This window comes from Callospermophilus lateralis, chromosome 4 (genome assembly GCF_048772815.1).
Source record: "Callospermophilus lateralis isolate mCalLat2 chromosome 4, mCalLat2.hap1, whole genome shotgun sequence".
Classification (NCBI taxonomy): Eukaryota; Metazoa; Chordata; class Mammalia; order Rodentia; family Sciuridae; genus Callospermophilus; species Callospermophilus lateralis.
The window spans coordinates 120,800,605-121,054,316 of record NC_135308.1 but is presented as its reverse complement, the minus strand read 5'-3'; the positions used below and the strand labels follow the sequence as shown (position 1 = coordinate 121,054,316).

Genomic DNA, 253,712 nt, shown 5'->3' with positions numbered 1-253,712 from the left:
TCTACTCTTTGATCTTGGACACTGGAGAAACTAAAGCCAAGAGGATATGAAACTTGCATAATCAATTGCTGTGGAACCAAAGTATAACATGGCTCAAATCTGTTTAACTTGAACTCTGAAACAAAAATCCCAATTGTGTCACAATGTGGGACCAGTTACTGTGTCTAGCAGGTCATTTGAAATGAAAGAGGATAATGGGGTCCAGGACTGCATGATGGGGATTGGATATTGACTGAGTCCCTCTTTTAGGGTGGCCATTTGTTGAACCTCCCATATCTACAAGGACTTCCTGAGGCTCACCACTCTCATTATTTGTTGTCTGATAAAGCCTGGCTTCCTATGGTTGAAGAAATAAAATCATCCTAAGCTAAAACTTACTGGGTGCTCACAGTGTTCCAGGCAGTGGCATGCAAAGTTCACAGATAATGTCTCTAATCCCCATAGGAATCCTGTGGGATCAATATACTATTATATTCGTTTTGAAGATGAAGAAGAGGTGTTGAAGAAGTGAAGTAATGTGTCTAAAATCTCACAGCCAGGAGGATCTGGCTCAAAAGCACACACTCTTAACCATTGTGCTTCCTCACTACCCTGTGCTGTCTGTAAAGCCCTGAATCTGCCTGCAGTTTGCCTGGCGTTCTACTCCAAGGGAGCTATTATGGTTTAGATATGAGGTGTCCCCCAAGAGCTCATGTGTGAGACAATGTAAGAAAGTTCAGAGGTGAAATGATTGGGCTATGAGACTCTTAACTTTATCAACACATTAACCCTTAATTGGGCAGTAATTTTAAGTAGGTAGGATGTGACTAGAGGAAGTAGTCACTAGAGGCATGGCTTTGGGGTTTATAATTTGTCTGGTGAGTGGAGAACTCTCTGCTTCCTGATTGCTTTCCTCTTGATTTGCTTTCGTCCACCACACCCTTCACCATGATGTTCTGCCTCATCCTGTACACAGAGAAATGGAGTCAGTCCTCTATGGACTGAGATCTCTGGAATCATGAGCGCTAAATAAACTTTTCCACCTCTAAAATTGTTCTTGTCAGGTCTTTTGTTCCCAGCAATGAAAAGCTGACTAAAACAGGAACTTTGCCCAAATTCAGTTCATGCTGAATCTCTCCAGCCTTGGAGGACTCTGTGGGTCCTGCCTGCCTAAGTCTACCTGCATCTTTCATGCATTCTTAGAGGAGAGCAACACTCCAATTTTGAACCCTAGCCACAGGCCTCTTCATTTTTCATGACAGAGGAAAGTTGGCAGGATCCTTCTCTCCCTTGCCCCACTCCTCCTAATGTGCAGTGTTATAATTAGCATGTTTTCAAAAGACAGCCAATCTCAGTGGGTCTTTTAAGCTACATGAGAGCAATGATTTTACTTTAACTAGCTTTTCTCAAAGAACTTAATGCAAATAATATTAGAAGAAATGCTACACGTTGATGATTCTCTATATCAGTTGATAGAGCATTGAGAGAGCACTGACATTCCCAAACATTACTTACAAACTACGGGATCAAGCCCAAATGTGAGACTTCTAAAAGGCCAGAACCCTATGCTCCTTCCAGTCATTAGCCTCTTCATGCAATTTTCTTGAGTGTTTCAACTTATGTCCTTTCCTTCTCTTTGGCTCCATGTATTCAAATTCAAATAAATTTCCACTTAGCTGCTTTTGAAATATAATCAATTTCATTCCTAAATCCAAGGTGATAAATTATACACAAATCAAATAATATCTTTTGTGGAGGAATAGGAGAGCATTCATTTACCTCTACTTCCATCCTTGCCTTATGCATGTTCATCCAGAAAATTATTTAATTTCCTCAATATTTCTTCACAATTTGAGATGACCTCCCATTTTCTCTTTGCACATAATGCTGAATTATGACTTGTTCAATGAGCCCATCTGGAAGAAATCAACTATAAATTCAAGCCAGCAATTTCCCTGAGCAGATGAAGAGATTCTCTATTCATTCTAAAATAAGTTTTACCCAGCACAGACCAAGGTTGCAAAAACAAGGATTTCTTCTCATATGCCTGATTTCATTGCCTATCTAGCTCATTTTCTTCTGAGCACTGAAATGCACCTGGATGCATGGTCCCATGGCCTGGAGGCTTAGTCTTTTGGACTTGACCATTCCAAGAACAGGCTCAGCTTAACTGTAGTCTACAAGCCAGAAAGTGCAGTGGGGCCCAGCCCTATTTGTTTCCTTTTTCTCCCTGCTCTCCAGAGACAATGCTGCCCTGAACTGGGGTCCAAGTTCATGAAGGTAAAGGCCCACTAATGTTTTCTGTTTTCCAAGAATTTAGAGAAGACTAGTCCCTGGCAAAACAAAGACAGCCGTTCCCTTTCCTTCTTTTATTATCTGTCAGCTTCCCGACTCATCACCTCCACTACCCTGCACATCCATTTCCAGCCCTGTTCAGCTAAGCTATAGAAAACATTTTAAACAGAATGGAGAATGGAGAATGTAAAATTTACCATAAATGTAAAGAAAAGGCTCACTTAAACATATACCTCTTCTTTTTCAATGTTTACCCCCCTAATTCTTCCTTCTCCAGAGAAATTGGTTCAATCTTGAGACTTTCTAGCCATAAAATTTGCTCACTGAGAATCTGTGCTGCCTGGGAAGCCATGTGGTATAACGGAGTAAGTACTACACAACCTGCATGGGAATTCTGACTTGAACAAGCACCCATCCTCCTGGATTTCGTATTTTTGTCTGTAAAATGTGCTGTTGTCTGGATTGTGTCCCCAGGCCATTGTGAGGCATTGTGAGAGTGGGTGGGAGAAGACAGGGACCCCAGGCTGGGCTGTGTGGATGATAGGCAAGATGGGCATTGATCCCCTGGGATTCACCCTGAACTTCATTTGGCAATTTATTCTCTGAGATTCTAATCTCTTTCTTCATGAAGCTTTTCTTTTAATGTTCACAGCATTAAGCTTCCAATTATCAATCGTGTCATTCCCTTTGGGCTTCTTTTTTCTTCCAGATGCTTCCCAACTTCCACACCTTCCTTCTCTCTGGCATATTTTATCATTCCTTCACTCGCCACAGTATCCCAGGCCTCATCACAGGGTGATGAATTCCTCCCTAACCAATTATGCACATCCCTCAATGAAAGCGTGGAGGTAGAAAAAATTAATTGCACTTGTTATTTCCACTATAAATCTAGAGGATTTAGAACTCTTGGTTCAAGATTAGAAGACCCTCTTAGGGATTCTAGTCTCCCTAAACCTGATCTTCGGTTAGCTAATTAGGAATAATATCTACAACTGTTTAAAAAAAAAACTCCTAAGCAAATTATAACCTAATTCCATCTGTCCTTCCCCATCACAACCATCTACATGATCAACAACAAACATTTCCTAATGTTCTGTGCTACAGATAGAGAAAGCCAAGGACTTACTCATTTCATCTAAACTGTCTCAGGTAGGTTCTCAATTCTGTCACACACTTTTTGTTTTTCTTAGTTCTACGAATGGTAATTTTTAGAAGTCTTTTCCACTGATATGGCCACTGAGTTGAAAGGACTAATTCAAGAACACCAGGATTGTTCTCTGATTACAAATCTTACAAAACTCAGAAGGATTCCAACCCATTGACAAAGCTTGAGCAGCTTGACCCCAAAGTTCACATCTCTCAACTCCCATCAGCACCTCCAAATGTGCAGTCAGCTAGTCTCTGGCCATGGAAAGTTGAAAATGAAGAACTTTTCCCTGTAAAATACAGTCTTGAATACCACATTTGCCCAAATATTCAACTAGACAGGAAGTTTTGTTTGTTTTATTTCTGAATTAGTTCAGAAATGGTCCTAAATCTTCCTTTTGCCACACTTGGATTTAGCCAGATAGTTCCCTGGAACCATCTTCTCTGAGCTTCTAGTTTTAGATATTTGCCTAACAGAAGAAGGAAAGAGAATTCTGCATCCTGTATCCTGAAAACAAGAACATTTCTAAACTAGATGTTATGCAAAAATGTTGGTGTGTCCCTGGTTCTTTGTGGGCCAGTGGCTCTCAACTAGATGTGGCTTTGCACTCAGGAGACCTTTGGCAAAGTCTGGAGAGGTTTTGGTTGTCATATTGTTCCTGGCATCTGGTAGGTAGAGGCCAAGAAGGCTGCTCAATATCCTGCTGTGAGCAGGATAGACACCACAGCTGTCTGGCCCCAACAGCAAGCTTAGGAAATCTGATTTAGGCTAAGGGAAAGTAGAAATTAGACAACTATCCAGGAGATTAATGATGGGAGGTGAACTACGGAAAGAAATAGAACTTAAGAGAACAGATGAACCCAGCAGCTGCTAGATCCCTATTCCACACACAAGCTGTGTAGTAATTGCCATTTCTCTTTTGATGCTAGAGGATCTGATAACTCAAATCCAGAGAAACTGGATTTGAAACCTGAGGTTCTCTCTTAGAGAATTCCTTGGATGCTGTTACCAGTAAGAGTAAGTGCCATTGCTGGAATGATAGTGATTTTTGGAGATTGTAGTTTGTTTAAAGGGTGACAATAATATATTCTGCCAAACATTATTTAAGAACCTGTACCAATGAACTTCTAGGCTATAGATATATATACAACTGATTCATCTTCAGCTTTTTAAAATGTCTTGTTTAGGACCAAACAAACTATCTTCTTGACAGACAATTTGGCGCTTTATTTATTTATTTTTATAGGAGGGATTTTTAGTAGAAAATAGTTACAATGGATAGGATGAGTTTACTTCCTTCTCATGGACCAAACTCATAGATTCCCTGGCACATTTAAGAGAGTAAAATCAAGGAATCCATGAAGTCCTGGATGATGTCACCAGTTAGACCTTTATTCATAGTCTTTCATTAAACCAATACTTAGTGTCAGGCATTCAGCTAAAGGTGGGTGCCCAGGAAGTTCCACTCAGATCTGCAGGTCTAGTAACAAAATACCTTTCAGAGTTCACTAATGTTTGCTCCTCTCTGTTTTCTTTCATCCCCTATCCTATTCCCCCTCCTTCCTATTTTAGTTTGCTTAATGTGAAGTCCTCTGTATAAACTCTGACAACGAGTATGTGTGTCATGGTTTTGTGTGTATTTTTTTTTAACTATTGCTTTTATTTTATTTATTTGTTTCATTTTTGCAGTGCTGGAGATTGAACCCAGATGTACTCTACTATTAATGTACATCCCCAACCCTTTTTATTTTTCATTTTGTAACAAGGCCTCACTAAGTTGCTGAACCCAGCCTTGACCTTGACATCCTCCTACCTCAGCCTCCTGAGTCACTAGAATTACAGGTGTAATCCACCACACCTGGTAAAGTGTTTTTAACTTACTAAATGTTTTCATATTACAGGTCTCATCTGTCTCTTTGTTTTTCATTCAGTAATAGGGTCTTAAGATCCCCCAACTGTGTACGTCTAATCCATTGCTTTTGACTGCTGCATACTCCAGGAAGTCTTATATCTTACCCACTTCCTCAATTGCCTTGACCCTTCTACAGGAGTGTCTCTCTCTCTCTCTCTCTCTCTCTCTCTCTCTCTCTCTCTCTCTCTCTTTTCATCAATAACATTGTTTATTGATTCTGTTTTTATTTATTCTAATTAATTATATGTGACAGTAGAATTCCTTTTGACACATCATCATAAATGGAACATAATTTCTCATTCTTCTGGTTGTATATGATGTAGAATTACACCAGTCATGTAATCATATATGCACATAGGGTAATAATGTCCAGATGAATAGATAAAGAAAACATGGTATATATACATATGGAATATTACTTACTGTTAAAAAAGAATGAAATTATGGGATTTGCCGGTAAATGGATGGAGCTAGAGAATATCATGATAAGCAAAATAAGTCAATCCCAAAGAATCAAAGGCTGAATGTTTTCTCTTCTATGCAGATGCTAATTCACAATAAAGGGTGGGGAGGCCTAGGGAAGAATAGAAGTACTTTGGATTAGACAGGCGGGGGTAAAGGGAGGTGAGGGGATGTGGAGGTAGGAAGGATAGTAGAATGAATCAGACATTATTACATGAGTCTCTTTTTGAATTCTCAGAAGCATTTCTTCAGAGTGTGTAGACCTGAAAGAAGATTGGCTTCCCGCAGAAACACAAAAGCATCCTGCATCTTTACTCCCCACCTCAACTGACATCACCTCCATTTCTGATTTTTCCAGTCTAACAAGTGTAAAGTGACACCCACTTGTTGTCTAATAGGCATTTACTTATGTGGTCACAAATGCATGTGAGGATTTCTTCCTATGTTAGTTCATCCTTTTGAGATCCTCTTCTGAAAATACCTTTTCAAATTCTTTGCTCTTAAAAGGAATTCTATATTTTTTCTGGTTGAATTTGAAGAATTCCTTTGATTTTCTAGAATGATAGCAGACCTTTGTTGGGTTGATACATTGCAATGGTCTTGTCCAGTCCTTTGCAGGTCTGTTATAAGCATCCATGTTATCATTTGTTGAATAGAATCCTTCAATTGATTTAATTTTGTCAAGTTATTGTTTCATGCTTTTGAAGTTTTGAATAAGAAATCCTTCCCATCCCTATTGTCTTGGTGTTTGCCTACAGTCTTGTTCAGTTACCTTTACAACATTAGGTAGGGAGCAGTTTTATTTTTTCCACAGAATTAGCCAGTTTCTCTGCAGTCCTTCCTACTAAATTTCCAGTTTATAAATTCCATGCGTTTCATGCCAATCAGAAACCCTGGTATGAAACAAATAGCCTCTAAGAGAGATGACAGACAGGGTGGTACGGATGGAAAAAAGATGAGCCCTAAACTCTGCAAGCTCTGGCTCCTGCCTACCAAGTATAAATCTTCTGTCTGTTGACTGGCAACTTTTCCCCCTTTAGTGCTCAGGGTGTTTAAAGTCTTTTAACACTTATCTGCACAAAAGCCCACTAAAAATAGGCCATCTCTTTTATCAGAGAGACACTAAGCTACAACAGGAAAGCTTGATGCATAAGGAGCTGTTGCTGAACGAGAAACAGAGATAGTGTTACACAGAGAGTTCAGAATCCTTCCCCACTCAGAAGAAAGCAGGATCAGATCCAGAGACATGGAGTCCACAACTGCATTTAGACCCCAGATCAGCAAAAATTGAGGCACTACTCCAGGCCAGCACCACTGGGTCTGTTGGCTCCCATCTGCCCATAGAGCAGGGCTTTCCCACAGCCCCAGTACTTACTCTTGAAACAGGCTGTGCTCAGAGATGAGTGAATATTAGGTGTTTATTGCCTGTTCTTACAAATCAGCTGCCATGTGGGGAATGGTCACAGATGGTTTCAGAAACAAACTAATCTCATCCTGTCCTCGTTCTCAGTATTCTTCATTGCCAAAGAACAAGAGTTTCTGGAAGGGGCTCTCTCCTGGCTACCACTGATAGGTTCATTATTCCTTTTAGGGTCATGAGACCCTAAAAATTCCAAAGGGAAAGCACTCTTAAAGACTAGAAAACATTTTCGAACAAAAAAATCAGTCATTTTGTTTCCCAATTGGGTGCATTCCTGTAATCCCAGCTGCTTGGGTGGCTGAGACAGGAGGTTCACAATTTCAAAAGCAGCCTCAGCAAAGGCAAGGAACTAGTCATCTCAGTGAGACCCTGTCTCTAAATAAAATACAAAATAGGGCTGGGAGTGTGGCTCAGTAGTTGATTGCCCCTGAGTTCAATCCCTGGTTCAAAAAAAAATGGGTTTTAATTACTTTTGTAACTTAACAAAGTGGCAGATTTCTCAATGGTGTATTCATTCACCTCTTCAATGTAGTTTTGCTCCTACTGGTCTCAATTCAGAGACTATGTGCCTACTGGTACTCAGCAGGGAAAAAAGTTTAGCTGGTGAGAGGCCAGGTGGGATAATGCCATTATCGTGGGTAGAGTGAAATGCTCTCCTATCTCAGGAGGCAGCCATATCCCTTCCACTGGAATGTGAGCTCTATTCTCTAGCTCTTCCAACCAAAAAACATTATATGAATGAATGCTTGAAGGAAAGAAAGGATAAATAAATAAAACCTAGGCTGGGATTGTAGTCAGTGGTAGAGTGCTCGTGGCATATGTGGAGGGCACTGGATTTGATCCTCAGCACCAAATAAAATAAAGATATTGTGTCCATCTACAATTAAAATAACTAAATAAATAAATAAAACCAAGTTAGCCCCAGATTCAAAGTCAAGAGACCTGAAGATCTCAATCTAATGTGACCACAGACTTCACTGTGTGGTCTCAATCAAAACTGGACTCTGGACTCCATATTTCTAAAATGAATGGTTAACTTTTGCTTTGACAGCACACCTACTACTAAAATTAGAACTGTACAGATAAAGAAAATGGCATTTAGTAAAGTGAAATAGTGTACCTATGTCACAGAACTGATAATTAGCAGAGCTAAAATTCAAAAACTCAGGTCTTCACATAAATTATCAGGCATATATATCATTTTCTTGAAGGATAGCCCAACCCTAGAGTATAGATCTCTTTTTTTAAATATTTTTTTAGTTGTCAATGAACCTTTACTTTATTTATTTATATGCTGTGCTGAGAATCCAACCCAATACCTCACACATGATAGGCAAGTACTCTACCACTGAGCCACAACACCAGCCCCAAGTATATCTCTCCTTATAGAAGTATTCCACACAGTTACACCTGTTCTCCTTGTGACCCTTCCTTCAGTGGCAACAACCTAAACTTCTATGTATAACATACAACTGTACCTTGTCACTAATTAAAGCTTCTTTGGCTGCTCGAAGCAAGCCTTTGGATCCAGTGCAAGATCACTGTTCCTTCTTCTGTGTGCACATGTGAGGTTTTTAGGTCTGTGGACTACTCTCAGAATACAGAAACCACATTAAATGTGTAGTGACCTATGTGAATTCAACCGTGTGAGCTTGACAAAGGAAAGAGAAACCCTTGTTCACATACCTAAAGAAGAGACCATCTCATGTCCACCCTTCTCCCTAGGGAACATGTGCCTCAGAGTGAGTAGGAGAGCACAGGTATAAATCTGACTCAGTCAGCCCCGATTCCAGCGTGCTAAAAATGATTCTGATTTTAAAGGCACACTAGAATGTTCCAAACAACTCAACTCCTAAACCCAAGCCAATCATTTCATCTGCTGCTCAACTGAAAACATCTACCATTCTTTATCATCCAAGCATGTGAACATCAGAAAAAGGCACTTTATTAGCCATCAGCAAGGTACCTTCCTAAGAAAGTTTTAATGGTCATTTGCAACCTATGAGGGTTCTCATATGAGCTAACTTTAGGGATTGATGCCTGCATAAGGTCAACATCCATCAGCCAAGGGTTTATACTGGGGGATCCCAAAGGATGTGTTTCCATGAAGAGAAGTGCGACAGTGGAAGTACTTAATGCAATTGTATTGAATGTGGTTTTCTTTCTTTCTTTCTTTCTTTCTTTCTTTCTTTCTTTCTTTCTTTCAACAAAATAATGTTTACTAATAAGCTTTTTACTTAAAAATCTGAGATAGATGTTCAACTTTGTGGAAAAATGGTATCTGGTGTAAATCTGATTTTCAGATAGCTGTTTTGAACCAGGATTCTCCAATTTACCACCATCTCTCCCACTCCCCATTGCCTCATACTAGGCCTGCTCCATTCACTTGTTGCCTGGGTAACCCTAGTAGGTTTGTTTTTGTTTTGTTTTGGTTTTGGTACCATAGATTGAGCTCAGGGACACTTTACCACTGAGCTATATCCTCAGTCCTTTTTAATATTTTACTTAGAAACAGGGTCTCACTGAGTTGATGAGGCTGGCTTTGAACTCACAATCCTCCTGCCTCAGCTTCCTGAGCTGCTGGGATTACAGGCATGCACCACTGCACCTGGCCCTACTAGGTATCTTGAGTTTTCAATTCTTTTACTGAAGCATCACTGGCTCCATAGTGAGATCCATAAATGTGGAAAGAGTAAATGTAAATGTAGAGAATTAAAGTCTCAGATCACCTTTTTACTTATTAAACGATTACTATAAACTCTCAGCAGCCCCTTCCTATCTCTCAGACATTAAATCTGTATGCTTTTTTCTTTCTGACCTGCCTCTGATGGAATGTACAGTCTTAGTATTCTCTCTGGCTCCATGACAGTGAGAATCATCCAAGACTCAGGGACTCCCAGCACTCACCAGCCTTGCTTGACCAGCCCTTGGCACATGCCAGATGACCCAGGAATTGCATGACATTGCTGTGTTATTTTCACCGGAGAAACCTGAGCCTCTTTGCTCAGGTTAGCATGCCCACAGCTGCTGTTCATGGTACCCAGCAGGCTGGTTGACACTTGCCATGGGGAGGAGTAGCCGGAATCCATCCTGCTATTTCCATCCATCAGCCTCAGGACCCATCAGTCACTCTGAGGTCAGCCCTTAGGTAACTGGCACAGAGTGCTGAACGACAGGGGCAACTGCATAGTCGGGAGATGAAACGTCGTGGAATTTCTAAAACCAGCTTTATTCTCCTGAGGAAAAGGGCAAGCCCATAGGTGAAGGAAATAGAAGCAACAAACCAGAGTTAGTGAACTCTGTTGGTGTGAAGACGAAATGGCTGAAAAGAGGATCAAACCCACTCACTGCTGGGAAACAAAGCTTCTAAAAGTTGTGAGGGGTCAGAAGTTGATAAGACTGTCGAGAACCCCCGAGTAAAAGAGGCAGGACTGTGCCTGTGTTCCTGAGCTCTCTCCCTGACAGGAAGTGACTTTGCATTTAGCCAACACAAAGGCCAGAGTCACTTTCCTCAGAATATACTCCTAGGGATACTCTGGGACCTCTGGGATGCACCCTGAGGTGTTTGAGAGCAAGAGCAGAAAGCCCAGCAATCTGGAAATGACCCTCTCCTTCAACTCTCTCAGCAACATCCAAATGGCCTGGCCCCAGCCTTCTGGGAAATTCTCTGCAGCTGCCCAGCCTCCACCAGGTATGGTGGCACACACCTGTAATCCCAGCAACTCAGGAGGTTGAGTTAGGAGGATTTCTAGTTCAAGGCCAACCTGAGCAACTTGAGCAACTTAGCAAGCTCCTGTCTAAAAATAAATTTAAAAAAGGACTGGGAATGTAGCTCAGTGATAAAGCATCCCTGTGTTCAAAAAGAAAAGAAATTAGTTAATACACACAAAACTCAAAGCACATTGCCTATCATATAGCAAACACTTATTAATGTTTGCTATTAACTTTATATCATCATATTATAAAGTAGTATAGTGATTAAGAGCCAAGGCTTTGTGTTCTATTCACACTCAGTGTGAAACAGTGACAAGTAACCTGATGTCCCTTAGCCTCAATTTCATCAACTACAATTTGGCATTAAATTGTCCAGGACCTACCCCACTGGGTTTTTAAGATATTAAATAAAATTATGCATATAAAAGAAATAACACAGACCTCATGCAAAGTTATGGCTTACTAATTGTTAACTATTTGTATTGGTTAACAAATGGGCCTGACTTTAGAGCAAAAATAAGATTTGAGAATTAATAGTTCTTCCCTAAAGGCATGAAAATTACTATTTTGCTGAATCCAATTATATGCATAATTTCGTAAATTTCTTACCTTGGACCAATTTGGCAAAACATCATGTAGCAAACTCTGCAAGGCAGAGGTTTCTCAGGAGGCCAGCCCCAGCCTGCCTGCAGGGGGCAGCACTTTAGCATGCTAAGTTTTTGAAACCCCAGAGCAACCTTCCAGTTTTGGGTTCTTCCATAAAAGAACTTCCATCCAAGTACATAATGAGATCCGGATTGGATATGGGAAAACTTGAGAGGCCTCCCCCAGCTGAGTAATCTATGGCTAAGGTATGTTGACAATCATGTTCAAGGTTTCCTTCTGGTGATTCTGGAAGAAAGGTGGCTGGGTTTTAATTTGAGCAAGTTTTTACTTGAGCCACTGGCCCTCCTAGGAGCAAGGCCTGGTATTTGAGAAGGCAACTCTCTGAGAGCTATGATCCCCCTTTAGCATTCAGAATTCCTGAAAAGTGAGAAGTACACACAATAAGATGCTTTCCTAGGGTTATCTTAATTGCCTCAGCAACCAGCAAGACTGCTGCAGTCACCACTTCAGGCAGCAGCGCCATCCTTGAGATACCATATCAAGCTCTTTGCCAGAATATGCTCCTGGCTGTTGAGATCACCCACTCCTTTGTGTTATCACCCCTAAGTCCATTCCTCCCCTTTTAGTCACAAACAGATTAAATTTTTGTTCTGTAACAAGCTGAGAGCAGGAGCTTGAAGTAAGGCCTCTTTTAGGGCTTTGAAATCTTTAACATACTCTGGGCAGCTTTAACATTAGGGCAGCTGTCCCTCAGCATTGGGTTTCTTTGAGGAGTCGATAAAGGGGCCTAGATATCTCTCCATACCCAGGGATCCAATGCCTGCACTATCCAGTTATCCCCAGGAATCCTCCAAGTTGCCCTATATTCTGGGAAGAGGGTATCGTCCTATAGGTACAATCCTTTCTTCTCCTACTCTGCAGATTCCCTGAGACAATTGTAATCCTAGACATTGAACCTGTGGTTGGCATACTTGGGCTTTCTTTTTTGAGGCCTTATATCCTCTGTCAGCTAAGTAATTCAAGAGCTTTGTAGTAGCCATTTGGCATTCCTTCTGGGTGGTAGCACATAGGAGGATGTCATCTACATATTGCAGGACAGTTACAGATGACCTGTCCTTGAGTTCTGCTAGGTCCTTGGTGAAGACTTGCTCATATAAATGGGGACTATGTCTACCCTTGGTGTAACACTGTCCATGTCAGTTGAGATCCACTGCCTGGCTCCTCAAAAGCAAACAGGGGGCTGGGATGTGGCTCAGCGGTAGACCGCTCGCCTCCCACGTGTGAGACCCTGGGTTTAATCCTCAGCACCACATAAAAATAAATAGGTGAAATAAAGGTATTGTGTCCAACTACAACTAAAAAATAAATATTTTTAAAAAACAGATATTGTGACTGATTGTCCAGGAGTACACAGAAAAAGGCATCTTTTAAATCTAATACAATAAAGCAAGCAGTGGCAGCTGGGATCTCAGATAACAAAGTATAAGGATTGGGGGCATCACAAGATGAAGAGGGATGACTGTTTCATTAATTATCCTGAGATCTTGACTAGGCACCATCCCCCACTTGGTTTCTGGACTCCTAAAATGGATGCATTGCAGGGGCTATTACAAAGTACCAAGAGTCCCCATTGTTTAAGGCTTTGAATGATCTCCAGTAACCTCTCTGCCTTTGGGTGCAGGGGTACTGTCCCTGGTGTGGGAAGACAGAGGGGTCCTTCAAAGTTACTTTAACTGGAACTGCACTCTATGCTCACTTGATTTTGCCCTCAGTGGCCCACACTTCAGAGTTTATATCATATTTTAATAAAGGTAGGCATAAGGGGCCCTGGGGTCCCTTGGTGAAGGGATTCAAAATTCCTGGTGATGGAGGCCTGAAGTTTTGAGAGTATATCTGTTCCCAAAAAAGGAGTAGTGCACTCTGGGACTATCAGGAATACACAAGAAAACATCACCCCATACCATTCACAACAGGGGAGCAAAATGTCTAGTGGTAGGCCATCTAGACTCTGGCACAGCCATAGTATCAGAGGAAAAGAGCCCAGGGTAAGAGAGAAACATGGAGAAGGTGGCTCCAGTGTCCAGAAGGAAACTGACCTTTTGGTTCTCTACTGAGAAGCATACCCAAGGTTCATGCGTAATAATGGTAGTGATGGGAGGCATTAAGGTTAACCGGGACCCCTTCAGGACTTGGGGGAATCTGGCCCTATGAGCCCTCAAGGACATTCATGCCCCCAGTGATTGCCTTGAAAGATAGGACAGGGCCTTGATGGGGGTCACTCAACCTGCTGGCATTCTATCACAGTGGGCAAAAATGCGACATCTGCAGTCAAGGTAGAGATAAAGAATGTCCATGCGCTTCTGCCCTTTTCAATGTTTTATTTACTCAAATCACTTAAGACAATTTCACACTATAGGTTCTTAATCAAGGGATGACAATCCTTAATGCCGGACATTGCAATAGACAGAATCAATTCAAAGCAAACAATTCTAAGTTAGTTCTAAGCACTGTAAACACACTTACCATGACAGACCTATTACAGACATTCCCTCTGCATTCTAAGCAAAGCGCTAGATTTCAAAGTCTTAAATCTTAGATCTTAAGTCCAGCAGATGCACACTCACTCAGACCACAGTGACCAAGTCTGGAACCAATAGAGGCTTCTCCCGGGGTGGAGTTGACGGCTGGCTAAGGAGACTGTCATAAGGAGAAGTCCTTTTCTCACCAGAGTCAAGAGGCTGCTGTAGAGTTTGAGAGAAGTGAGGATGACACAGAGGATCAGGCAAATGAGAAGAGTTGGGATGTCAGTCCGGGTCCTTACCAGGCTCTCAGGCTTGTGTGCATCAGTGTTGGCCGGCTGAATGTCTATTCATTTGCTCCAGTATTTACATTAAATTTTAGGAGCTACTGCCCACCCTTTGGGTCTCTATCAGCTATTACCAGGTTTCTTAATGACATCTTTCATTTTTAGAATCAGGAAATGTGGTTTGATGATTTCCTCCCTGATATCACACTTCTAACTCTTATCAGACATGGGACTTCACCCTGACTCTTACCCGGGTTATGGAAAGTGACTTGCTTTTGTCAGACTATGCTTGATTGACATATTGAAGGGCTCTGTGGCTTGCCTGGTGAGACTGCAGGTTTATTTTAAAATGGAGTTACTTAGGTTCTTCCTAGGTTAAGGCCATTCTTACATATTCCCTTTGGTAATGTCCCTCCTTTCCACAGCCGAAAGAGTTTCCTTTTGTGATTCAAGGTCCATCCCACTTACCTCCTTAACACCCTGAAAGCTTGCTCCCTTTAGGGCCATGACTAGTACTTCAACCTTCCTTCTCGATCTACATTCCCTTTCCTTCCTTCCCTCCTGATCCTTTAAAGACAGATGTTGCAAGCCCAAGGATGTCACCTAAGGACTGATCAGGGTCATATGCCAATTTTTGTAACTTCTTCAAAATGTCTGGAGTTAACTTAATAAAATTTATCCTTTAAAACAATGTGACCCTCTGTGGATTCAGGATTCATTGTGGTGTGCTTCATCAATGCCTCCTTGAATTTCTCCAGAAAGGTTGCAGGATTCTCCTGATGTATTTCAGATATCTTAGAGTAATTTATAGGCTTCTACCTTGACCTTCTGAGACCTACAAGGACCAGAGCCTGATTTCCACTCATCCTGTTCAACCCTGGGATCATTCCTAGGAACCGCCAGTGCTTTACACAGACAATTAGATTTACTCCTAGTCTGTGCTGCAGGGGCATGACTGAGATGCAGATCATCTCCAAAATGCTCAGCTGCCTTTAAGACACTCTTTTTCATTAGAGGTCAAAGTTTGGTTAAGCAGTAACATAGTATGTTTCCAGGTAAGACTGAACACCTGGCATAAGTTTTGAAACACCTCAATGTATTTATGTAGATACTCTGAGAACTTCCCTAAGTCCACCTTTATTTGCCTCAGGTCTTGAAGGGAAAAAGGAACATGGAACTTGGTTGGCCCAAATTCCCCTCTTGATATTTCCTGAAGGGGTAGTATGTTTTGTCCTCCTCTTGGCGTGGATGATGGGGGTCCTGGGTAGGGAGGACATGAAGGAGGCTGTAAGTAGGGGTTGGGAATTCTTGGGATTTCTCTGGGTTTTCTACCCTGGAAGGTGTCTCTTTAGATTTCTTTTCCATCATGGCAGCAATCATAGCTGGGTCTGGCTTATGCTGCTGACATAATTTGGGGTTCTCCCCCAGAACAAAAAAAGGCCTGAACATAGGGGAACTCAGACCATTTTCCTCCTTCTTATAAATAAACTAAGCTGCAGGAGAGTATTAAAGTTTATACTTCCCTCTGGCGGCCATGATTCTCCATTGGACAGTTTGTATTGCAGCCATGCCTGACAGTGGAGAAAATCAGGTACTTTTCCCATGTGTCTGTGGATCAAACTAGTCTCAGTTTTTCAGCAGGAAGGCTAGTGGTGAGTGTGGCACTGCCTTTGAGGCTGAATCTCCCACCTGGATGAGGGAAACAACTCAGGTGCCTGTGCCAGAAGAACTGCCCCCTGTCATAGGGCTGACTCCCTGAACGAGCTTCTCCATGGTTGGCAACTCTAACTCTACATGATTTGCTGGATTTATTGCCTCCTTTGGTTTCACATGACAAAGACCCTGGAGGAACAGACTTAGTGGACCTTACTGGTCTCCCCTGGCTACTATTGATTGACCTTCCAGATATAATGGCTGATAATTAAATGTCTCACATTGGGATGTATTCCTATATCCTACATAAACAAAATTGGTAAGCCTAGTGAGTATAAACTCGCCTTCTTTCAAGCTAGGTCTGAGGAGACTGTATAAGGTTAGGGTCATCAAGGACAAAGGATCATTCTAAAGGGGTTTTTCATCCATAATCTGAATCCCAAGAATCCCAGAAGAACAAAAAGGACAAGTTGTCTCAAAGGATTTGCTGCCTTCCTCATGGAAAAACTTTGAGGAAGAAGTTAACAGGCTATGAGCCCAGTGGGCTTGGAGATACCCAGCGGGACAAAATGCAGCTTCCTCCAAGGGGTTGTGGGTGAGAACGTGTCTCCCTAGTTCCCTTAGGAGCCTCCTCTTCCCTTCAGGTAAAGAAATTGGGGAGTCTTCTGGGGGCACAGAAACAACAACAGGGTGTCCTTGGCAAGTCCGCAGCCCTTCAATATGTGGAGGAGGCAGCCCAAATCCATTCCTAAAAAACACTCTGCATAGTGTACGCCTCTTCTGTGAGGAGGAGAGCACTCAGGAGGATCTAGTTTGAGGGAGGAGGGATGGGTGGCTCATATGCAGGTGCCAGCCTAGCAGAACACTGGCTCAGCACCATGATCAACCAACTACCACGGGATACCCCAAGGAGCTATCGGGAAATGGGGTCAGAAGAGGAGCCTTCGAGAGCCACCAAAGAGCAGCCTCGGTCAGGATCTCACCGTTACCTCCCAACTTCACCCAAATCCTTGCATCCAAAGGCAGGCCAGGAACGAGGACCACTGTCTACTTGCTCCAGGCACACCCTGAGCCAAGAAAGAAAAGTAAGTAACAGCTCCATAGAGTCCAGTGTGCCTGACCCACAGGGCAGGTGATTGGGAACTACAGAACCTGAGGAACCTGTCACCTGAGACTTGAGACTGGCAGCCACGCTAATCGCTTTGAAGTGGCTGGTGGGTGCCCAGTTTTCCTCAAAAAGATAGTGAAGGCAAAGAGGGTTAGGGGCAAATAACTTACCTCTATGGGGGTTGGGGATCCCAGACAAGCCCCTAATGTTACCATCAGGAATCAGAATTCTTCTCCCAACCATTTTCCAGCCTCACTTTGTTCTTTCCTTTTCTGGGCAACTATTTACAGCCACATATTTCAGTTCTACCAATGGTAGAAAAGTAAAGCATAAATATTAGTTACTATGTGATGGTCAATTTTATGTGTCAAATAGGCTGGAATATGATGTCCAAATATCCAAGTCAAATATTGATCTAATATTTATTTTCATACAACTCTTATAGGTAAGGTAAGGAGTTAAAAAGGAAAATAGGAGGACTAAAGATGGAAACAAATTATTTTCCACTAAGATAGCAATCTTTAGCACTGGCTCCAGATGGTAGAATTTATTCTACACCAAGAGCTAGGACATTTGGTAAATAAACAAAAAGATAATGTTAGTTGAAAAAGAACCAGGCAAATCAATATCATCTTGCACACTGAATTCATAATAAAATGTTAGCATTGACTAAGGAACTCAAAGTATGTTTCATCTTCTTCCTCCGTATTTCAGATGATGACTCAAAGGCTCAAGGCTGAAAAGTGGCTGGCACAAGGACACACTGAGTCCTGGGAGAGCTGAGAGAGAACAAAGTTCTTCAGAATATACACCCCTGCCTCCTACAGTCTAGTCCTACAATTAACCCTACAATTTGAGTAGGTCACAACACCTGTGACGCTGCACTATTGCCCTAGTTCAGGCTGCTGTAACAAAATACCAATGACTGGGAGTTGGGGAGCTTGTAAGCCACAAAAATGATTTTCTTCCAGTGCTGGAGGCTAGAAAGTCCAAAACTAAGGGGCTAGCAGATTTGGTGTCTGACGAGGGACTATTTTCTGACTTGTAGACCACATCACCTAATAGTATCACCTGATGGACAATTTCACTGTCTTCCTTCTTTTAGAAGAGCACTAATTTCATGACAGAGGCTCCACCCTCATGACCTCATATAACCCTAATCATCTCCCAAAGGCCCGATCTCCAAATACCAAAACACTGGGAATTAGTGTTTCAACATATGAATTTAAGAAGAAAATAAACATTCAGTCCATAGCAATTACAAATTGCAAAATCAGTAACCCTCTTTCTAAAAATATGCCACTTTCTCTCTAAAAACTGGAACAAGAAAGGGATGCCCTCTTTCACCACTTTTAGTCAATATAGTCCTAGAAACTCTAGCCAGAGCAATTAGACAGAAGAAAGAAATTTAAGGGATATGAATAGGAAAAGAAGAACTCAAACTATCCTTATTGGCAAGGACATGATTCTATATTTAGAAGACCCAAAAAACTTCATCTGAAACTTCTAGAACTCATAAATGAATTCAGGAGAGTAGCAGGATATAAGAATAAAAACCATAAATCAATTGTGTTCCTCTACATCAGTGATGAACCAACTGAAAAAAAAATTAGGAAATCTATCCCATTCATAATAGCCTCAAAAAAATTTTTTAATCACTCTAACAAAAGAGGTTAATGACCTCTACAATGAAAACTATAGAATGCTAAAGAAAGAAACTGGTGGTATTATTAAAAGACCTTAGAAGATGGAAAGATCTCTCATGTTCTTGGATAGGCAGAATTAATACTGTCAAAATGGCCATACTACCAAAAGCACTATACAGATTTAGTGCAATTCCTATTAAAATTCCAAGGAGGTTCTTCATAGAAATAGAAAAAGCAGTCATGAAATTCATTTGGAAAAATAAGAGGCCCAGAATAGCCAAAGCAATCCTTAGCAAGTAAAGTGAAGCAGGAAACATCACAATACCAGACCTTAAACTATACTACAGAACCATAGTAACAAAAATGGCATGGTATTGACACCAGAATAGATACATAGACCATGTCTGTTTTGGTTCAGAAAAGAAGACACAGAGACAAACCACATAAATACAGTTATCTCATACCAGACAAACATACCAAAAACATTCACTGGAAAAAGACAGCCATCTTATCTTAATCATTTTATCACCCTTTTGGCTTTTTTTTCTTTTAATATTTATTTTTTAGTTGTACTTGGACACAATACCTTTATTTTATTTATTTATTTTTATGTGTTGCTGAGGATCAAACCCAGGGGCTCCCATGTGCTAGGTGAGCGCTCTACCCCTGAGCCACAACCCCAGTCCCCTTGACCTCATTTTCATGGAGGTATTATCGTTCACTTTTTGCAAGGAATCAGATTTCTAGCCTCCCTGTCATGCTGAGAATGTGCTGGAAATATGGGGGTAAGAAAACTCTACCTCCTTTCCAAAATTCAGTGCTTTTCATGGATTATGCCAATCTAGAGAGAGGAACCCTTGTCACTGGCTGGACCAGTGGCAGGGAATCTTCCTGATGTTCTGAACAGAACCCATGCTCTGTTAGGGCAAAGCAGCAGGGCACAGAATAACAGGCCACAACTGGGCAAGCATGCTGACAGCAGTGACCCACCCCAAACTCCCATCTACCCCACAGCACTCCTTCTCCTTAGGATCTTGTCCTGTGGCCTTAATGCTTCTTCCAGAGGGCAACGGCTTTCTGGAAAGACTCAGAAAAGCAGAAATTTCCTGTCAATTCAGATTGTTTGAGATATGTTGTTTTGGGCTAAAGGACTCCTGCGAGAGACTCTTCCTTAGTCTCATCAGGGTTTTTAGAAAATAGGTGGGTGGGTGCCAGGACCTTGGGTTAGGGCACAGAGATCTTGGAACTTGAGACCCACAGGCACCAAGGAGTTGAAGAGGTTACAATGTGGAATGCCAGGATTCCAAGACACCCTACCTCCCATCAAACAACTCAGAGTGAGCCGTGAGAACCAGAGGTGTGTCCTGGTTCAGCCGGTGTATACACCTGGGACTGAGTGCCAGAGATGGTCTGTCCTGTAGGTCATCAGCTGTGGCCAGTAACCCTGTGCTTACCTGGATTCACATCTCCTTATCCACTGGCCCCAAATGTCTTACCATGTAAGAAAAAAAGGAGGTAACCACCATCTCCGCTCCCACAATGTCACCCAGCAGCAGCTGGCAGAACCAGTTGTAGTCTTCTTTTGTGTGCAATGCTCAGGATACAGCAGGACCTTTAGCTAAGCTTGATGATAATCACTCTACCTTTATTGGGCCCTTATTATGTTTTACGCATTAGAAGAGATGTGCATGCTTTGTTTTAATCAACAGAGCAATCCTGAACTCAACTATCAAGTATCCCAAACATTAGTACTGCTAAATATTCATTGGTTTTACATGGTGACAGATGAATTTGGAAAATGCAGATAGTCTAAACTAATATAAATTGTAATTTTCCAAGAAAGACATTCACATGGTAGAATTTTCCAAACTTACTTAGTCATGGAGCAACTTGGAGTAACTGGGTGTTTTAATTAACACAATTTGAAGCTTGAGCAGATGGTATACAAGTGAACCAACATAAAACATGGTGTCCTATGAGGAGTGGTCTAAGAAGCATTTGGAAATAAGTAGAGTTTAAGCCACCATGGTGGAACTCATGCCACTGTCTTAGAAAATAAACACTCATGACATACACGGATGGCCGGTGATTCCTGAAGATAGCTCTGGTTTATTCTTAGAAGTGTGGCATCTACTTTAAAACTCTCCAAAGAAGTCTGTGATGATATCACAGGAACAAGGAGCTTCATCTGCTTTTCACTCCCAGTCACATGTGCAAGATAGAAAGATGCTGAGCCTCTGAGATGTTCCCAGGCTCCCCTTCTGCTGTGTCCACCTCCCAGAATGTGGAAGGCTCTTTCCTGAGTGCAGCAGCACATGGAGCCCAGGACCAAAGCCACTAGTATATTGACACCCCAGGACCCATACAAACTGCAATCTAACCCTCCTTCTGTTTTTTTTTGTGTGTGTGTGTGTGTGTGTCCTAAACACACCCTTCTTTCCTTTTCTCCTTGATATCATCAAAATATTTCAGTCTGTTTTCACAGCATTTATACATCTTCTATACAACCTCACAGTCGTTCCACCAAATGCCCTTTGAAGAATTCCCATTTGTGATTAAAATATTTCACATCTTTTTAAATCTAGTGATTCCGATCAGATTAAAATTGACCATATGTTTAGAACTTGTGACAGACGGGTCAGGTAGGAAATTTCTTTTCATATCATATAATGTAAAGGTAGCTTTAGTTAAACTTAACATTTCCTAAAAACAAGGCTTACTTTGAATATGTTGTAATAACATTATTATAAATCATCATTTATTTATTAAATTATATATACATGAATATATGCAGAAATGGTGGCAAGCATGGGTCTGAGCAATATCCAACTTATACCTTAAGTTGAGCCTTTGGTCCTGTCAGAGGGACCTACCATTGCCCATGTTTCATTTTTGTGAAGAAGAGACACAAGGAGGTTAAAGCAGGAATTCTAGGTCACACAGCCTAGCTTCCAGAGTCTTCAGTATTAACAAGGAATTCTTTTACCATTTTTAGAGCTTAATTGCCATTTGTAGGACCATGGGCTTGAGAAGCATATTGCATATTCAACTGAAATAGCACGAGGCCCATGATAGGGCTGCCTGCTTAGGAACTCTTCAGGAGATCCTTGGAAACATTTTGCTACGGACAAAAATTTATTAGTGGAGCCATATTATTATGAGACTAAAGCTTTAAAACTGTACAACTTGGAGTTATATAGAATTCTTCCATCCCAAATCATTCTCAAATGCCACAAAATTCTCACGGCTACATTTTAGACATTGAGAGGATTTTTTAAAATAAAATTAATTGGAGAAAAAGGTATCAATTTCTGACCACTAAAGGGAAGGGCAGGAAGAAGCTGCCAGAGTAGCTCTGGGAGTCCCAGAGCTGCAGAGATGCCAGGGCTGGAAGGTGCAGGAAGCCTCCTGTCCTAACCTGAGCATTTCTTACTTTTTGTGTGCACTTGACCTTACAAAATTCAGTGTCAACAGAAACCCAAAGATAAGAGCAATTCCACGTGGGTGCACTATGCTTTTATGCAAGTAGCATCCCTAAGATTTCACATGTCCATTCCCCAAATCCCATGTGTTCACTCTCCGTGACCTTCAGCTGCAACCAGGAGGAGCTGGTCATGGCTCGTCCCTGCAGGCAGGCCCGTCCCTGCCACTAGCCCAGCTCTCGCTTCCCTGCACGTAGGATTATGGAGATGAAACCACAAAACACCTTGGAATCTCCAGTGTCTTGCCAGAGGCATCTTCTCAAACAGCTGCAAACACCATCCCCACACACTTCAGGGAGGGCCCTGAAGACCAGGAAAAGGATTCCTTCTGGCCAAAGTGACCAGCTCAAAGTGAATCAAGTCTACACTGGGGAGCATCTCCATCTACACTATGCCAAGGGGAACAAGTTCCCACTACATTGGCTTAAGGCAAGTGAGTCCCCATCTACCCTGGCTCAAGGTGAGTGTGTATACATAGTGAGCAGTAGAAGGAGGCCCAGTGTCCAGGCCTTGGAGAGGATGGCTGCTGGGCTCTGGCCCTCGCCCTGAGGCCTCTCTCTCTCTCAAAAACAAAAACAAAACAAAACAAAACACTGCCTTTTCATCTTTGAAAATCAATTTTATCATACAATTTGTGGGGGGGGGGGAGAAAAGAAATTAAGAATAAATTTCTCCCAAAACATGGGAGAAAGGACAAAAAGCAGGACAGGGGGAAGTGGCCCAGGGAAAAGTCTCCATGATGTGTCAAGGGGGTAGGGGGGCAGAGGAGACTCTTGGTGGATGCAGATGAGCTGTTGCCTGGAATCCTTGCAGAGAAGCCTGAGCCCTGGGCACACCTCATCCCACACCATGTCGTCAGCCTCCAGAGAGCACAGGGTCTTGTGGCTGTCCCTCAGTTCTGTCTTGGCATTTCCATTGGAGCCACTCTGTTTCTGGACACTGTCCCATGGAGGCAGGGTACGCAGCACAGTTGTTGGAAGCATTTGGTGATCCTCCTCTTCACCCTCTTCCAACCCCTGCTGGGCACAGGGTCCCTCTGGGAGGCTGGGCTGGGAGGGGGTGTGTCTATGTGGAGGAAGCAGAGAGGGATGGCAGGCTCTGGCACTTCCTTCTGCTGGGACTGCTCGGCCTCCTCAGGCTGCTGCTGCTCACAGGGCAAGGGAAGGGCAGGCTCACTGGGACACTTCTTGGAGCAGACCCTGGGAAGATCCATAGGGCCCAGCACCTGGGTTCTCTATGAGGATGAGGTAGGTGGCCATCCCATCATCAAATCTTCAACTGGCCACAGACACCCAGGTATATAGGGGTGGTGACCCACGCTGATCATGAGTTTCATAATTGTGGGATCCGGGAGTTTGGGGAGTGCCTCACTAGAAGGACTGGGCAAAGCAGCTTCCCCACCCTGGCTCAAAGTTGCTGGGTTTCACATTGCCGCTGGCATCCACCATGATATTCTCAACCTTCAAGATGCAGGATACCCTGCTTGTGGCAGTACTGCATGGCACTCAAGATCTGCCTGAACAGTCTGCAGGCCTCCTCCTCCTGCATGCCATCAGGTTACAGGATGAGGTCCCATAGCTGTTCCCCACCTGTACGCTCCATGATAAGGCAGATATAGTCAACAGTCTCGATGACCTGAAAGAGCTGGATCATATTTTGGTGGTCCAAGGCCTCCATCATCTCCGGTTCAGACAGGAATGGGAAGTTCAAGGCTACTTTTGCCAGGAACTTCACCGAAACCTCTGTCCCGGTGAGCTGATGGCAGGCAAGTTTCACCTGGGCAAAGCCCCCTTCCCCAATGTCCTGCAGGACCATATAATGGCCTGTGAAGGGCAAGCTCACAGCAGGAGCTCTGCCGCTGCACCACTACACTCCTCTGACTACTCTCATAGCTCGTCCTGAACTGGAACAAGGATGCTAGCTAAAAAAAACTAATAATAAAAAAAAAAAAAAAAAAGGGAAAAAACCCAAATCAAAAATCCAATATCCAAAGACCACAACCACCAGCCACCAACCACCAACCACCAACCACCACCCACCACCACTATCTGGGACTCTGACAAGTCACCACCAAGAGCTTCCTGTACTTATGGACAAAAACCCAGCGGCAGCCACTTGCTTATATGCCTGCTGTTTGAAATTCCCTCAAAATTGCCATTTGTGGAGTCAGAGCAAGAAATGACCTAGTTACACCTGGGTAAAACCCCCCAGTGGTCATCTCACTCTTGGGCTTCCACAACCTTTTCCACTTTCATAATAAGAATAAGAAAGAACTCTGGAAGGTCTTTTACTTTAAAGGGTCATGGAGACCGATATGTACTTGTTTGGAAATTAAAATTTGTAGGATACTTCAGTGGTCTTTTCATTTTGGTGGGGGTGGAGGGTAGAGGCTCACTGGATCCCGCAGTCCAGAGTGAGGAGACTGGATTTTATTCTAGGAGCAATCTGAAGCTGTTGGAGGTCCCCATGCCCATCTCTATGTCTGATTACCTTGTTAATGGATCACTCTGACTGCTGTGTGCAGCCTGTTCTGGAGACAGAGTGGAGGCTTGGCCTGGATACGGCAGTGGAGGTAGGGAGTGGGGGATGGGGCTGGGGAGCATGTAGAATACACAGCAGAGTCGTTCAGCGGCTCGGCTATGAGCAGGCAGGGGAAAGGAAGAACCAGGGATGACTCCTTCCCTCCAATGACTGGGGTGGTTGGGGAGGCTGTTTTCTGAGATGGAAAAGATAGAAAGAACCGTAGGTTGAGGTTTGCCCAGGAAGAACAAAGTCTTGTTTCAGGCCTATTAAACCCCTTGCAAGTAGAGAAGTCAAAAGAGACAATGAGATATACAGACAATCTGGACCTTGGAGTTAGATGCCAGAGCTGGATGGGATTGTGGAGTCATCAACTAGAAGAATGCAGCCATGGCACTTGAAAGCAAATGAAAGAGAATCCAAAGGGAAAAGAAAGGGAGAAAGACCTCGATGGATGAGCAATTCTTTATTAAGCAACAGAGGGGCACATGTTCAAGAGGAAAAATGGTAACAGGCTACAGTAAGGTTCTGAGTTTTATAGGGTTTAGCAAGGCCAGGTCATGGGAGGAGTTGGTCAGTTACTTTTGGCAGGCTTACTTTGGCTGAGTAGGGGGATTTGGGCAGATAAGGGAGACTGTGACAGGTCAGATTCCTGAGCTCCCTTTTCCTGTTTCTCTTTTTCTTTTTTGGGGTGTGTGTGTGTGGGGGGGGGGTACCTAGGATTGAACTTGGGAGCACTTGACCACTGAGCCACATCCCCAGCCCTATTTTGTATTTTATTTAGAGACAGGGTCTCACTGAGTTGCTTAGTGCCTCAGCAATAGCTTTGAATTCATGATCCTCGTGTCTCAGCCTCCTGAGCTGGCTTGAGTCCCTTTTTCCCTGAGAGTTTTTTAAGTCTCCATTTCTTTGGGCACTGGATGAACTTGCCCACACACTCAACTGACCCAGGACTCCACCCTTTTTTCACACGGCCTCCAGAGTCAGTGACTAGTCGTAAGAGAATGTCCACCACACACCACACAGCAGTGTCCTCAGGCTCCCACACGGGTCCCTTCCCTACGCTCTCCATCCCATTCCAGGGAGGCACTGGTCCTACCCTGTATCTCTGTCCTTCTCACCCAGGGGGCTATTTTATTTCTGTGGCATATGCATTCCCAGGAGTGACAAGGTCAGCTTCTGCTACTGCTATGGAAAGGCAGCCACTGTGACTCTAAAGTTGGAGTCTTTCTCAACACATGGCTGGCAAGATAAGCAAGAAAGCAAGTGGCATTTCTGACTCCTCACATCTGTCTACCTATGAATCATGGTGTCCCATGAACTCCCACGGCCAGGTGTGCCCTCTGGTGGTCATAGTCACAGTGATTTTGATGATGACCACTAATGCTCACCATTTACTATGAGCCACACTTGTAATGAGAAATTTTACCCAGACTGTCCCACTGAATGCTCACACTAATTCTGTGAAGCTCTACGGTCCTTCTACTGTTATCCCTGTCCCAGGAAGGAGAAAATTTACAGAGGAGATCGTGCTCCTAGACATCCAATCCCCTCTAACTCCTTACAGTGGACATAATCCACTCCAGAAGGAAAGGGGGAATTTCAAAATGCTTATTTTTCACTGTAAAAGCAGGCATGTTGTATGTCTTAAATGAAAATATAAATGACCAATTATCAAAATCACATTTTAACATGCTTCCTTCCAAACTTTATTTTCTCCTTTCCATATTTTTTTTGTTGTCATAGTCAATATAAATATCAAATCTTCACTGTAGAAGAGTCTAAAAGTTTAAATTTTTTTTCCTTCCACAGTACTTTCTATTCTTAAATGTGTTGTCCACAGATTTGAGTTTCAAGGCAGCAGTATTTACTTGGGCATCCAGGGCAGTCTGACCTAGAGCCCGTGCCAGTACTTCCGTCATATGTCACATGTCTACCCCACACACAGCCCAGAGATCCAGGGTTGCTATGGAGACTGAGGGCAAACTTGAAACCTCAAGACAGGTCACAGGGTCTGTCCGAGTGCACTGCGCTCAGGCCAGGTGTCCCAGAGGGCGCGTCTGGGAATCTGTGGCTGTCTGTCTTCCAGCAGAGGTTATTATAGAGCCTGACCTCAGGCTGGGCTTGGTGAGCCCTAGGGAAGCCATACACAGGGCCTGGGATTCTGGGGAAGTGTTACTCTGGACACCAGAGGGATGAGGCTATGTGGCAGCCTTCTCCATGAATCCTTTTCATTTTCTTGCACTGTTTCCTAAAGAATGTCTCTCCTTTGCCAGAAGCCTCAGCCTCTTCTCAATCCCACACACTCCCTGCAGGATGCAGCCCCTCCTGGCTGTGGCCTCCAGGGTCAGACAGATTTCCAGCTCTGTCACTTACTAATTCTGTGACCTGGGCCCCACCTAGGTTCTCTGACCTGCTTCTTTATCTAAAAAATATGGATGATGTTTGGGGTTGTAGCTTGGTGGTAGAGTGCTCGTCTCACACATATGAAGCACTGGGTTCAATCCTCAGCACCACATAAAAATAAAATAAAGGAATTATGTCCATCTACAACTAAAAAAAATATTTTAAAATAAATAAGATTGATAAACCTTCTTGCAGAGTTGCTAGGAGGATCAAAAGGACACTTTGCTGAGTACCCAACATGTTAGCAAGGGCTTAATAATGGTGGCTGTGCTAGAAATTTTCTCCATCTAGTGGGCTGGTGAGGGGAGGCACGGTGCAGCTGTCTGTGTGGCAGGTAGCTGCACCAGTCCTCTGGAATGTCCAGATTCCTACATCTCCTTAGTACTGGGAAGCATCAGGGAAACAAGGAGGCTGCCTGAGTGCCCACCTGCTCCACCCGCCTCTCTCCTTGCACTATATTCCAAAAACCCAGGAAGGGCTACACCAGGAACAGTATCAATTATGTAAATGCTTGGACTAAATCCATAGGATGCCAGGCATGGTGCTGAAATGGGGTCCTGGAGCCTCCTGCATCAGGAGGCTTCCTTCCCCATATGAAAATGGAGAACAATTCTGGTCTCTACCTTGCATATCAGTCGTGGTATTTAGATGAGATATTATACAAAGCCCTCAGCAAGATGAATGACATGAGGTTCATTCTTATTATTAAAAATAACTTTGTGGGGCTGGGGCAGTAGCTTAGTGGCAGAACGCTTGCCTAGCATGTGTGAGGCACTGGGTTCAATCCTTAGTACCACATAAAAATAAACAAAATAAAGTCATGCTGTCCATCGACAACTAAAGAAATTTTTAAAAAATTAACTTTGTGGCTAGGCATGATGATGCAAGCTTGTAATACCAGCCACTCGGGAGGGATGACTATGCAGAGTAGAGAGGACTTTCAGGGCAGTAACAATACTCTGTAGGATACTACAGTAGTGGGTACATGACATTATATATTTATCAAAAATCATCAGCAAGATTGGACCCTAATGTAAAACTGGGGACTTTGGGTGATAATGATATCAGTTTCCATTGATTGTAACAAATGTGCCACTCTGATTGGATTTGTTAATTGTGGGTGAGTTTGGAGTGGAAGGGATAAAGGCCATGTAGGAAATCTTAGTACTTTCTGTTCAACTTTGCCATGAACCTAAAACTGCTCATAATAATAATAATAATAATAATAATAATAATAATAATAATAAAGTGTATTAATTTAAAACAAAATAGGCTTCAAACCCAAGAAGTCTGACTCCAGAATACACTCCATTAACCCCTGTGCTACACCAACCTAGGCTATAATGGAAGGGAAAAATCCAACTTTTGATACAATCTAGAAAAAAAACACATATATATGAGTGAAGGGAGGAGGTTGCTGGGTTTTAGAATATGGCTGCAGTTCATCTTGCCCACCCTTCCTAATCCATCTGGTAGGCAAGGCTTGGAGGCTGACCCAGCTGTTCCTGCCTCACATGGAGCATTTGATAACAAGCACCTGACGTGTGGCGTGAGGCTGGCATCCCCAGGGCCCTTTGATCTGGAAAACAGCTGTGAGTTATCTGGGCACTGGGAGCAGAAAGCTTTATCAGCTGGCCTGTCCCAAAGCTGATGGGGAGGCTCTCCATCTGCTGGTGCAGCCGCAGCTCTAATGCCCTATTTTTAGACAGAGTCATTCCTTCCAGGACTGTTTTTCTGATGAAGGAACAAGGGACTCTGTCCTAAGACATAGACAATGAAGATCAAGCCACTCCTTTCTGCAGATTTGTGGACCACACTCCAAAACATTCAACTAAAGGATTTTGGTTGCTCATTCCCCAGCTGGAGGAACCCAGCATAATAGAGCTTTTTGCCCCAATAAAGGGAACTAAAGACATTGCAAGATGTTGCTCAAAAAAGAGCATCTTGCTGACATTTCTAAGAAAACCATGAAAGGTCAATAAAAAGATATTTTTGCTGTAAAGAAGAAAATATCAGCATCAGAAACTGTTAACTTCCTATGACTGTGATAAAATAGCTGTGATAAATAAACTTAAAAGAAGAAAGTTAAAAAAAAAAAAAGAGGAAAGATTTGTTTTGGCTCATGGTTTCAGGGGTTTCAGTCCATGGCTGCTTGGTCCCATTGCTTTTGGACTTGTGGTGAGGCAGAAAATTATGGCAGAAGTACATGGAGGCTGGGAAAACAGAGCAAAAGAGGAAGAGCCCAGGGCCCAGTATTCCCTTCAAGGCCACACCCCCAATGATCTAACTTCCTCCCACTAGGCCCCACCTCCTAAAGGTTCCACCACTTTCCAGTTGTACCATAGGCTGGTGACCAAACCTTTAAAACACAAGACTTCAGGGTACAATTCATATTCAAACTATAGCAGAGACCAAAGGAAAATGTATATTTTTATATATCATGGAGGAGGATGCAGGAAGTGGGTAGTAAACCAGAAGGGTATAGAGCCAACCCAAGCAGGTTTAGGTCTTCTTGACACCAAGCCAGGAATCTAGATAAGGCTTAGGAACAGGGAGAGACACCCCTAGAGCTAGCTGGTGCAGGCTCAGTGTCCACCAGGACTTCACAAGCATAATGAGACAAACCATTTTTTCAAGTGCTGTCAGGGTGAGGGAGAGACTCAGGCCTAGGAACCAAGGTTCAAGGATCTGGCAATTGAAAGATGTGAGGCACCATGGGAATATGGGTCATCCTTTATTCAGAGGTAGCCACAGCCATTAGCCAGCTCCTTTTTGCCCCTATTTAGCCCCTGAGTCTTTTCCCTAGGCCTTTTTCATAATCAGGCCAAATAAAGAAGGCATGCTGCCAACAGGTTACATAAGAGGGTGCATGCTTATAAGCTAATGTTTCTGACCTTGATTATACACGCTGAATCAGTGTTTCTGGCCTTGACTAACCATAACATAGCTGGTTCCCAGCCCTAGCTACACACTAAAACATAACATAAAACAGGCCACCAGAAGTCTTGATGAGGGAGCCTAACTATAGCCATTTTGGGCCTGCCCAAAAGCACCTTCTGTGTGCAAGATACTTTGAACACATTATCTTACTAGTCCATTTTGGCAAGTAAGTGAACCGAAGCTCAGAGAAATTAACTCACCCTAATCAATGGCAGAGCTGATATTCAAACTCAAATTTTTGTGGCTCTAAAGCTCATGCTTTCTCGGTCTACTTATGCTGGTTCCTCTAAACATCTTGGGGGTTACAAAAGGAAGGCTGGATCAAAGTCTTTGCTAATCTTAACTTTGTGGTCCAGTATTTAAATCAAAATTAAAACAATATTTTCCTCAAGCACAACCCCTGCCCCACCTACCCCACCCTTAAACTACATTTGCAGCTAAGAGATACAACATTTGGTGACACCAAAGTCACCCAGTGGAAAGTCCACATTGCCAAGTTCTTAGGGACAACACTCTTGTTTCCAGATAAGAGAAAGGAGATCACGAGAAGCTAAACAACTTGCTCAATATCACATGGCAATTTAAAGAATGCAAACCCAGAGCTTCAGAGTCCCAATCCAGGACCTCCCCCATGCCACCCCGACCCATCAACCTCACTCCAGTTAGGCAGGATTCAGCAAGGATTCAAACAACCCTACTGTCCTACAGACCCCAGAAGTGCCATGCCATTGAATTGTTGCCATTCTTCCCTCCAAATGTAAATGAAAAATGAACAAGAGAAAAACATAGCTCATCGCAGGGCCTCTGAAAAGTCCAAGTTGGTTTGTGGCATTTCAGAGCCAGATGTAGTCAGATCCCCAAAGGACTCACAAAATCTACTCATGTAATCACATAACTGCTCTTTCATCATCCTGGCATATAAATATCCCTGCCCCACCTCTGAGAGAAGCACTGTGGATGTCTCCAAGTAAAAACTTCCAGCTGGTGACATTTGTGAACTCCTCCAGGGTCCAAAGATGATGCCCACTGGACAAAAACTGGATTAAATCCTGAAAATGCAGAAGGAGGGCTGGGGATATACTCAAAGGCACAGCACTTACCTAATATGTGGAAGGACTTGGGTTCAATTCCCATGTTTTAGTCAGATTTTTTTGCTGCCGTGACGAAAAGATCCAACCAGAACAATAGTAGAGGAGAAAACGTTTATTTGCAGGCTCAAGTTTTCAGAGATCTTAGTCCATTGACAGCCAACTCCATTCCTTATGGGCTCAACTCCATTCCTTATGGGCTCAAGATGAGGCAGGACATCATGGCCGAAGAGTGTGGCAGAGGGAACCAGCTCATATGATCAGAAAGCAAACAGGGAGGTCTCCTGCTTGCCAGATACAAATATATACCCCAAATCCATGCTCCCAATGTCCCACCTCCTCCAGCCTCAACCCACCTGCCTCAGTTACCACTCAATTAATCCCAACAGGTTATTAAGACCCAATCATTTTTCCTCCAAACCTTCCTGCATTGTCTCACCATGAGCTTTTGGGGGACACCTCACATCCAAACCATAACATCCCAGTACCACAAAAGAAAAAATGAATGACAGAAAGGAAGCATGAGTTCATGGTATAGATCCCATTCCCCAATCTCACTCTAATGTCAGTTCAGTAGTATGTGGGGGATGAGAGGTGACAATTAATAGGAGACTGTCAAAAATCAAGGCTGTGCCAAGGTTGTCTTATCTTCTCCTGGATTTAACAATCTGAAAACACACCAGCCCAAGGTCACTTTCACTGTCCTTATTCCATGTTGTCCCTATACCCACTAGACTTTTTGATGGCTCATGGTTACCAAAGTTGTGAGATTGATTCTTCAATCCCAAAAGGTTCTCAAGTGGCAGCTATTTTATTGATGCAAATGGACCTGATCACAGACTTGGGCAAATACCTACATTCCTTAAAGGAGGACTGACAAGAAAGAAAGTCTGGAGGGGAAAAGAATTGATATCTATTAAGTTTCTCCTATATTTTGAGTTTTTATGGTCACTTAATACCATTATTATTATCCCCACTTAAAAATGTGGGAAGACTTTCAAAGAGATTAAGCAACTTTTCTAAAGCTGTATAGTCAAGAAGATGGAGGAGGAAGAGGAGGAGGAGGAGGAGGAGGAAAAAGAAAAGAAAAAAAAAGGTAGAAGCTGGGGCTGGAGAGTAACTCAATGGTGGAATATGTGCTTAGCACATGCAAGGCTCCGAGTTTGATCTCCATCATCCAAAAAAAAAAAAAAAAAAAAAATCCAAACTAGTTTCACCTAACTATGGACCCACATGCACCAGGCATTTGGGGGAAGGACTGTGGGTTTCCTGCCTAACCTCCTTTTCATGCTGTTAGCACCCTGGTTGTACTAAGGCAGCAATGTGCTCAGCTCCAGGTGATCTGAGTTTAGTAGAATCTACCATCCTCTGAAATCACCTCTAGTTAGGCTCTGATGCCTGAGCTTCCGCTCAGAATTCTTTTCCATGTAGAAACCATCTTACACACAGCAGTTGGTAATAACTGGAATCACTGGGCATCACCATATCACTGTTGCTCTAGGAATTAAGCCAACTTTGGTGGCTTGTCCAGGGTTCCACCATTCATAGCATTGTTTCCACTGGAAAATGCATTGCAAGATTCACCAGCCTAGCCCCAGCCCCCAACCAGCCAAATATAAACAAGTCTTCATTCATGAGTCCTTTATAAGGCTCAGTCAATTCAAGTTTCACAGGTGCAAACCTAAAACTGCTTTCATAGTATCAATCCTTCACTTATCACAAAGTGCTAGGAATATCAAGACTTCCAAAGGAAATTCTGGAGAGTATAGTTGTGTTTGGGGTTATTTCCATACTATTCCTGAAAGAAAATCTTCCTTTACTGGAAAAAAAAATCAATTCCATTCAGGAACATAAAATGCTAGTTGTTTTATCTATTTTATGATCAGGGCAATGCAATTAGTCCCTGTAAGAGGACTAACTGGCATCAGTACCAGGATTTCTCTGTCTTGGCTCTAGAGACTTTTTGAGCTAGTAATTCTTGGTCACGGGGATCTTTCCTAATGCTTAACAGCATCCCTGGCCCTACTGACCAGAATCACTCTCCAGGTTATGACAACCAAAACACCTTCACACATTGTAATCATCCCCTGAAGGGGTAAAATTGCCACTAGTTAAGAACCAATGGCAGAGGTGGATAAGTTGGGAGGATCTCTTCCAAGAGGACATTGACAGAGCCAAGAGAACACTCCAATGAAGTAGGAAGTACTGATCTGGGTTCTGAAAGAAAATCTCAGCTTTGTACAGTAGGGAGCAGAGGGTCTTTGGGCAAGGGCTATCCTCCAGGCCATTAAGAATGCTAGTTCTGGGCTGGGAATGTGGCTCAAGCAGTAACGTGCTCTCCTGGCATGCGTGGGGCTCTGGGTTCGATCCTCAGCACCACATAAAAATAAAATAAAGAAGTTGTGTTCACCGAAAACTGGAAAATAGATATTAAAAAAATTCTCTCTCTCTCTCTAAAAAAAAAAAGAACGCTAGTTCTAGGGACTGGGGTTGTGGCTCAGTGGTATAGTGCTTGCCTAGCACACGTGAGGCACTGAGTCAAACCTCAGCACCACATAGAAACAAAATAAAGGTATTGTGTCCCCTTACAACTGAAAAAAAAAATGCTAGTTCTAGGAAGCTAGCTCCTCTGGACTGAAGCAGAATCCCAGCAAAGCCCATTTTCCTGACCTTGGTTCTTTTTGCTCACATTCAAGCTAAAAAAGGCTGCCTCTCCCACTTGGGCACGTTCTTTCCCTGACTGTACCCCAAGAGTTGAGAGTCAATGGAATTCCTTCAGGGTTTGTTTTCATTTCACTGTTCATTGTTGAAGCTCCTTTTCTCAGAATAATTGTCTCCACACAGCAGTTGTTATTGAACAGATTCCAGAAGTTCAACACTAAAAGAGAATCTAATTAACTTCACAGGATATTTTGGGAGACTTCTCTGATATCCAGCTTTGGATACATCCACAGAGCAGACTCAGCACACACTCATAGCGGTAGGCTCAAATCTCAGGGGGAACCCCCAGCTTTCCCCCCAGTGTGCGCTCTGGAAAGAAGAAAATTGGAGCTTATCCTTCCAGGTGCCAAGCAAACTAAATTCTATCCTGGGTTCTTCCAACATTGTATATATCTTGTTAGTGCTTCTGAATAAATTTTGAATTCTTCTAAGAACCACTCTCCTTTACCTCAGAATAATAAATAGTTTTTTTAAAAGTATTTAATTCCCAGCGGCTTGGGAGGCTGAGACAGGAGGATCATGAATTCAAAACCAGCTTCAGCAACTTAGTGAGGCACTTAGCAACTCAGTGAGAACCTATCTCTAAATAAAATATTTAAAAAGGGCTGGGGATGTCAGTGGTTAAATGCCCCAGATTCAGTCCCTGGTACCCCCCCCCACCAAAGTACTTATTCATAAATGTACACTGTTAAGGCACTGGCTCCCAGCAATTTGAATTTAGATTAGCAAACTGAGAATAGTCAATCATTTGTTCATTCATTCATTCACTCACTCAAATGCTTTAAAAGGACAGGAATTTTTGTCCACTGTTCAGCCTTATTTGTTGAATAGATGAAAGCCCACACTCTGAGGAACTGTCCTTAGTATTGAGAATACAACAGTGAACAGGATTGGCTCAATCCCTAGCCCCAGGGAGTTTACAGACCATCAAGGAAGCAAGAGAACTAAGAAATAAAGCAATCACAAACTGAGCTAAGAGATAAAATGAGAGAAACTGAGAAAAGAGGCAGCATGTCTAACCCATTAAGTCACAAGTTTTCAATTCTGTGAATATTTCAGTGAAATTGACAGGGATGAATTAAAATAAGTTGGAAATCATAATCTAGAGTTTATACATCTTTTATATATATTTTCACAATATGTATGGAAACATTTTTAAATGTTCTAATCATTCATCTATTACTCTTCTCAAAAGGATAGAACTCTAAAAACATAATTTTTATTTCAAAAGTTACCATATGTGGTAATTTTGCTCAATTTAAGTTTTTATAGGTTGCCCTACATGTGGGATGATGGAACTTAACAGGTTAAATAAGGTTGCCAGACCCTCTTCAAAAAGATGTCCATTAAAGAGTTGGCCTGAAAAGTGTTTCACACACACATAAACCCACATTCTACACACACACACACACACACACACACACACACACACACACACACACACATATGTGCATACACCACAGGCACAAATATTTTGCTTCAAGGGAACATTTCAGGGCAGAGGGAAAAAAGGACTTCAGTATTTAAAAAATAGTTTTCTGGGTACAAATCAATGGCTACTTCACTAGCTGATTAGTATCAGATTATTTGTTCACACTTGCTGAGGACCTGCATGCACCAGGCCCTGAGCTAGAGACTGGACAATTCCGACATTAAGCCAACCCTCCCCAGAGCTCCACCTCCTGGAGATTACAGTCTAGTAGGGAAGATGCAAAATCAAAAATTTGCAGAGAACTACTGCTGCATCTGATAAATCACAGTCTAAAGGTCAATCGGGTGGTACCACAGATAAGTCTTGACTTTGGCTAGTGAAGAAGGGAGGAAGGTATGGGAGCATTCCCGGCACAGGGCCTGCTGGAGCGAAGCTGGGTGGGGAGGACTGCAGGAGGTTCAATGCACTGAGAGTGGGTCCAAGGGGCTAGGACCACTTCTGTCACTCCTCAGAGCCTTTGATCCCCACCTCCAGTTCTTGGCTGATCAGGCCCTGTGCCACTAAGGATCAGATCTCTCTAGGGTCTGGGCATGGAAAATTGGGTATAGGTAGTCATCCAGGTGATATCCCAGGGAGTCCCAAGAGTGATGTGTTCACAGACGTCTGTGGGCAGAGAGGTCTCTGCTCTTCCAATGACTATGAAGATGGTCACATGCATCCATGAAATACCATGGAATGTGAGGATAGGACCCTGATGACTGATAAAATCCACTAGAAGCATTGAACTGTTTTGATTTGCACAGACTACTTCTTGGGCAGGGGAAGTGGAGGCAACCCATATGCTCAGTAAAATGCTGCTCACACGGACAGAGGGATGGATCCTTTTTGTGCCAGAAAGTAGCTTCCTAGGTAATCATGGCAATGTAACCCAGGGAAGGGAGGAAGCTCTGGAGGAGAAAACCATCACCTGAGACATGCAACTGGATGTTTGAGATTTGTCTGGACTCCTCAGTCTTGGTTGCCAGCTGGGGAGTGCTTACAAGAGGCTTCCAGTGACCTTAGGTCTCCACTATGCAAACTGAGATAATGCAGTCTGGAGAAAGGCCTGGATGGGCTACCTGAGTCTAATTCAAAAGAGCAGAGAGAGTTGTCTGGAGGAGAAGAGTGGCTAGAAGAGGAGGCCAGGCCAGAGAGAGGCCAGACAGCATGCAAGTGGATCAGATTAGGCTCCTGGTGCCTCTGGCTCCTGAAGTGGATTCCATCCCTTGCATCCTCTGGGAGAGGACTTTGGGGCACCCATTCTGGTTGAATGGGAGACAGAGGCAGAGAACAGCAAGTAAGAAAGTCAGGAAGAGTTGCTGGAACATCATAAGAGTAACTTACATGTCATTTTCCAACTAACAGTGATAAGGATTTAAACTGAATTTGATTTTTTGGGGTGTCATATGACTTTTTTAATGCACTACCAAAACAAGGTCCCAAGTTATTTCAGCTTAATAAGCGTACATGTGCCTCTCATTGAAAATGTAATACACCCTTTCCAATAATTCGCCATTTGCCAAGCACCAACTTATGTGCTGGCTGTGTTTATGCCCCACCTCAATGAAATTTTATAAAACTCCAGCTCTATTCCAGTTCACAGAGAGTGGTTTGATCCTGGCACTTGCACAGTTCTCATTGTTTTCTAATGGCTAGCAGATTCCCAGATCACTGGCTCTTAAATGAACCCAACATAAGTTAAATAGCCCTTAAGCACAACGAGAGCTCATAGTTAGCAATTCTGAGACTGTTCTAATTTAGTATCTCATTTAATCCTCAAAGAAATTCAGTGAGATGGATGATTGAGATGATCCTCATTTTAAAGATGAGGAGCCCAAGGTAAAGGAACTTTATCCAAAACCCTGAAACAAATATGTGGCAGAATCCCATTTCAAATTGTAGAATGTTATTTTACCAAGTCTGCTCTTAACACTAAATTATACTGCCACCTCATTAAGAAGACATGATGGTAAGAGTCTGAATTCATAAAAATCTAAATTATAGAATACAGTAAAAATAAAATATTTTCTTTTTTACCTTTAAAAATCATGTAACCAGGTTAACCAAATGCTACCTCATAGAATTCTGTTTTGATGAACTGGTTTTATTTCACTTCAGTGTTTATTACTAATGGTTAATTTGACATACCTTTTCCTAAATAGTACTGTCAACTGTTGATATAGCTGTCACATTGAATGTAACTGGTTTCTTTTGAAAAGAGTCTTAAGATTATAAAAATTCCATTCAAGATCTTTTAATACTTTATGATTGTTTAGAAAACCAGTCATGTCCCAGCTCTGGGAGTCATCATACATCCCATATTAATTCTGTTTTAATAAACTGTTCACAATAATCCCATAGATCCAGGAAGAAAAATTACCTGTGCAAGGTCAGACAGCCATAAGAGGGAGTGGGAACAGGACTGCAGGTTGGTGGTGGAGGACACTCGTGATTCTTTTTGGCTGACAGTAAACAATTCATCTTCCATCTCTGGAGAATTTCTCACTATATAAATCTTGGTGGTAGACAAATCCACTTTTTTTTTTTTTAGTTATCAATTCTAAAAACACAACCAATGGGCCCAGTGGGTTCCTGATCCAACTGTTGGTGATGCAAAAGCAGGACATAGGCAAAATCCATTCTGAAGAGGGGCTGGCCGTGGCAGCGGCAGCTCCTAGGTTCAGGGGCAGTAGCCAGCATCAGTGAGAGGTACAGTGAGAGGCAGAAGCAGCAGGAATTGGGCCCAGGGCACTGACAATGACACTCTCATTGGACGAGCTCTGATTCTGCAGCTTAGGGCATTGACCCCTAGCTATGGCACCTAAGCTCAGCTGGTTTCCCAGATTTGGATGAAAGTTTCTGCTACACTGAAATTAAGAACCACAACACTAGAATTGCACCTCGAAAAATGTGAAGATCCATCACTTAGTTCTGAACCAAAAATTGAGCAAACACCTTGGTAGTGGAGTCTGGGTTAAAAACCAGAATGTGCAAATGGTCAAATGGTATGGGTGAGACAGGGTTGCTTCTGGGCTGTTCTCCCGGAAGGCCCAGGAAGTACAACACCACAACACAACCTGTGGGCATTCTTCTCTACATCTAGCATCATGGTCACCATGAACTTAAAGGAAAAGCAAACCACACCTCAAAGCTAACTCACTAGAAAATAAAAATTTATGTAAACACCATATTGTTTTCCTTGTTACTTTTTTGTTTCAGGGGAGTGAGATAGATAGATACTGGAAATTGAGCCCTTCTGCATCAGGGTTTCACTAAGTTGTACAGGGTGACCTTGAACTTGTGATTGTCCTGCCTCAGTCTCTGAATAGCTGGGATTCAAGGAATGCACACCAGACTCTATTGATTTTTTTTTTTTTTTTACAAAATATTATGTGCATTTTTAACCTTTATTTTATTTATTTATTTTAATGTGGTGCTAGGCAAGCACTCTGCCACTGAGCTATGACCCCAGCCCTCTATTGTACTTTTTATTGTAATTTTTTTATACTTTCATTTCTTCTTTCCTTCCTTTCTTTTATAGCATCTTAGTTTTTTCATGAATGTTATGTTATTCAAGATTATTTGAAATATAAATTGTAGAACAAGATACCTGGATTCAAACCATGGCCCTCCTTCCAACTAGCTTGTTCAAACTCAGAATCTCATTATTCTCCAATTTCCTCATGTATCAAATGGAAACAATAATGAACAATACATTTTAAGGTTATAGTAAGCATTACATTAGCTATATAATCTTATCATGACTAGCAAATAAGTACTATAGTTAACTTTCTGAATATCATAGTATATTTAATTGCAATTTTCCTCTGCTCTTTCCATTGTTTTTGCCTCTTGATTTTTTTTCTGCTTATTTTTATCTCCATTTTTCACGTAAGAAAACTTCTTGGTATTTAGTTATTGCCTTATCATGTTTTCTGTTGCTGTAACAAAATACCTAGAGGTTAAAGAGCATGGTGAGCTCTGGTGAGGACCTCTTGAAGGATGATATCAAGGTGGCAGCACATCAGGTGGGACGGAAAGAGAAATAACATGGAAGCCCAGGTAACAAGAGACCACTGAGTTTTATAAAAACTACTGTTTAACTAATCTACTCCTAGCAGTCCTGATTCGCTTCTAAGAGACACCACTAATCCATTCATGAGGGTGGAGCCCAGTGATCCCTATGCCCCACTTAAAGATTCTCCACCTCAACACTGCCACACTAGGGACCATTTTCAGCACATAAACCTGGAGAGGACAAACCACATCCAAACCATAGCATTTAACCCTAGCTACCTGCTATCTAGGGATTGGCACTAAGGTGCTGAATTAATGTTCTACGTATGGAGGCAAAGTTTGTCAACTGGTGTGACCTAACAAGAAAGAGCTCCACTTCCCTCACCCTGGTAGAATTGGATGTTCTTTGAAAGCAGGGTTCTATTGTTAGTTATTTGATGTAAACTAAACCTCTCTGAGCCACTATTTTCTCATCTGAAAAATTGGGTAAAACATTATCTGTGATAAGAATTCACATAACACACCTAAATTTACATAACATACCTACAGCACACGGCCATAGTGCTTAACATTGAGCAGATGCTCAATCAGCTGTTAGCAATATTATCATTTCTAGAGAAAATAGGGCAGCTGCTTCATGATTGTTTGTAGTTGCCACTGGACCATGCTATAAGTAGAGGCAAAGCATGGTACTTGTTGAGAGGCTAGTTATTATGATACAAGTTAGCAAAGCAAGGAGAGGGCTCAATAGTCCTTGACATTCAACTTGTACAAAGCCCAAGAACATGGGTTTCGGTCTTCGTCTTGTGAGCAGAAAGTGGGTAGTGACACTGCTTCACCAAGTAGCTCTGTAGAACCACACCATTCATGTGGCTGCTCTTTGTCTATGTCTGCTAAATTTGTTATAGTAAAGACATTGGCAGAGCTTCAACAGTGCGTCCGTCTTCCTTTAAGGTCCAGACATTCTTTCCAGACAGTAGGCAGGCTGCTGGATTGTTTCCTGGACATTTACTTGTTTGTGAGCAGTACTGGGAATTGAACCAGGCACACTCTACCACTGAGCTACACCCCCAGCCCTCATATTTTTTGTTTTGAGACATGATTTAAGTTGCCAAGGCTGGCCTTGAACTTGTGATCCTTCTACCTCAGTCTCCTGAGTCACTGGGACTACAGGCAAGTGCCACTGCACCTAGCTACATTTAAAATAATATGTGCCATTGTATATATTTAAATCAAACAGTACAAAAGGGTGCAAGTGAGCCGCGTGCACACCTGTATAACCAGCAGCTTGGGAGGCTGAGGCAGGAAGATTGCGAGTTCAAAGCCAGCCTCAGTGAAAGTGAGATGCTAAGCAACTGTCTCTAAATAAAATACAAAATAGGGCTGGGGATGTGGCTCAGTGGTCGAGTGCCTGAGTTCAATACACATACACACACACACACACACAAAGGGTGTAAGTGGAAAAGTCAGCATTCCTGTCACCACCAAATCTCCAGGCAGATTTCCCACAGATAATCACTGTATTTCTTGCAGATATTTTTATGCACACACAAGAACTTATGCATATTTTTCACAGATGGCAATCATAAAAAACTGTTCTGAATATTGCTTTTCTTTTCTCACCACTTTATCCTAAATAGCTTTCCAAATCAGGATATGTAGATTTACCTCATTTTAACTACTGTATTCTTAAGGTACAGTAACAAACAAGCCCCCAGATCTCAATGACTTAAGTTTCCTTCTCATTTACCTAAATCCAATTAGTGACTGAGTGAAGGCGGGGCAGGGGAAGGGAGGTGTTCTGCACCTGGCTCTTATTCAGGAATCCAGGATGACCTGAGGCCCTGCCAAATTCAACACATGCTTGGTGGTTTCTGAAGTCATCCCAGATAGCAATATCCAGCCAAAAAGTGGGGAAAGAGTGTGGAGGAGGACAAGACTTTTTTTCACAATGAGCCGTGCCTAGAGGTGACATCAAACATTTCTGCCCACATTTCTACTGGTCAGAATTTGAAAATTCCATTCTAAACCAGTACTAAGAAATGTTCTGACTGATCACTGCTTCCCTACAACTGGGCACTACATGATTTAGGAATTTAAACATATGTGACACAGTTGCAGTATACAAATGAATCCTCAATTTATTTAAGCTCTAGAAAGCAAGTGTTCTCCACCCTAACCCCTGCCTTCTGCTTTTCTACTTGTCTTTTCTCAAAAGAAAATTGGGTTTTGTTTTGTTTTACAGTGTTGGGGATTGAATCCAGGGCCTTGCTCACACTAGGGAAACACTCTCCACAAAGCGACATCCTTAGCCCAAAGGCAAGTTTTACGTGTGTAAAGATATTACCTGGTGAATGAAGAAATAAGAAAATGAGAAAAGAAGTAAGAAAATAATACCTGTAGCCACTGATTATTTTTTTTTTAGTTGTAGATGGACACAATACCTTTATTTATCAAACTCAGTGCCTCACACATGCTAGGTATGCAAATGCTCTACCACAATCCCAGCCCCTCTCTGCTTCTTGGGTATGTACCCTGATTCAGGTTTGGTGGGGATAAGAATATCAATTAAAAAAACCTTTAAAGTATATGTCCTGGGGCTGGGGATGTGGCTCAAGCGGTGGAGCGCTCGCCTGGCATGCGTGTGGCCCGGGTTCGATCCTCAGCACCATGTACAAACAGGGGTGTTGTGTCCACCGAAAAACTTAAAAAATATATATATATTAAAGAATTCTCTCTCTGTATCTCTCTCTTTAAAAAAAAAAAAACATACATTCTTTGACCCAATATCATCTTTTTAAAAATATTTTTTGAGTTGAATACCTTTATTTTGTTTATTTATTTTTATGTGGTGCTGAGGATCGAACCCAGGGCCTCACAGATGCTGGGCGAGCACTCTATCGCTGAGCCAGATGTTTATATTTATACCTGCAGAGTAGTAATGTAGGTGTCTCCCCCCCACCCCGCTTTTTTTTTTGCCCCTTAATGTAATCTCTCAGTATTTTAGCATTACAAAAAAACAGCAGTTCTTTTCAGCTTTAAACGGGTTGAGGTTTAAGTGATTAAAGGCAAGTATGTGAGTCAGACATGGCCTCCCAGACTCTTCCAGTCTGTTAGGTCTATCACCCAACACTCAAGTTGCTATCAGGAGCACTTTTCTCTGTCAAAGTGACTGGCTTTTGTCATGCAATCCTCACTAATAAAGGGAAGGCAGGACAGCCCCAGAGCAGTCAGTAGAACAAACTGCCTTGTCTGTGGGTAGAAGTTCGCCATGCGTCTGGCTCCACATGGGGAACACCATCAAGGCCCTTGTGGCCTTCATCCCTGGTGACCGTTGCCAGAACTATGTGGTCGGAGACCTCCAGGAGATGCCGCTGGACAAGATGGTGGATCTGAGTGGGAGCCAGCTACGCCGCTTCCCAGTGCATGTGTGCTCCTTCACAGACCTGGTCAAGCTCTACCTCAGTGACAACCACCTCAATAGCCTGCCTCCAGAGCTGGAGCAGCTGCAGAACCTGCAGATCTTAGCCTTGGATTTCAACAACTTCAAGGCTTTGCCTCAAGTGGTATGTACCTTAAAACAGCTCTGCATCCTCTACCTGGGCAACAACAAACTCTGCAACCTCCCTAATGAGCTGAGGCTGCTCCAGAACCTCCGGACCCTTTGGATTGAAGCTAACTGCCTCACCCAGCTGCCAGACGTGGTCTGTGAGCTGAGTCTCCTTAAGACTTTGCATGCAGGCTCCAATGCCCTGCGTCTCCTACCGGACCAGCTCCAGCGCCTCAGCGAGCTAAGGACCATCTGGCTCTCAGGAAACCTGTTGACTGAATTCCCCGCTGTGCTGCTTCATATGCCTTTACTGGAGGTAATTGATGTGGACCGGAACAGCATCCGTTACTTTCCCAGTCTGGCCCACTTGTCAGGTCTGAAGCTGGTTATCTATGACCATAATCCTTGCAGAAATGCGCCCAAGGTGGGGAAGGGTGTGCGCCGTGTTGGAAGATGGGCAGAGGAGACACCAGAGCCCGACCCCAGAAAAGCCAGGCGCTATGCATTGGCCAAGGAAGAAAGCCAGGAGCCACTGGCCCCTTCCCTATGTCCTTCTCTTTCTCCCAATTCTTAAGGAGCTGCAGTCCATCAATGTCAAGGACCCAACTGCATGTTCTCAAGATTTCTTCATTAGAGTGGGATTATTCTGTGTCATTTGAGGCGTTGATGCAAAGCAATAAAGGAACACTAATAAGTTTCTGACCAACAGCCTCTCTTCCAAAGAAAAACTGTAGGAAACCCAGAGTGCTCATAACTTCTTTGCAAGAAAAAAAGCTTCTCCAAGCAGTTATTTTGAGCAAGAAAGGCTCACATTTGCCTCTTTCACACTCCAAAAGTGACTGATGAGGTTCATGAAATCCTCAAATAAGGTATTTGTTAAAGAACCCATTAACTGTTCAGATGATCTAGCCCTGGCAGGACATATTTCTTTACTATGAATGACAATGAACTGTAACAAGGTATTGTTTCTAATTTGGGCCACCAAAAAAGACATTTTTATCTAGCAGATTCACACACAAAAAAGTTGTTTATTGTTATAGAGGCTCAAAATAAAACATTTCTCCCACCATTTTAGCACCTGTTGAAGAAAAGATCTCAGATGGAGAATTTCTCTTGGGGTTCGTTCAGATGTTACTTTAAATTTAATAGTGTTTCATGCCGATTTCTTATTTTCCCCAAAGGTTTAACTCAAGGTCTACTACCATCTGTTTAGGGAGCTTAGACATCACCTACAAAATAGAACCTCTTTCCTTTGCCATGCAGTCTCACTGAAGTCACACCTTGGGTTGTTTTTTTTTTTTTTTTTTTTTTGTACCGAGGATTGAACTTGGGGGTGCTGGACAACTGAGCCACATCCCCATCCCTATTTTGTATTTTATTTAGAGACAGGGTCTCAATGAGTTGCTTAGTGCCTTCGGTTGCTGAGGCTGGCTTTTAACTCGTGATCCTACTGCCTCAGCCTCCTGAGCCCCTGGTATTATACACATGCACCACAGTGCCCGGTACACCTCGAATTTTTGCCCACTAATTCCCTCCCCAGCAAAGCCTTTCTGCTTATTTACACTAAGAAACTGAGCTGAATGGAATCCCCCATCACTGGAGAAAAAGCACATCTTCAGAATCATATTAAGTTAAAGGCAATAAGTGAGAAACCTGGCATTTGAACTAAGTACTTTGAAATTTGAATTGCAGACTGTAGAATATGTTGGAAGTTTGCTTCTTTTAAAAAAGTTTTAGATGTTGGTGGACCTTTATTTTATTCATTTATTTATATGCAGTGCTGAAAATTGAACACAGTGCCTCTCACATGCTAGGCAAGTGCTCTACCGCTGAGCCACAACTCCAGCCCTGAAGTCTGCCTCTTTATCCTCAGTGTATCTACTTTAGTTCCAGTTTAATTTTTGTAGATAGTTTTTCAACATTGTACAAACCTAGGTATTTTGGCCATTATTGTGTTAAATATCTCAATTGTGATCTTCCCATGAATATATAAACTTAAAGAAATTGTTGTCAGTGGGTGATTTAATAAACTTTTCAGCAAACTAGGTCAGTTATCTAAACTGAAGCACAATGTATTGAGCGTGTAAGGAAAAAAAAGTACTTTTCCCATAAAAGCACCTTAACCCAGTAAAGGTTAGTTCTAAAATGAAATAAGACTCACATTTGCCAGAAATATTTCTTGTTACTACAGAGTTAAGTACCGTGTCACCACCTCCCATCTGCAACCCACTGATCAGTCATCCAAGGAACCCTTTTAATCATTAAATACAATAGATTTGTACTATATATAAGTTTTTAGTAATGAGTCCAAGATTTCTATTAAAACAGAATTTCCCTATTTTCTTATTCTTAATAATTAAAATCAAATGATGTTAAAAACATTTGCCCAACAGAATTTACCTTCTAAACTTTGTATCAGTTTATGGATTTTTTTTTTGAGAGGGAGGGGGGATAACAGGGATTGAACCCAGGGGCACTTAATCACTGAGCCACATACCCAATTCTGTTTTGAGACAGGGTCTTGCTAAGTTGCTGAGGCTGGCATCAAACTTGAGAACCTCCTGCCTCAGCCTCCTGAGCAGATGGGATACAGGCATGCCCCAACACACCTAGTGCTAACTTTGTTTTGAATTGTCTTTCTCCTCCCCAGTTTAATGGGCCCACATTTCCCAGTGTAAGCTGCAGGTTACACAGTTATAAAACTGAGTGAAGTCAATTATCCATATAAAGTTCTCACTGAATGAACTTACTATTCTGAGTCAAAATGTTAAAATATAAACATTTTGGCCTATGGTCAAGCTGTTTTGTTGTTCTAAAACAATATACAACGAATAAATATTTATCAAACTAATAGTTGTGATTTTGCTGTCTAAAAATGTTTTTAGTGTAGATTTTTCAATTTTATAAAGCATGTAACTGTGTGTATAAATATAAATATACATAAATACATTTTTTTTGTTTGGGGGCAGGGCTACTAGATATTAAACCAGTAAAGGTTAGTTCTAAAATAAAATAAGAAAGGCTCACATTTGCCAGAAATATTTCTTGTACCACTGAGCTACACTGCCAGTCCTTTTTGAGACAGGGTCTCACTAAATTGCCCAGGGTGGCTTCCAACTTGTGATCCTCCTGCCTCAACCTCCAGATTACAAGCGTGCACCACGATGCCCATCTGCCTACTTGTGTTTCTACAACCCTGCTATTTTGTAGATACTGACATCATTAGATAGTAAAGTAATAGAAAAATACTACAGCAACAAATACAACATTTTTTACTCCTTAGTATTCATGTTATTATTAAAATGAAAATTTCACCGGGCACAGTGGCACATGCCTGTAATCCCAAGGGCTTGGGAGGCTGAGGCACTAAGAAACTCAGTGAGACACTGTGTCTAAATAAAATACAAAATATGGCTGGGGGGGATGTGACTCAGTGGTTGAGTGCCAGAGTTCAATCTCTGGTACCCACCCCCGCCAGGAAAGAAAAGACTTCTTTTAGAACTATATTCTCCCCAGTGCTAGGGACTGAACCGGGGTCTCACACATGCCATGCAAATGCTCTGCCAGTGAGCTACACCTTAGCTTTTTTTTAAAACTTGATAATTGGATTTTAGCTTCTGTAAGAGAGATAGCAACTAACCTTTAATATAAATCCCACAGAAATGAATCAGCAACCAAATTTCCTTTTTTATTTTATACTGTAATGAAACATCACTATTTGTAATTTTATGCTTAAAAAGTCAACTGAACTCAATCTTAACTAAAAGCACACGAGTGATCCAGAAACAGTATAGCATCATAGCTGTGAGCACGGTCCTTCATACCATCTGGGATCAAATCCAGGCTCTGCCCTTACTGGTCAGTTACCACCTTTGTCCCATTTCCTTATCAGAAAAACAGTTTCTATCAAATAGGGCATTGTAAGGATTAAACCAATTACTTGTGTATAAAATGAACAGAACAGTGCCTGGCATGTGACAGTAAATTTTTACATAACATATTCTTTTACTAAGAACAACACTTAAATTTACCCTAAAATCAGTATAAATCCTTGCTTAAAGGAAAAAGTATAAACGGCTATAGACCACTCCCCACTATCAACACATTTTTCAACTATAATATCTATAGTACTTTATGTAAAAAATATAACCACAACATTGTGTCAAACTCCCCTGGTTTACCTGTATAGAACACACCTAGTTCTTAAGGAGTTCATTTTTAAATTTTAAGTGAATATTCTCTGCCCTTTCCATTATTCTAGAAATAAAAAATCATCAAAGCATTTAAAAATGTAAAAATTGCTATTAAGTTTCAAAGCCAGGCACAATGGCAAACACCTACAGTCCCAGCAATTTGAGAGGCAGATTCTAAGTTCAAAGACAATCTCAGCGACTCATCATGAAACTCAGCAACTTGGCAAGACCTCATCTGAAAATAAAAAAGAACTAGGGAACTGGGGATGCAGCTTAGTGGTAAAACACTCCTGGATTCAATCTCGGGTTTTGTCTTTTTAGTTTTTGTGGTACTGAGGAATCAAACCCAAGGCCTCATACACACTAGGTTAATCATTAAGTGGATCAACTCTATACTGAAAATGCAATCATTCACTTCTATTAAGAATATTTCAAATAGGGTACACAAAGATCATAAGACATAAGAACTAAGTAATTGTTCAAAATTTTAATGCACGCTATGAGAAATGAACTTTTAATCAACTGAATTGTATGGAAAATGAAACAGCAAATAAATTAGACCCACGTTAAAACAGAAGGTCAGCTAATGTCCAAACTTAAGGATATAATGGGCACAGCCAGCCATCGATTCCACAGGTTTCTTCTAAAGGTTGAATTCTTTCAAAAAGAACTTTGTTATGAACTGGTCCAGAGATCAACAGCATTTGGAAATGCTTAACAGGGATGATGATCAGGGACACGTTTCCTATAAGGAAAAACCATACAATTAAGAAAAATGTCAAAGGTGAAAAACATGATGTTAACCAAAGTTTTATACTACATACAGACAAATAGAATTCTAATTTTATTAAAATCATTAGAACTCAAATTTCCCACAAAGCATGTTTCTACCTCTGACTAACGTTCTTCAAGTAGTATGTTATTAGAGGTCATTAGAAAATCTGTGAAACACAAAGGACTGTGGATATTTACTATTCTCAACTTCTCATCCAAATACCCTACCTAAGATACACACTCCACACTGTCATGTATACCTAAAAAAAAAAAAATTAAAACAAAAAACAAAAAAAGAACAATCTCAAGAAAAAAGGGTTAATCCATGTTTTTTTACTAATACATGTTAGGAAATTTTACTGTATTAGATACAATTACTTTTTTTGTGTTTTTAATAAGGTTGATGGACCTTTATTTTATTTATTTGTATGTGGTGCTGAGAATCGAATCCAGTGCCTCACACATGCTAGGAAAGTGTTCTACCACTAAGCTACAGCCCTAGCCCTTGACACAATGACTTTAACCAGAAGTCCAAAAAATGGCAGGACACTGAAGATTCTAGATGAATCTAGATTCATAACAAAAATATCCCTCACAACTTTTATTCTCTAAGGACCACACAGTGAGGACACATAAGGATCTTTTGAGGAGAAAAGATGGTAAGGATACAGGGAAATTTTTAACTTTGTGATTCAGAAACACTCTTTCTTTCTAAAGGCACAAAAAACAGTAAAGAAAAGTAAAAGAACAGACTCAAAGAACATAGTATTAAATTAGGTCATACAGAAATAAACACCTTCCAACTCAGTAGTTTATGGGCAAACTAGGTTCCTAACCATGTCAAAAAAATTTATTAACCAGTTATCACTGGACACTAATCTGAAAAGCACATTCTCTGGTGGTTAAGAATATGGCCAGGCGCAGTGGCATGCACCTGTAATCCCATTGGCTTGGGAGGCTGAGGCAAGAGGATCTTGAGTTCAAAGCCAGCCTCAGCAAAATTGAGGTGCTAGGCAACTCAGTGAGACCCTGTCTCTAAATAATACAAAAAAAGGCTGGGGATGTAGCTCAGTGGTGGAGCACCCTGGTACCAAAAAGAATATGAAAAATGAGTTTGGCAAGGCTGAAAGTAAAAGTATTCATGTTTCTTTACTGCAAAAATACACGTTTCAAATGTGGTTGAGGACACTGAGTATTGTGAAGATCTACTGTGAAGATTTCTATGGGTAGGTTTGGCTATGTGATCTTGCCCCTGAACCTCTCCCACTTCTTCACTTAGTTAAGGAGATACAAATTACCTTGGTTGTCCTACTACCTAAGTGACATCCCTCCCAACCCACTTTTAAATTTTGTTATTGTAAAAAAGTTTCAAATGTAAATAAAAGTAGATTGTATAACAAATCCTCATACACCTTACCCAGGATTAATAATTTTCTACATCTGTTTATTCCTTCTTTATGTCCTATTGGATGCTCTGCATCTTTCCAAACTTATTATAGGAGTTCTGCAGCACTCAGTTCTTAAAAACTCTTCCCTTATTTACGACATTCACTTGTAGAGACTCAAGCAGTCTCCTGGCTTGAAACCCCTATCTGCCTTCCCTCTTTCTCTCAGTCTTTGCATTTCAGACAAAAGAAACTCATTTCTTCAGACAAAATCCTTGAAATATTTTTTAATTCTCTTTCTTCTCACACCCTGCATCCAACTCATAATTAAAACCCTACTGGTTCTACTTTCAAAATAGATCCCACAATCAATCCCTTCTCATCACCCTTACTACAATATCCTGGTCCAAACTACTATACTCTCCCATCTCCTTGAACCAATACTAATAGTAAATATGAATGACTAATAACTACTAAGAGCAAGTGAAAATCATTAACTGAATCTTCATCTTTCCCTTTAACCCTTTTTTTTTTGGTGGGGAGGGGACGGGGGAACACTGAGTAGTGGGGATGAAACTCAGGGCACCCTAAATCACCAAGCTACCTCCCCAGCCCTCTTTGAGAGACAGTCCTCACTAAGTTGCTGACGCTGGCCTCAAATCTGCAATCCTCCTGCCTTAGCCTCCTGAGTTGCTACAATTAAAGGCATAAACCACTGGTCCCAGCTTGTCCTTAACCATTTCTATGTGAATGAGATTTTAAAAGAACTTAAGTTGCTAAAATAAAACCTATAAAGAAACCTTATACAATGTGTGCTTAAAAATGTCTAAACAGAAGTATACCCAGGACAGAAAACAATGGAAGCTTATTCATCCTGGTTAAAAAAAAAAAAAAAAAAAAAATAGGTTATAGGTTATTACAACACTGCTACCCTTAGCCCCCAAGCTCCCTGATATTTAAACTTTCTAAATCTGGCTCTTTATGTGCCCTTTCAATCCTTTCAATTTCCACCATACACAAATAAATAGCATAGTTGTTCATGCTCCCTTTCCCAAAAGCTTTCCTGACTTAAAATTCTTAAGAATTGAGACTACTTTAAATAACTTAGGGACTCTTTTTAACTAGGCAAAAATGTTTCTGTGTCCCATTAACTATAGTATCAAGTAAAAGTGCTCCACTTGTCTCAGTGTTAGTAATTTTTTCTAGAAACTAAAAGTGCTCTGATACCTTGGTGCTGCTTTGATGATGTTGTCCACACGTAGAATCACCTCTGCTGCTTCAGCTGCACTCAAAAGAACTTGTCGCTTCACTTGGAAACTTTCTGTGATGCCCAATATTGCCATATCTCCTATGGTACCTTCTTTCATATCTGAAAAGAAAAACTTGTAGTTTAACAACTGAAGTATCAAAACATCTTTAATGATTTATAATAAATAAAATGAAACCTGTTTTAAAAAAACAGTCTAAGATTACAACATCCAACTACTTGATATAGTTAGCAAATTAGTTCATAAAAGAATTCAGGAAAGCCTTTTTAAAAATTAAAAGATCTAAGGACTGGGGTTGTGGCTCAGTGGTAGTGGGCTTGCCTAGCATGCATGAGGCACTCATTGGGTTCAATTCTCAGCACCATACACAAATAAATAAAGGTCCTCAAAAAAAAAAAAAAAAAAAAAATTAAAAGTTCTAACCAGGCATACCCATGTTTATAGCAGCACAGTTCACAACAGTTGAATTCTGAAATCGGCCTAGGTATCCATTAACAGATGACTAGATAAAAATAATGCAGTATGTTTAACAATGGAATTTTATTCAACCATAAATAAGAACTCGCAGGTAAATGAATGGAATTTGAGAACTTTATGTGAAGTGAAATAAGTCAAACTCAGCAAGCCTAGGGCTGAATGTTTTTTTTTAATAAATGGAAGAAAGAGGAAGGGGGGAAAAGGCATTTGTGTGTGTATGGTGGATCGTATGAAAACAGAAGAAGGGAGACCAGACAATTAGTTAAGTAGTGTAGAGGAAGGGGACCGAGGGAGGCAGAGAACGGGGAAGGGGGAGGTACCAGGGAACGATAGATACATCATTATCTATATGCACACGAATATGTAACAGAAAATCCCACTATTAAGAATAAAGTACCAATTAAAAAATATAGAGAAGGGGCTGAGGATATAGCCCAGTGACAAGAGTGTTTTGCCTAGCATGGATGAGGCCTTAGGTTCAATTTCCAGTACCACAAAAAAGAAAAAAAAGGAGGGGGATTCCAATGTCAACTACTGCTAGGTGCAGTGGCATACACCTGTAATCTCAGTGACTCAGGAGGCCAATGCACAAGGGTGGCATGTTTGAGGCCAGCTTCCACAACACAGCAAGACCCTGTCTCAATATGAAGGAAAAAAAAAAGAAAAAAAAAAGGAACTGGGATGTAGCTCAGTGGTAATGCAACTCTGACTTCAATCCCCAGTACCAAAAAAGAGGCACTTCTATTCTATTCAATTACTATTCACCTGTATTAACAGAGGGCAACAATGTCAAAGAACAATTAATTGTACAAAACACTAGGTCACTTACATTATCTCTTTATCTATACCTATATATAAAATTAATGCAAAAAATTTGCTTATTGCTAACTACTATGAAGTCATACACCTGGAAGAAAATTTATAAGTCACCTATCCAACCTTTCATTGTTTCTCAGACAGATGATTAATTGGCTCTTTTATTCAATGACAGGATTATCTACTTTCTAAGAGACTGTTCCTATAATATGCTGCAGAGCTTATTAGAAATTTTTAATCTGAATTAAATCTGCCTGTTGGCCACTCTTATCTATGGATTAAAGATGTGCCTTCAAGAATGTCTCAATAAGTTTATTATAAAATTAGGAATTAGCTAGAATGACAGTGCATGCCTGTAATCCCAGTGACTCGGGAGGCTGAGACAGAGGATCACAAGTTCAAGACCAGACTCAGCACTATTTTAAAATTAAAAAAAAAAAAAAAAAAAAAAAAAAAAAGGACTAGGGATGTGGCTGAGTGATTAAGTGCCCTTGGATTAAATTCAAGGTATCCCCCCACACACCCATCAAAAAAAAGAAAAGGGAGTTTTAAGAAATCATAGTAGATGGGCTAGGGATATAAATCAGTGGTAGTGGTAGAGTACTTGCTTAACAAGGCCCTGGCTTCAATTTCCAGTATCAAAAAGAGAATAGCAGTAGCAGAATTTACACTTATTTCAGAATATGAGCATTATTTATGCATCATTATATACCAAACTAGTTACCAATCTTCTAACTAGTTTTATACTTCCTAGGGTAATGTTGAGAATATGAAGTTAAATATTTCCCCAGATAAGTTACAAAAGAAACAAAGAAATCTTATACAGTTATCATGCAAACTTCTTTTTCTTCTTTCAAAAAAAAAAAAAAAAAAAAAAGAAAAAAAAAAAAACAAACAACTTGAGATAGACACTTTTGTCAACTACTACAAAAGTTGCACATATTTCTTACCCAGTCCAGCAGTTATATTGCCTTCACTGTGAGCAGCTCGGAGCTGTGCCACCAAATCTGCGCTGTCATAACCTGCATTGTCAGCTATGATGGTTGGTAACTATGAAATGAAGGAGATAAATTAACTTTACTACACAAAACATTAACTTACTGCTATCTAGAAAGATGGCTTTTAAAAACTACATTTAGAAACAATATAAAATCTGCTTTTAGTTATTGCTCATTAAAGGTATAAAATTCAGAATCAAATTTGAAAATGGTAATTCATGTTCTTAAAGCCAAGGCAGGCACTGGGGTTGTGGCTCAGCGGTAGAGCACTTGTCTAGCACATGATCCTTTAGCACCATATAAAAATAAATAAAGGTACTCTGTCTACAACTTAAAAAAAAAAAAAAAAAAAAGCCAAAGCATTGACCATTTGCTGTCTAGGATGTAAAATGTACTCATTTTAAAATCATCAATAGCCACAAAATTTAAGTTGAAATTTCTCATTTTTACTAGCTTACCATTCTCAGTGCTTTAGCATAAGACTCCATTGCAACAGCTTCTTTGCCTGGTGTTCTACTGGCAAGCTGTGTCACAGCATGAGCCATCAGCATCTCAGAACAGCCTATGAATAAAAATTCCATTAAAATATTGCTAATGTTATCTTCACGGTACTGAATTATTGACTTCCCTTCAGATACTGCCAAGTGCTTTAAAATTAAGTACAAAGACCAGGCACATGCCTGTAAACCCATCTAATTCTGAAGGCTAAAACCGAAGAATCACAAGTTGGAGGCCAGCCCAGCACACTGAGAGGTCCTGTCTCCAAAAAACAGGGATGGGGATGTAGCTAAGTAGTACGGTACCTCTGGGTTTAACTGCCAGTGCTGCAAATGGGGAGAAAAATCTTAAAAAACCCTAAATACAAAGATAATACATTTAGTTTCTAAGAACCAATAAAACCATCTATGAACCATATCATACTTTTATTTCTTAAAGTGTTTAATGTTTTCCAAATTCTTACCTCCTCCATATACTGTTCTAGAATCCTTCACAGTTTGGGCAAGAACACAAAGAGCATCATGCAAAGATCTTTCTGCTTCATCTAAAATTTGTTGAGTGGCACCACGCAAAACAATGGTACAAGCCTCACCTAAAATTAAAACATAATATTCTTATATCATAGTGACAAATTAGTCATAAACATGAAAATTATGCGCTCTATGATTTATGTAGGTGTTGTTTACATTTTGGGATTTTGAAAGCTGATATATTCTGTTACGCATTTTCTTTCCTAACTTATATTCATAGTGATTCTAAATAATAGAGAAAACTAAAAGCTGAATATGCACTCTTCATAAAAGGCATAATAAATATGAAGTTTACTTCAAAATATGCTTTTTCAAAACTTTAGGCTTGGGGCTGAGGATATAGCTCAGTTGGTAGAGTGCTTGCCTTGCATGCATAAGGCCCTGGGCTCAATCCTCAGCACTATAAAAAAAAAAAAAAAAAAAAAAAAAAGATTTTAGACTAATAACATTTTCTAGTACTATAGTAACTTTTTTTTCCACTTCAAGGGAGCCTAGAAAAGATTCAGGAACCATGAGATACATAATAACAACACACCAAGGGCATAATAACTCACCAAGGGCAACCCCAGAAAAGTGAATGAGTTTATCTTCTCCAATCATGACTTCCTCAATAAGTTTGCAACTTCCAAGCTTCACCAGTTCTGGGTGATCAAAGGTAGAAGCAATTTCTCCACCTATGAACATAAACATTAGATGTGTGTAATAGACTTACAAATAATGTATTAACTACATTTTAAAAACTGATAGCTGGGTTGGGGTTGTGGCTCAGTGGTAGAGCTCTTGCCTAGCATGTACAAGGCACTGGGTTGGATCCTCAGCACCACATAAAAGTAAATAAACTGTGTCCATCTACAACTAAAAAAAAAAAAAAAACCAAAAAACTGACTGCTTACTATATATCAGTTACACTACACACTAATTCTTCACATCAACTGTATGCCACAGGTTAATTATCTGATTTGCACATTGCAAAAAAAGAGGCAGAAAGCTAGGAATGTGGTTCATGGTAGACAGATTGCCTGGCATGTGTGAGGCCCTGGTTTGATCCCCAGCACCACAAACAAACAAAAACAAAACAAAGAAGGCATACAGGTTTAGTGATTTCTGTAAAGTTACATGGCTAGTATAAACTGAAGCTGAGATTCATATCCAAGTAGTCTCGCTTCAGACCTGTATGCATGCTGTGGGATACTACTCCCCAAAGGTTAAATCAAAAGTTAAAAAAAAATTTACCTTTAAAAGTCTGAACTTAAATTCTAATTTTCTTCTGAATCCAATCCAGAATACTAAATTTTATAAAACAATTTCCCAGGACACAATAAAAATATCTGGCCAGATATTTTATTTATGTTAACTATTTTGGGGGACAGAGGGATACCAGGGATTGAACTCTGGAGCACTCAACCACTGAGTCATATCCCCAGCCCTATTTTATATTTTACTTAGAGACAGGGCCCGAGCTCTTTGCTGGCGCTGGGTTTCAACTCTCAACCCTCCTGTTTCAAACGTCCAAGCTGCTGGGTAACAGATGTGCGCCACTGCACCTGACTAACCTTGGTAAGTATTTTTGAACTGCTTACAATATGGGCATTTGATAGCTCTAATTCTCACAATAACGAAAACGTCAAAAAGCCCCAGTAAGGCCTAGAAAAGGGAGAAATACACACTGAGAATTTCCCACAGCAAAACTTACCCAGGTATAAAAAAGAGTGAATTCATTTTAGTTCTTATGTCTTATTTCAAGTTAATTTCCTCTTCCATGCTCTATAAATATAACTTCAGCTACTTCCTTTCCTGTTCATGATCAAAGCAAGCTAGTTTTCCATTTCAAAATCCTTTTTAAAAAATTATGTTCTTTCCTTTTTAATAATGTGGATTTCACGTATTATCAACCAAACCTTCTTTTCCTATTTTTTTTTTTTTTTTGGATCAATTTCCTGATTAAGAAGTATCTTTTTTTTTTTTTCCTTTTAGGGCAGGGGGCTAGGGTACCAGGGGGCTGGGGTACCAGGGATTGAACCAGGTGCATTTTACTATATCCCTAGACCTTTTTACTTATTTTTTATTTTGAAACAGGGTCTTGCTAAGTTGAGGCTGACCTCTTGCCTCAACCTCCTGAATCACTGGGAAAACAGACAAGTGCCACCATGACTAGCAATGCTGTTATCTTATTATTTTAAGTGACAAAGAATCTGTTCTAAATTCTACAAACTTATAATCTGTATAATCTTTTTACTTCTGGTTAATTCTTGAGACTGCTTGTATTATGGATGTGAGACAATAAGTATCTGGGACATCACATCCAAAAATAATCTAACTTTACTTTTGGTAACGTTCATTTCATCTTTCTATATCTGCTTATGAGACATTTCTTGACATTTGCAATAATCATTTCACATACATTGATACTTAGCTCTGATTATGAGGTCAATTTCACAGCCAGAGTTCTGCTTGTTGCAGTAAATTTTCTTCTGAATATATTTGACAATTTCATGTACTAAGTCCTTATGATATCAATTTGCTCTATGAATTATGTTATCATTCATATTTCTTATGTCTATTTTTCTTTTTTTTAAAACATCAGAAATTTATTGGTTGCTCAAAACATTACATTGACCTTGACATATCATACATTTATTTCAAAATGTCTTTATTTTCTTGCATTGGAAGATCAATTACATCAACACGAACATCATAGTTTAATGTGTTAACTTACACATCAAGTTTACCACGGCTTATAAAGAAAAAGAACTTTAACAGGTAAACCCACTTCCAAGTAATTAACAAAAGGAAAATGTCTCTAGGTCAAAGGAAGATTATGCCTCTCAAATTACTAAAAATGGCTTCACATATCATTCTGAGCCAGGCATGGTGGTGCATGCCTATAATCCCAGCTATCAGAAAGGCTTGAGGCAAAAGAACTGCTAGTTGGAGGCCACCCCAGCAACTTAGTAATCCAGTCTCAAAATAAAAAATAAAAAACTAGGGATGCAACTTAGTGTTAGAGCATATGCCTAGCATATATAAGGCCCTCGGTTCAATCTCCAGTGCAGGAAAGAAGGAAGAGAGGGAGGGAGGGGGAAGGAAAAACAAAAAATCATTCTGGGATGAGGTGACAAATACTTTCCAAGTTAGTACACCTAATTTCTTCTAATATTTCCAACATTCAGGTCTTCTCAATTCTCATTCCCAGATTCCAAACCAACTTTCCAACCTACTTATTGGACCCAAATGAAATTTAGATGATAAAAATAAAACTTAAGTTTTTCTAGGGTTACTTGGTGACTACTTGTAGAAATCATTATTGCAACAAGAAACAAACAAGATACAGATTACTATCTGATTTGTAAACACAATTTCTATTTGACACAATTGGGATTATATCACTCAAATCTCCACTCAAGGGTGTTAAGCATACACTTTCATCATATGTTGCTGAACTGTTTATTTCAACATTTATTACTTTCAGAAAAATTTAAAAATTAAGGAAAACTAAGTATACATACTTTAGCACAAAGTGTTCATTAAAGGTTACTACTGTAACTGTATTACATAGGGTATGAAGCATTCAACTACTCCTTAAGCAATAGTTTGTTTAGACTATATTGAGAAAATTAAACTTATAAACTGTTAAGAAAAAATTTATCTTTAGGGCTGGGGTTGTGGCTCAGTGTAGAGCACTTGCCTAGCAAGTTTGAGGCACTGGGTTTGATTCTCAGCACCACATATAAATAAATGACTAAAACAAAGGTTAATTAACATCTAAAAAAAGATTTATCTTTAAAATAGTAACACCAACAAAAAGAAATCCACAGCCATGGTGAACCTTGTATATAACTTGGCATAACATTAAGGCATTATGCATTATTTTGGCTAAGCATTCCTAAATTAGCTGTAAATTCAAAATATAAACTTTTGAACATGAACACAACAGCAAAACTTTTATGTGATGGATCACAGATGCACCAAACTATTGCTTAAAATTTCCTTCAGGCTGAGTACAAGATGTACATAAAACAAATGACTTTCATGCTTACAACTAGGTCCCATCCTCAAGTTATCTCATTATATATATGCAAATATTCCTAAATCAAAAAATAAAATCCAACATCTAAAGGGCTTCAAAGTCCCAATCAGACAAAAAATATTCAACCTGTATTAAAAATACTGTAACTAGTCAAGTGTGGTGGTGCACGCCTATAATCCCAGCAACTTGGGGAAGACTCTGGCTCAAAATTAAAAATAAAAAGGGCCTGGGATGCAACTCAGCAATTAAAGATAACTAAATTACAAACTTCCAAAAGTATAAATGAGATTTCAGAATAACTCTTCAATAAGATTTCAGAATAACTCTAAAACTCTAAACTCCTTACAGGGATTTCTTCATATTTTCAACAATGAATCGCATATAGTAATGTTCAATAAATCTGAGTGACTATTATGTTTATTAGAAATTAATGCCTTTTGGGCTGGGGATATAGTTCAATTGGTAGAGTGCTTGCCTTGCATACACAATGCCCTGGGTTCAATCCCTAGCACCATAAAAAAACCCCAAAAAGAAATTAATGCCTCTTATACATACCTGTAACAAGGGCCAGGCGCTCTACACCTGCAAAATCTGCATGCTCAATAGCCATGACACCAGCAGCACCAAAAAGCTGTTCAGGATAATTATAAATTAATTGCCTGCAAATAAAACATATGAAACATTATGCTCAAAACTGCTGTTTCTCAAAACAAGCTAAAAAGAATGCAGATATTTTTTACCAGACACACAAATTAGAACAAGTTACCATTTCTCACTTATCCCAGCAAGATGGGAGGCTAAAATAGGATTGTCAAGTTCAAAGCTAGACTTAGCAACTTATTGAGACTCTGTCTCAAAAAAAAAAGGGCCGGGAACATGGCTTAGTGGTTGGGTGCCCCTTGGTTTAATCCCCAGGACAAAAACAAAAACAAAAAAAAAAAAAAAAGAAAGAAAGAAAGAAAATGTGTTAATTTAGCAGAAAAGCATCAAAAACCTTATTGATGTCCATATACGTTAACTCCTGGTAACCTACAGCAATAAAATTTAAATGTTAAAGAATTTTTTACATGGTTTCATTTTCCCACACTTCAGTTATTCATTGTCAATTGAGGCCCAAAAATAAAACCAATAGTTTGGCTCTAAATAGCCTACTAAAATCTTGCATTGTCTTGCCCAGAATGTGAATCACACCTTTGTCCCATGTCTCCACAATGTTTTCTACCCGTCTTTAGTCACTTAGTAGCCATCTAGGTTATTAAATCAACAATCAAGAATATCTCTATATAAGTAACCCTTACATCACAGTCAAACATTAAGGTACAATGCCTAAGTTATTCACCTCACTTCATCTTAAACATAAGCACTGTTATCATAAATCTCTCATCATCACAAGAAAGATAAGTACAGTACAATGAGGTACTGAGGGCAATCAAGAACACCTTCACATAACATGTGAAAGTACAGTTTAACTGTCTTACTTTATTATTGATGCATTCAAGTGTTGTTAATCTCATACTGTGCCTAATTCGCAAGTTAAATTTCATCCCAAACATGTAATGAAAAAAACCGAAAACCAAGAAACAGTATCTAAAGGGTTTAGTACTATCCGTAGTTTCAAGCATCCTCTAGGGGTCTATGAATATATCCAACGCCGAGCAGGGGCGACTACTGTACAATGTTCTTCATCTGTGCCACACCAAGTCAGCCAAGAAAGTAAAGATTAAATGTAATTGACTTCTATGCCTGCTAAGAGTATGTGTAAATCACATCTAATTATGAAAATCTATAATATTAAAAATATGTACTGTAACTAGGCACAGTACTCCTATAATCAGAGACCAAGGAGGCTGAAGCAGAAGGATCCCAAGTCCAATATCAGCCTAGACAATTTTGTGAGACTCTCAGCAACTTAGGAAGAACTTGTCTCAAAATTTAAGAAAGGACTGGGGATGTAGCTCAGTGATAAGGGTTCAATTCCCAGTAGCAAAAAAGATTAAAAAGTAAACATAATATGTACTACAGTTTCTAAATAACATTACGAATACAAGTAATTCAATATGAAGTACTTCCATAATTTTTGTAAGAAAAAAATCATTTTTTTACATTAAAAATACCATTAATGAGCTGGGGATATAGCTCAGTTGGTAGAGTGCTTGCCTTGTATGCACTAGGCCCTGGGTTCAATCCCTAGCACCAAAAAAAAAAAGTATCATTAATACATACAAACACAGACCTGTTAATAAAGCAGTTTATTCCATGCTTAAGAATACGTTCAACTTTCTCCTTCATTTTTTCCTTTTCTGCATGTTCAATTTCTGCAACCTTTGCTGTAGAATCAACTCTTACCCGGGAACCAAATATCTAAAACAAAGAAACACACATCAGTACATATACACAGCATCAATTTTATTAATCTTTTTAAGTCCCACTGCATATTTCAACATTTTTATGAACTATCAAAAACTATGTATATGTAAACCAGGCGTAGTGGTATGTATAATCCCAATGGCTCAAGAGGCTGAGGCAGGAGGATCCCAAGTTCAAAGCCAGCCTCAGCAAAAGCGAGGCGCTAAGCAGCTCAGAGACACCATGTCTCTAAATACAAAAAAGTACATGTGTGTATATATTCATATACACATTTTAAGCTTTTTAATGCATCTGATTCCCAGCCTGAGTTTATAGCAACCAGCAATTACAACTGCAAGAAAAATAGTTAAATACCTTTATTTTGTCTGTATCCATTCCAGTGTTGGCAATAAGAATTTTTGCATTTTCAATTCGTTTTGGTTGATTTACTCCAATTTTTTTATCCAATAGGAATCCTACAATAAACATAATAGTATTAAAAGGCTTCATTTATGAAATGACTAATTCAAGGAATTTATTCAAGTTCAATTTACCAAACTCCTAGAACCTACAAACCATCCCATTAGAAAAATCAATTTAGTGGTTATTTAAATTACAGAAAACATCAGAGCACAGCAGACAGTAAAAGGTAAACCTAAAACTTTGAAGCTGGTAGTAAAATTTAAAAATAATGTATAAGAGATGAGCTGGACAAACTTGTCCAATCATGTCCCTAATGCATACTGATTTTACAGTTAAGCATCAAGCATAAATACACATCTGTCAAATAGAAATAGAATTAGACAAAGAAATACTAGCTATTAACCTAGCTGTGGAGATTTGGTACCATCATATATATGAACTCAGTACTGCTTATCTTTACAGGCTTCTTTGAAATGAATGCATAAGAAACTTTTCCCTTATTAACTTTTCTGCTCTTTTCAGTCAAACTATTCACTCAATGGGTCATCATCACAAGGACTGAAGAACTACAATTCCTATTGCACTGCCTGGTAGACAACAAAGAATAGCAGGTGCTTGTGCTACTGTCCTTTTTTCCCCCTCCTTCTAACCTTGTTTTAAATAGAATTCCACTACTTATCAGGTCCTGTTAAGAAATACTAGACAATTACAGAACAAAAGTAACAAAAACAGCATGGTACTGGCACCAAAAAAGGCATGTAGACGAGTGGTACAGAACAGAAGACACAGAGACAAAATAAGTAAATACATAAATACAGTTATCTCTTACTAGACAAAGGCGCCAAAAACATACATTGAAGAAAAGATAGTCTCTTCAACAAATAGTGCTGGGAAAACTGGAAATCCATATGCAGCAAAATGAAATTAAGCCCCCATCTCTCACCATGCCCAAAACTCAACTCAAAGTAGATCAAGGACCTAGGAACTAAACAAGAGACCCTGTACCTAACAGAAGAAAAAATAGACCCAAATCTTCATCATGTCTGATTAGGCCCTGACTTCCTTAACAAGTGTCCTAAAAGTACAAGAAATAAAAGCAAGAATCAATAAATGGTTGCATGCACAAGGTCCTGGGATGGATTCAAACTAAAAAATTGCTTCTCCACAAAAGAAACCATCAGTGAGGTAAAGAGAGAGCCTACAGAACGGGAGCAAATTTTTACCACACACACATCAGGTAGAGCACTAATCTCCAGGATATATAAAAAACTCAAAAAACTTAACACCAAAAAAAACAAAATAGCCCAAACAATAAATGAGCTAAGGAACTGAACAGAAGATATACAACAGAAGATATACTCTCAGAAGATATACAATTGATCAATAAATACATTAAAAAAAACCTCACTCCAGTCAAAATGGCAATTATCAAGAATATAAGCAACAATAACTGTTGGCAAGTACGTGGGGGAAAAGACACACTCATACATTGCTGGTGGGACTGCAAATTGGTACAATTAATTTGTAAAGCAGTAGGAGATTCCTTAGAAAACTTGTAATGGAACCACTATTTGACCCAGCTATCCACTCCTGGATCTATACCCAAAGGATTTAAAAATAGCATACTACAGTGATGCAGCCACATCAATGTTAATAGCAGCTCAATTCACAAGAGCTAAATTGTGGAAGCAACCTAGATGTCCTTCAATAGATGAATAGATAAAGAAACTGTGGTATACATACACAATGGAATATTGCTCAGTATTAAAAGAGAATAAAATCATGGCATTTGCAGATAAATAGATGGAGTTAGAGAACATCATGTTAAGTGAAGTCAATCCTCAAATACCAAAGGCTGAATGTTTTCTCTGATAAGTAGATATTAATCCATAATGAGGCGGGCTGGGGAGTGCACCCATGGGAGGAATGAAGGAACTTTGAATAGGGCAAAGGGGAGGGGGGAAAGGGGAAGCATGGGGGTAGGAAAGATGGTGGAATGAGATGAACATCATTACCCTAGGTACATGTATGATGACACAAATTGTGTGATTCTACTTTGTGCACAACCAGATATATGAAAAATTATACTCCATTTGTGTATTATAAATCAAAATACATTCTGCCGTCATGTATAACTAATTAGAATTACAAAAAAAAAATACTAGTCCTTACACATAAAATGCAATTAAAAGATATTTTTTAAAGTAATAATTTTCTTCTTCCCTGTAGGAGAATGCCTACATCTTCTATATAACATTTTGAGAAGCAAATACAACATGAAGTTGCTTTTTAACTCCAGGCTAAACTGTACCCTCTAGTAAGGGCAATGGCACTTGCCTTTAATCCTAGTCATACAGGAGGATTCCAATATAAAGGTCAGCCTCAGCAATTAGCTTAACCCTGTCTCAAAAAATAAGGACGACTGAGGATGTACCTCAGCGGTCAAGTACCCCTGGGTTGAATCCCCAGTATCAAAAATAAATAAATAAATAGATAGACAGATCTATAAATCCTATCTATCAGGGCATAAATCACATAGATTTGTCAGTTAAAGGATCTTCTTAAAACAAGAAAGAACACTTCCTCAGTAACCTGCTACTACTAAATGGTCTGAGACTCATTCAGATCCCTCCTGGATGATACACATAATACTAGAAAAAGTGCTATTTGAGAGTAGCTAATTTTCAGCAAAAAGAAAATTACAATTACTCAGGGACTGGGGTTGTGGCTCAGTGGTAGAGCGCTTACCTAGCATGTGTGAAGCACTGGGTTCGATTCTCAGCACCACATATAAATAAATAAAAGTCCATCAAGAAAATTAAAAAAGAAAATTACAACTACTCTTCACTAGACCACAAATAATTTCATGGTACAAAGTGAAATCTAGAAGTTACCAGAAAAATGCAGGAATGGTATAAGAAGATGACACACACTGTCAGTATTTAACAAATAGATTAAAATGAAAAATGGTTGCAATGTATATGTCCTCAAAGTTAAGTTTTCTGGCTCTGTAAATTGTCACAAATTCCCATTAATTAAAATCAAGACTCATTCAGTATTCAGCCTCTTAGAAGCTTATCCAAACTTCTTTCCCATATTTGGACACCATACATACCTTCATCTAAATAAGAATCTGCCAGACTCCCTCCTAGCTTCTTGATGACATGAATCGCCTCCAGATTACCAGAACCTTTCAGTCTGAGAACAGCTTCTACAGCTAATTTGGTAAAGTGATCTTTGTGATGAGTAAGAAGTTTTGAGGATAATGTTGTTCCTGCAATATTCATTAAATCTTGACGGAACTTAACTTCATCAGAACTAAATAAAAAGCAATAAAAGAAAAAAAGAAAACCAATCCTGTTATTAAAATGTCTGCTCACAGTAAACAACCCTATTTTACTTTTCAAAGCTTATCTAGATAGCCATTAATCCATAGATATTTTTACCCTAGCCAGGTCTCCAAAATTCACAGGAAAAGACTAAACCTCTCTCCAATAATCCAGAGAAGTGAATTAAAGGGTACGTTTTCTCCACCAAACTGCCCAAGGGGGCAGGAATGAAGGGAGAATCAAAAGAATATTAAATGTACTGAGTGCGGTGGCACACGCCCATAATCCCAGTGGCTCAGGAGGCTGAGATGGGGGATATTGAGTTCAAAGCCAGCCTCAGCAAAATTGAGGGGCTAAGCAACTCAGGGACAGTCTCTAAATAAAATACAAGAGGGTTAGGGATGTGCCCCTTAGTTAGATCCCCAGGGCACTCACACATACATTCATACACACACACACACACACACACAAATCAAATGTTGCCAAGAGCATGGGGAAACAAGCATTATCACACAATTAGTGTACTGGGAGTATAAATAAAATTTTTTGAACATTTATTTGGTAATGTACATAAAATGCCTTAAAACATGTACTGACCTTTGGACCAAGCAATTGTATAAACAAGTTCCTAGATAACAACTCTGTCACATTATTTTAGAACTAAAATTATCAAGAACACAAATCTCCAACCATAAATAAGCTAAGGAAATTCCATTAGTTCTATATGCAAACGTTTAACTCTATTAAAAGTAATACTGCAGAGATTACTAACACTTAAGAAATATAATTGTTATCCAACTAGTTTTAAAAGATGCTAACAGACCCTCTACACGATGTATTTGGGGTTTGGGGGCATTTTTATTTTTATTACATGTAAAAAGACTAGAAACACAAACTTTCACTTTGGTAACTGTCTCTGGAGGCTGATGTGGGTTTGACTGGTGGGTGAAGTGAAGCAGAATCATACTTGTGTATGCTTTTCAATATTCTTTAGGCTACAATTTTAGAACAGTAGTATTTTGGTATACCAACCCGTGATCAACAGCAGAACTCAACAGAGCTTCTCTTGCAGCCTTTGTGGCTTCTCTCCAACCCGCAATAATGGTCTGTGGATGAATCTTTTTTGCAATTAAAGATTCTGCTTCCTATTAATAAACAGTTATAAAAATAATAGTTACAAAGGACTTAATCACTTGTGTTATTCAAAACCATAGTAACAAAAAACAAGGGCAGAGTTCTCAGTTGCTCTTACCCTTAGTAATTCTGCTGCTAAAACAGTAACAGAGGTAGTGCCATCACCAACTTCATCATCTTGAACCCTTGACATATCTAGAAAGAAAGTGTTAAAATTATTTCTCTGTAGCTTACTAAGTTATACAAAAATACCCACTACCAATCTACTCTCAGTAACATAGACTCCTCACCTGACAAATTTGGGGAAGCTTTTAGGTCTGAAATAAAAAATTTTTACCACTGTTATGGTATGAATATGCCCCCCAGAGTTCATGTGTTGGAAACATAATCCCCAATCTCTCTCTTGTGATGCTTACCAGCATGTTATATCAGAGCAGAAGGCCCAGACATGGTTCCCAGACCTTGCATTTTCTAGCCTCTAGACCCATGAGCCAAATGAACTTCTACTGTTTATAAATTACCCAATCTGTGGTTTCTGTTATAACAGCACAAAATGGACTAAGATAATCACCAACAATTACATGGCACTTCTAAAACTGTATTTTAATAGTAACAATCTATTAAAAAGTGATGAGTATCAGTCAACACAACCTATTAGAAAACACCATTTCAAAATGTTAATCAAATAGTATTATCTTTAGACTCACCAACTAAAACTTTAGCTGCTGGGTTGTCAACACCAATATTTTTCAGAATAGTGGCACCATCATTGGTTACCATGAGAGAGGCATCTCGTCCACTACTTAAAAGAATTTTGTCCTAAAGAGAACACATTTATTTCAAGTTAAGATATAAATTCACCTTCAAGAATGCATGAATCAATCAGTATACTCAGCAGTATACTGCTGACATGTAAATACCTCGGATAGCTACTGGCCTTCAAATGTTTCCAATGCATACACCCCACTATCATATCTTCATTATCTATCCCCAGAGGCATTAGAAACACAAGGAGAATCAGACCTTCCTAGATTTGTTACAGCACTGTGATAGAAAACAATGGAAACAACAGAAGCGTCCATCAAGTAAAGTTATAATCAAGCTACAGAATACTATTTGACAGTTAAAGAGGAGATGGTGTATCTACTTACTCTGAAAGGAATTTAAAAGAGTAATTACAGAAAAAGTACACACAAACAGCATGTGTGTATGTTATGTCAGAACATAACAGAAAAATACTGAAAAAATGGCATACAAAAAACACTGGTTGTCACCAGGGAAAGACATGGAACTGGAGATAATGATCCAGGACGGATTTTGTTCTTAGCAAAAAAATAACATATTTACCACTTATAAAATTTAAGTCTTAAAAGATTTTTAAAAAGTTACTAACTATATCTCCAATAAGAGCTTTAAAAAATATTAAAACTTATATTTGTGGCCAGCCTGGGTAAAATTTCAAGACCCTATCTCAAAACAAAAAAACTTGCTATTTTTGCTTACCATGCCCTTGGGTCCCAACGTGCTTTTCACCAAATCTCCAATGGCGATGGCACCAATAAACGATGACTGAAATGAAAATCTGAGACTGTCAGAATTTTGATCACAGAAAAAAAATACAATTGTATTTTTATAAGAACAAGGCAGAATGGGCTTACCAGACGAGCTGTCTCCGCTCTCTCTTCATCAGCTCCAGCCTTGAAGATGTTAACAGGTGCAAGGGAAAGGGATGCCTAAAACGGAAAATCAAGAATATGGATGCTCTTTATTTTTTGGTACCAGGGTTGAACCCAGGGGCACTTAACTACTGGCTCATATCCCCAACCCTTTTTATTCTGACCAGGGTCTCATCAAGTTTCTTAGGGTCTCTAAATTGCTTAAGATATCTTTGAACTTGTGATCCTCCTGCCTCAGCCTCCAGAGCTACTGGAATTACAAGCTTGCTCACTGCGGATGAATACCCATACTCTCTAACAGTATATATTTTTAGTGCCTTCCAATACATATAGAAGTAGGCATCTTAAGAGAATATTCATTTACAGTAATTTTAAAACACAAATTAAGCATCTATCATCAAGGACTTACATGAGGATGCCAAGTATAAATAGTAAAGTCAGAGTTCGAGTGTCTGGGCAAACTAGCGACAATATTAACTTAAGGACGAGTAGTGAGAGAGTGTAAGGCTATTCGTTCGACAACGGCCAGGAGGGCGCCCTCCATCTTCCACCCTAGGGCGGCTCCTTCACGGCCCTCCAGACTCCGCCTCCAGGAGGGCGGTGCTGTGCGAGCACTAGAAACTTCTTCGCTAGGGATAAGACCCGAGTCTCGTAGTCCCCAGACTGTTGAAAGGCCGAACAGAAAAAGGATGTCTCATTAGGCCCACTCCTCCTTTCCGCCCGCATGGAGGGCTCTACCGGCTGAACCCGCGCAGGCCTCACGCCGCGACTGGCGCCATGTGCGGTGGGCCCAGAAGACAAGACAAGGGCAGCCCGCGACTCTGAGAACACGGAGGGAGCAGCGGTGTTGCGGGGTGGGGCTGGGACAGGGGTAGGAGGTAGAGAGCAGGAGGCCAGGCTCACCATGGTTCCGAGGAGTTCGGCACACAAGCAAATCCCTCACGCGCCCGGCAGCCAGCAGGGAAAAGGAAGCAGGAAGTGACGAGGACGCTTTATCGCAGAGGGCGGGGCCCAGCTGCGCACCGCTACGGCCTGCAGCCGCTGCCGCCGCCGGAGCATCTCCAAGAGTTGCCTCACCGGCCGGAAACGTAGCTCTTCAGTGGGAGGGCGGGGCATCGGCTCGCGCTCAGCCACTGCTGCGCCTACCGCTCCGGATGAGGAAGGGGCGGGGCGGTTTGAGGTTAAATTTTCGAAGAACAAAGAGACGCCGCGCCACAGGGGTTGCCACAGCAACGGAGTTCCACCTCACATCTTTAATTTTTCTATTTTAAAATTTAATCTTTAAGACGGACATTTTGGCTCGTGCCTACAATCCAGCGACTCCGGAGGTTGAGGCTGGAGGCTCGCGAGTTCTAAGCCAGCCTTGACAACTTAGCCAGGCCCTGTCTTTAAAATTTAAAAAGGACGGGGGCAGTATCTCCACGGAAAAATGCCTCTGAGGGTTCAATCTTCAGTAATGCAAAAAATTTTTAATCTTTAAAATTTTGTATTAAAGTCATATGTACAGTTTCAAATATTTTATACTAATAATGAAAAACAATTGAGTTTATTGTTTCTTCTTCCCAGAAGCAGCCACTTTAATTTTTTTTGGGGGGGGGCGATATTTACGGACATATTACTAAATGATATATTTATTGTTATTTTAATTTTAAACATTATTTACTGAGTAATACTTATTTACTGAGTATTACAAGGGAGGATTTCTTTCCTTTTGTTGAGTTTTAAAATGTTGTTTCTAATTGGACCTGGATTGCCTAGTAGGACAAGGTCTTAGAACTCAGGCAAAACATTTAATTGTCTTTGCCCTTTTTCCGCATTTCAGGAGGTTGTGCGTTCATTTCTTTTCCCCTCCAACAATAGAGGTAATTCATATTCTTACATGAGGTCTTGATAGAGATCAAGATTCCAAATATTTCAGTTTACTAAAAATAGTTTTTTGCTTTCTGTGAATTGACCCCCCCTAAGATGACCAGAGAAAACTGTGCTTTAAAAATTTAGTTTTCTAGCATCTATGGATACCCACTTTTCTTCTTTTAATCACTTAGCAAGTGCCTGGATTTTGACAGTGAGAGGATTCAATTTTTAGTTGTTTTTACCCTCAGATAATCCAACCTGTTGTTTTTGTATGACACAAGAGCAAGGAATTTTTTAAATATAGATTCTTTAAGTTGTAGTTGGACACATATCTTTATTTTTTTTGTGGTGCTGAGGATTGAACCCAGAGCCTTGCACATGCTAGGTGAGCGCTCTACTGCTGAGCCACAACTCCAGCCCCTGGTTTTTATGCTTTTAAATGGTTGCAAAAAAAAAAAAATTTCATGACACATTGAAAATTGTATGAAATTCATATTTTCGTGTTCAGAAAGCTTTGTTGGAACACAGGCATAATCATTTATTTTTAAACTGTGGCAGTAAAATGCAGAATTACATAATGATGAGTTGAGTAGGTATGACAGATTGTATGGGTTCATAAAACCTAAAATATTTACCATCTCATCCTGTATAGAAAAAGCTTCTCACCCTAGTTACATTATTCCTAAGGTCCACTGTGAAAAGCAGTGTTTGGGGTGGACAGATTATTATTTTAAATCTATCAAGAGTTCTCTATTCTTTGCTAGAATACTTGCTCTTCCCTCAGGCCCCTGCCCCCTTGTGTTAGGGATTGAACCCATGGTAGGCAATCACTCAATCAGTGAGCTACATGCCCAACCCTTATTTTATTTTGAGGCAGTGTCTCACCACGTTACCTAAGCTGGCCTCAACATTTTGATCCTCCTGCTTTGGCCTCCTAAGTAGCTAGGATTACAGTCACAAGCCATTCTGCCCACCTGGAAATGAATTTTAAGGATTAGATTCCAGATGACATTTCTGGGAATGACAAGAGTCACATTGAGAAGCTAAGATGCCTTGCATAGTATTAAAAATGACTGTGGGCAAATTACATACCTGTAATTTGCAGGTAAACCTAAGATTGTGAATGATGGGGAAATCAATGTCCCCTCCTGTCAATACTTTGGAGGAGTGGGATGAATATAGCATGAAGCACTTGGATGGCACTGGAAGGCAGGCCCTGTCATCTCACAGAACTGAGTCTAAAAGCAGTCTATGATCAGACCCTTCAGAATTTGTCTTTTCTCTATTTCATCTTTCAGTTCTTCCTCTTTTCCTACTCCCCTTTCTTGATACTTATACTATTCCCAGAAGTTAAATACTCAGCTTTAGAATCAGGTCACAGTTCTTTTTATATACTAGTTTTGTAATGGATTTCAGAGAGTGATCCATTAGCTGAATTTACCAAGTTTCCCAAAAATAAGTGTCACTTTTTTTTTTTTTTGGTATCAGGGATTGACCTTGGGGGCATTTGACCATTGAGCCACATCCCCAGCCCTATTTTGTATTTTATTTAGAGACAGGGTCTCCATGAGTTGCTTAGGGCCTCCCTAAATTGCTGAGACTGGCTTTGAACTTGCCATCCTCCTGCCTCAGCCCGTGAGCCACAGGGATTACAGGCATACTCCATTTTCACAGCTTTTTGATCATAAATATTTCCTGATTCCATCCTCGGGATACAGTGCCTTCTACAAACCTGTAAATAACCTAGATGGTTCCTCAGTTCCAGATTTAGATGTCATGCAAGCCCTGGTTCTCCAGGATTTCCAAGTAAGCCCTTGACAAACATCTATGGTGAATGATTTTTTTTTTAATCCTAATTTACCTCAGACCAATAATTTTGAAATATAGTCTTCTATTTCTGTATATTGGGCCTGGCTAGTTGGGAGTAAAACTTTTATTCAGTTGTGGGAACTGTCATAATAAAATGGGAAACTCTTTAAGAATTGTCATAACACCTTCAAAAATTGTCTTTGAAAGGATCACTCATCTTTGTTACTGGGGAAATTGCTGCGGATAGAAAATCAGAAATCAGGGGCTGGGGATATAGCTCAGTTGGTAGAGTGCTTGCATCATATGCACAAGGCCCTGGGTTCAAACCCCAGCACACACACACACACACACAAAATCAGAAATCAACTAGATCTGGTGGTGCACACCTGTAATCACATCTACTTGGGAGACCAAGACAGGAGTATCACAAGTTCCAGGTCAGCCTGGGCAACTTAGGAAGACCCTGTCTCAAAATTTAAAAAATTTAAAAGGTGGGGTGGGCGGGTGCTGGGGATGTAGCTCATGCTGGAACACTTGCCTAGCAAATGTGGGGTCCCGAGTTCAATTCCAGTGCTGCAAAAAATTTATAACCAGAAACTATCTATCCAACTACTAGACATCTATCTCCATGTGGGTAACCCACCACTTTCTCTCCAAACCTATACCCCCGAGTGTGTGTGTGTGTGTGTGTATGAGTGTACTGAGGATTGAATTCAGGGGCACTCAACCACTGGGCCACGTCCCCAGCCCTATTTTGTATTTTATTTAGAGCCAGGGTCTCACTGAGTTGCTTAGTGCCTTGCTGTTACATGTGCCACTGCACCTGACCCGGAGTATATTTTTAATCTCAGTGAACTGGAGCTATAAACAAACCAGTCACCCAAACTAAAAGGCTGGGGTGGGGATTGGGATCATCCTTGATGGCTCCATTCCTGTTTTTCTCATCAATCAAGAATTAATTCTCTGTTTTGTTCCAATTTTAGTGTACGTGCTGCTGAAACCTGCAGATATTGATTCTCTTTCCTTAAGGCACTGTTACATTGGTAGCTCTGAATAAACTATTTTTTTATATTCATACCTTTACATAATCCTGTCTGAGAATTCGGGTAGGATTCATAATTTCATAGAATGCAGGAGAACCAACATTGTGCCAATTCTGAGTTTAGCCTTCAAGAAAGCCTAATATACTCTACCAGAAAAATTCTAGAATAAGTGAATATGCACAAGGCCTTGCATCATATGCACAAGGCCCTGGGTTCAAACCCCAGCACAAAAAAGGATATAAAATCAATATCCATAAATCAAATGCATTTCTATATATCAGTGATGATCCTCTGAAAGAGAAATTAGGAAAACAACCCATTCACATTAACCAAAAAAAAAAAAAAAAAAAAAAAAAATCCTTGAGAATCAATTTAACAAAAGAGGTGAAAGACCTCTATAACAAAAACTACATGGGGCTGGGGCCGTGGCTCAGTGGTAGAGGGCTCACATGGCACTTGTGGGGAACCGGGTTCGATCCTCAGCAAATACATGAAAATAAATAAAGATATTGTGTCCATCTATAACTAAAAATATCTTTAAAAAAAAAACTATAGAACACTAAACAAAGAAACTGAAGATGACCTTAGAAGATGGAAAGATCTCTTATGCTCTTGAATAGGCAAAATTAATATTGTCAAAATGGGGCTGGGGCTGTAGCTGGCCATAGTACCCAAAGCGTTATACAGATTCAATGTGATTTCAATTAAAACCCCAACATCATGGGCTGGGGTTGTAGCTCAATGGTAGAGCACTTATCTAGCATGTGTAAGGCACTCAATCCCCAGCACCATGTAGAAATAAATAAAGGTATTGTGTTCATCTATAACTAAAAATATTTTTTAAAAAACCAACATCATTCCTTATAGAAATAGAAAAAGCAATCATGAAATGCATTTAGAAAAATAAAGAGATCCAGAATAGCGAAAGCAATCCTTAGCAAGAAGATTTTTCACAAGCAGGAGGCATCACAATACCAAACCTTAAACTATACTATAAAGCTATAGTAACAAAAACAGCATGGTATTGGCACCAAAATAGGCATGTAGACCAATGGTACAGAATAGAAGACACAGAGACAAACCCATATAAATATAGTTATCCTTTCATACTAGACAAAGGCACCAAAAACATATACTGGAGAAAAGATAGCCTCTTCAACAAATGGTGCTGGGAAAACTGGAAAGCCATATGCAGCAAAATGAAATTAAACCCCTATCTCTCACCATGCACAAAACTCAACTCAAAGTGGATCAAGAACCTAGGAATTAGACCAAAGATCCTGAGGAAAAAGTAGGCCCAAATCTTCATCCCGTTGGATTAGACCCCAACTTCCTTAACAAGACTCCTACTAAAGCACAATAAATAAAATCAAGAATCAATAAATGGGACAGATTCAAACAAAAAAAAGTTTCTTAGCAAAAGAAACAATCAATGAAGTTTATATGTAGTGTCTGCCAAAAGCTCACAGGTGAGACAATGCAAGGTTTGAAGGAGAAATGATTGGGTCATAACCTTAAACTAATTAGTGAACTAATCCCTAATGGGATTGAGTGAGTGGTGACTGGGGTATGGCTGGAGGAAGTGGTTCATAGGGGGTTTGGCTAAGGGGGTATATATTTTGTATCTGGAGAGTGGTATCTCTCTCTCTGCTTTCTGATTACCATGTGAGCTCTACCACTGTTCTGCTGTGATGTTCTGCCTCACCTTGAGCCCTGAATGAGGCGGACCTTCTATAGACAAAGAGCTCTGAAGCTGTGAGCCCCTACGTAAACTTTTCCTCCTGTACAGTTGTTCTGGTTGGGTCCTTTAGTCACAGCAGTGACAAAGCTAAAACAAGGATGACTAACTGTAAATTCTTTTAAGGACAAAGGCTGTTATCTAACTAGCATAGGATCTGGCTCACGTTCATTAAGTAAGGGCATGTGAATAGCAACTCTCAAAAGAGTTTCAAAGGTAAAATACATAAATAATTCAAACAATTTTTATTGGGGGGAGGGTGTTGGAAATTGAACTCAGGGGTAATTAGAGCCACATCTCCAGCCTTTTTAAAAATTTTTTTTTAGTTGTAGATGGATATAATACCTTTTTTCAGTTTGTTTTTATGTGGTGCTGAGGATTGAACCCAGTGCCTTACACTTGCTAAGCAAGTGCTCTACCACTGAGCCATAACCTCAGCCCCTCCAGACCTTTTTTATATTTTATTAGAGACAGGGTCTCACTGAGTTGCTTACAGCCTCACTGAGGCTGGCTCTGAACTCTCAATCCTCCTGCCTCAACCTCCAGAGCTGCTGGAATTATAAGCGGGCGCCACTGCACCTGGCCAAATTTTTAAATTCTAAGAATGTGTTGGTTTTCTAAGATGCAATCCTTACTACCACACTGTAAACAATTCAAGCATTCTCTAGTGTGTGGCACAAAGTATAAGCACCCAATCATTTGTTAGGTTGTCTACCCCCTACATCATATAAAATGACCTCCATCTCAGAGCTGTTCTCAACTAGGCTTTGCAATCTCACTCAATGGCTAAAAATCAGGTTTAGAATCCCAGAGTACAGAACCACAAGTTTGACCATAAAATGGAGACAAAACTGTGAGAAAGCACATCAAATAACCACCTAATCTTTAACATGATATATATTTACTTTGAAAATGAAGGCAGTGATATAAGGCCAAGAAATAAAACCTTTATCATAAAGTTTCAAGGAATGCATGAAATAGAAATACAATAAAACTTTAAATAGGTATCCAACCAAACTTTTATTGGGTTTTATTGCAATCTACTTTTGGCAAGAAGGGGAAAGTGACCATAAGAACTCAGATCAGATTTTATTCAACAAAGCAGTTTTCATGAATGCTTAAGGTCAGTGTATAGTCAGCTCAGCTTCCAGTATCAACTTGAGTACCTCATTGTGGATATTTATGCCAGAATGACAACAGTAAGGCATTGCAAGATGCTACATCATCTAAGATTAAACCACATTTTACATATTATAATTTTTAGGACAGTAAAGTCTTCTAGTATTCTACAATAAATAAGGATTTTTAAAATGTGTTGCTTAGCCCTTGTTGAACAAAATTCAATTATTAGCTTATTCTTTAAGTACTCCAGTTAATAAAGGTTTGATTGTACTTCAAGAATCTGACTTTTCCAAAGATAAAAAAATTAGTTATTTGTTATGACAAAAATTAATCTTAAAAGCACATTCACACTTGTCCTTAAAAGCATGTTTACATCATATATAACTTCTCATGTCTGATAACATGGCTTATATAGCAAAAAGTTATATGCAAAGAACAACTAGAGGGCAATCCTCCCATTCCCACTTCCTCCAAAAAGCCACACTCGGCCTCAGTGTAAAAGTTGCATTTTATTGCCATGCTACAAAATGTATGAAGTTGGCACTGATAGGGAGAAATAGAGAACAAAGGGTGGGAAGGGACAGAGGGCAAATGATGTTACATATACAACAAGGTTTTATTTAAATTAACAGTGGTTAAGTTTTGCCAAGATTAAAAATGCAAACCAAAATTTTAAATGCTGATATGAAACAGCATTAAAATACAATTTGTGCATAGTACAGTATCACTTATGTCTTTTATTAGAGAAATATGGAATGTTTTTAAAAGAAATTAATTATGGGGTAAAATTCATATTTCATATACAATTTGGCAATGGTAGTCCCACTGTTAGACAATTTTTATAAAAGAAAAAATTAAAAATCTAATAAGCTACCTTTATACAAAGTTGCTATATTTATGCCTTTATGTAGGAAAAAAACATTTATTATGCAAATTAGGACATACAATAATCTTACAATATTATACAATGCAAATAAAAACATAACACAAAGTTTGTCCTTTATAAAACGTATATTTTGCATTTACTAATGCAAATGTGGCACACTGGTGACTACTGTACTATTGATACCAGTCTGTTTCCATGCTATATCGCCCAATTGTCATAAATTGCAACTATAATGATGCTACAAAAGAAATGTTATACCCCCAAAAAATGAGGAAGTAAGGATGGGGAACAGAGATGTAAAGAACAGGGAAAAGATAGATAGGGTGCTGGTTTGGGCAGAGTATATTGTGGTATGTCATAAAATATTTGTTAATTTTTCAAGCCAAAAACATTTCCTATACATTCTGTAATTTCGTACCAATGCCTTTATTCAAATTTGGCAAACATCAAGGAAAAGATAATTAGTACCACATACCTCACACATCAGAAATATGAATGAGATGTCAATACATCAGTTACTTCTGAATGATGCCTTTGATGGTATGTCTATTTCCCAAATATATGTATTTATACACACACTACACATTGCACAAAACACTTAGGCATTATGGGTTAGGAACAGCACAGGGGGAAACTGGGAAGTACTTGTCAGTTTGTTAAAATCTCTAACTTGAGGCAAACACCTGATGGCACATTGTTGTAAATTATGAAAACATAAGGCCCCTGTCCCATTTTTAACAGAACATCACTGAGGTACATTTTTATATACTGTGCCACAAAGTTTGGGAAGTGGGTAGGAAGATAAACATCAGTTTGACTTATTCTAATAACATTTAACTGGGGGCAGGGAGGGTCAACATTAATGTCTATAAAAACAAAAACTGCTTGGCAAATTTTTTTAAGTCCCACATGCGATCTATTCTGGATATACTGAGAAGTGAAAAGCTTTTTACTGAGTCTTCAAGAGTAAAGTGCGTATCTCATCACTTCACAGCAGCAGTCAATAAAAGGAACTCTTTGCCAATCTTCCTGGAGAGAGGGAAGGCACCGTATTTTCATTTTTAAAAGGAAAATCAAACTGTGAAACAAAACACTAAGAAAAACATAGGTAATACCCATATCAGCTTCCAACCCTGGTCTGGGATAAATGTTGTTATGATCAATATGGATAAAAGAGGGTTCTACTGGGAAACCCAAATGAACAATGATTATATTTCCAAAGCCAAAAAGTAGAATCACATGTTCTATGAACAAAACCAAATATCTAAAATTAGATTAGTCTCAGAAAATCAGAGACATATGGCCACAATTATATGCCAGTAAAATATTGCAATCTAAAATGCACCTGGTAATAGGTACATTCTTCCAGGACAGGGCTTACTACCCATTACTAGACTACTGTGAAGGACAAGTAGTATTCTAACTTACTTTTCATTAAATAGGAATACAGGTGACTTCCAGAAGACATCCAGAATTAACACCAGTTGTATATCTCTTCCTAATATTCTTATAGTACCTTAAAATCAACTTCTTAGCAGACAAATTGGTCCCATTTTCATTTTTAAAGCACACAGCATTTAAAGCATAAATTGTACTGATTATCTTAGTTACCTAAAAAAATATAAAAACTAAATTAGAATCTGGAGGAAAAAGTAAAAAAGATGAAGGAAAGAAAAATAAAGTATCCAACCTCCAAAATGAATAAACAGATCAGCCCTTTCATTTGGAGATTTATATTCTGCCTTGACTGCTTGTTTCAGAGAAAACCATGTGCATTGGTTCCATAATAATTCTTCTTCCATATTACAAAAACCAGTACATAAATTTGGCACAATTAGCAATCTACTCAGAAGAAAGGATAAAAATGGAACAACATATTAAAAATGGAATCATGGAAACTGCACATCTACACCACTGCTCTTTTTAAGAGAACAGTGACCCTTTTAGTAAGCACCAAGTTCACGGCGAGGGGGGCGGGGGGCGGGGACGACAAAATTCTTGCTATGCTAATAAAATAATGGCACTGAAAATGATGAAAAATATACCTGTAGTATTTTTTTTTAATAATGGTCCCACTCTATTGTTCTGCTAATCCATTCATTCTTCTATCACTAGGTTATTTATTGGATAAATTGGATGTTATATAACTGAAATGTTTTGTTACTAAATTAACCTTAGTTACATCTGGTAGATCCAGACCACAATCTCAAACTTCCTCATATTTAGAGAAAAACAATAAAATATTTTGCAAGGTTACCCAACCTTCTTTCTACTCAATCTTCTCTTGTATTTTCTAGTGTTTTGGAATATGGAACATTGATTTTCCAAGAGTTTGACATCTGAACTCTCCTCAGTATATATAAACTTCCGTTCATTTTAAACTCTAAATTATGACACAATCTCATTACTACAAGACTTCCACTGTACCTGCTATGCTGGCAACAATATTAACATTCCACTGAAATCAAGGGATAATCAGAAATCTGACTACAAGTGAAAGGACAGCAGAGCCAAGGAACAGCAGAGTGAGCAAGAGTACAACTGCAGCAATGTAGCTGAGGGAATCCCTGCTAAAGTGCTGAGGAGAGTGTCCACAGAGAAAACACAGTACCTTTAGGGAACTTTGCATGTTGAAAGGATTTTTCTTTTTTTTTTTCTCAGCTGCTAAAGATATCGCATATAGACATAAGAGAAATTTAAAATTGAGAAAATGGTTTTTTTCAACTTGAAAAGTAAATAGCATATAAATAAATACTGGACAAGGGCAACCCTGTTATAGAATAACAGTAAGTTCCAAATGAACCTTCAAAACCATAATTTGACAAAAATGCAAACTAAGAAACAATGAACACATAATCCAATTTCAAAACTATATACAAACTCAAACATTTTAAATTGATAAAGACATTAAACAACAAAATATGACATCCCAAACACTAAGAAATTGAAGTTAAATGGGAACCAAATGACACAAAAGCCTCCAGAAAACAATGTGTCACCAATAAGCTATAGGAGAGAAAATTCAACAGATCTTGGTTCAGATTTTCAAAAAATGTTTTTGGGTAAAGTGACCTGAGACTGATTCATAAGCCTACTGTAATTCTGAGTAAGATACCCAAACATGCCCTTCAAATCACATCATGAGATGAGTAAACAGAAAATCTTATCTCCTGCCTGTCTTTCAGCACACACCAACAGCAAACTATATTCATGACACAGACTCTTTCTAGTAACACTGAAGGCAAAGGAGCTGATTGCTATCAAAGGAGGTGTGGTATTTCTGTTTCCTTTTCATATGTTTTGGCTCAAGTCAAAAAGCCTTTAACTAGTGAAATAAAGGATTCCTCAGGTTAACATGCTGGAGGCCACATACTGTAAAGTGAATCTGCAAATATTACTTTCAAAGCCCTAGAGTTATGTGTTAGCAATGCACATTATCAAGAGGCTTTATAAAAAGTTTTAAATGCCAACCATGACTTAGACATGAAAGATACATGTAAGTCCAGAATGTTGAATAAAAATCAACCAGCATGTCATTCATTTCAACTCTCATTTTAAATAGGCACTGTGAAAATGGGAATGCTGCTATACAATAATGAGTAGTATATAATGAAATTAGTCTTCTTTAAGGAGTACCTGCTCTACATTAATTCCCTTTAGTTAAAGATGCGCATGAAATATTCAGAAAAAAATTTTTATCAGTCTATAAAAGGAGTTAGTGTAGAAATGAAAATGAAGCACTTGCATCTTCATTTTAAAAAACTTCACAAAGGTGCAAACAACATAATGCTTTCCAGGCTCACATGGGCAGATCAGTACTATTATGTCTAGTTTTCCTAGATGTACCATCATCTCGTGGCAGTGCTTTCTGCAAATTTGACATAGCAGCAGTTCTCTCGATGTCTATCACAGCATACAACTCTGTGCGCCTGGTAGGGGTTTGTGGAAGGGGAGTAGTAGGCGTTTTTGGAGTCTGAGGGTTGTCAGAGTCACTGCCACCTTCCAAGTCAACCTGTATGTAATTGAGCTGCCTATGTTCTAAACTTGGGCGTCTGATATCAAAGTTAAAGACTGTTGGTGTACAGTCCCGACGCCTTGAATATTCTATTTTGTGAGCACTTGCCGGCACTGTTACATTCTCTGTATTTACATAGTTATGCATTGGATCTAGATTATTATGGTAGCCATTTAGAGATGGGGTCTTTGGTCCTAAGTTGTCATCTTCATCCCTACTTAGCTTGCGGGCTTCCCAAACTGGAGGCAAAGATGGTAAATTTTCATAGTTTAATAATGCAGTTCTTCTCTGAGCTGAGTTGTTGATATTCTGGGTATCCGAGGTACTGGTAGATGTCAGACGACCTCTCCTGACCCCTGAGGCACTAGGGATAGATAGCCCATTTATATTTTCATATACCAGTTTGTTAACAGAGGGTGCATCTCTTCGTTCATCACTGTCATAGCCAGTGTCCCATTCTGTGTTATTCGCGCCACTTGCACTAACTTGATCTCTTCCAAGTTGCTCCAATTTCTCCTTTTCCATTAATTGCTTCTGAACAGGGGTTGGTCCTAAAACAAATTTGACTCCTTCAGGTTCCAGAAGAATCTGAGGGTCCCTGTCTTCAATACTACTTGGTTCTTCTTTTGGTGTGTTGCATTCAGCATTAGAAACTCTTGCCTCCAATGGGACATGCACACTTGTGCGATTTTTCCGTTCTTCTTGCACACCTGTAGTGTTGACGTAGGTATGTATCTAAAATGAAACAAAGTAAATCAGTAACTTATTTAAAAATAAATAACTAAAAACTTAAAAGTCTGACCCCATCACTTTACCAAAAGCTTTTGGTACTGGGCATTGAACTCCGGGGTACTCTACTACTGAGCCACAGCCTTATTTTGTATTTTATTTATAGACAGGGTCTCACTGAGTTGCTTAGCGGCCTCACTTTTGCTGAGGCTAGCCTCGAACATGCCATCCTTCTGCCTCAGGCTCCCATGTTGCTGGGATTACCAGGCACACACCACTATGCCCAGCTCTCAAATCTACTCTTAAGGCTTTTGTACCTTTTTTTTTTTTTAACTAATAAAAAGGCAGAGAGCCAGGCATAGTGGCTATAAGCCCAGTGATTTGGGAGGCTGACACCTAAGCAACTTATCAAAACCCTGTCTCAAAATAAAAAATAAAAAGAAGTGGGGATGTGGCTTCTTGGTTAAGTGCCCTGGGATTCAATCCCTGGTACTACGCCCCCAAAAAACAAACAAACCAGGTAGGGAGAGGGGAGAATATAAAAATATCTAAAATATGTTCCTACTTTAGAAAATAAATAACTACTTTAACATGCAGTGTTACACTTGATGGTGAAATATGAAAAACATTCTATTAAAAAAATCAGAAATAAAATAGGGATTATCACTTTGCTGTTGTTCTATGAATTCTTATCAGTGCATTAAAACATGATTCAGGAATAAGAAATAACAAGTATTGAAAAGGAAAAGATAAATTTATTACTATTTATTGATTATCTGACTATTGTATAAAGAGAAAAACCCTAAAATGAAGATATAAAATAAATAACACACAGTAAGAAATCATCACTACTGGGGAAGGGGAAGGGGAAGGGGAAGGGGAAGGGGAAGGGGAAGGGGAAGGGGAAGGGAAGGGAGAATCACTTCTTTAAAAAGCTCAATGGCATTTTGGAGAGGTGATATAAAAATATTTGGAAGTCTAAAAAATTTTAAGATTTAAGAATGAAAGGCAACACTGGGGAAAAATATAATCAAAATAAACAATGTAAGAACTTGTTTACTATGTAAAGAACACAAAGAAATTTACTTTAAAAACACTAAAAATCTCTGATGCTGAAAAATCTTACGGTTTTACAAAAGGAGAGTTAATAAATAGATGATGGTCAACCAGATGTTTCATTCCACAAATGAAAATTAGAATAGTCAGAAACCTAGTTCCATAACAACATCAACAATATCTACCTTTCTACTAGTAGTTCAGTGATTATAAGACTAAGATCTGAAAAGCAGCATAATTTTTTTCCCTTTAGTACTGGGGATTGAATCCAGGGGTGCTTTACCACTGAGCCACATCCCCAATCATTTTTATATATTTTTTTGAGACAGGGTCTTGCTAAGTTGCTTAGGGACTCACTAAATTGCTGAGACTGGCTTTGAACTTGCAATCCGGGTGCCTCAGCCCCTGAGCAACTGGATTACAGACATGTGCCACCATGTCAGGCCACATAAATTCTTGATCCACTGGAGATTATTACAATGGAAACTGACTGTTAAGTACATCTTTCTCAATCTACAGATACACCTTTTCTATGAACTCACAAACTACTACAATGCTATTTCCCTGATAACCTGTACATGTTTGAGATATGACAGCAAATACGTTAATTTCCTCAACTGTTGACTGTAAAAGTAGAAAAATCTTCAAGAATTAGCATAACACTTTACATACAATCATCATCACTGTTATACAGGAGCACATGCTTACTTGTTCCTCAGCCACAAGCAAAGGATGTGTAGATTCTTCACCAACTGAAGGTAAGCGAGCACTTCCTACAGAAGGATGTCTGCTTGAAGGATGAGATGAAGCATCTCCAAATGAGGGATATCGGGGATATCCATTAGGTAAGTTCTGAGCAGCAAACCCTGGAGCTAAGTTTTGTTTATTGGTTTAAGAAGGCAGGGATATGGGGGTAGGGGCAGAGAAAATAAAAATGAATAAGAATCTAATCTAAGGATTAAGAAAGAGGTTTCTTGTGAAACATATAGAAATTAGAGCAAAAACAACATTCCCCCACCCATATTTTAGATAAACATTTTTTAAACATATTTAAAATACTTATAATTATAGCTAACAGTTTTTAAAAATTGATAACCATGCTTCTATAAATAAATGGTGATTTCTAGTGCTATAAAAATATTCATAATATTTCAGCTTATATCTGATATTTCCCATAGTCTAATATTCAAATTATGAGAGGGAAAAATGCTACTTACTTGTAGGTGTTCGAGGTGTTCTGGGGACTTCCAATTCTGTCTGATGATTATTCCTTTCTACAACTGGCTCTTCTACCACATTTATACTATTGTTTTGCATAATCTCTTGCAACATGTTAAATAATTCTTCTGCACGGGCACACTTAAAGGCAAAGATTCCTACAAATATAAGCCCAAAGGGAAAAATGGCAACCACACCTTTAAAAAAGTTATAAGAGCATCTGTCAAAAAACAAAATTGTCAAGAAAACATTTCTTTTGCCAACAGCAAAAAAGGCCTTCTAAATAAATTTGATAAATTAATGATATTCCCTTTTTCAAAACATAAACCCAATAATAGAGTTCTCAGAACAGTTTTCACTTATTTAAAAGACATGACCCAAAACAAAGCAGACAAGATGTTTACACTTACTCCACTCTGCTTTTAACAGCAGGGGGAGCTCAACTCACCATTAACAAGGTAATCCTTTACCATTTAACAAGCCCCTTGTTAAGAGTTATTTCGTTATCTTGTTTATCTGTAACATAAGTATTACCATTTCCCTTTGATAAAGTGCACTAACTTGTCAAGGCCATTTAAGCAGTAAGTAACAAACAAAACAAACAAACAAACAAACAAAAAACCTGTTCAGTTCAACTCAAAGTTTAGGTTCTTTCCCCAAATAAAAACAATACAGATACTGAGTCAATTTAACAGGAAAAATCACTTACTGGCCTACCCCTTAAAGTTAACACAAGTCAAAATTTCTGACATAGAAAATGTGCTTAATACATGCTTGATAAATACAAAGTTTGTTATATTTTTTCTTAACAACCCACCTATTTGGGGAATTTTCTTTTAAGAGAAAAGTAAATATTAATTTCAAAACTGTATATAAAATAACTAAAAAAACAATATTTCAAATACGATAATACCTTGTCCAGTTTGACACCTTCGGCCACTTTCAAAAGAAAAGAGATTCGAGTCATAGCCATAGCGTCTCAGGCAGAGGTAGTGCCATTTTACTGAATCACGTTTGCGGGTATATAGAATCAATTCTGTGTCTGTAAGTTCCATTATGCCAGAACCTAACTCATTCCCATCATCATCCACATTAATGACCTAAAAGAAGATGACAGTCATACAAACATTTCACCAATTCATCAGGAAAATGCACTGTTGCTGATTGATTCAGTTACTTGCTTGTTGTTCATTCATCAACTAATGTGTGTGTGTAGGGCAGAAATGTGTAATAGCATAATGCCTAGTTTACATCTGTTAGGAATTTACTCTCCTGCTGGAGAAACAAGATACACAAACACAAAGTTGACACTACAAAACTCTGTATTATTAATTGACAAATGAATGCAACAGAGACCGTAGAAGGTAGCAACTGTCATCTGCAGTTATTGGAGAAACCTTTATATAAGAAAAGGAGGGCCTTTAGTTGGACATGGGGTAAAATTAAATTTAGACAGGAAATCAAATAAGAGGGAAAATCTGGTTGCTTAGGAGATGTAGGACAGAAAATGAATATGTAATGCTAAAACAGAACAAAGAAGATACCTTTCAAAGAGACCAAAATAAGACTGGCACAGAGTTCAGGTAAGGAAATGTATTGTACTGCTGAGCATGTCCAAGACTAAGAATAACAGGTAACATTTATAGAGAATTTATTGCCCTGGGACAAGGTAAAGTGCTTTATGTATATTTTTCTCATTTAATCCTTGTAATAACCCTAAACTAAAATGCAATTAAGACTTAGTGATAAAGTACCCTGCCCAAGATCGAAACTATAAAGTAGGAGAGGTGTGACCTAAACTAGGTTAGTGTGATCCAGAGGCTATGACTTAGAGCAGAGATTATGAGACACTTAATAGCTGTGGGTGCTTTCAGCCTATATGTAACAAAATACCACAGGAGTTTCAGCAAACAGGTTAATGAATGACGAAAGAAGATCAATATGATGGCAACTATAGGATGGGTCACAGGGTGACTGGAATAAAGTACAATTAAGAAATCATCTAGGTATGCATGAAAATTATAACGGAAAGGTGGTGCTACAGTTTGGATCATTTTCTTTATATATTTTTTCTAATACAACTTCATATTGTCAGAATATGAATATATATATATATATATTTTTTTTTAAGTTGGATATCTTTATTTATTTATTTTTATGTGGTGCTGAGGATCGAACCCAGGGCCTCGCAAATGCTAGGCGAGTACTCTACCGCTGAGCCACAACCCCAGCCCTATAATTTGGATCTTAAGTGTCCCCTAAAGACCTATGTGCTAAAGGCTTAGACCCAAGCCTGGGGCACAAGTGGAAAGCAGTGGAACCTTTTAAGAAGTAGAGCCTAGTGGGAGATCTTCTGGTTATTAAGGGTGTGCCCTTGAAGTAAATACTGAGATCCTCCTCCTTCTTCTTCTTTTTGTTCTTTGCCATGAGGTGGGTAGTTCTGCTCCACCATGCACTCTGCCATGATGGACTGCTATCTTGTCACAATCTCAAAGCAAGGGGGCAAATAGATCATGGATTGAAACCTCCAAAATTGTGAGCCAAAATAAACCTATTCTCTATAAGTTGATTTATCTCAAGTATTTGTTACAATAACAGGTGGTGATGAAATTGAAAGGCACTTATAAAATGACATTTTAAAGAAAGTATTACTAGAACTGTATGGTTAATTGAATACAGAAGACCAAATGAAAAAAAAGGATTCCTACTATGGTTAGGATGTTGCTAGTCCCCAAGCGTTCATGTGTCAGAGGCTTCATCTACAGTGTGGCAATGTTGAGGTGCTCCTTAACACTGGGGCATGCCCTCAGACGGCATTAAGGTAGTTCTTGAGGGACCTCAGTTAGTCCTCAGTGACTCTTTAGATTTCAGTCTTGGAAAGTAAATTTCTTGCATGCATTCCCAGCATTGTGATTATATCTGCCATGAGGTGGTACAGTCAAGTGGGCCAGAGCCAAGCCTCAAAAACTGTGAGCTGAATAAACCTCTTTTATGGTTTAGATACGAGGTATCCCCCAAAAGCTCATGATTGAGACAATACAAGAAAGATCAGAGGTGAAATGATTTGGTCATGACTCTTAACCTAACCAGTACATTGTAGACAGGGTGTGGCTGCAGGAGGTGGGTTACTGGGGATGTGCCTTTAAGATATGTATTTTGTCCCTGCTCTGCAGTGTCTCTCTTTCTGCTTCCTGGAGGCCTTGTCTCGAGCTGTTTCCTCCTCCACTCTTTAGCCATGATGTTATTATGCCTCATCTCAGGTCCACAGCAACAAAATTGACCATCTATGAACTCAGACCTCTGAAACTCCGGGGGACAAACTTTTCCTCCTTTAAAATTTTTCTAGTCAGGTCACAGCAGTACAAAAGTTGACTAAAACAACCTAGTTTCTTTGCAATTATTTAGCCTCAGATATTTCGTCATATTAATGAAAATTGGACTAATACAATTTCATATTGTCAGTAAGAAAATGTCATCATTTATTCACATAAAAAAAGGCAGGATAGGGGGAGGGAAGCAAATGAGAGTCTGGTGACAAAAGTGAAAAGGTAAGATATATTAAGTAAAAGAAGTACATCCAAGTAGGTGGTGAGATATATAGCTCAACCGGTTTTACTGACCTTAAACTTATTCCGATGGTTATCTGGGACAGTGTCTTTATCTGGACAGCTACAACAGCTACCCATGGCTTCTTCAGAAGACCATGTGAGCACTACATGGAAAATAATTTGGAGAAAATTATTTGGTGAAGGATATAAAAACCACAAAACAGAAAAGGGCTTTAGAAATCATCTAGCATAGCCAGGCACAGTAGCACACACCTATTCAGGAGGTTGAGGCAGAAGGATTGTAGGTTAATATCAGCCTCGGTAACTTGGCAAAACCCTACCTCAAAATAAAAATTTTAAAAAGGACTAATGATGTAGCTCATCAGTAGAGCACCTGCTTAGTATGTATGAGGCCCTGGGTTCAATCCCCAGTGCTGGGGAAAAGAAAAAAATCGTCTAACACAAGCATGATATTTTTAATTATAATTATGAATGTATAAATTAATGAGTTTCACTGTCTCATTTCCATACAAAGTATAATATTTTGATACAGAAGAAAATTAAGCTCCAACAAGGTTTATAGCTGAAGCCAAATTTCAAATAACTAATTGATCAATTGTGAGGTGGGGTTACCAGGGATTGAACTCAGGGCACCTGACCACTGAGCCACATCCCCAGCCTTATTTTTTATTATATTTAGAGATAGGGTTTCACTGAGTTGCTTAGCATCTTGCTTTTTGCTGAGGCTGGCTCTTAATTCGCAATCCTCCTATCTCAGCCTCCTAAGCCACTAGGATTATAGGTGTGTGCCACGGCAAGTTGGTCAACTTTGCTTAGTGAAAATAAGAACAAATTTTTGTAAAGCAGATGTGACAGAAACCTCAAATTTCCAGTTTAATTTACAAAAGTCTGTCACATATTTTAAAATTACTTAAAAATAAAGCAATTTATAATCTGATATATAATACTATTTAAACAATTAATGTACTGTTATTTAAGAGTTAATCACATAATTAATCCTTTATTATCACAACAGGGATTTCATGTCCTTTTTTAAAAAAAAAACAATTGCCAAACCTTGCTAGACTTCTAGCTTGGCAGGATCGGGGTGGGGGTGGCAGTAATTGGAGATTAAACCTAGGAAAACTTTACCATTGAGCTACATCCCCAGTCCTTTTTAAATTGTGAGACAGGATCTCACTAAATTGCTCAGGCTGATCTTGGAACTTGTGATTCACCTGCCTTAGCCTCCTGAGTTGTTGGCATTCAGCATGTCCCACAATGCCCAGCTGCCTTTGGTTCTTATTAGTCACTGTAGGCTCTCTTATACACCCTCAAGACAAAAGTTTATTAATAAGATACAACATCAATTTGGAATAGTACATTAGTAAGAGAGAAGATCAACTCAAAATTTAAGCAGTAATGTCACACAGAGAATATTGGCAGAATGGATAGGTATGTCTATATAATTGTTCTTTTCCACAGAAGATTAGCAATGAAAAGTTATAAGCAATGCTAAGTGTTCAAGAGCATTCCAAATGAACAAACAGGAAAAATTCAAAATTAACATTTCTAATTTTGGGAAAGAACCAGAATGAATATGACAACAGTTAAAAAGGGAGAGGGAGGGGAACACGGGAACTACAAAATATAAACATAAATCTGATTGAAACTTGTTTAAAATTCTTCAGTGCTTCTCCACCACTTTCAGAATAAAATTTTAAATCTTCAGTATAGCATAAGGTCCTTCAAAATCTGGTTAAAAGGTTCAGTTTTAACTCTTCCTGCCCTCTGTTCAAGCCCTACCCTTAGTCTAATCAGACTGAACAAGCTACAGTTTACCCAGAGAATCTTTATTCTCTCACATGATTCTATAACCACTCTCCTTCTGCTGCTTCTCTTTCTCAAGTTTCAGAAGCCAGTGCCTCTAGGAACTCTTTATGGTTCCAACCAACCTGGGCTTCCCATACCAAAGCACCTATCACACAATTCTTAGTAGAATTGTGACAGGCTGTTTATCTGTTGTTCTCCCACCACAGTTTGCAGAGGCAGACCTCATTTGTTCTTGCATTGCTAGTGCCAACACAATGCCTAGCACACAGTAGGTGCTTCAGTCCCTTTGTGAGCTGAACAGGGCTTTTTTTACTGAACAAAAGTGAAGAATGCGTGGCAGATTTAAGTACTAAGAAGATTAAAGGTAAACTATCCAGTAAAGTTAGTTAAGATCCATGATGGTTGATATTTTACTCTTAACTAATATGACAACTAAGTATCATGATGCAGCCAGGCACAGTGGTGCACGCCTATAATCCCAGCATCTTGGGAGGCTGAGGGAGGAGGATCGCAAGTTTGAAGCCAGCCTCAACAACAGCAAGGCAGTAAGCAACTCAGTGAGACCCTGTCTCTAAATAAAATACAAAATAGGGCTGGGGATGTGGCTCAGTGGTTGAGTGCCCCTGAATTCAATCCCTGGTACCAAAAAAAAAAAAAAAAAAAGTATCATGGTGCAATGATGATTAAGTCACTGCTTGTACTTTTGAAGAGCAATAAGTCTAAATGTCTAAAGAAAGAGACGTAAATAGATTATGCACCATAATCAACCTTCTATTAGAATATGAGCAGAGTTCTGAGGGCCCAGGGAAGAAATAAGGACAACCTGAAGCAGATAACATTATCATCCTAAATTTCTATTGTAAAACAGAACTAAAGGCTTACAGAATAAGGGACTTTTGGAGACTGGTAAGATCAGTCATCAAAGTACTACCCCCCCAAAAGGTAGCTAGATTAAGTAGGCTGTGATGAGAGCTCAGTGAAGGATAGAGATCAAGATTATGCAGTTTGCTGGCTATGCTCTGCAGTCCAGGGTCAGAGATAAGAGAACAAAGAAATTAAAAGATGTTGGCAATACATGAGTTTGAAGTGATAGATCATCTGACCGTTAGGAAAAAAAGCTGAAAGATGAGGGCTAACTAAAGAAAATGGAAAAAGAAAAAGAACACAGGCTCAGCAACTTAGCAAGACCCCGTCTCAAAATAAGAAGAACTGAGGATATAGTTTAGTGGTAAAGCACCCTACGTTTTCAAATCTCAGTACAAAAAAAACCAAAATCTAACAGGCTTGGTATGAGTGAGGGACTGAAACTGTTAGAATATAGACAGTTGTCCATCTTCCAACTTCTAGAAGGAGGAACCCTCACACCCTTTTTCAAAAACTTACTTGCTAACTTACTTTATCCACTCATTATTTATTTTGCTCTTGGGGACTGAATCCAGGGGTGCTTTACTACTGAGTCACATCCTCAGCTCTCAAAAGAGATTTTTTAATGTCAAATTTATTCACTTCCCCCAACTCCTCTATTTTTGAGGAGGGGGGTAGATGGACACAATGCCTTTATTTTATTTATTTATTTTTATATGGTGCTGAGGATCAGACCAGTGCCTCACACATACTAAACAAATGCTCTGCCACTAAGCTACAACCACAGTGCCCCCCTGCCAGATTCCTCTTGAACCATAAAATCCTAGGCAATGGGAAAGGCTAAATACTAACTATTCTGCATTTATGACCACCAGATTAATATTTGGAGACCACATCTGAGTTATTTGAGACTTAATAATATGCACTGATAGTATAAACACTTAATGAGAAACTATGTGGTCTCATCAGCATCACTCTTCCAAGCCAGTAACTCAGCAAAAATGCAAATGCTTTTGTTATGCACCCTCAAAAAAGGAACTAGGGTATATTCAAGAACAAAGATAGCTCCTGTTTGGGAAGATCGATATTTCAATGAGCCTACTGAATATTTCAAGTTCATATATATTTTCTTGGTTTAATTAAAACCATTTTTCCTTATTCTTTGGAGATGGAAGAGTCAGCAAATAGGAGGCAAAGTGCCTGCTTTCAAGAAAACATTGGGGAGAGGGAATGGATATAGAAAAGACAGTAGAATGAATCGGACATCACTTTCCTATGTTCAAAAATGAATACACAACCAGTGTTAACTCCACATCGTGTACAACCACAAGAATGGGAAGTTACACTCCATGTATATATAATATGTCAAAATATACTCTATTGTCACGTATATCTAACAACAACAACAACAACAAATACATTAAATTCTCCAATTTAAAAAGAAAAATTATTAAGTTGTGGGCTTGGGCCCTTTTTTCCTAAGGTAATTTTAACTCACCTAGATCTGGCCATTAATATTCTTAGCCTCTGCTGCTGCATCAGGAGTTTAATCATACTTCAAAATACCATGTTTTATTTGTTTGCTGACTTAACCTAGAAATAGTAGAAAAAAGTTGAGAATTTCTTATTTCTTTTAAAATATTAATTTTCCTTATGAGATTTGTGGGGGGGGGGGTTACTGGAGATTGAACACAGAGGAACTTTACTACTAAGCCACATCCCCAACCCTTTTTATTTTTTATTTTGAGACAGAGTCTCACTAAGTTTGCTTAAGCCCTCACTTATTTGTTAAGGCTGGACTTAACTTTCCCCAGCTTCCCAAGTCAACTGGGATTACAGGCATGCACCACTATGCCCAGCTCCTTATGAGATTTCTGATAGAATTATTAGCTCAGTTAACCTATTTAAACAAACTCAAAAGTCCAAAAACTGATCAAAAATTCTTTAATAAGATAAATTTTTAAAATTAATGATTTGTACATATAAGCATTCTTTTAAAAAAACGTAAAAATGCAACAGTCCAAATTCTGTGATGTGTCTGGCTTCTCCATTATAGCTAATGACACTGGATAACTCACTTCTGCATACTTACATCCTAAGCCATAAATAAGGGTTAGATTAAACCACCTTCAAGATCCCACTCCAGTTCTAAATCCCTATATTTTAGCCAAGGGGCAGACTAATGCTCCAACTTTGTTCACTTTTTCTAAACCTCATGTGCCATCATTTGTCCTGCAAAGGAATGACTGTTTTTCGAATCCATGCTCTGTATCTTCCTATTCCACATGACCCCCTAGAACCAGAGAAGTCATTCAGAAAACAATAATAAAAAGCATGTCAGAACTGGGGATGTGGCTCAAGCGGTAGCGCGCTCGCCTGGCATGCGTGTGGCCCGGGTTCGATCCTCAGCACCACATACAAACAAAGATGTTGTGTCCGCCGAAAACTAAAAAATAAACATTAAAAATTCTCTCTCTTTTTCTCTCTCTCTCTCTCTTAAAAAAAAAAAAAAAAAGCATATCAGAGAGGCACAGCATAGTGATATTACATCAACAGATTAGTTTAAAGTTATAAGACAAGGACCTGGGTTGTGGCTCAGCGGTAGAGCACTTGCCTAGCATGCGTGAGGCACTGGGTTTGATCTCCAGCACCACATGAAAATAAATAAAATAAAGGTATTGTGTCCATCTACACTAAAAAATATATATCTCCCTTTGTTTTCCCTAATGGGCAGAATCACAGCCTCTGGGACAGGGGTCCCTTGCTCTTCTCCTTTGCTAACAAAGCAATAAACCTATTTTTAAAAAATAAATAAATAAAAATAAAGTTATAAGACAATTCAACATAGCTTTGGAAAATTTTCAGTCAACTTATTCACTCTCTATAACAAAGAAAAACTAACCAAACTCATTCAAACACAGACACTGAATTAGGAGTTACAGGAAGAGTCTTGCTTCAACCTACCTACTAAATAGAGCTAACAAATATGATCAATATCCGAAATGAATATTTCCAAAATCATGCACCAACATAACCAACTTTCAGCTCTAGACTTCAAATACCCTATATATAAAATCAGCATGCCTGGTGCTTGCTTACACCCTCTGTGAACTGCTATTACACCTCACTTTCAGGTGGACAGCAACCTAGTACCTCTTCTATAGTATCCCCTTCTATTCTCCAAAAGTTTAAATATATATCATGCTTATAAGCCTACAATATAATTTCTCTTATGTAAATATACACCTTTTGTCCAGTTCCCTCTTGCAAAGCTGTTAGTCAACTATAACTCAAACTCAAGGAAAAGTAGAAGGTTTTGAAATGAAATTAAACATATTAAAAAATCAGTATACTAACCTATAAAGTTCTTAAAAATATTAAAATGTCCCCATTGAATCCATAAAATTTTTATTCTGACCTCTTTTTGAAGATCAACATTTATTTAGTTCATTGTTTAATTATTTTGACTATTAGCACTGCCAAAGTATTGTGGAGTGTTTGCTTGGTTAAACTGTTTTTCAGGGTAAATATCTAGCATATCAGTTGAATCAGGATTTAAAGGACTTCCTGTGCCTTAAGGATTCTTTCTTCAAGAACACACATTCTGAGTTCCAAACTGATATAGCCAAGCACTCCTGGTATAAACATAAGTCAATGGAGCAATGGGTGTCCTGACTTGGGCTTTGATTATAGATGCCTCAGATACTCTTGCTCATCTTTGGTTCCCAAAAGGTGAAAGGGGAGAGATGGTTATAGGCACTATTTGGAGCTAAAATCTTTTTGTTTGTTTGATTTTATACTGGGGACTAAAACCAGAGGCACTTAACCACTGAGCCACATCCCCAGCCCTTTTTGAGACAGGTCTTGATACACTGCTTAGGGCCTTCCTAAATTGCTGAGGCTGGCTTTAAAACTGTAATCCTTCTGCCTCGGCCTCCTGAGTTGCTGGGATAATAGTCAAGAGCCACCGAGCCCAGCTAGAGCTTAAATCTTTTTTTTGTTTGTTTGTTTATTATTAGAGCTTTATAATTACACATATGTTGGGTTCATCCTGACAAACTCATACATGCATGGAAATCGATTTCAGTTCATGATTCCCTTCTTTTTCCTTTCCCCTTTTCCTTCCCATCCTCCCTACCCTCTCCCATTTGTTTTCCTCTACTCTTACTAGACTGCCTTTCACTTATTTATTAATTTGTATTCAACTGGTTCTTTATGTTTTCTTATCTTCCCTCCCCATTTTCTTTAGTTTAGCTTCTGCTTATGAGAGAAAACATTCAACTTTTGAGTTTCTGAATTTGGTTAATTCCCTTAGCATGATATTCTCCATTTCTATCCATTTACTGGCAAATGCATTCATAGCATTCGTTTTTATGGTTGAGTAGGTATAAATATTGCATTATATACCACAATTTCTTAATCCATTCATCTTTTGACAGGCATCTGGGTTGAGTCCATATTTAGCTATTGTGAATTGTGCTGCTATAAATAAACATTGATGTGGCTGTGCTGCTATGGTATGCTGGTTTTAGATCTTTGGGGAAAATACCAAGCAGTGGGATAGCTGGATGGCTTCATCCTAGTTTTTTGAAGAATTGGAGCTAAAAAATCTTATTGTTGTAACAAGGATGTTTTTCTGTAAAAATAGGTATATATAACAACATCAACTATAATGTGTACTCAAAAAGAATACATGATTTTTGCCAAGAAAATTATTAAGAAGTCAAGAACTACCGTCTACAACCACTATTATTTTTCTATAGCAAACTGATTTTAAAGCTCTTTAATGTATGCTGGGCATATGGTCATTCATATAGCTCATTTAATCCAAAGAACCCCCTCTTGAAATAGATACTATAATATTATTAGTGTGCTCTAAATGAGGAAATTAAGGCTTTAAAAAGTTAAGTAGTTTTCCCAAGGTCAGTAACTGATAAGAGGAAGAGCCAGGCTTAATTCCTGATCACACTCCAAAACCCTAGCATTATATATGTAAAATTAACTATATGTAAAAAACTTAAAATAGTGCCTAGCATATTTTAAGTATTCAGTACATATTAGCTATTGAAATAATAATAATATCATAAAACAATGCTATAGGCCCTTGGCAGTCAGTTAACTTTTCTGTGCCTAAATTTCTTCATTTTTAAGGTTAGAACACCTAGTTCATAGCATTACTATGAAAGCCAAATAAATTTTGGATATAAAGATATTTAGGGGAAAAAAGACATTTAGAAAGACAGCATTATTGCATCACCACTCAAGGTAAAATCCTGTCTCTTGACTCACAAAGCAACCTTTAGTACTGTAAGCACCAAAAACCTAGGAATTAAGCACCTTCCTTATAACAAGTGTTACATTAATAAATTTAGTAAAGCTGTCCTAAATTACTCTAAAAGATTTCTGCAGAATGACAAGCCAAGAACACTGAACTCTATTCACAACTGTGATTATATATTTGGTGCTTAGAAAGGCATATTTGCTCTTTCAGTTTCACTAGCACTGAGGGTAAATTTGGCTTATACTATAGTAGCTCTGTTCAAATAGAGCCAGGACAGAATATCTATAGTTAGAAGGACAGAAATGTAACTCTAGATTTTGGAAGAGCTAACTGCCATGGATTTAAAATTCATAAGAATAGCACTCAAAAACTCTTTGTTTTTTTTTGTCTCGCTGTTTTTTTTAAACTATTGGGTAGGTCGTTTTCATTTGTATACATTAGTTTCATCTCCCCACCCCCCAATTTTGGGGGAGGTACTGGGGATTGAACTCAGGGGCACTTGCTGAGTGGCTGAGCCACATCCCCAGCCCTGTTTTATATTTTATTTAGAGACAGGGTCTTACTGAGTTGCTTAGTGCCTCACTTTTGCAGAGGCTGGCTCTGAACTCAAAATCCTCTCTTGTCTTAGCTTCCCAAGCTGCTGCAATTATAGGCGTGCACCACCGCACCCGGCTAGTTTTCTATTTATTCTTAACATCGATAAGGATTTATTGATATTATTCTGAAGAAGAGTTAAACAAAAAAAGCCAAGGAGAAGAGATCCTTATGTGAAAACCCAGTACACATACAAAAGTTTCCGTGTTAGCTGAAATTCTAAAGAATATGCATACACACAAATTAAAGGGTAATTTTAAGCATCTATCTGTTAATATAATTAGTTGCGTCTGCATATTCCTAAATAGATCTCCCTTCATTTACATTTTGTATTTTAAAGGCAATGTTGGTGAACCACTTTGCAATTCATAATAACCCTCCATATACCTACCTAACTTTTTTTAACTTGTGGAAAAATTAATTATATTACTTATAAATAATTTCAATATTTGGTCGTTTATTTTTTGGACACTCTTTAGGTCTAATCTAAATTTCTTGTACTGAAGTTAAACCAGATTCCTCTCATTTGTTTTCTCTGTAAGGGACAAATAAAACCAGGATGATCAAGAAAGATCAAACACAAATTTACAAATAAACTACCATCAATTCGTTTTTGGGTGGATAAATCTAAAACATTAAAGTAGTATTTCTTTATTTCAGATAAAGTTGCTTAAATGAAGATAACAAAAAGTTACTTTGTAGATAAAAGTGATTTGTAAACAATTATCAATGCTAAGGAAGGAATAAAAGTATTTATTTCAGATAAAGTTGCTTTAATGAAGATAACAAAAAGTTACTTTGTAGATAAAGTGATTTGTAAACAATTATCAATGCTAAGGAAGGAATAAAAAAATTAATTCATTCACTTCTGCATCCACACTGCAACATTCAACAAGTATTCCCCCATACCACCCCACCCTCCTTTTTTAGCAGGGTCTTACTGTGTTGCTCAGGCTGGTATTAACTCCTCTCACCTCAGCTTCCCAATAAGCTGGAACTATGGGCATGTGCCACCTTGTCTGGCTTCTAACAGTATTTTCTGAATACTTACTTTCTGTCAGGAACAGATAAAAGACACATTCCCTAATTCCAGGGGGCTTACTATCTAGTGAGAGAGACAGACAAGAAAATGAATATCTGGCAGAATTGGTGACTCGTGTACTGGTTCTGTGAGAATATTTAACTCAAGAGTACAAGGAAAGAGAAGTATCAAGGAAAACTTCGTGGGAAAGGTGATCCTTAAGTTGTGCCCCTTCCTTAGCTAACTTTCACCCATCTTTCAGGACACAACTTAAGGATCACCTTAAGTTGTGTCCAAAATGTGTACAAAAGCACACAAGCCTTTTTTATTTTTTAATTTTTAAGGGCCTCCTCCAAGAGCAGGTAGATAATTGCAGTTCCTTAAAGCTGGAATGTATGGGAAAGTACTACAAAATAGATAGAAAGGTAGGCATGTAAACATCTCATGAAGAGTCAGGTCTGCACTACTGCGGGCAGTTCACATTTTTCCCTTACAATCTTAAAAGATATCACTAATGTCCTACCAAATATTTTTTGAGATTATATATATTGACAATTTAACTTATAATTATTTAAGAATAAAATTAATTGTGTTGCTTTTCTATCTGTGGTGCTCAAAGTCTAATCTTCAAGACAGAGCATCCATCTATAAACATACCACCACCCACACACATACCCCCCACCACCGCCCCCAGCCCTGCAAGCACCTAGACTTGCAATATCATCACAAATAATAACCAGGAGCTTGGAGCCTCAGATTTCCCCTCCCCTCCAAACTTAGAAAAGTAATCCATCTTAATCCTATTTTACAATAAATCTTTCACTTTCAATCATTCATTTTGGTTTTTAGGCTAGAAATACAAGAAAATAGAGATTCCTCTGTAAGTATATATGTACGTGTGCATGTGTGTGTGAGGGGGATACATGTTTGCATATATATACAAGACAATTTCGTGTGTATATTTTAACAAATATTGAGAAAATACTATCACAATGGCTTGCCAAAAATAAAGTAAGAAAAAGCTAAGATGGAACATAATACAAAATATAATTTCTCTCTTTTATAATGTGGTCACAATTCAATCCTGGAGTCGTCTATAACTTTGAGGGAAACACTACTTTGCCCAGAAACACTATGATAAAATTTATAATTAAATCTGAGTACTCATAATCTCTGCCCTAAGATATATGCAAACCCAGTAAATAAATCACTCTGCCTTAGCTAATTCAATAATGTATTTGATACCAGAAGCAACAATCCCCGTACTTTCAATTCCAAGAAAAAAATATCATCAACCTTTGAAACATTCAACAAAACTCTTAGTTGAGTGGTTGCAATACAAAAGTTTGTATAGCACAATCAAACTGTCCTCCAACATCAAAGTGTAAGACAGATAATGTAGCTGTCACAAATTACAACAGAAAAACCAGATGTGATTATAAAGTAGTAGTAAGAAAATAGAGGGAGATGGGGATATAGCTCAGTTGGTAGCGTGCTTGCCTCACATACACAAAGCCCTGGGTTCAATCCCCAGCAAAACACACACACACACACAAAAAAAATAGAGGCATTCTCCAGAAAGTATTTATTACTAACTCTGAAAATATGAATGAATATATTTGATGTTACAGAGACAATGCTTTAAATTTTCTGTAACTATTGTATTCGAACACCTCATGTTTATATTCTTTGACTCTGTAATGATTTCTATATATTAATTCTTACAAAGGTGTCAAATTAACAAGTGACTAATCTTCATAATGAGCATCTAGTTTATAAACTTACTAATAGTCACTAACTTCCTAGCAAGACTAAACAATAACATAATAAAAATTTAACTTAGGAAAAGTGAGACATTACACAAAATCTTTAATCCAATCAACATTTACTAAAAATTATTGTGAAATACAAACAAAACTGCTGTTTCTCAAATAAATGTCATATTCTTCTTACTATACTCATAGAAGAAATAAAATCAATTTAGCTTATTACATTAACACACTCACATTTTTAGCTAATGAAGTTTTATTGAACTAAATGATAATAAGAGATAAAACCCCATGTATGAATTTTACAATATTTTCCTTAGCATGGTACTCTTAATATTTCTTAAAAATACAAACAAAAAACATTTTACCTATGGCTTTATTCTTTAAAATAGTAAAACTATAAATGTTACTCTAATTTCAAACTTTATATTAAATGTACAAATCATTCAATATAAAATATATATATATATTTGGTAAGGGGGATGCCCGGGGATTGAACCCAGGGGCACTTAAACACTGAGCTATATCCCCATCCCTTTTTATTTTGAGACTAGTTCTTGCTAAGTTGCTTAGGGCCTCACTAAATTGCTGAGACTGGCTTTGAACTTATGATCCTCCTCTGGGATTCCCAAACCTCTGGGATTCCAGGTGTATGTTACTGCGCCCAATCCCATCAACAGAATACTAAAAGATATAAGAAAATAACTAGGTATCTTCACTTTTTATGTAATATACTTACCCTAGAACTAAATAAACATTAATGAAAGATAACATTAAAGTAAATTAAAAAATATTTTCCAAAAGTACATAAAGTAAAATTTACTATAAATCTGTTTTTCCAAACTTGGGGGATCATATTCATTGTTCAAAGACTACTTAATGACAAGAAAAATGTTCATGATATGGAAACAAGCAGGAAAAAAAAAAGACTTGTTATTAAAACAAAACACTAAATGCAATATGGTATCCTAAGTTGGATCCTGAGACTAGAAAGGGACATTAGTTGGAAAACTGGTAAAATTCAAATACTATTGTCTGTAGTTTAGTTAACAGTACTGTACTAGTATTAATTATTAGTTTTAATAAATGTTCCATGGTTACGTAAGAGGTTAACATTAGAGGAAGCTGAGTGAAGAATATATGGGATACATGTATGGTATTTGCAACCTTTCTGTGATTCTAAATTTGTTCCAAAAAATGTTTACTTTAAGGGCTATGGCTATGGCTCAGCAATAGCACACCTGCCTGGCATGTGTAAGGCGCTGGGTTAGATTCTCAGCACTGCATACAAATAAACAAATAAAATAAAGGCCTATCAACAACTAAAAAAAAATTAAAAATGTTTACTTTAAAAATTACTCTTCATATTCAGTAGCAAACTTTGGGGACTTTGCATTAAAGAAATCACACATTTATTTTTCTCTCCCCAGCACCACCCCCATACCTAAATGGAGGAAAATAGACTTAACACATACTAAAATGTTAAATTGGTTCACTTGGTAGTAGAATAAAAAGCATTTTTTTCTGTTTATATTTTCTATAGGGTGAATTACTTTCATGATCAAATTATTAACTAAATAATATACATCAGTATCTATTAAAGGTTTCTTTAGAAAGAAAATCTACAAATGTCTAAGCAGAGCCTAAAGGCAGACTGCACAAAACAGGTTAAGACAAAGTATGAAGAACATAGCAGCCAAGAGAAATTGCCAGAAGAATTTAGGCACAATGTAATTAGTAAAATGCTGGAAACTTGCCAATATGCAGAAATGCAACATCTACTCTCAGGCTCGGGGTGCTCAGAGCCAGCAAAATTATGCTGACTCTTCCAGGAATATCCGGAAAAAGCCCACCAATATAAAGTTACACACACTGTTTTTTGTTGTTGTTTCAAACAAAAATAATCCAGCTGAAAGCCTGATGCACAATTGCCTACTGAGAACTTTAGAAACACTCTTTAGAATCACAATGTGTTCCCTAAGTTTTTCTCTCCCTATTTCTTTTCCTAACACATTTCGTCCTCTTTTTTTTTTTTAATATTTATTTTTTAGGTGTAGATGGGCACAACACAATGCTTTTATTTTTATGTGGTGCTGAGGATCGAACCCGGGTCCTGCCTGTGCGAGCGGCAGAGCCACAATCCCAGCCCCACATTTCTACCTCTTATGTCCATTCATCAACCCTCTGGTCTAAAAATGGCAACCTGGTGTCCTTTAGCAACATGGGAAAAATTACCATAGTATTACAGATCACTGGAATTACAAAATCAAATTCTATTACAGATTGTGACACATATTTTTTTAAAATTTATTTTATTTATTTATTTATTTTAGAGAATTTTTTAATATTTATTTTTTAGTTATTGGCGGACACAACATCTTTGTTTGTATGTGGTGCTGAGGATCGAACCCGGCCGCACGCATGCCAGGCAAGCACGCTACCGCTTGAGCCACATCCCCAGCCCTGTGACACATATTTATCAGCAAACTTTTTTTCCTGACACTTTCAGGGCAAAAGGTCTTAGCAATTCATTACAAGGGATCAGACAGATTACACTGTGACAAAGAATCTCTTCCAAGCCATAATGGGGGAGATAGGGTGACTGATAAGGATTAATCTGTTTGCTCCTCCTGAAATAGTTCTAAAGAGTCAGTTCTGGGTTTTATGTTGTTTTTTAAAAATAGTTTTTTAAAAATACTTTTTAATTCTTTGCTTATGAGTCACCCTCATTCTCAGCTCACAGTATAGGAAGGTATTAGAACTGCTACCAATAACCATGTATGTGCCTTCTTTTTTATTTTGAATCCTATGGACTCTAATCAGATACCCCAGCTTATTATACATAAAAGGTGCAAAAATGAAGGGCTACACTCAGAGCCAAAAGGGGTCTTACATGTTAAAGTGCTTGGTTTTTACTTCATGAGTTTTTTATAAGAGTCATTTTAAGCATCAGAAGCCTTTGTGTTTACTTTCCATTTTAGTCATATTTAAGAAAATAGAGATTACTTAAAAAGTGATTCTTGGGTATGAAGACTACTACATTACTCCTTTAAGTCCTGTTTTATAAAATCTTTGAGCTTAATTCAAGAGTTAGCTACAAAGTACTGAAGTCTCATACAATTATGTATATAAAATACTCATGCTAAAGCCTTAAGATTTTTACATTTTCCACATGCAAATTACAATTTTGAAGTCCCCAAACTATTCAACTTTCTAAATAGAAGGTACAATACCACTCAGGCAAGATTTTCATTTTAACGTAACTGACCAATGGTATATATAACATGTCTATTACCTAAATGTACTTTAAATACTATACTGGAATCTAAATAAAATGATTTGTTTAAATATTCAAATTTCTCCAGTAGGAGGCATTATCAATCTAATAACACCAATCCGGCAGGCAGCACAATACAGTAAAAATATAGGCTTTGGGACTAGAGATCTAAGTTCTTACTTACTCTATCTGACTCTACATTTCCTTATAGGCAAGTTAAAAAACACTTCCTACCACCCGCTTCATATGAATGTTTGTTACAGGTTTGAAAGGTGTTGTAGTAATAAGCATGAGGGTCAAATTAGAGGAGTGGACAATGAAAATGGAGAAATGAAAATGAATTAGAGTTAATGCTTGGGTGCTATCATCAATAACATCTGATGACTGATTAAACAGGGAAGAAAAGTAGATGTCAAGGAAAACACACTCGGTTTAGATAAGCATATATTCACTGAGCAAAGGAACACAAGAAAAAGACAAGGTTTAGAGAAGCACATACATGGGCTGGGAATATAGCTCAGTTGGTAGAGTGCTTGCCTCACATGCACAAGGCCCTGGGTTCAATCCCCAGCACCACACACACTCACAAAAAAAAAAAAAAAAAAAAAAAAAAAAAAAAAGCACATACATTCTGTTTTAAATGCACTGTGATACCTGTGAGATACATAAATGGATGCTTAATGGACAAACTGAATACTAGATTGAAGGTGAGAGAGATATCTGGGAACCATTCAGCTTACAGATTCAAGATATAAGAAAAGATGTGAGAGTGAGAAGGAAAGTAAGACTTACTGAAACTCAAAAACACTTAAGGTGGACACTCAATGTTCAAGAAGCAGGAGGGGGAGGAGATGTAGCTAGTTTAATGGCAGAGCTCTTGTCTAATACATGTCCTTTCCCGGTTCCGATGACAATAAGAACAACCCAGAAGCAGCACCACCAATACCCTCCCCCCAAAAAAAGAAGGTGGAGAAGTGAAGAGGAGAAGAAAAAAAGCAAGAAAGAAGCAGCAAGAGGAAAACCTCCCAAGAGTGTGGTATCTGAAGACTAGGAAAGAAAGAGCAAAGGAAGAATAGGGCAAAATCAGTTAAGGTAAGATTGCAGAAACCAGGCTTAGTTTGGAGAAAATAATATTTAGTATGAGTTTGGAAGAGTAGAAGAGAGAGAGCGAGCTGTCTTCAAATTTGTCTTATGGAATCATGGTCCTGACTTGCTCCTGAAACAGACTATTAAGAAGTACATAGAAGGGCTGGGGATGTGGCTCAAGTGGTAACGCGCTTGCCTGGCATGCCCAGGGCGCTGGGTTCGATCCTCAGCAACACATACAAATAAAATAAAGATGTTGTGTCCACCGAAAACTGAAAAATAAATATTACAAAATTCTCTCTCTCTCTCTCTCACTCTCTCTCTCTCTCTCCTATCTTTAAAAATAAATTTTAAAAAAAAAAAGAAGTAAAACAAATTTCCAACTAACAAGGATTTTATTCTCTTTTTAAAAATTGAATTCCCAATCACTAACAGAGTCTCAATAGTAGATTCCACTACTAGGGAAGAAGATGAGATGACTTGAGCTTCCTTCCAAATGAAGTGATTTCAAGGACTAAACTAAATCTGAAATACTTAGCATTAAAAGAAATAAAGGGAAAGATACAATAAAATGCTTCTTAAAATTTATAAATATAAATTAACAGCTCTATGAAGTTTTAAAAATTAGTCAATTAATTCTAAATAAAGCACATAAGAAAGATAAGGCATTTTTAACCTCATTAGTCCAAAGTAAAATATTTAATATGATATAAACCTTTTTAAGTTTCCACCAAATTTTAGAGTGGTTTTTAATGGCACTAAAACCTACTCAATGGGGCTGGGGATGTGGCTCAAGCGGTAGCGTGCTCGCCTGGCATGTGTGCGGCCTGCGTTCGATCCTCAGCACCACATACAAACAAAGATGTTGTGTCTGCCGAAAACTAAAAAATAAATATTTTTAAAAAAAAAAAACCTACTCAACTTAGTTTTCCTAATTTTTCTACTTAAGTTTCTATATTATTTCCACCCCCCCCCCCTTTTTTTTTAAAGTTCGGGCACATAAATATGTTTGTTTTAAAGTGCAGTTTAAAAGTGATTTACAATGTGGATACTTTCGGTTTTCCCTCCAAATCCATTCTCTAACATTTTCCCTACCCTGCCCTAGGAGACCTGAGTGGGATTAGGGTAGCTCAGGTTGGGGATAGAGCATATGCTTGCCTACATGGCACACAAGAAAGAGAAAATAGTGTTAATGAACACTTTTTTCTTCTTCATTTTTCTTCCCCCCAGTACTTGGGATTGAATCCAGAGGAGTTAAAATACACCTCCAGCTCTTTTTATGTTTTGTTTTGTGACAGGATCTCATATATTGTCCAGGCTGACCTTGAGCTTGTGATCCTCCAGCCTCAACCTTCCATGTAGCTGGGATTATAGCCATGCACACTGTGCTCTATTTGGACACATTTTAAATGGTAAAAATCATGATTCTCATAAAGATAGTAAAATGAACATATGCCAAAGATATTTAATTAATTTTAATGATAGAACTGGTTCAGAGGAAAATTCCAAAAAACACACATTACATGAAGAATAGGGAATTCTGGCTGGGTATGGTGGTGCACATCTGAAAATTCCAGCAGCTTGCGGGGCTCAGGTGGGAAAATCTCAAGTTCAAAACCAGCCTCAGCAATTTAGCTAGGCCCTAAACAACTTAGCAAGACCTTGTCTCAAAATACAAAATAAAAAGGGCTGGGGAGGGGCTGAGGTTGTGGATCAGATGTAGAGCGTTCAACTGGCAAGCATGGGACACTGGGTTCAATCCTCAGCACCACATAAAAATAAAATATTGTGTCCACCTATAACTAAAAAAATAAATATTTAATGGGGGGCTGGGAATGCAGCTTATTGTGTTAAGAACCCTTCAGTTCAATCCCCAGTACTAAAGAAAAAAAAAATAGGGAATTCTGAAATGAATTTATAAACTGATGCAAAATATGTATAATCACAGGGTCAGAATTCAACTGCATCCCACTGGATACAATTTACATTTTGATTATTTCCTTTTTGTTATGGTAGTATTAAAATATATCTAACATAAAAATTACCATCTTAACCATTGTTATTAAATAAATTCACAGTGTTCTATAGCCATCACCACTATCTGCTTCTAGAACTTTTTCCCAAATTATACAACTGAAACTCAAAACTTATTAAATAATGGTCTAATTATAAACAATAATTCTCCATTCTTTCCTACCCACAGCCCCTGGCAACCACACCATCCTACCTTCTGACACTGCATCTTTTTCATATAAGTGGAATCATCTTACAGTAGTCTTTTTGTGGCTTTTTTTTTTTTTTTTTTTTTTTTTTTTTGATGGTCCTGGGGCAATATCAGGCAAGCACTCTACTACTGACCTACACCTTTGGCTCTTTTAAAATTTTTATTTTGGGCTGGGGATGTGTCTCAAGCAGTAGCATGCTCACCTGGCATGCGTGCGGCCCGGGTTCGATCCTCAGCACCACATACAAACGAAGATGTTGTGTCCGCTGAAAACTAAAGAATAAATATTTTAAAAATTCTCTCTCTCTCCCTCTCTCTCTCTTAAAAAAAAAAAAAAAAAAACTAAATAAATAAATAAATTTTTATTTTGAGACAGGGTCTTACTAAGTTACCCAGGCTGGCATCAAACTTGTGTTCTTCCTCCCTCGGCCTCATGAGTAGCAGGGATTACAGGTATATGCCACCATGCCTAGATTGTGATTGGTTTATTTCACTTAGCATAATATCCTCAAGATTCATCCACTTGTTAACATGTTACATAATTTCCTTCCTTTTAAAGGCTACATATTCCTTTGGTCTTTGCACTTTTGTCAAAAGTCTTTTTTTTTCTTTTTACCATGTGACAGTTTATTTCTGGGCTTTCTACTCTATTCCATTGGTCTATGTCTGTTAATATGCTAGTATCTCACACTGTTTTGATTACTGTTACTTTGTAGTACCAGTAATAAGGAAGTATGTTCTTTTTCTAACTTTGGCTATCTGAATTCCCCTAAGATTTCATATGAATTTCAGGATGGACTTTCTATTTCTGTGAAAAGATGTAATCAAAAATTTAAAATTCTATTTATTTATTTTGGTACTGAGGATTGAACCCAGTGACACTTAAGCACTGAGCCACATACCCAGCCCTTTCTATTTTTTCTTTTTGAAGACAAGGTCTCAATAAATTGCTGAGGCTGGCTTTGAACTTGCCATCCTGCTGCCTCAGCCTCCAGAGTCACTGGGATTACAGGCATATGTCACCGTGCCTAGCTGTCATCAGGATTTTTATATGAATTTTACTGAGTCTGGAGATTGCTTTGGGCAGGACTATCATATTAACAGTATCAATTCTTTCAATCCATAAATGTGAGGTATGTTTCCATTTATTTATGTCATTAATTTCTTTCAGTAATAGTCTATAGTTTTCATTGTATGTCTTTTACCACTTTGGTTGTTACTTCCTAAATATTTTATTCTTTTTTGATGCTATTGTAAATCATTCCCTTTTCAGAATGGGCATTGTTAGTATACGTTAACTTTGTACCCTGCTCCTTACCTAACTGTACTACTTCCAAGTTTTTTTTTTTAATCTTTAGAATTCACTATATATAAGGTATATATCATATGCAAACAGAACAATTTTACATCTCCCTTTACCATTTGAAAGGCTTTTATTTCTTTTTCTTGTCTTTCTGCTCTGGTTTAAACTTCTAATACTAAGATAAGTGATGAAAGCAGGAAGACTTACCTTATTCTTGATCAAATTTTCCTTATGTTTTTGTTTGATACTACTAGAGATTAAACCCAGGGACACTATCACTGAACTATATCCCAAGTCCTTTTTTTTTTTTTTTTTTAAAGACAAGTTCTTGCTAAATTGCCAAGGTTGATCTTCAGTTTGCAATCCTCCTGTCTCAGTCTACTGAGTTGCTGGGATTACAGATGTGCAACACAAGGCCCATCATATTTTCCCTGTTCTTAATGACCCTGCTAACTATTCTGAGATATACCAAGTTTTTGTTATTGTTGTTTGTACTGGAGAGTGAATTCATGAGCACTTAACCACTGAGCCACACCCCCAGCCCTTTTTTGTATTTTACTTAGATGCAGGGTCTCACTGAGTTACTTAGGGCCTTGCTAACTTACCGAGGCTGGCTTTGAACTTGCTTCCCAGTCTTCCCAGCTGCTGGGATTACAGGCATGAGCATCACACCCAGCCCAAGCCAAGTATTTTGTAGAATATTCCTCTATTGAAATGTTTTTCTCCCAAATAGAATAGGATTACAGACTTGGGATAAATTTCCATTTCCATCATATTATACATCTTGAAATATGCTATAAACATGACTTCTCATGGCTGATAACTCTGGTCATCTAAAATAGTATTTGTTACTTTTCTCTCTATGAAATTACTCTTGCCCACTCTCCTTTTCCACACTGTACTCTGTGGAAGGAAGGATGTATTTGTCTTAAATGAAGATATTAAATTCATACTTTAAGGAGTGAGAGGTATGTTTCACCTTAATGAAGACTAAGCACTGACAAATTATTTGGAGTTCTTCTGCATAGGAAATTGGTCTCTTCTTCATTTATTTACTTAATCATTTACTTATGCTAGTATGAACCCATAAATACTTTTTTAATATTCTGGGTAATATTCAATAATATTTTACATTTTACTTATTTTCTTGCTCAAATTATTTCAATTATGGGCACTGGGAGCTCTTTCATTTAGCTCCTATGTTTCTTCAACATTTTCCCATTAATGTTGGAAGGGTTTTTGTTTTTGTTTGGCACAATAGTATGCTCTGAATGGATCTTATAAATTTCTTTTCCCAGTTCTAGAATCAGCCATTTTCCCAAGGAATCCTGATTCCTTTTAATGAAGAAAGACTTTAGAAACCACGATCTAGGGGGTAGGTATGCTTTTGTTACAGGGATATAATTGCTTCTAACAAGGATATCATTGCTTCTAGGAAAAGCCTCTGCTTTTAGCTGAATTTATTTAACTTTTCTAGGAAAATGAATAATAAAATATAGAAATAAATTCATAAAGACCAGATTAATTACATGGAATTTTTAAATGAATACAATTGTAGATGGGGTATTCATTATCACTTTTTAATACATGTATTCTGAAAACATACCAAAAAGATATAAAAGGGACCAAGTTTTAATATACAATTAAAACATATCCTTTTTTGGAAAAAGAAAACAGTAACAAATGTATAATGTCAGGAATAAAAAAGAAACATGGTTTCTGAAAGTCAAAAAGTAGGTCACCAGCTTTTTCGTCTTTGTACTCTTTTTACACATTTACAAAATACTTAAAATGGAGCATAATGGAACTCATCTCTTAATTCCAGCAACTTGGGAGGATAAGGCAGGAGGATGACAAACTCCAGAGCAGCCTTGGCAACTTACTGAGACTCTTGTCTCAAAATTATTAAAAAAAAAAAAAAAAAAACAGCCAGGCATGGTGATGCACATCTATCATCGCAGCAATTTGAGAAGTTGAGGTGGGAGAATCGCCAAGTTCAGGGCCAGCTGGGACAATTTAGCAAGGCCCTGTTTCAAAATAAAAAGGGCCAGGATGTAGCTCAGAGGTGAAGCACCCCTGGTTATAAATAAAAATTTAAGGAGTATGTAGATGTAGTTTGGTGGTAAATGCCCCTGGGTTCTATCCCAAGTATCCCCAAAATTTTTTTTAAAAAAAAGGAAAAGAAAAGAAAGTCTAGTCCAGGTGGTTTTATAGATGAATTCTGTCAAATATGTGAAAGAAAAAAGTTTACATAAAAGTATTCAGGAGGAGAATCCTTCCTTCCTTGGAAGAATTAGTATAACTTTCAATAAAGTTACACACTGATCTCCTTTGTGGTAATTCATGAAAAAAATTTTAAACTATTAGAGAACAGAATGTGAGCATACCAGAAATCAAAGGTTGGCTTAATATTAGCAAAACCAAAGTTAATTGTTCACATTAGCAGACTAAAAGGGAGAAAAATTCCATTGTTATTAATAGATTCAAAGAAAAGAAGCATTTTCAGGGGTTTCTCTCAAGAGAAAAGCAGAACTATAAGCTATGTTCAAATACTCAAGTAGGACACAGCTCCCCAGATTCAAGCTGCTATGCTTACAGAGGAAAGACCTCTCTTAAATGACAAAGGTGCTTCCTAAAACACTGCTTCCAAAGGGGGAGGGGGGGAGAAAGTCAAGGATCCTAACCAAGCTTTCCTTATATTTCATATTAAATGTAGTCATACTTGGTGTGCCATCACCCATTTGTTATGACAGCTTACCAACAGTCTTTTAACAATCTCTATATAAGACAAAGATGACCTATGATACTGCTCCCTAACCTACCACCACTTATAACTAATCATCTGCATTTAAGGAGAGATGAATGGCACATATGTTATTTTTAATCTTATTCAGAATATCTGTGTATAATTAACTCCCCCCCTACCTTGTTACCACCCATGAAAGGGCTCCCTACTATAGGAAGCACTACTGTTTCCACTAGGACAGATATTAAGAAAGTTCAGTAGACTCCATCTTACTCCAATTTAAAATAGACCAGAAGTCAGTTGGTTAAAGCAGGAAATTAACACACACACAGGCTCAGGGATGGAAGAACATGTACTTAACATGTATGAGACACAGGAATCAATTCCAAGAATGTATGCATTCATAAGTAAATAAATAATAACATACTTCATGTGATTCAGGATAAACACATAAAAAGTAATGAATTAATCAAGCCTAAATAAATTAAACTCAATCTACTGAGTTATAGAAAGAGAAATAGAAAAAATAAGAGAAATTATTCAAGATCTTTCTACAGTTATTCAGACATTATCATTATCCTCAGCTGCAGGAATTTTAAAGAAACCCAAGTAAGATTACAAAATAATAATACTAACAAGAACAATGATGAAATGAGGAAAAAAACAACATTTTACAATGACAATAATGAATTGAAAAAAAAAAAGAACACCTTAATACAATATAAAACTGCAGAACATGAAAGGGTAAAAAAAGCTTTGAAATAAATAAAAGAGAGATTACTTACAAAGGAAGGGCAATTAAAACTTCAATAGCAATATAGGCAAAGGACCGGAAAAGACAGGGTGCACACACCTACAGTCTCAGCTCCTGAGGAGGCTCAGACAGAAGGATCACAAGTTCAATGCCAGCCTGGACAACTTAGCAGACCCTATCTCAAAATAAAAACGAGCTGGGTGCACTGGTGGTGGCACCATATATAGTGATACACACCTATAATCCCAGCAATTTGGGAGGCTAAAACTGGAAGATCACAAGTATGAAGCCAGCCTTAGCCACTTAGTGGGACCCTCCTCTCTCTCTCTCTCTCTCTCTCTCCCCCCTCTAGATATATCTTAATATTTATTTTTTAATTGTAGGTGGACATAATATCTTTATTTCATTTTTATGTGGTGCTGAAGATCGAACCCAGTGCCTCACATGTGCTCTAGGCAAGCACTCTATCACTGAGCCATACCCGAGCCAGCCTACCCTCCACCTTCAGCTATTTAGCAAGTCACTGTCTCAAAATAAAAAGACTAAGGATGTGGCTCCTTGGTGGGAGGGAGGGAGGGAGGGAGGGAGGAAGATAATCCAGCAAGTCAGGAGGCTGAGGCAGGAGGATTGCAAATTGAAAACCAGCCTCAGCTTCCCTAAGCAGCTTAGTAAGATCCTGACTCAAAATAAAAAGGGCTAGATTTGTAACTCAGTGGCAAAGTACCTTTGGGTTCAATTCCCAGTACCACTCCCCCCCCCCCCAAAAAAAAAAAAAAACAGAGTAAAGAAAAAATAAGCAGGGCTGGGGATGTGGCTCAAGCGGTAGCGCGCTTGCCTGGCATGCGTGCGGCCCGGGTTGGATCCTCAGCACCACATACAAAGATGTTGTGTCCACCGATAACTAAAAAATAAATACTAAAATTCTCATTCATTCCCTCTCTCTCTCTCTCTCTCTCTCTCTCTCTCTCTCTCTCTCTCTCTCTGTCTCTCTTTAAAAAAAAAAAAGTAAGAAAGAAAAAATAAGCAGGTCCTCAAAGAAAAAACAAAACAGTCTCTTTTTCGCCAAAAGTTCTTCACTGAAAGAAATTTTATGCATGTAGTTCATATAGAAAACCAAATTATCAGGGAAGGAAAGTCAAATCAAAAAGATACAGTGAGCCAAGAAAGCAGTAAAGTGATTAAATAAATTTTAAAATAAAAAATTTGGTAGTGTTGGGGATTGAACCTAAGTGTCTCAAGAATGCCTAACAAGGGGCTGGGGATGTGGCTCAAGCGGTGGCTCACTCACCTGGCATGCATGTGGCCAGGGTTCGATCCTCAGCACCACATACAAACAAAGATATTGTGTCCGCCAAAAACTAAAGAATAAATATTAAAAAAAACAATTCTCTCTCTCTCTCTCTCTAATAATAATAATAATAATAAAAAGAATGCCTAACAAGTACTTGATCACAGAGCTACATCTCCCGGTAAAGTAGGCAAACAAATTTAAGCAAAGACTGATTATTTAAAACAACCATTTGTCTAGAACTTTCAATGTATGCAGAACAGTAGTGTTACTAGTTGAAACTAGGACAATCAAGAGTATTCTAAGTTACTTTATTATTCAGGGATAGGTTAAAGTCACTGAATAATTTCTTTAAACTTTCCTAGGAAAAGTATGCATGTTAAAAGTAACTAGAATAACCACTAAAAGAATTAAAAATATATTAACTTTAAAAACAAGTTAATTTGCACACAGGGAAGATACTGAAAAATGGAATGAGGAAAAAAAAATTTGCACACATAAAAGCAGCACACTTTGAATTCAATAAAGAATGATAAGAGGGCTGGGACATAGTTCAGTGGGAGAGCACTTATCTACTAGCAACTGTTAAGTTCTGGATTTGATTCCCGGCACTGGGGGGAATCGAAAACAATAGGAGGGAGGAAGAGTAAAACAAATAGGCAACAGAAAAGGATACAAATAAATCTAAATCAATCAGTAACCACCATTGACTGAAATTCTCCAGTTACAAAATAAAGACCAGCATTCAGAAAAAAAACAAGGCTGAGTGTGGTGGTGCACACCTGTAATCCCAGTGACTCAGGAGGCTGAGGCAGGAAGATCACAAGTTCAAAGCCAGCCTCAGCAATTCAGTGAGGTCCTAAAAGCAACTCATCAAGACCTTGTCTCTAAATAAAATACAAAAAGGGCTGGGGATGTGTCTCAGTGGTTAAGCACCCCTGGGTTCAATCTCTGGGGCCTCCCCTCCCCCACAAAAAAAATGCAGAACAAAACCAAAATTCAACATCAATGAGTCACAAGCCAAAGCATATAGGTACATGAAAAGCTACAGAATGAAAAAAACATTCCAAAAGAAAGCCAGAGTGACTATATTAATCTAAGAACACAATAACAATAACAACAACAAAAAAGAGCCAAGATCAGTAGCACACACCTGTAATCCCAGCAGCTCAGGAGGCTGAGGCAGGTGGATTGAGAGTTCAAAGTCAGCCTTAGCAATGGTGAGGTGCTAAGCAATTCAGTAAGATCCTGTCTCTAAATAAAATACAAAATAGGGCTGGGATGTGGCTCAGTAGTAGAGTACCCCGAGTTCAATTTCCAGCAGCCTCCCCCCACCAAAAAAAATACCCAAAAGAAAAACAACATAAAAAAACATAAAGCTTAAAGTATTTTTAAAGAGATTCAGGCTGTAGCTCAGTGGTAGAGTACTTGCCTAGCACCACATAAAAATAAAAATTAAAATAAAGATATTGTGTCCATCTACAACTAAAAAATATACATTAAAAATATTGAGATAGAGTACCTTTTCATAACAATAAAAGTTCCAAATTGTTGTTATTTTGTTGTAGTTTGTTATTAATGTCTTAATAACATAGACTGAAAAATATGTCAAGTAAAAATTAACAAATCTATAAGGAAAAACTAACTGCCAAGACTACCATCTTGGTAAGAAACACTGATGTATCTTTCTCAGGAGAGAAACCAATAGAGCCGTCAATTCCCAAAATAAAACCAAAATCAAACAAAAGACAAACACAAGATTTTACTAGAACAACCAACAAGAGCATGGATATATGTGCAACATTATACTTAAAAATGGAGAGTTTATATTCTTTCCAAATACACAAAGAACATTTAAGAAAACAAGCCATAAACTAAGTCTTCAGGTTAGTCTCTACAAATTATGACACTATGGTCTCTGATAATAATAAAATAATTGAAATAGTATTACAAAATATTTTATATTTAAAGAGTGGATTTGTTTACTTCTGTGGTGCTGAGAATATAACCTAGGGCCTTGAGCATGCTAAGCAAGCACTCTACCACTGAGTTACATCCATAGCCCCCCAAAGTTACATATTTTGGAATTAATGTACACTCCTACTTCTAAATAACTCATGGGATAAAAAAGGACTATTGTAAAATTAACAAACCCAAGACTATTATATATCCAAACTTCTGGTGAGGCAACTAAAATAAAACTGCAAAGCAATTTTAAATCTGATTATAGTTTTGTTATTAATTAAAGTTATTATTAAAGTTTTTAACATAGGGGGAAAAATCTAAAATATCTGATATAGGAGAAATAATAAATAACAACAGAAATTTTAAAAATAGAAAACAATAGAGATGATTGACAAAGTAAAAGTCACTCTTTGAGGGATGCAATGGCGAATGCATGTAATCTCAGTGCCTCAAGAGTCTGAGGCAGGAGGATTACAAATTCAAAGCCAGCCTCAGCAACTTAGCAAAACCCTATCTCCAAATTAAAAAAACAAAAAAAAGCAGAAGGGGTTGGGTATATGGCTCTTTGTTTAAGTGCCCCCGGTAACAAAACAAAACAAAACAAATTTTTATACTCTTTGAAAGAGTAATTAAAACAATAAACCAGGCTGGGGGTAAGGCTCAATGGTAGAGTGCTTGCCCAGAATGTGTGAGACTCTGGATTTGATCCCCAGCATCACAAAAACAAAACAAAATCTAAAAAATTAAAAAGACCTCCAGAAAAACTGTTAAAAATTAACAGCAGGGCTGGGTTTGTGGCTCAGGGGTAGAGTGCTCGCCTCACACATGCAAGACCCTGGGTTTGATTCTCAGCACCGCATAAAAATAAATAAGTGAAATAGAGGTATTGTGTCCAACTACAACAGTAATAAGAATAAAAATGGAATACAATTACAAATGTTGCAGAGAATCAACTGATAAAAGAAACGGGACAATACTTCTACAAAGCTACCATCACCAAGCATCAAGTCATCAAGTATAGTACTGTCAAAATGAGAGATGTTCAGAGAGAACACAATAAACCCATACATTTATATTTAATTTTCAATAACAAGGGTGCCAAATAACTCAATGTGAAAAAAGCAATCTCTTCAACAACAGATTCTAGGACAAATGGATTTCCACATGCAAGACAACAAAGCAGGGTCCCTATTTCACCCTATACACTAAAATTAACTCAAAATGAATTAAGGTTAAGCACTAAAATTATAAAGCTCCTTGAAAAAGCATAGGAGGAAAACATTTTGAAAGTGAATTTGGCAATATCTTGTATCTAACACCAAAACCACAAGCAACAAAATTAAAAATACAAGAATTTAATTAATTTAATTACATAGAAATTCAAAACTTCTGCACATCAAAAGAAACTATTAGCTGAACAAATGGGCAGTCTATACAATGGAAGAAAATATTGCAAATCACATATCTGATGCAGATGAAAAGTTTTTAAAATTCTAAAGAAATTCAAAACCACAATGATATATACATATATCTCCCCAGCCCTTTTTATTTCTTATGGCCACAGTAACATTATTAATGGTGAAATATGAAAGAATTTCCTTTGAGATCAGCAACAAAGCATGAAACAAAACTGAATAGCTACATTTTAATATAGTAATAATGGTATGAGGTAGACAAACAGACCAATGGTAGACTCAAAAGACTATAGAAACAAAACTATCCATATATAAATCTTGATTTATGATACAAGGAGCAGATTATAGAGGAAATGAAGGCCCATTTCAATAAAAAGCTATTGGTATAACCAATTATTCATATGAAAAAATGAAGTTGTATTACTTGCCTCTCACTTCAAAAAACAAACATCAATTACTAGGAGATTTAAGTATTAAATACAAAAGGTAAAACAAAGCTTTTTAATGGCCAATGGAAGGGGAAATATCTATAACCTGTGGTTACAAAAAGATGTTTTAAGATTAAACCATAAGTACACTCATACACTGCTGGCGGGACTGCAAGTTGATGCAGCCAATATGGAAAGCAGTATGGAGATTTCTTAAAAAATTGGGAATGGAACTACCATTTGACCCAGTTATCTTTTTCCTCAGTCTATACCCAAAGGACTTAAAAACAGCATACTACAAGGACACAGCCACATCAATGTTTATAGCAGCACAATTCACAATAGCTAAACTGTGAAATCAACCTAGATGCCCTTCAATAGATGAATGAATTTTTAAAAATGTGGCATATATATACATAATGGAATATTACTCAGCAATAAAAGAGAATAAAATAATGGCATTTGCAGGTAAATGGATGGAGTTAGAGAAGACAATGCTAAGTGAACTTACCAATCCCAAAAAAACAAATGCCGAATGTTTTTTCTGACATAAGGAGGCTGATTCATAGTGGGATAAGGAGCAGGAGCATGGGAGAAATAGACAAATTCTAGATAGGGCAGAGGGGTTGGAGGAAAAGGAAGCAGGCATGGGGTTATAAATTATGGTGGAATGTGATGATCGTTATTATCCAAAGTACATAAATGAAGACACAAATTGGTGTGAATATATTTTGTATATAACCAGAGATAAGAAAAATTGTGTTCTATATGTGTAATGAGAGTTGTAATGCATTCCGCTGTCATATATAAATTTTAAAAATATATATTAAAGTATAGCCAGCACGGTGGCACACGCCTATAATCCTGGGGAGGGGGTGGGGCCTGAGACAGGAGAATTTCAAGTTCAAAGCCAGCCTCAGCAACAGCGAGACACTAAGCAACTCAGTGAGACCCTATCTCTGAATAAAATACAAAATAGGGCTGGAGAGGTTGCTCAGTGGTCAAGTGCCTGAATTCAATCCCTAGTACCCCCCGCCAAAAAAAAAAAAAAAAGATTAAACTATAAAGAAAAAAACTCATGGGCTGGTATTGTGGCTCAGTAGCAGAGCACTTGCCTCGCACATGTGAGGCACTGAGTTTGATCCTAAGCGCCACATAAAAATAAATAAAAATATTGAGTTCACGTATAACTAAAAAAAATTTGGAAAAAAACCTCGTATATTTAACTATATTAAAATTAAGGACTCCATGGGCTGGGGATGTGGCTCAAGTGGTAGCGTGCTCGCCTGGCATGCGTGCGGTTCGGGTTCCATCCTCAGAACCACATACAAAGATGTTCTGTCCGCCGAAAACTAAAGAATAAATATTTAAAAAATTCTCTCTCTCTCCCTCTCTCTCTCTGAAAAATAAAATAAAATTAAGGACTCCAAAAGGTAAATATATAAACTTATTATATATTTTGCTGTGTTCAGGGAAAGTGGACAAGTTATAGAGAATACCACACCAAAGGTTATCATGAAGTCTAAGTGAGAAATGTCAAAATAACTAACTGAATTTAAGGATCAAATTATTAACTCTTTTAATATTCCTCCATATTTTATAATAATAAAATTAATCAAGTATGAGTCTTGTTGAAGCAAGTAGATTATCTGAGAAAAAATAACTTGATGCTAATACAGGGTTGTCACTGTTTCAACTACTTCATATCTTAAATACTACACATTTGTGCCTGCAATAAATAAGATCAACACATCACTGTAGAAATTATGAAACAAAGAAAAAAAAACAACATGGTTCAATAAGTGTCTATATTAATGCCTCTATCTACATCTTGAAGTATTAATAATGATGTCCATAGTCAAATCCCTATAGTGTCTCAGGTAAGTGAGATGTGGTTTTCCCTTCCCACTATCATTGGATCGTTGTGTTTTAACCAAATGGGCTACTTATTTGTCAGATGTGATGCTAGAATCTATGTTTGGATCCTTCAGGAAAGAAACAATATATTAAGATAAGATCACCCTAAATGGATGTGGTGGCTTTTGACTACTTAGTCCCAGCTGGGAAGGCTAAGGCAAGCGGATCACTTGAGCCCAGGTATTCAAGGCCAACCTAAGTAACATAGTGAGATCCTGTTTCTTATAAATAAGTAAACATTTAAGAAAATAATAATAAGCGGTAAAAGCTCCCTTGGAAAAAGCAGTAATTTCTTTAAACAAACAAAAGAAAAGAAAAAAAAAGAAATGGAGCAAATAGATAACATATTTTTAGGACTGAAATTACACTGTCAAAGAAATACAAAAAACACCATAGACTTGGGGAAGTATTGACACTGTATTTATTATTGAAAAGGATGAGTTAAAAAAAATCAATACTTATTCCAAGAAAAACACATTTTTAAAAAATAATCACCATACATGTCATAAAGTCACATAAATTTATTCCCATTTCAACCAACACCAAGGTGCCCTCCCCTTCACTTCAAACACACATATACATATAAGTAGGACATTTTCTTCTAAACTGTAAGTGTCTGGCTCATGTGAAAACAGAATGATTTGAAACACAAGCTCCAGCATTTAGACTTGCAGTTTCGACATGCTGCCCACACAGTACTTTGTAGCATGTGATTAGGAGTAATGATGCACAATCACACCACATTCTTTCCCTCAGCTCACACATCAAGAACTTGCCCTCTCAGCTGCATTCTTCTCCAAACAGCCATGGTCACCTTAGCAACACTATGCTCCTAATATGGACAGCTGGTCCATTTAAAGTCAGTCCTTCTTGGCAGGGAAAATGCTTGTTCTTCAAATTGGGGGAGAGAGGAGAATGTTTCCTTTCAATACACATTACAGGGGTTCATTTAACTTGACCAGCACTTTTGTTCTGGGGTAGCAATTTGTGTGGAGTTTCAACCTATTCTAAAGGTGTTTTGTTGTTGTTGTTGTTTTTCTTTTTTTTCTTTTTTTGGTGGTGGTGGTGGTGATTTATGTTTCTGTTTTGTTTTAATCTAATAGTAAGTAGCTAAAAAAAAAAAAAAAAATCAAACCAGCTCATAGGGAACATGAAACAAAACGGTGTCTGAAATAATTATATACTTTTATAAACTATGAACTCCACATTTTGTGAATAACATTCGACTTCAGTTAAACTGAATGGTAAAGTCTGAAATCTTAATATATTTTGAAAAACTGGAAGTCAGAAGACCTGTATCAATTTCATAGCCTTTTTTTTTTTTTTTTTTTTAACCTATCAAAAACATTGCTAGGAGGTGAATGTAGGGATGGGAAGAGGCATGGGAGTAGGAACAAATCAGACATTATTACCCTATGTGCATGTATGATTATATAACCTGTGTAACCTACATCATGTACAACCAGAAAAATGAGAAGTTATACTCCATTTATGAATGATATACCAAAATGCATTCTACTGTCTTGTGTAATTAGAACAAATTAAAAAATTTAAAATAAAAAAAAAAGAAAACTTAGATAAAAAAAAAAAAACACTGTTAGGGGCTAGGGATGTAGCTCAGTAGTAGAGTACTTGCCTAGCATGCATAAGGCCCTGGGTTACATCCCCACCACAGCAAAAATAAATAAATTGAGTTAAAAGTTAAACATCAAAGTTCCATACTCCAGGACATTAAGCAGTCTAAGCAGTCTGTCATTCTTTTATTCTACCATGTGCATGTGAAATTCCTCACAATCTTTCCATAGGCTCACATGAAACAAAGTGGTTAGAATATCTGAAGATCCAGAATGACCTAGGACAACACGAAATTACTAATAACCAATCTTGATCTCTGCTTTTATCTGGGACTGAACCAAATTAAGCTTTTTAGGATAAGAGATACCAGTTTATAACCCGGTGCACCTGATTTTCACAATATAAACAAATAATTTTGGGGGAAAGAATTGCTATATGCCAACAATTATGAGACAAAATTGCTTATTTCATTACAATGAAAGGATTTGAATCTCAAATGCATCAAACTAAACACCTACCTGGGCACAGTGGTGCACACACGCCTATAATCCCAGCAGCTTGAGAGGCTAAGGCAGGAGGATTTTGAATTCAAGGCCAGCCTCACCAACTCAGCGAGGCCCTGAGCAACTCAGGGAGACAGCTTTCTCAAAATAAAAAATAAAAAGGGCTGGGGATGCGGCTCAGCGGTTGAGCACTCCTGGGTTCAACCCCCAGTATCAAAAACAAAAGGGAAAAAAAAAACTAAACCCCTAATCTTTAAGGAAAATAAACTAAAAATACCTAAATTTATGATAGCCACTCTAAATTGAAAATATTCATGAAATACTTCTCTATATAACAGAGTTAAACCAAATCTATATTAAATTAATAAATGCTGATTTAGTGAATCTTAAGATAAGGACTACCACCCCCATTATTCGTTGGTTTCATTTTTGTTTTTAGGTGTTTTTTAAACTTCTCAGGCCATGAGATTCTTCATGGTTAGAAACACTTCTCTCAATGTATCGACAGCTAGCCAGGCTGGTGACCTGAGCTGGGTTCAAAGAGCTGTCTACATCAAAAACTAAGAAAACAGTGAAAGAAGTATACAACACAAAGAAATACCTCTGCTTGCAGGAATCAGGATGGCTCTCGACCTTAAGGGTCCATTGGAAAAAAAGTGAGCACGCCTCAAACTCTGGTTTTTATTGAAGAGAGCTGTTTGATAGAACATCCCAACCAAAAAAGGTAAAAGGGTAGTATTATAAAAGAATGTGGAGGCAGCCCACTCCCATTAGGTAAGGCCCACTCCCTGAGCTTCACTCCCCTGTCCAGCCAAGGCGAGATCCACTTGCTTTTGTACAGCAGAAGTCATAGCTCAAGGATAAGGGTGCTCAGCCCCTATGTGGCAGCTCCCAACATCAATGTAATTACTAAACTAGCAATTACATTTGCTATATATAACAAAGTATCAATTGATAGAGTGGCAATATAGGTTAGTAAAAAGAACCTAAAGCCAACTCTACAGTTGTTTTCCTTATTTGTAAAACGTAAATATTATCTATTTTGCTTATGCTATGTGCTAATATATCAAAGTGAAAGTCATAAAATTATTTTGCCATACAAGACTCAAAAATTAAAGACACTGGAGAAAGGGACTTGATATCTAACTCTCTAAACTGTTACATTTTTAAAAGGGTAGAAGTATTCAAGGAAGCATGAACTATGCATATCAACATCAACTTCAAGAGTTTCTGGTCTTCCCACCAAACATTTTATAAAATGTGAAGACATATAAATAACTACATTCAAAAATCCTCAACCTTGACTTTATGTGAATTCCCTTCCTGCTGTTGTTTCAATGTGTTCCCTTCAACATTCAGGTGTCCAAACAATGATCAATGAGATGGTACTATGAGGTAGTCTTTAAAAGGTGATTAGGGACAGACATGGTGGCAAGTACCTATAATCCCAATTATTTGGGAGGTTAAAGCAGGAGGACTGTGAGTTCTAGGACAGCCTAAGCAGCATAACAAAAACCCTGTCTCAAAACAATAGTGACAAGAGAGCATGAGGGCTTCTCCCTTATAGATGGGATTAAGGCCCTTACCAAAGGGGCTTCATAAAGCCCTTTCACCTTCTACCAAATATATAGCACTCCTCTTCTGGAGAATGCAGCCCTTACCAGACAATGGAACCTGCTACCAACACGATCTTAGAATCCCCAGCCTCCAGAACTATGAGAAATTTCTATTCTCTATGAATTACCCACTGTAGTATTTTTGTCACAGCATCACAAATAGACTAAGACACTTCCCCTTCTCCATTCCACTATGAATCATTTCCACATTTCTTCCTAGACCCCAGAACTAAGTGCCCCATGACCCTCCTTCCACACCAAGAAATTGTCCTAACAAGGTGCCTTCAATTTCTTCCACAAATGGCAGCCACTCTCAGATCTGATAACTACTGTCATTACCTTCTGCTTAAGGTCAAGAAGGATACCATCCTCTCACAAGAGCCCCCTCCCTTTCTTTTTCTTCTTTTAACTACTATGGTAAATACTATTACCATGAACTTGGAGCTTCTACAGTACCCAATTTAGTTAGGGTCTTGCTAAATTGCAGTACCCATTCTGCCAATTTCTAGCTAAAAGATCAGGGAGAATTAAATTGCTGGGGCTCACCTAGAACTTGTGATCCTCCTGTCTCATCCTCCCAAATTGCTGAGATTACAGGCATGCCCCACTTTGCCAGGGTCCATCATCCTTCACTTTGACTCGTCTTCAATAGGTAGATCTTCTAAACAGATGTCTGTATTTCTTCCTCTATACATTCACTACATTTAACTCACATTCTTTTAACTTTAATATGATGAGATAAGCACAAGTTGGCCTTTTCCTAAATGCCCATTTTAGATGCCTTATACTTTTAAGGAAGTTTACATTTAACATTTTCACAAATATAACCTGGAATACAATGTAGCAGTTTGACAAAACAAACTTGATGAACACTCAGTAACAAGGCCAGTTTTGCGGGGAAGAGTGGAGCGGGATCCAAGAATAAGAGGTAATATATAATATTTCCCTTTCACATGTCAAAATATGGTTCGTAAAGTAATGCAGTAATAGAACTCTAGCCAAGCGCGCACAAGGCCCTGTGTTCAATCCCTAGTACCAGAAGAAAGGAGAGATGAAGGGAAGGAAAAGAAACGTATGAGGTTAAACCATTTCATTCTAAGGTTTGTTAAGGTCAGAAAGAGTAATTTATGCTCTATGGGTTCCTTAAGTTATATTAGGCATGGTTTAGGGTAACAGTCTATCTTCTATATAAATTACGATATAGGCACAAGGGCTGGGCTTAGTGGACATGCCTGGAATCTCAGTGACTTGGGAGGCTGAAGCACGAGGATCACAAATTTAAGACCATTCTCAGTCATTTAGTGAGACCCTGTCTCAAAAATAAAATAAAAAGGGCTAGAGATATAGCTCCAGGGTAAGGCACCTAGGTTTGATCCCCAGTATCACAAAATGATAATGATAACGACAACGATGATGCCAATAATGTATACACACACATAAAAGAACACACAAAATACACATTAAAAATATTTAAAGGTCTTATATACATGGGAAATAGACTTAAAATAAAAGAACAGTCCTTTAATGAATCAATGATGATGGGTATAACACAAATTGAGCAACATTATTAGAATTACTGTAACTTGATGTTAAAAACGTTACATCAGAGTCCTCCTCCTTCATAAGTTAACCCCAAATTTAAACAAAATTGTGTAAAATATGCTGTGTGATGCAAAATTTACCATTTCAACCATTTTTTAAAGTGTATGCATAATGAACATTTTTTTTAAACATTGTCACTGACCCTTTAATACCTTGCTTTCTAAGCAGGATTATACTATACAAATGTGAAGAATGACTGGTTGTGCTGGGCACATATAATCCCAGGGGCTCAGGAGGCTGAGGCAGGAGGATTGTGAGTTCAAAGCCAGCCTCAGCAAAAGCAAGGTGCTAAGCAACTCAGTGATACCCTGTCTCTAAATAAAATATAAAACAGGGCTGGGGATGTATGTGGCTCAGTGGGCGAGTGCCCCTGAGTTCAATCCCGGTGTTTTTAAAAAGAGACAGAGGTTGAGGGGACAATTTTCCCTTGAAAATTTCTACCCTAAAAATAAAATTATAGCCAAGCACATGGCTGATATCCCAAACACTTGTGAGTTTGAAGCCAGACTCTGCTGGCTGTAAGCAACCTGTGAGACCATCTCAAAATAAAAAATAAAAAGAACTGGGGATGTGGCTCAGTGGTTAAATGCTCTTAGACTCAATCCCTGGCACCAAAAAACAAAATAAAATAAACTATAAAAACATCTGGATGCTTACAAAAATAAATATTTAACAAACACTTTACAAGAGAATCCTAAGAGTACCAGACATTATGATTCATCACCATGGTGTATCATGCATTGACTAATGTGAAAGATCTAAATTTCATTTACCAAAAGAACAATGATAGAGATGTAACAGTAAGTTTACTGAGATTAAAGTTTTTTAAATTTGTTTTTGCTTTATGCATGGTGACACAAGGAAAGAGATCTATATTTCTCCTGAAGTTCTGCCTCTCCACCTTTGAACAGCAAAGATCAAAGAGTGCTACACAAGGGTTCCAGGACCTCTCTTCCTTTCATCTCTTAGAAGTAAGGGAAAAAATAGGGGAAAGGAGTTTCACAAGAAACTGGAAAAAATCTTGGTGATTTGCTCTCCCTTCAGCTAATGGGTCCCTTTATTTTAACTCTTTGTTTACAAACCAGTATAGAAATTGACCCAATTAACTAAAGCAGTTTAAAAATGGAGAAAAAGATATATTTGGAAGTTTCATATACCACTCAGAACATGTGGTGAGGAAAAAAGTGAATACTAAGAAATAGTTATCAATCTCAAAAATTCACTATAAAAGCATTTCTAATAACAGATTGATTGAATCTATCTAAAGAAGTTCCTGAGAAAATTTAAACAAAAAACTTCTTAAACCTGCCAAATACTTGATTTCAAGTTCTTGGGCATATAAGACTTTACTTGGGCATATAATCACTTAACATTTTACTCTTCATAAAAAATAGTATAAATTAAGTATGACTTAAAATCTACTCAAAAGGTAAGCATTTAAAGGAATTTTTAAAAGTACATACTAGATGTTAACCTTTATAATCAATCTACTAGGAAGAATTCATATTTTAAAATAAACACATTAGTTATACAATTTCCATAAATGAGAATGCAGCAGAGTTTTAAAGGTGACCATGTTTATCATACCCTTCTAATTCTAACATCAAACAAGAGGACAGTATTTTCCTAACAAATGCTGAGGGGAAAAAAAAGAATAATAAATTTATGCAAATAGTAATCAAAAAAAGATATGAAATAATTATGGGAAATAGCCTACAAAAATCAAGAGCTATTAAGCCTATATACAACTACATTTAGTCATATTATATTGACAATTTCTTACCTTGTGGAATTCTCTTCTGAGGAAAACAGATACAATTTTGTTCCTAAAACAATTTTAGGTAAAAAAAAGTTGAGATGTTAGTTTCAAAATAGCCTTTTGAATATGAAGTTACAAAATGTTAATATACTACATTCAGAGTATTATGAATCAATACTATAAAAGCTTGAGAAAGTAGATCTCTAATACTGAAAGTTCATTTAATAAAAATACTTATCAGGGCTGGGGTTGTAACTCAGTGGTAGAGCGCTTGGCTAGCATGTATGACACATTGGGTTCGATTCTCAGCACCACATATGAATAAGTAAATAAAGGTCTATCAACAACTAAAAAACATTTTTTTTTAATTGTGTCATTTTTTATCTCACTTTTTAAAAACTTTTTATTTCTAATTATTACAAAAACACAATTCCATTGACTGAATATCAAATTGTTTGCTAGGTACAAAATGATTTGTGGTACATTTTTGTATTCTAAAACATTAGCAATTGAATAAATATTACTCTTTTCAGGACTTGATAGTCTAAAAGCTTTTTAAGGCATAATTCACATACATAAAATTCATCCATTTCAATAGAAATTTTTAATTTAGTCAAAGCTTCATAACCACTATCACCACCTAATTCCCCAATTTTTTTCATAACCCCAATAAGAAACCCCATAATGAAGGATGCATTTATAATTCCAGGTAGAAACATCTGAAACAAAATTTGATTTGAAGAAATATTCAAGAACCATACTCTTCACAATACTATGACCATAATTACATTTCAAAAATATGTAAAACACAAATATCTATAATTGCAGTGACTTGGGAGGGTAAGGCAGAGAGATTGCAAGTTTGAGGTCAGCCTCAGCAATTTAGCAAAGCCTAAGCAACTTAGCAAGACCTTGTCTCAAAACAAAAAATAAAGGGCTGAGTTCAGTGATCAAGCACGCTTGGGTTCAAACCCCAGTTAAAAAAATAAATAAATAAAAATTAGCAAAAAAAAACAAAACAAAAAAAAAACTGTAGAACAAAAGACTGGAAGGAAAATAAATATCCAAAAATTATGAGTAGTTGTATTTGGATAGTAATATTATAATGACTCTTTTCCATATATTTTCTCTAAAACTATGATTCAGAGCTGGGGTTGTGGCTCACTGGTAGAGTGCTTGCCTAGCATGTATAAGGCACTGCGTTTAATCCTCAGCACCACATAAAAATATATAAATAAATAAACAAACAAAGGTATTGTGTCCATCTACAACTAAAAAAGATATTTTTAAGAAAAACTGTGATTCAGTGATATTACCTTTATGATTCTTAAAATGGTGCAGCACAGACTTTCTAGAACTATATGATTGAAATTATACTAGAAAATATATTAAAAACAAGAAATACAAGGTGATACTTTTAATGTCTACCATGTTTTATTCAACATTTTTCATTGTAGATAAAATGCCCATAAAGTTAAAATAAATTGGTTATACTTACTAATATGGTTGAAAGGCCACAGATGCATCTTACTTTATGACAAATGGACTGTTTCATCACCTTTGTATCTGGACATCTACTTCTTAAAGGCCATTTCTGAAATAAAGGTACAGTTATTAAGAATGTGATTACCGAATATACTATAAAAATATTTAAAATCTTTAAGGACAATTATCTAAATTTTAGTGACCATAGAGAAATATCAAAATACTTCTTGAGGCCGGGCACGGTGATGTATACCTGAATTCCCAGCAGCCTGGGAGGCTGAGGCAGGAGGATTGCGATTTCAAAGTCAGCCTCAGCAAAAGTAAGGCACTAAGCAACTCAGTGAGACCCTGTCTCTAAATAAAATACAAAATAGGGCTGGGTATGTGACTTAGTGGTCGAGTGTCCCTGGTTCAATCCCTGGTACCCACCCACCCCACCCCCCAAAACAAAATTCTTGAGCAACCTCCTAACAAAGTATGAAGAAGACTGAGAATGAGGTAGGAGGAATATAAAATGAACTGTTGTCCCACAGGACCAGAATACTTCAGTCCTCACTGCCTTTCACCCAGCTGGGTGTTAAAATTCCTGAGTGTACTCAGGAATTAAGACACTGGAACAAGTAAAAAGGAAAATAAGGTAGACATTGATAAGGGAGTCCTTAAAATGCAGTTTTTAACACAATAAATCAACAGATTATATACATAAGCTACTTTTTTCCTATTTGTCTATTTACCCATTATACCTAGAATAAAAACCCCAGAAGGGGATTTTGTCAGTTTTATTTACTGGTATCTAAACAATGACAATCATGCCATTAAGTGCTCAGTAAATATTTACTGAAAAAAATGAGTAAACTGATGAACTACTTAAGTTTAATTGATAAAATATTTAACCTAACAGTATTTTAAAATAGTAAAATCTCAGGGGCTAGGGTTGTGGCTCAGTGGTAGAGAGCTTGCCTAGCACATGAGAAGCACTGGGTTTGATACCCAGCACCACATTAAAAACAAAAAACAAACAACAACCAAAAAACCCCTAAGTAAACAAAATAAAGGTATATAAAAAAAAAAAAAAAACAGTAAAATCTTAAAATGCTCTTTGTTGCTCTGTAAACCAATAATGTTAATGCCAACAATATCAATTTCAACAATGTTTTTCAAAAAAAAAAAAAAATATATATATATATATATATATATATATATATATATATATATATATATATAAAAGATAATGATGATGTGGTTCTAAGCATGGAACCACAACAAAAGCCTAAGTTACTGTGCCATGTTGTTAGGTGCACTTTTGGTAAGGACTTCTAGAAAGGGAATTACTGAATATTCAATTTTGGCAAATGTGTTGGGTGGTGGTCTTGTCCTTTTTAAACGTGTGTATTCTTTGAGGAGCTTGTTGTGGAGACAACTAAGAGGAAGTTTTATATAAAGAGTGAAAAGCTGCTCTGACAGATCTTAATAATAGTTTCCTACTTTCTATTCTATAGCCAAATAGTATTTTACAAAATGCTACTCTTTTTGTAAAGAACTTACAAATTCAAATTTAAATACACATTTGCTTTTCTTCCTTTGCTTTAAAAAAAGCCACAATGGAATGATAAACTAAAACCAAGTAGCTGCTTATGCAGAAAATAGAGAGTAGGGTAGAAGAGATAGGATAAAAGCAAAAATTTCTCAGATTATACCTTGTTTTTATTTACAGACATATTTTAAGATAATCGAAAATACTACATATATATATGTGTGTGTGTGTGAATGAATGAAATATATATATATATGAATGAATGAAACAAGTGAACAAGATATAAAGTCGATGGCATAACCACACATAATTATTTCAAGCCACTTTTAAAACACAACATTTAACCACATATCCTTAGCCAAATGTAACAGAAAGGAAAAACAAAACCCTCAAAAACTATATCCAGTAGTCAGTCTTGTTACTACAAATGTTGGCAAATAGGTAATATCTATCATTAGGAATCAAGAATTGCAGCGTCAAAAGAAAACTAGATTCAAATATAAAAATCATGGTAAATTCTATAATCTGAAATTTGAACTGGAGTATCAATAAACTTATGATTCATTTACCTCATAAACACCCACTACTTAGCTGAGTGCACAGGCACAAGCCTGTACTCCCAGAGACTCAGAGGCTGAGGAATGAGGGTTGCTAGTCAGAGCCCAACCTCAGCAAGTTAACAAGGTTCTAAATAACTTAGTGAGACCCTGTCTCAAAATAAAAAGGGCTGGAGGGCTGGGGTTATAGTTCAGTGGTAGAGCAATTATCTAACATTTGTGAGGCACTGGGTTCGATTCTCAGCACCACATATTTAAGGTCCACTGACAACTAAAAAATATTAAAGGTCCACTGACAACTAAAAAATATTTTTAAATAAATAAATAAATAAATAAATAATAAAAAGGGCTAGAGATGTAGTTCAGAGGTTAAGCATCCCTAGGTGCAGTCCCCAGTACCAAAATAAATAAATACCCATTCCTTGCTCTTTCCCTTGAAAAAGCCTTAAAACAGATATTATTCAGTCACAAACCACTCCTATTGTAAACTATGGTCTCTCCATATCATTTCCCACTTAAAGTGACCAGGACTATGGGGTATTTGTTATACTAGGAAGCTAGCTACCAAAGACTACTAGGATTGTAGGAAAAAGTGACATAAAGCCAATTTGAAGGACAAAAGGTACCCACTAGCCAAAGGTGAGTCAACTTGAACATCAAAAAGATAATGACTACCACTGACTGAAACATTAAATACATTAAAAATATATTCACTTTTGGAAGTTGCTAAGACACACACATTAGTTGAACAGTACTCCAGAGTAATCAAGCAGTCAATAAATGACAGGTCTTCTTTTTGGGGTCTCAAAATATCAACTGTGGAAGAAATGTTGGGATTAAAACATCACCATTTTGTAGTCCTAAGGAAATAACCAACCTAGAAAATGAGCAGTGGTTGCCAAAACCATTGAGTAAAAAGAAACATAATGCATGGATTAAGCTAAGAAAATTTGAACACAGGATTAATCTTACCATTAAAAATGATAGCCTGACCTGGGGTTGTGGCTCAATGGTAGAGCACTTGCCTAGCAAGTGTGAGGCACTGGGTTCAATCCTCAGCACCATCAATAAATAAATAAATGTATGTTCTCAACTACATCTTAAAAAAAATTATTTAAACAAAATGATAAGCCAGGTGCTGTGTCGCACACCTGCAATTCTAGCGGCTTTGGAGGCTGAGGCAGGAGGATCGTGAGTTCAAAGCCAGCCACAGCAACTTGCTCTAAGCAACTCAGTGAGGACCTTTCTCTAAATAGAATACAAAAAAAGGCTGGGGATGTGGCTCAGTGGTTGAGTGCAGCTAAGTTCAATCCCTGGAAAAAAGATAAGACAAGTAGACATTGTGTGCAGAAGTACTCATTCCAATTCATGAAGTGTTCCTCCTGGGAACTCCAATTCAAAAGATATCCATAATATTGCCACTTTTACCAGTTCTTCCATGGTCCATGCCACCTTATTCCATATCTAAACTATTATAATCATTCCCTGTCAAATATCCCAGATTCTCTCAGTCACCTTAACAAGTCAGTTAGACTTCAAGACTTTTGACTTTCAAAGAATGTCAGATCATGTCACTCCTCTGCTTAAACCATCCAACTGAGTCCACCTCATTGGCACAAAAGCCAAAGTGCTTACAAAGGCCCCTAAGAACTATAATTTGACACCCACTCACCTTCCCCATTTCTCTGATTTCATCTCCTACAATTCTCCTGTCTTTTGTTCATTCCATTCAAGTCGCACTGGTCATAGGACTTGTTTTTCTCTCTGTCTGAAATACCAGTTCTCTCTGGCTTACTTCTCCTCTTCTCTCTTTAGGACTTGTTTTTTACAAACCATATCATCAAAGAGATCTGCCCTGGTACCCTGAGCAAGGCCACAGTATCTGCTTAGTTTTTCCTTATCTGACAGAGAATATTATGTGGAAATTTAAGTTATAAATTTTAAGCTTTGTGAGGAAAAATAAGTTATAAATTTTGGAGAGAGTAATCTCCAAACACAACGTCATCATCATCAATTTTCAGATCTTTATGTCTAAACATCCATGGGGCTATTATTCCTTTTAAAATATTTGTATGTTCCAAATTTAAATGAATTAATGAAGACATATCTATCACAAATTATTTTTTGGGTTGTTGTGTCTTTAATCAACTATACTACAACTCTAGAAAGGAATAGTAGAAGACTTTAATCAAATAAGTTTCATTTAAAAACAATTACCAACAAAAATACTTCTCCTTTCCTCCTACTTCTTTTAGGGATTTTTGTTTGTGATTACATTATAAAGTTTAAAGTAACCTCAGGAAAAGTTTACTTGAAATTTATGTTACCTTTAGGTCTATGACCACTAAAGAAAATCAGAAGAACTCACTAACTCAACTCACTAAACCACCTATAACATGATAGTAATGTTTGAGCTCAAATTATTGTTATTTTAAATAAACTGACTCCCCCTAGGCTGAAGTGTACTGTGTCTTTTAAGTATTCTGTGGCTGGCAATCTTCAGAGTCTTAAGAAAGATAACCAGGGATAGAGAAAAGAGCAGGTATGACTCAGTGATCATATGAAACAATCTTTGAAGACCAAAACAAAGATACCACTTCTGGCAAGAGATCTCTAGAACTGTCCCAAAACTAACTTATCCACATACCTTTCATCTGAACAATATATTTTCCCTTTAAGTTCACAAAGTACTTCTTATGTGCCTATCACATAAACCAAGAGTAAAATGAAATCAATCAGCATGAGTGTCAAGAATTAGATGATGAAACTGAATATTCAAATTTGTCTGGGGCAGGCAATGGTTTTCTCAATAGGATCCCTAAAGCTCAGAAAATAATGCCAAGCGTTAATAAATGAGATGGCATCCAATTAAAAAGCTGCATGGCAAAGGAAATAATTAAAAATGTAATGAGAGAATCTATAGAATGAGAGAAAAATCTTTTCTAGCCACTTTTCTGATAGAAGATTAAAATCTAGAATATATAAAGAACTCAAGGGGCAAAGGGGGGTGAGGGGACTGGGTTTGTGGCTCAGTGTAGAACGCTTGCCTAGCATGCGTGAGGCACTGGGTTCAATCCCCAGGACCACATAAAAATAAACAAATAAAGATATTGTGCCCATCTACAACTTAAAAAATATTAAAAAAAAAAAAAGAACTCAAAACACTTAACACTCCCCGCCCCCCCCCAAAAAAAAACACTTATAAATGGGCAAATAAATTAAACACTTCACAAAAGAAGAACTACAACTGGGCATACCTGTAATCCCAGCAGTTTGGGAGGCTAAGGCAAGAAGATCTGGGGTTCAAAGCCAACCTTAGCAACTTAGTGAGGCACAAACCACCATAGCAAGACCTTGTCTTGAATGAAAAATACAAAGGATTGGGGATGTGGCTCAGCAGTTAAGTGCCCCGGGTTCAATCTCTGGTACCAAAAAAGAAAATACTGTATAGGAACATTAAACTTAGCATTATTATTTGATATGACTACAACCTATAACACAGTAAAACAATATTATCTATTCTGAAATAAAATCAAAATGATTCCTTAACTACCAGAATACATTATCCAGGAAATGTCATCAATCATTCAGAGAAAGTGAAAATTCCTTGAAACAAATTATCATAACTCAAAAAACTATGCCATTTAACATCAAGACAACTTTCTAATTTACACAAAGGAGAAACTCAATAGACTGATGAAAGTTTCTCAAAAGACTAAAAACAAATGCTAGTTCTATAAACACTTTTGTCCTAGGATTTTCAGCAAAATTAACACTTTAAAAAAATTCCCTCATAATCTTAATTCATTGCACTGATGGTTAAGAATGAAGAGGGAGAGAAGGGATGAGGGAGAAAGGAAGAGGACACATTCTCTCAAGATAACAATTATAAATAATAAAACATTATTTGTAAAAAAAATAATAATAATTTAGGATTTAGTGTTTCTCAGCAACAAATAACTGTGCAGATTGGTAATTAAGATCAAATAAAGATAATGGGGGCTGGGGTTGTGGCTCAGTGGTAGAGTGCTCGCCTAATAAGTATGAGGCACTGGGTTTGATCCTCAGCACCACATAAAAATAAATAAATAAAATAAAGGTTAAAAAAAGAATGCTTTTAAAAAAAGATAATGGAATCGTCTGTACGGTTTTGAAATCAATACTAGGACTATCACCTGAAGCATTTGCTTTTTTGTTTTGTAGTTGAAAGACATCAAAGTTCACAGCATACAGAATAAACACTGTCTCTTAAAACTTCATTATACAGTCTCTCTACAGTCAATATCTCTTATCTCTCCCCTCCTTTTGAGCAAACTCATACACAATATGAATGTCATATTTTAAAACTTCTGTATACAGACTAGCTATTCATACCCTAAGAAGGCATAAAATGTATTTTTAGTAAGAAACAGTTTTATGTCTTAGCATATAATTATTTGTAGATATACACATACCTTTGTTTACTTATTTTAATGTGATACTGAGGATCAAACCCAGTCCGCCTCACACTTATTAGGCAAGTGCTCTACCACTGAGCCACAACCCCAGCCCCAACACACAACTCTTAAAACATCGTTACTCTTACCTCCAGAAGAAGTTTTCCTCCATATTTTCAACAGTATGCACAAAGGATGTATAAAAATATAAATAAACATCATCAGAATCTAGCTGTATTATTTTTCACAAATTTTAATACAATACACAAAATGTTTGTTATGAAAAATAGCTTGGCATTAAAGCAGATGTGGTAGCGCAGGACTGTAATCCCAGGGACTTGTGGGGCTAAGAAAGGAGAATCACAAATTTGAGACCAGCCTCTGGAATTTAGCAAGGCCTGTTTCAAAATAAAAAATAGAAGGGCTGGGCTCAGTGGTCAAGTACTCCTGGGTTCAATCCCTAATCCCCCCAGCCAAAAAAAAAAGGTGAGTTTGCTTCTAATATTATCTCTTCTACTGGACTACCAAAATGCCTTTGCATTTGATAGCCTCTTCCTGAAGAGGCCATCTTCATAGGTACATGCCCACCCCAGAAACTGTCAGCCTAGTCCATTAACTTCCTCAGAAGTGAAAGCAGGGCTAGGGTTGTGGCTCAGTGTTAGAGCACTTGCCTAGCATGTGTGAGGCACTGGGCTCAATCCTCAGCACCACATAAAGATAAATAAATAAAAGTTGGGGGAAAAAAAGAAGTGAAGCAATTTTTATAAAGCACACTTCAGCCCCTTTATTTTCCAGAAGATAATCCATAACTTCAGAAACAAGTCAATCAAAAACATTATGAGGGGCTGGGGTTGTAGCTCAGTGGTAGAATGCCTGCTTCATACACATGAGGCACTGGGTTCGATCCTCAGCACCACATAAAAAGAAATAAATAAAGATTGTATCATCTAAAACTTAAAAAATAATAAAAAAATAAAAAAACATTATGACTTTCCCCCGCCCTTAATTCCTCCTGCTTGGAGTAAAATGGTGTCTTCATTTTTCTGGTAGACTATAAGGATTTTTCAGCAAAGTACAGGATATAGAGACAATGTTTCCCACCACCAAACTCTAAAATAATTTCTCATGGTGGGCATTGTACAAGGGGCAATCAAAGAAGGAATGACCAATGTCTTTAACCAGTTTCCAGCAAATTCATGTCTCAAATCAAATCCCAAAACAAGATGTCTTAGTGCATTTTCAGGTAACAGATTACCTGATTCTTGGGCACTTTATTTAAAAAATAAAATAAAATAAAAGAGGGTTTGTCTCACAGTTTTAGAGGTTGAAATTCCAAGGCTTTAAGAGGTGGCTCTAGTTCTGGTGATAGGCTTGTGGCAGATGATACTGTAATGAAAGGACTGCATGTGGAAGAGATCACACAGCAAAACAGGAAGCCTGAAATCAGGAAGGGTCCAGTTTGTTCTTTTAGAACTATCTACTTGTAAAAACAAACCAGGGTTCCCCCAAATCGACATTACTTCCTTTAGAGGGCAGTGCCTTCAGTGCCCTAATTATCTTTGATCAGCACTAGCTCTTCAAGGTTCCACCACATTCCAATATCACCACATTGAGGACCGAGCTTCTAATATATAAATTCTTGGGATACAACTCAAACCACAACATAAGCTGTATGTTTCCTCTGAACTACTGCTATGAAATATTATTTCTCTTGAAATTCACAAAGCTTATAGTCATAAGACAATCCAAATGAATTCATTGGCTATTCTAACATGGGCCTACTTCACTATTTATCAAGAATTTGCTTAAAATTCTACACTTAACTGCCACGTAAGGGGAAAAAATGCTAGAAAGAAGAGCAAAAAAAAGACAAACCCTATAAATTGGCCATATTAGAAATACCAGAATAATTTTGAAAGCAGGGGAAAAACAATGTTTACTGAAGAGTTGAACTGAACACAGGAATTCTGACTACAGTATATAAGTTAAAGAAATTAAAATTGCCCATGTGTCCCTTAGAAATTATAGAAATCCAAATAAGTAACCTATATTTTAGGTGTAGCTCTTTAGGACAGTCTGGTATAGCTACATGGATCACTTCTCTGATCCAGCAGGACATTTCTTGAATAGATTAATCAATTTATCATTAGCTAATGCACCCACAGATTAAAAAAAAAAAAAAAAAAAACTATGCATCCACTGCCCTATTTTTTTTTTTTTTTTTAAACCTGGTGGCTTAATAAAAGGACTATTGCTCATTTGAGGATTGCTGGTTTACTAAAGTAGTTTGGACAAGAGGCGTAAGATTTAAGAGTAGTGGAACAGTAGAATATGTTAATACCCCTGGACATTAGCATATGCCTATAATCACAGAGGCTCAGGAGGCTGAGGCAGGAGGATCCCAAATTCAAAGCCATTCTCAGCAAATAAAATTTACATCTTATTAGGAAAGATCAGACAAAGATTAGGACCAAAAACACAGTATACTCCTTACTGAAATTTTAATACTTTAAGAGAACAACGATCACTTTTAATTTCAAGGATATTTACCTTACTTCAGCATTTCTCTAGCAACCAGTCCACATTCTGACAGTCTATATGAATGTGTGTATAGATGGGCACTCAGTCTTCAATTTTTATAAAAAGTGTAGCTTCCATTTTATCCCAAAAGTAAAAATTTTTTAAAACATTTGGTAACACAGAAAAATATACAGGGTAGATTTGTACTTTTAAAGGAATAATTAACAAGAGATATACTTTATGAAGAAATACTCTAGATTGGGTGACATAATAGAAAGTATGGGGGTTTGTTTTTATGATTTCCCCCCCCACTTGGACCAAGCTATATACTCACCAAGTTAATATTAGCTTCTGTTTATTACTCCTAGATACCACTAAACTTTTTAGGTTTGAACTAAAAATACATAAGTCAATTTAAAATGCAAACTGATAGAGAAGCTTATTCTAGGAAAAGCACTGATTCAAATTTTAAAACTGGGAGGAAGAAAGAGGCCCATCATTTTTCAAATGACCATTATAACTAACAAAATGTGTGTGTGTGTGTGTGTGTGTGTGTGTGTGTTATAATACTGTTTGTAGTATATAGGGAATCATATGTGCATCCCCTTCCTTCCGTATGTATTTTTCTCTGTCTTCCCTTTAAACCTCTGTGTGTGTATGACGCTTCTCCCTCAGTCTTGTTCTCTCCATCTCCCCTATCCTTCATGTCCATGATCTTTCTCTTAGTACCTAGGTTCTAAGCACTGATTTTCAGAAAGAAAGCATTTTATTAAGTTGTAGCCTGTAGCAAAATGAACTATAAAAAGTCATAAAATGAGATAAAGAGTCAAATCAGATTGAGAGTATAGCTCAGTGTTAAGAGTACTTGCCTAGTTTGTGTGAAGCCCTGGATTTGACCTCCAGTACCAAATAAACAAACAAACAAATAAATAAATAAATAGAAAATTACTCGATCATTGGTTTGAAAGATAAGTTAAAGCCACAAATTTTTGACTTTCTTTAAAATACCAAAACACATACATACAACATGCTCAATATCTTAAGCTTAGTGAACTCAATCTAACAGATTAATTTATAGAAGTCTGAGCTAAATATACCAGAAGGGAACAATTACTGTAAGTTTAATACAGTGGTTAAGAGCACAAGCTTTGGAGTCACAGTTTTGAGCTTGTATTCCAATTATACTGTGATCTTAAGCAGGCTACTTTGACGTATTTTTTAATCTGTAAAATGGAGGTAAGGAAGCTCTGAGGATACTGCTTGTAAAACATTGACATGGTGCCTAGTACATAGTAAAGACTCAACAAGTATATTCAGAACAACAAGTGCAGTGAAAATCTTATCATTCTTTTTGTCTGCTTGAACTTTCCCCATCTTATAATTTCAGAAGGTCAAACACTTCATCCATCTTATGTTTTCATAAGGTTCAACACTTTCCCGTATTTCCTTTATATCTAAGACATGTGTTTTGCCAAATATAGATCTAGCTCAGGCTAGGAATAGGCAACAAGTGAGCAGGAGAAGAAGAGAGCAGAAGGAATTTGCTTTCATACTAATTGAAAAATGGCAGTAAGGTCAAGTCCAGGGCACTGGTGGCAGCATTTAGAGTCATCTGGAGCAGTTTGTGGCGTCTGTCTGTCTCTAGATGGTACTGGCATCCTCGCAGGAATCATTGTGCAATGTGATTTTAGGTCTTGTTTCTGGCTGCTTAGCCCTTACAACAATTTGTTGAGCCACTGAGTTCAACCCAATATCCTTTTAAAATACATGATATGCTTGAATTGTTTGTTTCTTCTGGTTTTTTGTTTGGTACTAGGGATTGAACCAAGGATACTTTGCCACTGAGCTACATCCCAGTCTTTTTTTTTTTTTTTTTTTTTTTTTGGATAGGATCTAAGTTGCTAAGGGTCTCTCTAAATTGCCAAGGCTGACCTAGAACTTGCTGTCCTCCTGATTCTGCTTCTGGAGTCACTGGGATTATAGACATGTATCACATGGCACCACATCTACTACACCTGACCTAAATTTTTTTTTGGGGGGGGGGGTATTACAAAGGATTGAACCCAGGGGTACTCTACCTTGAAGCTCTACCCCAAGCCTTTTAATTGTTTTTGGTGTTTTGATTTCTGAGGCAGGGTCTCACTAAATAGCTCAGACTGGCCTCAATCTTGGAATCTTCCAGCCTCAGCCTCCTGAGTTGCTGAGATTACATGTGTGCACCACCATACCTAGCTTGAATTGGTTTATACTACATCCAGGAATTCTGACAGACACAGACAGAGGTGACATCCATTCTCATTTCCCCACCCCACCAGGAAAGAGGAAAAAGAATCTATTTTCAGTTTCTCTGGAAACACACAAGAAGCTCCTGTCCACTTTCAACTTATGGATTTATCCTAGGAATTCTTGGAAACCTTTTTGTCTAGGCAACTTTAGATTTATTCCAAAGGAATACTATAAAAGAGAAATGATGACACAGGAAAATGAAAATGCAAAAAGCAGCTTTCACTGAGGGAACAGAAACCATTCTTGCATGCCTGATACCAACCTTCATATTCCCAACATGTCTTCCCACATGGAATTCTTCACCTAATCGTTTATAACCAAGGAGCCACCTGCTAAGAGTCACTATGGTTAGCTGGGCACCTGTAATCCCAGAAATTTGGAAGGCTGAGGCAGAAGGATACAACTACTTGTTGTTCAAGGCAAGCCACAACAATTTGGTAAGGCCCTAAACAACTTGGTGAGATCCTGTCTCAAAATACAAAATTTAAAAGGCTGGGGATATCAGAGAGCACCCTGGGCTTCAATCCCTAGTACTGCCAACCACAAAAACAACACACACACACCTATAAATATTTTTATGCATATACAAAAATACACAAACACAAATTGAACCCCTCCTCCACCCTCACCCCCACCCCAGACATTTATCACTGAACTATATCCCCGGCCCTTTATATTCCTTATTTTGAGATGAGGTCTCACTAAATTGCTTAGGGCCTCACAAAAAATGCTAAGGTAGGTCTTGAACTTGTCATCTTCTTGCCTCAGCCTCCCAAGTTGCTGGGATTATAGGCATGCACCACCAGGCCTGGCTCCTCTCTGGTTTTAACAAATAACTCAAAACAGCCTCACAGCAAAACAATTCACTTCTCTAGTAAAATAGTACCAGTTAGTCAGTGCCTGATTGTCGCAAGCTGGTACACATTCCTCTCTCTCTGCCACATTTCTCTGAAGTTCTCTTTTATAGTTTGGTAATACTTTTTCCAGTGTCTAAATGTTAAACTTCAAATCTGTTAATTTTGTTACTTGTCAGTATATGACACAAGATTTGTGGGGAAGAGTGAAACTGGGAGATTAAATCCTGTTTTTTGGAACTCTCAGGGGTCAGTTTCCATACAGAATTGTTACCATGTAGAATTGAAACTACAGTAGTCCCATTTTATGCATGATTTCACTTTTTATGGTTTCAGCTATCTGGTGAACCATGGTCAGAAAATTGCAGTAATAATTTTTAAGTTTTTTTGTTTTGGGTAATAGAATCAAACCCAGGGCCTTCCATACGCTCAGAATGCATACTACCACTGAGCTACACACCCAGCCCAACAACTTAAAAGTTTGAAATTATGTACCATTCTAAGTAGTTTGATAAGATCTGTCCCACTCAGGACATGAATCATCCCTTTATCCAGCTATCTATGCTGTATATACTATCTATTAGTAGTGGTCTCATTTACTAGACTATCACAATATTACAGTATTTGTTTTCAAATAACCCATATTTTACTTAATAAGAACCCCAAAGCACATAGTGATGCTGGCAATTTTATTACAGTATATTGTCGTAATTGATGGATTTTATTATTAATTAATGTTGCTAATGTATTACTATGCCCAACTTATAAATTAAACTTTACATAGGTACATGTGCATAGACAAAATATAGTATATAAAGGGTTGGGTACTATCCACGATTTCGAGCCTGCACTATATTACTGGAACATATCATCTGAGGATAAGGGAAGACAGCTACTTCATGTTTTAGCAAATAAAAGAATAATTGGAACAAATTTTTTTTTAAATCGCCTCCTCAGATTAAAATTTAAAAAATAGAAACAAACAAGCGTGTATGTCTAATATATACCTAATGTACTTAAAAGTCAGAAGAAAAAAAGACAAACACTGACTTTTGGCAGAGATTTGGGAGCAGGGACTGTCATAGAATTATATGGTTCATGGCAATCATATATTAGAGCTTTGTTACAATACTATAGAAAAAGTGATAAAGAGATACAAAAACAATTTACACTGTCCATAAGTTCATTTTTTATTTAAGTCCCAGGAAGTGTTGTAAAGTAAAAAATCATTTTTGCCTAAGTGTTAAGGACTCATTCTTAAATTACCAATTTTATATTGGCTGTTATTCATACCCTCAGAACTTAACTTCTATATTAAACATTGAACTTAAATTAATGCCAATTAAAAAATACAATCTGGTCACAATTCACCCACCTGTAAAAGAATGCCATTAAGCCCCATATAGAAAGTTGGTTAGCTTACACTAAACACAGCAGGATATTTTTACAAGGGAATTCATGGAAAAGGTTCACACAAAATCTACATCTTCTTTAAAAATGAGACATGTCTAAGTCAGCCTTAAAAGCTAGTTATATTTGTGTTTTAAGAGCAGTCTAGAAGAAGGACTAAAAAGGACCTAAGGCTAGTCCCTGAATTACTACTCTATTATGAAGAGTAATTATGCTATGAAGAAACAACAGGAACATCTAAAACACTAAAAATAAAAATGGAGATATCAAACTCCTATCAAAATAAGGTGCAAGAACAAAAAGTACATGAAACCCGAAGAGAACAGGGAAAGAATGTGTATATAAAGAGACAAAGAAGGTTTACAGCACCAATGGCAAATCTAAGACACATGTAACTGCCACTTCCCCTCCTTCAAAACTGACAGACACAGGAAACAGGTAATAGCTCTTTGGAGTCTGGCAAAGGCTTTTAAACACTGAAAAAATGTTGTGCTTTACCTTTCCAGAGTTTGTTGGGGTTTTTTTGTTTGTTTGTTTTTTGTTGTTTTCATTTTAAAAGGCCTAAAAAACCTCAAGATGGCTATTACAAAGCACTGGGAATTGTCACACCAAATAACATGCCATCCCTGGTTTAGTTTGACTGGATTAAGGCTGTGCAGAAAATCCAGTTAGGAATGAATAAGTACAAGGAAAACAGTAACAATAAGAGAAGCCAGTATAAGGAGCTGTTTTTTAAATTTATTTTTGTTACATACATTGCTTCACTAAACAAACGTTGTTTTCAGAACAAACTTCATAGCTATTGATAATGTAACCATTTGGTAGATGAAAAAAATTTTGAAAACCTGATATTTACAGAATTTTTAACAACATGACAGAATTAAGTAATAAGTATGTAACACTATGCATATTACTTTCCAGTTTGTTATTATCTAAATGCCATAATCTATTATTGTCCCTGGAAATAATTTCATAATGTGCATATACACAGATTTCTAGCTTGATTTGTCATTTTAGCTTGATTTTCACTCACAGGTTTTATGCTATTATAGTGGTTAATAATCCCATAAAGATGAAAAACAAGATTCACTAAAAGACAATGTGGCCAGTCGTGGTACCCACACCTCTAATCCCAATGACTCCAGAGACTGAGGCAGAAAACTCACAAGAACAAGGCCTGCCTTGGCAACTTAGAGAGGTCCTGAGCAACTCAGCAAGATCCTGTCTCAAAATAAAAAAATAAAAAGGACTGGGTATGTGACTCAGTGGTTAAGTACCCTGGGCTCAACCCCCAGAATTCTATAAAAAAAGTACATGTAGGAAAGCATTGAGCTAACCTTCAGATGTATTCATTTAATCTCACAATATTACATGGTAATATTATTACCTCTATTTTATAGGTAAAGAAATTCACCTATAAATTTAGGTAAAGCACAGAGAGGTTAAGAGATTTATTTGTGTGAACCCAGGCACACCCCTGAATCACTACACAGTGTTAACTCCTAATAACAAATAAAAGCATTTAATACAGTTTTTGGCACAGCTTTCAATGGACAGTAGTGATTACAGGCAGAACAATAATACACTTGCCAGAAAAGATGTTAAATCAATCCAGATGAACTATTTATTCGTTTAGTAAATAATTATTATCTGTCATGGACCATGAACTGCTTTAGAATGAAGGCACATTCTCCAAAACTTCAGAAGACAGTGTAAGAAAAAAAGATGAAGAGATCATGTAATTTAGGTATCTAGTTTAGATAGGCAAATCTAACATACAAAGAAGAAAATAGTTATTCACAGGTGTCAAGGCCCAGAAGGGGTAATTAACCCTGCCTAGGGCACTCAGAGAAGTTTTACAGAAAAGAAAATACCTCAACTCCATCTTGAATAACAGACTTCTACAAAAATCTCCAGCTAACAGTCTCTCCCAAAATCCCTCCCACAGAAGGGCCAAGTGCTCACTGCTATAAAAACTACTACAGTACAGTACAAAATGTAGTTCAGCACAATAGCACCATCTTAACGTGTGCAAGGAAGGGAATGGTGCTCAAGGTTATGAAGGGACTGGGCAATCAAACCCTTGCCACCACAACAGCAACTAGTGATAAAGAAGGAGTCCAGCCAGGTGCGGTGGCACACACCTGTAATCCCAGCAGCTTGGGAGGCTGAGACAGGAGAATCGTGAGTTCAAAGCCAGCCTCAGCAAATGCAAAGCACTGAGCAACTCTGAGACCCTGTCTCTAAATAAAATACAAAATAGGGCTAGGGATGTGGCTCAGTGATTGAGTACCCCTGAGTTCAATCCCACTAACAACAACAACAAAAAAAAAAAGAGTCCATTTATTAAGCTTAACTTTACAGTTAATGTGGCTACAAAACTCCTTTTATTTGGCATACATGTTAAATTCCAGGAGTTTTGTTGTTGTTGTATAAAACAGTCTCACTATGTTGCCCAGGTGATGGACCTAGACTTCCTGGGCTCAAGCAATCCTCCTGCCTCAGTCTCCTAAGTAGCTGGGACTGCAGACATGTGCCATCACACCCAGCTGCTAATAAATTCTTAATAAAAGAAATCTAAATTAAAAAAAAAAAAAAAACAGAAAAAGGGGGGAAGCCTTCAGTTAAGCACAAATGAATGACCTTGACTTCTTTCTTAAAACTTACTTAAAAAATTAAAGAGTTTTTAGATGCATAAAAGCCATAAAGATGAAAAAAATAGAAAAAGATGTAGCAGCAAATGAGAAAAATCAATAACATTTTGGAAATAAGAAAGGAAAAAACTAACCTATCAAGACCAAGAAAACTGAATCATAAATCTGAAAGGGAGAAGCTACCCAAAGCAAACTGATAGAGAATGAAAATAGAATAATGGTTACTAATGGCTAAGTGAGAAGAAAATAAGGAGTTGTTACGTAATGGGTAGTTCCAGTTTGGGATGATGAAAAAGTTCTAGGGAAAGTCCTAGTGATGTTAGCTGCACAACATTAATATATTTAATACCACTGGCTGTACACATTAAATTGGTTACAATTATGTTATGATATTGAACTATAATAAAAAGAAAAAAAGCTGACTCATGCTAAAGAAATTCAGGTGCTAGACAGATTTGGGTATCAGAAACCCAATGAGGATAAAATGAAGGCTGGGATTGGAAACCAGATGACTGGTTTAAAGTTCAGGATGGGACTGTAGTTCAATGATAGAGCATTTGTCTAGCATATATAAAGCCCTGGGTTTAATCTCCAGCACCACACACAGACACACACAAAGTCTTATTACTTAGCTGGGGTGGAGTAGAGCACACCTAAAGTCGCAGGGACTGCGGAGGCTGAGGCAAGAGGATCACAAGATTCAGGCCAGCCACAGAAACTTAGCAAGACCCTCAGCAATTTAGTAAGACCCTATTTCAAAATAAAAAAGGATTGGGGATCTAACTCAGTAGCAGAGTGCTCATGGGTTCAATCCCCAGTACAAAAAAAAAAAAAAAAAAAAAAACACATAAAAAAATAAGGTTCATATAAGTGATCTCACAGCAAAAACCAAACTTCTCTCTATCTCTGATAAAAGTCTGGAGTTGCCCTTCCAGAGAAAAGATACCCCAAATTTAAGAACATAAGCCACAGCTGAATAAGACAAAATGCCTACTAGAAAAACAAGAGAACTGTATCTGACAGATGACCCAAATAGGTTCAATCATATCAAAAGGTGATTTAGATCCGTCAAAGAACTGCAGATGTATTAATAATAGGCACAAAATACAAGAAATTTTAAACTGGGATAATTACTCTGAAAAAGAATAAGTTGAACAAGAAAAAATATAATCACAGTGAATTTTATAACTCAACTGTAAAAAATATTTGCATAGTCTTAATAATTTGCCCCCCAAAATCTGATATCATGTAAACAGAAAATGAGAAAGGGGGAAATATATATAAATATTTGCAAGTAATAGAGACTATGATTACTGACTCTTATCTTTTATAGAAGCAAGTTAATATGGGGCTGGGGTTGTGGCTCAATGGTAGAGCACTTGCTTAGCACATGTGAAGCCCTGGGTTCAATCCTCAGCACCACATTAGAAAAATAATAATAATTAAATAAGCAAAATAAAGTTATAAAAAATATTTAAAAAAAAGAAAAAGGAAGAAAGAAAGTTAGTAGCTACTGTCTAAAACGAAAAACCAAGCCAGGCATGGTGGCACACACCTGTAATCCCCGTGACTCGGACAGCTGAGGCAGGAAGATCATAATTCAAAGCCAGCATCAGCAATTTATCAAAGTCCTACACAACTTGATGAGGTCCTGCCTCAAAACAAAAATAAAAAGGACTGGGGATGTGGCTCAGTGGTTAAGCACCTGCTAGGGTCAATCCCGGGTACCAATAAACAAACAAACAAAATAAACAAAATCAAAAAACAATAAAATGCCGAATACTGTGGGGCCCATGTCTCATCCCTATAATCCCAGTCACTCAGGAGGCCAAAGCAGTAGGAACTCCAAATCCAAGGCCAAACTGGGCAACTAGGTGAGACCCCACCTCAAAACAAAATTTCATTTATTCTTTGGTTTTTATTTTATATTTATTTATTTATACATACATTCTGGGGATTGAACCCAGGGGCACTTGACCATGAGCTACTTCCCCAAGTCCTTTATATTTTTTATTTTGAGGTAGGGTCTTGCTAAATTGTTGAAGGTCTCACTAAGTTGTTAAGGCTGGTCTTGAACCTGTGATCCTGCTTGGTCTCACACCTCCCAAATCTCTGGGATTGCAGGTGTGTACCACTGTGCTGGGCTAAAAACAAAATTTCTAATTCTTTTTTTTTTTTTTTTTTTTTTTGAGGGAGTAGGTAGCACCAGAGATCAAATCCAGGGCCTTGCATCTGCTAAGCAAGCCTTCTACCACTGAACCACATTCCTAGGACCCCCCTGCCCCACCACAATTTCTAAAAAGGGGCTGGGTAGCTCAGTGGTAGAATGCTTGCCTAGCATGCCCTAGGCTTTGCGGTTCAAACCCTAGTACCACTGCCGGCCCCCTTAAAGCAGAATAACTGACTTAAAAACTGAAGACAAATACCAGAACAAATAGCTAAAAGAATATAAACTGACTGCCTCTGAAGATTGGGATTTGGAGATAAGGAGAGAAGAGATAGGGAAACTCCTGTTTTTCTAAACCTTGTAATAAAATTTGACTTTTTAAATTATATGTATACAAATACCACCTTACTTTTAAAATGAATTTTTAAAATCTGAAAAGGTAAAAGCACAATATTTTGTCACAGTGTTTGTTAAGAATTAGCATGTTAGAATTAAAATGTTCAGTGATTTGGGGACCAATCACACTAAATGCCTCTCTTGAAGTAACAATTCATTAATTGATACAACATGCAATTTACAAGAGAAATAGTTTGGGTTAGGTACCAATTCTAAAGTCTAATAACTTAAAACCATTCCTCAAATACAGTATTTTATTTATTTCTCCTAATAATATAAACTTGGGTATATTTTATAAAAGCTCATTTGCCACTCATGGACTAAATCCAAATTTTGACATTTGAATGACTAGCATTTATAAGCACCAGTGATGGTAGATTTGAACTTATATTTAAGTTTGAATGTCAAATGATACAACTAGACAAACTGAAAAGCAACCTCATGGAATAATATACAAAATACTAAATTTAAAAAAAACAGAAAATAATTTTTATCTGCAAAAACTAGCAATTTGCCACTTTTTAAAGTCACATTTCTGTAGGCATGAATTCACCAACTAAATATAATCTAATTAACATTACTTCTACACAGTCTAAACCAAGAATCTTATTCCAGAAAAAGAAAATGCTTCAAAGTAAAAATAAAACCATGAACTACATCAGCATCCATTGATTTTTTTTAATTAAATAAGCTCTTATGAAAGTTATAAGCCTTGATTTGCTTTTAAAGCAGTATTAATGGACTATGCTGATCTAAATATATAGCTGCTCAATTTCATCTATGGACTATAACAAACTTGCAAATAACTAAACAACTATTTTAAAGGCTTAAAGGCATTAAAATCCTATTTGTTTTACACATTGTATACACAGATAATCGGATAAGAAATAGAGACAGAGATCTAGCAACTAAAGAAAAACCTGAGTATCTATCACTAAATGCCTGTTATGTGAGGGAACATGAGAGAGAAATGCCTGAGACAAGAGCTCTGCATTCAAGAAGTTAAAAATTTAGCAGCCCATAAAGAGGAAGCAAGAAGTGGGTATAGCAGGGCTGCCACATCTAAGTCACGAAAACAATTCAGTTCATGAACAACATAAAACAGTGAAATGACTAAGAACTAACCTATAAAATTATAAATTCAGAGAAGGGGAAGATAATAGAGGACTTGAAAGAAAGAAGTAAGCACTGAACTCAGTCTTAAAGTAGAAAAGCATATGAAGAGAAGGGAGAAAGATCAATGCCAGTCTCTCCCTCTAGATTTTGCTACCTACTTAAACATTTTCAAAATGAAAAGCTGAAGGGAAATGTATGCAAAATTAAAAAGGAAAAGTAATCTGAAAGAAAACTACCTAAAAAGGAAAAACAAGCGATGTGGTAAACGAAAAATTACCCAGTTTAAAATATATACATACATAACCACCTTCAACATTTAACCAACCTTATATATCTTGTATGTCAATAAATATTCATTTTCATTAGCATCACTCCTTCATTTTAGAGAGAATAAGTTATTAAAATTCGATTTCCACAATGATAAATTGACAAAAATTCCATTTCCAGAATGATAAATTGACAAAAAGTCAATCAAAACCTCACTAAGGATAGCAGCTTTCTCCTGATTCCCCATTCTGTAATATATCTATTGTAATACATGATGCTTTATAATGCTACCATATTAGACATATAAGACTTGCTCTCTTAATGAGCCTTAATTTTTTTTTTCTTTTTTTGGTGATACTGGAGTTGAACCCAGGACCTTGTGCATTCAAGGTAAGCGCTCTACCGAGTGAACTATATCCCCTGGCCCAGACTTAATTTCTTATATCAACCAAAAATATTAGGATGTTATAGATATTATATTTCTAAAATGTATTTATTTTTAAGTAAGTATGCTATTAAGTATTTATTTTTAAGTAAGTATGCTAACAGCCAATAGGCCTCACTTAAGATCATAAACTTTTATGACTAAAAATAGCCTTTTCAGTAAATTAAAGCATGTTATTGCCCTAGTATGTCCTCAAGTCAACAGGACATTCTAATGTTTAGAAGAGAAAAGCTTGGTGCCAGGTAGAGTTAAAGTCACAGTTCTAAGGAATTCATACGCAGAACTTTTTCAGAGTTTTATCTAAATTATTTTGGCTATAAGTTTCATGAATAGGGATCGGAAACAAAGTAAAATGTTTCTTGTATCCAAATGAAACGATATACAGAAGTTATACCATACAATGTTAATCACAAATTTATTAGCATTCTCAGAAATTATTTTAGCTGTAAAAAAAGTAGCATAACATTTTCCCTCTTCTAAACTACTAAAATCTTATTAGCTTTCTACATGTATTTACTTATTTATTTTAAATACACGACAATAGTGGAATACATTACACTCCTTATTACACATATACAGCACAATTTTTCATAACTCTGTATATAAAGTATGCTCACGCCAAATTATGCCATTATATCTGTACTCTTTTTTGCATTACAATTCTTAATACACATATATACCATAATTTTTCATATCTGTTTATATAAGGTATCTTGATACCAAATTCAAATCTTCATACATGTATTTTGTATAATGATGACCATCACATTCCACCACCCTTGCTAATCCCCTTCCCACTTCCTTTCCCTCCCACCCCTCTTCCCTATCTAGAAATAATCTTCCTCCCATGCTCTCCCTCCCTATCCCACTTTGAATCACCCCCCTATATTAGAGAAAACATTCGGCATTTGTTTTTTTTTGGATCGGCTAACTTCACTTAGCATTATCTTCTGTATTAATGGTATCCATGTATAGTGGTATACCCCAGACTAGATTAGTACTCACTACTAACTGGAAAACACTCTTTAGTCCAATATCCAGAAGCCATACATAGTACCTTACATTCTTCCTTCTCCTTCCTCACAACTAAGGGCAGACAATTCTTATGTTCTTCCATTACATTTCCACCACAAACACCCCTGAATAATAGCCAGGGGCTCCCTCCTACTTCCACAGGAATCCACTAGTGAATTGACTAATACTTACTATAAGGTATAATTCAGTTTCTCATCAAATCATATTTACATATTTAATGTACAACAGTGGAGCAGGGAAATAAATTTTGAAAGGAAACACAAAAGTGCCAAGACTTCCCATCTGCTAAAACACTTGTGGCCTAATACAAAAAGCAATGTACTTGAAGATTCTTAATCCCAGTCCTGCATTAATTGAATAGTATCAGTCTTTACCAATCATTTCAAATTACTACATTCAGCCCTCAAAGGCACATGCAGAAAAAGTACCTTAATTTAGAGTCCTTGATGATAAGTAGAAAAAGTAGTAGTAGTAGTAGTAGTAGTAGTAGTAGCAGCAGCAGCAGCAGCAGCAGTAGTAAATGTAGAAGTAGAGGTGGTTGATGTGGTGGTAGGTGATAGTGGTAGTAATGATTATGAAATTAATAAACTTTTGTTGAAAGAAGGCTGAAACATGGAGAGCTTCCTATGATTTTGGTAATGACTAAGGGGAAGGGGACATGAATTATTCTACAAACTTATTTTAAATCATAATTATTTAACCAACTTTCTATAATACTTCCTTTGCAGACCAGCAACTGCTCTAAGCACTTTACAAATTAATCTTCCTCATCACATGAGTATCATGCCTCAAGGATGAATCTACTAAAGTTACACAGCTAGGTTAAGTGGAGGGGATAGGATTCAAACCCGGGTAGTCTGACACCAAAATCCATGCTCTTCATCACTTACACTAAGCAGTCATGTAGTTTTGGGTGGATAATTATTTCTATTTACTTTTGGATATGTTATGTGATTTTTTTAATATACACATCACCCTGACTGTATCTGTCTTAAATTAACATTCAAAATTATATCATCTGAACTTATCAAACTAAGGATTCCAAGAGTAAACCAAAGTTTCTAATTAGAAACTCTGATCAGAGCTTACTAACCATACTCAGAAAATCAGTAACAAATAGTAACATTCACTGAAGTACTTCACTGACCATTCAGGACTTTTTTAATTCTCTGAAAATATATCAGTATAAACACACACACACACACACACACACACACACACAAATACACAGTAAGACTATACTGTATTAAATTATTATTAATCTGTTTCAACAATGAAAATATCTAAGCAATTAGATGCCATTGAATTTTAGCAACATTTGAGTGATTAACTGTTTTGGGGAAAAAAAAAAAAAAAAACTACACAAACTTCCACAGCTTACCAAACCATATTTTTATACATTAAAAGTAAAATTTTTATTACTGGCCTCTCTCTATAAGAGATGGCCTATATTTGTCAGCTCTGACAAATAAAGTCTCGAATGTATCTGTGCCTGGTCTCCGTCTTTCATTTCTTGCTTACCTGTCTCTCGTTCCTTGCTTTCCCTTCATTTTGGTGCCAAAACTCAGGATCAGGTTCCCTGGTGCGCCCATTCCCCTCTTCTTGGGTCACTGGGCATCCCCAGGCCCTGATCTGAATTCCATCCTGGGACCAGGCTCTCTATTCTGCCCACCACCCTCTCTACACCCAACACTGGACATTTCAGGTAAGACCCTGTCTCTAGTCAATCTAAACCACCTACGGGCCCTGGGAAATGACCGTTGAATATCCAGCATTCCCAGGATTACTGTGTGGTCAGGGGCACCTCCAGCCACAGCTTTCACAGCTACTGCTGATCCCTACTGTCGACAGAGTCTATAGATGGTCTTTTATTTGGGTCCTGGGTTTTGCGCTCTGTGTACCTAAACCCCCAAAAACTTATCCACTTGTGCAATCAGAGGTGATCTCAATATCCTTTGGATAACAACTCTAAATGACCGATTAATGGCACGGCACTCTAGATCCCAATATTATCAGGTATCTTTTCAACTTGATTGTCAGCGTTCAGGAAAATGGAAATAGATAGCACATGTTCAGGCCTTCTCCTCTCTCTAAGCCCTCTCTCTACAACTCTTGCTCTCCCACTCAAGTCCTCTTAGCTCTCACCTCCCCTACCCAGGGGATGAGCCCCCGCCATAACACAATTCTTTCTAATGAAGCCTCCACAGCAACTGTCCCCTCAGCATCTCCGCCCTTCTCTCCTCTGCCACATGCCCACAGGCTGTTGCTGTCCAACCAACATCTCTGTGTCCTCTATGCGAGGTGGCTGGGGTAGATGGTGTAATCCAGGTTCATGTGTCTTTCTCTTTGTCAGATCTTACACAGAAAGAAAAGCGGCTTGGGTCCTATACTTCAAGTCCTACCACATATATCAAAGAGTTTCAATATCTGACTCAATCATATCATTTGACCTTCCACAATATCCATATGACCTTATCTCACACCCTCCTGCCTGAGGAACACAGGTGAGTTTGGAAGCAAGCTAGAAATTATGCTGATGAGGTACATCAGACCTCCCCTGCCCATCTGATTGGCACTGAAGGGATTATAACTTGCCTGGAGGAGTAACTAGTAGAAACCAATTCATTATTTGCCTTATGGAAGGACTTAGAAAGGCAGCCCATAAGGCTATCAATTATGAAAAGCTCCAGGGAATCATCCAAGATAAGAATGAAACCCCTTCAGCATTTTCAGATCTTCTGATCAAGACTTTATTATAATATACCAATCTGGACCCTGAGGCTCCAAATGGGAGACACCTACTTTTCTCCCCGATATTAAGGTCAAACTAAGGCACCTTGAAAAGGGACCCCTAATTCCCCAAGATGAGGTTCTGGGAGTGGCCTTTAAGATGTATAATAGGACAAAGAAGGCCCAGAAGCAGAAATATCAGGTGTTCGCTCAAGCCATCTATCTAGCCTCAGCATCTGTCCCTGGTTCCACTGGCCCATGGAAGGGTCCCTTGGGACCACACGGACCCTGTTTTAAATGTGGTCAGATGGGTCACTGGGCTTGTACATGTCCCAAGCCTCATAAGCCTCCGGGCCCTTGTCCTAAATTCCATCAGGAGGGATATAGGGCCATTGAAAGTCCCCGAGCTCATAGCGGCCCCACCCATCCAACCATCCGGCCCTTCTGGTTCCCCTTTCCAACTCTTAGGATTGGCTGCAGAGGACTGACGAGAGGCCCAGGTCCCCATAACCAACCACTACCATCACTCTCCTATACCCAGGGTAACTCTGCATATTTCAGGTAGGCCTGTCTTCTACCTCCTAGATCCTGGGGTTACATATTGTCCTCAAGGAGTTCTGGGGGCCTACTACTCTAACCTCTATTGTCAGGGTAGAGCAGAAACCTTACCAACACTTATAGACACCTAGACTTGTTCGTGCTTTTGGCTCTCTAATTTTTACCCACTCCTTTTTAGTCATTCCACAGTGCCCTGTTCCCATAATCGGAAGGGACATCCTTACAAAGTTGGGGGCTACACTTTCTTTCTCCCCTCATATATGCTTCCATCCAGACTCACCTACTGCTCCCCTTACCTTAGGACCATCCCCTATTCCATCTGCCAGTGCCTTCCCATTACCCCTTCTGAGGTGAACCCTACAGTCTGAGATGTTTCAAGTCCTTCTATCACCTCTCACCACTATCACATTCATATCTGTCTCAAACCTCCTCCATTTTCTAGCCCAATCACAATACTACTCTCCCTCCTTACTGCTGCTGTCCCTCTCTTTTTGCTGAGCAGCCTTGCTCACCAGCTTTACTCTCCCCTCCAGGGATTTGAAGCCCGATTTGAGTTGATTTGGGATCCTGGCCTGAGGGCGCGGGACAACCTTCTTCCATTCACCTAGCGCTATTCTCCATCCACACACCCACACACCAGCCTCATTTGGGTATGTGACTTCCCCCCTCCCCTCCCCTCCTCCTCAAATTTCTACTCCCTAGAAACGACAAGTCTCCTCTCTAGAGACAAAAGTTAACTTAGATCTTGGCCCAGCACCAAGATTCTCGACCTTCCTGTCCCTTCCCCTTGGGAGTTCACTCTTGGGTCTTGGCAGCTCCTCAGCAGTGCTCATGAAAGCCCTGGCCAAGTAACCAAGACTCTCTATGGGCAAAGTCTGGGACTAGGGAAGCAGGGGATGATGACTCCTTTCTCTCAGTCTCAGAAAGGTTTCAGCCCCAGGACCAGTGAATTATGTGGTGACGACCCTTTATCACTCCTGACCCCTTTCTCACCCTGGTTTGGTCTACAGCCAGGGAGACCTGCCTCTAGCCATTCCAGCACTCCAACTCGCCGTAGGGAACTCCCAGTCCAGAATCCCATCTGACTCACCTCTCGGCTGCCTCCTCGCCCACTTAGCCCCACTTCGTTTAGCTCCTGACTAATTCAACTTTCCACTCGGTCATGGCCCCTCTATGACTTAGACAATGGCCACCTAATGACACCTTTAATCCCAATATTTTATGGAATCTTCATAAATTTTGCAAGCGCTCAGGAAAATGGAAGGAAATCCCTTATGTGCAGGCTTTCTCCTTTTCTCCACTCTAAGGCTTCCCTTCGCTCCTCTTGCTCTCCCATCCAGCTTCCACTTGCCACTAAAGCTCTGGATTCCTCCAGAGACCCTACTTCTACACAAACAAGGGACCCAGAACCCTCCTCCCTTCTATTGGCATAGTACATTATAAAGCCCTAGGCAGCATTCTCCCTAACCAAGGCCATGCTGAAGCTAACATTGAAATACAATGAACAGATTCAGCAGGCTTGATAAGAGGCCTAAGACTAAAAAAAGAAAAAGTGTCATTTTAACTTTTCCCTTGGCTACAACACATAAGAATGACTTTAAAACTTTTTTTCTCTTTCCATCTCCCTGATCTCACAAGCCCATCTCACCTTTATGTGGCTAAAAAGCAAGGATTTGCTTTAGAGGTCCTCGGACACAGAGAGGTCAACCTTTGTCCCTATGGCTTACCTATCAAAGGGTCTTGACCCTACTTTTTGGAGGATTGGCCCCTTGCCTACAAACGGTGGCCACAGCCTCTCTACCATTAATGAGCCAAAGAAACTCACCTATGGGCCCCCCCCCCCCACTCACCATCCTAGCTCCCCATCACTTAAAGGAACTCCTCACCTACAAGGGCTTACATTCCTTACCCCCTTGTCACCTTTTAACTCAACAGGTTTCACTGATGGAAGATCCAAGTCTTACTTTCCACATGTGCTCACACCTTTAAACCCTGCTACTCTCCTCCCCGCTCCTCTTACCCGTTCATACATTGAAACTCTGGAGGAGCTTCTTCCACATCCCTCCCACACACAGGAAGGCCCCTTGCTCCAAGCAACATACACATGGTTCACAGATGGCTTCTCCTTCCTTCAGGAGGAAATTTGTTGGGAAAGGTATGCTATAGTCTCTCTAACCTTGGTTATGGAAGCGGCTCCCCTTCCCGATATCAGCAGGCTGAACTTGTTGCCCTCATCAGAGCCTTCACTTTGACAAAGAGATCCTCCCTCAATGTCTACTATCCCTTGAATTACATTTAGATTGGACTAAACTCCTTCCCTTGCTCTTCTTAGGTTATAGGCCCTCCCAAAGAAGCCACTCAACATCTGCCCTTTTGAGCTTCTATATGGACAGCCTATCTCCCTGCTCAACTCACCAGCCTCTAATTCTCCACTACCCCTTACTCCTCAACTTTTCTGGTCCCTTCTTGCATACATTAGGAACCTTCTTTGGCAATACAGAGATGCTGTTCAGGCAAAGCCTAGTTCTGCCTCTTCACCTTCTCCCACACTGTCTCCTGGCAACCTGGTACTTTTTAACCCCATCAACAGACCCTCTTTCTCCTCTCAATTCTCCACAAAATGGACTGGATCCGGGTTGGGGTTGTGGCTCAGTGGTAGAGCACTTGCCTACCACGTGCAAGGCCCTGGGTTCGATCCTCAGTACCACATTAAAAAAAATAAATAAAATAAGGTATTGTGCCCAACTACAACTATATATATATATATATATATTTTTTTTTTTTTTAAATGGGCTGGACCTTATGGGGTCATTCTTACCACTCCCTTTGCAGCCCACCTTGAGGGCATCCTATATTGGGTTCATAACTCCCATTTAAAACAGTCCTCTCCGCCCTTTTATACAGTGACACCCACAGGCCCTTTCAAGCCGTTTCTCTAAGGTCAGAAACCCCAATCTTCCTTCGGTCTCTGAGGACCACAAGGACTCTGCAGAACCATGAGTACCATTCTTCCCTTTTTCGTTTTTGCCCTCCTCTCTAATTCTGCACTCACCTCCCACGGGTACTACTACTAGGGATTATCATTCCAAATCAAAGAGACTTACAGCAACTTGCTCAAACCATACTAACTATACAACCCCAGCTTGATTCTTTAGCTGCTGTGGTTCTGCAGAATCCAAAGGGCCTTGATCTTAAGGCCAAAAAAGGTGGACTTCTTCTGTACCTACAGGAGGAATGCTATTTTTATGTCAATCTGGTATAGTAAAGGACAAGATAAAACAACTCCAACAAGACCTTGAACATCAGAAACAACAGCTCTCCTCTGCTGAAGGAATACCAAACCCTCTCCAAAACTGGGCCTATGCACAGCATTCCACCACCACTCAACTCTCAACATCTGTCATCTTTCCAATGATTCTAATGTTGTCCCTTCCCAGCAGGCAGCAGTTATAGATGATTGACCTACATCCCAAACGGGCCCAATTAAAAACAAAACAAAAAAAAAAAAGGGAGGAATATAAGGTCCCTGGTTATCATCTGAATGGCCATTTTAAGAAAAAAGTTTGGGGCTGGGGATGTGGCTCAAGCAGTAGCGCGCTCTCCTGGCATGCGTGCAGCCCGGGTTCAAACCTTAGCACCACATACAAACAAAGATGTTGTGTCCGCCGAAAACTAAAAAATAAATATTTTTTTAAAAAAAAGAAAAGAAAAAAGTTTCATTTCCCGCCCAAGGGCCTTTCTGAGAAAGGCTCACCACTTCCTCATACCAACCCAACCCTTAACAGCCCAGCTTTTATTCCAGAGCCTCCTCCATGAAAGTCCCAGAACTCAAGCCTGTTTTGCCTCTCTCTCCTATAGAGAGATAGCCTTTATTTGTCAGCTTTGACAAATAAACCCTCCTATGTAAAAAAAAAAAAAAAAAAAAAAATTATTACTGTCACAAGGAAGTTTTAACTAATAGGTGGATATAGTATTAAGTTATTAAACAGCCTTTGACTTAACATAAGCATATTTAATAGACATTCATAGCATCAATTTTATTAATATTCCTAAAGTACATATATCAGTACTTTCCAAATTTGTCAGCATAATTGTATTTGGAGTAGTATTCTAAAGTATTGAACAAACTGGAAAAACTACTACAAACTGATTATAATTTTATAAAGTATCTGGGATCAAACCAATTCAAATGTCATAGAACCAAATTAAATCAATAAAATCAAATATTATTCTTTGGGGATATAGGACAGAAGAACAACAACAAAAAAAAAAAACAAAAAACACTACCAGACTTTTGAAATTCTAATTAGCATTAAGACAATAACTTAAATTTGAAAGTTCCCAGAAGTATTAATACTAGATGTGACTCTTCTCCATGAAAAGAAATTTGTGCAAAATAATCAAGTTTTACTTGCTAATTCAAACAGTGTTAAGGTGAAAATAAAAACATATGAAGACAACTGTACTTCTCAATTTTTTAAAGCACTAGAAGATTGGGCAACTTATTGAGACCTTGTCTCAAAATAAAAAACAAGAAGGTCTAGAGATGTAGCTCAATGGTACTCTACCACAGATTCAATCCCCAGTACCAAAATAAACAAAAAGAAAAAAAAAATCATGATCATCATAAAACACAAAGTCCCATCTATTGTGTTTAAAACATACTGAGTTTATATCACATTTTTCCATGCAAATTCAATAGAGTTTTCCCCATTATAAATATACAAAATGTTTTTGTTGGTGTAATTTACATGCTTATTCTCTGCCCTAAAAAATGTTTGTACTCAATCTCACATTGGAAATAGGATTCTATCTCAAAATGTCCAGTTACTAGCACAAGCATGGCTCCATGCATAATATAACTTTTATGCTCTATTACAAGTATTTTCAGTGGTATTCTTGTTTAGTGTAATTAAGAACACCTGTATGTTTAACCATATAAGTCAAAACTTATGAGACACATTGTTCACTGATAAAATGAATCAATTTTTCTTTACTATGAGAATTCTTGGTACTTACCATTAAACAGATGATTACTACCATTAAACAGATTCATTCATATTATGTATACCCTCTATTTTATGAAATTAATATACCAAGGTTAGCTACAGAATAAATACTATTTTCCCACAACTATAAAAGCAGAGAAATGTTTCACAAAACTACACTCCCAAAATATTAAGCCAAAAACTGTCTACTATAAAAAAAAAAAGTTTATACTCTTTTTGCTTCCATGTTCTCATTTGGTAATATTAGGTATCACATGATATCCAGTACTTTTAAGGAATAGAAAGCCAAAACATATTAAGAATTATAAGATTTCTACTACCACATGCACAATTTCAAGCAACTTTAAAAGTGAGGTATTGAAGCTAGTTATCTACTTATTTTCATTAGACTTGGTGAGTCTACTTTGAGGAAGGATTAAAGTTATAATAACGCATACACTAAACAAAAAAGCCATTACATTTAAGACACTATGATGTTTTATTTTTTTAAATGTAACAGTCCCAGGCTGGGGTTGTAGGTCAGTGGTTGAGCACTTGCCTCGCATGCATGAGGCACTGGGTTTAATCCTCAGCACCACATAATAAATAAAGAAAATATACTGTGTCCATCTACAACTAAAAATAAAAGTAGCAATCCCCCTTTATTTCAGTAAACCATACTGAACTATCATCCAAAAATATTAAATGGTAAATTCCAGAAATAAATAATTTCAGTTTTAAATTGAATACCATTCTGAGTAGCCTGATAAAATATTGCACCATCCTGCTTTGTCCCACCCAGGATACGAACTGTCCCTTTGTCCAGCGTATCCATGTTATGTTGTGTAAGTTTTACAATCTTTAAGTCACTTAAGTAGCCAAGATATCAGGTCAACTGTCATAATATCACAATGTTTGTGTTAAGTAACTCTTTCTCTCTCTCTCTTTTTTTTTTTTTTTGGTGTGTGTGTGTGTGTGTGTGTGTGTGTGTCTTAAGTACACTTACATAGCAGCCTAATGCTACAAAATGCCTATGGGATTCACCTCACTTCATCTCATCAGGTAGGCACCATACCATCTCACGTCATCACAAAGGTGAGTACAGTTCAATAAGATATTTTGAGGGAGAGTAATTATGCCCTGTAACAATATACTGTATGTTATGTTAATGTGAGCTCACAAATTTTATAACAGTATATTGTTAAAACCGTTCTATTTTATTATTGTTGTCACTCACCTACTAATTAACCTAATTTATAAACTATTCTTTATCATAGGTATGTATGCAGAAATAAAAGCACATATAGGATTCAGTACTATATAGGTCTTGGAACATATCCCCCATGGGTAAATAGGGATTACAGTGAAGGTGTTTTATAATAGAATGTATATGCTGAGTAAATGTAGGTTATTTTACTCTATAATTTGTATTATGTTTCATTTAGTCTTGTTAAATACTTATTTCCATCCTCTAATTCTATGCTTTAAATTTTCTTACACACTTTGCATGTTAGCCAGGCACAGTGGTACATATCTGTAATCCCAGCAGTTTAGGAGGCTGAGGCAGGAGGATCACAAGTTCAAAGCCAGCCACAGCAATTCAGCAAGGCCCTAAGCAATTTAACAAGACCCTGTCTCAAAATAAAAAATTTAAAAAGGCTGGGAATATAGCTCAGCAGTGAAACACCCCTGGGTTCATCCCCTAGTACCCCTCCTCACCCACCAAAAAACCTAAAAAACTTAACAGTAATTTTCATTTGGGGGAGAGGGGGCATTGGCCTTCTCATATCTATCTCTCAGCCTCAGGAGGAATGTGGGGCATGAGAATCTATCTACTCTGCTTTTTTCTCTGAGCAATCATTCCCCATCTCACTACTAGCATTTAACAGGTACATGGAGAGTAACTGCTCCACTACTTTAGCTCCCATCAACTACTTCGGCTCTATTACTGCAGCCAGTTCCTATCAACTATTTCTGCCCTAACTTCTTTGAGCAGCCCAAAGGGAAATTTAGTACTGTCACAGCAGAAGCTCAGTCTGTAGCCATCCGTGTATGTTTGAAGGAGGACTTCTAGTGCTTATTTTCATAGACAAACTGCAACATTTACTATCAGCCATACAATGGGAACTGTCTGTAACACACAGAACACTACCAATAAAGATCTCTGCTCCCTAATGTATTCACCTCCCAAAATCCCTAAGACTATGAATATGATAGTATTTCACTCCTATGATTAGGTAAATTTTAAGAAAGTTTACTTGAAGAAAGAAGGATTACTAGGCTTAGTGATATAGCTCAGTGGTAGAACACTTGTATAATGTGTTCAATCTGTAGCACCACCAAAATGGAGAAAAAAAGAGAAAAGAAAGAAAAATAAAGGGGAATTAACAGGTGGGTAATCCTGAACCAAACATATAAACTCTTCAAATCTGTGTCTAGACATAAGAGACACAGAAGTCAGAAACTGGTGGATTGAGAGATTTAGAATGAGAGATACAAAGATGTTAAGGGGCCATACAGCAAAAAATACAAGCAGCACCTGCCGCAGCCTGGCTGGGCACAAAATAACCAAGCTGCCAGGAAGCACTTGTAGGTTCAAACAGCAACTCTTTATTCCCGAACTCTATCAGCACCCCACACACGCTCCCTGGGAACACTCTCCCACTTTACCGGGCTACGCGCGCACCCTCTCAGAACCCCACGAGAACTCAATGGGAACTCCAAAGTAGCAGGCGCCCGAGGCAGCAAGAGCCGCCCTAATGCCAGACAGCAAAAGTCTACATACAACTGAATACACAGCTTAACTTAACCATCATCATCTCAATGGCTCACTGGCATCACCTCTCAACCACTTCCTTCTGGCAAAATGCCATGCGTCATCCCAACTCGCTGTGGCCCTCAACATCCCCCCCCTTCTGTTTAATTAAACAAGAAGCAAGTGGCTTAGGAACCGTGCCTGTCTTCGGTGGTCCAATACTACATATGGTCCTTACCCATCATCTGATGAGCTGACCTCAAGGCGTCAGCCTCCTGTCTTAGTTTGGTACCACTGCAATTGGATCTTAGCCATCATTGACTACCAGTCCAGCATACAGCCATACTTGTGGATAGGCCTTTGCACCAGTGGGGGGTGAGGTTCTTTGCCTCACCTCTGTTGGCCCCCAAATACCAGTGGGGGGGTGAGGTTCTTTGCCTCACCTTTGTTAGCCCCCAAATTTGGCCTTTGCTAGCAGAAGGGAGGAGGATGCAAAACGTCACGACACCAAGCCAAATGACGGCTCTTTTTGGAAAAATTCTACCACTGATGATACCATCAGCAAAGATACCCCAGCACTACCACAATGTGCTGCACCAACAGATAGCTCACAATGCACACAAGTGATACATAGTCCAGGCAAGTTCTGCAAGCAGTTCAAAGCAGAGGAATCCATTAATATGTCCATTTCCTCCCAAAGTAAATCGACTCCTTGATTGTGCATCACTTGTTGAGTTATTATTCATTGATGCATCAGTTTATACAGTTTGTTGTGATAGCTATCGTAGAAGCTGTATTTTGGTTTTATCTTTGTCTTCACGGGCACAGGAATGAAGATAGGAATTCTGGCAATGATGGCTAAAAAAAAAAAAAATTATGTAACATTCCAGCAGGCACTAAAAGAAAGCACTTTTCTAAACAATTTAGTATCCTGAATAGAACTAGATATAATGAAAAGGAAAGGTGAAAGTAAACAAACAGATCTGTTAACCTCCTTTAAAAACAACCCTCAACAGCTGTTTACCTAATTTAAATTAAACCATTTAAATCACGTGAATAAAAAAAAATATTTGGATCCATTTTTTCATGAGCGCTCCTCATATATGATACATGGACATACGCACATACAGACATACAACACAAAACAGAAGTGTTCACACATAACACAATACATACAACACATAATAGTAAAGGCCTTGTAGCTTTTCACAGGTGAAATCTCCATTGCAATGTTTAAAAACTCCACAGTCAAAAAATAGAGAACTGATCAGAAAAACATTAACCTAGGTCTGTGTGAGCTCAAAAAATCAAATAGAACTTCATGATGTGGGAAAAGGCAATAATAAAATAGATATTGAAAAGGGCATCCTGGTTACCACCTGGGTTTGACTCTTCTTTGGATATCCCATCCTTTTTCCTGTAACTTGCATAATGGGTCTGAAAGTATTCCCACAAGCAAGCCCCAAGGTTTTTTATATTTGAAATAGGCTTTAATGATGTTCATTATTCATTAGCCTCCAGGTGTGGGAGAACCACTGTTGCAGATGTAAGGATATCAGCTGTTATGGATTTGAGCCAAGTCCTCTTTTTGGTCTGTAGAAAATAATTTAGTTAGTCTCTCTGGAATTCAAATCGGCTGCTGATCTCCCTGTGGAAACATACAAACAGACCCCCAACTCCAGACAATCAATGGGTCAGGACCTTTCCATTGTCCTGTTTTATACATTTTATACATTTTAATAGTTTGATGAGCTCTTTCAATTATGCCTTGTCCCTGTGGACTGTATGGAATTCCTGTTATATGAGTAATGCCAAATGATGAGCAAAATTGTTTAAAAGAGGTAGAAGTATAACCAGGGCCATTATCTGTTTTTAACTGTTTTGGAATGCCCACAGTGGCAAAATTTTGTAAGCAATGAGCTATAATATCTCTAGTTTATTCTCCAGCATGAAGGGAGCCCATCCAAAATCCAGAAGAAATATCAACTGTAACATGCAAATATTTTAATTTTCCAAATTCTGGCAAGTGTGTGACATCCATCTGCCAAATATGGTTAGGTATCAGTCCTCTAGGATTGACTCCAAGATTAACTTAGGGTTAAAAGGTCACACAATTTTGACATTGTTTTATTGTTTGTCTAGCTTGTTCCTTAGTTATTTTAAAACGCTTTTGTAAAGTATTAGCATTGACATAAAACCTTTTATGAAAATTTGTAGCTTCTTCTAGTGTAGAGAAAATAGGTATGTCATGTGTAGTTTTATCTGCTAAATCATTGCCCAAACTAAGGGCTCCAGGCAATCCTGTATGTGCCCTGATATGTCCTATAAAGAATAGTTCTTTTCTGTCCCAGATTAGACTTTGTATAGTGGAAAACAAAGAGAAAACAGTAGAGGAAGGAGAAATCCTACCAGCATCTTCAAGGGATACTATAGCATTAACTATATACTGACTATCGGAAAATAAATTAAATACAGAATCTTTAAACATCACAAAAGCTTGTAATATTGCATTAAGCTCTACCTATTGAGCTGATTGTTTGGGTACTAAAAATGTAAAAGTTTGGTCAGGGGTAACTACTGCTGCTGTACCATTATTTGACCCATCAGTGAATATATTTGGAGCATTCATGATAGGTGTTTTTCTTGTCATTTTTGGAAAAACTACAGGATGAGAAGACCAAAAAGACAACAAAGGGTTAGATGGTAAGTGGTTATCAAATGAAACATTAGATATACACATGATTATTGCCCAAGTATTTAACTCAGTAGCTAACATCAATTTGATCCAAAGTATATGGAGTAATAATTTTATTGGGAGAAATTCCAAACACTCCCTTTGCTGCTTTTATTCCTTTGAGTATTAATTGTCCTACAGCCTCAGGATACCTAGTAAGAATAGTGTTAGGAGAATAAGATAAATGTATCCACAATAATGGACCTTCTTGCCAAAATACTCCTGTAGGAATATTTTTTGTTGGTAGTACAATAAATAATAAAGGCAAACTTATATCAATTCTAGCCAAATGCATATTTTCCATATATGTTTCAATGATTTTTAATGTCTTTCTTGCTTCAGGCGTTAACATGCGGGGTGAATTTGGATCTGATGGACCTTTTAGGATATCAAATAAAGGTCCCAACTCTCCTGTTGGTATGCCTAGATAAGGCCTTATCCAATTTATGTCTCCTAATAACTTTTGAAAGTCGTTAAGTGATTTGAGTTGAATTTTTGGTGGACGGACCATGGTTGAGGATAATAGAACTCCTAAATGATTAATTAGAAAATTTAATTGTACTTTATCTATTGCTGTCTCTAGATTATAATTTTTTAATAAATCTGTAAGTGTGGCATAACATTCTAGCAATATGTTTTTATCTTTGTGTGCTAATAATACATCATCCATATAGTGAAATATTTGTAGTTCAGGATTTTTATTTCTAAGTGGCTGGATTGCTTTGTTAACATAAATTTGACACATGGTTGGGCTGTTAGCCATCCCTTGAGGCAGTACTTTCCATTCATATCTCTGATCAGGACCTTCACGATTCAGTGCAAGGATAGTAAATGCAAAACGTGGACTATCCTCAGGATGGATTGGAATTGAAAAAAAAAAATCTTTAACATCTATAGCTAAAACATACCAGGTTTCTGGCAAAGCAGACAAATGGGGAATCCCCGATTGAGCAGGTCCCATAATAACCATCTCATTATTAATGGCTCTTAAATCTTGCATTTACCAGATTTCTTTTTGATGACAAAAATGGGAGTATTATGGGGAGATACGGAAGGTTGTATATGTCCCTCCGCTAATTGTTGTTTGACAAGGTCATGGGCTGCTTGTATCTTTTCTTTAGTCAGGGGCCACTGAGGAACCCATAGTGGTCTTTCTGATTTCCAAGTAATTTTTATTGTCTCAGTGACCCCTCCGGAAAACCCAATCCATGTCTATCTGTTTCTTGATCTATTTGTATTGGTGCTGCTATACCTTGCTCTTGTTCTCCTAATCTTTTTCCTTCCCTAAAACCTTGTCTAGCCATAATATTGGGCACATTTGAATTGATGTTAGTTGTTAATGTCAAATCTAATTGATCTAGAACATCTCATCCCCATAAATTTATAGGAAGATGATCCAATACATATGACTGTATAGTTCCTTCACATCCTTCAGGATCCTTCCAATCTAATACCATTGCACTTCTATGAGGATTAGTCGCCACTCCTAGGACTCAAAGCGTTTGAGTGGCTTGTTTTAATGGCCAATGTTTTGGCCATTCTTGACGAGAGATGATGCTAAGGTCTGCACCTTTGTCCAGTAGCCCATTAAATTCATGTCCTTGAATATTTAGTTTTAGCATGGGGCGAGAATCTAAATTTAAAGACAGCATAACCCAATCTACACCTGTGGAGCCTAATCCCCTGGAACCTCTTTCTATAATACGGCTGGAAAATTTATCATGTAGGCTGGGTATTATTAATAACTGTGCTATTCTATCTCCTGGTGAAATTACTGATATACCTCTTGGAGAGCTAGCTATAATTTTTATTTCACCTTCATAATCGGGATCAATTACCCCAGGGCTTATCATAAGTCCTTTTAGAGTAGAAGAACTGTGTCCCAATAATAAGCCTACTGTTCCTTGGGGAAGAGGTCCTTTTACCCCTGTGGGAATGATTTGAACTCTCATCTCTGGAGTCAATACTGATCTAGTAGAGGCGCAGATGTCCAACCCTGCGCTCCCTCTGGTTTGTCTGATGAGAGATCTAATGGATAATGTGTCCTGGGCACTACCCTGATGGTGTTGCTGGGTTCCTCCAGTGCCCCATATATTTGTGGTCGTGGGCCCTGGATCATTGGCCCCCCCCGTCTGTTTTTTGGCAATGGAGCCCAATGCCTTTCTCCACGATATCGTGGGTAAACACTTGGTCCTTGTCCATTTTTTGATAACGGAGTACCCTCTATGGTGGTTTGAGAATGGCATTCATTAGCCCAATGTCTCCCTCTATGGCATCGTGGGCAAATACCCGGTATTCTACCCCTTTGATACCTAGTTTTGTTAAACCCTCCTCCTATGGGGCAATTCTTTTTAAAATGTCCTGTTTGTTCACAATTGTATCTTGTTTTTGGCCTGGCATCTAAAGCCTGTTGTACTGCAGCTACCAAGACTTGCCCTTGTTCATTAATGTCTCTACATAATTTATGTGTTTAAATCTTCATGTTTCCATGGTCCAATGACCTCCCTGCTCCATTTGTTAGCTTGCTCATAGGCTAGCTGTTTCACTAATGGCATTGCTTGCTCTGTATCCCCAAAAACTCTGGAAGCTGTTTGAATAAGCCTATCTACAAATTCAGCGTAAGGTTCATTAGCTCCTTGTATTATCTTAGATAGTTGACCTTGTAAATCTCCATGTCCTTGTAAAGTCTTCCATGCCCTAACTGCATCTGCAACAATTTGTGATTATATAGCAGGATCATATCTAATTTGTTGCTGCTGATCCTCATAAGGTTCCTTTCCTAACAACATATCTAGATTTCTCTGAGGATAACTGGCTGCTGCATTTCGCCTAGCCATCTCCGTGCAAAATTCCTCATTGGCAACCTTCCATAACAGGTATTGTCCTCCATTTAGCACAGCTTTACAAATGCTAGACCAATCTGCTGGCGTCATGTCCAAGTTGGTAATGGATTCGACCATGCTTACAGTGAAGTGTGCTTGGGAACCATAGGTTGTTACAGCCTCCTTTAACTGCTTCACTGTTTTGAAATCTAAAGCACAGTGAATTCGCTGCCCTCCTGCCTGCTCAAGTACAGGGCATGCTAATCTTTGAGGTCCTGTCTGAGGATCCCATCTATCAACTACGGGGATTGGGGGCCCCCCCAGCATATGTTGTCTCAAAAGGTGGAGCTGCTGGTTGGACACTTATGCCCTCTGGTGATAGAAAGGTGTTAGTAGCAGCCTCCTGTCGTAACTTTTCCCCATAGCCCTTCTTCCTTTAAATGTTCTTCCTCTGACTACCTCGAGAGACCTTCTCTTTTACTTGATCTTCTACTATAGTCTGAACCTCTAACAATCTACTTAACACTCTTTCAGTTTGTTTTTTACTAATTTCTAATATACTATAAAGATAACGCAACCCAACAAGATAACACAAAACAAAACCGAAACAGAATGAAACAAAAACAGAACAAAAAATCGTTTTATTAATTTTCCTATTGTCTTCAAATGTATATTCGTGGTCTACCTTTATCTCTTCCTAAGGGCCGAACAACTTCAAACCTTGAGCCAACCATTTTTCCCAGTTTGCCTGAGAAAGTTCTAGGGACAGGCAGCTTGAAACAAAAACAAATCAAAACAAGAACCCATTGTTTTTTGAAATGGTCACCCATTCTCTCACTCTCCTTCAGGGGCGAGCAATTTTACTTACCCCCAAGCTTCAGGCATCCCCCCACACAGGCCACCAAATGCTGCAGTCTGGCTGGGCACAAAATAACCAAGCCACCACGAAGCACTTGTAGGTTCAAACAGCAACTCTTTATTCCCAGACTCCACCAGCACCCCACACACGCTCCCTGAGAACACTCTCCCACTTCAGTGAGCTCCGCACGCACCCTCGCGGACCCCGCGAGAACTCTACGGGAACTCCAAAGAAGCTGGTGCCAGAGGCAGCAAGAGCCACCCTAATGCCAGACAGCAAAGGTCTATATACAACTGAATACACAGCTTAACTTAAGCATCATCATCTCAATGGCTCCATGGCGTCACCTCTCAACCACTCCCTTCTGGCAAAATGCCATGTGTCATCCCCACTCGGGTATGGCCCTCAACAAGCACCCATAAAATGGGGGTGGCTCCCAGCTGATAGCCAGCAAAGAAATAGGGACCTAAATCCTACAGCTGCAAGGTACTAAATTTTGCCAATAATTTGAATGTAGATTTTCCCCCTGAAAGACTACAGACTACAGCTCCCCACTCCAAAAAAAAATAAGAACAAAAAACAAAAAAATCCTGTTGAAATCTTAATTTCAGCCAAATGATTCTCTGAACAAGAACCTAGCCACGGGCTGGGGATGTGGGTCAAGCGGTAGCGCGCTTGCCTGGCATGCGTGCAGCCCGGGTTCGATCCTCAGCACCACATACAAACAAAGATGTTGTGTCTGCCAAAAACTAAAAAAAAAAATAAATAAATATTAAAATTCTCTCTCTCTCTCTCTTTATTAAAAAAAAAAAAAAAAGGAACCTAGCCACAATATACTCAAGACTTTTTTGTTCTAATTAGTTATACATGACAGTAGAATGCATTTTGAAACAACATACATAAATGGAGTATAACTTCTCATTTGTCTGGTTATACATGATGTAAAGTTCATGTAATCATATATTTACATAGGATAATAATGTCCAATTCATTCTACTATTATTCCTACCCCATGCCCACTACCTTCCCTTCACTCCCCTCAGTCTAGTCCAAATTCCTCTATTCTCTACTCCTCTACCCCAACTTACTGTGAATTAGCATCCACATATCAGAGAAAATATTTGGACTTTGGTTCTTTGGGATTAGCTTATTTCGCTTAGTGTAATATTCTCCAGTTCCATTCATTTACTGGCAAATGACATAATTTCACTCTTTTTTAAAGCTGTATATTCAAGACTTTTGATATAAAAAAAATGCCAACTAATAAATGGCCCTTGTTTTAAGCCACTAAATTTATCGGAATGACTTTGGTTCTTTGGGATTGGCTTATTTCACTTAGTGTAATATTCTCCAGTTCCATTCATTTACTGGCAAATGACATAATTTCACTCTTTTTTAAAGCTGTATATTCAAGACTTTTGATATAAAGAAATGCCAACTAATAAATGGCCCTTGTTGCCATTAAATTTATCGGAATTTGTTATGCAATAAAACTATTAAGGAATTCCTTGGAAGGAAAGACTATAGGCTGCTGTTGCTGTTTTAGACTTCATCTTAGCAACAGTAACTCTAAAATAGAAGACTTGAGGCAGAACATTTACCTTAAAACTAAAAAAGGGTCACCATAATGGGGTATATGCTTGAAAAGTACTCTGTTTTTATTTTCTACATATGAATCATTACCAAGCTATGTGATTTAATTTGTTTGCTGCTTGTCTCAGTCACTGGAATGAAAGCTCCATCAGTACAGGGATATGCTTCTTATTCTCTATAAATATTCAGCACCTTAAAAAATGTGGGATACACAGACATTCAATAAATATTTGCTGAATGAATGAATAGTCAATAACCAAGACACATAGTAAATTATGTTTTATATGAGGTTTCTTAGGATGGCTACCTTATCAGCTGAACAAGTTATATCCAACAAAGTCCATCTTAACAAATCATTTCCCTTTAATACAAACCAGATGGGTGTTTTCCTATACATAGTCATTTTCATGAATGCTTTTATGAATGTCTACAATAATGCTGTTCATTAAAGAATGCTTGTAGTCTGATGAGTATATCAACAACAACAGAATGGTGTTTTAATAAACAATAGTAAAATCCTAACATCAAACTGATTAAGACAGAGAATTTATTTTAGTTGATGCAGCCAATTCAACCCATAACCACTCATACTCCCCAGAGTTCAAGAATTCTGATATACGTGAAGAAATTTAGAACCATAAAAATCTCCAGATTGGCAAGAATATACTGCTACAGAGTAAACCACATTTACATCTAGTTTCTTTGTTGTATTAAATTGAATGTTGCTCAAAATGAGCTTAAAATCCTTAATATACTGCAAAAGAAATATATTAAAAATTACACCTCCTACTAGGTAAAACAGGCACTTTCAAGAGAAGAAAATGGCAAGGGATATCAAATTATCTTTTAGTATATTTTTTCTGCCAGAACCAATTGCTGCTACATCGATTCCCAACTTAAATATAGTGTACTCCAAAATGACTGGTTGGTCAGGAAATCATGAATGCTTTTTTGCCCCACGGAATCACTGTTATAAATGGCAGTTCGGTAAAAGTACAGCACCTTCAAGTACATCAAAGGTTTTGTGGCCTGGCAACTACACTATGTATTTTATCTATATCTTATCTCATTATTGTAAAAGAAGGGTTTAGGCTGTAATAATATGTAGCAACTTAATGATTTCTTTTTTAAGAACTCCAATTCCTAAAGGTTTTTTTTTTTTTTTTAATTGAAAAAAGTTCATTTAAAATTGGGGCAACCAAAATTGAGCTTGAAAAATAAAGCATGGAAAGCACATATTTTCTACTTAGACATTCTTTAAAGCGAATTTTGTAATTTAGAGAACAACAAAGTACTCTTATGGGTAATTCACAGAAAAGGAGAATGATTTTATCACCATAAAACCTAAGAGCTTCCAAAATATACTCAGAGTTCAGAGAGAAATTTTTATTTTAAGAGTAAGAAAAGTACAAGTACACTATTAATATACTCATTCCCTACTCAAATCCACCAAAAGTAAAAGAACTTCACTCTGTGACCAGTGTTGGTTCATACCTTTGCATATAGTCCAGAGACAAACATTCTGCACAGTAATTACTCCTCAAAGTTATACTCTATGCTCAAAGATATGTAATTGAATTTCCTCAAAGTAGGATCTAAAAAATAGAGAGACCAAGCCTTTGTAATTAGAAGATTTGAGGATTTGAATAAAGCTATTAACTTTCTTATGAGATGATTGTTTATTATATAGATGCCACCTAAAATGTATATACATGCCTTGCTTGGGGAAACACTGAGGTATTGCTTAGAGTAATTCTTTTGCTTAGAGAAAGAGTCCATACGTAAGATGGCAGCCTAATTCATGCTTATGCCTTTATCCACAAATTTCACTTATTGAATTATTGCATGAACTAAACCTATAAATCTCAATCATAAGAATGTTGGTTACATTGTCTTTTGGTTAAAGAGGCTAGCTCAGTGGTATAGCACATTCTCATAGTGCTGTACCACTTCTTCTCATTGACATGAATCTTCTCTACATCTTCATTCACTTCATTCGCTCATTTATGTTGTAGACTAAACTTGCTAACACACCCAGAAACTTATCAATTTCTATATGTCAAACCAAATATATGAGAATCGCCGAATCTACAATCTTCACATGTATTTGTATATATATATGTGTGTATATGTATATATATTTTAATATATATATATTTTTTTAATATTTACTTTTTAGGTGTAGATGAACACAACACAATGCCTTTACATAAAAATTATGTGGTACTGAGGATCGAACCCGGGTCCCGCCCGTGCTAGGCGAGTGCTCTACCTAAAATACAATCTCCCTATTCCCTTTTTTCCTCCTTTTGGCTCCCAAGATATTTGTAGCCCTTTTTTCCTCCTTTTGGTTCCCTTAATACAATAAGAAACAAATTAGTTCAGCTAGCGATTTTGCATTTGCTTTTCTCTCTACAGATGGTTCCAATTTTGCAAATTTACAATGGTGCAAAAGCCACATACATTCCATAGAAACCACACTTCAAATTTTGAAATTTGATCTTTTCCTGAGTTATGTGGTACAGGTGAGCTATAGCTTCTAGTCAGTCACACCACCACAAGGGTAAACAACTTATACTATATTGTATACTGTACTGCTAAGCTATGATGTTTGGTAGGTTAGGTATATAAATGCATTCTTGACTTATTGGTATTTTTCAATTTAGGGTGAACTTACCTGTCATTAGCTGGGGAGCATCTATACTTGCAATGCTTCTCTCTCTCTCTCAAATATCCACACAGCTCATTCCAATACCCACGCCCCACCCAATCTTTCAGGCAATCTCAAAAGAAGGCCTTCTCTTACTATCTGCTATGTTCTGAATGCTGGCATTCCCCTTAAATTTATATGCTGAGGGGCTGGGGTTGTGGCTCAGTGGTAGAGTGCTTGACTCATATGCATGAGGACCTTGGTTCAATCCTCAGCACCACATAAAAAATATAAAAAATAAAGATATATGTTCATCTACAACTAAAAAAATTAAAAATAAAAATATATGTTGAGCCTAAAACCGAATTTGATGGATTAAGAGGATGGCAGCCAAGGAAAGAAATGGAAAAAAATAAAAGAGGGGATGTGATTAATTCATAAGAGTTCTACCCTCATGAATAGGATTAGTGCCCTTATAACAAGGCTGAAAGAAGCTACCTTGCCCCTTCTGCTATGTGGGCATGCATCTGTGCATACACAGGTACACCTCCTATGAAGCACAGAGTGAGACTTTACCAGACACTAAATCTGCTCACACCTTGATCTTGGACTTCCCTGTCTCCAAAATTGTGAACAATAAATTTCTATTATTTATAAATTATCCAACCTAAGATATTTTGTTACAGTACCCCAAACAGACAAGGATAATATCCTATATAGAATGGCATTAAGCTCACCCCACACCTAGCCTTTCACAGATCTTTCTTCACCACACCTATTATCACCTGCAAATTACATATATGTTTATTTGTTATTGTCTCTTTTTAACCACCATAGTTAGTTTAAATAAAAAAACTAACTATGAAAGCAGGAACCTGTGTTTGTTCATTGCTATGTCAGTACAGGGAACAGTACCCAAAAGTCTGAATGAAGGTTTATTGTATAAATAAACAAATCTAGGTTAAATTAACTGACTCTAGAACATTTTACCTTCAATTTTAAGATTGTGCCTATATTTACAATCTTCATTATACCATTGCTTTCTCATCTCCATATTCTTAAGTTTGAGGTAATAATACCTATATTTCATTTGAGTTGTTGTAAAGACTAAGAGTGTATGTAAATAACTTAGAACAGTATCTAGCACACAGATGTTACCTATTACTAATGATTTTATCCATTTAGATTCAATTACATTCGTATATAAATGCTTAAATATTTATTTTTTAGGTGTAGATGGACACAACAAAATGGCTTTATCTTTATGTGGTGCTGAGGATCGAATCCGGGTCCCACCCGTGCTAGGCGAGCACTCTACCGCTGAGCCACAATTCCAACCCAAGTGCATTGTTCTTATTTGTCATTTTTTAAACAATTATTTTGTAAGCCAAAAAAAAGGCAACTAATCTTTTCTAACCAAAAGTTATGCTATGTAAAAAGCCAGACTTTAGTGTTTCCTGATAATACTTTTCACTAAAATACTGCACATAAAACTGCAAGTCACAGTACAGTTATACATTGTAATTATTATATGTGAATGGTTTGGTTTGTATATCTGCTTTGAAGCCTGTAAACGCTCTACCAAACCAAAACTATGTTGCTATTTTTACTTAAGCAAGACACGTCAGGATCCCAAGAATGAGTACCTTGTTGCCTACTCCAGTCTTATTCCTGGATAGAGCCAGGAATACTGTCAAGCATCCTATAATATATAGGGCAGGCCCCCACCTACAATAAAGAAGTGTCTGGTTTGAAATGCCAATAGTATACAAGTTGAGAATGTCTGATTTGAAAGGAAAGAACACTGAGTTCAAACTCCAGCTCTATAACTTATTAGCTAAGTGAGCTTCAGCAATTGTATCATCTCTATGGAACAGTTTCCTCATGGATAAAAAGGATATTATGCTTATATTGAAGGAATGTTAGGAGTAAAAACTGAGATAGAAGCCCTAAAAACATATTAGATATTTTTAAAATATTAGTTACTATTCTTTTTTTTTTTTTTTTTTTTTTTTTTTGCTGGGGTCATTGAAGATTAAGTCCAGGCCTTACACGTGCTAGGCAAGTGCTCTACCACTGAGCCACATCCCCAACTCTTTTTATTTTATTTTGGGAAGGGTCTTACTGAGTGGTCCAGGCTGGTCTGGAACTTTCGATCCTTCCACCTCACCCTCCTGAGTAGTTGAGATTACAGGTGTGCACCACCACTTACTATTCTTCAGAGCAAAATCTTCTCCATCAGAGACAGAGCTTTGGCCCTTTCAAAAATAATTTCAAAACATAAATGACAGATAGTAATACAACTAATCTATTTTTGGTACCTTCTATCAAAGCCCATAGACCTTGAAGTCAGAGTTCTTATTTTATTGGACTTTTTTCTCAGCCTCTACAAATAAGCAAATAAGCTCTTAAATTTCTACCTGCTACAGTAGAGCATCACTGTATTGTAGAAAATTTACCAAGGAACATAATTTATTTCTTACCCTGAAGAAATTTTAAAATATTAAGAGATACCCAAGAACAAATCAAAATATACAGATATATTTAACATAGTAGACACTCAAAAACAAGCTCATGGATTAAGGGGTAAAATTCCCATCAACAGCTGAGGTCAAATTAAACAGTAATGGATGTAGATCAAACACAATGAAATAGACTTAATGAGAAAAAAAATCTTGAATTAACATAACCCTTTGTATGTGCAGCTAACATCTCCTAAAGGGAATGAAACAGTACACTTAAAGAACAAATGTCAAGGGCTAGAACTGCAGCTCAATGGCAGAGCGCTTGCCTAGTATGTATGAGGCACTGGGTCTGATCCTCAGCATAACATAAAAATAAATAAAATAAAGGCATTCTGTCCATCTACAACTACCAAAAAAAAAAAAAAGTCAAAATGACAAGTTCTATCATTTGTCATTTTAGTAATACTTGGCTAGAATTTCTTAATTCAGATGATGGAAGCATATATTAACAGGTACAAATACCATTTAAAGCAATTTTTTAAAGCACATTAGATTTTAATGGAAGTTTATCAAATTCCTGACTTTCACAATCCATTTTAATTATCTTAAATAATCTGAGACAGAATAAGACCAAAGGGGCTGATGCTCAAATGTCTGAATACTTTGCAGAAAAGGCTGAGCTCAAGTATACTCAAAGTGTGTTAGAAGCAACTTTTAAAATGCACAAATGTAATAATTATTTTTAAACCAATAATTTTAGAAAAAGAGTAGTTCCTATCTAAAGCTTATATAAATATAAGACACTAAGTTTGCAAATGTCAGCAGAGTTTTAAGAGACCTTTCTAAAGTAATAGTATCCCTCTGTTTTGCTTGGTATCTTAATTTGCCTTTAGTTTTAAAACTAAGTTTGCCAACGCTATTCCTCTCAAAACCTCAGGAATTCCATTACTAGTTTTAAGCTAAATTAAAGGAAAATAGACACATTCAACCCATGGCAAAAGCACGCACAAAGTGTTTGTTGATGCTCATAAATAGACTGAGAAATTTAGACGGGTCTGAAGGACAACGGCTGTACAGTCAACTCTGTTTTGCTCCACCACGGATCCAAATAGAAAGAATTATTGCCAACCCTTCAAGTGAGAACTGCACCAGATACCTTTAAACTAACTGGGATAAAACAGACAGAACATTTTCTAATTCAGAGTTTTTGTGTATGTTTTCACTTCAGGGAAGAATGGTTAGACTACCCTTTAAAAATATCCGTATGGTGTCAAGATGTTGATGTCCTTTTCCTCAAAACAATCCTTAACATGCCTTCAATCCACTTGACTCCAAAATGTACACACATTTTTCAAAAAGAATAAATTATAAATGCTTAACATACAGATGGTTCTCTTATGCCTACAAATATTTTCCATTCCATTCACCTTTCTCAGATTCTATAAATTTTGCTGACAATTGGAGCCATTTCCACTTTTCCATCCCTGTCACCTCCTTAAAGACCTAATTCATCTCAACTCACCAAAATCCCACATATTGTGATTCCCTGGGTCAAAGCAGTAACATCTTTTCCTATTTCCTGATCCCTCCCTTGGCCTGCCAGTCCTAGCACAACAACCAATGGAAAAGGGCGGGGGTGGGGGTGGGGGGCGGGGGGAATAACACATTTATTCTATTACCATTTCATACTCTTTTACCTTAGCTCATTCATTTTCCTTTCCAAGTATTCCAATCCTCAGGCTTCCCCCTAACTAACTACTACTCGCTGGTCCCAGGTAATGGAATTCAAAATCAAGGTCCTAGACTTTGGGTATATCCAGTTTCCTACAACAGGACTTCAGCAGAATGAATTCATTTTACCAGTGTTATAAAATGTGGTTAGGATATAATGGGTTAAATTTTTATGGCCTGACTTGGCAAGCTAAACACCATTTTTATGACTTACTGGGAAAATTCCAAGTTCCTTTTCTTGTTTTAAACACCCCTCTCCTCACCCTCCCCCCAGACCCTGGCCAAATCCCCTCCCTTTTTTTTTTTTTTTTTTTTTTTTTTTTTTTTTTTTGTGGTGCTGGGGATTGAACCCAGGGCCTTATGCATGCGAGGCAAGCGCTCTACCAACTGAGCTATATCCCCAGCTCCCAAATTCCTTTTACACATAATTTATTCACATAACAAGAGATTACCTATGTAAAAGAGTAGAATGACAGTGACTGCTAACCTTTCTGACAAAGTAAACTGGTGAATGGCAGTTGTTTGTACAACATGAATGATCAGCACTTGCAAATACATAATTAATAAGCAGAAAATAAGTCTAGTTATAAATAGCATATAACTACATAGTGATCATATTATTTTCAAGGAGTACCTTATTAAACTAACATTCTAACTTCAAAAATGAATATGCCAAGAACAACACGGCAATATCAATCCAAATTTTAATGTATATCCACAGGCACAAAGTTCTACTTCAGAAATTTTAAGTACGGACATATTTGTGCAGGTATAAAATATGTATACAGTACTCACTACAGCATTATCTTAAAAATTGAAGACAAGTTTAATATCTACCAAAGAAGGGAATTTACAACATTCTACACAATGGCTACTATGCAGCCATTAAAAACAATGAATATGATTGTAAATACAGGATGAAAACTTGATATGCACAGCACTTGCCTCAGGTGGGGACCCAAGGCAAGGCAATAGAAAAACTAAAAAGAAAGTAGAAGGAAAAAGAGAATTACAATAAATCTTTTTGTGTCCTTAAATTTTATATCATGTTCATGTACTACCCTTTTGTTAAAAAGGAGAAATTTTTTAAATTGCTAATGAAATTTAGGTCACTCTCTTGGATCTGAGCATAATATTTCTGCTCCCTTATGTGTAGACAATGTTAATTAGAACTAAAAACTATGCTACTTCAGCAGAATGAATGCATTTTACCAGTGTTATAAAATGTGGTTAGAATATAATGGTTAACAACTATGGCAACTTTGATACAACTAGACAAAATATAAGAAATATTACCCAAAGCAATTTTTTTGTGGGGGGTGTGGCAGGGGGTCCTGGGGATTGAACTCAGGGGCACTCAACCATTGAGCCACATCCCAGCCCTATTTTGTATTTATTTTGAAACAGGGTCTCACTGAGTTGCTTAGCACCTCACCCTTGCTGAAGCTGGCTTTGAACTTGTGATCCTCCTGTCTCAGCTTCCCAAGCCACTGAGATTACAGGCATGCTCCACTGCACCTGGCATCTGTCCTGTTTTTTGTACAAAATAAACTACACTGCCCAAATTATTTGTTGCCAAACCAATCAGTTTTACAGATCTAGAATATAACCTCAGTAAATTAAAGATATTAACTGGCATATAAAATAATTCAGTACATTCCTTTGCCAGATTCAACTTGAACCAATATAAAAAATGAAAAGTTTATGAGCTTATGAGAGAAAAATACACTTAAGAAAGTAGGAGGGGGAACCTGGTATGGTGGCATATACTGTAATTTCAGCAGCCCAGGAGGCTGAGGCAGGAGGATCACAAGTTCAAAGCCAGCCACAGTGAGACTCTAAGTGAGACTCTAAGCATCCTATCAAGACCATCTCAAAATAAAAAATAAAAAGGGCTGAGGATGTGGCTCAGTGGTTAAGCACCTCTGGGTTCAATCCCAAATATCAAAATAAAAAGTAGGAAGGAGCAGCTGTAGGGGGTAGCTCCCTGTAATCTCAGTTAGGAGGCTAAGGCACAAGTTATCAAATTTGAGGCCAGCCTGGGTCAACCTAATGAAATCCTGTCTCAAAACAAAATAATAACAAAACAGCAACAAAAGTCAAGGTCTAGGGTATAGCTCTGTGGTAGAATGCCCTGGGTTCAATTCCTAGTACCTTGAGGAAAAAGAAAAGGGAAAATAAAGAAAAAGCGAGCAGCGGGTGTAGAGTACTTGCCTAGCATTCTAGACAGGGAGCAGAAGGTAAAAGGTGACACAGAATTAATGTGTGGAGTTTACATATCTGATTTACAAAGGAAAAAAACATAGACAAGGGGGTGGGCATGTGGCTCAAGCGGTAACGCGCTCGCCTGGCATGCGTGCGGCCAGGGTTGGATCCTCAGCACCACATACAAACAAAGATGTTGTGTCTGCCGAAAACTAAAAAATAAATAAAATATTTAAAAAAAAAAAAAACAGACAAATTTCTTTTTTTGGATTAGAATTAAAACCTAATGTAGAGTCAGGCATGATGGCACTTGCCTGTAATCCAAGCTACCCAGGAACCTGAAGCAGGAGGATCAAAAAAATTCAAGGCCAGCCTAAGCAATTTTTAGCAAGAACTTGTCTCAAAATAAAAAATAAAAAGGAGCCAGGCGCGTGGTGCACACCTGTAATCCCAGCAGCTGGGGAGGCTGAGGCAGTAGGATCATGAGTTCAAAGCCAACGGCCCTAAAGAACTCAGCAAGACTCTGTGTCTTTAAGTAAAATATAAAAATGGATGAGCATGTTGCTCAGTGGTTAAGTGTTCCTGGGTTCAATCCCCAATGCCAAAAAAATAAAAATAAAAAGGGCTGGGGATGTAACTCAAAGATAAAGCACTCCTAGATTACCAAAAAATAAAGTGGGGGTGGGTGGTGGAGGGGAAGCCTAGGGATGTGACCCAGTGGTACAGCACTTTCCTAGCATGGGTGAAAAGCCCTGGGTTCAATTCCCAGTACCATGAAAAAAAAAAAGTCAAAGTGGTGTGTAACACCAATTATATCAAAATGATCAGAAGTTTTGCTTGTAGTTATAGCCTTCAGTAGTTTAAAAAAAAATGAAAAGAAAAGAAAACCTACTTTTTGAAAAACTTTTTTGGATTCCAACATCTGAAAACTAATGGAAACAAACTAATTTACAGTTTCTATAAATGTTTTAGAAAAACGAAATGCAAAATTAGAGCTAGTGATATAGTTCAGTGGTGTATCACTTGCCAAGATGCAGAAGACTCTGGGTTCAATCCCCAGCACTGGAGGTTTAAAAAAAAAAAAAAAAAAAAATACATATTAAGCTCTAACTAATAACAAAACAGTTAATCTGGGGAAAAAAGGCATGTCTATTTATATATATTCCTTTTCTTTAAATCCTGGTAATTCAACTGATGCTTAATTGAAACTTTTTTAAAAAGTAAATACAGAGGAAATGGATTAAGATGACTGATCAGATCCCAAATGAACAAAAGAAATTTAAGGAAATTTAACAGGAGGAAGAGCAATAGTTATATCTATGTTCTCCACTCCATTTTTCCCCTTTATATTCTTATATCACAAACCCCATCTATATGTAACACTGCAAGGTCTTAGCAAGAGTCCCACATACCTATTACCTATATAAATTTTAAAAATGATTATAAGCTAATTTACACCCTGAAAAGCACCTTCACTTTTTACTTAGCACAGAAGCAGCAAAGGAAACTAGGACCCAAGATATGAGCCAGGTATAAGAAAGCTACCCCAAATGTGACCTGAGGACCACTTGAAAGCACTTAATGACTAGGTAGATCAAATGATCTGAAAGGCATTCAAAACTAACATAACTAGGTAAGAAGACATGCTACGTTTGAACCCATACAGATCTAGGTACAAATCCTGATGCACAATCACTTATTTTAACTACTTGAACTTATGGTTACTTAACTCTTTGATGCTTGTTTTCTCAACTATAAAATGGAAATAAATTCTTCAAAAGACCTTTGTTATCAATTTATAGAAGTTCTCAAATCTCTCCATAAATTACTCACTGATGCCCACCAGAAGCTGACCACTTGCACCTTGTAGGGACTATTAAGTGGACTATTTTATTACTATGTCCTGACACTTCTGCTCTCACCAAATGAGCTGAAAGCTTAATAAGAGCCAGCTGTTTGTTCCCAAACCAGTTTATGCCAACTGTATGTATTATTGTAATTATGTAATTTAAGATTATGTAAACTGATGAATTATGAGTGGAAAGAGGTTGTTTCTGTGAAAAGTTCAAAAAGATTCAAAGACTAATTACTTTTTAAAAATTATTATGAAATTAAGTGTATGAAAAAAACAGTTTTATAAGAACAAGGGGAAGCCAGACGCAGTGGCACATGCCTGTAATCCCAGCAGCTTGGGAGGCTGAGGCAAGAGGATCGAGAGTTCAAAGCCAGCCTTAGCAACATTGAGGCGCTAAGCAATTCAGTGAGACCCTGCCTCTAAATAAAATACAAAATAGGGCTGGCAATGTGGCTCAGTGGCCAATCCCCCCACCCCAGCCAGTTCAATCCCTAGTACCAAAAACAAAACAAACAAAAAAGAACAAGGGGAAAGCATAAAACTGCAGAAGAGGAAGGCACAGTGCTGTGCACCTATAGTCCCAGTCCCAGGGGGATAAAGGTTGAGATAGGAGGATCACTTGAGCCCAGGAGTTCAAGGCCAGCCTGGGCATTGTAGCAAGATCCTATCTCAAAATATAAACAAATGAACAAAAATAAAACAAAAACAAATATAAAAGAGGTAGAAGGATTTTATATATTACAGTGAAAGAGCTTTCATGTTCTCGGTCTTCTGTAAGAAAAAAAAGACACTATTAGGATACTTCATAGTAATGCCAAACTGTAAATTATGCTAAAAAATAATCTAGAAATCTAATCAAACAGACTGTCCACAAAGAAAAACCTTGACCCTTGGAGGACTGGGGGGGGCTGGGGGTGGGGGGATATATACTCAAGTTAAATTTAAAAGCATGTATCCTTGACTCCCTGCTTATCAATTTTTTCAATTACCTACTCAATATATCACATGAGATCTTATATGCAGCACCTTGGAAACTTATAGGATTACTGTGAAGGCTAAGTAAAATAATGTACTTTTGCATAGCATATAATAAATATTTAATCTAAAACTTGTTTTAGGGCTAGGGTACACCTCAGGGTAGAATACTTGCCTAGCATATGCAAGGCCTTGGGTTCACTCACTTTCACTGAAGAAAACAAACTTAAAAGCTCACACCTGTAATCCCAGCAGCTCAGAGGCTGAAGCAGGAAGATCTTGAGTTCCAAGCCAGCCTTAGCAACTTAGTGAGCCCCAAACAACTCGGCAAGACCCTGTCTCCAAATAAAATACAAAAAAGGGCTAGGGATGTGGCTCAGTGGTTAAGTGCCCCTAAGTCCAATTCCCATTACTAAAACAAAATCAAAAACAAACTTAAAATAATATTATGAAACTTATTTCCAAAAATTTAAAAAAAAAAAGTTTTGTTATCTTATTAACTCAATGGTCTACTACTTAGAGAACACAGTACTTTGTATCTCCAGAAACACAAAGTTCTTATTATTTTGTATTTTTAAATTCATGTACATTACACAAACATACTTCATCTATTATTAGCCATATAACTTCTGTGGTGGCCATCAAAAAAGTGAACTCTGAAACTATTGAGAGCTCCAGGAGACTAAAGTATTCCTGGGTTACACTTAACATAAGATTACAGTAATGCATTAACATGGCAGTGTGACCAGGTACTTGAAGCTGACAAAACCATAGGAAAAAATGCATGAGGTGCTGGCATGGTACCAATGGAGGGAACAGCAAGTCTCTGAACACAAAATGGGAAAAGTTCAAGGAGATTCAGATTGTGAAGAGTAAAAAGGAGATAACAGCAGACAGCAAAGGGAAACAAGAGAGAAACTGGAAATCAGTTTGCAGGTAACAAACTTTATAAACTTAAAGAGAATAATCTGGTAATTCAACCTCCCACTCAGAACTGTTCAACACTGGTACAGATATCAAAATGCTTCTCCAAAGCATTTTAAGATTTTACTTAAAAGTAAAATCACATTTTTAAAAGTACATATCATTATGAACCCTTAAAAGCAATATTACATTTTTAAAAGTTCATATCATTAGGAACATTTTTCTTCTTCATGGAAAAACTACTAATATAAGCTAAAATTAGAACAAAGAAGTACCTTTTTTCACCTATTAAGTTGGAGGGAGGAAGAGTAACACTAATATCTAAAATAAAAAGGATTTAAGGAAATAGTACTAATAGTACCATTCTTTTGAGAAGCAATTTAACCAAATGTTTCAAAAATTTAAAAAAGAAAAAAACTCATATCTTTTGACTCAAAAACCATACACCTGGGAATCCCCCTTAAAAAATAATTAAAAACATGAAGAAATCTATATGCTCAAAGGTATCGTCTACAAAAACTTTTTTTCTTGGTAATGGGGACCAGCTCAAACATTTCTAATAATGATAAAAACTAAACATGATGAATAGTTACACAGAAAATACTTAAATACTGATCTGGGGGTACAGCAAGCCCCCGAGTTTAATTCCTAGCACTAGGAAAAAGGCTTAACAGAATGCTAAGCTTTTACAAAGCAGCACACAACACTGAACATATACTACAATGATATAAAATATGCCTATGAAAAAGGTTGTAAAAACAACTCTAGTCTGGGAATAAGAATGTGGCTCAAATGGTAGTGCGCTTGCCTAGCATGCGTGAGGCACTGGGTTCTATTCTCAGCACCACATAAAAACAAAATAAAGACACTGTGTCCATCTAAAACTAAAAAACAAATATTAAAAAAAAAAAAACTCTAGGCTGGGGAATGTAGCTCAATGATAGTGTTTTCATAGCATGAGAGGCCCTAGTTTCGATCCCTACCAAAGAGGGGAAAGAGAGATAAACCTCCGAAATAATGACTATTTATTAGAGTGGGAGAATCAAGAATTATTTTTCTCTTTTTTAATCTTTCAGAAATTTATTTTACTTTTTAAATTAAAGCAAACATTTTAAAAACACACATCTCTAGTTAGACACTGCTGGTCACAGTGGCGCATGCCTATAATTCCAGCAACTCAGAAGGCTAAATCAAAGATCAAGTTCAAGGTCAGCCTCAGCAATTTAGCAAAACCCCCCCACCCCACCCCCCAAAAAAAAAGGTAAGATTATACACTGCCTGATTTCATCCATATATACCATTCTCAAAATAATACAGCCCAGAACTACATATACAAGCACACACAAAGAAATGCAGCCTTTAAAGCTGGGCACTGGATGGCACTCGGGTATAGCACACCAGTAATCCCAGGGGCCCTGTAATCCCAGCAACTCAAGAAACTGAAACAGGAGATAGCCATTTCAAAGCCAGTCTCAGCAGCCTGAGGTGCTAAGTAACTCAGTGACTCTGTCTCTTAAAAAAAACACAAAATAGGGCTGGGGATGTGGCTCAGGAGTGCCCCTGAGTTCAATCCCTCATGGCAAAAAAGAAAAAAAAAAAAATGCAGCTTTAAAAAATGGTGAATTCTGTATACTGTCTGTAGTCTAGTTGATAGTAAAATAAACTGTTTTCATAATTGACAGATATATAGATGTCACCACTGGGAAAACTGAATAAAGGATACATAGGGGTCTACTATTTTTTGCAACTGTCTGTGAGTCTTCAAAATAAGAAATTAAATAAACAGCCCCATGTGATGGTACATGCTTGTAATTCAGGCCACTCAGGAGGCTGTGACAAGAGGATCACAAATTCAAGGTCAGCCTCACAACATAGTGAGACCCTAAGCAATTTAGCAAGACCCTGTCTCAAAAAATAAAAAGGGCTGGGGATACAGCTCAGTACCAAAAAAACTAAATAAAAAAATTTTAAAAAATAAAATATATAAATACATACACTAGCATGTATAAGATATATAACTTTTTTTTTTTTTTTTTTGGTACTGAGGATTGAACTCAGGGACACTCAACCACTGAGCCACATTCCCACCCCTATTTTGTATTTTTATTTAGAAACAGGTCTCACTGAGCTGCTTAGCACCTCACTTTTGCTGAGTCTGGCTCTGAACTTGAGATCCTCCCGCCTCAGCCTCCAGAGTCGCTGCAACTGCAGGAGTGCATCACCTCACCCAGCAATATATAAATTTTTTGTGAGAGGGTGGGAGAAATGAGAATGTAAAATGAGCTATGTAACAAGTACTTCCAAGGTATTACTATCAACTATTCACAAGACCCCAAAGGTTGCAAATAGCAGTCTTAAGGATAAACATAATTTACTTAATTCAGGCTTTAATAAAAGGCTTCCATTCAAATGAATATTAGTAAATTTTCAGAACATGCTCAAATGAATAGTTTTAAACCTCAAAATCTATACTTACATAATCCACTAAGTAAGAACCTCAGAAGTTTCTTCCTCGACAAAAAAGTTTCAATAGATATGAGATTTTTTTATATTTATTCAATTTAAATATGCAAATGACTACTTCAGACAATATAATAGCTTACTACCTCTGGATGGTGGTGTTCCATTGATTGACAGTAGCAATCAATCACCTACACACACCTACTCCCCACTTTTCTCTCTGATTGTGAACTGAACCTAGGTGTGCTCTAACGCTGAACTACTTTTTAGCCTTCTTTTTAATTATTATTTTTTATGTTTTATTTGAGATGGGGCCTTACTAAATTGCCGTTCTGACCTCAAACTTGCAACCGCTCCTGTCTCAGCATCCTGAAACTGGGATGTGCCACCACACCTGGCCACATGTGTGTTTTAATTCACTATTTTACCCTCAATACCTAGCCTGTGTTTTTGTTTTTTAATTTAGAGACAGGATCTTACTAAATTGCTTAGGGCCTCACTAAGTCTGCTGAGGCTGGCTTTGAAATTGAGTCACCTAGGTAGGCTCCCAATAACTAAATATTACACCAATCAGCCAATGGATGAATTTATTTTGTTTTTGTTTTTTGTGACATTGAAAATTCGATCCACAGCTTCATACATGCCAGTCAAGTGCTCACCACAGAGCTGTAGCCGCAGACAGCATCTTACCAAATTGCCCAGCCTGGCCTGGAACTTGAGAGCTTCCTGCCTCAGTCTCCCAACTAGCTCAGATAACAGGTGTGCCTACACACCTGACAGAACTCATATTCTAACAAAGATGCAATGCCCAAGTCCCTCCAGCTTCAACTGGAATTTATAGGTAGGAGAAAAAAGGAGTGGATAGGATCTAATTTCTACCAGTTCACCAGGTCAAAGGATTGAGTATATTAGCCAACACTATAACCTGGTATCAGTGCAAAAGTTAACATTAGGAAAACCTTAAGTCATCTCCTCTGATTAGCCAAATCTTAAAAGCTTGTTTAATAACTAGAGAAAGAATTGAACTAGCATTTAACTCTGCCTCACTAATCTTTTCCCACCTGATACTTTCAGATTTTATTTGCCACGTGCAAACCAATCAACTTTTTTAATATGAAAAATCTGTTATATAAAATACAAGAACTCCTTCTACATGACTCTTAAGTTCTCAATAATTATATAGAATTACATAAACATACTATGTGTATATTTGTATATGAAAATTATATAAAAAGACAATTGCACTAGAATTACTACCTTATAAATAAGGCATTTCAGACAGTAACTCATGTTTATAAGTTATTTATTCATTCAAGAGTACAATAATGTAACAGCGAAAAAGACAAAGACCATACCCTGAGTGTACAATCTAGCAATTTTTTTAAAAGATTTCTTTTTCAGTTGTAGATGAACACAATACCTTAATTTTGCTTATTTTTTTTTTTAATGTGGTGCTGAGGATCGAACCCAGTGCCTCACACATGCTAGGCAAGCATTCTACCACTGAGCCACAACCACAACCCCACAACCTAGTAATTTAAAAGACAACTTCAGCTAATGAAAAGCATCTTAAGACAGCAGAGTTTGAATTCCAATACTACATCATATTAGCTACATCTCTAAGTCATAGTTTCCAGAACTATAAAATACTATTGTCATGAAGATTAAATTAAAATCACAAAATAAAAAAATACTTGGCAAACTAAAAAGCACTATACAAATTAGGTATGTTATTAGTGCACTTAGTTTTTCATTAAGATAAAAAACAAAACACTAGGATACCTCCATACACATTGTACATTAGTTGCCAAAGGGAAAACAGTAACTAGAGGCAAACCAGACAATACTTCAACCAAAATTAAAATCATAAGCCAGGAATGGTGGCACATGCCTGAAATCCCAGCAGCTTGGGAAGCTAACACAGAAGGATTGAGAGTTCAAAGCCAGCCTCAGCAATGTGAGGCATTAAGCAACTCAGTGAGACTGTTTCTCTAAATAAAAATACAACATAGGGCCAGGGATGTGGCTCAGTGATCAAGTGTCCCTGATCTCAATCCCTGGTACCTAAAATCACTAGAGACAAAGGGACATTTTATATCTTCAGATGTGATATCCTGACAGGGAAACATCACTTCTACAGTTATTCAGACTTATGATAAGTAACTTGAATCAAATCACTAGGCAAATCAGATCAAACCAGATAAACCCAAATTTTTAAACTTTGTACAAAATACATACATTCTTCAATTACAAGAAAAACAAAGAAAAGGAACTCTTTCAAATTAAAGAAAACTAAAATGCATGATCAAATTTGACAAAATTGAAATACAAAGTGAGATTAAAGTAGCACGTTAAATTTCTGGAATTTGATATTGATACTATGATTACCTAAGAGAATAAATAACTTTATGCTTAGAAAATATAGGTAAAAAGGCATAAAATTTTAAAAAAGCATGTAATTCTTTAATTATTTGCCAAAAAATAATGTGTATATCCTAAGCTAAATTGGCAAATATGGACAAATGGTATATAAGGTCTACTGTATTATTCTTGCAAGTAAGTTTGGTAAGTTTGAAATTATTTCAAAATAAAAATTTAGAAGAACAGGGGACTACCCCAGAGATTTATGTATAAGCTCTAAACTATAGAATTCTGAAGTACTACTAAAATTCACTACACAAAATATAAAGTTCCAAGGCATTTCACAGTTAAAAATTACAAGACAAGGGGTTGGAGGTGTAGTTCAGTGGAAGAACACCTGCCTACCATGTTTGATGCCCTGTGTTAGACACAAGGGGGGGCGGGGGAGGAGAAAGAAACAAACTAACAAAGCATGACACCATGGGCAACACCAAAAAAAAAATCCAGCAAAATGATACATTTAGTGGCACACACCTGAAATCCCACCAGCTTAGGATCCCAGATGAGGCAGAAGATTGTAAAATCAAGGACAGCCTCAACAATTTAGCAAGACCCTGTCTCAAAAAAAAAAAAAAAAAAGGCTGGGGATGTGGCTCAGTAGTTAAGTGCCCCTGGGTTCAATCTCTGGTACCAAAAACAAAAGAAAACAAAGAAACCACCTACAAAGGCTTCAGATGTTGGAATTACCAGCTCAGGAAGCTGAGGCAAGAGGATTTCAGGTTCAAAGCCAGCCTCAGGAATTTAGTAAGGCTGTAAGCAACCAAGTGAGAACCTTTCTCAAAATAAGTTAAAAAGGGCTGGGAATGTGGTTTAGTGGTTAAGCACCTCTGGGTTCAATCCCTGACACCACAATAAAATGAAGAAAATTTCAAAATATGATCAAAACAGGAATAAATATATTCCTATTTAAAACAGAGGTATAAGGGGATGGTACCTCAGTGGTAGAGCACTTGCTTAGCATGTACAAGGCCCAGGGTTCCATCTCCAAAAAAAAAAAAAAGCAGCTTTTAAGGAACTGAATAAAACTTATAGAAATAAAAAACAAAGTACATGAGTTTTTTTAAAAAACTAATGAACATGCTACAACATAAATGGACTGAGAAGACACTGTTAAATGAAATAAATCAGACACAAAAGGACAACTATTATATAAGTCCACTTACATGAATCTGAATAGTCAAATTCAGAGACAAAAAGTAAAACAGTGGTTGTCAAGGGCTAGGGGAGGGGGAAATGGAGAATTATTATGCAATTGGTACAGATTTCAGTTGGTGATGAAAAAGTTCTAGAAATGACCTAGTAGTGATTACACAATGGTGAATGTATTTTACGACACTGAACTGCACACTTCAAAACAGTTAAAAAGGCAAATCCTATTATATGTATGAATGTATGTATGTATGTATGCACACCCACACATTTTACCACAATAAAAAAGTAAATATTATAGTAAAAATCAAGGGAAAAAAATTAATTCAACACACTGGTTGAACACAGGTGAAGAGAGGACTGGCTAACTTCAAGAAAAGACACTAATTATCCAGAACAACTTAGAAGAGTAAATAAATGGAAAATAAAAGGTTAAGAAGCATGTAGGATAGAATAAGAAGAACATACAAGAAATATAAGTTACAGAGATAAAGATTCTATAACTAGCCATAAAGAAACAACAGTTACCTATCAAGGAATGACAACTACAAGAGGTTATGGATTTTCTGACAGCAATAAAAGCCAGAAGAGAATGGAATAAGATCTATAATGAGCAAAGAAAAAAGTAACTGCTAATCTAGAATACACATTCAGACAAACCATCTTCAAAAAGAGATGTAGATACTTTCCAACCAATAACAAGTTCTCCAGCAGACCTCCACTAGGGGGAAAAAAAAAAAATGAAAGAAATCTTCCAAGCAAAAAGAAAACAACAGCTGGGTACGGTGGCACACGCCTGTAATCTCAGCAGCTCAGGAGGCTGACACAGGAGGATCTCAAGTTCAAAGCCCACCTCAGCAATGTGAGGCACTAAGCAACTCAGTGAGACCCTGTCTCTAAAAAAATTCAAAAATAGGGTTGAGGATGTGGCTAGGCCAAGTGCTCCTGAGTTCAATCCCTTGTCCTGCCCCACAAAAAAAGAAAACAACCCCAGATCCCAGAGAGAGGGAATAATGATCAAAGACATTTGCAAATATATAGGTAAACCAAAGAAACAATTTATTGGGGGTTGGGGAGAACTAAAATAAAGGAAACTACATAGAGTTTAGCATTCAAATCTGAGGGAAGAAATTTGGATTTAAAAAAAAATATATATCCATGTAAAATTAAAAATAAAGGCAAGTTGAGTTCAATGCCACTCATCCCTAACCCCAACTACTCAAGATGCTGAGACAGGAGGATCAAATGTTTAAGGCCAACCTCAGCAACTTAGCAAGATCTTGTCTGAAAAAACAAAAAGGGCTGGGGATATATAGGTTAGTGGTAAAGCACCCCTGGGTTCAATTTCTGGTTAGGAAGGACAGAAGGAAGAAAGGCAGCCTTTTAAGTGCCTAACCTGCCTAAACCTGATCTGAGAAGAGACAGAAGATTTTTAACCTCTTCTCCTTTTTATCTAACCCCAAAGAACAGCACTGATACAGCAACCTCTAGCCACATGTGGCTACTCAAATTTTAATTAGTTAAAATGAAAAAAATTAAAAATTAAGCTCTGCTGTAACACTAGACACATTGTAGGTGCTAAGTAGTAGTTACACCTGGATCACTCTATTAAACAGCACTGATAGAGAACATTTTTATCATTGCAGAAAGCTCTATTAGACACGCTGTTGTATTTTGTTGTAAATTACAAATAAACAAATAACCTTAAATGTAAAAGAACACTTTTTAAAAATGATTAGATACTCCCCCCAACACACATTTTTTTTTAACTATACTGCCATTCGAACCCAGAACCTCACACATGTTGGCAAGTACTCTACCACTGAGCTACACACCAAGCCCTTTTTATTTTATTTTGAGATAAGGTCTCTCTAAATTGCCAGGCTGGTTTCAAATATGTGATCCTCCTGCCTCAGTCTTCTGAGTCACTGGGTTTATAGGCAACAACCAGCAAGATCCCCTTTAAAGTCATTTCATTGCTAGGCATGGTGGTACATGTCTATAATCCCAGCGACTCAGGAGGAATACAAATTCAAGGTCAGCCTTAGCAATTTAGTCATTCATTGTAGAAATTACAAAATTACAGTTCCTCATTAGTATTTAAAATAAACTGTTTGGTCTTCTACGTTCTACCAGTCACCAGATACAGGAGGATTTAAGAAAAAAGAAAAAAAGGAAGCCAAAAATAGGTTAGCACTATCCATAAGATGAACATACCAGTTCTTAGGGCTTCAGTTTTAGTTGACAGTGAAACACTGTTTACATACATAAAATATAGCAAAATGCAAAATTCCTCCAAGTGCTAAAAATAAAACCCTACAGGCATCAAAATCTTTTCAACTGATGGAGCTGGGGTTGTGGCTCAGTGGTACAGCGCTTGCCTAGCACATGTGAGGCACTGGATTTGATTCTCAGCACCACATCTAAATAAATTAAATAATAAAGGTCCACTGACAACTAAAAAAATATTTAAAAAAAAAATTCTTTTCAACTGATAGAAGGCACACTCTGGACTACATCCCTAGACTTTTAAGGGTACTCATCCAACTCACTTCTGCTACTGGGAATATCTGGTAGAAAAATTTAAACATTGTTAAAATAAATGAGTTATACATGAATTTTTTATTTACTAGAAATAATTATATACAATAATACTCTATAAACCAATATCACCTTTAATATCTAAAGCAGCAAAACTTCAGTTTTCTTTAAAATATAACAGAGGGCCCAAGGTATTTCAACTTAACCTAAACATTTTGCTTTAGGCATTCTTTTTTTTTTTTTTAGTTGTAGTTAGACACAATACCTTTATTTTATTTATTTTTATGTGGCACTTAGGATTGAACCCAGGGCCTCCGATCTACTGCTGAGTGGTCTACTGCTGAGTGATCTACTGCTGAGCCACAACCCCAACCCTTGCTTTAGGCATTCTAATGCATAAATTATTAAGTATTTCTATAGCACTCCCTACTTTTTAAATTACCTAACCAAAGAATGCTCAAAGGAAACAAATGTTAAATCTTTAACAGTTGCCTTGACTAGGTTTGTAACTTAAATTCCTATATCCCTCCCCTACTCCAAGTAAACCAGGGAGTCAGTAAGTTTCTCATCCAGACAAGTGACGCAATTTCAATAAGTGCTTATGTTAATAACTGGTTGTGTCAGAAGTACTTCTGTGGCTCTACTTATATAACCTATTATACAGAGTGCTCCCCTATTCTCTATCTCTAGAAAGCATTTTGAATACTGGTATTTGTACATTTACTTGCTATTTTGAATAAAAAGACTTCTCACTCACTCCAGCTTCAATAGTCTTTCTTATAGAAGGGGTTAAAAAAAAAAAAAAAGGAAGCCAATTTCTGCTACTTTACTATGTCACAGACAAGTTATTTATCTTGTTGGCTAATAAACAAGAGTACTAACTTAAAGCAGCACCTCCAGTCAGCCCCCAGGATTCACCAGTTTTTTCCTGGGTCTCTGGTTGAGAAATACCCTTAAACAAATAATTTGAAGCAACTTTGTATGAACTCAACTGAAAAGAGTCTGAATTGCTCCTTGAAGTATGCTGTATTAAGTGTGAAACTTGACAAAACTGAATTCAATGGTGGTGAGAATCACCATACGGTTCCTATAGGGTAAAAGAGGGGCAGAATGTACCCCTAAACCTAACTTGAACATGCATAAACACTAGATGAACACTCTCCTCAATCCCTCAGTTGGATACAGTTTAAATTAAGATTTTTCAGATTTTACAGAACCATAATCTCAAAAGGATGACCAGCATAGGGTTGCCAACTTTTATTCTGCTGATGACATTTTTAAAAACCTATCAATTACCATCACCAGTTTCATAAAAGAACTAATATGGGATTCCACCTCTTGGGTCCCCTTCTTCCTCCGGGAGAAGTCTTTTCTGCTGTCCTTTAATAAACTTCTAATTTCTACCCTGAAAAAAAAAAAAAAAAAAGAACTAATATGCTACCTCCAAAAAGGATAAAAGATAATTTTAGAAAAAATATTTAGTTTTATGAAAGCTAACTACATTCACATTTCACTCAAACAGGTGAAAACTTTTTCATAAACTAACAGTACTCTACATTCCAGCATTTAGGAACCACAGGTCTAGGTAGCCATTTCCAACTTACAAAAGGAAAACAATGACATGGGACATGGCCAAACCAATCTTTTTTTTTTTTTTTTTTTTGGGGGGGGGGGTGGTCCACAAGGGATTAAACCCAGGGGCTCTTAAACACTAAGCCACATCCCCAGCCCTTTTATTGTTTGTTTTGAGAAAGGATTTCACTAATTTGCTTTGATGAGGCTGGCTTTGAATTTGTGATCCTCCTGCCTCAGCCTCCCAGCCACTGGGATTAAGTGTGCTCCATTGTGCATGGCCCAAACCAAATATTAACCTCTCCAATAATGAGGAAACAGAGGCTTGGACAGGTTTAGGGACTCTCCCAAGGCCACAAATTACAGAGATCTGTCATAACTGCAGAGTCAGAGTTCTTAACCATTTGGCTAAGTTTCCTCTAATATTCTTCCAATAGTAAAAGATCTACCCACATGCAGTCACCTTTGTAAACAATGGCAACCAAGGAATTTGCAAGACAGCTGGTGGGAGTGAGAGGTGTACTCCCTGGCCATCATTCAGACAGAAGCTAAATGGAACTCTTGACCTTCCCTTGGTTAATACCAGGCTCACTGAAACTAAGTCAACCTTCCAGGCAAAGCACACACAAAACCCCCTGCCTCCAACAACACTGACGCAGAACACTTTGGACAGTCTCAAGTGCTGGCGTACAGTGAAAAACATATTCCTGAAAAACAAAAGGAATTTGTATTAATTCTCAAGAAACAAGCAATTCCATGGTAACTTAGTCTAAAAATAATAAACTGTATTTAAAAAGTTATCTCTCTAAGCCTCATTTTGCAAACTATTACAGTCTTTTACATTTTAATACACAAATTCCCCTTATTTAAATATCTAAACAGAAAACATAAAATTCTCTAAATTGATAGTTCTTAAACATAAAACATAATTTTCACATATGTATCATTACATGATAGATAAAAGTATCTTAAGCTGGGTGGGGATGTAGCTCAGTGATACAATGCTTGCCTAGCATGCATGAGGCCCTGGGTTTGATCCCCAGCGTTCACTCCCACACCCAGAAAATACCTTATTCTATCCCACTAGAGTAATCAGAACATTAGAGATAAAACTACTTACTTTAATCAAAAATACTTACAAAAGAGAGTTGGAAGAAAAATATGTAATTAAATACCATTTTCTATAAAAGGCAATATTAACAACTGGCTATAATAAGAGGCACAAGTATTATCTGTGAATATTCAGAGATTCTTGATATCCAAACCAAAATAAATCATGCAAACAAATAAATGGAATACAATATCAGAGATTTACTTTTAAATCCTCACATATCACTTGCCAAGGAAATGATCAAAAGAAATAACCAAACATAGCTTTTAAGTAACCAAAAACTGACTTGTCCTCCTTGAAATAGGATAATGATAGGATAGTATTCTTACTAGCAAGGGCAAAAAAATTTATTTCCCAACTGGATTTTTAATGATCAGATTCCTTCTACTCCATCTGAATCTGCAATGTGAAGAAGTTGTATAGTACTATCAAATTTTTTATCCATTGCATAAAAAAGATTACTTAGTGTCTTTTCCTTCTGTTTTAAACAGATGCTATCTAAAATAAAGGGTTTGTTTTAGTTTGTGTTTTTTTCTTTCCCCTCAGCACTTTCCCTTGGCATGTTCATCTCCTTAAGTGGACTCTACAAGTATTTTTATTTGCATTATTCTCTACACCATGTTTAATATATGCCTAACCCTGACCTCTCTCCTGAATTGCAAACTCACACTTCCAAAAGCCTCTGGGCATTTCCAGTGTTTGTCAAGTACGTAAAAAAACAAACAGGGCTGGGGTTGTAGCTCAGTGGTAAAGTACTTGCCTTGCATGTGGAAGGTACTGGGTTTGATCCTGTGCACTACATAAAAATATAATAAAGGTATTTTGTCCATCTACAACTAAAAACATATTTAAAAATATATATCCAAAACTGATCTCATTACACAACTCCTTGCCCATATTTCTAGTAACAGTATCACCATCAACATATCCCACATTTAAAAAATGTAACTTCCAGCTTCCATCTTCTCCAAACCTTTCCTATCAATCCCTCCCTCTACCCAACTACTAAATCAATTGCCAGGTCCAGTCAAACATTCATTTTCATCCATTACTATTACCTTTACCCAGTATTTACAGTACTATATTGAAACTCAGGAGGCTGAGGCAGGAAGATCACAAGTTTAAGGCTGGCCTTAGCAAATTAGGGAAGCCCAGAGCAATTTCATGAGACCTGTCTCAAAACAAAGAAACAAAAAGGCTGGGGATGTAGCTCAGTGGTAAAGTGCCTCCAGGTTCAATCCCCAGTATTAAAAAAAAAAAAAACCTGAGAGAGAGAGAAAGCTAGCTTGCCACAGCAAATCATTCTGCACACTACACTATTAAATCTTAGTCACTCTTCATTACCTTCCAAATGTCAAACTTCTAAATACAGCATTTTAAACATGCTCAACAATTCAACCCAATTTAAATTTGACAACCTTAACGCCAGTTTCCAAATGTGAATGTTATATTCTAGGTAACCTGGTCAACTAACTTCTCTGAGTACACATTATTAATTAACTTTACTACCTCCAACCTTCCACTAATATTATTCTCTTAATTTGAAAGGCCTTCATCCACCTTATCCTAAACCCTGAATCTTTGTTTTAGAAAACTTTTACCCTGTGAAATATTGAATTGAGGTACCAGTTTACTGGGAGATAACAGTTTATTGGGAATAGTGAAAACACACAGGCTTTGACACCAGACATATCTGAATGCAAACTGGGGCTATTACTTGCTAGCCACAGAGCCCTGGCAAATTATCTAACATATTAGAGTCCCCATTAAGAAAGATGATTGTGGGCTGGGGATGTGGCTCAAGCGGTAGCGCGCTCGCCTGGAATGCTTGCGGCCCGGGTTCGATCCTCAGCACCACATACAAACAAAGATGTTGTGTCCACCGAAAACTAAAAAATAAATATTAAAATTCTCAAAAAAAATTTAAAAAAAGAAAGATGATTGTATGTTGTTGAAAAGCTTAGAAAATGTACATGAAGCAACTAGCATACAATCTGGTACTCAGTAAATTTTCAATAAAAAACACCACTGAACTATCTTTGTAAGTATTACTATACTTCCACTACTTTCCATGATTATTTAAGCCAAAAAATGAACACTTTCTCATTTTAAACAACTCTAAATTTTAGGTCAATCCAACCATGTGGTTAAATTTTTACATGTATTTCTTTATGCCATAAATTTTTGTGCAAATATCTTACATTCCTCACTACATTCGATTCCTAAAGGCCAAAGACAACCTTTATATCTTATAATACCTAACAAAGTGATTTCGTGAAGCACTTAACATCTACCCTCAATGTTAAATCCCAATTCAAAAAAAAAAAAAATTAGTATGCCTAAATAATAAAATTTATTCATGATTTTGAACAACCTTAGAAAATTATTGCCAAAATATGAATTTTGGTTATTGTGGCTTTATCTTTATTTGCTCCTACATGGCTTCCTAACATGCTTGATCCATAGTAAATGATCTATATCATTGAATTGACTTGAATAATGCAATTTACAGTACCTGCAAGTATACAATTTTCCCCCATTTCCTTTTTCTGCTCTTCTCATTCCTGTAACAGTTTCCTTCAAAACACATTATCATATCTATAATACAAATCCATAACTAAATCTAATTTGACTGCTTTTCCAGATTTTCTCAATTCCAATATTCCAAACTTATGCTCTCAACAAACACTTTGAATGTCTAAAAATCTAGCTTCTACTTAAATCTAAAAGTTGTGCAACTAATCTTCCGTCCAGAATTTTTTCTTTAAAAATCATCTACCCTTTAAAAATCACCTACCCTTTGCCTGTTCAAGATCAACAACCCTGAAATAAATGTTCCTTTACATAGGAGAGCTCACTAAACTTGTTACTTAAGTCTATTTTTCCTAATTCATGATATTACCTCCCCTTCCAGTGGTGGGAAGGGAGAATGACATACTCAAAAAACTACAGAGTAATTCCTAATATAAGCGTAAAATGAGAAGTGCAGATATGTCGCTGGTTTCACGAAGATGATCTGTGTATACTTTACATTGCAAAAACAATGATTACCTGTTAAAAAATAAAGTAAATGTATTTCTTATGATCAAAATTTTTTTTAAAAAATCACCATTCAATGTGAAAAAAAATCCCTTTTTCCTACAAATCTTCCTCAGTAGTTTATTGCCTAAAAGCGGTTCACTAAAATAACTACATAAATCACTTTCTCGTCTAGCAAATTAACAATTCAACGGAAATGAATACTTCATATTATAAGTTTAAAATTTTACAAAACACCTCTGCCCACCTGCTAGAACCTCTCTGCACTGTAGCGGCAACTCATAAGGAAGCTTTCAAGAGTAACCGAGAACCATTTTTCTTTAAAAGTTAAGGAAAATGACAGTCCCAAATATGAAAGTAAACAAACTTTGGGAGAAAGGGGATATAGTAATTCTCCCACCCTCTGCAATCAATTCGTGCAATAACCTGTGACTGCACTCATCATACAACTGGGTCTTCGGAAAGCCACAGAAGTTAAGAGTGCAGATCGGGGAATAGCATTTTTTTTTAAAGTCAGGAAGAAAATAGGGGAATTTATAGGCACTACCGATTTTCCATAAGCTTTTTTTTTTTTTAACTTGACTCCAGCAACAGCTTCAGCAAGCTTCCAAGTGAGTGAAGTGCATCGGAGGCACGCCGATGCCTCAGTGACCTACGTCTCTAGACCCAGTTCCGAGCGCTACCCAAACCGACCCAAGGCTACCCTGAAGCGGGCTCGGAGGACAAGCCTCCCAAAAGATCCCGGGCATCTACACAGGCAGCGCCCCACCCTGGAGCTGAAGAGACGACACCCCCGGGATACTACCTAATTGAGCCCGGGGGTGGGCAGACCCAGAGGAGACGAAAAGTCGGGCACTGGAGAAGATTTGAATCGGGTGTCCAAGAGTCCTAAAGCCAGGTCCAACACAGAAAAATCAAAGCGGGGAGGCGGCGAGAAGACTTGGGGGAGCAGAAACGAGGGGGGCGCGCGGACCGAGGCCCAGCCCGTCCCCACCTCCGAGTCCCAACAGCGACAACAGCTCCGGGAACCCCCTCCCCGGCCCCGCCCCGCCCACCCCACAGCCCCGCAGCTTGTTTCTTCTCGCCCCGCCGGCTAGGCGAAGACCGCGGCGGTCAACAACCCCCTTCCCCAGACTCCGACAGCTGAGTCCGCTGCCTGCTGCCCAGAGCCCGGAGCGGATGGCCGGGGCCGAGAGCGCCAGCCCCAGCCCAGGCCTGAGGCCGGCCCAGTCCGTTTCCCCGTCCACTCACCGTCCGCCCGGGTGCTGGAAGTTCACGGGGCGCGGGTGGGTGGCTGTGGACCTCCAAACTCTGACCCGGGTTGGAGCCCCTGCTCCGAGTCCACGGAGCCGAAGGAGCCTCTGCGGCTGTGCCTACCAGGCCTCTCTCCGGCCCGAACCTTAGAAAAGCACTTCCGGAGGAGCGGGAGAGGGAAGGGTTTTGGCACCGGAACTGCTCGCGGGCTGGAGCTGCCCGAGCCTCCGGGCGGGGCCTCTCCCGCCCGGCTCCCGCAAATCCTCCCCCCCGGGCTCCTTGCTAACCCTTTCGGCCCCACCAGTCGGTCGGTTCCCCAGGCTACAGCTTTGCACTCGGCAACTGTTGTTAGGGCTGTTCCCGCTCCAGCCACTTGGTTTTACAGACAAGGAAACCGAGGCTCGAAGAATTTAATTGCCAGAGCTCAGCGCATTCATCCAGCTTCCCCGACTGTCTCCAGCGTAATCTCCATTCCAATCGTCTCCCTTAAAAATTAACATTAACTGAACGCTTACTACGTGGTAGGCACTGTATTAAGTGCTTCGGGTACCTGAACTCTTTTAATCACGTGCAAACCCCTTGAGATTGGTGCTAATTCTCTACGTCTTGCAGCAGAGGAAACCCGTCAAAGATACCAAATTCTATACTTGGCTCTTGATTTTACTTTAACCAGTGCTGTGTGTATAATCTCATATACACCTAACAAGATCTTTAAATTCTTTAAGGAGAGGAACTAAATAATATTCCTATATTACATCATCACTTGCAACTTCAACAAAAGCAGTGCGGGCCAGACTGTCTAGAATCTTATTGCCTGGATCCTATTATTTCACTTTTTTTATCCTGGAGGATGAATCCTTCAGCCTCAGTTTGGTGTGTGAGTGGGATCGTCTCTGGATTGTTGTAGAAATTCAAAATGATATTTTGAAGTATCTAGCACCAAATAAAAGCTAACAATTATTATACCTCACCAGCAATAAGAAAGGCCTATATATGGATACTTGCAACAGCTCCGAAACAGTAGGAGGACTCAGAGTCAGATGTCAGACAAGGGAAAAAGAGAGGAGGGGAAAAAAAGAGCATTCCTCAGCCACAAAATCCAAAAGACACTAAATATCAGGGTCAGAAGCTGTATCCTAGGCCAGATTCAGGAGGAAGTTAATAAAAAAAAACTACTTCACATGCATATCTCAAAACATACTAAGAAAAAGATTCTTAAAACTTCCAACTAAGAAAGGCAAGGGAAATAGAAATATTTGAGAACCCCTTATTATAAACATAAAAGGCTGGATTTGTGGCTAGGCGGCAGAGCTCTTGTCTAGTATGCATTGAGTCCCTGGGTTAGATCCCCAGTACCATAAAAAAAGAAAAAAGTTAAGATACAAACAATGCCACCGCTACTGATTTATTTATTTAAAGTGCTGTGTTGTTGTTGTTTGTTTGTTTGGTTGGTTGGTTGGTTTTTATTTATTTATTTGTGTGTGTGTGTGTGTGTGTGTGTGTGTGATTGCAGAAGTATTTTTAAATACTTCCATATTACCTAAATTAAGCAGCCTTTCATGCCTCTTGAGTATGAAGTGAAAAACAGCCTGCCCTTGGCAAAACTTACTAAGGCCTTCTCTTTCTACCAAGGCCTAAAGGGCTAGGTAGAGAAATTCTGACACAGACATTGCTAGGTTCTGTGGAAGATGCAGAGGAGCTAGCCTTTGGTCATTTAAACTGGTCACCTAATTGATAAAACCTACAGTCAGGATTTGAAAGGGAGTCTAGTTTTTGTTTTGTTTTTAATTAATTTATTTGTTTAGGGAGTCTGTTTTCTCAGACACTTCACAACACTATGCCAGCAGTTCCCAAACTTGAGAGTGATACAGAATCACCTTAAAGGACTTGTTAAACAAATTGCTGGACCCCATCCCCAACATTTCCCAGAAGCATCTAAGGCTTCTCAAGGTGTAGTCCCTGGGCTAGCAGCTCAGCATCACCTTGGAGCTTATTACAGATGCAAATTACTGGGCCCCACCCCAGACCTTGTGAGCCAGAAACTCTGGGGTGGAACCCAGCAATCTGTTTTAACAGGTCCCCCAGGTTTGAGAACCACTGCACTCAAATAGCTCATCTTCCATGTATTCCTTTTTGTTTTTCTACTTACAGGAATAACTCTACTGAAGCAAAAATGCTTCCCAATAATTAAATGACATATTGGTGTGTTTTGTTTTGTTTTAATGCTTTGCTCTCCGTGGAAGATAAGGCTAGAAAAACAATCAGATTTAATGGAAGATTATTTTTTATTACTTTAAATTTGTATTGAAATTTAACCAGGTAATACTAAGTTAGAAATCTTTAAAACTGCTCTATGCCAAAGCTTTACATGCATTTGCTAAATTAATCTTCACTATATTGCTATGAGGTTTTATGGTCTTATTTTACAGATAAGAATAACGAAGACTTAGGTGAAGTAATGGACTAAAGACCACATTCTTGTTAAGGGGCAGAAACAGGATCGTTCAAAGATCCCTTTAATTGCAAAACTCACATTTTTTCCACTTTGGCTGGAGCTTGGAGAACCAAATTCCAGTGTGGGCTCTACCACCCCAGCTATGCAACCTTGAGTAAGTGATTTAATCTCTATTTTCAGTTTCTCCTTCTATAAATAATGTTATCATAAATCTGCCCCTCCCACACTGGAATGTCAGGGGAGAAAATAAAAGTATAAGCACTTTCAGCTTTTTGAAGAAAAAAAGCAAGTTATTGTGATGTTGTATGCTTAGGCAAGTGTTGCTCTATGAGCCTGAGCATAGACGTCTTTGCTGGTACCTCCTGAATCACACAAAAGCCTGACCCCCCAAAATGTTATATGACTTTTAACTGCCAGTATCTCCTGGAGGTTAAAGAAGATAACTAAAGATTTTATGCATCTCATTTAAAAATTCTGAGGGGCTGGGATGTAGCTCAGTGGTAGGAGGTGTGCTTAGCATATGCAATGCCCTGAGTTCCATCCCCGACAACTAATACATACATACCTGGATAAATAAAGTAATAATATTACCAGAAATTTCTCACCCACTTCATAGGCTCCAGGTTGTTGTTAAATTGTTGGCCCATCCTAATTCTAAAGACACCTTTTCTCCAACCCCCTTTTTTTTTTTTTTCTCCATTCCAGGACCTTTCACCCTGGCCTTCATCCTCTAGAGAAGACTTAAAATTCCTGTTATTTTATTATGTAGAAGGATTTAGTTCTCAATCCTCACCTAAGGACAGAATCCAGGCCACCTTTATTGACACAATCACCAATCACCAGGTTGCACAATTCCAGGGGGTACCATTCGTAAAGAATTCAATATGAATGTTGCTCCAGGGGGTGCCAGTTGCACAGACCTCAAGCCTCCAAGGATCTTGCCTGGCTGAGGCCCTGTCTATGCATAGCTCCTACTCCCAAAATCCATTAAGGCATTTTGTTAAACAAAAGAGGCATCTACTTGGGTGTCCACCCTTTCCCAAGAATTGAAATAATGGGGCTTTTTGTTTATTCTTTGTTTGTTCTAACATAGACCTGATCCTTTACCAGGAGCTTAAGTCTTAGTTTCCACACTTTATTAAGGAATTTTTCACTCGGTTTTGTGACATTGTTGCATATTTCCCCAGACCTGACAGTTTTTTTAAGACTATCATATTTTTTTCTTCCTCCCCTTTTATCCCTTCTTTGACACAGTGCTTGAAAAACGTTTGCTTTGAATAACAGCACAGTGTACCAGAATAGAATATGTTTTAGTTGTAAGTATATATGGCAAAGATCTGAAAAATAGCCCTCAAATGTGTTGTTTAACTCAGAGTTTTAAACCAAAAAATATGTTTTGTTGTTGTCGTCTGTAGTAGGGATTTAACCCAGGGGTACTCTACCACTGAGTTACATCCCTAGTCATTTTTGTTTGCCACAATGCCCAGCCAGAAATTGGGATTTTCTTAAACATGACATTTCTCAATTTAAAAAATTTGAGCCACTCGCTGTAGCACACACCTGTAATCCCAGCTGGGGATTTAGCTCAATGGTAAACCACCCCTGGGGTTTAATCCCCAACGCTAAAAAAAATAAAAAATAAAAATAAATTAATTTGCCTTATAGATTTTTCATGTGTTTACAACTATTTATTTCAATGTATTCTGAGATGATTTTAAATTGTTTTTCTTAGCAGCATGTGAAGTATGATGTAACATTTCAAAACAAGCAAGGCAGGTACAGGCATCATATCATAAATGTCTTTACCACTGACAATTTTAATAGAGTTGAAGCTAATATTTTTCAACTACCTTAGAAATAGAAAATATAATAGTACATACTTAGATAAATTTTACAAAAACCAACCCTATGAGGTATGATCTCCCTCCTTTTTTCTCCTTTGTTTTGATTGGAGGTACACAAACTCAGCTAGTTAAAGGTAGTTAGCAAGTGATAGAACCAGGATTAGAGCCCAGACAATCTGTCTCCAGAGACATACTCTTAACCACTAAACTAATATTTATTGAGCCTTTCCCATGTGCCACAGCCATGACTGCCTCCCACCTGAAAGACCCTCAATTTATAGAGGAATGCACACATCTTCTCCAGACCTTTTATAGGGAGCTGTAATAAACCCACACAGATCCTTCTCATCTCCCTCCCCATTCCACCTCAAGTCACAGTGACATGTTTATCACATTCATTTTTGAAGTGTACAAACTGTCATACATCTAACACTCTATTATTCCCATATAATCTTTGCATGAAGTTTGAATTTATTGAAGGTTATCATGAAGGCTGGGTACAGTGGTGCATGCCTGTAGCCTGTAATCTCAGCTATTCGGGAGACTGAGGCAGAAGGATCACAAATTTGAGGCCAGCCTTGGCAATTCAACAAGAATGTGTCTCAAAATAAAAAAAGACTTGTTATATAGATCAGTAGAGCATTCCTGGGTTCAATCCCCAGTAACAAAAAAAGAAAAGAAGCAATTATCATGAAGAGTGCTAAGCATGTGGTGAGCAGAGGCATTTTTCAGAGACAATGAAAGCAAACTGAAGCAATATGATATTGACACTGGAAACCAAAATCTACGGTCAAATTGTGCTGGCATGGAGAAATAGGAGATAGCAAGGTTGAATCTGAACAAAAATATCCCATGGACACAAATGCAGTGAAAGCTCAAAAGTAGAAGACCTAAAAGGGAATGGTCATCAATTTTTACCATCTTTTCCATTGAACTTGTAATTAAATTTCAAAAAAAGTATTAGAACTGATGCCTATCCTCTAAAAGTCATAAACTAATTAAACTTGTATTGTCCAGATTGAGCTATTTGGTGAGTGTCAGGAATTTAAGGGGTTGCATTTCACCTTCACTCTTTTTATGTATCAAAATGGCAGCCCATCTTACCGTGCCTCAGCTTCTCTTTCTGCAAAATGCCCATGGTAAATGCATCTTTATACCATAGAGAAGTTGTGAGACATAGCTAATAAATGATTATAAAGCACAGTTCTTTGAAGTATAAAGCACTGCATAATTACTAAATACTATAATAATCATCCTTATAATAATAGTAATTTTCAACCAACACATCAACCAGACCCAGATGCGTTTAGTCACCTCCCAATTAGACAAAAGTGTATATGCCAATGATGAAATACAGTAAAAATCCTAAACCACAGACCAGTTCCACTCCCTTCCTTCTTTCAATGCAGAATCTGCAGTTAGACTGCTGGAGATAGATTTCAGTTCCACCACGGGTTAGCTGTGTGACTTTGCTGGCCTCTATTTCTCTAACTATGAAATGGTCAACCATGCAGATATAACCACTGTAAATGATCAGATGCTCTGCTTATCAGGCCTTTATCGGTGCATTTACATTCACATATACAAAGCCTAATGTGTTGATAAGATAACTGCTTAAGGCACTGGCAAACCAGGACATCCCTGACCCAATTTTTTTTTTTCCAGAACTTATGATTAAACCTAGGGCTTCATACATACTAGGCAAGTGCTCTACAAATCCAGGACTTTTTTTTTTTTTTTTGACAGTACTGGGAATTGTACCTGGGGCTTTTTACCACTGAGCTACATATGTACTAAACATGTACATCCATATTCATATTGTTTTACAAATGCCTTTATTTTGAGTGTTTTTATCTTTTTAAAGTTTTAATTTAACATAGTATATATGTTATATTATATACTATATAGTATATATATATATATATATATATATATATATATATATATATATCTTTGTTTTATAGTATATATATCTTTGTGTGGTACAGTGTGATATTTCAATACATGTATACAATGTGTAATGATTGGATTAGGGTCATTGGTATATCTGTTGCCTCAACATTTATCACTTTTTTGTGTTAAGAATGTTCAAATTTTTATCTACTAGCTATTTTGAAATGTAAAATTAACTGTTGGGCCAGGGGTGTAACTGTGTAATAGAGTGCTTGCCTACCATGCTTAAGACCCTGATTTAATCCCCAGTACCACATAATCATTAAAAAAATTAAAAATAATTTTTGTCAACCATAGTTACCCTACTGTGCTATAGAACATTAGAATTCCTCTGATCCAGTTGCACCCCCCCACACCGTACCTTTTAAAGTGTGATTTTAAACATTGTGATATTTACTTAGTGACAATCTAAATAAGGAACTTACACCATATCTGACATTTTTACTTCACTAGAAACTATCCCTGTGTAAGGGTCCTAGTAGAATAATTTGAGTTTCAAAAGCTTCCTTTCTTGGTAAAGCAAATTTCATTTTCCATCACATTTTCAAGCCCAATGTAATACAATCCCTTTCTAATCTCCACAGAGTATATGATGGAGAAAAATTCTGCAGACCAGGAGCTTTTTAAATGGTGACTATGGAGAGATGCCAAGGAAATAGAATGGTGCCAAGTGCAGAATCCTCAAGTTGCTCCCTAAACCAACAGAAATGCACTTGGAAAAATGGATTTCACTGAAGCAGGAGGTATTTCACCTACAAAGGTAGAGCACAAGAGGAGGTCCTATTTGGGACCAGGGAATAAAAAAGAAAAAAGAATAAAAAAGCTACATTGTTCAGGAGACAATAAGAAAAGAACATTCTCTGAAAAAAATACCAATAACCTTTGGTGAAGGAAGAAATAATGTTTAAACAATAGCTGGTAATTACATATATTTAAAATGCTTTCTTTACAATCAATTAATTGCTGAATTTTTATTATTTCTACAACAAGCACTTAGAAGATAACAAACATATGTAGAGATCCAGAGTTATTTCACATTTTAAAAAGCATGTTTATTTGAAGTATCCCTGGATTTAAACCACTACAAGTGTTTATTGCATGTTTATTGTGAACAAGGAACAGGACGTCACGGGGAATACCAAGAACTCAAAGTCCCAGAACAGATCCTTTGAGAATAAAAATGCCAGTTGGGAAGATAAGTTACTGGTTCATAGAAAAAAAAAAGAACCATAATAATGCAAAGTATCCTGTGCTAAATGCTGAATGAATAACAATCATTAGTTTTTGGAGACCCTTTCCATCATTCATGTTCTTAAGAACAAGTATCAGATGGAACTCAATGTTTTAGGGAATTTGTACAAATTATAGGAAAAGTGGGATATAAAAGGATCCCAGCCTTCAAAAAAGTCTAGATGTATAGAGTATATTTAGGAGACCTTGAGCAGATCAGATCAGATTCATTTAACTGAAACAAAGAGTTTGTGTCAAGTAGGTTGGTTATGTAATCAGAAGGGTCTTGACTACTAAATTAAGATATTTAAAAATTATACTTTTAAGCAATTAAAAAAAAAAGCAAAGCTGGTTTCCTGATTGTAAAGCAACACAATTAAAGAATGTTTTTTAAAGAATGGGGCCCTTGGTTTGATCCCAGCACCACAAACAAAAAAAATAAAATATGCTTTTAAAAATGCTTTTTTTTAATGCAAAACACAGATCAAAACAAACATAATAATAACTTGGAAACCCTCATCCAGAAGTATTTAAACTTTTGATGGATAAACATATAGCATTTTTTTTACAGTTTGTTTGTTTTGTGTGTGTGTGTATGTGAGTGTGTATGTTGTATGTGGATAAATTGGGGTTGTCTTATTCAGTCAACATTATTCCTCAACATGATTTTTAATAACTATATCATATGTCATCATAGAAATGAAATATACTATACTTATCCAATTTTATTCAATTTTTTGCTTTTCATCCAGGCACAAATGACTAAGATTAATCCAAGGTTAACCTGAACAATATATGGAATGAATTATGAATTGACATAAGGATAAACTGAGGGGAGGAGCACCAATTAAGAAACTATTAAAGTTGGGTAATCCCAGCAATTTGGGAGGCTGAAACAGGAAGAATGCAAGTTTGAGGTCAGCCTGAGTAATGTAGCATCACTGAAGGATGTGGCTCAGTGATAGAGTACCTGCCTGCATTTGTGAATGTGCTGAAGGCCATGAGTTCAGTTCCTAGTATCACCAAAAAAAAAAAAAGAAAGAAAGAAAGAAAAAACAGAAGTTATTAATAGAGAACTGCTTGAATAAATTAAGAAATGTTTATACACCAGAAAAGTTTATAAATATTATAACTATTATTTCAAAGAATGATGCTGCTCCTTATTTGCTGTTACAAAGTGATTTCCAAGAAATGTTTTTCTGGTTTTCTCCTCTTTTCCTTAATCTCTTAAATTTGGAGTGCTCTAGAACTCTGTTCTTGCTCTTCTCCTCCATCTACATTTCCTCCCTTGGGGATCTCATACAGTCTGGCAGATTTAAATATTGTCTTTACAGTAACCCGTGGTTACAGGTTTTCTAAGAAAGAATTCAACATTTTAAGTTGAAAATGTCTGTTCCATTCCAATGCTGTCCAGCAGGATAAATCACAAGTACAAAATGTTGGGGCATTACCCTGGAAGGGGTGCTTGCAAGGGAGGGACCTGAAAGTTGGGTGTATGGTACAGCTTAAGCAAAAGCCTGGGGACAGGAGTAGAATGAAGGAATCAAAAACTTCAAGTGAGGGGCTGGGATTGGGGCTCAACTGTAGAGCGCTCACCTAGCAAGTGCGAGGCCCTGGGTTGGATCCTCACACCACATAAAATAAGTAAATAAAATAAAGATATTGTGTCCAACTACAACTAAAAAATAAATATTAAAAAAAAAAACAAAATAAAAAAAAAAAACTTCAAGTGAGAGGATGGGGTAGGTGGACAAAAATCACTTTGGGAAATTTTCTCTTTGACCTCTACTTATGCCAATGTTTGCAGAATAAAAACTGAAACCATCCTTTGATTGGGGATTCTAATAAATGACACATAAGTCAATTGTGACAGGGGAGAGAGGAGAAAAGTCTGCAGATAATGAACAAACTAATGTTCCTGAGATAGAAAGCAAATGTACATGATTTTTCATTTCAGATACATTTCTTTCTTTCTTTTTTTTTTTTAGGGAGAGGGAGAGAGAGAGGCAGAGAGAATTTTTTAACATTTATTTTTTTAGTTTTTGGCGGACACAACATCTTTGTTTGTATGTGGTGCTGAGGATGGAACCCCGGCCACACTCATGCCAGGAAAGCAAGCTACCGCTTGAGCCACATCCCCAGCCCCATTTCAGATACATTCTTGGGGTTAAAGTTTTTCTTATTGTTTCTATCACAAACTCTGCTTTTCACCAAGTAACCCCCTCAGGGAAAAAAAAAAAAATCTGCAAAGAATGACTTCTTTCCATATTAAAAAGGCCTGGTTATTTTTGCATGATTGCAGTTTGCCCTCCTTTCTATGTAAGTACAAACCCATAAAAATATTTATACATCTCCACAATCTATAGAAAATCATTTTGGGATCTTGAAAACAGACTCTTTACAGATGGAGAGAAGGTGAGAGAAATGCCCTCAGTGTGCTGGCTAAAAACTGCAATGTCTGCCCAGCACTGTGCCTCCTCTCATAAGAGAGGATGCTCTGCTGAATGAACCCTTGTATGTCAAGATTCAAAAAGTTCTTGTTTGCTTCAGTTGAACAAAGCTCTCACAGACAGTGGGATCTGCAGGGTAGCCACCAAGTGTGTTAAACCAATGTTCCCTCCGCCACATTGCCCAATAGTTTATCGTAATGGCAGTTCTCACCTTCATGTATAGAGGCCGGTGTTCGCGTTGCTGTGTTGCTGTCCTGCACAGAGCTCCCACTGACTTCAAAGGAAATGACATAGAACAGAACCCCATGGTGTAAGGAGAAACAAGCAGCATCTGATCAGCATCGAGCCATAGTTTTTTTTTTTTTTTCATTCTCTCTGTAGAAACGGCTAAATTTATATACCAAATATCTCAAGGCCACCTTTCACTTTAGCAGTTAATGAATTGTCAGATATTCAGAAGCTCAACTCTGAACTGCTTTCTGTGTAGAAGGGAAAGGGAGGGGGTTGTGTTATAGAGAAACCCACCCCACCCCCACATTTTTCTTGGTCTGTAAGACCCCTCAAAGAGGCCAAAGTGATTTGGGGCTAGCCTAGTAGTCCTACTGGTTCTGTGTTACTTAAGGCTGGCCTTTAAGCAAACCCTTAGGAAGAGGGAAAAGGAAAAAAAGGAGAGAGAGAAAGAGAGAGAGAGAGAGAGGAGGAAGGAGGGGAAAATTAAAAAGAAAGTGTAAGTGTATGCTTATTAAATGTCCAGTTAGAGGAGGATTTTTTTTTTGGTTTGTTGTTTTTATAATACTGGGCATTCAATCCAGAGGTGCTGTACGATTGAGATACATCCTCAGATTTTTTATTTCAAGACAGGGTCTCACTAAGTTATGCAGGCTGGCCTGGAACTTGTGATCCTCCTGTCTCAGCCTACCTCTTAAATTACTGGGATTAAAGGCATGCGCTATCACTCCCAGTATAGGTCTTTGAAACTTAAAAGCAAGGGGGAAGAGTCATTAAAGATTAATATATTTAACTACAAATATTGTAACATTTCTACATGTCAAAAATCAAAATAAGGTAGATTTAAACAACAAATAAAAAGCTGTGATAATTTTGACAGGGAAAGCAAAAATATTCCTAATGTATTAAGATATCATACAAATTGGCTAAAATATACAAGGAAGTAAGCTCTAAATGGATACAGAGTTAAAAATTTAATTTTCTAAAAATGTTTAATGAAAAAAAAAATATTCAACAACAACAAAAAAGTGAATCTCTGACCTCTGGATAGGGAAATGAAAGGAATTGAAATTTAAAAATAGCAGAAGAGATTCCAAACAAAGGTATCAACAAATTTGGCAATATGAAAAATTTTAATTTCAAAATTTAAAAAGAGAGGAAGGAATCTAGGGACATAGCTCAGTGGTAGGCAGAGCACTTGCCTAGCATACATGAGGCCCTGGGTTCAACTCCTAGCACAGAAAAAAATAAAATGAAAAAAGAAGGGGCTGGGGATGTGGCTCGAGTGGTAGCGCGCTTGTCTGGCATGTGCGCAGCCCTGGGTTCGATCCTCAGCACCACATACAAATAAAGATGTTATGTCTGCCGAAAACTAAAAAATAAATATTAAAAAAATTCCCTCTCTCTCTCTCTCTCTCTCTCTCTCTCTCTCTCTCTCTCTCTCTTAAAAAAAAAAAAAAGAAAAGAAAAGGAATAAAAGAAATAAGGAAAGAAAATTTAGAACAGTTAACATGGAAGAGTTTATAAAGTACTCAATAAAGTTAACATTTTTAAAAACAGCACTAAGATTCCCAAAAGAAAACCTGACATAGGATTCAGGCAATTCATAGAAACATAATTAAAATGGCAAATAAACACTTGGAAAATGTTTAATATTACTAACAACCAATAAAAGCAACAAAATAAAAGCTATATTTTTCACTTCAGATTGGCAAATATGAAAAAGTGAAACTATATATTGCCTTTTCTGTTTTGGGGGTGGGGGTACAGGGGATTGATCTCAGGGACATTCCACCACTGAGTCACGTCCCAGCCCTATTTTGTATTTTATTTAGAGACAGGATCTCACTGAGTTGCTTAGCACCTCGATTTTGCTAAGGCTGGCTTTGAACTTGTGATCCTCCTGCCTCAGCCTCCTGAACATCTGGGATTACAGGCGTGAGCCACAATGCCTGGTTTGTGGCCTTTTGAAATATAAGCAATAGCCTGGTGTGGTTGTGCACCTCTGTAATCCCAGTTATTCAGGCAGGAGGATCACAAATTCCAAGTCAGCCTCAGCAATTCAGTGAGTCCCTAAGCAACTCAGTGAGACCCTGTCTCAAAAAGTAAAAAGAATTGGAGATGTATATCAGTGGTAAAGCACCCCTGGGTTCAATCCCTAGTACAAAAAGAAAAAAAAAAAAGCAATAAATTGAAAATAAATGCATTTCAGAATAGCAACAAAATAGAACTGGGGATATAGGAGTATAGCTCAGTAGTAGATTAAGTGCTTAGCATGTGTGAGAGCCTGGGTTCAATCCCCAGCACACAGAAACTGCAACAAAACAAAGTACCAAAGGATATACTTAATAAATAATTCATGTGCAAACCCTAAGTAAATAAAATGAGCTTTCCTTCCCTCCTGGCTACAAGGCAGCTTCATGGGGTCCAGGGCCTATATAAGGAGGGTATTTTAGCAAAGTGACAATCTAACTGGTGTCAGGAGATTAGCTAGACAGGAGATCAGCAAATTCATAGACTATTGAAGATATTAACAGGCAAATTTCTCATTGTCGGAGAAGAAAGGTATAAATATGGATAGGAAGAGCTATAATGGATTAGAATTGAAACTATCAGGGTGAATTTATGGTTTTCTTTAGTTCGTTTGTTTTTTGTGGCACTGGGGATTGAACCCAGGACTTTGTGTAGGCAAGCACTCTATCAATTGAGCTATATCTCCAGCCTGAGTTTATGGTTTTCAATATTCAAAGACAGAGGCTGAGGATGTAGCTCAGTGGTAAAGCACATGCTTAGCATGTCCTAGACTCTGGGTTCCATATCCAGTATCCCCACTATACACACACACACACACACACACACACACACACACACGTGTGTGTGTGTATTTATTTATTTATATATAGAGAGACAAAAATATAGAAGTAAATGCAAATATGTATATATCCTAGCTAATGGGTTGGCAACATTCCTAATAACAAATAAGCACCTTTATAGTTTAGATCTTGGTTTTAAATAACTACTCTTTCTTCCATAGAATAATGACATCTACACTTATATGAGAAAACTACACCTTTCATCAAATTCATGGTAATTAATCACCAGATTAATATATACAAATTCTTATTAGACACCTCTACTTTGTTGTCTCACAAGCATCTCAAACGCAGCTGAAATAGAATGTTTGACTTCCCTGTACCTCCTTAAGCTATTCCTCTCCATCATCCCTCTCTCCATAAATGTTAACATTATTCACTACTCAAGCAAAAGCCTACAAGTCTTCCGAGACCCCTCTCTTTCCCTTACTCTTCATAGCCAATTCATCAGTCAATCCAAATTGTTCAAAATATAATTTTAATTCATTCTCCATCTTCACTTGAAACAATACCATTTAAGTCATCGATCTTCCTCTCCTCAATTCCTGCAATAGCATTGTAGCTGATCCCTTCATTTCTGTTGTAAGCTTGCATTTCATTATCAACATAAGCAGAGTGAACTTTTTTTTTTTTTTTTTTTTTTTTTTTGGTACTGAGAATTGAACTCAGGGACACTATAACACTGAACTACATCCCTAACCCTTTATTTATTTATTTATTTATTACTTTTATAGTTGTAGATGGACATGATATTTTATTTATTTATTTTTATGTTTTGCTGAGAATCAAACCTAGTGCCTCACACATACTAGGCAAGTGCTCTACCACTGAGCTACATCTCCAGCCCCTTCACAGCCCTTTTTATTTTGAGACATGGTATTGCTAAATTCCTTAGGGCCTCACTAAGTTACTTAGGCTGGCCTCAAACTTGAAATCCTCCTGCCTCATCCTCCCAAGTAGCTAGAATTACAGGCATGTGCAACCACCCCCGGCCAGGGTGAACACTTAAAATGTAATTGGAGCATGCCATTCTCCTCTTTAAAACCCTTCTAGAATTTCCAGCTTGTTAGAATAGAACAAGGGCCTGGATATGATCAAAAAGACCCTGCATGATCTGAACACCAGCTTAAGGTCTCCAACTTCATACCATATACTTAGCCTGTTAGTTGCAACTCTATAGTCAAAGTGTCCTCTGCACTCAGTGTTCCTAGAACACACCAAACTCTTTCCTTTGCACTTGCTCTGCTTTCTACTTGGAATACTCTTCTTTCAACTTTTTATATGATTGATACCCTTTCATTCTTCAGTTCCTAGCTTCAATTGTCAATTCCTCAAAGGCAGAATAACTTGGCCAACTTATTAAGCAGAACCTTCTATTATTCCCTATCAAAGGCAATGCAAAACTAATCCTAACACAAGCTGAAATTGTTTTATTTATTTGTTGATTTATTGTCTGTCTCTTGCACTAGAGTATAAAGTGTGTGAAGGAAATGATCTTGCCTTTCTTCTGTATCCCCATCACCTAGCACAGTGTCTGACCTATGGTGTGTAGTTAATATGTTTTTCTTGAATCTAAAAAATATGCACACAATATGTATGACTATGTCAATTAAAAACAAAAACATGTTGGGTGCAGTGGTGCACGCCTGTAATCCCAGTGGTTTAGGAGGCTGAGGCAGGAGGATCACAAGTTCAAAGACAGCTTCAGCAATTTAGCGAGGCCCTAAGCAACTCAGTGAGACCCTGTCTCTAAATAAAATACAAAAAGGGCTGGGGATGTGGCTCACTGTTTGCCCTGGGTTCACTTCCCTACCAAAAAAAAAAAGAAAAAGAAAAAACCATGGCTGAGCATGATAGGACATGCCTATGATCCCAATGATTTGGAAGACTGAGGCAGGAAGATCACAAGTTTGAGGTTAGCAGGAGCAACTTAGTGAGATCTTGTCTCAAAATAAAATTTAAAAGTCTAGGGATGTAGCTCAGTGATGAAACACTTGCCTAGCTAGTATGAATGCAGCCCTGGTTTCAATCTTCCGTACCCCCCTCCCCCCCACACACACAAATAAACCTAGGTGCCCTTCAGTAGACAAATGGATAAAGAAACTGTGAGACACACACACACACACATTGGAATATTATTCAGCCTTAAAGAAGAATGAAAATTATGTCATTTGCTGGTAAATGGATGGAACTGGAGAATATATGCTAAGTGAAATAAGCCAATCCCAAAGAACCAAAGGCCAAATGTTTTCTCTGATACACGGATGCTAACTTACAATAAGGAAGTGGGAGGAAAACAGAGGTATTTTGGACTAGACAGAAGGGAGTGAAGGGAGGGGAGGAAGCATGGAGGTAGGAATGATAGTAGAATGAATCAGACATTATTATCCTATATGCATATATGATTACATGACCTGTGTAACTCTACATTAAGTACAACCAGAGGAATGAGAAGTTAAAATAGATTTATGTGTGATGTGTCAAAATACATTCTACTTTCATGTATAACCAATTAGAACAAACAAAAAATATATATTAAAAACCAACCAAACAAATAAATAAAATGTATGAAATATATTTACAGAAATTTACTATGTATTATGTGCTAGTGAGAAGTGGAACACAGAGGGCCTGGGATGTCGCTCGCTCTCTCACCTTGCATAAGCAAGCAAGGTCCTGGGTTCAATCCCCAGTTCTGGGGGGAGGAAGGAGTTGAATGTAAAATTTCATCTTAGATTGTTTTTGATCTAGAAGAGAAGTAAATAGGAAAGTAAGTAAGAAATTGCAACACTATATAATTAAGGTGATGATGAGGTATGTGTAAGACAGTATAATATCACAGAAAGTCCTATCCTGAGCTCAAAGAAGATCACAAAATTTTTTTAGAGGATGTGATATCTTTATGAAACTGGCAGAGAATGGATGAGTCAGTCATCCAAGACGTAGCAGGGTGGAGTAGAGGCAAAGAACAGCATGTGTCTGGAAATGAGACAGAGCAAGGCATGTTCGGCATGCTAAAAGCCTCAGGACAAGCTGGGGGCTGAGCCGCGTGGTGGAGCTTGCACTAGATGCTCAATCCCAGCATGAGGGAAAAAAATGCTTAGAGCTGGAAGAGTGTAGGGTGATGGGGATGCATAGCAAGAGGTGTAGTTAGATAAAGAAACTGATATGATGGGAAACCTAGTTAAATGGCTCATCCAATGAACTGGTATGATATTGAAGGTTGACTGCAGGGAGTAACAGGATTGGTTTTGTGTTATATAAAGGTCATTTTGTCTGCACTGTGTGTAAGGGATTGAAGACCAAGAAAGAGTTAGGAGGCTATAGCAGCAACCCAAATATAAGTTGACAGTATGACAATATAAACTAGAATAGTAAAAATGGAAATATAAAGAATAAGATTTCAAGGCTACTTAAAAAGTGGCCTGTGGCAAAAATTAGCAATTCAATAAACAATTTCATAAATGATGTGAGAACAAGGTGTTAAATATTTGGAGGAAAAGAGAACCTTATTTCAGTATTATATCAATGTTAACTCTAAGCCAAGTACAGTGGTGCATGCCTTCAATCCCAACAGCTTAGGAGGCTCCCAACTGAAATTAATTTTATAAAACAGTCTGACAATTCTTTTAAAATAGACTTTTTTTTTTTAAGAGTAGAAATTAGACGTTTATTAAAGGACAGCAGAAAAGACTTCTCCCAGAGGAAGAAGGGGACCCAAGAGGTGGAATCCGTGGAAGTGCGGTTGTCTCTCCATTTTATAGTTTTCGGTGATGGAATGTAGGTGGGAAGGCCCTAAGGGTTGGGACACAGGTGGGCCAAAGAAGTAATCTGGGCACTTCCGAGTCAGCATCTTCAAGTTTGCTTTGGAATGGGCTATCTTTAAATCTGCTGGGGCTGTTCATTAACATTTCTTTGGGATGGACTTTGGCCTTGGGTTTTTTCCTGGACTTCATTAACATTCCAGGAGAGTTGCTCAACTTTTCCATGAATTCATTCTCAACATGGCCTCCATTTAGATTTCACTCGATATTAGACCCGATTTACCTAACTACACTGACTACCTAATTTTAAATCTAGCTTCATTCCCCCCTCTAATTTTGGGAACTCCTTACTGCTGTAAGGAAAGGGGGCAAAGATCGTTCTGGCTTCTTCAGGCTGAAAGGGGACGGATGTTGGGCAAGAAGTTTGGAGTCCCCTTTAAAAATCAGGTCTATCAGTGGTCCATGATAGAAGTCCAATTGAGAAGTAATAGGCTGGAGGGCCATTTGAGTGGATGGGTGGTCTATAAGAGAAACAAGAATTCATTAGTACTAGAATCAGATTGATGCAGCAATAAATGTCACAGCACAGGAATATGCCAATGAGTATGATGCCAAAGACAGAAACTAACAATGTTTTCCACCAGGAAGTTACAGAGAACCAGGAGCTAAGATATTGTTCCCATGACAAAGTTGGTGAGGACATGGCTTCTATCTGAGCATGTAAATCTTTAAGGATATTTGTCACATTGCCAGAATTGTCAGGGATGTAAACACAACATTTAACTTTAGGGTTACAGATGTCCTTCCCCTTAAGATACAGTTTAATAATTTAATGTCACCTGAAATTGCAAAATTCTTTTTCTAGTATGACCTCTGTGTCTAATAGAGAAACCTTTAATTTTGTTACTTAGGGCTGGATAATCATACTAGCAAACACCAAGCCTACCTGTGTAGGTTAGAAATAGCTGTAGGCTTTAAACTAAAAACTACTTTGGCAGTTCCTTTTGATAGTTATCAGGCATTTCTGTCTGAGAATCCTTCTTTGTAGCCTCCAGTCTAACTTATTTTGGGAGGCTAACATAAAATGTATACCTTAAAATATTATTATTATTTAAAATGTCCAGGAATGGCTGTGTTTTGGTTTTAACTGTCTTTGTTAAGTGTTTAAGATGAAGCAGTCAAACTGACTTTTGTTTCTATCTATTATTAACAGTCAGCTGAGTTCTTATGGGAGTCATTCCTGGAGAAATTTAAGAGCTGCTTCTCAGTTCTGCTAGTGCCATTTGCACTAGGATGGGTCCAGGTCTTGCTTGACCATGTGGCTTCCCTCGGAAGCATCAGGGATGTCTCCCTTCTCTGATGACCCTCCTCTTCATAGCAAATGCACTGATTAGTTTTCTGTTCTCCAGTGGTCTCATTAATCTCCCTGATTGGGAGGTTATGTGGCAAAGCTCTTTAGAGAAGTCCCCTGCTCCCTGGATTCAGACTGACTCAGAGGGCAAGAGCCAAATATTGGTTTTCTTCGCCCTTTTAATTTAATTTTAAAACTTAATCTTAAACATCCAGCAAATAAATTTCAACAGCCTTATATTAAGAGTACTGGGCATTAATGTTTATCTCTCTATACTGTAGGTGATAACTCATTATCTTAAATCAACCCAGGTTGTGTGTTCTTAAATCAGTACCTCTTCAAAACATTAACAGGCAATCTTTAGACCATTTATAAGAAAACTACAAAATAAAATTAACAAGAGTAAAGAGAACACAGCACATTTTTAACATCAGAGCAGTAAAACAGACTAGTGAAAATTACCTATGTACCTTAGGGAACCTGGGCAGATTTTACTAATTATCCCATGCCTTTCTCTCAGTCCTAGAACCTGAATTGCTAACATTTCTGACCAACGAAGGAAGGGGAGCATACAGGAGGGAATGGATGCGAGGTTGGGAGTGTTGCGTAGTTCATCTACCGATCACCCTAGATACCCCTTAGGGCTGCTGGGAGGGGGCTCAAGAGAAAGGAACCTTAGGAATACGTCTGAATGTAGCCCAGACTGGAATTCCGCAGTTGTTCCAAACTCCGTCCTCCACCTCCATGCATCCGAGGCAGATCGGGATTTGGGGACACTGTGTACTCACGCCAATTGCTCTCCAGCCCCAGACAGAAAAGTGGGAAGCGGCTTTGGCAAAACCCAACATGCCTGCTCTGTATGGAACAGGTGATTGAGAGCTGCCTAGGCCGGGAAACCTCTCACCCGAGTCTTGAAGAGTGGCGGCTGCACTAATTGCATTTAAGTAGCCGTTGGGTGCCCACCTTACCCTCCAGAATGAAAGAGAGAGAGAGATGCACCTCAGACAGAAATGGGGTGCGTGGAGAGGCGCTTACCTTGGTGTAGAATCTCAGTTGGGAACCTCCAATATGTTACCGCTATTGACCGATGAGGAGTCCTTGCTTCCCCAATGTTGAAGTATAACACCAGAGAAGCACGCCAAGGCAAGGTCAGAGTAGAAAATTAGAAGTTTATTAAAGGACAGCAGAAAAGACATCTCCCGGAGGAAGAAGGGGACCCAAGAGGTGGAATCCCTAAAATAGACATTTTTTAGGACGATTAAAGATATAAATAAGGGGGGCTGGGGATGTGGCTCAAGCAGTAGTGTGCTCGTCTGGCATATGTGCCACCCAGGTTCGATCCTCAGCACCACATACAAACAAAGATGTTGTGTCTGCTGAAAACTAAAAAATAAACATTAAAAAAAAGATATAAATAAGGGAACAAATTCCATTAAAATGAAAAAGAAAAAAAATTTAAAATAAATGAAATAAAAGCTATCTGGATATAAAAAGAAGCAACTAAAGTGAGCATGGTGTCAAACCTGCTTGTTAACCCAGCTACTCAGGAGGATGAGGTGAGAGGATCACTTGAGAACAAGAGTTCAAGACCAGCCTGGGCAACAGAGTGAGACCCCATCCCAAACAAAACAATATAACGAAGGAAACAAAAGAAGCAACTGAAAACAAATAGAACTAAAAAATTTATAAAGCCATTAAAAACTTAATAGACTCCTCAGGCATCATGGTCACATCTATAGTTCCAGTGACTCAGGAGGCTGAGGCAGGAGGATCACAAATTCGAAGCCAGCCTGGACAACTTAGTGAGAACTTGTCCCAAAATTTAAAAATCAAGGGGGCTGGGGCTGAGGCTCAGTGGTAGTGCACTTGCCTGGCATGTGTGAGGCACTGGGTTCAATTCTCAGCACCACATATAAAAAGTTTTTTTAAAAAAAGGTCTATCAAAACTAAAAAAAAAATTAAAAATTAAAATTAAAAATCAATGTTAGGCACATTGGCCTACAATCCCAGCAGCTCAGGAGGCTGAGGCAGAAGGATCGCAAGTTCAAAGCCAGCCTTAGCAAAAGCGAGGCACTAAGCAACTCAGTGAGACTCTGTCTCTAAATAAAATACAAAATAGGGCTGGGGATGTGGCTCAGTGGTCGAGTGCTCCTGAGTTCAATTCCTGGTACTCAAAAAAAAAAAAAAAAGAAAAAGAAAAGAAAAAGAAAAATTTTAAAGGGCTGGGAATGTGGCTCAGTGGTAGAATGCCCCAAGGGTTCAATCCATAGTACCAAAATAAACAAACAAACAAAACCTCAACAGATGAGAGAAGCTCTAGACTAAGTACAGTTGAGAGTGACTTACTAAATTGGGAGACCATACAGAGAGATTCATCTAGGCTACAGCACAGTAAGCCAAAGAGATTCTACATATTTATATATCTCTACCTATAGATATCTGATGTTGGGAATTATAAAAAACAAAAGATAGAGAGGCTCCAACCTACATTTAAGTTCCAGAAGATAAGAATGACAGAAAGAGTGGAGAAATATATTTAAAGAAAAAAAAATCAAGTAATTATCAAATTGAAACACACACTGAGTACCAATCAGAATAACTCAGTATAAATCTACAACTATATATGTTAATATAAAATGAAAAGAGGAAAACTGATTACTTTAAAAATGTAATTTAGAATAACAGTTGACTTCTCATTAGAAGCAATAGTGCCACAAGACAATAGAGTAATAATATCTTCAAAATACTGTAGCAATGGAACTTGGGATCCTCCTGTCTCAGCCTCCCAAGTAGCTGGGATTATAGGTGTGTACCACCATGCCCAGCTATACATGTGGAAATTAATGACAGTGATAACACTGGAAGAGATGGTAAACTTCAATAACATGTGCTAGGAAAAAAAGGTAACTTATGTAAAAATGATAAAATTTGTTTCCTATCTCATACCATATATTAAACTAAGCTTAAGAGATATTAAAATTTATAGCCAGGTGTGGTGGCATATGTCTGCACTCCTAGTAGCACAAGAGGCTGAGGCAGGAGGATCACAAGTTTAAAGCTAGCCTCAGTAACTTAGCAAGGCACTTAGCAACTCAGTAAGACCCTGTCTCTAAACAAAATATAAAAAAGGGCTGGGGATGTGTCTCAGTAGTTGAGCACCCCTGGGTTCAATCCTCAATACCAAAAAAAAAAGAAGTATTAAAACTTAAATATGAAAACCAAACCTGTAACACTTTTTAAATATAAGGGAATAAATTTATGAATTTGAAGTAAGGAAGGATTTCTTAAGAAAAAAGATGAGCCATTCATTGTGGTGGCATGCCTATAAACCTAGAGACTTGGGAGGCACAGGCAGGAAGAACGCCAAGTTATGGCCAGCCTGGACAATTTCATGAGACCCTGTGTCAAAATGAAAATCAAAAGAGGATAGGGATGTGGCTCAGGGGTAGAGTACCTCTGGGTTCAATCTCCAGTACTGCAAAAATAAATAAATAAATAAGAATACATATTTTACATTTAAGCAATTAAAACTTTATTTGACTATTGATATCATAAATAAGTGACAACATAATCCACAGACTTGTTTTTGCAATGAAGAAGATATTTTCAAAACCCATTTCACAACAGTAGAGGTATCTTCCTTGTGGCGGTGATTATAAATCTTTCTTCCTCTTTCTTTCCTAAAATCCTCTATTTTGATTAACATGTCATCTGACTTCTGCTCCTTACTATACTCATCCTTTTATCCTGAGAAAGTCATCTTTCCTAATTTATCTGGTGGCCCATTATTATTCCAATATCATTCTTATAATTATTGGTAACTTAATATTGATTTACTTATCTAGACCTTCCAGTGACCTCATTTCTAAGTTCTTTGGCCTCCTTTTCCTCCATAATGTGGTCTTTCATCACATCAACTCACTAACATGGTCATACATCTAGACCTGCATTATCCAATATGGTTGCCACCACCTTCATGGTCCTTTTTAATTTTAAATTTATTAAATTTTCATTTTTTTCCACTGCAGTGCTCAGTAATCACTAGTAGCTGCCATATTAAGCAGTTGATATAGAACATTTCCATCATCATGGAAAGTTCTTTTGGAAAATACTGCTCAAGATCTTGCCATTGTCAATACCTGCAACTCTTCCATAATGTCAATATTAAACATCACTCTCTGACTAGAACTTTCTAATTAAAAAAAAATTTTTTTTAATTGTCAATGGACCTTTATTTTATTTATTTATATGTGGTGCTGAGAATTGAACCCAGTGCCTCACACATGCTACGCAAGCACTCTGCCACTGAGCCACAACCCCAGCCCAGAACCTTTTACTTTTTGTTGTTGCTTTTATTGGTACTGGGGATTAAACCCAGGGGTACTTAACACTGAGCCACATCCCCAGCCCTTTTTTGTATTTTATTTAGAGACAACATCTCACTGAGTTGCTTAGGGCCTTGATAAGTTGCTGAGGCTGGCTTTGAATTTGCAATCCTCCTGCTTCAGCCTCCCAAGCTGCTAGGATTACAGGCGTGCACCATCTGGCCTGGCCAGAGCCTTCTCCTTTTACAGCTTATTTCTTGACTCCAATAATTTTACTGGGACCCTATAATCTATGGATTCTTCAACCATTTTGTTTTTCCTAATATATGTCATGTTTCATAACTACTACTACTTCTCCTCCTCCCCCTCCTCTCCCTTCTCCCCTCCTCCCCCTTCTTCCCTCCTCACCTTTCCTCTCCCCCTCCCCTCTCCCCTTCTCCTTCTTTGAAGTGCTGGATATGGGATCCAGGGTGTTGTGCATGCTGGGCAAGCACTTTGCTACTGAGATACAACCCATTCCCTAACTTCCATTATTATCTAACCTAAATTCCATGACCAACCATTTTGGCCTTGCATACATTCTAAACTCCCTTGGGTTGTCCTGCCACCCTTTTTATAATTGTGAGAATTCTTGTTAAATCTAACTTTCTACCTTCTTGCTACTGATAAAAATCTACTTAACTCTGTACCTGTATCTCTGCAATTTAATGTGATGTGAGGAAAAAGGCACACAACCATGACTAACCTTAATGCTACCTTGTATCATCATGATTTTCCCCTAGTCCATGCAAGTCTTCCTTTTTCCTTTTTCTAGACAACTCATACTTTTTCCTAATTCTTAAGCCTCTGTCACCTCCTCAACCTCACTTGCAACTGGTGATTGTTATTTCTTTTGAGTAACAGAACCAATCAGAAAAGGATTTTTACATGATCCCACTATCATATCTACTCATCTACCTGCACTTGTTCATTTTCTCTGACTTCTCACCTGTTACTGTGAATGGTGGTCTATGCTGTTAATAAAGAACAGCCCTCCACTGTTCCAGATCTTGTGACAATTCTAGGGATGTAACTATAAAAATTCTTTCCTTGGACTGGGGATATAGCTCAGGGGTACAGCACTTGACTAGCAAGTACAAGGAGCTGGGTTCCAGCCCTAGTATCACAAAAATAAAAATTCTTTCTATATTTCCCCACTCTGTGGGATTTTTCCTATCAGCATACACCCATGGTTTTAGTTCTCTCATCTTAATAAAATTCCCACTATTCACCTCACTTTTTCATATAGACACTTTGCTATTTCCTATCTTCTCCTTTTAGCAAAATTCCTTTAAAGAGTAGTCTGCCTATATAGTACACTATATCTTTTTTTTTTTTCTTTTGGTACTGGGGATTGAACCCAGAGGTGCTTAACCACTGAGCCACATCTCCAAACCTTTTCATTGTTTATTTTGATACAGGGTCTTGCTAAATTGCCGAGGCTAGCCTCAAACTTGCAATCCTCCTGCCTCAGCCTCTCACATCACTGGAAAAACAAGTGCGTGCCACCACACCTGGCTATTTCTAACTTCTCTCTTCCTACTCTATCTTCAATCCATAGATCAGGTCCCCCTTGCCTCATCTTAGTCCATCTTGAGCTGTTATAATGGAATCCCACAGGCCTTATTTTATAATGAATAGAAATTCTCTGGCTCACAGTTATGGAGGCTAGGAAATCAAGACTGAGAGGTCAGCATCTGGCAAGGACCTTCTAGTTGTGTCATCCCATGGCAAAATAGCAAAGAGATCAAGAGAGAGAGAGACAAAGGAGGAGCAAACAGGTCCTTTTTGTAAGGAACTCATTTCTACAATAATGGCCTTAATCCATTCACGAGGGTAGAGCCCTCATGGTCTAATCACCTATTTTTTTCTTTGGTATTAGGGATTTAACCCAGGGGTGCTCAACCACATCTCCAGCCCATTTATTTATTTATTTATTATTTATTTAAGGCAGGGTCTTACTAAGTTGCACAGGGCCTCACTAAATTGTTGAAGCTAATTTTGAACTTGGAATCCTCCTGTCTCAGCCTCCCAAAGTTGCTGGAATTACTAGTGTGCACCACCATGCCCAGCTCCACTTCTTAATATTGTTACAATGGCAATTAAATTTAAATATGATTTGGGAAGGGGACAAACATTCAAATCATAGCATCCCCCAATATATCCCTGATTTTCTTGCCCAGATCATCAAAGATTTCCACATTGCTAAATCTAATGGGCAATATAAGACTCATCTTGATTGACCCATTAGCATCCTGTGACATAGTTGACCCTCTCTCCTTTTTTATTTTATTTATTTTATACGGTGCTGAGGATCAAACCCAGTACTTTCCTGTGCTAGGCAAGCACTCTATCACTGAGCCACCACCCCAGCCCTCCTCTCTCCTTCTTGAGACACTTTCTTGACTACCAATGTTTTCTCCTTATCTTACAACCTGCTCTTTCTCAGTTTCCTTTGTTGGTTTTTCCTATCTCCATGACCTCTGAACAGTGGAATAGCTCAGTCTTTGGATTCCTTCTCTTTAGTGTTTACACTCATTGTGGTAGACTAAATTATGGTTTACAACTATTTGCTCCTTTCCTTCTATGAAGATTGTATATCTACATTCCTTGGATTTGCTTAAAATCCTTCATCTAAGCAGAATGTATGTCCTTGCTCCATTGCAAGACTGGGTTGTGTGGTTGGTTTTGGCTAATGGAAGAGATTGGAGTGAAAGTATGGGTTGTGTGTTACATGCATGCAGAAGTAGAAGATTTAAATTTAATCGCATTGTTAATCTTTTGGCTTCTCTTGCTTCTGCTCGTTGCTGTGAGCATAGCAGGTACCATACTGTGGTTTGTTACTTCGATCTAAGTCCAAAGTTAGGAGGCACTTGAATCAGCCTTAGAGGTGACATACAGCCTAGGGCTGAGCTATAATCCACCTATAGTTCATTTGTAACAAAAGCAAGACATAAATTTTATTGGTGTAATCCACTGAAATTTTTGGGTTATTTGTTGTTAGTTTGTTTTCGTTGTTATTTTGTATTGAGAATTGAACCCAGGAGTGCTTAACCACTGAATCACATCTCTAGCCCTCTTCTTCTTCTTCTTTTAATATATTTATTTATTTTTAGGTGGTGCTGAGGATCGGACCCAGGGCCTCACATGTGCTAGGCAAGCGCTCTACCGCTGAGTCACAACCCCAGCCCCTTTAGCCCTTCTTTTTTATTTTTCACTTTGAGACAGAGTCTCACTAAGTTGCTTAGGGACTCATTAATTTGCTGAGGCTGTCTTTGAACTTGCTATCCTCCCGCCTCAGCATCCTGGATAGCTCAGAATCCAGGGCATGTGCCACCATGCCCTGCTTTTGGGTTGTTTAATGCCTCAACAATACTGACTAATAAAACTCCCTTTAAACTCTCATGAACTCATGTATCAATACAGTTGCCAACTTGGCATCTACACTCCAATGTCTAAAAAGGCTTCTCAAACTCAACAGGTCCAAATATAAACTCCTGATTTTTCCCATCAAGTGTGGTCTTTGAATCTTTCCATTATCATCCAGTGGAAACTTCATCCAGATTTGTCTCTTTTGCTTATATTCCAGGTCAATTTATCAATAAATTTCATTGGTTTTATTTTCAAGATAAATCCAGATTCTGGAAATTTCTCATCATCTTCACTGGTACCACATTGGCCCAACCCATATCAAGGTATGATATCCAGAATATATAAAGCATTACTACTACATGTCAAAAGGAAACAAAACAATTTATTAGCTAAGAATATGAATTCACAGAAGAAATACATATTCAATAACCATCCCTACCAATGGGGTGGCCAGTTTTGCTTTTTGCATCACAGTCTCAGCTCCTAAGTGCTATTTGAGAATGTTCCTCTAGAGTAGGAAACCAGAAGTTAATCAACAAGCATTTGATAAATGCTACCCCACCTCAGCTGGATCATAGATAACGGTTTATCTTTTAACTATCTTTAGTCACTTTTTACCTCCATCACAAACACCTTGGTCCAACCCACCATTATCTTCACCTTGGTTACTCTGAAAGACTGAGTCCTGTTTGTCCTCCTTGGTGGGCTTTTTAAAACAGTAGGTCAGATTGTACCTCTCCTTTGCTCAAACTTCCCTTTCTTCAAATGGCTTCCCACCTCACCAAGACAAAAAAAAAAAATAAAAAATAAAAAATAAAAAAAATCATCATTATAATGGTCAACAACTTTCTTTACATTCTGCACACACACACATATACTTCCCTCCTTACTGCTCCAATTTCATCTCTTATGACTCATTTTTTCCCATTTGGCTTTGGCCACAGTGGTATCCTTGCTCTTCCTTAAACACAACATTTATGCTACCACTTTAGGGCCTTTGCATTTGTTTTCTTCTTATTATTATTGTTATTTCCCCCTCCACCCCCACACTGGGGACTTGAACCAAAGGTGCTTTACCACTGAGCTACAACCCCAGCCCTTTTTACTTTTTATTTTGAGACAGGGTTTTGCCAATTTGCTGAGGCTGGCCAAATCACTGGGATCATAGGCATGCCCCACCACAAGGTGACTTTTAAGTAAAATCGTGAAGGAGGACAAGAGGATCACAAATTTGATTCCAGGCTCAGCAATTTACGGAGACCCTCTTAGCAAGACCCTATCTCAAAATAAAAAACAAAGAAGGCTGGGATTTGACTTAGTGGCAAAATGCCCCTGGGTTCAATCCCCAGTGCCAAAAAAAAAAAAAAAAAAAAAAGGCATCTGTCAGTGGGGTTTCCTTGACCTCTGCATTTTAAACTGCCTTAGAACTTCCTACACTTCTGCTCTGCTTTATTTCTTTACTTCTCTGTAGTACTTACCACAGAGTATGTAAAATTTAATATATGATAATTTCTAGATTTTGCTTATTGTTTCTCTTTCTACACTAGAATGTACAATCCATGAGCTAAGAGGTTTTTGTTTTTGGTCTGTTTTATTCATTGTTGTATCCCTGTGAACATAGTAAGTGATCAAGAAATGTTTGTTGAGCAAATCAATATAACCAATAAGGTATGGTATCCAGAATATATAAAGAATTACTACATGTCTAAAGGAAACAAAAAAATATTATTAGCTAAGAATATGAATTCACAAAAGAAATACATAATCAATAACTTCAAGAAAGGGGATTCCACCTCCTAAGCAATGAGTGAATTAAACAAAATGAAATTTCTTTTCATAATAACACGACTGGAAAAAAATTTTGAATTTGAAGCACTGGCAATAGAAGAACAGAAACTCACATACTCTGCTGGCATAACTTTGGAGATTTGCAATATCTATTAAAAACTAGAAATGCACATACCCTGTAACCCAGCAATTCCAGTCCTTGATATAAATCTGAGAATTCAGTACCAACATGTCTTTTTTACAAGAGACATGCACAAGAATGTTCATGTCAGCATTATTAATAGCCCCTAACTGGAAACTCAAATGTCCACTAATAAACACATAAATATGGTACATACATACAAAGGGATATTTTACAGCAATGAAAATGAATGAACTATAGCCCAACACAACAATATTAAAGCTTTCTGAAACTACTTGAAAATTAAAGGGTAAGAGCACCTGGAAGGTGTAGTTCCCTATGAGACAGTCTCTAGCAGGGAAAGGGTGAGACATTCTTCCAAGGGCAAACAGGTAAATAACAGGTACAGATGAGAAAATGGGTTTGGGTGCAGCTCCTCGGGCTGGCAAGATAAAAGTGACCCTTGTTCAACTGGTTTGTCTCCAGAAAATTCAAAATGAGCACTGGAATCATTTGGGGATTTTTCTGTTTATCTAGTATTAGAAATCAAACCCAGGGTGCTCTACCACTGAGCTATACCTTCAGCCCTTTTTATTTTTCATTTTTAAAAATTTTGAGATAGTATCCTGCTAAGTTGCTGAGACTAGCCTTAGATTTATGATCCTCCTGCCTCAACCTGCTGAGTAGCTGGGATTACAGACAGATACCCAAGAGCTGGACTCCTGTTTTATCATTCTGCAATAGAATTCCCTGTGTACTCTTTACTCCCTTTATTCCCCAATTCATTGATCACTGCTTCATTGATGAGGTAATGTATTAGATGCTATAGAGGAAAGAAAGAAGTGTAAGATGTGGACCTTATCCTCTGGGAATTTGGGATCTAGTTTCAAAGACAATACTTATCTGTGATGAAGTCCCATGTTCATTTTCTCATTAACAAACAAACAAACAATAAGAAAAAATATCAAATGCGCATGGTGGTGCACACCTGTAATCCCACTACTTGGGAGACTGTGGCAGGAGGATCACAAGTTCAAGGCCACCCTGAGCAATTTAGAAAGACCCTGTCTCAAAATAGAAAATAATAAGGCCTGGGGCTATGACTTAGTGGTAGAGCATTTGCCTAGCATTTGCCTAAATTCAGTCCCCAGTACACAGAGCAAAAAACAAAATCTCCTACAAGGACATCTGCCCAGTAACTCTGTTTAATCTTGGATGATGCCACTCTTGTTATTAACCATTGTGGCCAAGGAATATTGTTTCAAAATATCTGATGTGGTTCTCCTCATTTTTGCCTTTAAAAACTTCTCCTTACCCCAATCTCTTTGCCCATAATTTACTATGGTATGCATATTCCCATTGCAATGCTATTCCCAAATAAATATCAAAGGCATTATTATTAGCTTTGTTAGTAGTAACACTGATTTTTGTTTTTTTGGTACCAGGGATTGAACTCAGGGACACTTGGTCACTGAGCTACATCCCCAGCCCTATTTTGTATTTTATTTAGAGATAGGGTCTCACTGAGTTGTTTAGTGCCTCGCTAAATTGCTGAGGCTGGCTTTGAATTTTCGATACCCCTGCCTCAGACGCCAGAGCCACTGGGATTACAGGTGTGCACCACTGCACCTGGCTGTAATACTGTGTTTAAGAGAATGCATTCTAAAATACTTATTGGTAAAATGTCATGATGACTAAATTTAATTTAAAATACTTCAGGAAAAGAAAGCAAGCATGGCCAATTATTATATCTTGGTGCTAGTATATTGCTATCTATTATGGTTTTCTGCTTTTCTGTACATTTGAAAATTATAATAAAAATAAATATGGTGTTGAAAAGAAAGTGATAAAGGTGTAGTTTGAGGGATAAATGAGTTAAGATTGTTTTTAACTGTGGGCTGTTTATAAGATTAAGGGAAAGAGGAGAGAGAGAGAGAGAGAGAGAGAGAGAGAGAAAGAGAGAGAGAGAAATGAATGGAGCAAAATCAAAGAAGTAGAATATGATTAAGGACAGGTGAAGAGCTGGGGATGTGGCTCAGTGGTTAAGTGCCCCTGAGTTCAATCCTTGGTAACCCCCCACCACTACCACCAAATAAAAGGACAGGTGAAAAGTTCAAATTCTCTCTCTCTCTCTCTCTCTCTCTCTCTCTCCTTTTGGTACTAGAAATTGAACCCAGGGGTGCTTAACCACTGAGCCACATTCCCAGCCCATTTTATACTCTATTTTGAGACAGGGTCTTGCTGAGTTGCTTAGTGCCTCACTAAATTGCTGACACTGGCTTTGAATTTGTGGTCCTCCTGTCTTAGCCTCATGAGTGGCTGGGATTACAGGCATGCACCACAGCTCCCAGCTCACTGCCTATTTCTCTGAAACAACAGGAACAAAAATAATAAGTGAGGAGATAACAACATTCTAATGTGGAGACAGCCAAACTGGGGAATGAATTTGGACTGGAGGAAAGCCAAGGGTAGACCAAGGATAATGCGGTGGTTTGGGGGATTTGAGAATGAGAAAGTTCTAGAAATGTTGCTGGGTAAATTCTGTATGGATGCATTCCTGAAGAAAGATGGTACCTAGAGAATATTAGCATGTGTTCATAGTGAACCTAATCAGCATGACTATGATTTTCTTTAGGCATACTCATCAACCTGGAAGTGGAAGAAAAGTCAGAGAATGAATGCTAGATTGTCCTGAAAGTGGAGGAAGGGAAATTGACAACCCCACAAATCAAATAGATGAGTGTGGGTATACCCAAGGCCATATGTAACTGGCAACCATAGGAAACCCTCTGTGTGGACCCTTGAGAAAGACTAGTAGGGCACTAACAGACCACATATAAGAAAGGCTGAGATAGGCTGGGGCTGGGCTCAGTGGTAGAGCACTTGCCTAGCATATGTGAGGCACTGGGTTTGATTCTTAGTGCCACACATAAATAAATAAAATACAGGTCCATTGACAACTAACAAGATATTTAAAAAAAATGGCCAAGCCTGCTGTGGTGGCACACACCTATCATCTCAGTGGCTCGGGAGGCTGAGACAGGACGATTGCAAGTTTGAGGCCAGCCTCAGCAACTTAGTGAAGCCCTATACAACTTTGTGAGACCCTGTCTTAAAATTAAAAATAAAAAGGGTTGGGGGATATGGCTTAGTGGTTGAGCACCCCTGGGTTCAATCTCCAATACCAAAAAAAAAAAAAAAAAAAAAAAAAGAAGAAGAAGAAGAAGAAAGGAAGACTGAAAGGGGTAAAGGGTAAGTTGAGTCAGGTTTTCTGTGAAGTTCAATAGGAGCAATAAGGTAAGACCAGCAGAGTTGTGACCATTACAGCAAGCATACAAGGCCAAAGTTTGAAGAACCTAAAATTCCAAGAGATGTTGAGGTCCCAGGTATGGCCATGCAGGTGTGTATGATGAACCCAGCCTAATTCCATCTTAAGATTGGGAGCCATCTCATCACAAAGTCATGAAAAGTTCATTTCTGTTTTACTGTAAAATACTAAGATTTCTTTTTGGCCAGACTGTAGTTCTATGTTTTAAAAAACTTGCTTGGGATTCTTGCCTATGTTTTGAACTTACCCCTGCCCCGGCTCTCCTTGACCAGATAACAACCCTCCCTGAAATCCCAGCTGCTCCTCATTAACTTTGATGTTGGAATCTGAGTTTGCTCCCTACCTTGAGATGTTAAACAATGTAGATCATAAACCTGCTATCTGCCCTTGTGTTATGCTTGCCAGAACCCTGTGAGCTGTAAGTTCCCAAGACAGCCCCCTTTGTAACTTTTTGTGCTATAAAAATCTTTTTTTTTTTTTTTTCCAAGAGAGCTGCTGCTGTCCTCTGGCCCTGTTTTTCTGGGTGAGGCAGCTGTTAGCTAGCTCTCTCTTATGTACACAATGTAAGCTTGCTTTAAGTTGGTTTAAATTGGAGTCGGTGGTCTTTTTGTGCCATGGTTCAACATGTAACTGAAGCAGAAACTAATCAGTCAAGTTTTGGATATTCCAAATGAACATAGATGTCGTAAGCAGCCTCTTGGCCCCCAAAGATACCCATTCCTGCTAGTCCTATCCTATATAATCCTCCCTTCTTGAGGGTAGGCTTAGGGACTTCTAAAAAATAAAAAACAGCAAAAATAATGGGTTGTCACTTCCAAGATTAGGTTACAAAAACCTGGTTTCCATCCTGTTTGTTTTCTCTTGCTTTTTCTCTTGTTCGTTCTAATGGAGCCAGCTGCCACACTGTGAGCTGTCCAGTGTAAGAGATCTACCACCAGGCAAGGATTGAGGGAAGCCTCCAGTCAAAGCCACTGTGCAGTCGAGGCCCTCCAACACTCATGAACTTGGAAGTAGATCTTCCCCAGTTGAGCCTGAAGTGATCACAGCTTTGTGAGAAATCCTGAGTCAGAGGATAAGTCTTGCTCAGATTCCTGACTCATAGAAACTGTGAGATAATAAATGTATGTTGTTTTAAGCTTCTAAATTGGAGTGATTTTTTTTTTTTTTTTTTGTGGTGCTGGGGTTGAACCCAGGGTCTTGTGCATGAGAGGCAAGCACTCTACCAACTGAGCTATATCCCCAGGCCCCTGGGGTGATTTTATACACAGTCATAGATAACTAATGTCTTAAGACTAACAGGAGACAAGGGAGAGAGGAAACCATGAGCTAGGAGCAATGGTCACTGTTAAAGATTTAAAGCAGGCTTCTCCAACTTTAATATGTATTCAGATCACTTGGGCATCATATTAGATTGCAAATTTGGATTCAGTAGTCCTGGAGACTGAGGATCAAGATTTCTAACAAATTCTAGGTAAGGCCAATGCTGTAGGTCCTTTGAGAAGTAGTGAGTAAAGCACCCAAGGATAGAGCAAAGAAGATGGGTAAAAGGATACTTTGGAGAATCCAAATCAACATGCTTAAAAAGAGGCTCAGATTGTTCACTGAAACAAGAAGGCAGTTTAAGGTACGCATGCCCCAGGGCCTAAGGTGAGGCCAGGGAATAATAGAAATGGTGCAGAAAACGGGTAAGTCTGGGATTGGGGGAACTTAAAGCATTGGGTATTGCCTACGTAAACTGGGTTTTATTTGTTCCTCATGGTATAATGCTTGGTTAAGACAGGATTTGTCCTCTTTATCTTTCTCTCTTATTTATATTTTATATCTATCTACATCCACTTAATAAAATCTGATTTTAACATGGACATTAGAGAAGACGGAAAAGCAACTTCATTCAGTAAAACTATGCACATTACCAATTGTGCACTAGGCACTGGGGAAACAAAAATGGGTAAGAGCATTCCTGTGACAGTTACTAGAACAGTGAGGGAGGCATGAACACCTACTGGAATGCAAAGTGACAGGTGTGATCATAGAGGTATAAAAGTTATGGTAGCCTGGCAGAGAAAGTGATTAGTTTTCCCCTAGTGATTAGGTTACAAAAAAGTGGTAGGTGAGGTGTGAGCTAGGCCTTCAGAGGAACAAACATTAAAAGGGAATCAGGGAATTCTATTTTTTCAGCCTAGGAATTGAACCCAGGGGCACTCCACCAATGAGCTTCAGGCCTAGCCCTTTTTATTTTTTATTTTGAGGCAGGGTCTTGCTAAGTGACTGAGGCTGGCTTTAAACTTGGGATCCTCCTGCCTCAGCTTTCCAGTGCACCACTGGACATGGCAGAATCAGGGAATTCTGGGTAGATCAATTTCTAATAAGTACCCAGGTCTCTTCCCTATACCAGTAACTTATGCTCACAGTGACAACCTTTTAATTTGTGTTTGGTTTCTTCCTATTGGCAGCTACCTTTCTCATTCCAAATTATTAGGTTGATTTTTTGATTACTCATATGAGTTTGGATGCATGAGCCAGTTTTTCTTTATTTTATTTTTTGGCACTAGGGATTGAACCCAGGGGTGCTTAACCACTGAGCCACATCTCCAGTCTTCTTTCTTTCTGTCTGTCTTTTTTGAGACAGGGTCTTGCTAAGTTAATTATGGCCTCTCCAAGTTTCTGAGGCTGGCTTTGAACTTGCAATCCACCCGCCTCAGTCCTGAGCTCCTAGGATTACAGGCGTGTGCCACCGCGTCCTGCATAAGCCAGTATTTCTTAAGGCCTGATCAACTCAGGATAAACCGAGTTTGCAGTTGCAGGCTTACAAAGGCAGAAAACCCACAGAATCTAGAAGGGCAACATTTTATTGGCCCTCACCCAACTCCTCATCTGTGCACAGTGCAACAGTAAGTCTACAGAAGATTCAGTTCATGATAACAGTGTTCCCTGAAAAGGAACAAGAGGCAAATTCTCTTTGTGTGTGTGTGTGTGTGTGTGTGTGTGTGTGTGTGTTGTTTGGGGAAGAACCTTGAAAGAGACTTAATGAAGATATGTTTATAGATACTAAAGTTCAGGTACTTCAGCCATTGGTGTGCATTCGTTGTGAGCCTTGGTGCCATGCTTTTGAGTATTCAACTGCAAATATGACAAGAGCACTGGAACCTCTTTGAAATCATACAGAGGTAGGTTTGACAGCATGTACTAATGTTCCACTTGATCAAGTCTGACCAGTTTTCCTCTCTGTTTTCCTGCTGTGTGACTTCTTACTGGTCTTGAACTGCTGTAGCAGCAGTCACTGATGGAGCCATGGGCCAAGTGCTCGTGTGAGCAGATGAGCAGTCAAATCAAGCCATGATGAACTGTGGTACCCAGCCCCATCCTGTTTTGACTCAAATTGGCCTAAACACTGACATCCTGACATACATCTGTCACCCCGTCTTTAGCCCACCCTGCTGTACTGAAACTTGGTGGTTTTCAGTCCACATCTAGTTTTCCCAGAACAAAATATCATGAGAACCCCTTGATGAAAATTTCAAAAGCATTGTTTTTCTCATTTAAATTCATAGTCAATGTCAAACAGAGGAATGTATTCACATGCAATATCAAATACTTTGCCATTTTTAGATACTCTTTGTTACTATATACATGAACATTTTGACAGAAGTGAAATTAGTTGTTCATTAGCCCACTAAGTTGATTCCACAGTTAAAACTACCATCTGACACACATTTTGACACATACTCATGCCTCAATGAAGACTCTTATTATTTAGAATATGCCAGTGCATGGATTGAGCAGGGTTTGCTTAGCTCTAATTTTTACTGTTGGGATTTATTGTTTGTTTCCAGATTTTTTTTCTTTTTTTTTCTTTTTTTGTATGTGTGTGCTGGGGATTGAACCCAGGGCCTTGTGCATGCAAGGCAAGCACTCTACCTGAGTAGGTATCCCCAGACCCCAGAATTTTTTTTTTTTCCCCTGGAGGTACATACAAGAGTTTATTTGTCAGAGCTGACAAATAAAGGCCATCTCTCCATAGATCAAGAGAGGCCCAGATTTTTAATATTGTGATTAAAACCTCTGTGTTGGGCTGGGGTTGTGGTTCAGTGGTAGAACAATAGCCTAGTGTGTGTGAGGCACTGGGTTTGATCCTTAGCACCACATAAAATATAAAGTCAAAAAAATTTTTTAGAAAGAAGTTAAAAAGAAAAACTGCTATGTACATCCTTTTTGCCTCCCTTTCTTTTTAGGTTGTTAAGTTCCTAAGGAAAAACTAATGAGTCAAAGGGTGCACATGAGGAATCACTGAGGTTTATAAACAGGGAAAGGACATCATCAGATTTTTATCCTTAAAATGTCTGTCCAGTGAGGGTAACACCTGTTCTGTTACCAACTTATTGTGAATACCAAATGAGGTCAAGACGGTGACAGCACAATAAAGAACGATGCTGATATAAATTATTATACTCAGAATATTATCATGAGTTGTGTCTACAGAAGAATCACAACTAATTGAAGATCACTAGTTAACTGGATCAATCACACACACAAGTTCTTTGGGGTTCTTATATTGTCTTTATATACTAAGGATAGTACCCGTGCCATAAGAAAAAGTGAACTCTAACAAGTAACCATTTTAGAAGGACCTATTCTTGGTCCTGTGAATACATACCTGCTTGGGGACTTTGGGCTTGCCTCAGAAGCATGAAAGTCGTCTCCTCTTGAAGCAGGACAATGTGACCTGACAGGGAGAAAGGAGACATTATCTAGTCTAGACACTGGCTTAAGGGGCAGCATCTCACATTTCTCTTCTCTCTTTTCATTTGATCCTTCGTAATCCTCTTATTATATTTAAGTCCTGTTTTTTTCTTCTCTCTGCTCTCTTAAGTACTCAAAATGCCCTGACTTCACCATTCTGGACTCTATTTTGTCTAGAAAATGAGGCAGTGATCTTGATGGTATCTGTGCGCCCTTCAGCTCTGACCTTGGGGGTTCTATGGTTCTGTCTACTCTCACCGGATGTCAAGGCCCAGTCTTGTTCCAAAACAGTATCTTGTTACTTCAGTTTTCCTACACCATGAATCCTTAGTTCTCTAGGGAAGTCTTTGTCAAAGTGTGACATCTGGCTGGGCATGATGAGCACCTCTGTAATCCCTGCTACTCGGGAGGTTGAGGCAGGAGGATGGCAAGTTCAAGGCCAGTTTCAACAACATAGTGAAACTCTGACTCAAAATTAAAAACACAAAGGGCTGAGTTGTGGCCTCAGAGGTAGAGTGTCCCTGGATTCAAACAACCACCACAATCACAGGGATAAAAAAAGAAAGTGTGACATTTGAATCACATGAGAGCATGCTAAAATGCAGCGCAGAACCTGAATCTCAGTGGCAAAGCCTGGGGCAGCTGTTTTCATGAAATAAAAGACAAATGTGTATTCAACAACATGTGATTCTGGGCTAAATCAGCTAAAAGGCTGACGTGGAGGAACACCTCACCCTGCAAATCTCTTTTGTCTTTACCTTTTCAGTTTTACTTCCTATTCTTTAAGTTTCTGCTTTCTAAAACAGGTCCAAAGATCACATCAAAGATGAAGATTCAAAAGACAGGAAAGACATCAGAGTGATACCCAAGGAAAATCTTTTCAATCCCATGGACCCTTAAATCCTACCTGGTCTGAAATTGCCCAACCTACTCCTCTTTATGCTGAAACCAGTTGTGGCAGTAGGAGATGGTTATGGGTTGAATCCATGTCTTCCCCCAAATTCACACATTGAAGCCCTGAACCTCAGTGCCTCTGAAGGTGACATAATTTCAAAACAGTGTTGGTGCATGGATGTGATTAGTTAAGATGAAGTTATATTGGTGTGGAGTATTCCCTTAATTCAATATGACTGGTGTCTCTTTAAAAAGGAAAAATTTAGAGCTCAGTGTGGTGGTACATGCCTGTAATCCCAGCTACTCAGGAGGCTGAGGCAGTAGGATTGCAAATTCAAGAGCAACTTGAGCAATTTAGCAAGACCCTGTCTCAAAAAAAAAAAAAATATTAAAAGAAAGGGCTGGGGATGTAGTTCAGTGGTAGAGTGCCACTGGGTACAATCCCCAGTAACATGCACACACACAAACACACATGCACACAGTGAAATTTGGACACAAATAGTCATGCAAACAGGGAGAATGTCATATGAACATCAAGGCAGAGATGAGGATGATACATCTACAACTGGATTGCCAGCAAACCACCAGACCCCAGAGAGAGGCATAGAACAGTTTGTGCCTCACAGCTCTCAGAAAGAACCAATCCATAAACACTTAGGTCCCAGAACTGTAAGACAAAACATTTCTGTTATGTGACCCATTTTATTATGTTAGCCCTAGCTAACAAACATAGACTTTGGTCACAATCCTGGCACGTTCATGAGAACTGAAAGCTATCACTCTGAGCTGCTCCGTGCCAACTGAAGGACAGAAAATATGTTGCATTTATTAGAAGATGAGTATCAAGTAAGATGTCTGCAAACATCACTGTGTAGTGGTCACTATTAGTGGGATCATCACTTGGTGAATAATGATCATTATTCCTCATGAAGGAATTCCCTGGAAACCAAAAATTATTCTTTCTTATATTTAAAAGGAGGTGCCAGGTTTCAGTTATCCAAAATGCACTGTGAGTATAGAGAATTAATTCCCTGTTCTCCTCTCTAAAGCCAATCCTTCCACCTGTGTACCAGAACATGTCTCCTCTCCCCTACTTAAGGATGATAATCCAGCAACCTGCCCTTTCCATTCTAAATCTTCAGTTTTCTCTTTCCATCAGCATATAAACATCTTATTATTTCCCCAGCTTCAAAACCCTTCTTTAACCTGACTTTTGTGAATGACCCTTGATTTCTTTCTTCCTTTCTAGAGCAAAACTTCATGAAACAATTGCTATAAACTCTGTCTTCAGTTTCTCTCTGGCCATTTTTAAATAAATTTAATTTAGATATTTAGAAGTGTATATAAAATCCTAAGCACTCAGTTAATTTTCAAAAGGGAACATTTCTCGTAACCAGCTCCCAGGTCAAGAAGTAGAACCTTATTAATATTTCAGAAGCTCACCCTCTGACGCTGCTCAGTCATTATCTTCAAGGGACCAAAGTTTTAACTTCTAGCACTATAAACTAGTTTTTATTTTTGAACTTTATAAAAATAGATTCATACAGTGTAAACTCTGTTGTATCTGGCTTCATTCTCTCAACACTATATTTGGGAAATTGATCCATTTTGTTATAAAATAGCAATGGTTCACTCATTCTGATTGCACTAGTCCAGGGATTAACGAACTTTTTCTATAAAGATCAGATAGTTAATACTTTAGGCTTTGTGGGCCATAAAATCTATCACAACCCCCTCAACTCTGTTGCTATAATCCACAAAACACCCATAGATAATACTTAAGCAAATGGCTAAGGCTGTGTCCCAGTAAAACTATAAAAACAGGCCCTGTGCCTGATTTGATTCTCTGACTATAGTTTGCTGACCTCTGATTCATCTATAGAATTCCATCAAGTGTATATACCATAATTGTTTTTTAATCTATTCTAATGTTCATGGATATTTGTGTTATTTCCAGGTTTGAGTTATCCTATTTCAACCTCACTCTTTTTTGAGCTTGAAAATAAACATTATAGAGGTATAATTTACATGTAATAAATTATAAGGTTTACATTTGTATCTAAATCTGTTTTAATCTGGATTTTCCTCTATCACTCCAATGACCTTTTGTTAGCAAAATCACCAATTATATCCATATTGCTAAATTCAATGGTCAATTTTATTTATTTATTTATTTATTTATTCACAGTAGTGGGGATTGAACCCAGTGGTTCTTTTCCACTGAGCTATTTTGCAGGTCATTTTTTATTTTGAGAAAAGATCTTCCTAAAGTGCCTCAAATTTTCAACCTTCCTGCTTTAGCCTCCCACGTAGCTAGGATTAGCTAGGTATGCACCTGGCCAAGGGTCAATTTTCAATCCTCATCTTATTTAACTTCTCAATAACATCTGACATAGTTGATATGTACCTTCACCTTGAGAGATTTTCACTTGGTTTCTAGAATTTAATATTTAGGTTTTCCTCTTACATCACTGACCGCTGTATCCTGGTCTTCTTCTAACCTTATTGTTTTGTTTTGCAGTATTGGGGATTGAACCCAGGGGCACTATACTCCTGAGGTAAGTCTCCGCTCCTTTTAAACTATTTTTTACTTTGAGACAGCTTCTTGTTAAATTGCAGAGATTGGCCTTAGACTTGCAATCCTCATGCCTCAGCAAGTCACTAAGATCACAGGCATGGGCCACTACACCCAACTTACAGTTGGAGTGCTTGAAGGCTCAGTTCTTGGTCCTCATCTCTATCCATACTCACTTTCATTGGTGATGTTGCCCAGCCTTTGACTTTAATACTATCTGTGTGCCATCAACTCCCACATTTGTTTCTTCAACCCAGATCTGGCTCCCTGGCCTCCAGATTCATATATCTAACAGCTTTCCCCAACTGCAGCAATTGATTTCTGTCTGGTTTTCCTACTTCCACTCTAGTTCTCATAAAATCAGATTGGAATACAGCAGTCATTCCTTTCCTCAAAACTCTCTAATAGTGCCTCATCGCATTCAGAGAAAGTCCTCTAATGTAAAAGCTGAAGTCCCTATAATGGCCTACAGCCCACATGATTGGGTCCATCTTACTCCTGCTATCTCTATTCTAGTGAGCTTCTTCAAACATACCAGGCATACTCCTGCCTTGCTGTTTTCTTTGTCTGATATCTTTCTCCAGATGCTTACTTGGCTAATCCTCTCCCACATCTTTAAGTCTTTGCTCAAATATGAGCTTCTCAATGAGTCTTAAGCGGACAATTCTGTTTAAAACTGCAACTAGTTACCCGCCCCTTAGAATCCTCCTAATTCTGCTCTACTTTTTTCTTTGTCCACAACATTTATCACTTCTTAGAATACATTATGTTAGTCTATTGCCAGTCATCTATCTCCCTGCAGTTGAGTGTAATATTCACTAGGGCATAAATCTTTGCATTGTTTTGTGATAAATTCTAATCCCCAAGAACAGGCACTCAATAATATTTGTTGAATTAATAAAAGGTCAAGAAAATATGAATTTGTACTGCAAAGCATTTGTTTTGCTGGGCATGGTAATGCACATCTGTAATGCCAGCTATTCAGGAGGCTGAGGCAGGATGATCACAAGTTCAAGGCCAGACTGGGCAATTTAGAGAGACCCTGTCTCAAAAAATAAAAATGGCCGGGGATGTAGTTCAATGATACGGCACTTGCCTAGCATGTGAAAGGCCCTGGGTTCCATCCCCTGTACCAAGGTGGAAAAAAAAAAGGCATTAGTCTCTTTTTTGGTGTATATTCTCAGCCTGGATTGAAAGTTAAAGGACTCATCTGTCAAGTTCCCAGCTAGTGGTTTGGCAGTTCTATCAACTACAAGCAGGCCCTCTTAGGTCGATGGACACCTGAGGCTATTTATTTTATTGGTGAAAGCTTGTTGTGAGAGCATTTTGGTCCAGTTCACGAAAACAGCAGTGTTCTAACCGGCAGCCCCAATAAATCTTACACATTCTTGAGCCCATAAGTCCTGGCCTCTTGCCTCTCTACACATCTATTCATCCAACAAGAAGAACCTCTTGTTGGAGCACACAGGGGCACTTGATTAGTAAGAGCAATGGGAAGGAACACAATCCTCTTTGCTTTCTGCCCTGGGGACAGAACTTCAGGGTGACCAGACCTTTGCTCAGGAGAGGCAGAATGTGACAAGAAAGACTTTGCATTTCTTTCCACATATGCCAAATAAACTTGCCCACTGTCCAGAGACAGAGTTAGACACACGGTGCCATGCACTAATATAGACATATTCCAAAGCAAGTTATGTTTACTCCTGGGACCATCAGTTACTCTACAGCCCTCAGAGTCTGTAGAGTCTAAGGCTGGGTGGGAATGGTGGTGCAAGCCTGTAGTGCCAGCTGCTCCAGAGGCTGAGGAAGGAGGATCATGAGTTCATGGGTTCAGCCTGGGCAACACAGTGAGACCTGGTCTCAAAAATAGATAAAAATAAATAAATAAAATAAAATAGCAATAGAGACTAATAGCCTAAGTATATTTCTAATAATACTTTTCTGATTCCATATGTCTTTTTCCTTTGAGGGGGGTGTACTGGGGATTGAACCCAGGGCACTTAACCACTGAGCCACATCCCCATCCCTTTTTTATTTTTTATTTTGAAATATGGTCTCAGGGGCTCAGGATGTGGCTCAAATGATATAGTGCGCTCGCTTGACATGCGTGAGGCACTGGGTTCGATCCTCAGCACCACATAAAAATAAAAATGAAGATATTGTGTCCATCTAAAACTAAAAAGTAAATATTAAAAAAAAGAAATATGATCTCATTAAATTGCTTAGGGCCTCGCTAAGTTGCTCAGGCTGGCTTTGAACCTGTGGTTCTCCTGACTCAGCCTCCTAGGCTACAGGGATTACAGGCATGTGCCACTATACCCAACTTAATCTTATAAAAAATCTCTACATTGTACTTTTCACATTATCCACCACAGTTGCTTGTTTTCATTTTGATCTTCCCACCTACACCCCTTGTTTGTCCCTAATGCCAACCACTATACTGGCAGTTTCTAATAGCTGGTATTTTGGTTTAATAATTGGGCAGCAAAGTATAATAGTTAAAATCAAGGGCTCTGAAGCCATACTGTGTGGGTCACAATCATTAACACTTACTAAACTGTGATATCTTGAGCAACCGTGTGATATCTTACCTAACCGTTCAGTGACTCAATTTTCTGGCCTATTAAATGAGAATTTAATAGCCTGCTTCATAAGGTTGTTGTAAGGATGAAGTGATCATATGAAGCAAAATAAGCCAGACACAGAAAGACCAGTATCTCGTGCTTTCTCTCAGATGTAATAAGCAAATAATAATAAATAATAATAAAGATGACCTGAAGGGTAGAAGGGACTATTAGGGACAAGGACAAAATGCAAAGGGAGGGGATGAAAAGGGGAGAACGAGAAAGAGTAGAAATGAGGGTGAACATGTCCAATGCATGATATATGTATGTATAGAGATGTCAAAATGAAATCCATTAATTTTTTATTATTAATTTTAAAAATTTATATATGACAGCAGAATGCATTACAATTCATATTACACATATAGAGCACAATTTTCATATCTCTGGTTGTATACAAAGTATATTCACACCAATTCATATCTTCACACATGTACTTAGGATAATGACCACCATCACGTCCCAACATCATATCTAACCCCCTGGCCCCTCCCTTCCCTCTCACCCCTCTGTCTTATCTAGAATTTGTCTATTCCTCCCATGCTCCCCCTCCCTATCCCACTATGAATCAGCCTCCTTGTATCAGAGAAAACATTCAGCATTTGGTTTTGGGGGATTAGCTAACTTCACTTAACATTATCTCCTCCAACTCCATCTATTTACCTGCAAATGCCATCATTTTACTCTCTTTTATTGCTCTGTAATATTTCATTGTGTATATGTGCCACATTTTTTTTATCCATTTATCTACTGAAGGGCAATTAGGTTGGTTCCACAATTTAGCTATTGTGAATTGTGCTGCTATAAACATTGATGTGGCTGTGTCGCTGTTGTATGCTGTTTTTAAGTCCTTTGAGTATAGACCGAGGAAAGGGATAGCTGGGTCAAATGGTTCCCAATTTTCCAAGGAATCTCCATACTGCTTTCCATATTGACTGCACCAATTTGCAGTCCCACAAGCAGTGTATGAGTGTACCTTTTCCCCCACATCCTCACCAACACTTATTGTTGTTTGTATTCATAATAGCTGCCATTCTGACTGGAGTGAGATGAAATCTTGTAGTTTTGATTTGCATTTCTCTAAATTGCTAGCAATGATGAACATTTTTTCATATATTTGTTGATTGATTGTACATCATCTTCTGAGAAGTCTCTGTTCAGTCCTTGGACCATTTGATTGAGTTACTTGTTTTTTTTTTTTTTTTTTGGTGTTTGAGTTCTTTATATACCATAGAGATTAGTGTTCTATCTGATGTGTGAGGAGTAAAACTTTGTTCCCAAAATGTAGGCTCTCTATTCACCTCACAGATTGTTTCTTTTGCTGAGAAGAAACTTTTTAGTTTGAATCCATCCCATTTATTGATTCTTGATTTTAATTCTTGTGCTATAAGGAGTATTATTAAGGAAGTTTGGGCCTGATCCCACATGGTAGAGATTGGGGCCTACTTTTTCTTCTATTAGACATAGGGTCTCTAGTTTTATTCCTAGGTCCATGATCCATTTTGAGTTGAGTTTTGTGCATGGTGAGAGATTAATTTCATCTTGTTGCATATGGATTTCCAGTTATCCCAGCACCATTTGTTGAAGAGGCTATCTTTTATCCAATGCATGATGGGAAAGAAACCTTCCAAGAAACAAATCCATTTATTTTATCATTAATATGTGTTAATAAAAAAGGATGAAGTGGATTCATGTACATATAAGTCACTTAGCACACCTAGCATGTAGGAAGTATGAATATATACTCCTTGTTAATATGATGAGAAATATGTTGTGTCTTTGTGAGTTTGCAGAAATTCTCTTAGATTATCTTTCTTTATGACCCTTGCATCATGAATGAGCCAGTTATTTGTCTGATGAAAAGAATCTAACAAGAAATTAAGGGGAAAAATAAATTTGGCTTTGCACACACACACCCAGAATATATTGTGTCTTCGAGCAAAGCTGGGCCTCTCTTAAGCTAAGCTCCCCAGAAGACATTCAGGAAAGGAGACTTCAGAGGACTGGGAATTTCACGTGGTACCACCAGGCTGTAAAGGAGGAGAAAGTGGTAGCAAAGTTTGCTTTCTCTACCCCCTGAAAATACATATTACATCTCTGTGGTAATTACCTTCATACCTGAGTACCTTTGACCTAGCCAATGTTAGTTAGATCCTTAAAGTTTGCTAAGGACCGATGACAGTGGGATTTGTTGTCAGGATTAATGAGACAGTGTGGGATGTCCTTGCCTCCTTAGTTACACTGATGCTCTTGGTCTCAGAGCTTCCCAGAGATGTCTGTAGCCTCATGGAGAATGGAAATCAAAACTTGGCATGGATAAGGATACTGTTTATTTTTTGTTTCTTTAGAATTTGTATTTCCAGGTTGAGTGGATTTGCTACTGTCCACTACAGTGTCCGTACTAGGCAGTTTGACACCAATCTCTTTTTGGCGTCCTTCTACTAGCTCACTTCCAGTGGACTTTGGCTCCAACCAGATATGGCTGGAGGGCCAGGCACATGCCTAGAATCCCAACAAATGGGGAGGCTCGAAAATTCAAAGTGAAGCTCAGCAACTTAGTGATACCCTGTCTCAAAATTAAAAATTAAAAGGGACTGAAAATGTGGCCTAGTGGTAAAGCATACCAATCAATCAATCAATAAAAATATTGCTGGAGGAGTGGGATTGGTGAAAGGAAGGACAAAAGGAAGGAAGAAACAAAAGACAGTAGAAAACAAAGCATAGGGGCTTCTTTCTCAGAAGTGGGCTGTGGGCTTAGCAGGCCCTTGAAGAGCTTCCAAGGTTTCTCCTCAGTGTAGAGTCCTAGCTGAGAACTTCCCATGACAACAAAACTTGAAAAGAGCAATTTTGAAGTAAATTTCCCTACTATAATGCTTGTATTCGTTTCAGAAGGCTGCTGTAACAAAGTACCACAAACTGTGTGGCTTACAACAAATTTATTCTCTCTCAGTTCTGGAAGCTAAATGACTGAAAGAATATCAGTCTCTTGATTTCCTTCCCTGCTCTGTGGCCAGGCGTGTGTTTTCAGGCAGAAAACCAAAGCCATCTTAGAGCCCCCTTCTCTCAGGCATCACACTACTACACTACCTGTGGCCCATAGTCTGAAAGCAGTTGTATCATATTTACATATGTTTTGTCCATTTTCCTATTCATTCAGGGTTAATGCCAGATCAGTTATTCCATCATGGCCAGAAGTTGGAGTGTCTGAACTGGTATTTGAAGAACATCAATAACCATTTCTGGGTAAATCCAAAGGCTTTTATTTCTTCTTGTTCTTAGGGTAACATTTGGGTCACTGGCTGCTGCCTTCTTAAAATTCTCCTCCCCTGAACCAACATACCTACCTAACTCTTTCTTCCTACATGTTGTTGTCTTTTTTTTCTCCAGAGGACCTGGTGAGAGAGCATGCTCAATTATAATGTAGGTCAGAGTTGATGCAGGTCTGAGTTGATCCTAGCAATTTCCAGTTTGAACAGGGAGCATGGTTGCAGGATTGTAGGCCTTGGTCTTTAGGCAAAAGACTCCTCCCCCCCCCAAAGTCTCCTTTTTAATCCCCATCATTAGCATTTACCGAGTTTGATTTTTAGCCCACTGTACTCTCATCCAATAGCAGGATGGGTGAGAATTGGTTATGTTTAATATGTACATAATACAGTATGAATGTTTTTATTTCCCAATCTTAGTTAGGTGTGTTTTGAGGGTTTTTCTTTTCTCAAAGTATGGTTGAAATCTGGGAGTGGTGGTGCATGCCTGAAATCCCAGCAGCTCAGGAGGCTGAGGCAGGAGCATTGCAAGTCTGAGGCTAGCCTGGGCAATGAATCAAGGCCCTAAGCAACTTAGTGTCAGAATAAGATAAAAAAAAGGAAAGAAAATATGGTTGAATAATTTAAAATTCAAATGATCAATGCTGTCATCTTTGTCAGGTTGATTGTACTCCAGTTTTTTTCTTAATGGGTCCCTCTCAACATGTATAGTTCTCCTATTGATCTTTCCCCAGAGCAGAGTCAATTTTTTTTTTTTCTATTTCAGCTTGCTTTTATATTTCTGTTCCGAGTAGTTTGGCAATATGCTAAAAATTTTAGACTCTGTTTCTTATGTCAGATAAGAGTATGTAGGTTAATATCTTTATTGTAAACGATGTTTTTCAATTATCTTGGTTAACGATTCCAGACCCCTACAGGCAGAAGCATCCACAAATTCAAGATGATTATGCTGCTGCTGCAATTCAAGCCTCATTTTTTTCTCCTGAGGATTTTTCAATTAATTATATATAACTCCTACATGTATTCAATAGAAAACAAATTCAACTGCATCAAAAAGATACCTGTGATAAACAGAATAATGTTTAAAAGTAATATAGTATTTCACATCTATCAAAAGGAAATAACTCAGACACTCATAATTTGCTGTAAATTTTATTGATATGAGATGGCATTAAGATAACCAAACATCAAGCAAAGGATAATTATGTGTGTTTTTCAATTCTTCTAACTCTTTCAAGAAACTTGTCAACACAGGCTTGATGCATTGAGAAATAATGCCACTTTAAAAGAATCATTATCAAGCTCAAACTAACAACTCAATGTTGAAAATCAAAGACAATTAAATGTTTGCTTATCCTAGGAGTAAACTGACTGCCCTTGAGACTCACCTCCTTTAAGAGTGCTTTCAAACCAACAGACTGTTTCCTTTGTTGGATTTTTTTTTTTTTTTTTTTTGAAACAGGGTCCCTGTTGCCCAGGCTGCTCTCCAACTCCAAGGCTCAGAAGATCTTTCTTCAGCCTTCTGAGTGTCTGGGACCATAGGCAAGCACTACAGTACTTGGCTCAGACTGATTTTTAAGAAATGCTCCTTATGAATAATGATTTACTTAAACAAATAAAAATTTTAAAATCCCATGCCATTTTGGCATCCCTGGATGCCTGAGTTTGAAAGAGATTTAAACTGAAGTAGCACCCACACATTTAGGGAAAAAAAAAAAAAAATGAGTCTGAATGATCACTGAAAGGCTTTGTCCTAGTCTGTGAAACAAAGGTTGAGGCAAGGGTCTGTTCAGGCATTTAATTATGAGGGAGGGGTTACAATTCCAGGGCATGAGTAAAAAGGAAGTCAGTCAGGGATGGAGAAAAAGCAGATCCTACTTGGTGCAACAGGAAGTAGGTTACAGCTTCATGGGAACACATGGGGGGGTCGCATGATCAGGCCATAGGGGTCAGGGAGCAAGAGGGCTGCAGTCACGTGCTGGCTTCCAGGCACCTCCTGCTTCTCTTTGGTCAAAGCAGACCCCACAGGGCGATAACTCCCTGGCACTCCTGGGCTGCTGCAGCAATCCAAGGCCCCTCCAGGCAACCACTGGGGAAGCCACAGCCTGAGGCGCAGTGCTGCCAGTGAGTCTAGAAGGTGGGAAGAGCCTCAGATTCCACCAGTCAGGTCGGACTGGCTTGAGAACTGGTTCTGCAGCTGCTCTATGTGTGGGTGCTGCAGAGGCCCTGCCTGAGCTGGTCCGCACACCAGGGGACCAGCACCACTGCTCTCCACTGAGCAAGCCGACTGGGAGCTGGCAAGGCAAATCTGGGGAAGAGCATTAAAAAGTCCAATATCTGGGGTTGCATGTGTAGCTCAGTGGTAGAGTCTTGTCTAGCATGCGTGAGGCCCCCCGGATTCCATCTCTAGCCCTTGAAACAACAGCAAAACAGTCTAATGTTCTCTTTATTATTATTCGGGCCTCTCCACTTAAATCACATTTTTGAGAACCTATTATTTGCCAGCCTTTCTGCCACAGGCAGTAAGATAAAGAAAACAAGGTTCCTGGCTTCATAATTAACTATAATTTAATATAATAAATACCAACAGCCCGAGACTTTAAGTGAGAGATGTGAATTCTCTCTGGGAGATGACAAGGAATGCTACAAAGAGAACCTGAATGAGTAAGGTAGCTTCGTCTAATTCATGTAAGACATGTGGCAAGGGGAAGAAAGACTGGTGGAGATGTAGAGCAAGAACCAAGAGTATGCATCCTGTCCCCTGAGATGGAAAGAGGACTATATGAGTGACCCCTGCTAGCAGCTTTGGCTTAGTTGCTCCTGAACTTTCTACTGAGATGGCCATAAATGATGCATTGTGGCAATTAATAAAATATATACAACTAATCATAATTTAAACCATAAAAGTATTGATTATTGACTTAGTACCTTCAAGGCAGGACATCCCAGAGAGGTTGTGGAAATCAAAAGTGTCACCAAGAACCCAGGGTTTTTCTTCTGTTCTGCCATCTTTAATTTGATAGCTTTCATCTTTAGGTTTATTGCCTCATAATTCCAAAGTGATTGCTGCATCTTCAAGCACTACATCTTCACATAGCAATATCCAGAAAAAGAGGGAAGGAAGCGGGTAATAGAAGCTTTCTTTTCAGCATTTCTGTCTTGTCAAAGAATTACCCACTTGTAGACATCACTGTACTGATTGACCTGAACTGGGTTGCACGCTCAGACCCTCGATCAATCAGTGGATAAAGAGATTAAGATTGCTGTGACTCACGCAGATCAATCAAGATACATCTGCTGTTTCTGAGTACATAATTGAACATTAAAATTGGCCTCCTTGGGCTGAAGATATAGCTCAGTCAGTAGAGTGCTTGCCTCACATGCACAAGGCCCTGAGTTCAATCTCTAGCACCAAAAATAAATAAATAAATAAATAAACAAACAAACAATAAATAAAAATTGGCCTCCTTCTTGACGTTCTTTCTACTGGCAAGTAGCCTTTCTCACAAACAGATGTTGTCATTGTCATGCTTGAAATTCTTCTATGGTTCTTCCTTGTCTAAAGGGCAAGTCCAAGTTTCATGACCATTCATGCTTCTTCATGTCAACTCTTCAATTTCCTCTTCTCCCGCTGTGCCAAGAGCACTCTGTTTCAGACATAAAGAATTACTGAAATTCCCAGAATGTATCATGCTTCTTGTTGCCTGTGGTGTTTTGAATACATTGTCTCCTCTGGCCTTCCCCATTATCTTCATAGCAACTTCGACTCATCTTTCAAACATTAGCTTAGGCCAGGCACGGCAGCACACGCCTGTAATCCCAGCAGCTCAGGAGGCTGAGGCAGGAGGATCAAAGCCAGCCTCCGCAACTTAGCAAGGCCCAACTCAACTCAGTGAGACCTGTCTCTAAGTAAAATATAAAAAAGGGCTGGGGATGTGGCTCAGTGGTTGAGTGACCCTGAGTTCAATTCCCCGTACCAAACCAAAAAATATAAGCTTAAATGTCTCCTCTTCAGAAAGCCTTCCAAGATGTTTCTCTTCTGTTTTTCTCAACAGTGCCCTATTAATAACCCTTTATGACATCTACAGCCCTGTGGCGATTACTTATTTCTTCATCTATCTTTTTCACTTGACTGGAAATCCCTAGGGCTTATCCTAGTGCTCAGAATGCAAAAGTCACTTAAAAAGTGCTGATTAAATGGAAAATCCCTATGAATGTGTGCTTTGAACTTCAACCAGGCCTTTATTTGATTTGTCACTAATTGCATCCCAATCCGGGGATGGTTCCAAACCCTCCCCACCTTCCTTGAGCTTATGGTCTACTCTGTCTCCCTTATTTTTGGCAGGTGATCTCAACTTCTACTTTTTGGGGAGGTGCTAGGGGTCAAATCTATGGCCTGATGCATGCTAAGTGGAAGGCGGAGGTTGTGGGGCAGCACTCACATGTCTAAATCTGTGCAGGGTGTTGGGTCCTCCTGGAATCCACTGGAAGGATTCCTGGCTCCCTTTCTATGAATGGCACTGCTCCTTCACATACTGTTTGGGAAGAACACCCATGTGGAAGCTCCTTACTTCAGAAGTGCCCTGGCAGCTGTGTCCACGTGTATCTGGTGATAACTTAATGGGTATACATGGGGTGCAGCTGATGAAATAAAGAGGCTGCAGGTGACCTTGGTCTTTTCCATACAACTAATGGTTTCTTCTTTTTTGTCATCTTAGAATTGAGGACCTGAGTGAGCTCAACTTCTACTTTTTTTTTTGATTCAGGGGATTGAAACCAGGGGCACTTAACCATTGAGCCACATCCCCAGCCCTTTTTGTATTTTATTTTGAGACAGATTCTAAATTTCCTAGGGCCTTGTTAAATTGCTGAGGTTAATTTGGCCTCAAACTTGCAATCCTCCTGCCTCAGCCTCCTGAGTTGCTGGGAGTGCACCACCATACCCAGTTCAACTCTTTCTTTTTTACTTTTTCTTTTCTTTTTTTTTTAAAGAGAGAGAGAGAGAGAGAGAGAGAGAATTTTTTTTTAACATTTATTTTTTAGTTTTCGGTGGACACAACATCTTTATTTGTACGTGGTGCTGAGGATCGAACCCAGGGCTGCGTGCATGCCAGGCGAGCACACTACCGCTTGAGCCACATCCCCAGCCCTCAACTCTTTCTTAACACCTACTGTTTCTCTGTTGCTCACTGTCTTCAGCCCTCACAGGTAAAATGGAAAGGAGTCTCCCCTTCCTAAAGATTGCCTGCCTTTCACCCTGCCCTTGGCCTGCTCACTCCAGGATCTTAGTCTTCCTTTTGACACCTCCTAGCACTCCATTCTCCTCCCAACCCTAAAACACCCATCAAACTAGCTACTCTTGCACTCTTACGTCTCAAAAGAGTCCTGCCCTATCAGTAACCAAATCCTGAGAACACAATTACTAGAATCAATGGCTCAAATATCAGACATAGGGGGCTGGGGTTGTGGCTCAGTGGTAGAGTGCTTGCCTAGCATGTGTGAGGCACTGGGTTCCATCTCAGCACCATATACAAATAAATAAAAAATAAAGGTCCATCAACAACTAAAAAATATTTTTTAAAAATCAGACATAACACGTAGGGTGTTTCACTTGACCCTAATAATCAAGTGTTTTTAAAATTGAAAATTTCACTTAGAAATAAAATTTTAGGTCTGGGGATATAGCTCAATTGGTAGAGTGCTTGCCTCCCATGTATAAGGCCTGGGTTTAATCCCCAGAACCATAAAAAAAAAAGAAAAAAAGAAAGATTTCAGTCTTTTCCATAGAGACCAGACATCTGGCTGCCCTGGGCAGTAATAGTGTGGGCACAGCTGCTAACTTTGGGTGGGGCACGTGGTCACCAGGCTGTCAGAGTATCTGCTGGCCCTTTTTCTCGCTCCTGTGGCCTATCAGGTCCTTGTAAGCATTTGAATTTGCAATCTCCTAGACTTGTGGTCTCATTCCTTTCAATTTGAAGTGTCCTCTTGAAAGTCACTGTTGATTTCGTAGTTATGGGATGCACGGGTGTTTGCTGTGTTCTCATTGTCCTTGAATTTTCTGTACCTCTCAATCACCTTTCTAGAAACTATACCTTGTTTGGCTTCCTTAGCACCTCATGGTCCTGGTTCCATTAGATTCTCAAAGCCAGATTTTGCTTTGTTTTGGTACAAATGTGAATATTAGTTTACATTGAAAGTAAGCATAGTTTCATATAACTTTTCGATAGCTGAAGCATATAGAAATATTATAAAATTTAAAAATTAAATGTTTTTATTAAGTAACTGCCTGACACAACTGTGTAGCATTTTCTCCCTACAAATTTTGACTTCAGGATCCTTGATAACTTCATCTAATGATTCATAATTTTTTTTTGGTACAAGAAAGTTTATTGCAGCACTAATTATAATACCAAATGTGGAAACAGTCCAAATGTCTATCAACTGACAAATGGATAAACAAACTGTGATATATCTGTAGAACAGAATGTTATTTGTTAATTAAAAAATAACTTAAGATCTGGGATTATTGCTTAGTGGTAAAGCACTTGCCTAGCATGGGTGAGGTCCTGGGTTCAAGCCTCAGCACTACATAGAAACAAATAAATAAGATAAAGGTTAAATTCTTAAAAAAAAAATAACTTAAGTACTAAAAACAAAAAAATATTTAAAAAAAGAAGTACTGACACACAACACAACGCAGACAAACCCCTAAACAGTACACCAAGTGAAAGACACAAAGTCCCCAAATCACATTATGAATCCATCCATACAAAGCATCCAGATAGGTAAACTCAGAGATGAAAAATAGACTAGCACCCATTTAGGGCTAGGGGTTTGAGGTGAGGATGAGAGGGGAGGGAAGGGAAAGGTAGCTGAAGGGCATCTTTTTCTCCCCTAATTTAAAATAAATTATTGTGTTGAAGTTTACATAAAATAAAACTACTATCTTGACCATTTTTTTTCTATTTTAAGTACTGGTAGGCACTGGACTCAAGGCCTTGTGAATGCTGGGCATGTGCTCTAGCACTGAGTTACACTCCAGCCCTATCTTGACTGTTTTTAAGTGTACAGTTCAATGTTATTCTAATACCAGTTTTGCTGGCTGTTTCTTTCCTGCCTCCTAAATGAAGCCTTTTCCCTAGGTTTTGGTCCTAGAATTTTCTGTCTAGGAATCTCATTCACCTGCATGAGATGAGTGGAGTTGTGTGGCTTTTGTCACCCATCCCTTTACGCGAAGAGCTGCCAAAATCTCTCTGTCCTAAATATCTCTCCCTGCTGTTCTCTTTACACATCTCCAACCATCTGCTAGAAATAGCCCTCTGGGTATGTTTCTAGCACCACAGATTTAATATATCTGAAACACAACCCATCATCTCGCCTCCCACCCTTCTCCCTGACCAAACCAGGTCCCTGCAAATAGTAACTGTTTTTGGAGTTCTCACAGTGATCCAGGCTACAGATCACTTTGCCTACCCCTTGCCTTTGACTCTACAGCATTTCTTCAGTTTATGATAACTCCTAGTTTCCCAGTTGGCCTCCCTGCCTCCAGTCCTGCATCCTAATCTTGTTCTTCACACCCTGGTAAAATCACCTTTCTGAAACACTGCTGAGATGTCTTTCTACTGCTCTGCATTCGATAGCTGAGGGAATGAGACAAGGTAGTTGGTCAAGACTCCTGTTTGCATTCCTTCTTAGCAGTCCAGTTATATTTATTTTAAACTTTATCTTATTTATTTATTTTTTATGTGGTGCTGAGTGTCATACTCAGTACCTCATACATACTAGGCAAGCGCTCTACCACTGAACCACAACCCCAGACCCAGTCTAATTATATTTAAATCTTTTTTTTTTTTTTTTTTTTGGTACTGGGGATTGAACTCAGGGGCACTCGACCACTGAGCCACATCCCCAGCCCTATTTTGTAGTTTTTATTTAGAGACAGGGTCTCACTGAGTTGCTTAGTGCCTCGCTGTTGCTGAGGCTGGCTTTGAACTTGTGATCCTCTGTCTCAGCTTCCTGAGCAGCTGGGATTACAGGTGTGTGCAACCATATCCAGCTTATATTTAAATCTTGAAGCAATGACAGCTCATTTCCCCATACCATTCTTTTTGGTACGTAAGAGACTTTCAGTAGCTATCACTTGAAGAAAACCCAAAACTTAGGACCTTCAACCATCCAGGCCCAAATTTCTCGACACCTACCTCTCGACACCAGAACAACTTAAAGTTCACCAAATAACTTTCTTTTCTTTCCAATACAGTTCCAATTTTTGGAAGGTCTTCCCAGCATCTCAAATGTACTAATAATGCTATCTGTCACCTATATTATTGCAATATTTTCATGGTCAAATCTCTGGTCCACTATATTAGGTACTTCTTGAGGGTAGGAACTGAGTCCTTCTCTATCCTTTATCCCATCAGAGAGCCCATAATATTCTTTCCTTCAACAAACATTTACATAAGCTTTCTGAAAAGGCAGGTACTGAGCCAGGTCCTCTCAGACCATGAGGGGAAAAGGCACAGTCCCTCTGATTCTGGTCTCATTCAAACTGGTAAGAGTGACACATACATATGTGACAATAAAGCATGGTGGACACAGTGGAGGTGGACACAAAATATAGGGAAGATGGTGACTGAGAGTGGGGAAGCAAGGTCTGGGTGGCTGTGACACTTGAATTGGTCCCTAAAGAATGACAAGTAAGGCAGGCAAGAAATGATTGAAGTGAAACTTAACTTACAACTTATCAGACAACAATGGTAACTATCAGAGAGTTATAGGGTTAGCTGCTCACATGTATTTAGATGATGAAGGTTTTAGTTTGGATTAAAACAGGTAAGTGAGCGTTGACTATGTCACACAGGGAAGAATTCTAGCAAGGGAAATATGTTGAGGGGAAAACCTGCATCATTCTAATTGTTGATTGTTGGCTCCCTCCAATATATACATCCTTTTATCCACAGGTGAAGTTTTAGATGAGCATTTATTATAGACATTTTTAAAAGTTGGCAATCAAGATTTGGTGCAGATCAGCCAGGCATAGTGGCACACATCTATAATCCCAGCAGCTCAGGAGGCTGAGGCAAGAGGATCTCAAGTTCAAAGCCAGGCTCAGCAACTTAGCAAGGCCCTAAGCAACTCAGCTATTGCTGAGGCGCTAAGCAACTCAGTGAGACCCTGTCTCTAACTAAAATACAAAATCAGACTGGGGGTGTGGCTCAATGGTTGAGTGCCCCTGAGTTCAATCCCCAGTATCAAAAAAGAAAAAAAGATTTGGTGCCATCAGAAAACTAGTAAATGACACCTTATACATATCTCAAGCACAGTATCTTCAGTGCAAACATGACTGATTTTGGAACTCTTATCCCCTGAACATGAGCAACATTAATACCTGCCAAGGCTGCAGTTACTGCTAGCAATGCTTCCCTGATACAAGGTAATCCCCTGACTCTCTCTCCCTCAGACGAATGACCTTTGATTTCATCTCTAAAACACACAGCTTTATTTAACTAAGATAAACAAGAAGGCCAGAAACTTTAAATGCAACTTATTTCATTTGATCATCCTAAGTGAAAAATCTCTTTCTATGTGAGACAAGATTTCCCCAGCAGCTTTTTAAAAGGACATCTGGCTTCAAACGTTTTTATTGCTTTTTTTTTTCTATTGTAAAAATATTAAGTCAAGCATTTCTGGGGAGGCATTGCAACAAAAATGCCAACATCAAACTAAATCCTGCTGATTTCCAGAGGACTGTTTTCCACAATAACAAACGGTTGCTTTGTTTTTACAGAAACACCAATAAGCAGTCCAACAAACACAGCACATGGATAATGCTCAGTAAAATTAAGTATTTCTTCACTTTCACACTAGTTCCAAAACATCACAGAATTGTGAGTGGAAAAACACAGGTAATCAGACTTGAAAGGCAAAGGGTTTATCATTGTAGGATTTTTGCCTGCCTCCTAGGTAACTTTTATAGAGTAGTTGATCATACTTTCTCATCTGCTCAGATGCTTCAAAAGGATTCACACCTGAGATCTCAATGATTTAGTCCTGACCTGGGTGGGTACTGACTATCCATCTCTCACCAAATGCATTCTCATCATCAAAATTAAGCTTTGGAAGTTGGTCGTTACACACTGACCTACAAGGAACCTGAACTGTGTTAGGGGCCTTGAAATGTCAAATCCAAATGCTGGAGAAGTCTGGTCATGGTGACGGATGGCTTCAGTGAGATGAGCAGGGAATGTGACTAGTGTGCATCTTCAGCTGCCCTTTGAACCAAATCAAGGGCAATCTCTCCTTGCTTATGATAAGTGCCTCCATACTCAGATAAGCACTGTTTGGAAACCTTCACCATTCTGATAATCATCACTAGGCCCCAGCCAGTGTTACTGGGTGTTTCTCTGGAGCCAACTACTTTGCAGTATGTCTCTTGGGGAGACACCATTTCCTTAGCTAGAGGACTGCAAATAGTATTAAAAATCAGGAGAATTTCTTTTTCTTTTTCTTGCTTGCTAGATAACAAATTTAACATGTCAGAGGATGAACAGCCTCTGAGCTGTTTGTTATTGATGCTGTGTTGTTCATTGGGGAGGGAGGATAATTGTTTAACCAGGTTGAATTCTTTGTACCTGTTTGCTCTTTGAAGCAGTCTGCAGGTGAGTTAGTGGCTGCCGCAGAAACTGAGAGTTAAGTCTGGGGTGCATTGGCATTTGACATTCTTCTCCTGTCAAGGTGGAACCAAAGCTTGGGAAGTGCCAGGCTTGGAGGATCCTGCTGCCTCTGGCTTCCAAGGCTGGTGTAATGGCTCTGTTCTCACATAAGTGCTGACAGAAGATGACAAATAGAAAACAGATGTGGACTGACCTTCCAAAAATGTATTTCAAGGCTTCTTATTCTTCACAGGAATTCTTCAGAGTGAGAGATGCCACCTTCAGGCAGCAAAGCTCATGGCATCTTAAAGGACGGAGCCTGGGCCAGTCCTTCTGCCATGCTCTCTTCCCTAGGCTCTCCTTTCACACATGGTTACTGTCCCCTTACCTGACACCTCTGCCACTGCCCATAGTCTTAGCTTTGGCAGCTGTAGCCACCTTCGACTAATCATCAAGGCCACTCCTCTCCCATTTTTGCCACTGGATTCTTACTTGCTTTGAAATTGTCACTGACTCCATTGCTAGCTCCAGATATAATTGTGCATTGCTTAAGGATAGAGATATGTTCTGAGAAGCGCATGGTTAGGTGATTTCCTCCTGCAAACATCAGGGTGTACTTACACCAGCCTAGATGGCGTAGGTCAGTCACCTGACGTGCCTCTTGATGCAGTCAAGAGGTGTGGTCAACAGAAGTATGAGGTTGCTGCTGGCAAAATGAAAAATATTGTTTTTCGGATCCTAGCACAGTAGAGTTGTTTATACCAGCACCACCACAAACACATGGGTAATGCATTATGCTAGAACATTACATGGCTATGATGTCACTAGGTGATAGGAATTTTTCAGCTCCATTATAATCCTAGGGACCATAGTAATATATGCAATTTGTTGTTAACCAAAAACTTTTGTTATATGACACTGTACTTTTTGGCACTTCAATGTTTGTTTTGAACCACTGATTACACTGGATTTGTGCCCACTCAAGTTAGAAATATTGAGTAGAGGTCTAAAACCCATCTGAGGAAACAAGTCCCCCGATTCCTCTCTTACCTGCCTTCCTGGTTCCTGGCTCCGAGGCCAAAGTGCTGCTCCTTCTGCATGTGAGTGTGTGCTTCCACCATGCATGTGTCCAGGGCTTTGGAATCGCTTAGTTCATGTTCTCTGTGAATACTGTAGGTATCCCACAAGAATTTGGTTGTGCCTGCATGGTGGTGCACACCTGTCATCTCAGTGACTCAGGAGGCTGAGGTAGGAAGATATCAAACCCAAGGTGAGCTCAGAGCCTCAGCAATTGAGCGAGACCTGTCTCTAAATAAATATAAAAGAGGGCTGGGGATATGGCTCAGTGGCTCACTACCCCTGGGTTCAATTCCTGATACCAAAAAAAAAAAAAAAAAAAAAAATTTGAGTGGGATTTCTGAATTCTGCCCTCCCAATGAGTACCACAGTTTGCTGTAGACATTCTTCCTTGCTAAGTTGTGGATATTCTACAAAACTGGTGGCAACATTTCCACTAAAAAAAATAAAGCCATATAAGCACAAAGCAGTGCAAATTCATTCCTAATACCACTGAGGAGCAAACAGCTCCGTTGCCCTGATTAATGCCAAATCAGGCCAAGCCAGCTCTCACCCTGGAAATCCTGAGGGTTCTCTGTTTAAGAAGTTGGTGCACTGTCCTATTTCTAGATATCATAAGCTAAGAAGTTCCCATCTTATTTTGAAGTAGGTTAAATAGAAAACTCTAACAAAAATGAACAGTTTGTAAAAACTCAAACCATTGAATCTTTTTCTATTCCTGTACACTTAAGACTAAATAATCTGTCCAGTTTGTGGGATGATAAAAAAATGCACTCTAGTCAGAATGTGCAATCGTTGTTTAGATATTTGAGTGTTGCAAATGAATAAATAGTATCTGATATGCAACTTGTATGCATTGTTTCAGTTGAGAGTGGTGATGATCTTCTGAGATGAGCAATATCATGTTCATTTAAAGAAGTAAATAAATGAAGTTTATAGATGTGAAATAACTCACATTATTTCAAACTTATCAAAACAGGAGAGCAGGATTCAATTAGACTTTTTTTAAAAAAATTTATTTTATTTTTATTTTTTGCAGTGCTGGGAATTGAACCCTCATGCATGCTAGGAAAGTGCTCTACCACTGAGCCACATCCCAGCCCCTCAGTTAAACTCCTCTGTAACGGTGTCTTCAAGGTTTTTATACTGGAAGGATTAGGGATAGCTGCTTCATGGACATGTGGGCAGCGGTCCCGTCTTGAAGCTGAGTTTGCGTAACTAGGTCATTGCTTTACTTAGAACATTTATTTGGGTCAGACTGAGGGGGAGATGGAGAGTAGAGGAATTTTAGCCCCGCAAGTTGCTTCTTGGACTGCCATTCCTTCTCTGGCTTGAAGATCCACTTTCTTTCAGTACAATGTGAGATCCCAAGGAAGAAAATTTAAAGATGCATCTATAATTAGTCGATTTTTGAACTACTAGTAGATTTATTAAGCCAAAGTTCTATCCTCTGCCTGTTTTTTCAGGTCATTCCACGTCACCACCTCTCACATAGTGGAAATCCAACAACATTATGGGTGGGTTGTTTGTTTTGAGACAGGGGCGGGGGTGGGTCTTATATGTTGCTCAGACTGTCCTCAAACTCCTGGGCTCAAGCCATCCTCCAGCTCAGCTTCCCAAGTAGCTAGAGGAACCCACACCACAGCCAGCTCCAGCACTGTTTTTTTTTTTTTTTTTTCATTCCTTGTCCCTGCTTTCTCACTTCTAGGTCTTTCTTGAGGACTTCCTCTCCCATCCCTGCTTCCTCCTCTCCCTTCAGCCGCTCTCCTGTGGCTAACTCCTGTTAAGCCTCAGCTTCAGTGTCACCTCCTTCAGGTAGTCCTCCCTGCTCTCTCCCGTGTCATCCTATTATAACCCTCGGCATACCCACGCCTTTAGGGAGGCGTTCTGTGGCCTGATTCTGTGCACCTGGGTTCTGACTTTGGCTGTGTAACTTCATCTGCTGGTTTTCTCCACATTTGACTTTCCTTGCCTTTGTTTTATATTTATTTATATATTTTTTTTGTGTGTGGGAGACCAACCCTGCAATTTTTGCAGTGCTAGGGATTGAAATCGGGTCTTGTGCATGCTAGACAAGCACTCCACCGCTGAGCTACATCCCAAGCCATTTATAATGTTGCACACCTGTATCCCAGCTACTCTAGAGGTTAAGGCAGGAGGATTAAAAGTTCAAAGCCCACCTGGGCAATTTAGTGAGACCATATCTCATAATAAAAAATAAAAAGAGATAAGGATGTGGCTGGAGTCATGGCTCAGTGGTACAGCGCTTGCCTGGCATGTGTGAGGCCCTGGGTTTGATTCTCAGTACTACATATAAATACATACATACATACATACATACATACATAAGATCCATTGACAATTAAAAAAAAGAAAGGGGCAGGAATGAGGGTTGGCTCAGTGGTAAAGCACCTCTGGGTTCAATCCACAGTACCAAAAATGAGCAAAAAAAAAAAAAAAAAAAAGAAAGAAAGAGGACTGGGGATGTTGCTTAGAGGTGGAATGCCCCTGGGTTTGATCCCTGGCACAGCAAAATAAATAAATAAGTAAATAAATACAATAATGACCACTGAGCCCTTGGGGTAGGTTCAAGTTCACTGAGCAAACACACCTTTCAAGCTTTCAGATAACCTGACCCTGGCAAGCCTTCTGTCAGTGTTAACTCTGGACATCTACAGTAATAGAGGCGCTGTGACTATATTGTCAGAGCCTCCTAACATGTGACATCGTGCCTATGAATATTTGCTGGATAAATTAATCTCCAGTTGTACAAACGCAGCACTTCCACTACTCCTGACCCTAACCATCATCATCTCTTGTGTGGATTCTAAAATAGGCTCCTGGCCACCATTTCTGCTTCTACCCTTGCTCACCTCGAGACCAACCAGAGGGATCTTTTGCAAACTTAAGTGAGATCATGTTGTGCTTCAGGTTTCTAGTCTCATTCGGAACAAAAATCTCAGGTCCTTGCCATGGACAGCAAGACCCTCTGTGCTAGCTCCCTGGTATCCAATGTTGCCTTCACTCCTTTTCCTTTGCTCACGTGGCTCTGGCCTCGGTGGTGTTTTGGGTCCTCCTTGAATGCCCACATGATTTTGTTTCAGGGGGTTTATCCTGGCTGTTTCTTCTGCCTGGACCACTGTTTCTGGAGATAATTGCCTCCTCATTCCTTGGGCTTCTTAATATCTTGCTGAAATGTCACTTTTTCAATAAGGCCTTGATAGACCACCCTGTTTAAATTAGCAATCTCGGGGCTGGGGTTGTGACTCAGTGGTAGAGTACTTGCCTTACATGTGTGAGGCGCTGGGTTTGATCCTCAGGACCCCATAAAAATAAATGAATAAATACAATAAAAATATTGAAAAAAAATTTGCAGGTCTGGGGATATAGCTCAGTTGGTAGCGTGCTTGCCTTACATGCACAAGGTCCTAGGTTCAACCCCCGGCACCAAAAAAGGAAAAAAAAAAAAAAAAAGAAAAGTTTTGATCTCAACCACAATTTCCTCCAGTATTCCCAACCCCTTTATCCTGTTATAACTTTGTATTTCCTGGGCTGGGG

General features: G+C 38.3%; 3 protein-coding genes across 6 annotated transcripts; 1 reads left to right on the top strand and 2 right to left on the bottom strand.

Annotated features, from left to right (window-relative positions):
- Positions 1 to 42,680: 42,680 nt before the first annotated feature.
- Lrrc10 (leucine rich repeat containing 10) lies at positions 42,681 to 43,517 on the top strand. The gene has a single exon (XM_076855406.1). The coding sequence runs from the start codon at positions 42,681 to 42,683 to the stop codon at positions 43,515 to 43,517; it is 837 nt and encodes a 278-aa protein (XP_076711521.1).
- A 4,091-nt stretch (positions 43,518 to 47,608) lies between these two features.
- Cct2 (chaperonin containing TCP1 subunit 2) lies at positions 47,609 to 67,851 on the bottom strand. The gene is made up of 16 exons (XM_076854855.1): positions 67,721 to 67,851; positions 66,800 to 66,874; positions 66,645 to 66,710; positions 65,849 to 65,960; positions 65,260 to 65,336; positions 65,040 to 65,152; positions 63,794 to 63,996; positions 60,631 to 60,731; positions 60,143 to 60,270; positions 58,465 to 58,568; positions 54,437 to 54,556; positions 53,816 to 53,944; positions 53,313 to 53,416; positions 52,807 to 52,906; positions 50,523 to 50,664; positions 47,609 to 47,881 (listed from the first exon to the last, which is right to left on the bottom strand). The coding sequence occupies exons 1-16, from the start codon at positions 67,721 to 67,723 to the stop codon at positions 47,851 to 47,853; spliced, it is 1,608 nt and encodes a 535-aa protein (XP_076710970.1). The 5' UTR covers positions 67,724 to 67,851; the 3' UTR covers positions 47,609 to 47,850.
- An 8,755-nt stretch (positions 67,852 to 76,606) lies between these two features.
- Frs2 (fibroblast growth factor receptor substrate 2) lies at positions 76,607 to 193,337 on the bottom strand. 4 transcript variants are annotated; one of them, XM_076854850.1, is made up of 8 exons: positions 193,206 to 193,337; positions 124,154 to 124,249; positions 122,680 to 122,722; positions 85,908 to 85,999; positions 83,201 to 83,387; positions 82,287 to 82,445; positions 81,778 to 81,941; positions 76,607 to 80,019 (listed from the first exon to the last, which is right to left on the bottom strand). In XM_076854850.1, exons 2-8 carry the CDS (start codon positions 124,208 to 124,210, stop codon positions 79,069 to 79,071), a joined length of 1,653 nt encoding a protein of 550 aa, XP_076710965.1. In that variant the 5' UTR covers positions 124,211 to 124,249; positions 193,206 to 193,337; the 3' UTR covers positions 76,607 to 79,068. The 4 variants fall into 4 exon arrangements, with proteins under 4 accessions (XP_076710965.1, XP_076710966.1, XP_076710968.1 ...); XM_076854851.1 differs by lacking the exon at positions 193,206 to 193,337 and adding an exon at positions 157,087 to 157,170; XM_076854853.1 differs by lacking the exon at positions 193,206 to 193,337 and adding an exon at positions 90,031 to 90,125 and having other exon boundaries at positions 124,154 to 124,165.
- Between the last annotated feature and the right edge of the window lie 60,375 nt (positions 193,338 to 253,712).

Bases quoted from the DNA above. Each gene is read 5' to 3' on its own strand.
- Lrrc10 (XM_076855406.1), top strand. From the start codon at position 42,681: ATGGGGAACACCATCAAGGCCCTTGTGGCCTTCATCCCTGGTGACCGT.
- Cct2 (XM_076854855.1), bottom strand. The intron at 65,961-66,644 runs GTAAGCAAAAAT...TGTTCTCTTTAG, and splicing joins CGTTGGGACCCAAGGGCATG to GACAAAATTCTTTTAAGTAG. The intron at 53,417-53,815 runs GTAAGAATTTGG...TTTTATTCATAG, and splicing joins TAGAACAGTATATGGAGGAG to GCTGTTCTGAGATGCTGATG.
- Frs2 (XM_076854850.1), bottom strand. From the start codon at position 124,210: ATGAAACAGTCCATTTGTCATAAAGTAAGATGCATCTGTGGCCTTTCA. The intron at 122,723-124,153 runs GTAAGTATAACC...AAATTGTTTTAG, and splicing joins GTGGCCTTTCAACCATATTA to GAACAAAATTGTATCTGTTT. The intron at 80,020-81,777 runs GTAAGCATGTGC...GTTTCATTTTAG, and splicing joins TGCTTGTGGCTGAGGAACAA to ATACATACCTACGTCAACAC.